This window comes from Squalius cephalus, assembly GCF_949319135.1.
Source record: "Squalius cephalus genome assembly, chromosome: 3".
Taxonomy (NCBI): Eukaryota; Metazoa; Chordata; class Actinopteri; order Cypriniformes; family Leuciscidae; genus Squalius; species Squalius cephalus.
Genome location: NC_137124.1, coordinates 18,821,632 through 19,100,211, shown reverse-complemented (window position 1 = coordinate 19,100,211; position 278,580 = coordinate 18,821,632). Strand labels below are relative to the sequence as shown.

The window sequence follows — 278,580 nt, the reverse complement described above, 5'->3', positions numbered from 1 at the left end:
ATCATACTTATCAGACCGCTACCATTTTGTCTGTTTAAATGGGGAAAAATCGAAGATAACGTCAGTAAACTATGGAGAGCCGCAAGGATCTGTGTTAGGCACTCTGCTATTCTCAATATATATGCTGCCACTTGGTAATATTATAAGAAAACATGGAATTAGTTTCCACTGTTATGCTGATGACACTCAAATCTATATTTCATCACGACCAGATGAAAACACTAAATTATCTAAATTGACAGAGTGTGTTAAAGATATAAAATACTGGATGATGTGTAATTTTCTGCTATTAAATTCAGATAAAACGGAGGTATTACTTATTGGTCCAAAAAACCGCCCACAAAACCTCTTGCAATACAACTTTAATTTAGAAGGATGTCCTGTTACTTTATCCACTACAGTAAAAGACCTGGGTGTAATACTAGACCGCAACTTGTCTTTCGAAAATCACATTTCATATGTTACAAGAACATCCTTTTTCCACCTTAGAAACATTGCTAAGCTACGTAACATGCTATCTGTTTCTGATGCAGAAAAGTTCATGCATTCATGACCTCGAGACTAGATTACTGTAATGCTTTATTAGCCGGTTGTCCTGCATCCTTAATAAACAAGCTACAGTTAGTCCAAAATGCCGCCGCTAGAGTTCTTACTACAGTAGGTCAAGAAAATATGATCATATAACACCAATTCTATCATCTCTACACTGGTTACCTATTAAGTTCCGTATCAATTACAAAGTATTACAACTGACCTATAAAGCCCTAAATGGTTTAGCTCCTGGGTGTTTAACGGAACTTCTATCGCCCTACAATCCATCGCGCTCTTTAAGATCACTAAATTCGAGGCTTCTGGTCATTCCTAGGATATCTAAGTCCACTAAAGGAGGGAGGGCGTTTTCACATTTAGCTCCTAAACTCTGGAACGGCCTTCCTGATATTGTTCGAAGCTCAGACTCGCTGTCCCAGTTTAAAACTAGATTAAAGACGCATCTCTTTAGCCAAGCATTCACATAATACTTAGGCTACCTTTTATACTACAGTTGAATCGGATCGAATGCATTAATATTATGAACAGCAGCTATGCTAATTATTTCCCATCTGCTTTTCTGTTGTTATCGTCCCGAGGTAAATAGAGTTCGTCAGCTCTCGTTTGTATCCAGCCTCTCATGGAAACTTCAGATGCCCCAACACCCGTGAAGAGACGACTCGACGCCTGTGAAGAGACGACTCAATGCTGGCGATGTTATGCCCTAAATTAATACATGATTATCTAACTGTATTTTATTTCTGAAATGCACTTTCTGTAAAGTTGCTTTGAAACAATATGTATTGTGAAAAGCGCTATACAAATAAATTTGAATTGAATTGAACAGCCAATCAGAATTCGTCCTGCTTTAAAGAGCTTGAGCATTTAAAGCGGTAGACGGCAAAACTCAGAGCACGCTAATATAGTTATCGTTATAGTTTTCATGTGTGAACAGGCCTTTAGAGCTTCCGTTTATTTTAGATTTAAATGAAAACAAAACAAAATAAAATGTTTTAAATGTGGTCTTAGGCTATTGGAACCCCTTTGTATGTCTGACATCCCATTTCATATCCATGTACAAATCTTTTGTGTGTGGGTAAAATACATACCTTTTGACACCATTTCACACAATTTTACACAATTTCATATAATTGTATACATCTATACGAGATCAGAAGAATGACATTCGGACACAACACTAGATTTGTTTGATTAGCATCGGTTCTTTCTTTGTGACTCAATTTGTTCTCGCTCCCAATTTCTAACCAGTGACATTAAACTAACTCGCTAGCTGTTTTCCTCAGAGTAACACAGTTTTTGTTGTTGCTGTAAATGAAGACAGAATTAGGTTACACTCAGAGTAACAACAACAACAACAACAACAACAACTATTTAACAGTTAAGCTCATTTTATTTATAAAAAAAACACTTTATTTGTTTGCATCATGCTGTAAACTGTGATAGTTTTTTTTTTTTAGAACAATTGATGCACTTGTCTAAAGTTACTGTAGAAAGAGAAGAAAAATAGCACAACATAGTTCACAAAGTTTGAAATGCTGTCTAACAGTCTCATATGTGAGATAAATCTGCTGGTTTAACACTGTTGCTTCTTTTTGCTGAAAACCATTTGTTTTTCCAGGGAAGAGACATTGGCCAATTCTGCACCTTTCTTTGCAAAAAAGTCAAGATTCAGAAGCATGCTGTGAACTCCAACTCACTGGAACAATATACGCACTGTTGCTGGAGACATCATAACAGCTTGTGTAAATAATTCACACATAATTTAAAATGGGCAAATCAAACAGAATACTACACATCAAAGGCTGCTTCCTAGAAGGAAAATTTTCATTTTTGTGGACTGGGAGGAGAAAATGAGTGTCGAGACCATATTTTGAGTGGGAAAATTGGAGCACATATATTTATCATTACAGAAGGATCCAATCCTCAAGGTAACCGAGGTCCAGTTGTTGTTGGGTTTACAGAAGCATCTATATGTGTTTCAGTCAAATGAAAGCAAACACATTTAAGAGGGAGAGGGTTTGGTGCCCATTCAATTATGTAAAAGAAGAGCAAGCTTTATTTGAGACCACTGTCCTGAATGAGTGCTGTAGGAGAGAAGGGGGCACTCTGAAGCACAAACATGTGGTCGAGGAAGCACCCAGAGCTCTTCAAACTAAACACGACTAACACTCAGCTGAGAAAACACAAGCAGGGCGGCTGCCACAGACGATGACAGAATAACTCTCGGCTCTCACTTTTAAGTACGCTTCCAATTTTATGCCTAGCAGGACGCATGTACAAACCACCACGAGTCTGTCTAGATTTTGTTTCAGTAAGCTGAACAGATCTATGATTTCTCACACACACAAACATAGTAATCCCATAGCAAAAGCGAATCTTTGATTCATCTGTTCTCTCAAATACAGTTTTGCTCTGATAAATCTGCCAGTTTGTTGTAGTAATTAACATACATAAAGCATGTTTAATCTTAAATCTAAATGAATTTGAATAAAATAATCCTTAAAAGCAACATCAGAGCATGGATATATATATATATATATATATATATATATATATATATATATATATATAATTTTTTTTATCTAAATGGTTTAAAATTCCAGATTTTTACAAATTCTATAAATATCTGGATTTATACATATTCATACCATTTTGATAAAACACTGTAAATTTTTACTGTAATTAAAATTCAAAACAACATTCAGTATGTAAAGGAGAGGTAAGCATTCGACCAATAATATACTAAAAGTTTGGAAAAAGTTGGTTTAATTTGAAATTTGTCTATTATTAACTGTATATGAAATATTTGTTGGCTGTGTTTATCTACAATGAGGAAACCATTCCTTAAGCTTTAAAGTTAGTTTTTCTGGGAACATGATGAAGAAAACGTAACCAGGGAACTTGAGCATCACAAAAGAGGCCTTTGGACAGAAAAAAAAAATCAATCGATTTCTCTCAAGTTTTTCATTCCCCTTTTTCTCTGCTAACCTTGATCCCTCTGTGTGTATTTGGAGAAGCTGTAGAGAAAGAGCGAGTGAGAGAAAAGACATGAGAGAGACTTTGTCCCTCTAGCAGTGAGAGAAAGTCATTGAGAGATTGGAGACCTTAATACACATCGAGACCAGTTCCTGTTGCCTATTATGTGATGCAAGCTCCGATATCCTTAAGCATGGCTGCCGTCCCTTCAGAATTACATTCGCTGATGAGCAAACGCCTTCATTCACCGATCTCATTTCATGCAGTCAATACATCAGACCAACCTGAGCTCTCCTTCCACACAGCGTCATGTTTATTTATGCTCTCCTTCATTAAGAGCTGGTTTTATTTACCCAACAATGTAGCCGTGGCAGAGCGGGGAAACAAGAACTCCTTCCAATGATTCCAAGACTTCACGGCTTAATCAATAAACTTAACAACTGACATTTTGATGGCATTTTCATACTCATCTGATCAATATGTGTATTGAGCCAATTACTCCCAGGCCAGCAGAAGCACGTAAGCATGCGGTCCACAGCTTTACGCTGTCTCCGAGAGGGGGAATTAAGAAATAGTCCTTGAACATCCCCCAGTCATGGGTGAAATGAGAGCGAGAAAGGCAGCTGTCGGATTTGAGACAAAATAAGCATGATTTTTCCACGATCGTTTTTATCTCGCCTTTAGTAACATCAGACATTATGAATTGTGATGATTATTGATAAGGATCTCTGATCACTGATGAGGATTTTCATATTTAACAAAAGATGTTTGTCAACTACTTCTATGAATGACAGTTATAATTTTACACATGCAAATCGGTTAGTGCTGCAATGAAGGCATGTGAAGTTTTCAATCTGATCTCACGGGAAAACATAGGCTAACTATGTTAAGAGATAGTGATTTCGTATGTGAATCGTACAAAAATTTACAATTATTAGAAGAAAATTAAGCATGAAGGGCCATCCCTAACCCTAAACATACCAATATGTCATACCAACATTGGGGTGTAAGCAGATTATATAAAAACATACGAATGAGATCGTACAAATTAGCCACCAATTCACCAAAATGTAAAATAGTTACGAATTACCATGAGAGTGTGTTTGAAGTTTTATAGTGCATTGATGCCAGTTAAATTAGTTTAATAATTCATTTTCCATAAATGGAACAATCTTTCATTGGTATTTTTATACACAAATATGACTTAGACAAATGAAATTATCCTTAAAATATTAATTGAGACAAACCCAAAGCTCATAGACATTGAAACATCACAGATTAATACTTTTGTGTTTCTTTGTTTTTACAAAATATGTCGTCCTTTAGCACTGTGTAATGGCTTCACACACACACACATGCACGCACACGCACTCATTTAGCAGATGCAATTGCAAATGAGAATAATACAGAAGCAATTAATACAATTCGTGAGTAAAATGGTAAAAATATTTATTTAGTTCGTTTTTTATTTTTTAAAGGTGCAAAAAGCGCAAAAAAGTTTCAGTCATTTTTTTTAAACATTGGATTCTGCTGTTTAGGTTGAAAAATATTATTTTCTAATTCTTTTTTTTTTTTTCACGTGACCCTCTGATGACCAGATGGTGGCGCCATAAAATCACAAGAGAGCCCTTTTTGAGAATCCCAGTTCTAAGGGAGCATTCAGTTCAGGCTCTCAATACAATGCATGTATGTGTGTGTGTGTGTGTGTGTGTGTGTGTGTGTGTGTGTGTGTGTGTGTTCGTACTCCGAGCTGCAAAACTACTGACTAGAGAAGCAGAAGACAGCACTCATTTTCAATTTCCACCATCAGGCTCAGGAGGTGAGGATGAATAATGGCAGAATTAATCTGTTCAAAGGCAAAAACCATACCGCTTCCAGGCTGAGAAAATCAACAACTTCTCGACATGTGTAACTAGAGCGAGAACTGGCACCAAGTACATCCCAACACTGACTGAACATCTGAATCCCTAAAACCAGATAACAATATGTATTTTATCTACATAAGAACACTTAACAATAAAGATGGCCTAATGGTCTGGGGTCAGTGGGGAAAAGTTTTGGTTCAGTTGACAAAACTGTCACTGTTTATATCAAACCAATGCTGAACTGTCTGTGACTATAAATATATGAATTTTGCTCATTTAAATAAGCCAAGGTTGTTATCAGGCTGCCTATTAATACAGATGAGGAAACTGCAAGAAAGATGCTTCCAATACTAATTTGAATAAAAAGGATAAAAAATCATTCTGACTAAAGTTATGAACAAACAAGCTCAATCTGGGCGACGTAAATGAAGTTCTGTTTTTTTTCCCACAGTCTATACAAGAACAAGATGTGTCAAATCATGTGCAAATATCCCAAGCGTTTCCTGAATTCCCAACATACAAATAGTTTCTCACCTAACCTAAATATTTGGCAATGCAACAAACACTTAGTCAAGAGCTGAATGATCACAGCTCACTGAGAACATGTCTGCTTCATTTATATTTATGATCCTATTATTCGCATAACACATTTTTAATTCTTTGACACTGTAAATTCAATCGTGTACATAAAGTCATTACATGTCTGTATGGTTGTTTTTGCCTCATTCAGGAGGGAATACTTATACACGCATACATGAACGCAGACATACACGCTATAACTCACCAGTGATAACTTTTCCACCCACCACAGACATCATTCCCTGTGCCCTGACTGATCCCCAAGACCTCAGGTAAACAGATCAAGTGATGTTATACTACATATTCAAATTCACACCACAGAGAGGCCCATCCGAGGAGGAAAGTCCAGGGTGGGCACTCAGAGAATTACAAACAATCCACTAACGTCTATGAAGAGCGCAGCTGCTGAATAACTCGCCCCCAAAACACTTGACATTGGTATAGCTGCGGCTATCAGCAGTGCTAATGGGTTTACCTGATGGCGCCTCGTTCGTGTAACCGACGTTTCATAGAGTCGGCTTTGGCAGCCGCTTGCTCTGGGCAGCACCGGTAGCTGACTTCTCTATTTTATCAGCCCCCTGCTACAGAGAAGGCCAGCAAATTCATCCTGCAGCAATTACCATATGTTGTGATTGTGGTTTTGGAACAACACCATGACATCTGTGTTATATTGGTATCTAGGGCACAGTGAAGGAACTTCCACCACCTGCATTCCATATCTACATCTAGTAAGCAGGTGCTTGCAGGACCGGCTGGTGTGTGTGTGTGTGTGTGTGAGCACGAGAAGAGAGCGTTCTGGTTCTCCTTGAGCTCTGTGGATGAGACAAAAAGAGCCAACATTTTGTTCGTAATTATACTGCTCTGTATCTTCTATCTGCTATTCATTAAGTTGAAATAAACTTTTCCATGCAGTACACGACCACTAAAACCTTTATGGGTGCAGAAACCTGTGCAACAGTGAAGATCCCTTTTTCAAACTATGAACAAAAAACAGAGCAAAAGTAGTGTGAACACAATTAAATGTTGTGTCAGGTCCCTGACCTGCCTCCTTTCAGACATCCGAACAGAATGAGATGCTCACCGCTTCAACACGTGAGGGGGCTTTTAAAAGCAATCATAAAAGGAACATCACTTCACTAATTTATTACGGCTGTCGCAATTAATGAATTAATCTGCTGCATTCATAAAGCATTCGATTACATAAAGCAGTCAAGCGACTGAATAAATTCAGCCATTTAGAAGTACGTGGGCAATGAAATAGGGAGTAATAAATATGTATTTATTGCCTGTAGCGCTGAATTGAGGTGGAGGTGAGCCAGCCCGTTAGACACAATCAAACAATCAACCCTAACAAGACAAGCCAGGGAGGGCAAAATACACATTAAATATGCCTTCCTAAGAGAGCCGGATATTACGGGCACAGCAAAGCAAATTACGCTCTATTAACCTAATATGGAGAAATTGTACATATGAAACACAGGCATGGCATGCTATGTTGTTTGATAAGTCAGAGAGAGAGAGACAAAGAGGGAGAAAGATTGCAGAAGATTTCTGTCCCTGATCCAAACTGACAATCTGTTTTAAAGAAATGTGTAATTAGGAAACCGACACGTTTGGTGAAACACTGCTGGAGCTTTAAAAAGGAAGAGACAGGCATTAAACACGCCGACCACAACATAATGTTTTAATAAATGGGAAGAATAAGTCAATTAAAAAGGAGCTATTTAGGTCTGAAAGGAGGAGACAAGCACTGCAGTGTGCAGAAATATAATCAAAATCACATTTTACATGCTCATAAATTTCTGCGTGAACACAAGGGGGAAAGACAGAGGGCTTGGGAATCTCTATAGTGACAGGATGAATAAAACATTCATGGTCAGGAAAATAAATGAATTATATTCTAAATTACAGCTTTCCTTACAGTACAGTTTTACCACCGTGTAACATTAAAAACATGTGTGCACTCTTTTAAAAAATAAAGCAGGAAAGACTATCTCCCTCTATCTGTATTGTAACAAATATTCTATTGGTGCCTCAAGAGAGTGTCAATCATGGGCTGAGCCATATGCATTTGGCAGGAATATTTCAGCCATCAAACTGTATAAGGGTGTTTCTTTAACCATGGACACTTTTGACCCTGCATTAGGAATGCTAGAAAATGAACGCTCTTAAAACACACTTTTCACACTCTAACTAAGAATAGTCAAAAGTGCCATTTGCACCACATCTCAAATTATGTATTGTGTTTATTAACTCTGTGTTATGGAAATGATGGCAGCAGAAATGACATTTATAACACTTTTTGGTGTTTTGGCATGATTTGGAAAACTATAGCTTGATTGGAAATGATCCTCAGTCAAAATATTCTACTGACAAGTGATTTTTTTTTATCTACTTGGTTATCAAGAACACTAAGAAACACTAAAAAAAAAAAAAAAAAGTTGATTGAGGGCGTAATTGTTCATTTGCACACACTTTTTGTTACATGATCATAGTTTTAAATAATCATTCATATTTGTATGATAGATTTTACATAGTTTAAATGTGTTAAAAGTTAAAAGTCTGGGTCTGGGACAAGGGTAAAAATAAAATCTACACTAAATCAAACGAGCAAAAAAGGCTGTGTAGTAAAATGAAGCACTGTTTCACCGTGAGAACTGAACCATAAAAATCTTTGAGACAAATGATTTTAGGGAGGGGAAAAATAACTTCAAAATGCATATTTCATCTTTTAGAGCGAAACAGTGCTTGCTTGCTTGAAGTGGATTGCTCGCTTTGACATTTCCCTATTGTGCGCAGTAGTGCAGTGGGCAATAATTAAATATCAGGTGCATAAGCTGCTCTTTAATTTGACATGTGTGCTTCAGGCAATAAACACACATGGAGCGATAGGGAAAGCATAATTGCAGGGGAATAAAATATCATATCTGGAGTGAGGAAGAGGATCATTGTATCAGGTACCCGGTGACAGCTCGTTTGATCATTACGCCGAGCTGAAGAGGTTGGCTAATTAGTTGCCATTAAAGCTCACCCGCTAATCAGGGGTCGCTCTAGCATAAAGAATGTCACTCGCTGCAGATGAATGAACAATGCCGTTAACCCTTTCCTGGCCTTCTCTCAGCTCCCCGCAGCTGGCTGGAAGGTATCGCAATTCCCGAGTTCACAGCTGTCGGATACGATAATTAATTCTTTATCTAATAACACGGTAGCAGAAAGATGACACCTAGGGCTGCAGAGAGAAGGGTTAAAGACTACACTGCCCCGAACAGACTTCCAGTAGACGCAAAGCAGTGCAGCTCCAAATATTTACAGAGTTGTGTGGGATGGGATTTGTTCTCTCATATCGAGCACTTCAAAAAAAAAAAAGTGGAGGAGGAAAAAGACAGGATGACATTCTTGCACTCCCAAGAATGGGAACTGCTGTTTAAATGTACTGTTAAAAAATTCAGAGCAGGGCTGGAAGCGCTAGGCCATAATAACATGTGGAGTGAAGGGGTTGAACAGGGGAGATGAAAAAGAATGCTTATCAGACAGCAGCACAGATGCATTATGTCAATAGTGCAGAGCTATGAATTCTTCAGAAAGCAGAAAGTCCCCGGTGAGCGCAGAGCCCCTGTCGGTGCAACTTTGGGTGCCTCTCACAGTGACTTTCAAGGATGGCAGAGAGTGCTCTGCGGAGACACACATGCAATATTAGCTGACAGCCCTGTATAAATAATAAGGTACATAATGCCGCATGTGAGCGCCGGCGAGCACCACAAGGGCTTTCAACAGGTGCAATGTTAGTCTGCGCATTTCCATTTTGTTCGACAAAGAGAGAGTCTTTACCACTGACTTGCGTCTGAAAGCCTCGCCTGATCATTCTTTTATGGGCCCTCTTTCCCAGAATGCACTATATTCACAGGAGCTCATGATAATAGGGCAGTCATGGATAAGGTGGATAGGGGTTGATGGGGTATTTGGGGTGGGGGGAGCAGATGTCCAAGTCAATATATTCAAAGGGGACGCCCAGGGGACGGAGAGGTCTGCGGAACACACTCCAGTGGCCGGATGAGATTGTGATATGCACGTCTATGCGTATGCGTGGGTTTGTTCGTGAAGTGGCCGTGACCCCAATTCCCCTCGGTTGCTACTACCAACAGAAACAGAATGCGGTTTGATATTACAAAAGTTGAAACACACTTCTCTTATCTTTTCTTCTTCTGTCTAGTCTCTTTGTTGACTACAGGCTAACTATTTTTTTTGTTTAAAAAAAAGGTCTGATAGAAAAACACTGCAATTATTCTACATATTCTACATAGAGGTTGCTACTACCAACAGAAACAGAATGCGGTTTGATATTACGAAAGTTGATCTTTTCTTCTTCTGTCTAGTCTCTTTGTTAACTACAGACTGACTATTTTTTTTGTTTTAAAAAAAGGTCTGATAGAAAAACACTGCAATTATTCTACATATTCTACATAGAGGTTAAAAACATCTAAATGCTGCTGTTTCATTTTCTGAAGCAGGCCATATGTACACAAACACACATCACAGTCTCATCTGTCTCTCCATACATGTTGTTGTATTATATATTAAAGATATTTTATTGCATATATAGTTGGATGGATGGATGGATGGATGATATTGAGAGAGAGAGAGAGAGAGAGAGAGAGAGAGAGAGAGAGAGAGAGAGAAGAATTGAGAGAAATTAAATAAAATTATACTATATATATTATATTATATCATTTATTTTTTATTTAATATTTCAATTAAACCATATATATTATATAAATGAAATTATATATGTATATATACACAGTATATATGTATGCCAAATCTACATATAATTATCTGACAATCAGCCATTAGTCACATTACTTTCTAGATTTTGATCTGTATAAGCAAGTGAAAAACCCATATCAGTTGACGGCTAATTGTAATTAGCGATTTAAGCAAATATGGTACTAATTTGATGCTGCAGATTTAAACTGTAAAGGTCCTCAATATCTTACAACGTTCCTAACAAAAAGTTATCCTCCAAACATTTAAAAGGTGCAGTCAATCAAGCCATCAGGATAACAGGAAATGTTGCAGGTCTCAATCAAATGCCTATTTCAATGACATTCAGGCATCATATATTCTTAATTTGATTAATACAGCTCTAGCATCAAAGGTAGAGGGGCTGTTGGTACACTGAGACTCTCACTCATATGAGTCTCATTTTGTTTTTATTATTGTGTTTGCTTTTCTTGCATTGTGTGGGTGGATCTGCAAGTTTCCATCTTTCTGACAAATCTAGTAATGCAAAAACTCAAAGCAAACACTTCCCTCTCATTCTCTGCATAACTAAAGAAGTAAAAAAAAAGAAAAATTCAAAAAAAAAATCACAGGATTGTATAAATTAAGACTGCCTGAAAATGTCATAAATAATGAAATGTGTGCACTATTTTCCCAATCCTGTTTTTCCTTATAAATAAATTATCATTTGTTTCTCAGCATCGCCACACAAAGGCCTCGGACTCCTTTTGCACATTTAATTATTCTGAAAAAAATACAAAATGAACGGACGGGCTCTGTCTTCTTGCTTTTACACTTATTGAGGGAAGTAAAATAGAGCATTGAAAGGGAAATAAGGAGTAGGGTACAATGGGTCTAAAGGCACACAGGGGTAAAAGGTGCCTTTTACTTTATTCTCTTTTAAACCACTAGATGGCAGAAAAATTTAGCTCAGCACTTTTCTTAACAACAGCTTTTGTTGATGCATGTGGAAATTTGGCTGATTCTTGATGCAATGGAGGACAGCAATGTAAAGTTGATTCTATTTCACTGTTACAGCTTGCCAGAGATGGTCGAACATAGAGAAAGGAGTCGTGTATCGCTAGTCATCGCATTGATTTGTCACCTGTGACCCTGACCAGTGACGTGTCGGAAGCTATATCCATTCCATTCACGTCACGGTCAGTCTCTTTGTCATTCTCACGAAGAGATCTCGCTAGAGCGTGCACAGCTTTTCTGCCAGACCACGTGTAGTATTGCTTATTGTCTTTAAAAGACTACATTATACGAACGCTCAATGGTAAACCAGAGCAATATTCATTTGAAGGGAGTTACTGTAGCAACTGCAACCCCTTATTCTTCAAAGCTCCCATTTTCTCTGCTTTTAATTTTTTATTATAATCCTATTGGTTGACCAAGGGTTTTTCATTTACTGGTGTGGGAAGTTATGGCAGCTTCATGCTCTCTCTACTCAGGCCCAATTTCAATGTACCACTTGCTTAGGCTTTGGTCACATCAGAGAGGCCAGTCCTTGGGATTTTCAAAATTCAAAATTCTGCTCCACCAGCTAGGACAGCATTGCATGTGGGTAGCAAGCGTCCCCCTCAGAATCAGATATGTTGGCCCATCAAGTAGCAAAGCTTGCAAACTCGGATCAGGGCATTAGAGCCTTATTACCAAAGCCCCCTACTCATTGGAATGTGAGCGAGGGGACAAGGGCATGTGTGTTAGCTTCTTCCTTGTCCTGGTGTGAGCTGGCATCACCAGATGAAGCCTTTAGACAGAATCTTCACTGCACTAGCCCGGAGTGTAGACTCACGCATGATCTGTTGGTCAGGATTTATAACACTGTCTCAGGCTCAAGTCATGTAGGGAATTCCATGTCTCATCTTTTGTTAGCGCTTCATTATACTATGAAAAATTGTAAAAAGCGCTATACAAATAAAGGTGACTTGACTTGACAACAGTTGCCTTCCTCACCGGATAGGGAGGACTGTGGCAACATCAGGTCTTAAGTGGCAGCTGGACCCTGCAGTAGAGGACATCTCACATCAACGTCCTTGAGCTGTGGGCAGTGCTTCTTACGCTAAGACAACACCGACAACACCACGGTGGTATTCTTAATCAACCACCAAGGGGGCACAAGGTCTCTATCTTGCCTTCGACTTTCACGAGTGCTGCTGTTGTGGGCGAACAAGCACTTTCTGTCAATCAGAGTGGCATACACCCCCAGTCACTGCAGATTCACTGCGGCAGATTCACTCCCTCGATTGGGTCAGAAGCCAGGGGAGTGGTGTTTGCACAAAGTTCAGTCAATTTGGGGAATTTATGGGACCGCAGCAGTGGACATCTTTGCCAGCAGAGAGACAACACATTGCCCGCTGTGGTTCGCAGCACAGGAGGAGTAGCATGACAAACCAGATCTCCTCCTCTGGCCATCCCTCCCATTCCACTCCCCTGGCCTGTCGTGAGGCACGTGCAGGACAGATGCCACAGGCTTATTCTAGTGGCGCCATGCTGGCCAGTAAGGCCGTGGTTCAGTCTGCTGTCCACTGCAACCATTGCCAGTTCGGAGGAATCTGTTATCGCAAATGAACAGGGAACTTTGGCACCCTTCACCGAGCAAGTTGAGGCTGTGTATGGCCCCTAGGTTTGAGCAAGAGCTCTCACAGTGTTCGGCTCGTGTAAGGAACACTGTCATGAATGCTAGAGCTCCATCAACACGTTGCATTTACACCAGTAAATGGACATTTTTTTTTCATGGTATACAGAGCAGTCTCTTAACCCAGTCATTGGTGCCATCAGTTCAGTATTGGAATTCTTACAACATTTATTGGACAATGGGCGGTCAACAGCGACTCATAAGGGTGTTTGTGGCAATCCTGAAGAGGCTTCCCAGGCAGCCCTGTGTCCAGTGAGAGCATTGCGACAGTATGTGTTAAAGACTGCTTCGTGGCGCACCACTGATCAGTTGTTAGTTTGTTTTGGTGTCTGTCGGAAGGACGCACCATTGTCAAAAAGGCTGGCTCATTGGGTGGTAGATACCATTGTACATGCATATGATTTGGCAGGTCAGATAGTTCCAGCATCTATTAAATGCCATTCAACTCCTCTCTGAGATATGTGCACATGGGCACCATCTTGCACGTTTACAAGATTTTACAGAATCAATGTGGCCCCCATTCCTTTGGTCAGTTCTGCTGTATTGTCAGACAGTAGGTAGTTGTAGTCCTTGTGACTTGGTTGTATTCGTCTTGCACTATGTTCGACTGTCTCTGGCGGTCTGTAACAGTGAAGTAGAACACCGGTTACTGGTGTAACTTTGGTTCTATGAATAGTGGAAGACTGCTAGAGTATATGGTCACAGAGACTGAGAGGATGACTTCAGAGACCAACTTTGAAGTGAATGGGTTATATCTTCCGACAAGTCACTGGTCAGGGTCACAGGTGACAAATCAATGTGGGATTCTCAATGACTCGTGAGATGCATCTCCTTTCACAATGTTCGACCGTCTCTGGCGGTCTTCCACTATTCATAGAACCAAGGTTATACCAGTAACCGGCGTTCTGCGCTAATTTGATCTAACATTTAATGTTTTTTAAAATGTTGTAGATTTATGTAGCAAATGAGAATCTATAAAATAATTGACTATTTTGAGACAGAGGTCTTGTTAAATGTTTTTCATTTTTGTCCAGGGTAAATAAAAGAAACAGGTTTTCAATAATGATAGAATATGTAAAACTATGGTATTTGGGGTAAAAGGTGCACCTGCTGTTGGGTTGAAAGGCACAATAATAAACATGATACTAAATATCTGGCTGACTTTTCCATTTGTTGACATGACATGGTTAGATTCAGATGGTAAATATCATATATTAAATTGGGTGTCCACCTTAGAGTTAATCACCATATTTATAATGAAACCTTTGACATTATACAAAACATTACCTTACCTAAAGTATATAAATACTTGTACTTTTTCCACCACTTTTATGATTTATTTTCACAAAAAATCTGTTGTTCTATTAATATTCAATAAAAATACATCTATTATTTCTGCAATTATACACTATGGGAGTAGTAAAAAACATTTTTCTCAAGGTGTGCCTTTAGTCCCGTTGTACCCTACTGTAATGGAGAAGGACAATTAGAAACTGTTCGACGCTCATTCACAAATCATTAAGGCTGAGCTTAACCTGCAACCTCATATTAGATTGGTTGACAGTGCTTGCAGATGCTGTTTAGGAATGGAGTTACTTCTTGTTAAGGTCTCCCTCAGTAGTAGCAGGAGCAGGAATGGAAATGAAGAGAGGAAGAGAGAGAGGAACATCACTTTCTCATGTGTAAACAGCACTATCCCAGGACACATCTGTCATGGCCCTAATTAGAATCCGCCTTTGGCTTTTGGATGAAATGGAGGAATGGAGAGGGAGGTTTATTTTCCAGGCCCAATAACATCTGCAGTACAAACACTCCACCTATCTAACCACAGTGCTGTCAGAGGCTCACAGGCTGAGAGATGGCACACACACACACACACACACACACACACACACACGTGTGTGACATATAAGGGCAAAAGAACAGCTATTAAAGACCCTTTCTGTAAATGCAGCCGGAAGGTCTTGTATGTCTGAGCAATGTAGATACAACATTTTTCTGACAGGCAGTAAAGCAGCAAAGACGTTTTCTGCAAGTCTGGCTCAGGGCTGCTGACAGCGGGACAAGCAGGAATGTTGCCCAGGCCTTGTAACTGAGGGAGGCTCCAAAGAGACAGATTAATACACAAGAGGTCAAAACATGAAAGTTTGTTCTGGACATGCAATTGCCACCACTGAAATCAATACATCAGCATCACTCTTAAAACTAGTCTGATACCAAAAGAAAACTATAGCTTTCTCACAGAACTTCTTGTTCTCTTGTTTTTATGAAAACCAGTCAATAATCTATAACTGATATGCTGATTAGAAGAACCTATAATGCAACACTATGAACTTGTTTAATCTTCAAAGACTTTTATATTTATTTCTAGTTCCATGTGAATCTACCGAACAGAAACCTATTATCATTTAAATCTAAAAGTGCGTAACTGACCTTGTAACTAATTTATAGGAGCATGTTTCATACAGATAATATTGTCAGCTGTCACCTGGTGTTCATGCTCAAGAGTGGAGGGAAATCCTGTTACAGTTCATCAAAAGACTTTACTTACTAATGTATTCAATCAATGAGTGATACGCATATTCAAGATATTTATCTAACAGACTGAGTTACTGCTAATAGAAAGCACAGTGGGTGGAGTCAATCTAAGATGAAACGAGGAAATGTCTTGTTCACAGTTAACATTCGCATCCTCATTAAATGATGTGACGTCATGCATAGGCACTGAACATTGCTTTATTAGATAAAAAGAGTTTAATAGTAATGTTTTTAATGCTATTAATATTTTATGAATCACAAGATAAATATAAACACATATCATATTTTCCATACAGCAAGGTTTTACCCACAATTCATTAAGTTTATTTTCATATTATTTAAAGGGAGAGTAACTTTCTTTGATCCTTTACTTTGCTCTCTGGCAAGGGCATAAAATTGGCATTACATTTATTAGGTCAAATAAAAGCAAATGATATAAATTATACATATTAAATGTGTATGTGATCATATTATAACGTCATTAGGGTATAATGTAAATTCAGTCTAAATTAAAAATGCTCTATTAATGACTGACAACGTATTGACAATATAAAGTATGATTTATGTCATACTTTATTTACAATAGTAATGCTGTTTGCACTGTTAAATACCAAATGTATCAGTGTTTGTACATTTCTAACTTAACAGTACAAGATTGTTATTTGTACAGATTGGTATTTGATTGCCATTTGTTCAGTAATGGTCTCTGGACATGTATAACAAATTTTTCAGCACGAAGCATCTTCTATATTTGTATTCCTTGTCATTTGCACTGACCTGGTCCGGCTATTTTCTCAAAGTCAAATCTAATCTAAATGTGTACACAATCTCTGTACCCTTGCCTAATTTCACTTATTTCAAATACAGAGGTAGAGTAGATGTTCAGGTAGGGCTTTGTGTGTGTGTTTGTGTGTGTGCGGTGTATTGTCTACAGCACGGGTGCGCTCATGGGGCTCTTTGAAGGGCTGAGGCAGAGCTGCCTGTGATAATTAGGGTGCAATGACCTTCTCATTAGAGCCAGGAGTCCTGATGATTATTTCTCCCCTTTTCTCTTAACGTGGACCAGCCACAGAGACAATTTTGGAATATCAAAGCAATTCTCTAAGATATTTATTAGAGTCCAAATGACAAAAACACATAGCAAAAACCTTTGAATTACCAACCCGCTAATGTATGCAGGGCCAAATGAATGGCTCGACTTTCTTTTTTTTTTCACCCCCTCTCTCTTGTAGCTTAAATTTTTCATTACAAATTTCCGGAGCTTCAAAGTAGCATCTCACAGTCGGCCCCCTTTCTTCTCTCCGACATGACAAAGAACTGTCAAAAACTGTCCCTGTGTTTGTTACAGTCTCCCCCCCTCTCTTTATTCCCCCTTGCATCTAAATGTCAAATAACCACGCTTAAATACAGCACAGCATCCCCTCATCTGGAGAGGCTTAGAGAGATGGAGAGAGAGAGAGAGAGAGAGAGGGTGAAAAGAGGAAAAAAAATCAGCAGAAGGCATCTAAAAGGGCCTTAATTAATCTTGTGCATTGATTTTGTTTTAGTGTGATGTATTCAATGAAAAAAAGATGATGCTACAAGGAGCTCTCATTAAAATCATTAGCAGCTTGATGTTAGTTGAAAACATCTCACTCTTGCACTTAAAAGCACATTTGCAGGTCTGTCTTTAATGTTGTGGACAATGGTCTTCTCTAAAGAGCAACAAACAAGGCCCACTGGACCTCTTCGGCTGGAGCGTAAAATGTGCGAGACAATGCGCCCCTGCTCTAGCGAAGCTGGACTGTGCCCAAGCTGTCCAGTGCAGGACACAGTGGCTATACCTGAACACAGGAAAACAGGAGGTTTTGACACTTTCCTTCCAATTATGTGGTGTCCTAATTGGGGCCCGGGCCGAAATGCTGACTGTGGGGTTTGAATAGGGGTGATTAAAGACACTAGGCTTAAATACAGGATGTGCCAAAAACAGCATGGGGAAGAGGAGTGACAACACACTATGCAGCACTAAAACCATGCTGGAGGAGAGGGCTATTCAATCAAATATTCATTATTGTTTAATTAGTGGGAATTCAATCAAATATTAATTATCATTTGGGTGCGACACTTCCGTTTGTTTAGCATTATCGCACTGATCACTGGCATATCAAATGGAAATCAAATTCCATACATGACTATGCATTGAAGAACAGTGCAAAGAAAATGCAGAGGAAACTTATTTCTGAGTATTTACCTACATACATGCATATATATCTAATGCAATATATTGTTCTGGAGTCAAGGTAATGTGTCATCTAATTAATTTAAATAATTATGAAAGGGGTAATTTACAGTAAATATAGTGATATCTCCCAGCAATTCAGACTGAAATGAAACAAATAAATATATATATATATTATATTTCTGTCATGACAACTCTCGGAGAGATTGGCATGGTAATGGGTATGACAATGTTGTATGTTTGGTCTTGGCGGAATAGATCAGCTACTCTGCTGCGGCAGAGCAAATACGGGACTTGCTACTGCCAATACATACACGACACGCTGCTGTGAGCAAGTAAGACATGCTGCTGCTGTACAATAGCGTACATGAATACAAAAGAAATACAAGCATGCAACGTCGTAAATTAGTAAGTTAAGAAATAAAAGTAAAATACCAATAAATTACGTTATTGGTACGTCATGTGTGTTGCTATTTATCAGGAACAGTTTCCATGTTTCTTTACCAGTTCTTCTAAGTATTGTGTATCACCATGGTAGCCTAATTGTTGTTTGTTTCCATAACAAAATGCCACTTACTGGTTATTTTGTATATATATTTTTTTTTTATATATAAATAACACATTTTTCTTAAATATATACATGCATGTGTGTGTATTTATATATACAAATTTAATTATACACAGTACACACACATTTTATTAAAAACAAACTTTTATTTTGGATGCGATTAATCGCGATTAATCTTTTGACAGCCCTAATATATATATATATATATATATATATATATATATATATATATATATATATATATATATATATATATATATATATATATATATATATATATATATATATGTATTGTATAGCAGCTTAAGAATAATGGAATGATACATAAAAAAAACTGTCACATGGTATTCATATCACGGTATTCATAAAATGAGGGTACATGTCAAAATGATGATGAACAAACATTCTAAAATTAGTAAAATTCTAATGACATCTGTAATTGCATCAGCATACTCAACTGAATGAGCAATCTCAGTCACCTGCTGTAACAAGCAAATTGCTGATCAGACTCATCAAACTCTTCCAACGGAAGTAACTTGAGGTCTAATTTGAGGCAAAATAAAGTTGATCTGAGTTCGTACAAACTGCCCATAAAAAGTATAAAAACATCAACACATAGTTCGACTGACATAAACATGATCGGCACGCAGCATCATAAAACAAAAAGGCCACACTATTAATAAATCATCCAAAAAGTTATAAACCACATACAGATCAGATGCAAACTTTTTCAAGACATTTAGCAGAGAAACCTGATTTGAATTTTCCAGTGGTAAAGTGTCATATGGTTCAAATGCACTTGGAAAATGTGAAGATTGAAATGGTTGAGTGACGTGCGTTGACAGACATCTCCCTCACATATGATCCCTCACTCATCAAGAACAAACAAAGCCACAGCCTCCAAAATAATTACATCATTAAAACTGTGCTGGACCAATTAAAGCCTGGCTCCCCTTACCTGCTTTCACAGCTAATTAAAAAATTAACCCTCTATTTAGGTTTTGGCACTCTGCCGTCAATGCTAATAGATGGGGGACTTAAAAAATGGGCCAGCCCTGTAAACATATAGCACCAAATATCCATGACATAGGCTTTGATTATCTATGTTTAAGATGCTGATTGGTGTTGACATGAGGTTAAAATGGAGGGAATTGTTGATTTGGTTTAATCATGATATGATTGCAAGGAAATTAAACATTTGGGGTTTGAAACATCCATGGGACAATCGGCGTGTAAGCGAAATCGACTTCTTTTGAGTTTCCTTTTTAGGTCAGCTTACTCAAAGGTGTGGAACGGACAGGCTGATGCTTGAAATGACACCAAATGAGTGATGCACTTCAACGGAGGAATGCACTTGAGTGTGATCCATTAACTTGGCCTTTTTTTGCAGCCTTGAGCCTGATGCACCTGCAAAGCTTCCCCTTATACCAAGTGCTGTATAAATTAATCACATGCAGCCTCATGCACTTTGATGCATTTCCTAATGCACATTAATGAGGGGTGACAGCTGTCGCCAGAAGGCAGAATAAAACAATTTAGGTAAAATCAGTGTATCTGAAAGACATTTGTACTGTGTCTCTCATCTCCTACTTATTTTAATTTTTATTTTTTTAAACTCAAAGTTAAAAAAGTAAGTTTTAAGTAAAAAAAAGACTCACAAAACAGTCTTGAACCCACTAGTTAGTGGTCTGAATCAGACTCACTCAGCAAATCATTCAGAGGCATCACAACTGACTCCCTCACTGAACCTCAAGTAATATTTTACAATGGTCTTGTTCTGGAAATCGTTACTGTGATGTATATTGTAGATTTGTGGAAAAATGGCTACTTACTGGCTGTTTTAAAAAAAACTTTCTAAAAAATTTAAAAGTAACATTTTATTTTCATAGTCCACTTTAGACATTCTATTAACTATAAGTAACTTTGCAACTACATGTTTCAATGTATTCTACTAACCCTAAACCTAACAGTCTAATAATACTCTAATAAGAGTTGGTTGACATGTAGTTGCAAAGTTAGTAGAACGCCTAAAGTGGAGTATGAAAATAAAGTGTAACCAAATTAGAAAATATTATAAAAACAAATACAGTACTGTGTAACAGTCTGAGGCACGCCAGTATTTTCACCAAAAAACAAGGTTTTAAGCCAGTTATTTATATCTTTGCTGTAGTAGTGTGTCAGGAAATATCAGCTTACAGTACATTCCCAAACAATCCTTTTGCCATAAATTGTAATAATCAGGTAATAATACATGAAGAGACAGAAAAAATGGAGACAAACTAAATCCAGAAGAACTGCCTACAAGGCGCTTGAAGAAATCTTCCTGCAAAGCTACCTGAAAAACTAAGTGTACCTGGACAAAAGCTGTTTTAAAGCTGGTGGTCACACCAAAGATTTGATTTAGTTAATAGAAGTTAACTGATAAATAAGATCTATTTATGACAACATTTTTGAAAGCATCCTCACTTTACAGCATTTTTATACAAGTGCCTAAAACTTTTCACAGTACTGTAGCTTTGCAGATAGGTTTCTTCAAGCGTCTTGGAGGTGTTGCCGTAGTTTTTCTGGATTTAGTCTATCTAAGTTTTTTCTGTTTATCCATGTAATCACAGACAGATTCGATTCGATGATGGTGAGATCAGATCTCTGTGTGGATCATTCTGGCTGTTGTCAGACTCCTTGTGCATACAAAAATGTAAACTGATATTTCCAACTGACACAATACACCATATTTTTGGGTTAAACGATTTCGGCTACGAGTGAAAAGCAGTTTCAGTTAGAAGTTCCCCTGCTGAACACGCGCTGAACATGTGTACAAGTGCCAGTGTTGTGCCGAATTTCGACCCCCTGCAAAATTATTACCCCCTTCGTTGAAGTCAGTACCTGATTGCCTAATCCTAACTCCACCCCTAATCCTAACCCCTCCCCCACAACTAATCCTAAACCTACCAATGCTAGGGAGGTAATAATTTAGCGGGGGTCGAAATTCGGCACAACACCGGTACAACATCCAGCGCTGTTACGGTGGAAACGGGACAACAGAGATTGCTCGATTACACTTGAATTACTTATAAATGTTTCATTTTTGCTTCTAATATTTGTTAAACAAGCTTAGATGTTGGCAATATGTATTTAAAATTATGTAAACTATACTATACTGTAAAATATGATTGAAAATAAAGGAATTATCATGCAAGCCAGTGGTTGTATCGAGTATTTTAAAAAAAGTTTAGAGGATTTAAGTTAGGCATTAATTCATGTATGAAGTGAAGTAAAAAATATATAAAATAAAATAAGCTAGTATTATAGTAAAACTGAATCAAATATGCTGGGTTAAATAAACAACCCAATTTGCTGGGTACAATTAGCCTAACATGTGTTCTGTCCTATTTTCAGCCCTTGGGTTGAAAACAATCCAAATTGTGTTGTTTTTAACCCAGTGTTTTTTAGAGTGAACCAACTGTAAGGGAAACTTTGAAGGCAAGGCAGGGTGGGTGACATTCAACCATAATCAACACTACAGAGTCACACTGTTATGGCACAATTACAATTAGCATCACTAGAGTGACTGCATCAAATTGGAACTAATTTATACTAAATACAACTAGAAAAACTCCAGAGTTTATACAACCAAAATCATTGTGGTCTTTACTAAAATCTGCACCCATGTACATTGTTCATAGGCAGCATTTCACACAGACGTTGTTCCCATCCCACCATAAACAGAGCACTCCGAAAAGTATAAATACACTGCAAAATATCTCATTAAGATCATTAAATGACCTTCAGCGGTTAATTAGATATAAAGCGCAGAATATGTGGCAGTGTGGCCGATTCTATTATTCATCTTTGGCCTGTAATGACATTTCTCAGCTGTCAGAAGCGTTGCGGGGGGTTGCCTGTGAGGACCGGGGTGAATTGAACCCCTAAGGGGTGTACGAGACGTTTTTCAGCGTGCGTGATGCTTACTAAATACTAAAAACACACAACACAAACCAGTAAATATGGTAACAATATACTGAGCGTCAGCCCTGCTAAGGGAATGCTTGTGACCTTCCTGATTTCAGAGCAAGTCCATATTTCTCCCTCCCAATAAAAGGCTTTAAAGGGATCCTAAAGATTTAATTAAGATGTCAGCTGGCGTGGGTCACTCCTAGTGCAGTATCACAAGCTGGAAGATATACTGTACCACTACAAAGGGCCAGGCTGAAGCTAAGTGGCCTGGCAGAGCTGTGCTGGAATGCAGAACTTCTGATTTACAAAGGGAGCCTCACTGTAAAACACTAGTAGTTTAAACACATTCGCAAAACTCTGAGCAGACAGCGCTCACTGCTCTGTCCGGCCAAAAAAGAGGCTCAGGACAGTTGTTATTATTCGGATTAAGGAACATCAATCTGAAAAATAGATAAAAACGGTCACTTCTAAACATGTTCATACAGTACAACAGTTAAATCTGATTGGTCGAGTAGTGTTCCAAGAGCACCAATATATAATCCAACAGCACTAGTAATTCTTAGAGGCCTTTCACACAGAACGAGTTTTTGCATTTCACTGCTCTGCTTTTTCAATGTTCAGATAGACCTGTTTGACCATTACGAGCGTGTCTCGTGCACGATACAGCGTTCTACAAATGTGGTGATCAAATGAAAACGTCATCTTTTAATAAGCACGCCTCTAAACCTTGCAGTGCCCTGCATCACAATTTTAACTTCAAAAGCATGTTCTGTGTGAATGGCCCCTTACTGTTAAAATCGCTCCGCTGTTTTGTGTTTGCTCGTTCCAGACTCTGTTAGTCTGTCTATTAGTGGTGGGTTTTACTTTTTTTTTACATGGTACATTTATACAGTTGTAGGTGGCAAGTGATTGACATTTCATGAGTGAGTCAACGATTCATTCAACCGATTAGTTAAAAAAATTCTGATTTATTCAAGAATGAAACCTGTGACAGCCTTTATGAGTGTGTCATTGAAACGTTTACCTAACCGATTCATTCAAATGCAACTTATTCATTCAGGAAACTACTGTGACTGCGTCCGAAAGCTGACTTGTTGTTTTGCTGCCCTATCAGGCAATGACTTCACAGGCATCGTTTGCACACGAAGGTGGACTTCTGAGGCAGCGTAATGATTTAGTGATATACAATATATATATATATATATAGAATGTAATTAAATATTTAATTACAACAATAGTAATTTCTCGCTAGAAATTACATAAAAAGTGAAAAGCGTTGATCAAAAACGTACATTTACACACAACCTGACCACCAACTGCACTTAATATTTTTTAGCTTAACTGTCACAGACTGGAACACACAGGATTGTGGGATATCGAAGGCAGCAAAGGATATTTGATGCTTTCCTTGTAAGGAAGTATTTGTAAGCTTTTGTGTTGTTGTTCGGAAATGTGCAACAGTTCTGCTGTGGCTTCATTTGTAACTATTTACGCTGTTTAAAACAGACAAAACAAGTAAATTGAAAAACTCTGTCTAAAATGTAAGTTGCTCAAAACTTACACGCTTTCAAAATATCAGACAAAAAATCCTCATCCAAGATGTTTATAATGCAAAGCAAAATACCAATGGGCCACAAAAGGGTAAAGAAATGCTTTTCTCACTGTCTGTCATCTTGTTATTTTGAAAGCCTTTTTGCATCTCACAACAGATGAGATTTTGAAGGGCACTTAAGGGGCTTCTTTGGGGGCTCAGGAAGAGGAGGGTGGGCATACCGAGTGACAGTGGGCCAACAAATCTCTGGAACAAACCGGCCTTCATGTGCAGCAAAAGAGCCCTGTCACAACCCCCAGCCAACAGCAGTCCCACAGTTCATGGGACAAATATCAAAAAAAAAAAAAAAAGCCTCCGCAGTGCCTGACAAGTCTTAGTTGATCAGGTAAGACAGCACTGTGTGAGCATCTCTGCCACACCACAAGGGCTTGAATATCTAAGATCTGCCTCTCATGCTACTGTAAATCACATCCAATTATTTAAAACTACATGTGGCATTATTTTATCCATTCACACGAGAAATTATAAATGAGAGTCTGTTTTTTGGGGGGGGGGGGGGGATTTTTGCATTTTTAAACCCCCAAAAATACTTTTTGGGAACTCCTATACATTTTTTTAAATAAAATAAAAATCAAGGCCCTATAAAGCAGACCTGGTGTGATTCACCTTTTTTCTCACATGCAGCAATGAATTAGGAGGATGTGCTCTGAAAAGGAAAAGCTATTCTGGGTCATGGGCCAGGCACGTCTCCCTTAATCCTCCTCCACATGCGTCCAACCAAGTGAAGACCGATGCCTTTGTTAAATATTCATCAATGGCTGTCAATAATTAACTGCTCATTATATGAACTCAACGAGGATTCTCATTCTAAAATTAATGTGCTGCTAATGCACAGGGTGAAACCACGCTCTTAAGAGCCGTGCCATGAAAGCATGACCATGAAAGCATGATCCTCGCTATTCTTCCTCAGTTGTAGAGAGAACAGAGAGCTTTGTCTTCAATCAAAAATTTAAAACGCTTGTCCCCGCTCGTCAGATTTCGATCTGTTGGTTTTGTATTCTTTAACTGAACAAGACGTTTCAACTACGGCAATAGAAAATGGAGCTTGTTATTTCTGCTTTTTAAATAGAGAAACTTTAAAAGAACAACTTTTTTTCGTAACTCGTATCCTTTTGAGAGCTGAGCATAATGACATGAGAAAGAAATTTGTTCGGATTTGTCATAGAAATGTATTGTAAAATCAGCGCTGAGTGATCGCGGGCGTGAGGATGCGGTCCTGGGGCGAAGGCAATGCAAAAGCAACTGTAATCAGCTACTTCAAAGAGAAAAGTCACTGTTTCTGCTCTGAGAAACTTTGAGGCGTGTGTTAATAACCATGCATGGAGAATTTTCTTTTCTTTATTGTTGTTGTTTGTTGTTCTGATTTACAGCAGGAAATCCCTCACTGAGCCATCAGAGAGTTGAGTTGTTCACTTTGTTTATGTGTGTGTGCATTGCTTTAGGCCATGACCATGCAAGTAAACAGAAACAGGCTGTACACATTTGCAAACACACACACACACACACGGTTCGTACCACACACAGCTTTGTTATTTCCATTGTTATTACCCCATTTGTATAATTAGGCAACTAAATTACTCACATCAAAGATGCCCGCCCCTAATAGACACCCGTATCTGAGGACATTGGAAAGCTGCCTTGCTCCTCTCCTACTAAAAGATGCTAGCCTTGATTAGCACGCTATTATGAGTGCTTAGAGCAAAGCAGGCTGAACACACACACATTCTCTCTGGCACTTCTGCCTAGAATAACATTATTTTCCCTGCCTGTCAACGGGGCTTCCTGTCTTCCTTGTGGGCGACAGATCTTTTTAACACAGTTAGATTATAAACACACAGAAGTCAAAATGTGCTAGAGTGTGTTCAGCATTGTTCTTTCCCCACGAGGTTTCAGGAGCAGAACACTGTTAAATTAAGCATACGTCGACATTGAGTAAGTCTCACAATCAGACTCCTGACACTAATCAATACAGGCTTTCCAACAGCAAACATACTGTTTCCATTTCTCACTGTCTCAGATGCGAATTCCAATGTTGGTAAAATTCCACAAAAAAAAAAAAATTGCATTCATGTAGTTTCTGGCTTACTTATTTAGGAACTTTTAGGAACTCAAGTAATGCATCTCAATGAAGATTTTTGGTTATGTACAAAAGAAGCATAGAAGGTGAGTTGGATTCATGCATTTTTTAGCTCCAATAGTCACACACACACACACACACACACACACACACACACACACACACACACACACACACACACACACAGTCTAAACTAGTCTTTCCAGCATGCGCTAGAGCATGAATAATTAATATGGTTGCATTGTTTAACAGTTTGCTACTTCTATTTACACGGTTGGTGAATTTGTTGTCATGTTTAATAACTGATTGCCTTCTTATGTCAGGATACATTTATTCTTCTACTTCAGAATGATCAGTTATTTTATTGTTATCCTTGTCATCTTTCATGTACCAAGTGTTTAGTCTCATGAATGTTTATATGATGAATATTCATGTGATGTTGTCAGTAGTTCAAGACAACAAGCAGATGATACAATATGTGCTTGATATGTAAATGTAGCACAGGGAATATGACATAATAATAAGCAATTGAAATCAATAAATAAAGGCAAAGCTATGCAAATAACTCGTTTTGAGTGCATACAACTTGAGAGAATTACTAAACTTGACAGAAGTTCAGTCTAAAGATTTGCCTAAAATAAACACTTTGAGGTGAAAAAAAAAAAAAAACGTGCTAATTGTTGCCTGCAAGTTCAACACAGACCTAATTGTTTTTACGGTGTACAGATTTAATGTCACCAAGGAAGTGAATTATCTATGGCTTCTGTACTAGCTCTCTGAATGTTCTCTGCTGAATCTCTGCTTTTTCCCTGTCTCGACTACAGCCACTCTTCCTGCTGTAATGTGCTGAATTTGCAAGCCTCCTGACATTGGGGTGAACAAAGATGGCTGTGCAGTACTAGGTAATGGGAGAAAGACTTGTCAAAGACAGTTTGCAGTAACTTGAGTGACAAAACCAACGCTGGCCCAGCCATCAATTTAATGGTAATTACTATTTAATGTATTTTACTTAAGAGCATATGCAAAATTAAGAGTAAGTCACAAAAAACACATTTTATGTGGTATTTAAAGAATAATATGCATAATATATTGGACTGTTAATATTGATGAACAGGAACCTTAAGTATTGCTTGTTTTAGCCTACACTTTCACTGAAAGCTTTGGTCTCTATTAATAAGAAAGTAAAAAAAAAAAAAAAAAAAAAAAAGTGGGTGGAAGCTTCTCAGTTTTTCCTCTAAATCTCTCAAGTTTCTGTTAGACCTACATTTTAGAATAAAACATTTTTATCGTATCACACTATAAATATTGCCCTTCTGGGCAGTGCTCTGACATACTGTATGGCGCAGTAGTGATCCCAGTTCGAGCCCTGACTCCAGGACCTTTTCCTATTCTTATATATATATATATATAAAAGACTTTAAAACACGACTGAGCATGTAATCAAATTTTATATAATTTTGCCAACTCGATAATGCTGCACAAAATGTAAATCTGACAACTACTAATATTATTTACAGAAATAAGGATATGTAATGGCCATTATTTTGTGTATTAATAAATATAATACTTCACATGGAAATGTTTACATTTATAGGACTTTGAGTCTTATAAATAATTTGAGACTGCTATGTACAGTAGGCTAACCTAAAGGTTCATAATGTTTGTAGGAAAATTGCAATATTTGGCATTTAGGAATATTTTGCCAGTAATTTTACCAATTGTAATGTTTTAATATTTTGAAAATAAATATGGAAAACATGACACTTAGATTAAAGTTGAACATAAGAAACAATCTAAAACACATTTCTCCCAAATATAAACACAGACTAAAGTATATTCATCAGGAGTCTCAAAAAGATCAAATCAGTGTATGAGAGAGGGGCAAGGACTAAGGTTAAGAGATAAAGAAAATCTGCTTATTTTATTAGCATGGATCCCCCAGGGGATCTGGAGAGTCCATGGACTGTCAGGACCTATTAAACATGTAATTCTTGATGGAGGAAAACTTTGTACATAGACAGCCCGAGCAACGTGTTATTAAAAATATGAGCATGGCCGTGGAAAATAAATAAATAAATAAGAAATACTGATTAAATTTTAAGCAGCCGACGGGCCGATATTTTGCCTGAGGCGTATTTGTCAGTTTCAAAGGGTGTTTTTATTAATTTTGTATTTTGCATTTTGTTAGTGGAAAGAGCCTGCTCCACTGGGAGCGCCACAAGCTATAGACAGCAAAGCCTATAGGAGAGAGACGCAGAGAATGTCAAACAGCAGAAAACACGCTCACGGAGTCAAATCAAACATGGGTCCTGAGCTAAGACCCCTACAAGACACACACACACATCACAGGCAATTTTAGCTTATTACACAAGCGCACAGATTCATGATGATGTTTAATTGTAACAAATGTTTTTACACTATGCTTACCCCTCTTATTTATCATAGCAGTAATCAAGCATTATTTAATGTGTACAGAAACGAAATATTTACACTTTGGATATACACTGTATATATAGTACATACATAAATTAGATACAAAATTACTTTAGCAAAGTAAATGGAATCACTATAAAAGAGAAAAAAAAAAAAACTCCCTCACAGTTGTAAAAATACTGACACACACACTACTTAAGTGCATCCACCAATCATCAATTGTCAAGGGTTTGGGGGAAAAAAAGTAGGCCAAATATATGAATTATAAATCTTATTTTGTATTAAAGAAAAAAAAAAAAACTACAAAAAAAAAAAAAAAAAAAAAACACAGCTTGAAGTGCTCAAAAACTATGAACAACCAAAAATATAAACATGACAAAATGATTTAGCACTGACACATGGACAAATAAATCCTTTGCCAGCACTGTGCAGTCACTGGTTACTACTAAAACAGCTTATGAATATCATAAGAGAGATAAACAAAATGCAGTAACACTTTTTAATGACTTTCATGAATAAGTCATTAATAAAACACTGAATAATGCCAGATCAGTAACTTATATATAAATGAAAATACAGCACATATTTCTAACTAAATTAACTGTGCTAAGCATTATATAAAGTAAAATGTTACTGTTATTCTTAGTGAAATTGCAAAATGTATTGTATAGCCATGTATGTCAGTTTTAAATAAATAAAAAACATTAAATATATATGCATAATAATATATTTGTGCAATCTGAGTAACAATAAACTAGGGCACGTTCATTTTGCGAATAATTTTTCAGTTAAACATAATTTGTTTTTATGTTGTCTATGTTGTAAATTATTTGGAGATTCAATGTGAAATTATTATAATATAAAAATATTTTCAAATGCGATTCATTGCAATTCATTTACAGAAAAATATGTGATTAATTAGACTGACAGCACTATTAAATACATTTATGTAAATAAAATAAGAGAGAGTGCAGCCTCTCATAAGAAAATAAATGATCTGGTAACAGTTCAGGCTTACAGAGGGTGTCAGATGCAATCAATGTTTTATGCAAATTACATTGGAAAACGGGGGCATCAATGGGTTAATGGTGAAAACAAACACGATTTTCAATATATTGAGGGCTCATGCATTCAGAAAGCTTCAAACAGCACTGAGCACTGAGTAAAGAAGACCTGCCCTTGGGCTACAATTTACAGAAAGCTTTACCTGCTGCTGGCTCAGCCTGGATTGGAGCCTGAAGACAAAGCAAAACGATTCCCACCAATGCGTGAGCAAGTGTGGGTGTGTGTCTGCGTGTTTCTGCATGTGTGTTCTTATTAACTGCAGTACCCTCTTGTGAAGCAGAGATGACTTATTACCCAGAGTCAGCGAGTGGTCATGGGAGAAAACGGATACATGCATACCGTAGACGCCTGTATAGAAGAGAGGCTAAATTGGAATCAAACCAAGGGCCTTCAGTATGAGTCCACGGAAAACACTGCAAAGTTGTTTTGTTTGGTTACCACTGAACGGCTCACATTATCAACCTCATGCTACAACATACCATATTGTAAATGACGACATGCTAATATGCCACCTTCTCCCAAGCCCTTACTATTACCTCTATTTCCATATTAAAAGGTAAAATACCCTGGCAAGCTCTCTCTAAATGGGTCCTATTAACAAAATGCATCACACCTTCAAATTCAATTACATTATAAATGCTCATGGCACATTTGTGTCAACGCAGCATGTCAGAATGGCTTAGTGAGGAGACGGCACTTTGTTGTGCAGTAGAGGAGGAGTTAATTAGCCAATCGGATGCAACGTGTAAAAAAGAGAGAGATAAACCAAGTACTTGGATAATCATGCTTTCCTCTTATTTATTTCATTATTTGTTGACAACGTTGAGCTTTTGAAGTCAGAGCTGTCAAAGAAGCAATCTGACACACGCCCGGCTTATAGGAATGCATATGGAGAGTGAGCTTTGTTCATTATGCTTAATTTTGAATAAATCTCATAGAAACCACCAAATTACATTTAAGTGATGTGTTCAAAGCGGCTCAGTTAAAAGCACTTTGAGTGCAAGCTCGCTTTCTCTTCTCTTTTCTACCCGCTTTCAAGCAGGCACGTTCCTTCGATCGCATTGCTAACGGGGCAGGGTAACTGCGCAGATTAATTTAGACTGGTATAAGGGATGATTTGTACAGACGGGATTGAGCAACGCTTATTAAACACGGGAGGAATTAAAGAAGCCATCTGAAAGACTGCCTGTTTTATGCCAACACACTAATCAGTAATTAGTGCCGTATGCGTCCTAATACACGGCCCTACGCGGCACTGAATTCCTGCATTTTGTGAAAGAGAGGATGGAAGGGACCTGAGTTTGGCAGGTCTTTCATCATTACCATTTGTGTCTCAACCTCCGAGTCTGATTTGTGGTTATTTAATGATTGTGATGGCATCGTTGCATGTGTTACTCTGCTATGATTGCCTGGAAAGAGAGAAAGAGAGAGCAATAAGCAGCAACAACGGGACCAGTTTTCCAGGGGCACGTTAGAGAATTTCGTGTTTTCACAGACGTACTGTGCTTTGCGATTTTAATCCCGTCCGAATCTGTCATGTCTGTTTTTCTCACACAACCTCAGTAAAAATTCCAGGGCAAATTACCTACTGTTTTTTGGCAAACTCAACGGTCCTCTGAGAAATCTAATCCCGTCCGAATGTGAATGTCTGTGATTGCTGATGTTGTATTATCCTAACGCTTCTCCTCATGTGTTTTTTTACCTACCCGAGCTACCGTTTGCGCACCACCAATCTTCAGAATGCTTTTATTTCATTTCAACATGGTTGGTATCTGACGAAAAAAATACATTATAAAATTAATAAATAGAGCCAAAACACTTAATATCAGTGTCAAGTAAGATAGGCCTACTTGTCTAGATGTCTCTACTCACTTATGTGGGTTTATTATGAACAGCCACTTCAATAAACTTATATGAAGTTAATTTAAATAGGGTTTTAATAATAAATAAAGTTATACCAATAAGTAATTCATTTAAAGAACATATACTTGATGCACGCAACCGCAGCACATGACCTTCTGTAATGCACAAATCTAGAAAACACACACTCCCACCTCTGTATTAGTCCTGTCCGAATCAGTACATGAAATCACAGACACCAGATTATAAAAATTGTGGCTCAAACTACATTTGGAAAACTAATGTAAGGACTATAGGCTATTCAGAAAACAGAAATAGTGAATTTACCTCCTAGTACAAGTTATTGAGTCATAAATGTTGAGAACCCCTGCACTTACCCGCTGAAAAATCCAGCTGCACTTACCCGCTGGTCACCAACATGGGAAGCGGGAGAGTGGCATGGGATGCTGGTTTGCTGGTTGCTAGCTCTCACTTTTTCAGCAGGGTAAAAAAAAAAAAAATCTTTTTTTTTTCTTCATTTAATTCAATAATGAGCATTATTATCCTATAACCAAGTATTGATTCAGGTGTTAGGGTCACCTTACACAATCTAGCTCTCTAACTGACCTGCAAGATAGGAATTGCATTCAGCCCAGATTTTGTGGATGCGTTTGTGCATTTACCTGATTTGCATAAATTCTTCGTGTGAATCGGCAACTAAAACAACACAGAAAGCATGTTGTGAACATATACTGTGCTATTAGCAGGCACAATTCATTCTTAGTAGTGATTTTTTGTAATGAGTAAAACAACACACCGATAAAGAGAATCAAACAGATTTGCTATCTGCATTTTACTTCCTAACAGCGCTGGTTTAAATAACATCAAGATAACTGAGACAAGATGTTGTAGTGTAGCTGGTTTGCATAGGATATGAAAAGTGAAAAGATAGATTTTATCCGTGCAGTCATGCTTAGCATCTCAGTTTAATGCATTCTGCAGCAAAACACCGTTGTTCAGTATGATTTATTCAAGAGGATCTTAACAATAACATGAGAGACAATGCTGTGGGTAAAGGAGAGATGAATAAACCATGTGAATGTCTCTTAAACATTGATAACACTCTAACGCCCAGTTACATTGCTAAGATTTCAAGGATCGCATGTCCCAGAGCAGTAGACAGAACTGTGAAGCCCAACAGGTGAAGAAGATGTATTTGGGGAGGATATTTGATACTCATATTTATTAATATATATTTATATATATATATATTTTACTGGATTATTACAATTAATGGTAAAAGTAATGTTTGGAAATGTAAACTGATATTTCCTATCAGCAAAATATTTAAAACCTTTTTTTGTGGTTTTAAACCCTTTTGCAGACTTTTGCACAGTACTGTACATATATATATATATATAACGTTTGTCCCTTTATGAAACTTCCATATGGAGAGAAAAATCCATAAGGAAATCATGGTGTGTTGAGGTTTTTCTATTGCTTTGGGGACATTTTCCAAATGTTTAGTAAACCCACTCACTCAGACCTCTCACACACACATTGTTTGATTCGCACATGAAAATCACTTGCATAAAATTCTGTTCCATGTCGAAACAGCATGTATCCCAACCTGCCCACAAAGAGGTTCCCTAAACGCAAAAAACACACACACACACACACACACGCAACAGAGTCTGCTCTCTATCTCCCACACAAGCACAAGAACTTCACACGGATACATGCATGTATTTTCAGAGTTAACTGCATGTTCCTCGTGTTGTCATACTGATGGATGGTGACTATCAGCTCTGTTTGGGACTGGTGGACTTCATTATGAACCAGAAACTTCTCCTGTCAAAAAAAGAGGCAGATGAATAAGTGTGTGAGAAAGAGAGAAAGATTACATTCTCTACCGCCGGAGAAAAACAACCAGCTTTTATAAGCTGCTAAACAGGATGCTTAATAAATAGATCTAAACAATACATTATTCACTCATTCTTTGTTCAGTGCTGTTTACCCAGTGTCATATTACAATAACTTGTGTTGACTGACACAAAAAAAGATTAATTGATGCCTGGCAGCAATGCAAATCAAAACCATAGCGAGCAATTAAGATCAGGCTGCGATTATGAATTAATGAAGAGGGGGCATTATTGAAAGATTAATAGTTGAAATGAGTTGCGGTTGTGGCTTCACAGTATTTATGGTTGATAGAAAGCATAAGTACAAGGCGAGTTCAAGCATGACCAAGTGATTTCCCTTACATTATCAGCCATATATCATTGAGCCATGAGGGGGACGAGGAGGGAGACAAAGAACAGACAGATGAAGGTGAAGACCTCAGAAGTTAATGAGTACAACACTCTGAATCATGTAAACAAGCAACACAAAGTTGTCAAGACTCCAGTCACACTAGAATCTGTGTCTGTCCATGTGCATTGCTTTGATGCTAGAATCTAGAATCACTGGAAAAATGGTATATTGTACTGTACGAGTCTAGGAAATGATAAATAAGTTGCTACAGTTTCGGGGTAAAATGACTAGTGGTGCTAAAAGCCCAGTGACTTATACTCTAATGAGTTAAATCACCATTTGAGGAGGTTATCAGGTTATTATGACTTCAGTTTCAGGCTGCTTACTCAGAACTACTGTACAGTATGGATTCAGAAAGTGCAGCCTAAGGGTGAGTAGATGCTGACAGGTTTTTAATTTTTCATATACTGTACCAATATTTGATGCATATACTAACTATATGAATAGAACTATTTTGGGTAACACTTTATAATAACTGCATGCTATGAATCATTAGTTAAGCATCAATAAGTAGTTAATTTATCATTTATAAAGCATTAATAGGCATTGATAAGCAGTTTATAAATACAGCTATAAATGCTTTATTCTTGATTCATAAGCACATACATACATACATACATACATACATACATACATACATGTAAATAAATGTGTATAATAATTGTATTTTTATACTTTATTAATTCTCAATTTATCATTTTTAAAACCAGTCATTTAGGAGTTGTCAGTGGTCCATAGAATGTCTAGCCTGGGTGCCAGCCCGAACCCCGCCCACAATATTTTTTGGTCGGGAAGTTCGGTCTGGACTCGCTCCGTTGAGGAGCTATTATGCCCGAACAAAAATTGTTCGGACCAATCAAATTGTCAGGGCGGGCTTTATACGATGATGGACAGATGAGCAACGGTAACGTAATCACCTACGTCACCAAAGAGTGCTTGATTTGAATTAGTTTACAACAAAGACGAGTGCAGCTGGAGAATTGAGATTTCACGAGTTCACATTTACAAATAAGTCAGATAGAATAAATGCATATATAAGATTTCACGAGTTCACACAAATAAGTCAGATAGACTAAATGCGTATATGACGTGCTGTCCGAGGGCTGTGGGCTCGGTAGCCATACTCCCCCGTGTTCCTGGTTGTGAGAGAACAAGACAAGAGTGAGGATTCGGGGTGGTGGAGGGATGCTGAAAAACTGTCAAGGAGTGTTAGGTAAGTTGACAGAGTGAATATGCTTCCTCATGCTGATATAGGGTAACGTTAGACATGGTATTGTTTGATGACAAGTTGATATTGGATTGATTATTTGTACGTGCTTCTCCCGAACTTTGTTTATGAAACATCATGTGTAGATTCCGCCATCGCGTCTGTTATAGAAGATATCCACAGCGCATTCATTTTAAAAGAGGAACAGAGAGCCGCGACATTTTGTTGGTTGAAAATATGAATGAAGGACATGCGTCATTTACTCCGTTGCTCTGATTGGTTGTAGGTCTATCCAATTGAGTGCAGAGTTTTTTTTTTTTCCTGGTTCGGTTGAGACACGCCCCATAATCAAATCTCTGTGGAGCAGTCTCAGACTCACATTCTGACTAGAATATGAGTATGACGAAGTCAGGCTATAGAATGTCCATTCCATTGTCCATTTAGAGAGTGCAAGTAAATAATTAATAATCTTATTATTTAGACATATAATAGTTACTCAGTGTGTTAATAAATGCTTTATTAACATGCATTCCTACTGTAATTCATGTTTAATTCAGGTAGTTATAAAACATTTAGTAGTTGTTAGTTAACTATTTTTGTGAGCTCATCTAAAGTGAAGACTATTTATGCCTCGTAAAGCTTTTACAGAGGAGATTTAAAGTGAGCTTCCGTTTACAACTGATGTGTGAATTGAGTTTTTTATATGTGAATAAAAGCCTAAATTCAATCTGTTCATCATATAAAGCAATCGTGTCTTTAGAAAATTGTGGACTAAACCTCTCAATTCATATGGTTTATTTTTACACGATCTCTTTTTTAATGGTCAAAGTGTCAGTTAAGTAGCTGTCTATGGAGAGTACAGAAAGCTCTCAGATTTCATTAAAAAGATCTTCATTTGTGTTCCGAAGATGAACGAAAGTCTTACGGGTTTGGAACGAAATGAGGGTGAGTAATTAATGACAGATTTATTTTTGCGTGAACAATCTCTTTAAGGTAACTGAAAGTGATAGTAGACTCCCTAGGAAACAAATAAACAGATATAATTTACATTGACTGCTCTGAAACTAGCTTACATGAATCAATAAATGCAGTGTCCTCTTGTAAGCTTGAATTTTGGATTTTAAATTCAATTTAAATTCCATGAATGGGGTAGGTTTAGGGTTAGGAAACTAAATTACTGATGGTTGTGTTGACTGATTTATGATAGTGAAGTTGTAAAGTTATAGCAAGAATCAACTGTATCTTTTTAAACATATTAATGCCTCATCTGTGTAGGAGAAAAACCCTCACCTTTAGTGCTTCTTGATGGACATTTTACCTGGAAAATGCAGTGGTTTTGAACTTAGACAACATATTATTTCAGCCTTTGCAGCCTTTTTTTCAATGGATGTCTATCTGGGCCAGAACCAACCTGTGTCTCCCGCATAAGTGCCTCAGCTCAATCCGCAAGGTCACAGCTTCGACTATGCATGCATTTCTTCATACAAAAGGCACAAATTTGCCATTTTTCTTGCGTTTGTCGTGTATATACATACTCTGACCTAAATTCACTCGTTTTTGTGGTGGGGTGGACATAATGACACACATCAGCACTTATCCTTCTAGCCACATGAATAAAAATCTACATGGCAGGCCATTATTAAATCAAAATGTGGAAAGCGTCCAAAGTGTATACTGAGAGAGCAGAGATGCCATCTTCAATAGCTGCGCTCCTTTCTTCTCCATCTCTCTCTCCCTCTTTCCCCTGGTAGCGAGGCAGACACATTCCAATGAGGAGCGCCGCCGTTCCTCCTAAAAGGCATTAATGTGGAGGCAGCCAGTGTCCCTCTGGTTGTGTGTCATTTGAGTTAATCACCATGAAAAAGACCACCCCACAGCAGGCCTTCCATTTACCCCAGCTCCTGTTTTCTGCCATGTCCCCACTGAAAACAAGGCGCGCTTTCAGCATTTAATGTGAGGATACAAGGCCCGCCATTCCCTGCTCGATTCTCTTGACAGAGAAATAGTTTCCGCAGACACACACAGACCATGTCAGCTCAAATGCGCACAAAGAAGCACAATACCCCTCAGCCTGTTGGATGGAATGGAACTTCTCTGACAGTGAGATGGGCCCTGCTTTCTGAAAGCCCAGCCAATCACCAGGGAAAAGGAGCTGTGTAGTGCAGTGCTGGTGGAGGAGTACACAATATTACAATTATTATTCTCCCAGGATGTGGAGCGAGAATATTTAGTTCAAAAAGGTCGAACTGTGTTTTTCACAGAGGTCTAAAAGAGGTCAAAGATGGATCACAACAAATAGGTTTACAGTAAAAAATGCACAAGGATAGAATAATTGATATTATATATGTATAAAACTGTATTAATTCAGTCACCAACATGTCATTCCAAACCTGTGTGACTGTGTATTTTGTATAACAAAGAAAGAAGATACTGAGAAATATCTCACCGTTTTCTTTTTTGTGCATACAATGGAAGTCAATGGTAACCAAAACTGTTTGGTTGTCAACATTCTTCAAAATATCTTCTTTTGTGGTCCGCAGAAGAGGGTCAGTCACAGAGGGTTGAAATGACATGAGCACGAGTAAATTATGAGAGAATTTTCATTTTTGGGTTCACAATCATTATATAATGACAATGGTAATATAAATGTAAAAATAGGGTAAAGAGCATGTACAATTAAATATTCAATATCGGACTACTTAAACTTAATTAACATAAACATAATATTTGTATTTAATTTCAGACAAATAATGTGTACTTGTATATTACAAAACTTGTTTGGATGGTATCATTTGATTTCACAATGAATAAAAAAAGTCACAAACTATTAATCACAAGATATTATTACAGAGAGATGCTACTTTTATGACAATGCTGAAGGTGAATAGAGAGTAAATGTTAAACTGGCACTTCTGACAGAGCACAGTGCAAAATAAAGTGTAAAAATATCTATGAAACAGCGATGAAAAGTATGAGTAAATAAAGCAGGGTGAAACAGACAGCCATTAGAGTACTGCTTTCTCAGTGCAGGTCTGGGGTCTGAGACAACAAGGACCCAAAGACCTATTCATCTATTCTGTGTTCTGTGATGAACAACATCCTCCACAGCACCACATGATTTATAAAAATATAATAATAATAATAATAATAATAATAAACACATTGCAAACAGACAATGTAAACTTTATAAGAGTGACCCACAAATGCAATATACAATTTCCACACAAAATTGTTGTTGATGGGTCTCCTCTCCGTTCTATATAATTTTGTATTGGACCCTCATTTATAGACCATATGGAGAGAGAGAGACAGAGAAAGAAAATAGTGCAATAAAAGCATGCACTGACCAGTTAATATCGCACTCGTGGCCTGAACCATGCTCTTGAGCATCTCAGATGTGTAGTGCTGATGTTGCAAGCAGCATGCGTGTCTAACACAAATATTTCATTACCAATTCATATCTCCAACTGATCTCTCTCTCTCCAAATCACCACCAGATATAAATGACTTCCTCAAATGTTATTTTGCCATTTATTTCCACTTCGGCGCTTATTTAAATGTTCGCCCCTCTCTCTTTCTCTCACTTATCTGCCATAGTGGTAAATAGGAGAATTCTTTACTTAATTCCATTAAGTTTGTGCCGCCGCTCCATCTCTCTGCGCTATGAGCATCAGTATTGCAGCTCGGCCTGTCTCTTAGCAGTTCTGCATGGCTGCTCTGGGATAGAACATGACAGTTACATTAATGTCTCTATGTAAATTGCCCCCTGCACATGGACCAGCAGGCAAAAAAAAAAAAAGAAGAAGAAGAAGAAGAAGAAGAAGAAGAAGAAAAACGCAGAGGGGCATCCATTGCCCCTGTGACAGCAGAAATTACAACAACATTCATTGTGTGTCGGCCCAGAACGCCCGAGTCTATTATGGAATACGGCAATTTCACTGAGTCTCCATCCAGGCAGATGGACAGGCAGGGCCAGCGCAGTGGCTAAAAAGCAATGACAGCCAGCGATTCTCCCCCCTGCGGGCGCTCTCTTTTTAACAAAGCAATGAAAAATAGAGAAGATGGGGGAGGTTAGGCAACCTGGGCGCATCAATAGACAGTTTGTGGCATGTTTCAGTCAAAATGACACCTTGCTACCACAGTGTAAAAACTGATGTTTCCTGAGTAATCACCATACAAAACATTAACAAAATGTACTGTCTATATATATATAAATATATATATATAAATATATATATATATATATATATATATATATATATATATATATATATATATATATATATATATATATATATATACATATATATATATATATATATATACATACATACATACATATGTCTGAGAAATCATTTTATATCCTTGTATAAAACTACTTTTATGAATAAAACATTTTAGACAATACAAGACGCAAGTGTTTTCATACACTTGAGTGTGTCTAAAGGCCTCAAGGAAAGAAGTATACACCCTATCGTTCAAAAGTTCAGGGTCTGTACATTTTTTATACAGTACTTTTATACAGCAAGGATACATTATTTATTTATTTAATTTATTTTATCTTTATTTTATCAGGAAGTCTCACTGAGATCGTTGATCTCTTTTACAAGAGACACCTGGCCAATGAAGCAGCCATGCAAACCCACAATACAACATATACAACATTTAAACACAGAGGTCTTTACAAAAAAAACAAACACCACATTTTTATGACTGCCTTAAATTCATCAATAGATATGTATTAAACATTTTGTTTAAATCGTTTAACTTTTTACATCAAAGAATCCTGAAAAGATTGTAATCACATTTTCCACAAAAATATCAAGCAGCGCAACTGTTTTCAATATTCTCATGTGAAGCTGAGGAGTAATCACTGCTGAAAATGTTGAATCTGTAATGATATTTCACAATATTATAGTTTTTACTGATCAAATAAATGCAGCCTTGGTAAGCATAAGGGACTTCTTCAAAAACATTTTAAAAATCGTACCGCCCCCAAACTTTTGAAAGTAATTTTAAATCTTTGATCTCTTAATTAGGGTAAGTGTGAGTGAGAAATAAGAAGTCGTTGTTGTTATAGTACATTGTAAAGTAATGTCCATTGGACACTGCAGGTGATGCGCATATGCATGTGTGCGCACACACACACACACACACACACACACACACACACACACACACACACACACACACACACACACACACACACACACACACACACACACACACACACACACACAGCAACAGACATTAGGCCCAGGAGAACATACCCTTTAATCTAGCCTAGGTCAGTTTAGTTTCCAATAGAGATCTCCATGAGGCATTCTCTCACGTGCTGACATGTTGCTTTTAGTTGTCTATTTCAGGTCTTTTCCAAGGCCTTTTTGAACACCACCGTCACTGCAAGCCAAGTCTAAATTACACACAAGGAAAAGCCAAGGAAGGAAAAGCAATCACCACAGCTGGTCACCCCAAATTGTACAGAAAGCAAAGAAAAAACAAAGACAACAGAAACATGCTGGTTGAAATACTGACACCAGCTGTGCAATCTCAGAATAGAAACATAGAAACACACATACGCACAAATTCATGCCAGTAAATCATTGTTGAAGATGTGTACAAGTGGAAAAGAATTACAGAATAAAGGACATCATATCTCTTTGAAGTCATCTTCAATTCTAGTCCAGCTGATTAAGAGGGGCATAAAGCAACTGTTCCTGTCGGGGTAGTTTAGGTTTAGAGGTGTGAGTGGATGGATTCCTGCTTGTGCAGTCAGAGGTACAGCTGCCGCTGACTCTGAGACACACAATTCACTCGCGCTATAGTCTGCATCAGCAGAAGCAAAAGCAGTGCACAGTACAGGAAATGAAAGAGAGCAATATTTATTGTTAAACTATTCTTAGTCATGCTAAACTGAACATTTACACCAGGCTGAAATGAGCCATTTGGCTAATACTTTTACTCTTGGATCACAAATTTATCAAGCAAACATTTTTAACCCTATGATGCAGAGATTTCCAAACAACCTTTAAAATAAAAATAGAAAGTTTTAAACCCTCAAACTTTTATTTTGGCAGAACACTGCAGGGAGAACGTTTAATCTGTGTTTAGTTTATACACGATTCTTGTTACAAATCTAGAACAATGCTGACATCCACAAAAATGTTGGAAATTATGCAAAATGTGATCCTGGCGGATGTTACATTTCAAAATGTATGTTATGTTTTAAGTGACATGAAGTTCATGTGGAGAAAGCATTTACTGTGAATCCAGACACTCCAAGACACTGAAAACTTCAGATCATGAGCTGCTTGCGTGTAAATGAGCACAACACAACATACTAATCGCAAAAAGCTGCGATCAATAATTGATTTTTATATAATAACAAAAGCGATTATTAGTGCAACCCTATTAATTTGATATTTTAATTATTTTTATTATTAGCTTTTTATCAACTCATGAGTACCATGCAGTTCTTTCACAAACCCCTGTTTAGAAACACTGCTCTAATGCATGGTGTCCACTAAACTGGAGAATTATTTTAGTCATTTTTAGCCATCCAGGTTAAAAATGTGTGTTATTGTTTATTTATTTATTTATGACAAAATACATTTAACATGCCTGACAAAGTGGTGATGCATCAAGTGCCCCTGAAATATTTATTCCTATATTCTTTTGCAGTAGACAAATGTGAAATTCTTTAAAAAAAAAGATAACAACAATAACAACAATAATTTATTATTATTATTATTATTATATAATTAGGGAATTGTAAAAATCTTATACATCTTAAGATATTATTTTTGTTTTGAGAGTTTAAAAAAGGCTACCGTCAACTATCTGGTTACCAACATTCTTTAAAATATCTTGATGTTGTTTATATGTCTATGTGGTGTTTTTAATATACTTTAAAGACAAACCATGTGCAAATTCATCAATACCATTGCGAGCATTTTCTCTTTAAAATGGCAAAATAAAAACTGTACAAAAGTCTCAAAAACACGGTTTGAAAGTGCCCCTCTCTCCTACCATCACAAACTTGTAACCAATCCCATCAACATGCGGGACAGGGCTTTTCTCCACAGACTTTCTATGATGTTTAAAGTGTGTCTAAGGATGTTGATTTTTGATTGTCAGACTCTGAGATTGCGAACAGGAACCCATTATTAGCTGTTTGATGACTAGGTAGTCAAGCCAAAGAGGTTGTAGAGAGCGATACATAAAACGCATTACCATTCTGACATCGACTTGTAGACGAGCCTGTATAATTCACTCTTCCTCTTCTGAATCAGTTTCTGGTTCAAACATTTATGGCGGAATTAAACCAATATTTCCGCTTGCCATTGTGTAGCGTTTACTTAAGTAAAGTTGACCGAATGGATCAGGTGCTGGTGTAAGGCAGGGACTAATTTGCATATTCATGGCTCTGCATATACTAAATGAAGCAAGGGTGTAGAGTTACATTCAAGCTATTTTAAGGCATGAAGAAATTATTTTCATGGGAAAAAACATAATAATTTTGATTGTCAAGGATGTTTTAAGGGATAAAATGATTGACTACAGGGGGGCTTTAATAATTCATGCATCAAAGGGTTAAACAGGTATTTCACACTCAAATAAAATGATTCAAAGACATACTCAGAAAGTGTTGGTGACCTTTGATAAACAGTCAGATGGTGTCTATCGCTGGAAAAAAATAGAACAGGAGCTAAGGTGGAATCCCACAACTGTAAACTTCAAAGTGTGTGAAATGTGTATCTACAGACAGAAAGGATCTGAATGCTTTGTGGTGAGAGACAAAGCAGAGACAACATACAGCATTCAGAGTGAGGTGGAGGTCTCACAGAAGGGGATTTTCTGCAGAGGGGAGCGCTCAGGTTTTGAAGTTTGGGAGCATTCCCAGCATGAAAGCAGAGTTAACTTGAAGAACAAGACAGAATCACATTAGGCTATGTCCTGAAGCCATGTGACCAGCATGTGACCATGTGACCTCACACTTGCTATGAGACTGCAGACATACAGTATCAGACAGAATAAGTGGATACCTGGAGGCCAATGACACGTCAGCAATGCGTGTTTGTGTTTGTGTGCTGCTGCTACAGTAGTGTCACTCATCAGAGAGATGTGTTCTTAAGAAGTAGTGTGCATTCGCTCAGGGCAGACAGAATTCTAGCGCAGCTCTTTTCACACACTGAGGATCTGTTCCAAAACACAGTGAGCTGCCTTGCTGTCTGCTGACTACATAAGCAACTGCATTCTGAAGGTGAGCCTTGTGACTGATTTGAGTCTACAGTGGAATCCTTAATTTCGCAATGAAACGCAAGAAGCGACAGAGCTTATAAAATAAAATAAAATAAAAAGTAGGGAGGGATTTGGTTCTATCCAATGTGAGCTGGCAGTTGATTGTAAGAAGAGGGCAGGGTTTAATGACTAAATGATTGGAGAAATCCAGCATACATCACCAGAGAGAAGTCTGCCGTTTCAACGGAAGATCAAGCTAAAAAAAAACAAACAAAAAAAACATTTTCTACAATAAGATCACTAACATGCATTTAGAAATCATATAGGGTGAATTTTCATTTCCTGCTGACTTAAAATACACCTTTTTTTAAGCCTTAAGATTTTCGCATTAAAATTAATTGTAAAATTCCATCAAATTAAATAATCCTTACATATTTTAATTGATTAATTGAACAATCCTTAATCACTTATTCAAATAAAATATGTAAGGATTATTCAATTCAGTTTGATGGAATATTACTATTAATTAAAATGCAAAATCTTAAAAGAAGGCTTACATTTTTTTGTGAGTGTAAAACACCAGTGCATGGGAGACTCAACTCACAACTTGGTTAGCGTGTTGTTTAGCTAATAGGGTTTTATTTGTTTTATTTATTTAATAACTAGTAAGTTTTATTATATATCACACCTTTTTAAGTGAATGTTTTCAAGTGCTGTAATGTGACCATCCTCTAGACTAGAGATTACAGTAGGAATTTTATATTTAGCTAACATGTTTAATAATACATGTGTTGTAAACTGTACCTGTACAAACAAACAAACAATTTTTCTATGTTTTTCATTATGGAATAAAATGTAAAGTGTATAATATTTATAACCAGCATGCTTTAAAATGCTGCCTATGTAGGCAACTCACTAGGTTCAACAGACACAACAGGAGTTCATTCTAAAAACAACCTCAAATCTACAGTATGTGCTATTTTCCACTCCAAAAAAAGAAAAAAAAAGAAAGAAAAGAAAACGGTTGAGAACATAAACAAACAAACAAACAAACAACATAGTGCTGGTATCAAAAAGGAGCCAGTTTGATTTGTCGCATTAACAGCGCATGCAAAAGCGGTGGTGACCAAGGGCCTGCCCTCAAAAAAAAAAGAAAAGAATTATATATATATATATATATATATATATATATATATATATATATATATATATATATATATATATATATGTATATATAAATGAATAAATAAATAAAGAGAAAGACGGAAACAATCCAAGACGATATTCCTGTAGGCCTCAGCCATCAGTCAAAATGATGAATGTGAGTAACTAAACTGTGGACATAGATCTGCCAGGTCTCGCGTGGTCCCACTGACATCGCATTTAATTATAACGCATGTCTAATTGAAAACCCCCTGGAAAAAGGCGGGATATTGTGGTCTCTCTCCCTCTCTCTACGCCCGTGGCAGGCCACGGAAAGTTAATTAATTAGGAGGCACCTCCTCCCTCCTTTATCTTGAGTTACTATCAGCCCTGCCTCACTGAGCTGATGAGATTTTCAGCCAGCTTTTCATCTCGTGGAAGAAAAAAACAGAATGGCGTGAGGAGAGTGTTATCAAATGAGCTGTTGAAGCAGCCAGTGAATATGTCATTGACTGTGACTGCTCCCGGAGTGAATGGTGATTTATCCACATGACTCCCGTCATACTAACTGTGTGTGTGTGTGCGTACATGCCTGTCAGGACTGGTGGACCTCTTTCCCCCTCATTCAATGCACTCACATGTGTATTAATACAATTCTGCTTTCAAATGAGCCCTCAGCAACCCAGAACTTGAACTAACATCTTCTAGATAAAAGAGGATCAATACTTTACAGCCTAGAAGAAGATTGTCATATGTTGAGCATGATTTTGGAAGCGATATGCCCTCCTTTATAAACTCAGATAGCACAATAACTTGAAAAGAAAATGGAAGACTCCACAAACTATGCTTTTATACTTGCATGTGTTGAAAGCCAAGTAAACAGGATTTGTGAAACACTGACAGGCGCCCACTGATCCCTTCAGTGCTGACTGCAGATGAGACACTTTAAAGATGTTTATATTTATCCATCTTCTGTACGTCTGTGTGTGTCTGTGTGAATTAATAATGTGAGTATCAGGCCACCAAAGAGTTTCTGTCTTTTCATGATGGGGTGTCTGACAACAAGGCAAACTACGTCCTCTACCACCAATGACGTGCCTGTTGGTAGAACTGGGAACAGAGCAGGTGGCTAGAACGGACCAGGGTGTGTTTTTAAGTGTGTGAGTGTCTCTTACTCTGCCATAGAGGTAATTAATGAACCCCTGAACCTGTGGAACTCTGTTGAAAGGCTGCCAGCAGATAGTCAGCGGTAAATCAAGAACCTCAATGCCAAATCAAAAGAAATCAGTTGATCTCTGCATAAACATGAGATCGGAGACACACCAGGCGGCGTCTGCCTGCTCTGACACCCCGTCCCATCAAATCACCCGCTTCAACACCCACCACCCGCCACACACACACAGACACAGACCATCCTTTTCTGTACTGAGCCGAAGTCATCTAATGCTCATCTCACCTATATCATATCATGCGGGAGAAAGAATTGTGCATTTTTTTTTATTCATTTAAAAAATACTGTGATTTAAAATAAAAAGTTTTCCTAGATAATGTGGACCACTACACAATTATTATAACTAAACTGATCAATACATCTTCAGGTGTGAGCAGGGATAACTCTATTTTTTCCTTTGCCCATTTATTTAGAAAATGTTTAGTTATTATAAACCTTTTAATAAATTCTGCCTCAAACATCTTAGTAGTTATTTTAGTGTCAACTATATTTATAACTATTAAACAATTAAAGTAAAAGTATACAAAAGCCATGCTAGGGGCATTAGATTATTATGTAAACAATCAAGACAATCGTTACAAGCATGCCAACATGAGTGAAAAACTACACTCATGTTAATATCTCCCACTCACATTTTTATTTGAATATATAAGCTAAATATTTGCCCTCTGCATTAATTCACTGGACCTTCATTTCTTACAAACAGGAATAATGCAGAATTCTTTTTATTATTGCTACCATACAGGTCTAAACAAGCGTTAAACGTTTATTTAAAGCGATAGTTCACCCAAAAATTTACTCACCCTCAGGCCATCCAAGATGTAGTTTATTATTTTTCAGTAGAACAGTAAAGAAGATCTTTAACTGTAACTGTAGTCCTCGCTCAGGACCATTTGCAGAGACTTTGGGTTATAGGCAATAATGTTGTAAATAGTGTTCAGTTTCTTGCATAGACCGATCGTTTTGCTTCATAAGACCTCAATGTATTGTCGGGAGCTACGGGTATTAATTTTGTTTTGCCTGTATATGTTTTTTGACTCTCAAAGTGACAGTAGCCATTGACTTCCATTGTATGAATCACCAAGGACCACAGTTTCTGTTAAAAAAAACTTTTTTACTGTTCAACTAGTGAAAAAAGACACCTACATCTTGGATGGCCTGAGGGTGAGTAAATTGAGAGCAAATTTTCCTTTAATGTCTGATGGAGAGATAACAGTTAACATGTATTTTTTACAAAATAAAATTATGATCATAAAACCAAATATAAGGATTTACTAAGCTCAAAAAAACAAAAAACTGTGTTATTTTGGGAGTAAGGAGAGGATAGAATTTGCATTAATTGAGTGTTATGCTCACTCACTCCTAAATTTTATTCATGTAATTCTTTAAATTAATCTGAAAAATCATACATTTTGAAGCCTAACTACCACACTTGCTCAAGAACACAACTCGGATACACCTTCAGCCATTTGCGATTTCTCAGTAATTAGCATGTTGAGAAATCACTGTCTTCTTATTTCAACATTCCCACTGTAACTAAAGCAAACAGGTATGCATCATTATCACCTCTTAGGTGTAGAATTAAACATTTTTCTAAAGACGCTCGCTCATTTAAACATGGAGACAACGGCACTGGGTAATTCATGACATATCAGGTACGTGGAAAACATTTTATTATAATTAGATGCTAATTAGCGAGATAAAAACAGTACGGGGATCTCGGTTGAAGTCCTGATAATGAAAATCATCAGAAAGTCATACTACAGTGTGTCCTACAAAATCTTTAAGGATCCAGCTGATTTTAATAAACACAAAGCAGCCAGACTGTATTGTATGACCGTTTGAGTGAGTGAACCGGCATGCCTCAATTCTTTTCTCTCCGAGTCCTAATTGGCCCAGTCAACAGCAGTCGGGCCACATCAGCGTTATATACTCAGACACATCCATTTGTTTAACAACCTTGAGCGTTTGAAGAAGACAGATGAAAGGGGAGTCTTGGACAACTGCATTAGAGCCTCCCGACCACAAAAGAAATACCCTGCTTCATTAAAATGATAATACGGCAAAAAGACCCCAGCCCACGTGCATACTCTCTGAAGTACAAAAAGCCTTGTATTAGCCTGCACAGCTACAGTAGATCCCCCCTCTTCCCAATCAAATCGAACTGTCATCTGAGGAGACAGGTCATTTACATTCATGATAAAATGATCTTGCATTTTTTATTTGTCTTGGAAATTAAAGACTTACTTAATCATTGTGGATGGAAGTGGGGGCCCGGGCGATGTAGTCATGTGTTTCTGATTGCATTAGGACTGATGTGGCGTGGCGTGATGGATATTTAATAGTTAAGCTGTCCCTCTGTATCATGTCACAGGCCCCTGATGCACCCGATGCTCCGCAGAATGGCGGCGGTTGCAGGATGGCTTTAATTATTAGGCCAATCATGGGAGTAGGTCTAGAAGAGAAAGAAAAGAGAGATCCCATCATGGAGAGCATCTCCAAGGTGAACCGCACTCGGGACTTTACACTTGATATTGGTGTCAAATTAACTTTGAACCCGTAAAAAAAATGTCTCAGTGGGTTCCCCTGTTGTTTTGAACCTCAACATTTTCCAAAATATTATAGTTTTATGTTCCTCAGAAAAAGATAAAATGCTGTACATTTCATTTTTGAGAATTTTATATTGTAAAATATAATTGTCAATATATCTATTGTCATTTCTTGAGCACCCAATCAATATTTAGAATGACTTCTGAAGGATCATGTGAAACTAAAGACTGGAGTAATGGCTGCTGAAAATTCAGCTTTGCCCTTAGAGGAAAAATTAAATGTAAAAATATATTAAAATAGAAAACATTTTGTTTAAATTATAAGAATATTTCACAATATTACAATATTTTCATTTTTGATCAAACAAGCCTTAGTGACCATAAGAAAAGAGAGAGAGAAAGTAGGGGAAGAGAGATTTTTCACCCCAAGCCCCTGTGAATTGCATAGGAAGTGGCACTAGTGGTGTGGCTTTCGGAGGCCCCAAATGAAGATAGTTACAAAGTATAATAATAATAATAATAATAATAAAAAAAAAAGTCAAACAAAACATTAAATATTAATTTGTAATTGCGGGAATTACTCAAATCAGTAGATTTTAAACACACAATCCTGTGAATCTTAAATAATATTTTAAAAGTTTTTTTTAAATATATATTTGTAGACCACCTCATTCTGCACAAATGTGGTGAAACACAATGGCCGCTTTATGAGTTAATAAGAATGAAGGGCTGCTCTCGCAGTGGTGTTTTTTTCCTCTCTGCCGCCTGAAACAGATGATGGGCCATCTGCTAGAGGACAATGCTAATCACAGGGCGGCGTGCAACGCTGGTGTGGATGAATGGCCAGGCTGGGCTCTCACATGTCGAGTGGCTCGTCCCACAATGCAGAGCGCCGGTCTGCCAAGTCCAGTCCTCTGCTCTGGCCCTGCCTCTTTCCTGTACCCACGCTCCCGCCAGACAGCCACCACACACATGCCGTTTCCTGTCAATTCAGGAAGTTTTTGGTTGTGGTCCCACTGATCCCACTGACACAAATGGGTAACAACATGGATGTTTAGTCATTTCCTACTTCCTCGTAGAAGTTACGGGTCAATGACTATTCTCTAAATGATCACTGATGGGTTACATCTGCATACTTTGAGAGGTTTTGTTTTGTTTGGATTTCATGCCGTTTTCCCCCCATATGTCATCTGGTATTGAAGAATTGACTGGTTGATGTGTCAATTGAACTCAATTATCACAGTTATTATCTTAGAGAAGCCACTCTCACAGTTTTAGAAGAGAGCAATATTTCACACCACGCTAAGCGGATACAGAAGCCAGACATCCCAAACACAGGCAGTTAATGTTAAATGGAGTATTACATTCTTCATCCGTTGATATTTCATGGGTGGGCCCCTTCACAACCGACACGATTACCCCTCCAACCACCTCAACTACAAATATAGCCTGCAAAAATCAAACAGCCATCCTCTTTCTCTGCATTAACATTTACAACACCAGGAAATTGGTCCTTAATTCCTTTATCCTCTGAAAATGTGGGAAGCTAATCAGGCCTTACACATTTTTATGAGCGAATAAAAGCCAGTGCCAGGTTTGAGTACTGCGTTGTGTTGGGTGCAGAACGCTGGTCCTGTCCTCATGTTCACGATGCTTTCCAGCTGTGGCACGATTGAAGAAACAACATGAATTAGGCTTGTACCCAAGGCTGTTGCTTCCAGTTATGCTCGTGTTGCTATTGTAGTGCGCGTTAAAGCAGATGTGATTCTCTAACTGTGGTGTCCCGTTCCTGTCTGATTAGGTGTGTCCTCTTAAAACGCCACATCTGTGGCATTTTGAGTGTTTTTGCAATGATGGATATACAATTCCACAAGCAGAAAACTTTTAGCAATTTACAGCTTGTTAAAGAGTGTTTGTGGAGGAAGCCAGATTGTAATGGCCCTCTGTCTCCATTTTGGGCTTGAGGCTATGTCTTAAACGGCCGACTATTGTTAACTCTGGATGGAAAACTTTGCAGATGTCAAAAACATTAGTGTATAACAGGCTTAAGATAAGTTTGCTTACATTTTTAATGTAAAGGTACACTATGTAACTTTTGGTCGTTAATAAGCAAAACCGTATGCGTCTTGCTGAAAAACATCGAAGCCAACTTCTCTCCGTTTATGTATATGATGAGTCACTTCAGGTACTGGGCTACTCCGCAGTGGTTGGTGTCCCGCTCTGTCTAAAATAGTCAGAATACAAACACTTATTTTAAGAATACCAGTGATTCAGGTTAAGAAAAAAAAAAACACAGTTTGGAAGATGGATTCATGATGTACTCACTCATTATATAAATCAATAAACTAGAATATAAATTCATGCATTACGCTTTTTCACATAAAGTCAGCCCTAGCTAACTGTTGTAAGCCTTTTGCCTTACACGTTCAGACAAATTACAATTAATATATTAATTTCTCTTTTAGCATGGTTTTAACTATTTAAAACTTTCATGCAGGGAGTATCTCTTTCGGTTCCTTTCCACCATGGCATTTCATTCTGATGTACCAGGGCTTAGCAAAGTGGATTCCATGTAGAAAATAAAAGCCCAGACAACTGCATTACTGTCCGACCTGTCAGGTTCTTTAAATATATGCTCAATCCTCGCTGCCAAGCCCTTAAAAGCAGTGCTGGCAGAGAAAGCGAACTGGGAGTGACAAAAGCACGTCGTTTGGGGGGCTGTGATTTTAGTTGAGGAGAATGGACTTTTAAATGTATTTTTATACATTCACAAGGAGTTCATTCTGTTCCCTATGAATCAATAATAAGCAGTGTGCCATAGACCCGGGATACAATTATCCACCCCGAAGAAGCTCACCTGTCACAATGATGCCTGAGGAACTGAATACGCTGTCAGGTGTAATGGCGTTTATTCTGCTGTTCCCACAGAGCCGGGGCCTGTAGCAGCTCTAACATGGAAGATTCTTAGGAGTCATGCTCAGGCCTACGAGAACATGACTGTACACTACACATACACAGAGCCATACTGAAGCAATGCAGAATCCATTACCACAGCAGGTTCCAGCTTCTTACTGTTTCTGTTAGTGATTCTTTTTTTTTTTTTTAAAGGAATAAATTTAGAAAAAAGAAACTGCAGTGCCAAACTGGGTTATATTATTGTTAACTAAAACTATTAAAACATTTCTGTTATTGGAATAAAATAAATACATAAATAAAAAAATATTAGCCTACTTGAAAAAAAGGCATTGACAATAAACTGAAATAAGTTTAAGTTGAAAAGTAAGTTTAAAAGTAACTTAAATAAGTTTAAGAACTAAAATTATTAACTGGAAATAAATAAAAACTAAAACTAACTAAAGTAAACCTAATTAGTAAGGTTAGTTTAGTAACCGAGGTTAGTTTAAACCTAAATAGCAATAAAAATATATGACAAAACCACATAGGCCTACCAAAATTACTTAAAATTAACATGAAAACTAAAAATATCAAAATTAAGGCTAATTCAAAATATGAATACAACTATGATAACACTGGTGGCAAATGATGAAATAATTTCAATAATAAACAAATATAAAACAATTCTTGCAAAACAAGTATTTACATGTTACACAGATTTAATGACTTTTGGCAGTCTTTTTAGAGGCGACACAATTCTAAAATTGGCCTTAAAAGGTGCATTGTGTAATATTTAGGAGGATCTGTAGACAGAAATGCAACATTATATACATAACTATGTTTTCAGTGGTGTATAAAGAACTTACATAATGAACCGTTATGTTTTTATTACCTTAGATTGAGCCATTTCTATCTACGTAAGGGGTCCCCTTACACTGAAATGTTTCTACAGTGGCCCTAAACGGACAAACGCATTTCGTCACTATGTTGTTCTTCGAGCAAAGAAGCTAGCTAAAGTCAGTGAATAAAACACTGACACAATGATGAACAAGTAACAATAATATTCGCAATAACATATCATTTTACTGAACAATTAAGTAAACATAATTTCTTAATTTATCTTTGTAAAGAAACCTCATTGCTTAAAGCACTGTGTAATTTTTTAAGTTGATTCTTAGCAAAAAACACTTTGTTCTTTCAAAATGATATGTGCTCATTAATGTGCAATTACTTCTACCAACTAATCAAGTATTCTCGTAAGCATAGAATCTGCCAATTAGAATACATACGAGCGAGTCGCTCGAATGGCGGCAGCCATGTTGCACCTCCATCTTGAAAATACATTAGCCAAAGAGGGACATACTTGGAAATTCAAGCTTCGCCCTTCGCGTTTTTACACTCAGTGGCACGGTGACGAATGCGAGGGGGAGATTACTCGCGACTGCCGGCAGATTTGAAATAATACGGCCACCGTAGGAGTTAAAACGCCCTCAGAATGGGAGGGGCTAGAAAGTTATATTCAGTTGGTGGTCATAAACAATTTCACCGCTAGATGGGAGAAAATCCTACACAGTGTAGCTTTAACACTGCTGTCTCAGACAACGACATATTTTCCTGTCGGCCACCGTAACTTCTGTTGGTTGCAATTCGCAACCTCACCACTAGATGCAGCCACACACTGCACCTTTACCTTTGAATTAAACCGCAATACTAAACAAACCAAAAAACATATTTCATTCATTAATATTTAAACAATGCTACTGACCAAACACAATGTTCATATTTAAAACCACACTGTAATATGAACAATAATTAGTGCAGGAAACTCTGCCAGGGTATATTACTATGTGGTTTTGGTCCACATTGGAGGAAGAATGAATGTGCAAGGACTGTTATCGGAACCAATTATTAGTGTTATAATTTTTATTTCTTTTTTAAATGGAACGGTTCCCTAGACTACATATACATTGCACAATGTTTCTTTTTCGAAATTACAAAAAATAAAATAAATAAATAAACTGGTGTCAGCAACTTAACAGAATTAACAGAATAATTATTTGAGAACAAAACCAATGTTTGTGTGCGCTTGGTGGGCACACTTCCTTAACAGCTATGATAGTGGTATGTACACAGTTGTCATGTTGCAATCTGTTGTTGTTGTTTAATGCAATCCATCTGTTTATGAAACAAACTAAAATACATTAAAATTTGAACATGTTATGCACTAAAAGGCTCGACTCCATCTATTTGGCCCATGAGGAGTAGCCCTTTAGTGGGCAGCTCTGTTATGATGGGTATTGGGGAAGATACTAATAGGGCAGTAAATATTTGGTGGATGGCAATGGAAGTGGATCCAACTGAATCTCAGACTAGTTCACAGCAGATGTTGTGCCTTCTGGAACAGACTCTCTCTTTATTTCACTACCCTATAATTTGCATGGTAACCTGACTAACTAATAGCCATCACTAACTAGAAACATTAAAGAGAGGGTCCTCCTCGGAGAAACTATATGACACAAAATCCTTTAGCATAGTGTATCTCTTCATTTACAACATACAGCCTGTGATAATAACCCATCTCACTCTTGGATGGCTGACAGAGAACAAAACTGAACAGCATTAATAAAGATGTTAACACTTAGTATCTGAATGCCGATATAGCCTATTCACACAGTATTAGTTTTACAGCTCATAATATTTCTGACAGCAAACAATCAATATTACAAGACTGAGAGGATATACATTTAGCAAGTATCAATCTGATGCTAAAAATAAATTCTCAAAATCATTCAGAACTAATTGTTTTATACCCACTGTCAGTAGTCTGTAGTGAACATCAGCACACACAAGTTAAAATGATTAGTGCTTTGACTCACTGGAAATATATATTTCAAAGAGATTTCAATATACTGTAAAACAATTATATACATTTTTCACACAGAATCTGAAAACTAATCCAAACACAGTGTTGATTGACAGACTGTCTTGATAGCAAAGCTAAATTTAATCACTGGAATTGAACGCTATAATCGCTCTAATTAACATGTGCAGTGACATTTGAATCCTTACATTTTCTTGGGTTGCTGTACATGTGCGGTTGTGTGGGCTTATTTGTATTGTAAACAGACTGTTCAAGAAGAGACCAGACATAATTAAAATCCCTGATGGCGGGATGTTAAAAAACATACGTGTTGCAAATTGCGGCCCATCTGCTGCAGTGCATGGCTTTATGAGCACGGCACATTGCTCAGCGGTGGGTCAGGGATGGTGCAAACTGATTGATGACAGCGGAAGACCAGGCCACTCCCATTACCATGCAGACTTCAGAGAGAGTGTGTGTGAAGGGAGTATTTAAAAGATGACAGCACTGGGTTGTCAAAATTCATTTAACGGGTAACTATTTGAAAATCAAAGCTAGTAGTTAGGTCATATTATTAGCATAATGCATTTTCAGGCTATTTTCCTAACATGAATATTTCCCTAAGATGATAATAATGACACAGCAAAATATTAATACCACTAAAAAGTATGGTAACACATTTTAAACATTTTTTATATTATATATATAATATATACAATAAAAGTATTACATTTTTGTGTATATATTAGGGATGCACCGATACCACTTTTTCCAGATGAGTCCGATACCGTTACTTTCATTATATACTTACCGATACTATATACTTACCGATGCGGAGTACCGATACCGATACCTGTATTTTCACTGCATTTGTACTTTTTAAATGTATTGGTTGAAACCAAAAGAATACAAATCATATTGTTTGGCTTAATTTGTTCAGCAAATATATATTTCCTTCAGTTATTTTCATGCTTAATTAAGTCTGCTGAAATGTATTGTATGAGCTTCACTGTTCATTCTATTGCTCTATCATATTTTATCTATCATTTAATAGCACAGAACATATTTAGAGCTGCTTCAGCAGGGCTCAGTGCTGAGGATTGGATCAGTGGCTCAAATACTTAGATCAGTGGTTCCCAAAGTGGGGGTCGCCGGACCCCGGCGCAGGGGTCGCGAGATGATTTCTATAAAAAAAGTGGAAAAAATATATAGGCCCTATATATTTTTGTTGCAATTAATTTAACCCTTTCGCACGTACGATCACACGTGATCAGTCTAGGCTGGTCCCTGGAGTGTACGATCACACCGATGTGATTAGAACGGTCAGTGCATGACATGAAATTCAAATGTGCTCTCGCGCGTTGGCTAGCGCTGAGCCAGAGACAGGCGCGCTCAGAGCTGTCATATATCACAACTTTTCAGTGTTTTCAACCACATAATGTTTATTTTAGGTTTCAGACATATAAGTACTAAAAAAACAATACATTTAGAGTTTGTAAAATACACACTGATGTCAAAGGAAGAGGCAATAATAATCCTTTCCATTATAATTAGACATGTTTTATTCATTTCAGATACACATTGTGTAAGTAACTTTAAAGTTTACTCTATTCTTCTCCCAGTTCACCAGCCACTTACTTTTATGTATTTCGAGAGAAGTGGATGAATTCACGTGTTGTAAATCCAACAGATCCGATTCTCTGAACTGCGTCTGCGGCACAAACTAAGATGGCGGCGCCCATCGCGCATACAGCTCAACTAACGCGATCGTTATAAAGGTGTTTAAACAACAAAACACTTCCACTGCATATATTTGACAATCGGAATATCAGATATTTCATGCCATATCTAACAAATTTGTGAATATTTTGAATAAAAAAGGAAAAATGACATAAAAGCAGATCATCATTCATTCAGCTCTGTTGTTGCTGCGATATGCAATAACACGGCATGTTCATTATTGTATAAATTAAATATAGATGGATCTTTATAAAGTTACAAGAGGTATTTAGTCAAGAGCAGTGAGTGAAGTGAGTGTCAGGTTTATTAGCCTGCTGTCCCTTTAAGACCGAATGCACGGGATCAATATGAATACTGTCTACATGCACTTAACGATCAGCAAGCAAGAGCATTCAACAGACGTCCGCTCTCCCTCTCTCGTCAGTTAATGTTAATAATAAGCTACATGCCTCGTTTTACTTTCTTTGCCAATGCCATCTGAATGAACTACAAAATTGTATAAAAATATGTATATATGTGTATATATATATATATATATATATATACACATTAACTTACCAACTACCAATATATTATTGTCAAATTATCCCACCAATCACTCAAATATAACAGACCCAAACAGTGAAATGTGAATTTAAGTTAACACTGAGGCTTTCAGAGTGACAAACCTGGATGGCACAGGAAGAAATTGAATGGATACACAGAATATGACAAACAGCCCCTTTACTGTAACCTTTCAACAGAGAGCTCCAAGAGAGACATTACCCCGCTGAAATAAAAGCGCTCACACCATTTGTGCTGTGGCCATCACTTCTCTGATGCCCTGTGTGTCCATGTCAGTGAAATGCTATTCATGTCATCTTTCCCAAAATAATTTACCAAGTGCAATTAGGAGCAGTCGGAAGTTGTCATCCGCAGGCTTCTGGAAAGCGTTCAGCGGAGGAGTTAACGTATTAAAGACACTTACAGCCTGCATTAAAAAATAAACATGTGGATCTCTGGTGATTACCCGGCACCAGAAGAAAGAAATGACATTTCACTGAAAAATTAGAAACAAACCTGTTTGACAGCCCCTGTTAGCTTAGAACAAATGGGAGACATGGGAAATTGTTTGACACACTTTCATAAAAAGCAAGTGAAGGCAACCTATCCTTTGGTGTCGGGTAATGGCTGCTCGTTGTTAGATTCAATGGAAAAAGCTATTCATACTGTTGTGTGATTGAAAAGAAAATTGAATCCTTTTGATGTTATAAATGTGTCTATTACTGCATTTGCACACAAAATTTCAATGGAAATTACAGAGAAAGGAGTGATTCTCTGGGGGAGGGGGTGACATATTGAATTCTATTCCGGCCTGAATATCAATATACTGTACGCCTGGCAGAATGACTCCAAAACCATATGATTTTTCACGCTGGCGTCAGAGTAAATAGGGTGAAAGGCTAAAATTGCAAAACTATATATATGAATGTTAATGGATAGATATTTCCCAAACAACCTCCTCTATTTGCCACATAGTTATAGGAAACTTTTCATTGCCGGCTGCAGAAACCTCCCGAGGAGGTGCTCGGTCCCCCCGAAGTTCACGACGTGTACAACTACAAAAACACTGGCAGTCTGTGCAGTGTGCTTGCTATATTAAAGAACCTTTTGATAGGGCCTCCAGCAAGATATAATAGAGCTGTTGTGCATTTACAGGTAGTTAAATAATCAGCAAATAGAGTTCAGGAGATGGGTTCAGCCCAGGTTTGTGAGAGGAATGTGTTGCTGAGAGCCCTATTAAATTTAAGAATTTCTGAAGCCGCCACTTCAAGCAAAACACTGCCGTACCTTCCCCGGTCTATCAAGAATATAGCCATTGAAGGTCCCCTTCAAAACACAGCAGTTGTCTTTAACTCTGTCTGTTCCTGGCTTCAGGTGGCATGTGGCACTGGCATGTGGCAGCCAAAAGTACTCTGAAAAGACTCTGTAACCGAGAAAATAAAAAAAAATAAAAAAATGCCATGGTGATAAAAAGATGTGTGCAAATAGAATTAACAAAAGATTACAACATATCAAAACAAACTTATAAGACATGACCAGTGACCTGACATCCAATACACAAGAAGACTCTCGGCTAAATGTACTGTCACTCCTCATTGAGCATGAAGCGCTCTCTGATCACTAAACTAGGGATTTTTTCAATTGCCTTGATGAATACATTGAAAGGCTATTCAGCGATGCACACATTTGATGTTCCAGGCCTACGATACAACATTTCTGAAGTTTGAGAAAAAGCATGTAATAGCATCCTTTTGACGCATCTGTATTAATTATGGATACATTCAAATCGAACAGCATCTTCCGCACACTGGCGCAAGTCATTGTGGGTAACACACGAATCATTTAACTGACTGGTGATGTTAATATATCAGCACTTTTGAAGAGACGCACAAAGGTACAATGATTGCTTCAATTCAAAAGGCAGTCGTATTATAAATCCGAATGTAAATCAAGGTTCAAAAACCGTGTTTGCATTCATTTCCTGCATTCTGGAGAACAGATTTGCAGAGAATGTTTAGCAAATTAAAAAAAAAAAGGGAAAAAAGCAGATGGCAACCCATTTTTACACTCATTACCAAAGTAGATGAACAAAGTTTCCACCCCAAAGAACATTCAACCAAAACATCAGAATGATTAAAAACAAATCACTCTGTGTGTTGGGATCTTGGGATACCCATACATAAGAACTAATGAATAATTTCAGCGCGGCTCCAAAATCCACACAATTTGAGCATTTGCTGTGGCATTTCACGCAATCTCCTCCTCGCTCCTGAATGAAGAGAGAAAGAAAAAAAAAAACAGTCTAACAGACAGAATATCTCTTTATTTAGAATATTCACACTCTTGTGAAGAGCCTGTATGTGCGTCGCAGCTATTTTTTCATTTTGAGGGTGAGAAAAAGATGAGTGACAAAAAACAGCTCTTGCTGTTAGCATGGGGGATATGACCCAGGGATGAGAGCTCATTTATTAGCATGTGATTAGCAGTATGGTGAGTGAGTGAGAGCTTTGGCCTGTCATGACACCGCTGCTGGGATCAGAGGACTGCGGATGACAGAATAGTCCAGTTTCTTCTTCACAACCATTTCAAATGGCCACAGCAATCATAAACCATCTCATTTTCAACCAAGGTGATGTCTTACTAATTTTGACATGGAGATATCACTGAAAATTCATCTATTTTTCGCATGTTTGGGCTGGTGCCGCTGGTCTAGCATGCAGGAGAGATCTATGATAGATCAATAGCGGAGAGGGAGCATTCATGTTCTGGCAAAGATCAATTAACGCTGGACAGCATTTACTGGAAGTTTAAAGCACATTTTTACTTAGGCTTTCATTGATGGTCTCCAGCTTTGGTCTGAAAACAGAGTCAAAAATCTTTTAAAATTTGGCATAGTACCATACATATATCCCTGAACTACTGATCTGATGAAGATTTTGGCAGATATCAATAACCGATAATTCTTTATATTTGAAAGCCGATAACCGATATATATAATTTTTTATAAATGATTGTCAAATCAAGTCAAGTCTTTATTTACGCTTTATACAAGACAGATTGTTTCAAAGCAGCTTTACAGTGATAACAGGAAAATTACGCATTTTGGCTGTTGTTCAGCTGAAGTCAGTTCAGTGTTGTAAAGATAATCAATTATTAAATTTGTTCATTTCATCTATAAAAGCAGTTCTGCAAAAATGATATCATCCATCTTAATTCAGTTCTCATACAACAGCATCAGTACATTCTGATCAATAATATTGTTGAAAATTAAGTGTCCCGAACTAAGCAAGCCAGAGGCGACAGTGGCAAGGAACCCAAAATCCATCAGTTGACAGAATGGAGAAAGAAACCTTGGGAGAAACCAGGCTCAGTCGGAGGGCCAGTTCCCGTCAGGCCAACAAACAAACACAGATTATTATTTTAATTATATATATATAAAAAAATAGGCTAAAGTAACTTACCAAACTACCAATTAGGATAATACTTAACAAATAAACAAATTAAATGGATCAATAAATTAGCATTTGCTGGAAGCTAAAGCAAATGTCTCTACTATGTCCTGACATTAAGGTTCAAAATCTTCAAAAATTTTCAAAAATAAATAAATAAACAAACACGTAAAAAAATAAAATAATAATAATAATAATAGTAAAAAAAAAAAGTCACTATATGGATTTTGTTGAATACTATAGCAAGCTCTTTTTGATTGAACAGTACAAATTCACTGAGGCACAGTCAGATACTTACAGCAATCAACTTCGGTGACCATCTTACATCTCACAATTGTTTCAAACTGATCACAATTCAGCTATTGTACTACTGTACATCTACTTTCCCTCCCTCTTCTTTTGGAAAACACTGAGGTCTGTGGACCATTAATATCCAAACAGTAAGAACCCCTGCATCAATATATCAGTATGAAGCCCTGGGAAGGAGGTCAGGAGCACAACCCTCAGCATATTCATCCTCTCACTTTCTCATGCGCACATACTCATACAAAGCACAAGCCAAACAAGGTCTGTCAAACTTGGTAATTACACATTCATCACCTCCGAGATGTGGCAGGGTGATTGGATGCCTTCAGCAAAGAAGCAATCTTGTCACTCCGGTATTAACAGTTTCATTAGAACACAGTGATTATGCTAAATGAATCGACGCTAGGGCTCGACACCTTGGCCGTGAAACTGAGGAAATACTTAATGCGGCTCCTGATGCGCTGAGACGATGGTGGGTGGGTTTGGGGGGTGAAAATGCAAGGTTGGATGCACAAAGAAACTGATTATCAAATCTTTAATCCAATTAATTTTCCTCAGCGCAACAGAATACATCAGATTCGTGAAACGGCAGTCCCACGCGGTCTGGAGACGATCTGTACTGTGTGAACTGCTCTGATTGAGTTAAATTGAGATACAATATAATAATTATGAACTGACTCAAGAGACAAGGCAGGGCTCATCTCTGGCGCAGTGGTTCTATGGAGAAACTGTTTGTTTGCATTAATCACAGTCAGCCGGGTGTGCTGGGATAAGGGATATTCACTCCATGCTCAACCCACGTTCTTGCACATAAACAACGTCCTGATTCTGTGATTAAAGCGCTCTTGAGTGCCACAAAAATGCCCTCTGAATGGATAACTTGAGATGATACAGATCCAGCCATATGTAACAAATGAAAAAGAAGGAAATATTTGCGTCGCCACGCTCCCTTATGGGCCTGTTCAAATAAACTGATGGCAGAATAATTTAATCATATGCCAGCTGGAAATTTTCTAAATTGATTTTGGTTAAATTGTCACAGAATACCAAATGAGCCAAAAGAACTGCAGACATGAACAACGGCTGCATTTTCTACTTTGTATTGGTTTCACTCTAAAGGAGTAGAGCTATTCAATAAGGTGAAATAAAGAAGTTGAACAAGTTGGCGAACGGGATCTTCACAGCAAAAGCTTTGACTAAAAAAGCAATACAAAGCCGAAAATGTGCATTTCAGCTAGCTGAAACCCTGCCGCTGGCTTTCCTTGCACTAACTAAATCAATATGCCTCTTAGATCTTGCAGCCATCCTCCATTTGATCGTCTTAAAGGAAATCAGCGAAAATTCCACAGAGGACTCAATTTGGTGACAAAGATGTAATGATATAGAAAATTATCTTCAACAAGTACCGTAAGGTCAGGGTAATTATATGCCAGATAGAAAAACAAGCCTGACCCTTAGCAATGCGTACAATTCCTCATTGATTTTCTATAGACAAAGAGAATTTAATAAATTTAGCTACTGTAACCAGACCAGGTGGTCAATCATTGTCCTATTTTCAAAGCCCTTGATGAGAGATGTGGTACATCAGGGGAAAAAATAGAGCATTGTTCTACTTAATTACAGCATGTCAGAGACAAGAACATATTTGCATTTTAAACAAGCACTTAATCTGATTGGAGGACAATTGTTATAAATTTCATTAAATATGTGGAGGGCAGCACATGCTGCCTCTCTCTCTCTCTCTCTCTCTCTCTCTCTCTCTCTCTCTCTCTCTCTCTGTGCAGAAGAAAGGCTCCTGGAGGGATCTGGCTAAAATAACACAAGCCTTCACAATTCCAGAAAAAAGAAGAAAAAAAAATATATAAATAAATACTTGCTATTTCTGATTCCAGAATTCATGTTTTTCTACCAAAACTTGGTATAGTTTGCAGATGTTTTTTTTTTTCTTATCAATGTTTAATTTCTTTTCCTAGCTTTTTCAATGTCTTTTTTCCCCCTTGGGTTCAAATACTAGATGTATACAGATCTTGAGAAGAAAGTGGGAGGAAGGAGACTGAAAAAATTATTAAATAAAAAAAAGAAAAGAAAAATCAACTGTGTGCCCTAACAATTTATGACCATTTTCTCACAATTTCCTGCAGTCAATTTAAAGTGGGCTCCGCTGCTTCCTGCACATCTAACAGCCTCCTCAGTGTCTTTATCTACAATTCCTCTTATTTACAGATTGCTGGTGGAACAGCTGCTTCTACACTTGCCACGAATCCATGAAGTGATGTTTTGCAATATACCATTTAATTTTTAATGCTGATATTCATTTCTCCTTCAAAACACTAGAACTTCCATGGAGAGGCGGCTTTTGATGACAACTACACAACATCCAATAGACTGAAAAATTGTGGAATTAATGGAGATAAACAGAGTGATATCAAGCAAACAAACCAGAGGGTAAACACAGGGGAACTTTACACAGTAAATATACATTTTTGAATGTGAAATGAGAGAGGGAGAGTGAGAGAGAGAGACAGAGAGAATGATTTCCGCCTGATATGGCGACTAATCTAAAAAAAAAACTAAAAAAAAAACTAAAAAAAAAACTACAGTTTAGCACTAATAACAAAGGTATATTTTATTTTAAATAAATTATAGTTATAAATTAAAACTGTAAAAGATTGACAAGTAAAAGATTAATTGGAAAATACTACATTGTCGATGTGTGCACAAAAACATACAAATAAGAAGGCGATCCATACAAATATAAATACATTTTGAAAAACAAAACAAAACAAAAAAAACAGACAAAGGAACTCTGAAAGTGCTTTAGAGAGTGAGAAGAGGAAGAAAGTGATACAGAGACAGAATCTAAGCACCTGTCTAACAAAAGCGGAAGGCTTTCTAAAATGAGCATTCACACACAATTACACTAGAGAGGCCTGCTGCCATTGTCACCAGCCTGTTCTTCCGTACCCCCTCCTCCCGGCAGCAACAACAACAAAAAAATAATCACCAAAGCAAGTTGTGATGCACCTGCATCTGCTCATTCATAGTGTGAGATGGGCTGGATTCACGCCAAGCCTTCCTACTTCAACCATCGCCAGGGACCGTACATATTGATTTGCAATACAGCATAATAGGCCATCAGCTTAATTATTACTGAAGAGAGCACATTGTTCTCCGGCATTTTTCACCCTTCCAATCCCAGAGAATTGCACAGGAAAAAATGAATGACTCATGATGTCTGCATTTGCATAACTTCCAAACAATAGGGTTTATTGGAGATTGTTGAATGAAGCTGCAAGTTTATTCCTTGTGAATTGCAAAAAAAATTGCTCCTGATTTTGTGATCACAGTTCGTGTTGAAAAAGAGGAAAAGAAAAGAGAGCAAGTCTAACAGAGAGAAAAAGAAAGAAAGAAACAGCTAAAGAAAACAGAGAAAGAAAGAAAGAAAGAAAGAAAGAAAGAAAGAAAGAAAGAAAGAAAGAAAAAGAAAGAAAAAGAAAGAAAGAAAAAGAAAGAAAGTTAAAGGACAAGTAAAAGTAAGGGAAAAGTTATGGAAAGAGGAAAAAGAAAAGGGAAAGGAAAAAAGAAAAGCGAGGAAAGAGATAGAAAAGGAGCATAGAGCTCAGCTGTCGGATGATAAAATTATTCATACATTGTAAGTCTTGGCTTGCACATCACAGAAAGTTCAGAAGTAGACTAGAAATGGGAAGTGGGTGGAGCTTCAAAGGAAGGAACGGCGCAGGAATCAAAAACTGTGCCTGAATTGAATATGTGTAAGGCAGACTTTATATATTTGATGAGGAAACAATAAGACATAGAGAAATGCATTTTTATGTGGGTATTTAAATGTGATTTTATATTAAAATACAACATTTATACCCAGGCAGGAGAGAACTCATTGTAACTCAACTGCATTGTAAACATCCACATGCATGTTTCAGAAAGTTTCATGTATAATAAATTGTATTGCTTATGCACCAAAACAACAAACCTTCTGAACTCTGATGCAGTTACAGTACTACTTAGTATTCTATCCCCTTACCTGCTGTTTGATTAGAAATGACACTTTGATCGTCTTCTGATGGACTACAGACACCTCATCAATAAGCCATGCAACAAAGCAAAAAAAACCTAAGATGAAAAAAGACCCCTCAATTTACACTTAGCTGATGATTTTATCCAAACCGATTTCAACAAGGAAACCTGCGATCTTTTGGTTATCAGCTCTTTAACCATGCTACACCCTTTTCATTTAACAGCACTAATGACGTCAAACACAGTGATATGTCAAAGAGCAGGGACTGCTGGGATTGCTGCTCATCCTTTTTCAGGGACATGAGAATGTTTTTCAATCACTTATCATACTTTCAGACAGTGGCTTGAATTTGGCCCTTTCTTATTTATTATCATAACTTATGTTCTTTTCTAGAATGGCTAGGTTAACTGAGGTTAGTCTGGGTGGTTAAGTCAAATGCCTGTCGACTAAAGGAACTGCATGAATGTACTGTAGGCTCTGCATGAGAAAGCTGGGCGGCAGTGTTTCCCAGTGTGAGAGTAATGGGAGAATAGAGTGAGGACATGTTTTAGTGTGGTGTGGGTCCAGTGGTCAGGCCCTCCACTCCATGTTCAACTGAATCATGCCTCTCCGACTGGCCTGCTCAGGAATGCCAGGGACTTTGTTTGTGTTGGACCAGTGTGCGTGTGGTTTTAACCCATTTCCTAGTACCAGGCACAAGAGTTAACTCATGGACTGAACAAAATGCCACTTCTTCCCAAAGGCTCGAGAAAAACTGCTACCGGGAGAGCTAAAAAAAAAAAAAAAAACTATTCAAACATGTTGCTGAGGAAACCAAAAACAAGCAGAGCTTTATTAAAAAAATTATATACAGTACTGTGCAAAAGTCTTAGGCATGTTAAAACCTTCCTGCAAAGCTACAATACTGTGAAAAATTTAAGGCACTTGTGTTAAAATGCTGTAAAGTGAGAATGCTTTCAAAAATAAAATCACAAATTGAATTTATTTATTATTTAACTTCTATTAACTAATTCGAATCAATATTTGGTGTAACTACCCTTTGCATTTAAATGGCTTTTGTCCAGGTACACTTGCGCATAGTTTTTCAGGTAGCTTTGCAGGAAGGTTTCTTCAAGCGTCTTGGAGACGCTCCCGCAGTTCTTCTGGATTTAGTCAGTCTCAGTTTTTTCTGTTTCTTCATGTAATCACAAACGGACTCAATGATGGTGAGATCAGATCATACCGGCTGTTGTCAGACTCCTTGTGCATACACAAATCTCACTGGATTATTACAATTAATGGCAAAAAGAATGTTTGGAAATGTAAACTGATATTTCCTACTGACACACTACAGCAAATGATATAAATAACTGACTTAAAAAAAGTTATTATTAACTTGCCTAAGACTTTTGCACAGTACTGTATATATATATATATATATATATATATATATATATATATATATATATATTATATATAAATCCTTCACTGAATGCAAGATTTGAAAGACTTCTTTATAACAATTGGGAGTTATTTTAAATTATCTGCATGTATAAAGGCAGATCTGAATCTATATAAAGAGGCTATAAGGAAGTGAGCGAGAACGAGGGCTGCTTCCCAAGGCAAATTTTGCAGTTCTGAGGGCACAACAACCTTTATTCATGTCAGAAAACAGTGCAATCTCCCAGAGAAATGGGCTTTGTGTCTATGCAGGTCCCAGCAGAGCGGGCTTACAGATCTCTTCAATCTAATGCCTGGTCTGTGAACAGAAAGCACACAGAACAAGCAGGACCAATTCCCAGCCTCCCCAGCCCCCTCTCCACCAGCACAGCCCACCCCTTGCCCACAGATACTGTTTTCTTTGGCTGGCCGCAAAGTCCATGACAACTCCAGCAAGGGACTTATTCTTAAGACATGGAGGGGGAAAAAAAGTTGCCAGACAGGTAAAACTGTCGGGTGGAAAAAAAGAGATATACTGCGATATGTGATAGATACAAAGAAAGCATTGTTTAAATAAGTATTAAAAATACATCATGGGAACAGCTGTCATTGTGCTGCCAACTCACTCTAGTGCCGTATTATGCTAGGTTTCAAGGTGGTGATATTTATCCGTACGTGAAATGTGCCAGAAGACTCAGAGCATGTGAAAAATAAGTTCAGTGTTTTATTCTTATTCACCAATTACCTCATCAGAAGTTGTACTTTTTCATTATATACAGAAAGACAATAAACATGATCATTTAAATGTAGCCAAGTGTGGAAAAAAAAGAGGATGATGAACAGGAAGTCACACTCTATTTAAATGTGTTATCAGTAACTACGTTTACATGCACCCAAATAATCTGTTAGTAATTGGACGGATGGCTAAATCGGATTGAAAAGCCTTCATATAAACATCTAAATCGATCAGATTGAACTCGATCTGTATTAAATTTGATTGGACTGAAAGGGGTGGTGTAGATCTGAAATAATCTGATCAATAGGAAAAAACTAATGCTTGAACACGACAATCTTCTCAATTGGATTCAAAAATATCCTGCGCAGGTGCATTTCTGTGATACATGTTTACCTTTAATAATAACATCCTTGATTACATACATTTTACGAACATGCATACATACTGTATGTTTATATCTGTCTTACATGGTCAGTTGAGGAGACTGAGCAGATTAAAAAAGTCAGCTTAATGTCAGCTTTCCTTTTAGGTATATCATCACCCATGGTAGCTTCAGTGACATTATAGCAGTGGCTTTCTCTAGTTCTGAACTCGGTGAAAGTGTGTGTATATGAATACAAATGCATATGTAAATGAAAATGTGAATTGGATTCATTTAGATTGATGAAAATTAGTGCATGTACCTAATTAAAGTACCCCCCCCCCCCATAAAAAGCAGCAGCAATTGAACAACTCAATGGAATTGTGTAAATATAATATAATTATGTTGCATTTTATGGTAGATCATTTCATTGTTATGGGAAGCATTACCATCAATGTGCAGTTTTCAAAAGTAGGCTACACACTGATTATACATGACAAACGTAATCTGAGCGGCATTTTAGGAGCTCTGACAATGCATAAATTGTCTGATATTTAAGGCTGAAAGGATAAACTTTTACATCTTTGACACAAAAGAAGAGAAAATGCTAAGAAGCTGCAAGGGCTAGAGCAAAAGAGGTTTGATTTGACAGATGAATACTTGAGCCCTGTCCAGATGGAGGAGGAAGAAGACGAGAAGGGAGAGAAAGTGAGAGAGTCTCATCAGTGGCTTTCAGCCTGGGATGTTTCATTATTACTCGTCTTTTGTCTGACTCTCTGTAGATCCTCCCTACTCTTGAGGCACGCTGCTGCTGATGCTGGGTTAGGTGTGCCAAGTGGTTTTCAATTCAAAATTACAGTCCTTTTTCTCTTTCACGACAGTGGAAAAAACATGTAATGCATAAAGCCAAGCTTAATAGAGCAAGATGTGCAGAGCAGACTGCCAAAAAGTCTTCCACGGTCTACTATGGCACAGAAAAACACAAAAATAAAAAAAAACAATGAAAATCACCTGGCTACACTGTACACACAATGATAAAGATGTTGTACCGCTAGATAACTAAATGACCAATACTGCAATGTGTGCCATGAGTCAAACATGGGCTTGATCTTGCAATGGTAATGAAGACAAATGCTTAAAAACAAGACAAAACAAACTGCACAAATATGTAACTTACAGTTGGACAGAGAAGCATATGGAGAAAAAAATTAAAGTATCACCAATAACCATAAAAAAATAGTTCACCTCCAAACTAAAATTCTATCATCATTTACTCTCATGGTTAAATTCTGAATTACTTTCTTTTCTTCCTGGAGCAAAAAAAGAAGATTGTAACAATATTGACGCTTCTATTTTGCTCAAATGATAGTTAATGGTAGCCAAGAACTGTAAATATGGCAAAAAAAAAAAAAAAAGTATCTTTAAAGTAGTCTGTAATACACATACACTATATTTCAAGTGTTCTGAAGTTGTATGATAAGTTTATAGTGGAAAGAGATTTTCGACTGAAATTGACTGAAAATCTCATTATTTTGTGCAATCTGAATATGCCGAAATGTACAAATTTGGTGCATTGATATCAATGATGTCAAACCTGATGTGATGCATCTTAACATGCCATATTTGAATGTATGCAAACATTTGTGAGTTGGCGTAGAGTGGAAGATTCTCAGTGAATAACGACTTTTGTTGAATAAAGACCTGGAATATAATGCAATATAAGACATATGAACTACTGTTATGACACTTTAAAGAGTTTTTTGTCTTTTTTATTTTTTCGGTCATATCATTTTGTTTCCTATGGAAAATAGAAATGTCAACATTGTGCAAAACATCTCATGAAAGAAAGTCATACAGGTTTGAAACGAGTAAATGATGACAAGAGTATTCATTTTTGGGTGAACTATCTTTTTATAAACACACAGTTTGGCAGTTAAGTGTAGCCTACTTAAATGTATACTTAAAAACTGCTGTAGATCTATGAACCAAATGAATTGCAAAACATGCAGCTTTAAATTCACTCATTTCAGAGTCTATTTTTCCAATCGAGTCTGATTGGGTAAGCGTTCCATGTTCTGTTGACAAATTGGTTCTAAACATAATCACCCTTTGGACCTGAGTCATGGACCTGTGATTTACGCCGCCCATAAAGCATACAGACCATACAGACCAGTGCCAGATATGAAATGTATTACTTGAGGTCAATAAGCAGGGGGGCTGCATTTTAAAAGTGCTGACCCATATGTTTGCCAGGGCAAGACTCAAGCGCTTTGTAATAATATATGGCAACCCGTCAAAAGCATTGTGACAATCAAATGACTTTATGTTTGCAGACAGACAGGAAAACAGAAACAAAGTGTTTTTACAGCATAACAAAAAGCAATACTTCTATGCAACTTAACTGCAGTCTATCTTTGAGCATTCCTTCTCTGTCCAAAAACAGCTTGGAAAACCACCTTTTCCTCTACTGTATAAAAGGGGCATAATTTCACAACTTCAAGGCACTTCCCCCTTTATCAGAGGGCTTTTTGCCATAAAGATAAGTACTTTGTTCCATCTTAAATGGGATTTTCCATAAAAGCCACAGTAAACACATACTTCCAAGGCAAGGCTTCCTCCCCATAATTTTTCTAAGCTTTGACTTTATGAGAGCCAATTAACTGTAAAGTGAAGAGGCAGTCGCGTCCATGTTAATTGTTTTCCCCATTCACAGAAACACTTGGAATGGGAGCTATTCTTCCACTGTAGCCAGTGTTTGGCTTCCTCTGAAGGGAAATATGTGCACACAGAGAAAGAAAGTTTGCATAACCCTTTAGATTTTGTAATTCTGCATCAGTCCTTTTTCCACGTTATAATTTAGTATGAAAAGAGTTCATTAAAAATAGCCTAGTGATATCATTTTCATTTAGCATGTCAATAAATAACTACCATTCCAAAAGTTGAGGCAGTAAGATTTTTTTAAACCTAATGTTGTAATGTTTTAAATTTTACTTTTAGTATAGTTATTATTTAATGTGAATTAACTCCAGATGAGGTTTCTCTCCATCATTTCTCATTATTTGATCAAAAACGCAGTAAATACAGTAATATTGTAAAATAATTACAATTTAAAATAACAATTTTCTATTTTAATATATTTTAAAATGTAAAAATATTATTCGGTCCCACTTTATATTAAGTGGCGTTAAGTACTATGTACTTACATCAAAAAATAAGTACAATGTACTTATTGTGTTCATGATGTATTGTAAAACACTTTTGCTGCTATTGAGGTGTGATACGGGTAAGGTTAGGGACAGGTGTGGTGGATTGGGTAGGTTTAAGGTGTAAGGGAAGGGTCAACTGTGTAATTACAAATGTAATTACATAAATTAATTACAGCTGTAATTACATGCAGGAATTTTTAAAATGTAAGTACAATGTAAAAACATGTAGTTACACAATAAGTACATTGTATCAAATTATTAATTTCAATGTAAGTACATGTAAGTACATAGTACTTAAAGCCACTTAATATAAAGTGGGACCTATTATTCAAATATAATAAGTCAGGGACGAGGAAGCCTGGTGAAGCCATAAGATTGATGGTCCCAGGTGGAGCCAGGTAGCAAGGAGCCATGGTGGAGCCAACTGGTTGATGGGGGTCGAAACACCAGGGCCGAGTTGGTGAACAGGAAGCCAAAGGCAGATCTGAGCTGCTGATAGGAGCCAGCAAAGGAAGAGTCAAAGCTGATTAGATTGTCCATTTGAACGTGCTCCTCCTGAACTTTGTTTATAAAACATAATTTGTCGCTTGAATTCTGTAATCTCTCAAGATGTAAGAGGCTGACAATTAGCTGAACATATACTCGTTTAATTACTGACACTTAGCCAACATTTCAAAATCTTTATGTGAATATAACATTTTTATTTTCAAATCTATATTTGAATTTGGCAACATTTTTACTTTAACATCTTTATTTGAATATGGAAAAATGATACCTTGCTCTACAATATTTTTTTGATTTTTTACTGTATATTCAGTGAAGACAAGCAAATATGTTTCTTTTCAGTTTTTTTTTCAATTGGATTCATTTGATTATTACAACAGCTTAAAGGTCAACTCACATTTTAGAAGATTATTATTAATGCGTAGTAAATTCGCATCTAATGAAAATTTCAACATGTCTACAGATACTAAGGAAGCGCTGTTTATATTGCACTTGCAGACCCCAGAAGACAGAAGAATGTGCCTTAAAAAAAAGTCATATGTATCTGAATGTCTTTTTGTGGAACACCACTCATATTCAGAATTGTTGGATAAATACTGAGTCTGTGTCATTTCTGAGACAGGGGTTCTTACATCATTTTGATGGTTCATCATCATAAATCTTGCTGTTTTCCTCAGAATATCACTTCGTCTCCCTGAACAGAACTTAAGAGGCTGTCTGCCAGTCACTAATGTTTTCTGGCCACTCTGCAGCCATATTTACAGGAGCACAGTCGCAAGGTCACGACATGCACACATCAATTAAAAAACTCCCAAGACCTTTGCCAACCTGTGGAAATCAGTCTGTCTCCTACTGGAGCACAGATCCCACCGCAGTCCCCGCTGCCAGTACAGTAGTACAATTCCAACAAAGCTCTTTTTTCGTTCTTCTCTTTCAAAGAGCAGGAATCAATATAGCACGCACTACACACTGCTCCCACAAAGGCCGAAATATATGTAAACTTTTGTTTTACACGCAGTGTCTTTGGAAACAACTTCAAATAGAGCACACTTCAAACACTAGGCCCCTACAAGTCTTTGATCTGATTCTGAATGTGGTAAAGTAATGTTGCATTAAATTTTAAAAAGTGGACTTAAAAAACAGGAGACTAGTGGGAAAACCTGTACAGAAGTGAAAGAAGAAAAAAGTTGTATTCAACCAGAGAACAGTATAAAGTTCATTAATGCACAATGTTTCTGCAAGAAGCCAAACAATCGATTGCTGCTCTTGAATCCCTCAAAAGATAATGTGGGATTTCAGTAAACATGACAAATAGAAAGATTCTCAAGGTCAAAAGAAATGCAACTTAACGACTGACAAATCTAAAGCTTGGAGAAAACTATCAAAGGCTTTTGGAAAAGTACAGTAGAATGAAACAACCCAGAGAAAGATTTATTGCGGAAGTGGGGTTTAAGTTTGAAGGAAAATGGGAAAATCAGCTAAAACAGGGTACATTTGCACTCCTATTAGTATCAGCAGGTCTGGGAACAAAAAACCTCACATGATCCAGCAATGATGCATAAAACTGATCAAAAGGGACAGTAAAGACACTTACAATGTTACTAACGATTCCTATTTCATATGAACATTGTTCATTTTAACTTTCTATTCATCAAATCCTAAAAAAAAAAACAATTGCATCACAGTTTCCACAGAAATATTAAGCAGCACAACTATTCTCAACATTAATAATAAGAAGAAATGTTTCTAGAGCACTAAATCAGTATATAAAAAATATTTCTGAAGGATCATGTGACACTGAAGACTGGAGAAAGCTTTGCCATCAAATAAATAAATTACATTTTAAATTATAAATGGAAATATATAATGGAAAACAGTTGTTTTATTGTAATTTTATTACTGTTTTTACTGTATTTTGATCAAATAGTATTTTGTCTCTTATCAACCTTGGTGATAAGAGACTTCTTTCAAACACACACACTCAAACACACACACACACACACACACTCAAACACACACACACACACACACACACACACACACACACACACACACACACACACACACACACACACACACACACACACACACACACACACACACACACACACACACACACACACACACACACACACGAATCTTTCAGACCACAAATGTTTGAATGGTATTGTGCATTTAAAGAAATTCTTGCAAAATATGCATTTCTTGCTAGAAGTTGTATACATGCAATCCAATAACTGCCATTGTATATTAAACAACAATACTAAAAGACTCTGAATTGTTCATTCAGGAATCTGACTACTAATTGAAAAATTGTCTATTAGTCTAAAGTTAATCAAAATTTAATAAATTGTTTTCATTAACAATATTGTTGCCTATTTATGAACTTAAAAACTATAAATGCAGGAATCTTATTTTGAAAGAAAGTTCATGAGATCACTGTCTTCATCATTGTAAGTGACAACTGTTAACATATTAGAGAATAATTGAGTTTAGAGGTGGGTCTATATTTGGGGTGGGGATCACTTCCATTAGAGCATGATTAAATAATGATAGGCTGGTGAATTTTTACTGTGGCATCACACTGAAAGGAGCCCATGACCCACTTAAAGCCTTCACATCTGATACAGAGGCACCCTTTGATAGTTCTCTCATCGCATACACTATTTGACAGTTACTTTTGGGTATTAAAATGTGCCTCTCCATCACTTTTTCTTCTTCTTTTTGACCCCTCCAAAGAATATGTGAGTTCAATGAAGGACATGCAGATCTGTGGTCTAAGGTGAATGTGACTGAGTGATGTCTCCTATAATCTATCGGACACGTTATTCCAGAGGAAGATATGAGGCGGACCTCATGAAACATTTATCTGGGAAGAGTGGCCGAGGAGAGATACAGTATAGATGAAAACAGACATGATAGAAAGTGAAAACACAATTCACAGACAGGACATTGATGAATACCTGTAAGTCACGTATATGTTATATATTTCAAAAGTGACCAATAATGGAATGCAGAACAGTTGAGAATTCAAGGTGAGATGTCAAACTACAATAATGGGTCTTGATTATGAAGCTTTATGAGGATCTGAAAATCAGTAGTTCATACAATAGATCCTATTTAAACCCCTTCCCGGGCTCTCATTTTCACCAATGCGCACACAAGCAGGTATCTATGTGCCTCTGTGTTGCTGCATTGAGTTAAACATACTCTGGAAGCTTATAAAGGCTTTGTGAGTTCTAACTCTTAACACAAAGCCCTCAGGGTAAGATCTTGCACAAAGCTCTTAAGCTGCCTGTGTTCATGGCGCACTGTGGCAGTGCTGTGCTGTCTACAGAGGACATGCTACTACCTACTAGCGAACCGATTAATTCTTCCAGCAATTCCTGCGTCAAGAACACACAATCTTTTACACAGAGACTAGCAGCGGCCCTGAACGACAAGGTTATCGTATTGTCAGCCAGGCCTTTTCTTGAAATTATCTGTGAGGACGTGCTTTTTTTCTATGACCGCCATTTCTTTGAATAATCATTCAAGGTTGAAAGTCTCATGCAAAACTATCAAAACTACAACATTCTCTTGAAAGCCAGCCAAGTTCACTTGGCAATCTGCTTCTGCTCCAAACAAAACGAGTGACAACAGAGAAGGCGAAACATGTTATTTTATTAAATCTGACAATTTCCTCATTGAGCACAATGGCAGGGGATCATGGGAAAACACTCTGGCTTTGTCATAAGTTACAGTGAGTCTGGAAAATCTCTGGATTTAGATGACCGGCAAAGTGTAAGAACTGATAAAGACCAGAGCCCAGACGATTAGCTTAATTTATATTTGGCCATCAGACTATTCTCCTCCATTCTTATGGCGGCGCTGTAACGTCCAGTACAGGCTAAATGGCAAGGAGACATCAATGAAGTTTATGTAGGGGCCAGACATTTAAGAGGTCAATTTTCTAATTCCATTCAATGAACTTCATTTTCAGACGCTGGTTAAAAGCCTGGAAGCCACTTGAAACATTTGAAGTGCAATTCCACCTCAACAATAAGGGTCAGGTTTGGGTCATTATCTGGTGAGAAAGAGCGTGACATATTTCTGAGTTGACTCCATCTAAATTAAAGTATTCCCATTTGAGAGCAATGATGAGGAGAAGGAGTAGAGGAGACACTTTTAGAGTACTTTTAATGCTGTGTTACATCTGCCATGCTGGCATTGTCCTTTGACACGTATGTTCTTTAATCATTGACAAACTAAAAACAATTGCAAAATACTTTACTTCTGGTAGTACAATTTATCCATGATTAGCATTTTTCTTGGTACCATTAGCACTTAAAGGGGGGGTGAAATGCTCATTTTCACTCAATCTCCTGTTAATCTTGAGTACCTATAGAGTAATATTGCATCCTTCATATCTCCAAAAAGTCTTTTGTTTTATTATATTAATCAAAGAAAGATAGGGTGTACCGAGTCTTTCCGGAAAAAACCGAGCGGCTGGGGGCGGGCCGTGTGGGCGAAGCTTAGCTGTGCTAACGCACCGAGCTAGTGACAACACACAGAGACATTATTTGTTCAACAGTTACTCACCGTCCGGTTCCAACGCACGACCGCGAACGTTTATCATTGCGACTGCTCGATCCTTAAGCATTAGACGATCTGGGCTTTGTTTATAAAACAATCATCGTCGAAATGCAGGGAACAAACAGCTACACAACTCCGTTTATGCTCAGGAAAACAAACTCCATCCACGGGTTCCTTAACGCTGGGTTCTTTGGGAATCTGTGCAGGGTTGTCTTGCCCTGGCAACCAAAAACACACTTCTTTGGTGACATTGACTTCCCAAAAGCCGGGCAGGGCGCTTTGATGGCGAACTGCTTTCACTCTCTTGCTCTGGTCTAAGAGTGCGCGCGCGGCCGCGATCTTACCGGAGAAGTGCCCTTAGGACCCATATAAGGAAATTCCGCCCTATCTTACGTAAGACAGAGCCATACTCGAAAAAAACTTTCCGAAACTTGTGACAAACCGGAAGGAGTATTTTTGGAACAAAAATACTCCTTCAAGCGTACAACTTAGTTTTTGAAACTTTGTCCATGTTTAGCATGGGAATCCAACTCTTTACCAGTGTAAAAAACTCAGTATGCATGAAATAGCATTTCACCCCCCCTTTAAGGCCGGGACACACCAAGCCAACGGTTGGCCGGTTTTGAGCATCAGTCGGTATGTTGAATCGACGTCAGCCATCAGTGAGAGAGAGAACTCCAATTGGCTGCTTATCGAAAGAGAATAAAAGTGAAGAATACAAGAATAAAAGATCAGCATGATTGATATTCAAAATGGTAAGCAAGCGCTGATTTGTTCACAGTTTGATTATCTGCAGTCATAGTTTTGTTTTCCCTTTTTGAATGAAAATACAAAAATAGACTATAGATACCTGCTTATAGAGACAGATATTTACTTACACGCAGGTGCAGAACGTCTCGGTTGCGTATGCCACCCTCGTTCCCTGAAGGAGGGAACGGAGACGTAGTCGACGTCGACTGAATGGGAGCCTGTCTTTTTCGAGTACTATTGAATGAGCCAATGGAATTGGCATGCGTGATTCGCATCACACACTCCGCCCCCGTGGAGCGGGTATAAATACGGAAGTGGATGTACGCACTAGTTGCTTTTCGCTGAGGAGCTGAGAGTAACTCTGAGTCAGCGGTGGCCCAGCTATAGTGGCTAAGGGACTACGTCTCCGTTCCCTCCTTCAGGGAACGAGGGTTGCATACGCAACCGAGACGTTCCCTTTCAGTCGTTCACGTTCGACGTAGTCGACATCGACTGAATGGGATCTACTATGGAAAGTGTCACTAGAGCTGCCACCTTCCAGTGCCTGGATGAAAGCCTCCTGACCCCCCACAATTTTGAGGCGGAGAAGGGCAAGGCTTAGGCCAGGAAAGTCAACTGCTGTTCCACAAAACCACTGGGAAAGCGTACCCTATCAATGGAAGGAAGGGACGCTGTGGAAACCACATCCTGCCCGAAGGGAGGTAACATTTGGAGAATACACATATGGACTGGGTGGATGACCGGGCAATACAACATATGGAATGTCACTGGGATGACTCCTCACCAAGATGAAGGCAACCACATGTAGTGGGCCAACCTCTGCTTGGAAACAGCCTACCCTTCTGCTGGTTTCCGTAACAGACAGAGCTGGTCTACGGCCTGGGCTTTGCACTCTGATAACGTATAACCGCACTGGAGCGGACAGACAGAGAAAAAGCCAGGGCTGGGTCTGCCTCCTCCGGGGCAGCGCTTGCAGGCTCACCACCTGGTCCCGTAGGAGAGGTAGGAACCTTGGGCACATATCCAGGCCGAGGTATCAGGTGTCATGAGAATTAGCCGGCCTGAACTCCAGGCACGATTCGTTGACCGAAAATGTGGGCAAGTCCCTACCCTCTAGATAGAGACCAAACAAGCAGGAGAACTGTTTCTTTAAAAACAGAATTTTTAACTCACTGCCTGTAGGGCTCAAGGGAGGTCTCTGCAGTGCAGTAGCACCAGAGATAAGTCCCAAGAGGGTAAAGAGGGGACGCAAGGCGGTTATTCAGTCTCCTTGCTCCCTTCAGGAACCTGACGATCAAGACACACTTCCCAAGACACCTTCAGGATCTCCTCACGGAGAGAAGACTCAATTCAACGAATAAGTTCCACTTCTAAGGGGGAGCGAGACGTTTTTTGAGAGGGTTCTCTTACAGAAGTGATGGTCTCTACGGCATAACAATTATTGCGGTAGTAACCAGAACCTCCACGTCCCGTTCTTTTTAGAACCAGACCTGGAACTCTCCAAGGTCTAGACGCGGGTGCCATCATGCCCCATCCCTGAGAATGTACTCAGAGGAAGGAGTCAGGAAGGCTGTCGAGAGGAGAGGTCGGTTGGGCCAATAAGGGGCAACTAGCAAGACCTGCTCCATCTCTTCCTGAGTTTAGCACCGTAGTGCAAGGAGGCTCACTGGGGAACGCATTTCTGCGGGGGCCCCAGGGCCAGCTGGGGATGGAGTTTCCACTCTCTCTGGGCCAGAGGCTGTCGTGAGGCTTGTCAGTGGCACTATTGAGCAGGCCAACAGTAATAAGTGAAATGAAGCAACCTTACAAGCTTCTGACTCCAAGGAGGATGTGGCGGGCGAGTTGCAACATGCGAGGGGAGCGTAGCTCAACGGTCGCAATGTTGTCTTTTCAGACTGGTACATGCTCGCTGAGCAGCGGTGTCTCAAAGTGAGGAAATTGTAAGCAACTCGAGGCAATAGATGCCAATGCAGTTGGAGGGTGCCCAGACCTCTGTTACTGCATGCCCTTTATTTGTGGCCCCTCAGCCGGTATTAGTGGACACTCGTTCTAGAAGCCATTGGCCCGGGGATACGAAAGGTCGGTTTACGGGCTGAGGGTTTGGCGACAGGCCAGGGTGTTTATCACACAGAGCGTGTCGCTCTGCCACGGCCACCTCGGGACTCGGCCGTGAAGCCAGTGCTGAAGCGGTCTTCATGTGAACGAAGCCGTGTGGCTGCGTCTACTATATGCCCCAGGAGCCTCTGAAAAGTGGGACCCTTTCTCACTTCTTGAATAGCACTGAGCTGATACACCTCTATCTGAGAGATGCGCTGGACCGAGACCATCTCCATACTAGAAAAGAGATCCTCAACCCTTGGGCGAGTTTACACTTTCCCAGTTGACCTGAAGACCCAACTGGCCATGGAGCACTCAAAGGGTAGGACCACGTACTGATACTTCATACCTTCGAACGCAAGAACACAGGAGGCCTGTGGAGCTGAAGGATAGAGATCTGAAGTACGTCTTTCAGGTCGAAAGGAGCGTGCAGACCAAGCTGCAGACCAAGCTTGGGGACGCTTGCCACCTGGCTTGGGAGCGCCTGAAGCGGTCGGGGCGCCCCTTCTGCGTCGGCGACGAGCAAACGGAGGATCTGCCGCCGACAACTGGGTGGAGGCAGCAGCAGGCCACCGGGGCAGGATGTGCCGGATGGCCTCCGTCTGCTTCTGGGCGGCAGAGAACTGCTGGGCAAAGTTCTCTACCGCATCGCCGAATAACCCAACCTGTGAAATGGGAGAGTCCAGGAATCGAACCTTGTCCGCTTCTCTCATATCAGCCAGGTTGAGCCAGAGATGGTGCTCCTGGACCACAAGGGTGGACATTGCCAGACTGATCGCGCGAGCTGCAACCTTCGTACCCTGGAGGTCAAGGTCGTTTGCAGTGTGGAGCTCACGGTCTGGGCTACCCTCATGCATGTTCATGAGTGCTTGGGCCTGATGGACCTAAAAGCAGCGCCATGGCATGCAGTGAGGAAGCGGCTTGCCCACAGGCTTTGTAAGCCTTGCCCGTCAGAACGGACGAAAACTTACATGCCTTAGACGGGAGACGAGGACCCCCCTTCCATAAGGTAGCGGTCGCTGGACACAGCTGCATCGCAACGGACCGCTCCACTGGAGGGATCACCTTGTAACCCTTTGCCACTCCGCCATCAAGGGTAGTGAGGGGGGAGGAGCTACTCAGGCGGTTTCTGGCAGAGAAAGGTGCCGTCCATGCCTTCGTCAACTCCTCATGCACTTCAGGAAAGAATGGCATTGGAGCGGCGGGCTGAGAACCAGACCAATCCGCTCCGAGAAACCAATCATCCAATCGAGACGGCTCGGGACACGGTGGTTTATTCCTACCGCCTTGGCAGCCTTTTTCAGCACAGCTGCCATATCTGGATTTGGATCTGGCTCGGGCAATGCTGGTCTCCCAGAGGGAGGCAGCGCAGCAGAGTCGTCATCTCCAGAGCCCAGCTCACCCTCCGATGCTGCGAAAGACATCCTGTCCTCTGAAGGGGCCCCGAAAGAAACGGCTGGTCGGTCCATCACGGAGGGACCAGCGCGCTCATCGGGGGGCTCCACCGGCTGCGGCGTGAAAGAGGAGGGAAGGTTCCACGGGGCTTTGCCGGGCGGATTACACCTCACTGTAATCGTCAGGTCACCCAGCCGAGACGGCACTCCAGGCTTCTTCTGGGAAGGAAGCCCAGAAGGAACGCTAGAGCGGGGCCTGGGGATGGGGACTGCACCTTCGCGAACGAAGGTGAGTCTCGACCTCAACGGCGAGATTGTCATGTTCCCGCAATGAGAACATGAGTCATCCACAAAAGCTGCTTCAGCATGCTGTAAGCTCAGACACGTGATGCAACTTTCATGACTGTCAGAGGGGGACAGAGCCTTACCGCACCCAGAAATGCACGGATGGAATGGCATCTTGAGAAAGACGCAAACGCACCCGTGTTGCTCTTTGAGAAAATGGGACCCGTCACCAGTGCCGGAGCACACAGGGAATGACCGCGGCAACACTTATTTCAGCGAACTGAAAACAGTGAAGCACTCACTTTTCCGCCCTCAACCAACCATCAACACACAGACAAAAAGAGAAATTTTTTGCTGTTAAAACAGCAGTTGAGAGCTCAAAGCTTGCGACTGAGAGAGTCTTTTCAGAAGAACACCGACACACTCACTCGTTGTATACAACAATACTCTTCAGAGACATCAATGACGAACGGCTCCGAAGCAAAAAGCAACTAGTGCGTGCATCCACTTCTGTATTTTACCCGCGCCGCGGGGGCGGAGTGTGTGATGTGAATCACACACACCAATTCCATTGGCTCGTTCAATAGTACTCGAAGAAGACAGGCTCCCTAGCGTGATCCCATTCAGTCGACGTCGACTACGTCGAACGTGAACGACTGAAAGGGAACGCACATGCTAGTTGACAATCGCCTTTAGTTCTTTCGTTGTGTTCAATTGCAGCTTTTTTGGTGGAGACGCAGCCGACGAGAAGTGACAACACAGTCAGCTTTCGGCGCGTCCCGTGCTTTACACCTGAAAAGAGTGGTCTGGCTTACAGTTCTCTATTTTAAATTAAATGCTGTGTTTTGTTGTTGTTGTTGTTGTTATTATTTTTTTAAATAAAAGTCTCAAATCTGATGACTCCATCCCCTGTAGCCTTATGGGATAGGTAAGTCAAACACATTTGATTTGCATACTGTGAAGTATATAGGGTCACTGTACCATTTGCTCAGGACAAATCACTACATTTCAGGGAAATCTCCTAATGATCTGCTGGAAACTGCATTTAAAAAGAAATTCCCCTTGTTTACACAATACAATAAAGATAAAATTATTTTAAAAAAAGGGGAACAAACAGCTATTTGACTACAACAGCTATTTCATTACTGTGATTGTAAAGTTCAGTCTTGAAAAAAAGTCTTGAATCCAAGATTTTGATCCCTGTCCTTATGTCTCATCCAGGTCCACCTACACCTATATACGTTCTCACTCCCTCGATCTCTTTCTCTCTCGCCTCGATAGATGCTCCCCCCTTTTAGCCCACACAGGGTTGATCAGCTGGAGGAAATCAAGCCCCACTCTACATTTCCTCTCAACTGATTAAGATAAACTGCTTTTCAGCCATGGTTACCCCCGACCAATCAATTAAAGCAATCAATTAAAGGCCTGCCGGCTGAGCCTTTGGTAATTGAGGGTTGAATAAACATAGGCCTCTGATACCCATGTTAAAGCAATAACAAAGCCAGAGCCATGAAAGGCGCTTGAAAAATGTAATTTTTGGGATTTGAATAAGCCGCTATTGTAAAACATCTAAAAGGGGGTTGGGGGTGCTTTGGCTCTGTCCTTTTTCATTTTTTCCCCTGTGTGTTTCTAAGCGTTGCCTGGAATAGCACCTCAGGATGTTTAATATTGAATCTAATCGTCTTTACAGCCTTTTCAATTTTGCTAAGAACACAATTTTTAAAAACTGCTAGCGTTATTCAAACATGTGCAATGTGCCAGTGAATTTTCCAGTGAACATTGGGCAGAATGAACAGACTCTTTGGCCAGTCTTGGGTGTGTGGTCACAGTCAGCCATAAGTACTTGGGTTAGTGAGAGTACGGTTTCACTCATTCAATCACGACATTTATCCTGGCTGAACTCAGCAGTCCAGTCAAAGGAAAAATTGAAGAATCCCCCCCCCCTCCCCTTTTTAAACCACAAGTTTTTGAAGGAACAAGACAGGTACACTTGTCCTAAGTAACTTTTAACAATACTTGCAGAACGTGTCTCTGATCATCATTAGCGTTAACTTATATTGACAGTTTCTTGTAAATCTGAGGAAGCTTGAGATTCACAATAAACAATTTAAGAGAATACATCCACAAGATCCAAGTCAACTCACTAATACAGTAGACTTCCCTTCCCTCATTTATTAGTCTTTAACAAGCGTCTTTTAGCTTTTTATGATAAGTTTTTTACTTGTGGGAAGCCTTATAATGTTGAGGCTGTAAGTTTGGTTTGAATTAGTCAGCTTTTTGGGGGTTTGCTGACTGGGGCTCCTCTGGATTTTTCTCAGAAGGTGGTGGTCAAATGAACAGTTGGCATGACATGCTTTTATATCTTTTCAGGCCGTCATACATTGACAAAAAGTAGTAAACAGTTTTAAAATATATTTTTATATTCTTAAATCAAATAGAACATTTGAATCTACATTAGTTTAACATATTCTTATTCAGTTAGTAAAGAACCACAGCTCAGAAATTGTTCCAAGAAAGGGCATAAATCAGACATGGAATATAAAATATTGTCAAAGTAGTGCAGTTGGCATAAATACTTTTTAGCTGCGTGACAATACACATTGTACAATATTTAGTTTCCTTAATTCATGACCTGTCACTAAAAGACCAGAAAAAAAGTTGTTGTTTTTTAAATGTGGATTGAATAAAATAATTTATCATTTACATATAATGCAATGCAGCTATGCAATGTTTACCAAGATCTTTTTTTCAATGTTTAATGATTCAGTTTCAAATGATTAATTTTCGACTGCCCTGATTACATAAACACAAAACAATCCCAACCTCCTTTCCTTTTTTGCAGCGTGTTATTCTGGAGGACAAAATGTCAGTCAGAGAGTCTGAAAGCCAAAAGTCGGAAGTCTAAAAGTCTTTATGAAGAGGTCAGCCATTTACATGCCAAAAATGATGGGGTAAGAATAAGAGCATGGGCTCCTACTGAAATATGTCTCAATGTTTTGATCACTCCCAGCAGGGGGATTCCCAGCCTGAAACCAACAACTGGACATGTGATGGATGAGACAGCCCGTTTTGTCAAGACAAGGGAAATGGAGAAGAAAAGAGTGAGAGAGAGACTTCCTCTGCACTGTAACAGATCCACATACACAACATCAGCATCATTTATAGCATCATTTAACCTTCCCTTTGTGCTCAGGGACACTGAAGCAATTAACGACAAGTGGGACATCCATTACACAACCCACAAACCTGAGGGAGCAGAAAGCCTCTGGGGTTGCATCCGAACAACTCAGACTAACAAAACACAGAGAGATTGATACACATCAGATCAATTTCCTACTGTTTTGTTTGCCCTTATGATGTCTCTTTTGTCTTATTCATCTTCATGTTATAAATCATACAGAACAAAAGCAGCATACAATTGATTTTGTTAACACTTTATTTTGATGGTCCCTTTTGAACATTCTGTTGACTACAAGTAGCTTTGCAACATGTCAACTAACTCTCATTAGAGTATTACTAGACTGCTGCTTAATATCTGCTAACTCTTTATTGTGTTGCTCCCCCAACAGACATTCTACTGACTACAAAGGGCTTTTCACACTTTTAACCCCGGGTCATTCTAAACCCCGGGTAAATGGAATCCTGGGTTATCTTTCTTCATGTTTCACACTGCTCATAACTTACCCCAGGTTAACAATTAATCCTGGGTATTCATAAGGTGACGTTTCACACTGTAAATGACTAAACCCTGGGTTAACGTCCTTATTTGCATATGCGCAGTGCCAGTGTCACTGACTGGATGACGCAGCATGTGACCTGTTAACATGAAGGCTCTAGCATTGCGCGTCCTCATATTACACATTGCTGACTGTACAACAACAACAAAAAAAAATTCTGAAGGACCTTCGAACTATAAAAGGTAAGAATGAACTGTTGAATGTCTCTTCTTCACTACAATTGTCCCGTTTTCCATTGCTGTTTGACATTTTTCCCATCAAATGCAGAAATTACTTTTTATATACATCGTACAGTGTCTCAGTGACTGCCCAAAGCATGTGAATATGAGGTACGTGATTGGTTGACGGTTGCTAAGCATCTTGTAACATTCTAACACCGCATCGTTTCACACTGTACAAGTTTGGCAGTGCAATGCGGAGTTAACACCACAAAAGCAGTGCAAGGTTTCATAACCCCAGGGAAAAAGCGGTGCTAACCCCCCCTTTTAAATTACAAGTGTGAAACGTTCCTTTAGTAACCCGATAACCCATGGTTAAGCGCAGTGTGAAAAGCCTTTAAGTAACTTTGCAAGTACATGTAAACTTATTCTAACCTTAACCCTACCAGTCTATTAATACTCTACTAACACTCTAATGAGTTAGTAGACATGTAGGTGCGACGTTACTTATAGTCAACAGAATGTGCTGAAAGGGATACACATCAAAATAAAGTGAAACCTCAATTTTTCATCACAGTGATTTAGCCTGAATGCTATAATGCACTAAAGTACACGCATGCCTACTAATAATTATCATTACACTACTGTACCTGTGTACGTCTGTTACATCTGTTACAAGACATACAAGCCCCTCACTCCTGACACCTCATTCTTCCGCCCCCCATATTGCTGCGGCCCATAAATAATGAAAGCACACTGCTTTTGCAGAGATTGAAGTTTGTAACCTACTGCTACAATCCCGGCTCAGCACGGAGAACACCATCGGGGCTTGGCATCCAACAAGGTCCATATTGACCCACAACCTCCACACTGAGCGCTGTCACGCACACACACACACACACACACACACACACAAAAGAGTGTGTGTGGTAACCTGGACATTTCGCTCTGAAAGAGAGTTTACTTCCAAATAAATAGTTAATGCAGCATACCTGTTTTGATAAAATAATTCATTGACGCAGAGTAACATCTGTAATAACTAAGTAGATGCCACGTTCAGAGAAAAACAAATTCAAGGCTGATCAATAGAGGCCTTGGGGGTTTATTTACTGTACCCTGATCAAGGCTGTGAGATTAGTATAGGTATAGTGCAAATAGGACCATGCACCCAAACACACACACACACAAAGTGAGGCCCATCCCCTTCCTCACCACAGCGCTAGACGGTAGATGTGGAGATGTTCTCATTAATATGGCTATGGAAAACAGCCTTCAGGCAGTTGGAATAGAAAGCAGGCCAACGGAGAGTTCACTGGACACACGGGTCCATCAGGAATCACCCAGCACAATGCTAAATGGGGTTTGTGTTCGGTTTTACTCAGCGTCTCTACCGCTGCTCGAACTAACCTTACAGAAAAATCCATAATGCTGAGCAGAATGCATAATGGCACACAATAACGCAGAAATCTAAGAAAACTGCCGCCATAAACATGAAAGCCAATTATAAGTAATTTATTGACGTCCAAGGTTCCGTCTTTAAAATATTAAAACGCACCACAGATTTCAAACAAGAAGATGTGAAGAGAGGTTTTGATGTGGAGAACAGGTCGAGATGACTTATACAGACAAGTTTCAAGAGCTTGAAATGTACGAATTGTGGCTGCCCCAAAATCACAAACATAAGCAGTAAAAAATACACAAGAATTTGAAGCAACTATTACTGTTTATCTCATGGCTTTTCTTTAGTTGCAGTCCTCATTTAGCATTTCCAGAAGGGAATATAATCAGACAGACACGTAGCAGTATCTAATTCAAACACGTACGGCACACTGCGTCTTTTCTCCATTCCTCTAAAAACATGTCGTCTGCTTTGACGTGCCTCGGCCCCATCTAAATTATCATTGCTGACCCCGAAGAAAGAAATATGGCTTGGCAATGGTGTTCGTGCTATTAAAACGGAAAGTGGCTGAAAATAATGAAGAGTATTTTTAAAGCAGGCTGAGACAAGAGGACAGGGTTTTTCTTAAACTGTCACTCCGTGAGTAATCATGATTGCCCTCCGCATCAGATGGAGAGAAGGGGGCACATCCGCGCACTTCCACTTCCCCATCCATCTCTCATCGCATCCGCCACCGGAGGAAACATCTCTCTCCCCTGCTTCATCTCAGACTAGATTTGCGCCTCTTCACTCAAACGGGCAGATGAAGCAAGTGTTACAAATATGTGTTTTATATTCAGCGAAAAATCATAAAGTCAGGCAGAGGTCTTGTCGTGTTATGCACAATGCAACTTGCTTATGTGACAAAAGAATCATAACTGCAAAACAGCCTTTGCTAGATACATTAATTAGCTGATTCTTGACATAATGTAATCACACATGCTTTAAGGTTGTCCAATTATGGTAGATATTTGAATGCATATGCAGATGCATTTCATTACCAAATAAAGTCGGACAGGGTGTTATTCAAGAAAAGTCAATTTACAATAGTTGAGAATTTATGCAAATGTAATCACAGATATAGGATAAGAAATAATGGAAAATGACTCCCAGCACGGGCCATGTTTCATACTCAAATATTTACATGAAAGCTGACAGAGTGAATGTATATATTTTTGTGTACATTATTCTGATTGGAGCACTGAATTTGTAGGTTTGTTAGTTAAAAAAGAAATGAATCTAAATTGTATTCTCATTTAGGAGAAAATAATATTGTTTTACTTATCAGCATTTAGTTTAAGACTGCTACCTTGATCAAAGTGTGTAACTGTATTTTGAATGATTATGGATCTGTTGAAGCTTTAAGTGACATTCTCCCGTTCACAAATCCACGATAGAAGGTGGTTATATGAGGCACAGGGCAGTTATTTTCCAGTAGATGGCACTATACTGTGGCTCTAAGTCCCAAAGGTGAGCTCTTTCAGCAAGATGAGATGCTCTGCTGTATTTGTATCTGTATATACAATATATACATAATATATAATATACAATATATATATATATATATATATATATATATATATATTTAAAATTGCATAACATTATTTTTTTCTTTTTCTTTTCCTGTTTCAAATAATTATTCAAAATATATTAAACCTAAACACTACTAAACACTGATTGTCGGTTAAAGTGTAAAATGTATGTAGATTTTATGCAATAAAAGCATGAAAAAATAACATCAACAAAATATTACCTCTGACTTCATACGAGATAACGGTGTATGTCATGTGTACATTTGAGAGAATCAATATCAGCATATAAGGGAAGAGAGTGCATTAGCCTTAACTCACATACACACAGTGCATATATTTCCACAGCAATTGAAAAATGGTGTAATAAACAAATAGCCTTAGAAAAGGTGTGTCTGTTAAGGAACGGTGTAAGTGTTGCTGTGCTGCTTCTGCTCAATGGGGAACGAGTGAGACAGCATGAAAGAACACTGGCACTAGTACGATATATCTGCTCACTATAGAAACCTCGGAGCACGTAGAGGTGTGAAAGCATCTGGATCTCAACCCTTCGAGACGCAGGGTGGGGCCCGGACAGACTCCAAATGTAGGCTGATGGATAAGTCAGATTACTCCTGTCAAAGTGTGGGCAACAATGCCTCCCGGTGCTTTGTTTACCATGCTTTTCAAAGGCGTTTGTTCTTTGATAAGGCCCCGGAAACGGGCTCGCTGGTGGGAACCCATGGAAAAGAATACACTTTCTATCAATTGTGCCGGTCTTATCCCCCAGAGCGGTGCGTCTGGGTGTGGGAATAGTGCGCGCTCCGTATGCTGCAGCACGCCGATAGCATTCACAGCCCAGGGCCGGAGAACAGGCTACATTCAGTCCAGAGAACCACAGGCTCCACACTGGCCCATTGTACACAGATGGACAATATACTCTATATTTGGTTTAGCACAAAGAAACAAGGTTCGATGGAGAGGGCGCTGGGCAGGAGGATGTGTTGACAGAGTTGTGTGTGGGAGTGTGTGAGAGGTAGGGTAGGTGCGTTTGTATGTGCCGTGTCTAGGTGAAAGAGAGACAGAGAGAGAGCGAGAGAGCGAGAGAGCGAGAGAGAGAGAGAGAGAGAGAGAGAGAGAGAGAGAGAGAGAGAGAGAGAGAGAGAGAGAGAGAGAGAGAGAGAGAGAAGAAAGAAAGCGAAAGCGTGTTTATGAAAGGGGGAGAGAGAAAAAGAGACAGCAGAGATGTGTGTTTGCAAGACAAGTCAAAGCTGTCATAATTCATTAATATATAATTTAATGAGATAAATGTAAATGGTAGAATCTGGTCTGATGGGCACCTCGGTGAAAAACACATTTGTGATAATCAATGACAAATAGGGAAAGAGTGTCAAAAAAAAAAAAAAAATTTTTTTTTAAATGAGTTCCCAAGGCTGAACAGAAAAAGTACAAAAAAATAAAAAATAAAAATAAAATAAAAATAAAAATAACAATAATAATATATATATATATATATATATATATATATATATATATATATATATATATATATATATATATTATTGCATAACATCATATATTTTATATATGAAATCTATTTAGTGTTATAATATAATACTATAGGAAACAATATAACAAAATATTCATACTGAACATATAATTACATTAAATTAATTGCTACTAATAATACTTTTTAAATTATTTATAATGATTTATTTATAATATTTATCTTTGTTTAATCTAATGCAAAATATTATATAAGAGTATACACATATACACACACACATACATACATATATATACATACATATATATATATATATATAAAAATAAATAATAGTACACATATACATCAACTGAAAAAACCGAGTATTCTTTTTCAAATTTAAATTACATAGGACCGCTTAAATAATTATTAATTACTATTAATATAATACAATTAATATAATATAATATAATATAAAACAATACAAACATTCATGCTCAATATATGTTAAATTAATTCATTTTAATTATTGATTTATAACGATTTTTTGATCTTGGTTTATTCTCAAGACTAAGCAAAATAAAACAGGAGGAGTGCACCATCGGAGCAGAAGAGTCGAATTGATCAGAGCCAGTAATTTGGGTTTTCTGTGTTTTGTATGGAAAGCATTAGTCTGACACGTGAGGCTGAGCACCTTCTCAAGCAAGAAGAAGAAGAAAAAAAACTTTGAGCCACCACCGCCACCCACAGAGGCACCACAGTGCATTGGGTAAATTAGTATTATGATTTTAACGGATAAATACCCGTTCCGCCTAATTAATCCAGTACATCACAGGGGGATATGACACCATGGGCCAAACAGATCAAGGAGTACACATCAAAGGTGCCACTGCTGTGAGGGTTCTACAGAGGCACAAAAATCATTTCTTGTTTATTTTTATGTGCAGATGGTCAATGATGCCGCGACTGAAGAATGCAGAGATAGAGACAGTTAATTCCTCACGATGGACTGAGAGGACAGAGCATCATCAGCCAGGCCTCTAATTAGACTCCCTGTTTTCAAAAAAACGTCAGTCGGGAAATGCAACATTGGCTAAATCAATAGGACATGGTTCAAATGCACATGGTGTGTTGGTGGTGACAAATAATTATGCAAATACCCAGCTTTCGTATGATGAGGCGATGCATGTTTTTAGAGAGCAGTTGGTCGAGTTTTAGAATGCGACAAAAATATCTGTCTCCTAAAGGCTGTGTAGTACGTATTCAAAAACACCACCCCAACTCAAAGTGTAAATATTTATCACACCAATCACCTCCCTCTCACATTTGTCCTAATAAATCATTTCTGCTTTCATTATGAGCCTTAATGTGCCTGAAAGCGGCTCTGCACACTAGGGAGGAGATAAAGGTTTGGTCTGAATATAGGTAGAATTTGCCCAACATTTTCCACGCTAACATGCCACTGACATTAGTGAGAGACAGAGATTTGATCTCCCGTTCATCTGGAACAGCTGTTTAATGGCAGAAAGAAGATGTTAGATTCAGGCTATTGTAAGGTGATCACTACAAATAGTAAGGTAAAATTAAAGCTTAAACAATTAGATTTATTCTGAGTTAGTTTCATATTTATTGAAGTTAATCTTACATTTTTTGATTAACGCAAGTTAATAAAAAAAAATGCTAAACAGCCGACAGACAATCCTGTACATCTTATATGTTACAAAGGAAAATGTAATGTTTATCTAGTTCAACATTAAAATAGCTTTGATGCTGAAAAGATATGATTAAAAAAAACACTTTACAGCTTTGCTAATGTAGCTAATCTAATAGTTTTGCTATTTATAGTATCACTCCTGCTGCGGCTGCCCAACAGTGATATTATGCATACAAAGGAATAATTGCATTAGATATCAGTACAAAATTGTGGGAACCTACTTTTATATTTAACAGTGGAAGTTTCGCAGTAAAGCAGTTAGTTTTAGCAGGGTGTACCCTACAACAAATGGCCTCAAAATAGTCACTTACAAAATGAGAAAAGGGTGTTTCCTCAGACCCAGTAAGAGAGAGAGCAAGCGAGCGAGCTTGCCTTCTTCTTATTTGACACAAATTGTCTGTGCACTCTAAAGAAAATGCAGTGTCCTGCCAAGCTGACCACATATTTACTGTTTACTGCTGGCTGTTGCACATGTGGTTTTTGCATACGCTCTCCTCTCCCAGTTAAATCATCTGTGGTCCCAGGGCTTTTTTTCTGACATACGCTGCATTGGCACTGCTGCTGCAGCTTAAATTTTTCAAGCAAAGAAAGGCATTTGTATGAAATAATAATGACCATTTCATGCATTTATATTTATGTCTCCGATTTGTTTCCTTTTTTGTCTGTCTGTTCTCTCTCAGCAGGAACAATGTTCTTTGTCTATCTTTCTCAGTCAGTTACAAGTAACACGATGCCACGATTATCTTTCTTTCTTCTACGGTTTACTAATTTCCCCGTCATACACATTGGCACTCGCTCACACACACACACACACACACACTCTATTGACAGTAGCACCGCTAGCATCTGGTTTCGGCTCTCAGCGTCTGCCCAGCGCTCTGATATGAGAGTGTGCTGGGATGGAATGAGACTGACGGGGCCGTGCGTATCTCCCCAAAGACTGAAGCTGGAGTTATAATGAAGGGCTCAAAACACCTCCAGGAGCACTATCGAAGAGATGGTCACATGAACATGACTGATGAATTATAGATTTCAGAAATATCAGAGTGCAACATTAATAACCAATTCAAACAGATCACAGTGAAAGCCAGTAAAAATTAGAGTGTCGCCTTTAAGACTTTTAGTGAGATTATCACAAAGATTGTTAACATTTCACTATATTGCAGTTAAGTATACATATATATATATATATATATATATATATATATATACACACACACACATACAGTACATACATATACTGTATATGCATATTCATTTTTAGAAAAAAAAAGCAAAATCATTATAGGACACCACAATCTTTGAATGGTTGGATTCTCTTTGCCAGCACTAACCTCTCATTCTTGAAAAGACATTTTGATTTCAGCAAAAAAGCTTAGTATTTCTCATGTGCATCTTTCAGGTCACAGGCTGCTGTGATGGGCCCTTCCTAAAAAAAAAAGAAGAAAAAAAAAGAAAAGAAAAGAAAAAGATTTTAGTTAGAAATTACAGTTAGTTTTTAATGGAGACAGCACTGACACATCTTACCCCACGCTCCCCGACACTCAAACACTTCCATATAGTAATTTCAACATCTTGCATGCACTGAAATAATTTAGTGTATATGTCAAAATTAATTAAAAGGAGCATGTGAGCAGAATCCTGCCTCTGCATCACAGAGTGAGATTTCTTCTCTGTTACATTAATTGCATCGGACGCTCCCAGTTTAGCAGGAGAGCAGCAGCGTTTCAGTAGCATGTAGAACAAAGCAGGCTGCCATGTACTTTGCCTGAGGGGGCAAAGCTTTCATTGGCAGAGTGTGTGAGAATGTTAGACAATGAGCATGAAGTCAGCTGACAGCCCCACTCGCCTGAAGAACCTGCACAGTCATCTAGTATGACAGCACTGAAACTGAGAGCACAAAGCCACGTCAGGCACTCTGACAGTCTTTACATGAGACACTGAGCTCTAGTGTAGTGCTGTGAGGAGCACTACAAATGTAAGAATGAAACAGATCAATAATTGTGGGTGTTTCAATGAGTCTGCATCTTTGATTCTGGCTTTTTCTAATCGTGATATGTTGCAAATCCACAATAAAAACTTTTAGATGAGAAATCAGCACCTCAGAGAGGAGATACACACATGCTTGAGGCTTCTTGTGAAGAAATGCAGAGAAAGAGGAATGACGGATGATGCCAGTTTTTTATCTGACAAAGTTCACAAGTACAATATTATTAATATAAATTCAATATTTTTGCATTTTCTGAAAATAAAACCATTTAACAATTGGCATTATAACCACAACTTATAATCTCTTAAATGGCCTAAATTGCAAATTGTTAATAATCAACATTTTCAAACATAAATCAGTCTTTTAAACCACTTCTAATTTAAGCAAACTTATAAAGGGTTTGTGTGACATTTGTTCTAACAAATGCCACTTTTAGTTTTATTATTTAATGTGAATTAACTCCAGATGAGGTTTCTCTCTCTCTCCGTCATTATTTATTGTTTGATCAAAAGTACAATAAAATATTATTTCAATTTAAAATATAACCGTTTTCTATTTTAATATATTTTAAAATGTAATTTATTTATGTGATGGCAAAGCTGAATTTTCAGACTCATTACTCAGTCTTCAGTGTTGCATGATCATTGAATGAGTTGCATGAATCATTCTAATATCTTGATTTGGTGCTCAAGAAACATTTCTTATTATTATCAATGTTGAAAACAGTTGATTCATATTTTAACTTGGATGAATAGAAAGCATTTATTTGAAGAAATCTTTAATAACATTATAAATGTCTTTACTATCACTTTTAATCAATTTAATGCATCCTTGCTAAATAAAAGTATTAATTTAATTTAAAAAATGTGAAGGATAGTGTATATATAGAATTTTATAAGTAGTAATTATAAGTGGTGGGCATAGATTAATTTTTTTAATCTAGATTAATCTCACTGTAATCTTGGAATTAATCTAGATTAAAATGGCTCATTTGAATTCTGCCGAAGGCATTCAGAATATGTGTGTGCTACCCAAATAACGACTAAAGGGCATGTGTTTCTTAAATACAAAGTGACATTTAAAAGAACTTGTGAAGAAATGCCAGAGATTTTTTATATTTTTATTAAAACTAACATAATAAAGTATGATTTTTTTTTTTTTTTACTTTGATGAGCATATAAAACAAAACAGCTCCTTGGAAAAAATTAAATGTAGCCTAATATAGTAGTTATAAACAAAGGTCTATTTTTAGTTCAGATTAACATTTGAGGGCAGCAATTTTATTCGTAATGTCAAAATAAAACCAACGTAATGTTACTTGAAAGCATTATAGCCTACTATTCCTGCCAAACTTCCATGGTTGCAGTTAGTTTTACTACAGTAAATCCATGGTAAATGTTGCAGATCTGTGGACACTGGATAGTTCATTCATGGCACAATGTTTCTTCCTGGCTTACGCACTGTTTGATCCGTTAATAACGGAGAAATGTGAATGTTTCTCACTAGATCTCGCAGCGATGTGATTACTTAAGTAGCGAATTCAAATGATTTATTTACTGGATCTCTTGATCAAGATCGGCTCGCGCTGCTTTGGTCCAAACTGATAAACAACGGTCCGTCAACCACACAATAACGAGTAGCTCAGTTTCGTTCCAGCCAGCTCCCAACCCAACTTTGAGAATAGATTAACGGCGATATTTCTTTTAATCGCCCGATAAGAGTCTCATGTTAACGCAGCACGTTAACGCCGATAACGGCCCACCACTAATATATATATATATATATATATATATATATATATATATATATATATATATATATATATATATATATATATATGTATATATATATATATATATATATATATATATATATGTATATATATATGTATATATATATATATATATATATATATATATATATATATATAATTTTATATAAATTTTCTTTATTTAAATACATTTAGCATGAAAGGTATATAAATGTAATATATATATATATATATATATATATATATATATATATATAAATAATAAAATCACTTGTCAAGGAAAAAAACAACACACAGATCAATATCTCACATAAAATTTAAAGTATCAATACTTCAAGATCAATAAGCCTATCCCTTGTCATTATCAATATAACCCTGTGCTCATTATAGTAAACAAATGGGACATACGTGGCTTGAGGAGTCTTTTATGTTACCAGGCAGTACATGGTAGTTCACCCAGAACATCTAGTGAGCCTGTAATTAGAAATCATCACTGATAAACCTTAAACTATTGCTAGCAATGCTTGACAAAACCCACATACAGGTTCCAACAACCACCCTTTCCCTTCGGCGAGATGCAGCCCCACTCTCTTTTCCTTCATGGGCCAGGCGTGGAGCGGGCGTAGGCCGTGTGCGGGTTGCCGCTTCTCTTAATACAAACCGATGGGGTTAAACAGGAGCAGATGCCTCTCTAGACACATGGGTGTATGTTTCAATGGTGGGAGTCTGAATCAACATCCGTGTCTCCTGACAGGAACGCTCGGCTTCCCTTGAGTATGAAACAATATATAAGAAAACGCTGCAATTGCCCCACCAATCTGCTTCAGATAATAAAAAAAATAATAAAAAAAATCCCAATCAAGAGCTGGCACATCCAAATACTTACTCTAATGTAATTTCATCATTGTCGGTGGTGACTACCACATTTTAATCTACCAGCATGCAAGCCACATTAAAGCCGCTAAAAGAATAACATAATGGAAAAAAGCTAATCGGCGCTCAGTTTCATGTTCAATAAAAAAAACTCTGAATTCATGAGACGGGCCATAATTGGAAATGTACATCCGTGGCTATTCTGATAACGTCGAGCACACCTCAGTCTCGGCAGCTAACATTTGGCGCTCTGTCTGCCATGTTTTGGACCCTGTGCCATCAGGGGAGGTTGTCTTCCATATGCCAACGCAGAGGAAAGGGGGCTGGGCACTCTGGGACATATGGCCCACATCTTCTCCAGCGACGCGCCTCTCGCACTCAGGACCGGGGATGTGCTCGCCAGCGCTAAACACTTTTCTCATTAGTTCAGGCCAGGAGCTTGATGCAGGGCATGTCAAGAGGCATGTCTGGGAGCCACTCGATATGACAAGGCACAAGTGAGGGGCCAGTGGGCAACATATGGTGCTTATTATGAGAGAAGCACGAGGGTTTTCATCTTCTTAATCAGACAAGTGCTGAGCCATGGACCCTCTCCCCCAATGAACTGCAACAGGAAAACAACATGAAGGCCTCAGTTGAAGCTCACATCAATCATGCGAAGTACTAAAATAGTGGAAAAGTGCCAAAGAGCTTTGATACTCTGTAAATCACTCTAATGTGAAATACGTTGAGCGACATTACAAAATTCTGCTAGACTAAGTGAGATGTAATCGAAATCTATTCATTACATACTTTTTTCTTTAAACAATATATCATATCGCCTACTTTTCATATGCATTAGGATTAAATCATTTTTGGGAAAATTAGATTAAATAACATTAGTTATAGTTCAGTTTTAGCTATAGTTTTAGGGCAGAAAAACATTAGTAAAATAGATAATGCAAAAAAAAAAAAAAAAAAAATTATGTGAGCTGTGGATCTAAATCTTCTTATGGTCAGCGCAAATGGCAAGCATCCCTTAAAAATAAATGTGAAATTAATGACAGAAAAACAACTTCAGTCCCACCCAAGGGAGGCATGTCAAATTAGGATGGATTGCTACGTGTTCTGACAGACTGAAGCAAAGAGAGAGAGAGAGAGAGAGAGAGAGAGAAAAAAATCACCATGTTTTATTACATATTAATGATTATGGAAATAATCTCGCCTGCCATCTACACACGCCAGGCGAAGCGAGGGTTCAAATTCCCATGCAAGGTTCAAACTCTCTAAAACAAAACTTTCAGTGCCACAGTCTCTGGCAACATCTGGCTCCTCATGTAGACACATATTAGGATCAAATTAAGTAGAAATGAATAGGATGCTACATGACAGGCTGCAGATGTTCCAGGCAGTGGTGTGAAAATCTAGGAGCGAGAAACAGCATAATTAGTTCTGGCCTTTACAGCAGGGGTGCCACACTGGGTTCACAGGTAAAAAAAAAAAAAAAAAAAATGAAGGGGGAGACTAATTTAATTGAATCAAATCTAACTAAGCTAACATCACCAAAAACCGCGTGCGCAACTTGATCTCTTGTACAGAATGGGGTTGACAAAAGACAAACATGTTTCTATTTGTTTGTGCTCTAATTGAGCATGATATTCACACGATACTCACTTGCCGTGTCTTTTGTTCCCTTACGGCTTAGTGTGTGACTCTAGCTCTGCATGTAAAAAAAAAAAAAAAAACGTAACAGAGAAGAGCAGTAAAACATGCACATTTTAGAATGATTCTACACTGTAAATTAATTAGTTTTACCAGTATTTGTGTGGATGCACCTTCTATATATTAGTATTTACATCACCTTGTGGAAAAGCTACTTACTGTATGATGAACTTTGATTCATCATGTGGCTTTCTCTTTACCACCTGTGTTTTTAAGGTGGTTGTCTTGTCAGTATATTATTAAAGGTAAAAAAGTAAATTTAGTAATTTGCAATATGTACATTATTTCAGTTAATAAAAAAAAAATCAGTAAATTTTTTTTTTTACTGTGAATTTAAGTTCAATATGTAAAACATAAAATATCGCTACCATATTTTCTATGGTACAGTTTTGGCAACCACAGCTGCCTTTTTTATACAATAATTTCACTTTTTTGTATGTGTATTATACACAGATCTCAAAAGGTAACAAATGTATGTTTAAAAAGCTTTTTTAATAAACAAAACCTAATACAACAGTGGACTGTTATGACATCAATGAAGGAACGGACATTATTATTTGATGTGAATACACACGTAGCCTACACTTAAAGGTACTAACTGTCTCTTAAAAGAACATCTCAGATGTATTACCATGGAAGCCAAAAAAAAAATTATATTAACAGAACTTCTAAACCAGGAAATATATTTACTTTTGAGTGAGACACACCAACTCGGCTCTATTAAAGTCTACTGCTAAATACTAGTTGGCTTTCATTTACCTGGCCCATGAAAACCCCTACACAATAGTTAATTCAGCACAAGCTCATAAAGCACAGAGCAGTGGGTTTCCTCCGGACCGCACGAGCAGCTTGCCACGTCATCACCTAGTGTGCCAGTCCGCGCCACCGCTCGCAGGTGACAACAACGTGTTACTATGGAACTGCCGAGAGTCTCGCCGTGCAGGGAGATGTGATCACACTCCTTAATGTGGCTCACAGGCTGCGTTACTTCCAGCTAAATGACACGCTCATGACTTCATTGTTGAATCACAATCCGTTTAATTACAGCCCGGAGATCTATTATTTGCGTTTATTTTCCTAGTGTGGAGTGGAGCTGCCCCACCTCTAAATCACCAGATCGCTCACTGCTCATTAATGTCAGCTTGCAGTGTGTACGGTGTAACTGGGCCAGGCCAAGGGCTAATTTACACGTAAAGAGTGCTTTCTCTCAAGAGTACATGATTAATAATACATAATATTACCTTATAATTAGCACTTTGTTAACCACTAGTGTGTAGCAACCACCTGGATGACGTGATGGCATCTACAATGTATCACAACGCACATCACATCAGCTATTGGTGGAGAGGAGACAGTCATGTAGCCAGTTATATGCGGGGATGATGAGGAGGCTGTGACTGACGAAGGCCAATTGGGAAAATCTGTCCAAGACGTCGAGGTTATAGCTCTACTGCTTTGGAAAAGCACCCTGGGATATTTAATGACCTCAATTTAACATCTCCACCAGATGACTATAGCACTATAATGAGCAGCGAGACGTGGAGGCAAAGGTTAAACACACAATGACACAATGGTAAGTTGGGCCTCCGTACAACAACGCCCTACTGGACCAGCTGACACAACATGTGTTTCTTGTGAGGTCAGAATTAGAGATGTGCAAAACTACATATGAATGACTAGTTGGTCTTAAAAGTACTATAAGCGCTGTCTAATTAGCCTGGTTTAGAGTCAGGTCCTTCAACTATCAGTAGGTAGGTTTACATGCAACCCAATGATCCATTTAGAATTGGATTGATGTCTCAATCGGATTGAAAAACCTTCAGGTAAACACACTTAATTGATCCGATTGTTCGATGAAATTTTGATCAGATTGAAACGGTGGCGTAGACCTTATATAATCTGATCATCAGGAAGAAATTAAGTATATAACGCATGAATATTCACAATCAGATTCAAAAACACCTTGTGCACATGAACAGTGCCATGATGCTTATGTTACATAGGCTATGTTTTATTTCATACTTCATATATTTGGCATACATGTAATGCACATGTGAACAAATATGATTATGAATGAGATAATTATAGCAATGTTCAGGGTTCATATAAACAGAACTTTCAGAATCTGAAATCGGATTGGAAAAAAAGAGTGCATGTAAACATATCTATTGAGATGCATTTGGGTGTTTGTATAGGACAAGGCACTGCATATTTTGGATGGATGTCTTATTTAAAACAGCTGTATTAACTCATCAGCTGATTAGTTTAGTATGTCCTGAGCTGGGTGTGTCCAATAAGGGAGACATCCAAATTGTGCAGTGCTGGGGAGGCTCCAGGAATGGTTTCAAAACCCTTAATATAGAATAGCTCTTGTGTTCAAAAACAACTTGACAGATTGCAAAAAAAAAAAGGGAACATGGGTCTATGAAAATAATAAATAAACAATTTTTAGTCTGATAAAGCATCTTAAAAAGCAACATGAAACATAAAAAAAGTACATGAAAAAAAAAACCCACTGAGACAAGACACTATATCCAAAGACAGACATACATCTACAGTACATATGTACACAGGCCAACAATTATTTATTTTTTAAATGGTGCATGGCTGCACGTTCTTGGATCACAGAGTAGGCTTAACTAACAGACTGAAAACAATAAATAGGATAAATAAATGTATTACCTTTTATTGCACCTTTTTTTTTTTTTGCTTTGATGGCTAAAAGAGGATGAATTTAAAGACGCATTTTTTTCAGACAGTTTTAGCATGCCAACAGTCTTTTCTATGGAAGCTTGTTTCCGCCACTGAATAATAAATAAATAATAATAATAATTGCGACTTTTTATTTCACAATTCTGACTTTTTTTCTCACAATTGCGATATATCAAGTCAGAATTGTGACTTTTTTTCTCACAATTGCGAGATATGAAGTCAGAATTGAGAGAAATAAAGTCGCAATTGCGAGATATAAAGTCGTAATTCTGAGAAATAAAGTTGCAATTGCGGGATATAAAGTCACAATTCTGAGAAATAAAGTCGCAATTGTGAGATATAAAGTCGCAATTCTGAGAAATAAAGTCGCAATTGGGAGATATAAAGTCAGAATTGCACGATATAAAGTCGCAATTGCGTGTTATAAAGTCAGAATTGTGAGATATAAACCTTAAATCTAAGATATAAATCTTTTTTTTCCTTAGAATTAGACTTTATATCTCACAATTGTGAGTTTATATCTCACAATTCTGAGAAAAGATCTCAGAATTGCGAGATATAAACTCGCAATTGCGTGTTATAAAGTCAGAATTGCGTGATATAAAGTCGCAATTGCGAGAAAAAAAGTCAGAATTCTGACTTTATAACACGCAATTCTGACTTTATATCTCGCAATTCTGACTTTATAACACGCAATTGCGACTTTATTTCACGCAATTCTGACTTTACTGTATATCTGAGAAATAAAGTCAGAATTGCGAGATGTAAACTCGCAATTGTGAGATAAAAAGTCGCAATTATCTTTTAAAATGTTTTATTCTGTGGCGGAAACAAGCTTCCATACTTTTCACAGAGTCTCTAAATTTTTCCGTTAACACGACACCGTTTTCAACTAAAACCAGAAAACTTTTTATGCGTTTTGGCCTTTCAATTACACAACAACAGCGTTTTGGGGGCTTGAAAATGCAAAACTTTTTTCGGGTTTCAAAGTTCAAAGACACCGTTATTGTCTCCACGTATACACTACAATAACACGAATTTGTGAAAAAGATGACGTCATGCGTATGCGTATTAGGTGTCCAGTTTATAGGTGCGCTTTTAATCGTTTTCGTGGATCCGTTTGAACAGGGATAATTTTGACAACGTTGTCGTCTGTATGCGAAAAACGCTTTTGTCACATCGTTGTCATGTAAACATATCTTAAAGGACTGTCATTAAAAAAAATTACAAAGTACAAATGTAAAAAAAAAAGTACAAATAAACTAAAATAATTCATACAATACACTGAGCAGGGAAATGCAATAGACATGGGCTTTTCCAGTACCTTAAAATATAGCTATTAATTATTCTTAAAGACATACATGTCCAAATAATTTAAAATATTGCATACTGTGCAGAAAATACCAAAATACATGCATTACAAATGGCTGACTATATAGGGTGCACATATAAAGTGGCCTGTATTTAACTATGGTACAGACATTTCAAATGCATCACATTTACTAAGTTGTGGTGTGGTCTGGCATCTGTTGGGGAAAATTAAAAAAGTCAAGTTATGAGGCCATAGATCTATTAAAACAGTGCAGGACTGCACCATAGCTACAGCTGGAAATGAAATCTCTCTTCTTCAAGTGACTGAGCTCAAAAAGTCATTAGCATTCTGGCTTCTATATGCAACAGAAAGGAAACTATCTTAGGAAAAGCCTTCTCATCTGGTAAACTCATGATGACTGTGGTCAATCATACACTGGTTTGTCTTTTACAGTAGCACAATTGGCTTGTACGCACCAAAACCAAGGCTATAATAAATACAAAATTATGTAACGTCATTCTTTACCTCAAAAAGCAATCAAGCATTGCTCTAAGCAGAAGAGCTTTATTAATAATTCAGAACCGCCAGCATGTGATCAAAATGACAATAACAATTTATAGTTTACAATATTTACGATGCGAACAGGAGTCAATCAAGTTAATCATGGCTCTCTTAAAGGAATAGTTCACCCAAAAAGAAATGAAAATTCTGACATCATTTGTTCTGTTTATATACAATGATCCAGTGATGTTTTGGACACCAATGCGTTTCATTTTATGGAAAAAAAACCTCACTGAGATATTTTATATTTTATTTTATATTAATTTATATCTCTTATGATCATGTAAACGGTGACATAAGTTTAATTTTTGGTGAACTATCCATTAACAATTCTGAAACAACCGTTTTGCCAAGAACAGGTGAGTTATTTCACTGTCAGTACCCTGCCCATGTATTCTGGCACACCCAAATGTAGACTGGTTTCCCAGAGCTACAGACTAGCGCGGGCAGCTGCCGTACATCCTGAGAGACACACGGACAACGTTCCATTGGCAGGAATATTTGCCCCTTGTCAATGCTGCTTTACTGGACGGCACACACTCCATGCAGAAGCATATGGCAGGACAGCATATGGTTGTCTTGTTTAACAGAATATTACATATGGTGATAAAATGATAAAGCAAATAAGGTGCTTACAGGCTCCTGACTGACGAAAAAGACATTCCAGAAAATATGGGATAACTCTATAAAAATCCAACATTTTTCCAAGAGTATCATAAGCCTTATCCAGACCACTACCACCAACACCGCAGACACACACACAGACAGAGGAGAGGGGGGGAAGAAAAGAAAGAAAAAGGAAAGAAAGGACATAGTCACACACGCTGTTTGCCAGCACACTCATTCCTTCTATGCTGGCACTTCCAATAGGAAACTGACAGTATTATGTGACACCATGGAATGTTCTGAGGTTCGGGCTGGCGAAGCTGAATTTAATCCGACAACAATGCCGTCTTTTGTTTTCATTTTCCCTACATTTGTGTCCACAGGTTCATATTAGCACATATAATAATGGAGAGATGCTTATCAACAGTTCTTTATCTGAAACGAATAGTCCACTCTATAAGAGTACTTCAGTAGTATCAAAAGAAAATGTTTTTTTACTTTCTGTTGTACTTTGAGTGACACCTCCCTAAAAGGAGAAATAAGAACAAGGTTTCGAGGATTGTATGTTTTCAATATAACATGGAGTAGGCTGACTTGAGGAGAAAAAAATGATAAATGAAAGTATGCGGGGAAAAATGTGATGACATTGAATAAACGAAGAGGCCACATATTATGATAGCAGGCAATTCTGCTGTAAACAAAGACCAGCAGTCTGCAAATCAGAAATAAATGATTGCATTCAACATTGCACTGATTAAGGTTATCCTCTTGTCCCTGGGCTTTAACTTAAGTGACTTGGGAAGCATTATGAGAGGGACTATTGCACCTGCCAAGTTTTTATTTGATTTGAGGGATAATTTTCATTCTTTAGACACTTTGGTTATCTTGGACTATTCCAACAGTAATTTTCTTACCCCACGTACAATGGCTTAAACTGTCAGAGATATTTGCGAGTGCTGTCTTTAGATTATGAGTAAATGATGATAGAGGGTTTTCGTTTTAAATTTCCCAAATTCAGTCAAAACCAAGTAATGTCCCTGTCAAATATTAATCAGAAGTTCAGAACAAAATATGATAACACTTTATTTTACATGATCCTTGTTACATGTTACATGTAGTTTCTAGAGTAATTATTATACATTATGCATAATTACATACAACTAACCCTAAACCAAACCTAATCCTAACCTTATAGACCTTTTTCAAAACAGCGCCATGACAGGTATGGAAGTGAGGCTGTGAGAAATAGACTTTTCAATTTATATATTGAATAAAAATATATTGTTGCAGTGTTTCGTCAGCAGAATAATCCAAAAACACATTAAATAACAGTATAACCCACTGAAGAGATGCATTTCTATCCCTCACAGCCTCGCTTTCATTCTCGTTAAAAGATGGCGCTGCAGTGAATAAGGTCAATAGTAAGTCCATGTAGCAAATTAATATTACTCAGTACTTAAATATATAATTACATTTTAACAAGGACAACTTAAAATAAAGTGTAACCCAAAATATTATTTTAGATCAGGAAAGAGAGAAACTATATGACTGTATAAGAGACACTTCATGATGAGGAAAAATATAGGAAGAATGAGTAATAAAAATAACAGTGATTAATGAAGGCATGCTATGAGAAATGGAGAAATATACACCTTTGACATATTTTTTATGTCTTTTTAAAGGCACAGTATGTCAGTTTTGTTGCTAGAGGTGAGTAGCCTAATTAATGACAGAATTGTCATTTTTGGGTGAACAATCCCTTTAACAAACAAATAATAATCTTCTAGACTTATTAAGCTGTTCAATTTACTAAATTACCTCAATCAGTTTTTTTTTTTTATAGTTTCCCCATTAGAAAAAAGTAACACTGTAATGAGCAAACAAAGCATAAGCCCAATTTTTGAGATGCCTGAATCTCACTAAACATCTCCAAGTGCTCTAGAAATCCAGTACTTGATTGATTAGAAAGAAACTCCCTCAGAGAGTCATGGGATGAAGGCAAAATAATTTGATTTCATACATAAATAAATTCTCCTTATGTGCATGGAAATTGCTTTTTCAGTATCTGTTACGATCTCAGGCACAATATTATCAATTTAACCACTAACAAACTGAATGAATATGCTACTGCTTAGTCTTTAAATGAAGATTAACATGAAAATAATCTACAGGGCATTTTGCCAAAGATGCAGGCTAATGTAACAGAAATACAATTTTATAGTCATTTTCCTCTGGTTTTATGCTGTTTTGAAGTGAAAAATAGTAAAACGTTGCAAGAGGATGGATTAATGATTAAGTTGTCTTTTTCGAACTGTCCTAATATGGGGGATTTGAAGCTTGTTTTGGCTGCACTTGAGCTTCAACCACACAGCAGGACAGAGATGAGAAAAGAAGAGCTTTGAGAAAAAGAAAAAACAGAATCACAGCGCATTAAAAACAAATCTACTGAGGGAGCCACCAGCTTAGGAGAGCCAAGACGATTAAAGGGTCACAGGTTATCTGACAGGTGGCTCATACCTGATGATGCCTCGAACCTCATCTTTGAGTGAGAAATAATACCCGTCCTCTATTCCTAAAATTGACGTATTTGAAAGTAAAGGGCACCATGGTCTTCAATAACAACAATCAAGGCCGACATTAAGCCGATCTGAGCATCTTGAGCATGTCACTTTAAATCGGTTTACACAAGGCATTTCTTCAAATACTGTAGTTTACTGTCCCTCACCAGATTGAGAGCTACTGTAACAGTGAACATTGTGAGAGAGGGACAAGAAGTCAAGCAGGAAAATGAGGATGATTGCAGTAAACACGAAGCAGAAGATGAAATCAGTGGCCTATTGGTACAGTAACAGTTTCAGTGAGGGTTTAAAGCAAACACCCTGTAATCACGCAGGACAGCGGCGGGGGAAAAAAACCCAGTATACAGCCGCCTACATTCTAATGATGTCAATTTAGAAAACCAGACAAATTTTTGTACGTTCTGCTTTTGAAGGGAGGAAACTAATAATTCTTGCAATTCTGTCCATTTGTGTATGTCTTCACTGTACTAAACACAAATCCCGTGCGGTGTTTTGATTCCAAGTAGACCACAGGTAAAGCCTGATGTCTCACCCTGACTTTCTCTCTTGGCAATAAACACAGAGGCCCGTGAGGCAGTAAGGAGCGACTCTCTAAAACGTCTCCCCGTATCAATAACCATCTCTCTTGCTACCTTGTATCACCGGTGCCCCGAGGCAATTCTTCAAGTCAAAGCCTTGCTTTATCAACCACTGGATTTAACAAGACAGCTCTTTTTATGCTTATTGGCTTCTCGAGCGGTAATGGATTTTCTCAATGAGTCACTCTTTTCTTTCTACAGGTTTCACACTTTTTCACGGGGCTTCTGGGCTCGTCTCCAGGCCAGATCCTCTACCATTGACTTTGATTTCCTGAGGTAAGTGATCCATCGCTCCAGGCCCAATGAGCATTGCCTGAAATCTGGCCTTACTTTGGCTCTCTGTGCCTGATATTGTACACTCTAATGCAAAGTGAAGTAGCACGTCTAAATAGCCTGTCAATTCCCCCCACCCTCTGCTCTCTCTGGGTTTCCAAAAATCCCCAGCTGGGACTCATTTCTAGCATGCTCGGGAACGTAAACGATACAGCGATATTAAGGAGCATTAAACTACTTGATGACATTTCAGTCGTGTTGATGAAGACTGGCATTCGTTCTAGCAGAAGGCCGACAGCCGGCAGATGGGCATAAGGTGATTGTCTTTTTGCAAGGAAGGGACAAGGAGAACTTAAAACATAAACTTTTCCTGATTTAGGGCACTGTACCCTCACTTTTTTTAAATTATATGCAGAATAGTCTAATCGTAAGATATTATCAATTCCACACATGCAGCAGCTGATGGCAGTCCCATTGATTGTTAATGACAAAGGCAACCTTCACTCTATGTGGTTTCCTGCCAACATTCTGGATCACTTAGCAGGACCTCTTGTCCTGATATAGGAAATGCAATTCAAGATGTGTGAAAACAGAGCCCACATTGTAGCTAAATGACCCTCTCCGCTGCTCATCCCCGGTCCGGCACGTGTGCTACGGGGTGTCTGTTCCATGACAGGAAAGAATAAACTCAGACTCAAATGATAGGAAATTCATCAAATCTGGTTCTTGGAGCTGCATCTTTCAAGCCCTGTTTCCTTGCCATATGATCTCTATAAACCAAATCACTGTTGGCTCCCTCACAGGCCGGCAGGCGCCTGGGGCAGGAACATAATGAAAGCCAAATGCAAGTGACAATAGAATAGGAAACCTCCACCTTTTTTCTCTCTTGGCTTGGGCCAAATGTTTTGTTTGTTTTGAGACATTTCTTTCCAGAGAAATCTCTCAAAACAATCAGAAGGGAAAACTTTCAGGTATCAGGTTTAACACTGGATTACAAAAATACATAAAAAATATCTGCTGGTTTATTTATGAAATATGATTAAATTTGCTGCATTTTAATACAGGGTACACAATTGAAATGGATAAATTGACAGTTTCAAAATAAGCATCTTTTTCTCTAAACAGTACTGGAACAGCATCTTACTATTACTGCATTTGTTTAGTTTAAATATGGTTAGGTATATTCAGTTAGCATCTAACACAAATTCACTTAGGGAGGCCTGACTCCCTCCCTAACCCTGAAAGAGCAGCTCTTGGGTATCCTTGGCACATGCATGTCCCTGACGGTCTGTCCTGGTTTCCTGAGATGAAAAAGACAGGAGAAGATCTGCCATTTTACTAGGCCTGTTAAAAGGTTTTAAGTATGATTTGGTGCATCCTGACAGTGGACGCTTATCCAGGCTGACATAGACTATTTGTTTTTATACATACTACTATGATGTGTCTGAGTGTGAGTGTGTGTGTGTGTGTGTGTGTGTGTGTATGGATTATATATTATATATATTATATATATATATATATATATATATATATATATATATATATATATATATATATACATATATATACATATATATACATATATATACATATATATACACACACACACAGCTAGTAAAGATCTAGGGATGTACCAAAATTTCAGCCGCCGAAAATAGCGCCCGGTGCCACGCGCTTCAGGGTTCAGAACTACAGTTTGACTCTGGATTTACATGTAGCTGTTATCACTGCGCGGTGTGACGCTCCACTCAATATTCCACTCTATACTAGGGCTTAACCGGATCATAGTTGATTTGTGATCCGTACGAACCAGGCCCCATGGTTCGGCACGCATGCGTTTTGTGGATTAATTGCCAAGTTTCACTATCAACTCGGTACTCGGAATTGATGCCTCTTTTGCATCTATGTGTGCTTGAACGAACACATACACGCACAAAATTATGTCAAAATATCAGTCTCGGTAAGTCACCATGGAATTATAATGTTTGATCTGACATTTTTGTCTAAATAAATTGAGTAATTCACATATTCTTATTTTGTGACAACTTATTTACATTATGTGATTTTTTTTTTAAAGTTGTGTAGACTTTGGGACTTTTTATTTAGAAAACAAAAAGGTTCTATCTACAAAGTCGAATGGAAGGCAAAAACGTTTAAGCTCAATATCCCAAAACCGCTCAGAATGCAGATAGAACCTTATCATTCCAAGGTGGCAAAGTATTCCAGTAAACACAGTCGGTTATGTCTTAAGTGAACAAAGAGTTGAGAAAGAAATCGGATGTGTATCATTATATTGGATCAGTGGATTGGGCCTTAAAGTGAGTCATAAAAGTCATTTATTTTAATCAAACAACAAAACACAGCTTTAACAAAGATTATTCTATATTTAATTTTTATTATTAATTATTAGAATCTTTTTATATTTCATTAAAAATTCAAATATTAATACATTTATACAAAAATAAACTAATTTAAAATAAGAAATAAATAATTTTAAAAAGCATTTTCGGTTTCTGTTTTCAGCCAAGATGTCACGTTTTGGTTTTGTTCATGTCATGTGATTCCCTGTTTCTCATGTGATCCTGGCATGTGTTCCCTTGTCTGTGTCATGCTGTCATTGTTTGATTGTTTCATTGTTCACAGGTGTCCCTTGTCTTGTCATTAGTCACATGCCCTCATGTTTGCCATGTGTCTTTGTCAAGTATTGCTTCCTGTGACCACTGTTGTGTGAGTTTATGTCCATGGCTTTTTGTCTGGTTTCATGCCACGCCTTTGTTTTATGTTTAATCTTGTTATGTTTTGTTTAAATAAACTGCACTTGGGTTCTCTACAACTTGCCTCCAGTGGATCCCTTACACAAGAGCATCCAGAATTGTTTGGTTTCAGCCCATAATTTTTATTTCAGTGCATCCCTAAAAAAAAAGATAATTTGTTTGTTTGTGGAAGGCCAGTAAAACATGCAGAGCAATTAAAAAGGTTACACTTTACTTAGATGGTCCCCTTTAGACATTCTGTTGAATATAAGTAACATTGCACCTACTGTACATGTCAACTAACTATTAGGGTTAGGGTAAGTAGAATAAGTTGACGAACTTGCAAAGTTATTTATATTCAGTAGAACATATTTTGGGGGACCATCAAAATAAAGTGTTAGCAGATATTTAGTAGACAGTCTAGTCTACTAATACTCTATTGAGAGTTAGTTGACATGTAGGTGCAAGCTTACTTATAGTCAACAGATTGTCTAAAGAGAACCATCAAAATAAAGTTTTACCCATTAAAAAACAGAAGTACTGGCAGCTGAAAAAAACAAAAAAAAACAACAACTTATTGTTGTGCCCTATACTTTGTGGTGTGCTGTTTGTGCATTAAAGAAAAACTGTGCATAGCAAACATACTAGGCTATATAATTCAGAAATAATAAGAGTATTGTGTTAGTATGCTATTGCAAGCAACTTTAAAAAACAACATACTATAACATAATACATACAAAGACTGTGGAAAGCCTATGCACTGTTCGGGTAACTGAAGATGACTTTGAATAAAAAATTAACTAGTAACTTTAGGTGTATTTCATTGCTTAACTATTAAAACAAAAGATGAACAACTCTTAAGCTCACTGAAAAATGCAAAGGAATCATGGCGGCAACAACATGCCACATCAATGGTAGTGAATGTCTTTTGAAATCAAAGTCTTCTGGTACGGTTCACAGGCACAGGGATTTTGAAAGAACGTCTGCCTGAGGCTCAGACTCAAGTCATTCAGTTCTAATAGTTCTATCTTTTATGATACAGCACACACGTGAACCTCCACTGATCAGTAGTAGTGACGGTGAACTTCAAATGGCTGAAATACTCTACTTTACTCATCGGCATGCAAATGTATGGGTGGAAACTACAACTGAGCGGAGAATACAGGAGAGGATGAATATATTTGCTTTGTGCATCTACAATGCACATGAGACCGACAACTTTTTGATAAGCTGTTTTGATAGAAGCTTTTTGATAAAGACTGCATTTCTTTATATCACATGGGGGAGAAAAATCAATTAATTAAGAATAAGAATAAGGTTTTGTCATTTAAATAATGTAATTCAGTTATATTTATTTATTTATTTATTTGGAACTTCGTATTGATTCAGAGATTCCAGATTTAGGCAAGCTGAATAACAATGAGACCACTTTTTATGGAGTTTAATTGTCTACAGGTTGTGCAGAAATCTGAGAGTAATGCTTTATTATAAACCCTATAATACTTCAGCGATCATACGTTTCTGATTAATGAATAGGCAAAGCTCCACAAATGTTTTCACCACTATGAGGATCAAGATAAATTTATTTGGCAAATTGAAGCAATTCCCTAGCCAACATCTTGTAATTGTTTCCTTATTTGACCAGGCAGCTTAAAGGCACAATAAAAAAAAGACCTATCATAAAACCAAAAGTATATTTTCAGGCAAATGCAAACCTTAACACAACAGCACAAAAAGACCAGCTGGAAAATAGGTTTGCCTTCCTGTTGACCAAATTAAGCCATACAAACACCCTTTTTGTAGGCTAAGTATTATACATAAAAACTATAATAATAAATATATAAACATTGTGATACAGCCAATTAAAAGAAACACACAAAGTTGAATGGACGCTTTGAATGTCTAATGCTCATTAGTGGTCATACCTGAAACCCGCATCTCTTTTGAAGCTCTCTAGAGAAGAAATTGAGAACACAGAATGTTTTATTCTTTTAAGGTTATTAGTAAAATGATTTCTATGGCATTTTTCTGGCATTACTGGAAATTCTACCAGAAATGGGCTAAAAAGAAAAACAAATATGGATCAGTGACTAAATGAAGAAAATGGAATATAATGCTGTAGTTTGATATAGCAGTCTGTTAAGGTTATGTCATGATAGTGGGCATGCTTACTAGTGGGAAAGCCAATCACAATAAACTCAGTGATGATAAGTGGTCCGATGGAACACTAATAGGACTGCAACCGCATTTGATGACGTCTTCACCAGAACGAGCCTTGCAGAAGGAGGCTCTGGAAAAATCACATTGCCATTTAGTAAACTACTAAAGTTTTAAAAACCAAAAGCTTAATCGAAAACAGACCGAAGATCAGCACGTCCCCATAAAGAGAGGAAGAAAGGCAACGTTTTAAGCCTACACATTTCTGACACTTCAAAAATTAAGCTAAATTTCTGCAAATATATAAAAGCCAAATCCACTGAAACACAAAATATGTTAGCAATGCAATACTTTACTAGACAACAACAAATTTCATAGCTTTAGTGCTATGATTTTGTATGAAGCATCAAATGGATTTTGCAGTTGCACAGAGGCCATTATTCAGCAAGAAACCCACAACGATGACAGCAGTTTCTCAAAATACAGGGGTAGTCAATAATGTGACAAATTTATATCCAATAGACTATAACATTTGTATTCCACATTTTTATGCTTAGGAAATTATAGACATATTCAGAATATGTAGCAGACAATTTTAATATCAGAATATTCAAGATTATTTTACTACAAAGTAACCCAGTTCATCAAATTATTTCATTGTAACAAATATTACGTTCCAATAGCAAATTCTTTTTCTTTAGACTTTTTTTGCAGAGCATATTGCAGCAAAACTAAAGTTGTAAACATAATCTATTCTTCTGAATCGACAGTCTTTCTTACAACACTGAACTGTACCTGTATCTGAAGATGTAAATGTATGGGTGATATTAAAGAGATCTCGAATATTAAATAATGTGTAACTGAGTAGACCATAATTTGAGGTCTTGAAGAACAAAGACATTCAATCTGGCAACATAAAGTACGCCAAGCCTGTTCCCTTTCGAGGGAACTCGCGCTGTGTCAATGAAGCTTAGGGAGCGTTTCTGCGTGATTGCGTCTGAAGCATGTACTGTATGTGAAATCAGTCCAATGGCAAGACAGTACAGGCGGGTTACGTCATGACCGGGAAAGCATATGTAAGACTGAAAATACTGGTTGGGGTCTGAGACAAAGGGCCCTGCTAGCTAATTAACATTCGACCTCCCCCATACAGGAAGTGAGGTTCACTTCCTCTCAGAAACAACGAAGAACTCACACAAGAACATGGTTTAATGTGAATGTTTATCATTGACTGTTATGTTTTTGGTGTCATTTGAAATGTCTCAAAGTGAGTGGTACAGATATCTCATATCCAGATAGATAAAATAAAAGGAAGTAAGGTTTATAGACGTTTAGAGAAAACTGGTCCAGATAATGCCACCCCCCTTTTGTTGAATAAGAAGCCATTTTGAGGGTGGTCTCCCCCTTCCCCCATGTCACCTGGTCAAGGGGATAAAGGAAGGTGTGCTCCGGCTCTCGGCCCTCTTCTTTGCTGGACACGAATGGAATAGGGTCTCTGTCTCTCTGTCTCTCTCTCCCTCTCTCTCTCTCTCTCTCTCCCTCTCTCTCTCTTTCTCTTTCTTTCCCTTTCTCTCTCTCTATCTCAGGTACAAGCTGGGTAAGATTCTTTGGTGTAACCAATGTATAATCATGTTCTAGATATTTGAATTGATTGTGGAATTGATCTCTGATATCTGAAATATTAAATTGTTACATGTGATTATTCTAACTGATCTTGACATTGTTCTTTTAATGGTTAAAATGAATAGTCAAACATTCGCTCACTTTTAGTGAGGCACAGATATTATTAAAACCTTTCATTTATGGAGTCAGATGAATTAACGAGTAAATACATATGATTAATATATTGCATCTAATCACAAAATACTTTGCCTCGAGAAAAGGACAGTAACACGTGATACCTTCCCCGTGTATTGGCGAACCAGAGATTGGACCAATATAGCGGGCCTTACACATACGAGCGTATCCGGAACGACCGGCGTTAGCTTCTCTGTGTGAAACTGTTTGCTTTATTGTTGTGTGTCCCTTATGTCAGTCACAAGCATAATAAGATATTATGGCAGGCAAACAAACATTTAAGTTGAGTGCTCCTCCCTGCCCTTGTTAAATCATGGGTGGGGATAGACACGACTTATGTGTTGTTTGTCTGAGAGAGGAGCATGCTCTATCAGCACTTGAGGGCGCTGACTGTGAGCATTGGGAGAGACTACCGCTTCGCACGATCCGTTCCCGCCTATCAGTCTTAAAGGAGGGTGTTCAGGCTCGCGTTCCTCTTGGTTCCGGCCCGCTGCTCGAGGAAGAGGAAGAGAGCCCGGTGCTTCATCTGTCTAGCTCCGAGGAGGTAGATGCAACTGAGCACCGAGGTAGGGGATTTTGAAGACTCGCCACTTCTGTCCCCTGCATTTGAGGAGCTGGAAGTAATAACTCATGTCTAAATTAAACGAGGCGCTCGTCCAAAAAGCAAACAAGATGAGCGCTTTGTCAACAAAAACATTACCTCCACCACGGGCCTTCCTTTCTTTTCCGACCTCCATAAAGAGATTGCGAGGTCATGGAATAGGCCATATTTTGCCCTGTTTTCAGCCCCCAGGTTCTATTCAGGTTCTAATTTCTATTCAGATATTAGGCTGTTAAAAGAAAATGGCTATGGGGCGATACCCTGGGTTAAACAGATGCCCGCGAGCTATCTGCCCCCTAGCTAAGCATCGTCCCTGAAGGCCTGTCGATGCCCACTAAACAATTAAAATCAACATCATGTCTAGTGGGTAGAGCGTATATGACAGCAGGTCAGGCCGGTGCGTGTCTGCACACAATATTCATTCTGCAGGCATGCCAGGCCGACCTGCTATGAGTCCTTGATCAAGACGAGGGGATGGGGCGCAACGCTGTTCGAGAACAGCGTCAGGCCACAGATTTGTCTCTCCAGGCCACTAAGGAGACGGGCAGACCTATCGGTCGGTCTATGGCAGCCCTGGTGGCCACGAAGAGGCATCTCTGGATTAATCTCTCAGACATCAAAGAGAAAGACAAAGCTTTTCTGCTCAACACTCCTTGTGCCTACTAGCCTCTTCACCAATGCCCTGAACACGGCCATTGAGAGGTTTCAGGAAGCCAAGAAACAGGCGGCAGCTTTTAAGCAGTATCTCCCTCACCAAACTCAGGTCTCTGGGGCTGCTGAGCGTGAGCAGCCCCAGCCGTCTAGCTCCTGAAACTGAGCGCAGCAAAAAGAGAGTGTCGCTTCTCATGTCCCTATCCGAGGGCATGATTCATTCCAGGATACCAAAACTTAGGAGCATACATCCTGTCGAGGCAGGGGCTGAGACCCTGGGAATGGAGACCCTCTGGGGCTGGATGCCATTCCCCCGATCGCTCTGCTCCCAGAAGTTATGAAGAGAGTCCATCGAGATGGAGTCAGTCTACTACTAGTAGAGCCGTTTGGCCGGCCCGAGTATGGTTCTTGTGTCCCTCCTTGACGGCTCTCCCCAGGAGATTACAATCAGGAGGGACCTTCTGTCTCAGGCAGGCGGCACAATCCATAACCTCGCTCAGAGCTATGGAAGCTGTGGGTTTGAAAAATTACAGGCTCAGGTCTCTCAACTGAGGTTGTTGAGACCATAATTCACTCTATATCTCCCTCTATGAGGAAAGTGTACGCGTTAAAGTGGAGTGTTCACTTCATAGTGCAGAATGCGACAGTAGGATCCACTTAACTGCCCAGTTGGTTAATTGCTGGAGTTCCTCAGGGTTCCGCAGGGCTGTTTTTCCACAGGGCTATCTCCTTCCACACTGAAGGTCTATGTGGTGGCCATAGCTTCCTACCATGTCCCTTTGAGTGGTGTGTAACTGAGGAGAAACCCGTTGGTGACACGTTTCCTCTGTGGTCGGACCAGAGTTCCAGCATGGGATCTTGCCGTTGTGCAAGAGGGATTATCTGCAGCTGCCTTCGAGCCCATTGAGACTGTTCCAGAAAAATGTTTGAGGGTTAAGACAGTATTTCTTCTAGCCATCACATCTCTTAAAAGAGTTGGAGACCTCCAGGCCCTGTCAGTGTCCCCTACATGCACCAGGGATGATCAAGACATTCTTATATAATTCTTATATACGAAACTGGACTATGTCTCTAAAGTGCTGACCAATATGCTGCGGCCTACTGTCCTGCAAGCTTTTTGCCCTCTTTCATTCAGAGATCAGGACCAGGAAAAGTTTAACCTTGTATGTCCACTGGATGCTTATGTCCACAGAGCTGCCCTGTGGAGGAAAACCGATCAGTTATTTGTTTGCTTTGGATCGCCTAAGAAAGGGCTTCCAGCATCCAAGAAGACAGTTAGCAAGTGGATAGTCTAAGCAATTTCTCTTGCTTATGAGGTCTCTGGCCAGCCTTCACCCTTAGCTTTCAGAGAGCTCACCCTACAAGGAGTACGGCAGCCTCTAAGGCGTTACTTTCGGGTGTGTCCCTTCAAGATGTTTGTGATGCAGCGGGCTCCCATTCGTGTGGTTCTATAACCTGGACCTGGGCTCTGCCCCGGGTTCACAGGTGCTCATGTCTTAGTTGTGCTGTATTCACACAGACAGACACTTGTAAGCATGGCGGTTGCCATCATTGACGCAGTGTCTTGCGCAGTGTCCTTCTCAGGGAACAAGACATTTTCAGGGAACAAGACATCACCAAAAGATATTTTCCGTCAGTGGTCCACCAACATACCTTTAAAAGACTGCAACAATATGTTTGAAATCTAAAATGCAATGGTAGGTGTAAGATTAAATCAGTCAAGGACATTACTATTTGAATGTGGAACAATGTGTAAATAAATGAAAACAAGAAAACCACAAACTACTGAATAATTCAAGAACATTTTTATGTGTAAGAAAAATACCATTCTCTGTTGTTGGTCATTGTTATCTGTGTAAACATGTGTTTTCATAGGTTTAAATATTTCCAAACTTTTAGGTGAGGAGCTATGAACAAATTATTATCGACAGATGTGTCTTTGTGGACTGATATGCTTTCACCCTTAGAAAAGTACATAAGTGATTTACAGCTGGGAAGTGATTCTGTCTTCAGAATTAGGTTTACAAGATTCAGAGATACCAGATTCTCGCTGAGCTCTCATGTCATTGTGGTGATTCTAATCACCAAAAGCTTCTGGAGTTTCCTGCAATATGATATTGATAATTCACCTCCTCCTGATTGAAACAATGGTATTTAATAATAAGCCCTTGTTTATCCTTAAAGGAACCGGTTTGCAGCATTTGCATAGCAAGATACAGGGTATCAATGACTGGATCCACACCAGCAAAGCCGTCACAGGGCTGAGCATCCTCCTTTGAAGCCTCATCGCTCAGAAAGCTTTTTACAAAATGTTTGAAGTGTCAGCCTGTGTAATAATGATTTATAATTCTCTTGAACTGATGCAAAATTTGCTGGTAAAAAATTATTTTAAAAATAAAAATAAATTGTGCCCGGAGGGTCAGGCTGGGTTTCAAAAGGAGATCACCCAGGGCGGCAAATGATTTAATAAGCCACCAGTATCAGGATGGCTAGATGGAGGGGAGAAGGAGGAGGCATTTCAAAGCGTGTCTAATTAAAATCAGTTTATTAGCGTGTCAATCTTTTCAGATGCAATCCCACAACCAAATATGAGTTCAGATGGACTGAATGGACACTTCATGGACATGAATGTGGTGTTTTTGGCTGATGTAGATTCTCATTGTATTTTTCTATTGCTGTTAAATTTGCACTAAATGCAATTCCATTTTGTAACATTAAAAAACTCATTTTTAGATAATTTTAGAATAAGAGCGATTAATTAACTACCACAATCCCCTCCTTCTCTCTTTCTCTTATTCCTCAGGGAAACACTAGATAAATATTTAAATTCACTTTCATCAGTGTGACTGCATAGTGATTATCAAAATCTGAAAGCATGTTTGGTTTATTTTTTGTTCGGTATGCAGGTTGAATTTCTAGGGAGGTAACAACAGTAATTCTGGCAGCTTCACGTTTTTATAATCATACTTACATTTCTGATTATGGAGGAGGGGTGAGACATGAAGAAGGAAAATGACACTGGAAAGGTTTAAGATGCCAGTAGCCTGTAAGTGTTACAAAAAGGGCCAGTAAATTGTCAATTTACAAGAGCCCTCTTTTCAATGGCTCACCACTTAAGGAAGAGCAATAGTGCACTCTGAAAAGTAGTTCCGCACCCGACAACAATACACACAGTTGGAGTACATTTGGTTGCACCTCAACAATTCAGCTAGTACTTTTCTTATCATCATCTTTGTGCAATATAGATCACCATATTCACAGAGGCACAAAACATAATGTCGATCTTGGTTGCCATCTCATAGAAAAATAATAGAGGAAAACACACCTGTCCGTGACTGTCCTTAGCTGTGTCTTATTTTGAAGGCTGCGTCCTCCGGAGGTCGCATTTGTCGGCCACATACATCATAAAGGATGTCTTATTTCAGAACAGTAACCATTATAAAATTTACTGTTATTCCTAGCAAAGTATAAATTGTTGTAATTTCTTAATGACTTTTAGCTTCATTTTAGTAAACTGACCACTACATTCCAATGACATATGCGGCAGACAAATGAAACGAGACAGCTCTTAAAAGTCTGCTTTTAAATAAGAATTATTATTATTATTATTATAAATATTATTATTAAACATTTCAATTTGTTGTTTGTACAATACTGTGACATGATCATCATAATAACACATGTATTTGTTTCTTTTCACAGTTCTCAAATTAAATGCTCTGGAGGGTCCCAGGACACCATACCCCAGATTTTTACATTCAATTGTCGCCCTGGCATTTACATAAATATATTTCTAACCCAATAGGGAGATGGTAACAAAGCGGCTAAATCTAGGAGGACTGTAAACCCAAGAAATGCACCATCATATCTTGCTTTTCTTCTGCAGCTACTTTCATGTTAAATTCATGGTTCTGCAATGTGCTTCAGTCAACACACTAGATCCTATGGTTGAAGTACCTTGTGATACGGTCTAAAAAAAAAGCTTATGATTTCATAGTTGGGATAGTGGAGGCCTCCTTACAGAAAAAAATTAAATATACTAAATATAAATCATCTTCATCCTAAGCACACAGAGGGACTTAAAGTAAACAAAGGTCAACACAACCATGTCTTCGTTTATCCTTGTGCAAGTCTCCCAGTCCCAAAAGCAAACAGTCTGTTTAATTCAAGTGATTATCAAAGACAAATAAGATCAAGTGGGTCTGTATATTATGGCAAAGAAGGATTAAAAAGGAATACAAAATTACAGATTCTAAGTACTGTAGTGATGTTTACTGGTTTAGAAACACAGGTTGACAACTCAGGGTTCAATAATAAGAATGGCCTGATGAGTTTCGGGACAACTGTTATTGTCACCTGCCCAAACAGGGACTCACTAAATCTTACAATTCTAGATCTTGTGAGGTTTTTGTCTCTTACAATATTGGTTTCCAAAACACATGACATAAAACCAGTGTTTGTAACTGTTTTAAAAACATAAGAATGGGATGAAAAGATTATTAGATTATGAGATATTTGAGCATTGCATGTTATAGTTTTTCATCAAATGTGTGCTTTAATGTATAGCTCTCATGGAGTTATAATATAGCTACATAAGCTACTGATGAAAAAGAAAAGTAACAATAATTTCACTTTTACTATAGTTTCTTTTTACAGGCTGTATTATAAATATATATTTCAAAGAAAAAATATTAAGATTTTTACTTAAACTGTGTGTTGGGGCCAGAATGCCATAAAAAAAAAAATTGTATATATATATATACTGTATGTATATACATAAAAAAAATACATTGTTATAGGCTACATTACAGGTTTTTTTTAAATAATTGGCAAGGTTTGACTGGACTAGCAGGATAAACCTTTACTGTTGAGCCATGCCATTTCTGGTTTGGTCTATTTGCATTCAATAGTCTCATGTTGTACACACTGCAGCCGGTGCTATGATCCCTGAGCATGAAACAGCACATCAGAGAACATTACAGACAGAACTGGCAACTATAGAAATGCTAAAAGAATGCTCACAGTCAGTGTGTCGAGATAACAGCAGATCACTTCCTACAGGACGACTTTTTCAAAACGAGCGATTTACTAAAAGAAACAGATATCTTAGATGTAATAAATGATAATTCATCATCCTCCATTGGAAATGTACTGGGGTTGTGAAAAATGCATGAATTACTAATTAATGAGGCATTCTGAGCAGATTTACATATTCATAAAGGTGGAGTTGAGTAATTGACATATGCATGAGAGAGCTGAGTGATGGTTTTGAGATAATAACACATGCCTTCATAGGAACCTTTATTTTTCTAAATTCTTCAAAAAGCAGAAGGAGTGAAGATGCTTTTAAATTTCCATTACGTATTCATTCTTCCCAAAAGAAATGCAGTCAAATGCTTTCAGAGATAAATACACTGAGGAAATGCAATGATGTGAAACAGTATGTAAAATTACATTTTGTGAAATATTGCCCTATACAGATTCTTCAAAAGTTCATTTAGCAAACGGATGTGCCCAACAACCATGGTAAGAAATTCTAAACATGTGACTGAATCCTAAAGCGAACACACAAATATGCTTTCAAAGACGAGTGAAGGGGAAAATAAAGCATAACAAATACATTTATGGTAAGCGTGAACTCGCTTACACAGTCAATCAATCATCGACAAGCCCGACAAAGTGTGCTGGGTGCTACAGTACCCGTCTAATCCAACAGAGAAAAATGTAAACTTAAATTCAGATGTCAACAAAGCTTTACCAGATTTAATCCTGTGGCACCTCCCCTAAGTAACACCCGTTTCAAAAAGTCCCTCCTAACACTTCTCATACCATTTCACACACATTTCTACCATCTTAAATACAGTATTTAGTGTTAAGACCTCTCAACTATCAGATGAAAGGATCTGATTTATGGCATCCCGTCATGCCATGAGGTCAGCTTTTTGGAAACTTATTGCAGATGGGGTGGGTCCAAGAGCATTTGGACAGGGCGAGTGTGTATGTCACTCGGAAAACGTCTCTGCCATTGTTAGGAGTGCTCGAACAAAAGCCTTGTGAAAGCTGACCCAAATATGGTGCATTAGAAGAGCACAAAAACATTCAGATGGTTCCTAGGCTTTCTTTACAACTATGCACAACCGAATGACAAGTTCAACAAAAACATGTTGAGTTTTTCACCCGGGCCTATTGTGTTCCCACATTAACTCCAAGCTGAGTTCTTTGAGCTCGTCCAGAGTTGTGTCTGGACTCCATGGGTCTGCGATGGCTCTGTCAGCGGGCTTGGCCTCCATTGCACTCCACACCGTCTCCTTCAATGTTCTTTTCATTCTCACTCCCTTTTCCCCCCTCTCAGCAACTTGGCTTCCACACACACTGAAGCGAGCGATTGATGGGGCAAGAGAGAAGTTAAACAATTAAAGATGGCCCTCTGCGCCAAATGTTTTGTGCATTAGGCGTCACGCTGAGAGGAAGCCTTTGTGCTCACAGTTATTGTTTGGATGGAAAACGAAAGATCTCATTCTCAAAGCAAAAGAACTCTCTGTAGCCAATGTGAATAATATATCAAGGTGCCTGGGTATAACAATCATTTGATTCCCACTGGGACTGGATGGATGTAATTATTCCTGGATCACAGTGTAACTGAAAATGAGGTTCACGCAACATCTGGTCAAGCGCGGCCAATGGGAGACCAAAAACTAATTGCAAGTATAATGGCAGGTCTCGGTATTTAGCAAAGCGAATAACAGCTGTCCTTATCAATCAGATGCAGATGATCACTATCGCACACAGGGGGGCTTGACGGCAGAGGTGAAGTATCACAAATTAGGCGCTGCTTTAGAAACGCTGAAGTTTGACTTTAACCTTGCAGGACTTTTTGGAAGGCACTTCCGAGTATGGGAGAAGAGTTTTGGCAGAGGAACAGAAAGCCTGGTGGGTCCGCACATCTCGGGATGCTGGTACTCCACACTAATCCATTTTAAACCATCTGTGAAATTAGCAAGATTCCTTAAGTCCTTCACCTCCAAGGATTAAAAATGGCCCTGGGTCTGAGCCATCGCATGTACGCATATGTATGCATGTCTGCAATCAGCCCAAACTTCTGAGGCTATAATCACACTTTACCCTCTACATGACAGACGCTTTTGAAAAGGTAACTACTTTGAAGACAATTTCACCCGAGTCTCTCTCCTCGCATCTTTTTAGATGCTCTTTGAAATCTGTAGAATCTGCACTTTGTGTTATACTACATAAATATGAGCCTTCTTTGTGAGACTTACTCCCCCTGCAATTCAGCACACTCCAAAGTTGAATAGCGGCACAACGTGCAACCTGGCATCCTGCAAAGTATGTCAAAAACAAACCGAACCGCTCCAAATATAAAAAAAGAGGAAGACGTTTCAGGGCTTGAACATCTGCTGTATGACAGTCTGGGCTGCGAGGTAAACAAAAGCCATACATAGACAAAAGTTACCTGCAATGCCTCCTTGAACTGTACACATAAACAGCTCGAAAGTGCAACTCTTCAGCCTTGCAGAGTTTCAGCCAAAAACTGTACAATGAAGTCATGAGTCAAGTCTAATGAGAAAATCAGATATATAGCAGCTGGGCTTGGGGAAACAGCCCTCCCTGACTGATTCACTGGACTCAGTGGCAATAGCATGGAGCTCAGGAGGAGCTGCCACTTCCAGAACAGTAAAATATTGTTCCAGACGACTCCCTCCAATGTTTAGTCATCAGGGCCATGAAATAACAGGGCTGTCGCCTCCGCACAGCAATACAGTATTAATTATTATTTGCAGCCCAAACACCTACATGTTTGTACTAACACTCTGACAGTTCATCCAAACAGGCCATTTAAAGGCTGCAACATCATTCTCCGTACTTACGAACACCCTCACCTAGCCTCCCCCTCATTCATCCAACCACAGGCTCGTGCAGAGATATACTCTGTATCAGAGGGATTAAAAACCAGCTTAATAGAAATAACAATGCTCATGTCTTATTTCAAATTAGAACATCAATAACCGCCACATCTGCATGTGCCCAGAGAAGCACAAGGGCAAATGTGCAATGCCAAGGCTGCCTTCAGGGCCAAAGATTTGTAATGCAAGCTTTGTGAATTACAATAAGATTTATTGTGCAGCAATATATGTCTAATTTTCCATCTACTGTGGGGCACTTCAGCGGCAGAGAGCTGACACAGGCCTATATTATACACCACAGTTAAAATGTGGTTATTTTACACATGCTCTCGGGAGAAGCAGCTTACAGTGCACTCTGGCATTGGACAAAAAATGACTGATGAAGATAACAAAAGGAACACATAAATGGTTTTCCAAAAATGTTTTGAAGTAAGTTCTATTCCAGATCCATATTTTTTTTTCCTACCATGGCAAACTTGAGGAAATGATGAAAAGCCTCCCTTTCTTTTGGGGATTTAAAAAAAAAAAAAGTATGGTATTTCTTCACACAAAAGTAGGTACTTAAGAGATACTGACTGATAATCTACTTTTTAATGCCCAGGAACACATCAGAAGATAAGAGGGCAGTATAACTGTACATAAACATTTTACAACATTCACAAATATAATCAACACCAAGGCTTACTATTAGTGATCATACAGTTTTTTTATGTGCCAGTCAGAAACAATTATTTACTGAACAATTAGGCCTTTATTTTAAACTAAAATTATGCATCATGTAAAGCTATGTCAAAGAGGTGAAGCTCGCAGGGAACAAAAAGAGAGAACCCAGTGGCTGGAATCCAAAAGATGAAAAAACTCCTGCAGTTTAGAGGGCTTGGTTTCCTCCAGGCCTTCCACCCTATTTCTGGCAGATGCTGCAGTCAGTCAGCAGGAGCACATATACATTAAGAATAGCCTCTACATACGTTCTTAATGTGTTTTGGAAGATATTCTTAGTAGATGGTCCCATCTAAACTTGTGCTTTCTCTAAAAGATTTACGAGCCAGCACTGAACATCTTTATTGTAAAGCAATGATAAGATTATTGGGAGGAAAACATATCCCAGTAACCATTGTTATCCATTCAGTTCCATAGTGAAAACAATGAGAAATATAGTCATTTTTTATTTAGTAAGAAAAACACTTCAGGGGGCGTATTCACAAAGAATTTTAAGGCTAAAAGTAGCTCCTAACTGGCGAATTTAGGAGCAACTCCTAAAAATAATGGGCGTGTCACTCGTAACTTTAGGACTCCTAATTTTTTTGACTAAGAGTAATTCACGAAGCATTTTAGCCCTAAAAGTAGCACACAAGCCTGGGACAGCTTAAAAGAAGTCGAGAGGACTCCTAACTCACTAAGATTCACAAACCGCTTTTTGTGGCATTTCACGTTGCGATGTTTTGAAATGCGTATGCGGCGGCTACAGGAGCTTCCAATCGCGAGGGAACAATTCTGCATTGTAGGCATAACTAGGGATGCAATAACGCCACCAACAACAACCAAAACTAGGCTACTCATTGCATGTAAACTAATTGTAACGTTTCATTGTGAATCAAATTAAAATGTTCTTCTCTTTGCAAACAGAGGCATATAGTGACAGGTTAATTCAATAATTTTGCAAAGATATTGCATCAATCCATACGTTTCATTAGGCTACTAGGCTATTTGTTTTGCCTTACTCTTTAATCATTTAGGCTATTTATTCAGTTATTCATCATCTTCCGTCCTTCGCACTACTTGTGTAGCGCACACATTCTTAGACCTGTCACCTGTCACTCATCATCGTAGGGGAGGTGTTTGGAATCATTCCCGCGTTACAATCATCAGCCAATCAAGGTGGTCACTTCAGTCAAGCTCGTGCATGAGTAATGACGTCATCCATAGCAACGAAGACTCACTCTTAGTTTAGGAGTTGTCATTTTTCTTTACTAAGAGTAGGTCTGAAAGGCATTGTGAATAACTTTTAAGAGAAAACTCCAAGCTAAAATCTTTTAGTACGATATAGGAGTACTCCTAGTGGTAAGATAAAATGCTTTGTGAATACGGCCCCAGAATTTTTTTTTTTTTTTTTTTTTGCATTTCAAATAAAGCAAAAAATAAAAAAAATAACTCCTAGTTAACCAATGCTAAAAAGAAGACTGCAGTACATACAAGCAATTCAGTGATAAAATAAGGTAGCCTACTCTCACATCTGAACATGCAACATGCATCATCTACAGGAGCTATAAACAGCCAGACCAATATGGAATTTCTCCACAGAAATTATGGTTACATGGATATTACATTTTTTGTCTAATACCGAATATTAGGCTATACTACGGCAGAGACTGCTAACCTATGGTCAATATTAAAATCCTATACTATTTTGCTGAAATAAATTACAAAAAAATCTTAAAACACTACAAGTGAATTTAGACTGTATATCCACAACTCTGGGCACCACCATGACAGTTCCATACTTTTGTTTCCCTGTTTCCCTTACTTGTTTCATTACAAACACTGCTGAAGCTACACACGCACTGTGTATCAAAACTACTTGAAAGTAATATTAGGTAAATACAAGCTTGCCAAGGAAATATTGGTATAGAATATTGGTACAAATTAGAGAAGAATGTCTGTGTGCGGCATTATAGGCTAATGCTTACATTTCGTGCCAGGACAAGAGGAAAGAAAAGGTGCATGTGCTTGCAGCTTTACAATTAAAATATCCACTAAAGAAAGCGTGTGTGCTCTTTCCAATGCATAGATAAAAAAAGCTACAGAACTGCTTATCCAGAGCTGTAGGACTTCACTTGCAAGCTGAAATAGGTGAGCTGTTATAGTGGAAAGAAGGAAAACTACTTGCTAGGGGAGTAAGAAAAATCTATTTAATTCAAAGGGAAAACAAGATCATTTTTTCTTACCATATTGGCACATAGTAGTTTTTCCTTGTTTTAAGCTTAAACTTCACAAAATTATGGTAGAATTTACTGAAAACAAGATATAAAATCTTATGGTAGTTAATTCAAGAAAAACTTTAAATCGATGTACATTTACTGGAAATCAAAATAATTATTTGCAGTGTAGCTACATCACGCTGCATGTTTAATGCCACTAATCCTCTTGGAAATAAAATGTTAGTTTTCATTTTTAACTGTCAAACCATTTTACAGTCCAATCAAGTAATGAGTCAAGTGCAGGATGTTAAAAATCAAGGGTGATGTTTTTTTGGTTCATTAATTACGTGGGATATGGCAGGTCAGGTCAGGTCAAGTGCACTGCATTGTGGGATACCACAGTAAACTCTGCAGTATACTGTACATTTTTGTCTCATTCCACTCTCTAGCTCCCTGCATGAATCAGTATTGTGAACAATTTCAGGCACTAGCCAGACCTTGATCAACTAGCCTAAACATTGGGACTCTGATGACTTAATTTTCCAGAGCTTGTGCAAAACATCATTGGTATTTCTTTCAGCTAGAGAGGCTAAAGAAAACATGACAACATTTCCAATGAGTGGAATGTGACAGAAATGGACGACTACCTGATTAGTGTACCGACTACTGTAGACCTACTGAACTATGAAAACTGAGACAAAGGTAGTATTTTCTGCTTAGCCTACATATTTGCATTGTGTGCACTGTCTACATAGTATACACAACATACAGTGCAAGAGTACTTTGGTAGTATATTTTTGCAAACATAATAAGTTGATAAAGCCCTTTTTATTTTTCCATACTATGGAAGTCAGTGGGGGTCCATCAACTGTTTGGTTACTCATAGTCTTCAAAATATATTATTTTGTGTTCAACAGAAGAAAGAAATACATACAGGTTTGAAACAACTTGACGTTGAGTAAATTATGCCAGAATGTTCATTTTTGGGTGAACTATCCGTCAGTTCACTCCATAACGCCCTTGATGTTACAGGTACAGTTTCTATCTACTTGAAAGACCAAAATGTACTGTAGCCGTGTGCCAAAAATTGTCAACATATTTCAAAACAAGAATAAAATAATATATTAATAATTAGCCTATTGAAAAATGCTTAAGCTATCACAAAAAAAATATCTCCCCAGGCTCGCCCTGCGTAAAAACACAAGTAGGCCTAGGCTAACTGACTAAAGTAGCCTAATTCCTTTCATATCGCACACGTTAACGTTCATTATTATTATTTCTCTCATTCAAATATATCCGTGTGGGCGGATATATAATATAATTTCAATATTATGAGTTTATTAATCAATTATGCTTTTACAGATACCATATGTCATTTGTAATTCAGCTTCATTTAACTGCTGAATTCCCAAAGAAAAGTTTATGTGACTGGACAATACAAGACGATCACTAGACAACGTCCAATAAACGCTAACCATAATCTAACTAATATTCATTAGGCAAAACCAAACAAAACACATGCAATCTACCCACCTTCACGCGCTGCCGCTAACCGTTGTTCTATTGGCTAGTTGTACGTGGCCGCCATGTTGGATTTCCGATCAGCGAGTGTAGACACTTCCGGTTTCGCATTACGCCCTGTGCAGGGAGCCGGAGAAAGCCGAAAATGATCTCTTATAGTTGTTTATAGAATCAATTATCACTTAAAATACTACTACGATCCATATTACTATAACACTAACCAATGGAAATTAAATGCACGGATGCATAGTCAGATTAATGAATGAAATACAACTGTTCACGAACAGAAGATTGTATTTGACTCATGCTGCATAGGCAATGACAATTATGCCTACTGTAAATATAGTGTTATTGCATAAAATGCACCGTGCACATTCACACGTTTGCCCTGTGATATGCTACAATTTATCTCCATAAATACTATTTTCTCAATTCTGCGCATATATTTTCACTTACTTATATTGCTCGATCAAGATCACATATTTTACATTTACATTTTTAACTGTTGGTACCACAAACAATTTAATATAGCTAGGTTTGTGTATCTTTTACACGTAGTAAAATACTGTGTGCTGCTTATAAACACCAGATAGATCATGTTTTATGAAACAGATCTTTACTCATCTCACTTGCACAAAATAAATGCAGTAATATAAAGCATAGAAACGCACAGGTGAAATACACTGAAAATGATAGGCTATGCATTTAAAAATTTGGTCGGGTTGAAGTCATCCCTCCGGATCTTCTGCATCCACTCAGCCCGTACCGCATCGGTAACGGGGAATGCATGACAGCTGACTTCTTTGTTGTTACGTGACGAAACGGTACATAACGGCACACAACAATGAAGTGCTGAGGCTGTCACCCTCTGAAAGGCAAGTCGCCTTTCTTGAATCCTAAAAACACTCATTGTGAAAAATTATCTCTGGCAAAGGAACTCGGTCGCTGTTGTCTGTTGTCGAACGTCAACGGTCGCCATATATTGTGCACGGAGCGAATTGCTCTCATTGGTCCACGTGCTGCTGAAACGTTATTGGCGAAGTGCACGTAACAAATGTGTAAAGCGCAAGAAGAAGAAGAAACACGTGACAACCACTAATAAGCTTTAAGCGTGTGTTTTAATTACTTGATTATTTGTATACACTCCTGTCCTGTTCACTTCATACCCTTGAGCCTAGAGCTAACTGTTTCAAAAGTAGCCTGGGTAAGGATTTTAGAAATCTATATATAACATTTTAATTTATATTTTTCTTTTCTCTTTTTTTTAGCGATGCTAAATGGTAATAGAGCAGGATAATTCATTGTATCATTAAAAATAGTTCTCGTAGTTGGGTTTAATTGTTGCAGCAGCATAAAGCCAGAAATTACAGGCCTAACAATCAGGTCAACTACAATTATTATTAGCTTTGTTGCCCATCTAAGTAACCTGTCAGAGGAATGTGTGCACGGAAAACAACAAGGCATCTGTTAACAAAGCTGCCACATAATATGTAAATTGTTTGCATGTGTGCAGTTTACTTCATTGCTTACTAATACAGAGAACTATGTAAATGTTTGTATTCTCTTTAATCGCATTTCTACTTAAGCCATTGCATTTATTATGGCAGCTAGCTCATATGCTCAAGGCGCTTAAAATAGCCTGAATTAATTTACTACTTAGCACAATAGTAACCCCCAACATCAAATTAATTCCAAATAATTAATTTCCACACACTTCAGGTTAAATAATATTTTAAATATGTCTACAACTTAGTACCAATCATTAATTAAAAAAAAAAAAAAAAAAAAAAAAACAACACACAACAAATAAAACAAAATGTATCTTTAATTTGTAAGTGTCAACAGCAGTACAAAAGATGGAGTGATGGTGAGACGATTTTGTCATACGTGTGTGTACTCTATCTTTTATGGAAAAAGAGGAACTCTTGAGGTAAATAAGCAAACAGACAGGAACACCCTCATCTGCCATCATACATCAGTGAATTGAGAATATACTGTAGAAATGGTGTTACATTACAATATGCCAAATGCTGCTTGTGGGGAGAACATCCTAGATATTTGTACAATTCACTAAGGTGTCTAAATACACCAAAATGTGTCACTCATCTGCTTTATTTTATTTGATATAATAATACTACCATTACAGAGAAGACTGGTCTCTGGACATACAACTGTAGCATTAATTAGTTTACCTCACGTCAATACTGCACATGGAAACCAATGACTTGCTGGTTTACATACTAAAGCCAAGCAAAAATATTTTTAGTACCTTTTTTCATTTTTTTTTAACAATAATATCCTTAGCAAATAGCTGTCTTTTGTACTGTATAAAGAAGAATGTGAACACAAATGTGATGGCAACCTTTTTAAGTTCAATTAAAAACTTTACACTGGACTGTACAAGATATTATGATAAAACTATTTACATTTTTAGACTTAAAACTTTTTTTTTTTTTTCCAAAAGCAGCAACAGATACTATTCTATTTCTCTAACGCCCAAACAATAATACCTGCCATGGGTCTATGTACCTGCTGAGAAACCGGTCTCTACACACGCGCACACACGCACACACACTCTCACACACATGCACGCACGCACAAAAAGACAAAATCAAAGAAAAGTGTTATCAGGCTGCTAGCAGGATTCGAAACAAGAGTGTACCTAGCGACAGATGAGCCACACACAGTGTTGTTTGAGAGACTACAGAAATCTAAAAGCAAAATACCATTGACAACAGCATACGTTGTCCCTGACAGCAACATTTTACTCTTCTGAACAGCAGCTAGCATGTCAGTCCAGCATGTCAGTGAATTGTGCTGATTAAATTAACAAAAACTATCCCACAATATACATCACAAAAGTCCATACAAAAAAAACAAAACAAAAAAGCATTACAGTAAGATAAGTACTGTAGAAAAACCCAAGCTTTGTCCTCAGTTATTGTACCTACTTTGCATTAATATGGCAGTGACAGTTATGTATTATAAAAGAAATGTCATTTAGACTTGCTGTTGACTGGATGGAAAATGGTCTATTAAACACTATGAAGCAACACAGAGTAAAATATTGTATGAAAACCTCAAATGCAAAGAATGGGTCTGCATTGTGCAGCATTAAAAATAAAAAATAAAACATAAATATTTGCACATCCCCAATGGATTAAATGCTCACCGAGAAACTCACATGTTTTATATAATGCTGTACTGAATGACACACCACAACTGATGCCCCACAATTACTGTACATGTTCTCTCATTCAAATTTGGCACACAACCAATTATTATATAACTTCAGCAAGTAACATTTAGAAAACAATTTGTAAAATAAAAAAAAAGGAAGAAAATTACGTACATTGATTTCAAGATTTGTCCTTTGCTACAGAGTGCACTAACAACATAGCAAATGGCTGGTTAATTCAGCATGGAGTGCGAGGTTCATCACTGAAACACATCGAAGTGAGATGTCTCAGCTGTTTCTCCAATACTACTCAATCAACAGGGATGTGAATTCAGCAACTACATGAGGTACAGTGAATTGTCAGTTTGTGATTTCGTTCTTTTTCTAAGTACAATGACCAAACACACACACACACACACACACACACACACACAAACAAACAGAGAAGAAATAAAGTAAAATACATAATTTATACTTCAGTAAGTATCCATGAACAAAAATAGAATTCTATTTTCCTATGTTATATTTACAATGAAAAGAAACAAATGAGATGGAGATTTAAAAAAAAAAAAAAAAAAAAACTTTGTTTTGAGCTCCAATCCATTTTGAAATTTCACTGTTTTTATTCTTGTTCTCTGATTGTCCTTTAATTCTGTTCTACTGACACTTTTAGAGCCAAAAATGGCTAATAAATACAATAAAATGTCTATGCACTAGAGAGCTTCAAATACAATATACAACACAAACATACATGACCATTAAAATGTGCTACTGAAGTCCGGTGTGTCTCAGTCACTACGCAAGCTTCTCCGTCGAGTATACTGCTCTTTCTCCCCTAGGCAGCACTGGAGCTTAAACAAAGTGTTCATTCATCACGTGTCTTTGCATAAATAAACAAAATATGTCAAGAGAAAAATGACTCAAATCTGGCAACTGTGAGGCGCGCTCACATGAGTCCAAACAGGTGACTTGTTCATGTAGGTTTTTTCTTTTTTTTTCCTCGCACAACGGCTTCACATTTGTCAGAATTGATAAAAATACCATTTATATCCAGTGCTTGTAACACTTTTGAATCATTGTCCCCGTGTGAGATTGAAATAGTCTTTTTTCTTTTCTTTTCTTTTTTTTTTTTTATCTATACAAGCGCAATCAAGTTTCAGTCCCAACAACAGTCCTTTTGTCTGCTACCAGCCTACAGAACTGGCTTGGCATGGTCAAGGAAATATGTACAAATCACGTACAAATTAACCAATCCACCAGCAAACAGATATAACAGCTTTAAACAATAAACGTTGGCTTGTAAGCAGGGAAGAAAAAAAAAAAATAATGAACGCGGATGTCAAGGGACATCCAGCTGAGTATTGTACCTTATGTAAAAATCACAACAAACTTAAACAAAACCAACTAAATAAAAAGGTACAAATACAAGCTTCTAAAGAAGTGCTCGAAACTTCTACGAATGAAGTAAATGCTTTTCAAAGAGGGGCGCTGAAAAGAAAAAGTGAATGCTTCAACTGCTGGGAGAAGTAAGCGCTAAATAGTCATCAGTACCTTTTAGACCTTTGGAGGAGTAATGCAGTGACCAGCAGCCTTGCTGTGACATTTCCTGTCTATTCTAATCTCTGGGTTACCAATGAAACAGACAGGTTCAAGGGCAAAGGCAAAATAGCGGGACTCATGCATTAATAATGCCGTATTTCAGATGATACCGACTCGTCAGTCATTTTAATAATCCCCCACAGCTTGATCTACTTGTTCCATCTGCTCGCTAGCACCTCGTGGCTGCTTCTGGCCGCGGCCTTTCGCTAGAGCTTTGATGGAGAGAGGGCACAATAAACCACATGGGCCTCGTCTCCATTGTTCGCCACCTTTCTCCTGGGCACGGGCCGATGCCGGGAGCCAGATGGCAGCCCCTTGAGGGAGGGTGTGTGCTGGGCAGAGGTCAGGTGAGTGGAGGTGAATGGCAGTCGCACCCTGTAGGAGCTTTCAGTAGGGCCAAAGTCTAAAACAAGAGGCCCTGACCGCTGGCTGCTTCTTGGCTGTCCTTCCACACGGAAACAACCTGAGATCCGTTCTACTGCCGGAACGAGCAGATAATTTAGTAGAGCTGCAGGGCTGAATACAAAGGAGCAAAAATGTGCTTTTTCGTTATGAATTGTCGTCTTTTTTTTCCTTTTTCTTTTTCAAGTGCTCAAAAAGATCCAAGATCCAAAGTCTTCTGTTCGTTTCAGAATATATTTTTTAAATGTAAATACAATTAAACCATGTTAAATCCAAGTATCCTTAGACAGTATATAGAAAATTTGGAAAATAAGTGCCATTATTAGTTTTCTCCTTAACACTCTGCATAACTGGCCAAAACATCCTAATAAACTGGACGTTCTCTTAAGACTTAATGATGAACAAATTGCAGAAGCCCAAAGGGCTTTAAGACTATTTTATGTCAGTTAAGATTACAATGTCCACAAGACTTAAGAAAAAGACTTTAAACTTGCTGCCCTGGAAAACGGGGCTAAAGACTTTAGCAGAATGTGCGTGTACATATTGTACAACAGCAATTTGTGATTGTAATACACCAAAGCTGCCTTTCGCTGCCTGTCCAATTCTGCAGATTGGATGCCATTTGGCCCCTTGGCATTCTGGCCTGATTACAATCACTGTGATTAAGAACCGAGCGGGTAAGACTGAACTAGACGAGGCCGGTGGTCAGATGATCACTGCATTGAACCTCCTGGAGAACTATAACACTCTTAGTTCCTGAGCATTTGAAGGTGGTAGTCAATGGAGAGGAGAAAAAGAAAGTGGACTTTGTAGATAAGATTGCAAGGATTGTCTAAGACTCATGCAGTCTCTCCCTTAAGACTTTCAAATTTAAGATTTAAGAGCAGGAAGCTTATGATATGTTTGGCACATCTGGACTTTTTTTTAAAAATGTAATAATAATAATAATAATAACAACAATAATAATGGGGAGTTTTAGGCTTTCCCTCTATGGTTCATCAAATGTAAGGACTTCTTCAGTTTTATCGTATTATGAAATGTCAAATGAAGTGTTTTTGTCTTTTTCATTTGAAATAGTTCTGATTAAAAACATTCACAAGCTGTTGGCTGGTACAGCATACCTGAGTGAGATATAGAACCCCATTTAAAACAGTAATGTACGCTTCGAAGAAAAAAAAAAAAAGGTTTCAACAAATACATGTGTAAATCCATATGAATTTGAGTAAGACTGTGAGTTATGCATTCATATGAAATGTTTCAATTGTCAAGTCCTATTATTTAAAAATGTCGTAGGAAATACCCTAAATTGTCCATGATCAAAACACAAGAAAAAAAAAAATCAATACAATAAAAAAAAAATAAAATAAAAAAAAAAGCCAAAATAAAACAATCAAATTGTTTCACACTCGGAGAAACATTTAAGACCAATAGCTGTTAAATCTGAAGGAGCCACATCTGCATGCTGGCTCCCAAAATGTATATCATTAGAAACAAGTTTTTCGATTTCTTTTTTTTGTTCGTTATGTTCTCTTTTTCATCTTCTTCAGTCTTCCCTCTAAGAAAAGGATATTCTTCACAGGTTGTCTTGCCCTCAGTTGGCACTGACCGGCTCCTGTGTGTCACTGCTGTAGTCCGATTTGGGCTCGTCCTCAAAGTCCTCGTACATGTCCATCTCGTCCTCTCCGTTCACGGGGTCGCTAGGCACCATGGTGCCTGGTTCCATCTTCATGTTGAAGGTGCTCTGGATGACGGGGATGGTGGGCTCAGGGCTGGCCGAGGCACTGGAACAGTCTGACGTCATGTGAGGGGAGGGAGTAGTGGTCGCCATGGTTATGGCACCGGGGTAGACGACACCTGCGCTGGTGGTGATGGGGATCTGCGTCTGTGGCTGCTGCCTGATACAGAGGTGACGAAACACACGAGAGAAAGACAGTTTTATGCTTATGAAGAGCAAGTGTGCGCTTTTACTTTTTACAAAGCTCAGAGAAGCTTAAGAGCTTTTAAGAGACGGATGACAAGTTTAACGCTTCTCAAGGAAAACAATTACGGTCTCGGGGAATAGGAGAATGGAAAGAATGTACAGAACCAAACGCTGGTCGAAAACGTAAAGCTTGGGGAGGCTTGAAACCCAGGCTTGAATGGAACGTGACCAACCAGTAGCCCTGTAAAAAATGATTCCCAATCAGCGACAACGGTTTGGGAACGATTGTGAAAATGACACTCATTTCTTTCAGGGCGACAAAGCCAATTGGTTGGTAGAGACACAGTCTCCTGATCTTTAACAGGCTGATTGATACTCCAGCGCTCGTATTTCTTGCTGTTGAAGTGGAAACACCTGGAGCAGGCATTTTCTTCACTCACCACACGCAGTAAATTATAGAGTTGTGCTCCAAACATCTGCCCTGCAGCCCTCTCTACATTCATACTCGACTCTAATATCCTAAAATAATGGCTACGTGAGTCCTGCTGCCCTCTGTTACTGTCTAAATGCGATAAACCACCACTTTCAAGCAGCTGAAAGAAAATACTATTTTGTCAATGGGATTCAACCCAGGGCCATACAGTGCATTTCCCCTCCTCCACGGAAAAAATAAATTTACCACAGCATATAATCACAAAGGGAGCGTGTGCGCAACAAAAGGCGGCGCTCACTTAGCTTTGAAGTGTATATTAAAATTAAGTGCGAGGGCCATATAACGTGACAAACGAGCTAAGTGGCTGAATTATTCCAATCAACCTGATTAGAGGGTCACTGGCTTTACACCCGGAGTTGGCACACGGCATGGAATCATTACCTGCCTATTGTGTGAGCTCTAAGCTGGCTTTATTGACCGTCTATAGGGTTTTAAGGGCATCTTGGATTGTTCCTGCCGTGCGCCTACCCCACAGTGAAGAACTGCCTCATCTCCTGCCTCCTCGACCTCATCATCTGCTTGTACTCGCCGATGCGCAGCTTCTTGCCGTCGATGATGCAGGTGCGCTTGGGCCTGGGCTTGTACTTGTAGTTGGGATACTTCTCCAGGTGGATCTTGCTGAGCCGTGCCTGCTCTTCATAATACGGTTGTTTCTCCTGGTTTGTCATGGACTTCCAGCGGGATCCTGTTGAACACGGGTGAGAAGTTAGGAATAATACAGGAGTGATTTTTTTCTTGGAGAAAGAATGACTAGATTTTATTTTATTTTAAACTACCTTTTATATATATAGAAATTCAAAACATTTTACATGAATAATATGATGATTTTAATAAAATGAGTAAAATAATGACTTTGTTTCATAAGTACATTTTATTTGATTATAAAACTATATTTGTAATGAGTTCAATACATTTGAATAAAATGAATGAAATACCTGAAATGAATGCTATTTATATGTATTTTTACATTTAGAGACAAAATGAGTATAAAACACAATGTACAACAAATGAACTGCATTATTCTGAGGTAAGCACTGCTTTTGTGAATGGAGGGTAGCTGCATGACTGTTGCTGTTGCTGCATTAGTGGAAACAACAGGCCAGTAAATATCTTCAGCCTTCAGAATGTCCGGGCTGACGGGACTTTTAGTTGCTGTGATCTATTGACTCTCTGGACTGGGGGACAAGACCCATTTAGCCCTGTCATTTTTCATGACAAACACTGCCCATGTGACAGCCACTAAATCCATCTAATTGAGCTGCTCCCGCAGGCAGCACACCATCAAGTTTAACTGTGCTCGTCTGTTTGAGATGCATTGAATTGTGTGGAATTACTTGCAAAAGATTAGGCAGGTGTGGTAATAGCCTGAACATCTTATTCACAACATACATTTTGCTTAGTAGCTATGTAATGCTGAGATGCTTGTTTATTGATTGCTAAGAGAGGAAAAACTGGCATGGCAATATTCATTTGCATATGTTGTGCAATTCAAGGTCCGATGTACTGCATGCTGAAATATCTAGTCAATCAACATAACACTCACCCTCTCTCTTAATGGTGCAATTCAGCTACATTTTAGTCGTGTAAGTCTTGGTTTTGGTCCAAAATAGTGAGCTGTTTCAGTTTGGTAAAAACAGACCCTCCCTTTACCTCAACAGAGGTTCAGTGTTTCTCCTGTCCTAATTCATGCTGATACTATCATCAGTGTCATTAATAAAATGTTTTAAAATGTGGTAACACTTTATTTTAAGACGTGCTTACTATAGTAGTAACAATAAATTATGTATAATTACAAGTAACTAACCCTAAACCAAACCCTGACTGTAAGTACATGTAGTTAATTAATATTATGCAGTACTTATTCACCTTAAAATAAAGTGTAACCAAAAATGCAAACTATGCTAATTTTTTTTTTATTTCATTAGAAGACTTGCATTTAAACTTCAATAGAAACATACTTAATTAATTTTTAGATTAATTTCTACTTTAGAAAATGCCATGTGACTGCTTCATGTCTCAACAAAATTTCTATTTCTATATTTTCCAATTCCCTGGAAGTGATGGAAATTCTGCTTACTTGCAATTGCTTTTGCGATATTTTGCTAATAATTATGTCAGAGCTTGAATGAAAACATATAGTTAATGACAATCATTCCTTGAGTAGTACTCTGAAGAAAAGTAAAGCCATTTCAGTAAGTAGAATGACTCTTTAAACGGCTGTGTAAAAAAAAAAAAAAAAAAAGAAAAGACTACTGGATTAGTGTGATCCAAAACAAGCAAAGACATTTTCAGCAGTTTCTGAAGCACTCTAGAATAGTTCCCAAGACATCAGTTCAATTTATTTGTATGGAGCATGGCTTCATCCCAAAACGAAAACGGAAAGGCTAACGCAGAAGGCCATGACTGCTGGTCGTGATTGATTTGGGGGGCTTTGACTTACCCAAGATTTTGCTGATGTTGGAGTTGTGCATGTCTGGGAAGGCCTGAAGGATTTTGCGGCGCTCATCTTTGGCCCAGACCATGAAGGCGTTCATGGGCCGTTTGATGTGAGGTTCGTTGCTGTTCCTTCCCCGGGGTTCCCTGTAGACCCGTGCCTCGGTAGTGCTGGCGCCTCCTGTTGGCCAACAATAATACTGATGTGGTTTATCTGCAGAGCCATTCAGTTCCCTACACCCTAGGAACACCAGAGCAAGAAGGAGAGAGTGGGTGCAAACCGTTAATCAACCTAGTAGTGCAGGGCATCCATCAGCACATCAGTGTGACTGGAGCTGAACCAGAGAAGGGAGGCCTGCAGTCGTACCTCATACTCCAGGCTGCCCATCCCAGAACTGGATGGGACAAGCCCATGTTTTGGAGCATAGAACAAGACGGCATTGTTGGTCGAGGAACTCCTGATGAGTGAAAACTAGCTCAAACCAGACGAGGAGGACCCTCACTATAATGCCTTTAAATATTTTGTCTGGTTTGCAGGGTTCATACTTTTGAACAGCCGTACATTTCTGGATGGCTGTCGTAATGTGTCTCCTGCTATGAGTAATAATGGTAATGCTTTGAATAACAAATGTGGCACAAGTGTGTTTGTGTGAAGGAGGTAAAATTAGGGGAGAGGGCCAGTTGCCAATGTCCTGACAAAACATTTATCTCCATGTGATTGCTTTCAATGTGCTAACAAATACAGACAGAGCATGACAAAAGGCAGACTTAAACACAGCGGTTAAACATGGGATGGTAAATAAAAAAATAATTTATTTTTGTTCCTTGGATAAAATATTTTAGGCTATATTTTTTAAATAAAATATAAACGACTTTGTAGGGTCACTAATAATAATAATAATAATAATAATAAACTAATTAAAATAAATAATTATATGACATATAAAAAAACAAAATTAGGTGTCTTTATAAAAATTATCACAGGCATTTCACATATGCGTGTGTAGAGTTAGTCAATGAGGCCTGGTGACAGAGCAAACAGGCTTGAAGGAGTGTAACTTCTCAATCAGGCCATTCACAATCAGCATGTGTGTCCCCCAGTTTCTGTATTTAACTTTACAGCAGAGTGAAAATGATTCTGTTTGCATGCGCATTTGCTTCCTTTTATATGTAAGATGTGAAAGAATTAAATAAAAGCTGTATGAATATTTCAACAAACAAAAACATGTTGATAAATAAGGCTTGAAAAATAAAACAAACAACAAAAAAAAAAGCCTTCCCATATGCTACGATACATCTTTAATGATCCAAAAACTGGATAAGAAGGCTTGGAATCAGCCATGAATATTTCATCATCCACATGTGATGTGTATTCATTAGGACCCTGAAACTTCAAGTCTTGGCACACGATACCTGCTTTTGATTTCTATTATCACTGGTGTTGATAAACAAAATAAAAACTCCAGCTAAGTAATGGATCTTGGCACTGCACCGCTACTACAGCACCGGGATACCGAGATTATTCCGAGGGCAGCGCGCTGCTCAGAAAAAAGGAGGAGCGGGGAAAATAGGCAATGTTGGAGAGGTACCTTCTCTGTTCACACACACACACACACACACGCTCATGCCACACTGGGGCCCTGAGAGAGAGAGAGAGAGAGAGAGAGAGAGAGAGAGAGAGAGACAAAGTCTAAGTTTCAGGCAGCCAGCAGGAGGCTCTAACTTCCAGGCCCTGCTGGGGAGAATGGCTTTGCCCAGGGCCCAAAAGATCCATTTACACATGTCATGTTTAACAATCATAATAATCCAGAAAGGGCTGCTGTTTATCTGGCTGCCCGGCTCCACACAGTCATGGTGCATCAGTCAGGCTCTCTCTGATCTTCCCTCTCCACAACTTTGTACCACCAAACACACTACAAGCCAGCCGCCTCGTCCCAGCTTCTCTCGGCCCCTTTCGTTGGGATTATACGGCGACGACGTTCCCCGCACAGTACATTAATTTCATTTAGCATGCGCTCACCGTGCAGGATAAATTGATTTCACTTTGTTTGGCTTTGACAGCCATGTTTATTGTGCAATGAAATGTAGTGTGGCGTAGGGCTGACAGTATCCATCAACGCTGGGCAATCTGCTGACTGCCGGGGCCAGATGAAGGCATTCATTACCTTGCCAACGCTTGCTCGTGCATTCGGCTACCTTACCCAGACACGACCGCCGCTGTCTGTTCGGGGGGATGGCCGGCTCTAATTTACGATTCGCCCCGTGCCATTACTTTACCACTGACACTGATTCAGCAATTTATATACTGGCATGCATTCAGATATAGGCAGAGGTGAGGAGCTTACATGCAAGAAACCAGCAGCTGGACTTTTAAATTGCAGATCGGATCCATTTTTCCGTTTTCGCTGAGAGAGGGTGAGAGGGACCGGGGCTGGTTGTAATAATCATCTCATGCCCTGTTGTTGCTGTAGTGCGTCAGCAGACACAGACTCAGCGCTCTCAGTCATTTGAGTGGACCGCAGGAATGAGAGCCGACTTAGAGAGTGCCGGTGCTCTGCGGGACGAGACGAGCGGCGGCCCCTGGCATTGAGCCCCGCTCGCAGACACGGGTGGTCCGTGCCCCCCACCCTACAGCAATCATGATGTGCCTTAATCAAAAGCAGCCAAAGAGTTGGCAGCGAGGTCGGCTCGCGCGACGTCACCCCACATCCACAACATGCAATTTACAACCCTCTGCTTTTCTTTTTTTCTAGCTTGTTGTTGTTTAATAAGAAAGCTTACATGCCTCTGACATTTACAAATTAGCATTAATTGACGTTTTTTCCCCCGTGCGGCTCTTTTAGGAAGCACCTAGTTAGGTGTGTTATTGTGTAAATAAATGCAGATGTTTCGGGATGCCACGGGAGACCCCCTGAGGTGCGTGAGGGTGTGGGGGGGAGGGGGGGCGAGACGGCAGGAGGCTTCTAATCGACTTTATTGTGATTTATGAGACCCGGTGCCCAACATGACAGAGCGATACAAGAATCTCCATTTAATTTGTCTCTCCCGGTGAACAGGAGGGAGAGCAGAGGGGGACTGTATGAATTACAGAGAAAGAGAGAGAGCGCTTGCGAGGAAGTGTGCGAGTGAAAGGGGCCCCGCGGCCCGGCACACCTGCCTGCAGCAGGCCCAGACTCGATGGTACGCGGAATGGAGCCAAAAGGCTGAGCCTCTCAGACTCTCGCTGCAGCTAGCCTTTTGTTCTGAGGGCACACACAGACTGTCACACAAGAATCCGCTTGGAGAAACAACCAACAATCACGCAAACCTGCCAGGCCCTCTGCGGACGATCCAATAAAGAAAGAGACGCCTTTCCGTGAAGGTATTTAGCACTGACAATGGGAGTCTCTCTTACAGCGCACAGGCAGATATGGCACAATGCTCAGCTCTCCCATTCATGTCAGCACTCATATTGGGCTAATTAAACCATTACAACTTACATGTGATATAAGCCCACTACTTTAACATGCCAATTGTTGGGTTGCACCCAGCTGGATATTTGGAATTCTGCTCTCTCTCTCTGTGTGTGAACAAGTTTATATGGACAAAAGCGCAACGTGTTAGTGCATGTTAGCATGTGCTATTGTTTCTCATGCATCTCGCCCTGGATGTTGTAAGGCCTTGAAGAGGGCCATGCTAAATTCCTGTTTGTAATGCACTATTGTAGAGACCGACGTGTAAAGGAGACTTGGGCTGAGGTGCAGACTACAGAGACAGTAAAACTGGATAAAGGACTGGCAGTGGGAATGCTGGGAAAACACAGACAGACACAAGAATGTCTGGTCTCTTTGTTGTATAGACAAGCCACACACAAAAGCACACTACCGTTAAATGTTCTCTATCTTTCTCTGAGCTTAACTATGTAAGTGTGATAAAACTATATTTTCTGATAGATCTATGGCACCTCATTACTGCCTATAAAAATAGGATGTAATAATAAGATATTACTTCTTGCAAATTGTAACTTTATATCTCAAAATTGTAAGTTAGACTTCATCTAACAGTGTGACTATTTCTGACTATGTGCTTTTTTTTTCTTATTAAAAATTATACATTTTTAACCTACAATACAAGTTTTATTTTTTACTTTGAGGCAGAAATGGACTTCCAAATACCTTACAGTTCATTACATTATGCTGTTCTTTTGATCTGTCTATCCATCAAAGACAACAGATGCTTAATATTTTTGTGGAATATGTTTTTCAACTGATAATAATGAGAAATGTTTCTTGAGCACCAAATCAGACTGAAGTAACGACTGGAGTAATTCAGCTTTGCCATTACAGGAATAAATTACATTTTAAAATATAATAAAATAGTTATTTTAAATTGTAATAATATTTCATTACTATTTTTTCAGTATTTTTGATCAAATAAATGCACCCTTGATGAACATAAGAGACTTCTTTCAAAAACAATTTTACAGACCCCAAACTTTTAAACAGTAGTGTAGATCCTCACATATTCTGTATTCTTTTTATAACATAATATGCAATTTTACAAAACGATCGTCTAACAGACAAAAAATGTCTGATTGAGCTTTTGGTTCCTTTGCTTTGACTGCTGTGATTGCTAACCTATAATAATCCAGTGATAACCTTGCCACAATTTAACCATATGATATGCATAAATAATACAACATTAACATAGCTCAGAGATTAGTCAAGTCAAGCAGTTATTTTGGCCGGCATTGTCTCAAAAGTGTGCAGATATTACCTCGACTTCCTGCCCCTGGAATCACTCAACACACCCTTTGTTCTGCTAAGACCCCCGTCTGACAGAGACAGTTTAAACACACGCACGACCCGACCCGCTCGGCAAACAAAACTCATACGCAGCCATATGTGAATGAACAAAGGGGCCATACTAAAGCCTTTTGTGGTATTAGTTAATGTTTTTCATCTGAGCTTAAAAAGACCTAATGACTTTGCGGTGAGCTGATGCATGTGGCTCGTGGCTTTTTGCGAAATGAAGGAAATTCTATCTATTTCCATACCCCGCCGTTATTTTCCAATGGCCTCTCTCTCGTTAGAGCTTTGGCAGCTGTTAATTTGGTTGCTGCATGCTTCACAAATATTAGTTCAAGCAACCTAAAGCTTTCTGCGAGTTGCAGCAGTGACAGAGAGCTGTTTTACACCCCAAGCCTTTTCCAATATAACGTGTCTTTTCAGCAGGCAGGACCTCCGTACAGGGAAACACGCTGCCGTTATGGACCCACTCAGTAATTTTCCTCTGCTCTCGATGGCAGTAACTGTATGAGTCTGTTCGCCCTGTTAAAGTGTCAAGAAATTTAATTCTCAAATGGTAGTTTCCTACTCAGCTGATAAATCATTTAAAGTGCATTAAAAAATAGCTAGCTTTATTGACAAAGCCCCAACGCTTCTGAACAGAGTGGCATAATAAAACAAAGACTAGTTGCAAATAAACAGAACAAAAAGGATGAAGTGTAGCCTTTTTTAAGCGTAGGTATCACATACACGGCGCTTACATTCCTCAAATGTTCAGGGAGAGGAATGTAATTTGTTTGACTTGGTCTATCAAAAAAGGCTCTAAACACAAAAACACACAAGTAAACACTTCATGTTTCCCAACGGGTAAACACATTCTACTTGTAAAAGAGACTATTTAATGTAGGGCGTATCATCATAAAATGCCGTTCACATCCTTCATCTCGATGTGTTTGTGGGAAGATAGAGATGGGGATGGCTCTGAGCACTCGTAGTGGCGCCTGTCCGCTGGAATGAGAAATCTCTGTGGCCTTCTAATTCTGTCTGTACTGGGAGTTAACTGATGGGATGTTCTCTGTTCTTTCACCTCCACTTAGGACTTTGACTCTGCATCTCTTGGGTGGCTGGGTGCCCTCAACCCTGCTTCAGGGCCCACAGGAGACGGGTTCCCACCGTGTTGGAGGACCCAGCTTTCTCACTGATCTGAGAGGGGTGGGATAGGCTTCTTGGCGGGAATCTGCTCTGGTCTGGTGGTCAGAGCAGATCTTGCCAGACCAGAAAAACTGCATCTCTAAACCTCTATTTACAGATTTTGATTTTTACCCAGCCAAAATAAATAATTTATGCTTTAGAAAGCTCATAAACAGAGATTTGAGAGGCCGATCATCTTACAACAACAACAACAACAACCAAATCTATTGTGATTGTCCCCTTATAATATCCATCATTACATGGAACTTGAATTCTTTATTATTCCATATCTTGGCTCTAAATTTCCATGAAAACTGTTATAAATATTGCAATATACAAATATACATGGGAAAAACACTAGTGCATATATGCACACTGTTTATGAACAGGGTGGCAAAAGGAGCTGACATCTTGTCATCTAAGTTCTATCATCAGCATTTACACCTCCACACCCAGCAAATCAAACATGAGCTCTGGCAACAGAGTCTGGTTCTGGAGGAGGGCCAGCATTGTCCCAATGCTTTGTCATCAAGAACTAGCTGTTAAAAACTTAAAGTACAGCCGTGCACACTGCATTACCCCCATCAACTTCCTCTAAAAACTGGCCGAGCAATTGTGGAATTTGATCATGTGACTGAACTGTACCTGACCTCATTCCTCACTGTAGTCGACAAGCAAGCAGCATTAGATATATGGAAATGCTTTGCAAAGGTACAAAGCACAATTTGTGAGAAGTCACATTATGTTTTGAAACACTACTTACCATCAAAATCCTCTGGCCTGGTGAGGTCGATGACTCTGTGACCGATCTTTCCATCCTCGCCTAGTTTGCCAAGGTGATGGCCAAGGCTGTCATAATGAGACCTCTCCTGCAAAAATGAAAGAAAATGTGTGTTCAGATACACTTTACTGTCTACAGGATTGGTTTCTCTTTATGTACCAAATTGCATACTATGAGAGAAAATGTTTGATACAGAAAATGGTATTTATTCAGACCTTTCAGATTCATTCATAACCGAGGCTTTTACTTGATGTTGTTTAAATTAGAACATTGTGAAATTATGTTCTTCCACAATGGTACAATGGTCTATAAAGTTAAATTATTAATGTAATAAAAAAATTGTAAATTAATAACAACAACAACAATAATAGTAAGTATTAAAATTATTATTTCAATAAAAGAACAACAACAATTACTACATATACTGTATATCCTCTAAATGTATAATACACACAAACTAAAATCTGTATGAAAACTAAGTACTAATAAAAACACTTAAGGCAAATTTCTGAATTTGAATTGTGATTTAATGAAGCGGAATTCAAATCGAATGAAATTTAAAGGCACCAATTCAATCTCGAAAGGCACACAACCCTGCCGGACACACATGCTCTTCGCATGCATTTTGATGGGCTCATGTCAAGTCATCTTTATCACAGCTGTAGTTTCTTACTGTCTTCATCTGCAGGGACTTGTACCGATAAGAGTCTGGAACACTCTGCTAAAAAGGATTTAGAAACAACACACTGAAAGATCCTGAGCACACAATGCAGCCTGGGACCTCCAGTGAAATGTTCAGCTTATTTTTTTCTTTTCCGCTCTAATCTTTGCAGTACATGCCCCTGTCTCTGCCGCCCTGAGCTCCCTGTCTATCATTTATTCAAGGCTCATGCTCCGAGGAACACGCCGTGTTTTCCCTTTTGTCATGTTGCTCTCTGTTCAGATTAAACTTGGCATCATGTCGCACTTGATGCACAATAAACCCCTGTCATTCTTCGCCGGTGCGACAATATTGAATGTCATGTCCGTGTGCATTTACAGAATAAAATAACAGCTTTTGGGGGGTCCTCCTGAATGGTTGCAGCACATTAGACTTAATGTATTATGCAGAGGAAGAGGGCCGACCGCTGCTCGGGCCCATTGTTAAATGACCTAGTTCTGCCGTGAGTGCGGCAGGGCATTAGTGGAGGCCCGTCTCGCTCTCTCTAAAGACTCGAAGAGGAGATGGACACTTTGACTCGGCATGATACAAGTAATCTCTCCCCCCTCCGAATGGAGCAGGAAGATGGTAAAAGCAAAGCACATTATGGTGAGTCGGCCCCAGAGCGTTTGTTCTTCTCCCAGGGTGTGCATTCAATCTCAGGCAAAAGGTGTGCTTGAATTGTCTTTTCTTTAGAGAATGCCTATCATACACAGTTTGAACAGACACTCGGGCGGCCTCCCAACACAATGCTAACAGCTCCCCTGCCACAGACGAAGACACAGATACCAACGTACACATTAATCTTTCAGCCGCGCTGCTTTGGCCGTTTTGCTCGTTTGTTTGTTTTCTGTTCTTTTCGCCACTGGGGAGCCCGTGGACAGTGGAAGCTCTTCACACAGCAAAAGATTAGCACTCTAGCTCAACTTGTCAATAGCTCATGACAATAGTGGATTACTTGGGAGTATTCCGTGCTTATTGCTGTTGTCACTTTAAATAGACTTTATCATCAATGAGGGGCAAATTCACTAAACAGTTCAGGCACGTTTATATGTGGTGTTTCAGCATGAAAGCCTGTCACGTTCACTAACCAGCCCACCTGCAATCCAGTTTAACCAGATTCAAAATGCACTTAACTAGCCTTGTCATTTTTTTCAGCGCAAACATGCCTTATAGATTTGTTTATTATTTTCATATTAATACATACACTGCTATTCAGAAGCTGCTGGGGTTTTAAAAAATTTTTTTTTATAGTTTTATTCAGAAAGGACACAGTAAATACATTTATAATGTTACAAAATATTTCTATTTTAAATAAATGCTGTTTTAAATTGGAGTAATGATGCTGAAAATTCAGTTTCGCAATCACAGGAATAAATTACATTTTTAAATATATTAAATTGTAATAATATTTCACAATATTACTGCTTTTAAAGTATTGTGAGCATAAGAGACTTAAACACAGCACTTTTGCCTTCTTCGAATAACGCTGCACTATTGCTGTCCTTGGGAAAAAATAATAAAATAATAATACAATGAAAATAATAAATGCAGTTATAAAGCTGCCACAAATTCATTCAATATATATTTTTTTATTATCTTTTGTCTACTTGATAACATACATTTTTACCCAAAAATAAGTATCTATTACTGTTTTTTTCCCTCTGAAAACTATTACTCAAAAACACGGCACAAGCATCAGAGGGAAAGAGAGAAGAGCTGTAGAGAGAGAGTACCGCAATTTCCCACCACCACGCTTGATGGAACAATCATTATTTATGGCCATCTGAGTGATTCTGATGTACAATTAACCACTACCTGCTTATGGCCTGTCATTAAGAGCTGCCTGTCTTGACTCTGCCTTGCTTATTTAAGTGTTTTCTAATTATGACATATGTAGCGGTCCCCGCTGGGCTCAGACGGCTTTGTAAAGATAAGTTGGAGCGCTAGCTTGGTGTGCCACGCTCCGTGTGAAGCCTCCTACACTGCTGTATTCATCACCAGACCGCATTATTGCACTTAATGAAAGAGGCGCAGCACCCAATGACAAATTGACTGATGTGCGATTAGTCGCACGAGTGATGGCCGATGCGCCGTGGACTGTCCACTGGGGAAGGGCCCAACAACTTGTCTAAGTGTGTGTGTGTGTGTGTGTGTGTTTGTGTGTGTGAGGGGGGGGGGTTATAAATTACTTGCTTGTGTCATCCCCTCCTCCCTGCTCAGCTGGCTCTCTCTGATCAATCAACCCCTTTTATAAAGTCATGATCATTAAACATCAGTTTGGGGAACAAGGAGCATCCATCATTGAGTTTCATTAAATACTGTTTAGGCGCTAAACTTTCTCATTTTCCAGAGCAATAATTAAAGAATGAGCCGGGTGAGAGCTATTGTACGTGAAAACGAGATTAGACACTTCAGTGTCGCAGGTCTAACTTAATGGAGTGAGGTAGAGAGAGTTCATTCATGCCTAGGAGGTGCTGCAATTCATGGGAAAGAGCGACACAGTTTACAGTGCATATTAGGAGTCTGCAATTGAGAAATATAAGAACATAAAACTGACATCCACACCTTCAAATATTGTACAATGAATTTCCATTCAATTTAATATACTATGTTTTATACACTTATTGGTTGTAACTTCTGTAATTTATGTCATAGCATTAGGTACAAATTATCGAGAGAAATAATTTATATGCATAACACCAGGCTTTTTGTTTGAAGACTCGAAAAAAGACTCTAAAGCGCCTTTCCTACTGTCTGCATCAAGTGCTGTGATAAATCAATGGCATTTTTATTATTTTATGGTGTCATTAAATTTTTACTGATCACTTTGCCACAGAAGAGCAGTAAAGGGTGTGTACCATCCTGAAAAAGGCCCGTCCAGTTAGGCAAATGCTTACCAGCAGATCTCTACGACCATTGTGCTATAAAGGATATTTATAATGTGCATTACGGCAGTTAGATGGCAAGAGCCCAGAGTCTCCGCAAGTACAGAGAGAAGGAGAAAGGGAAAGGGCGGTTAGGCAAACGAAGAAAAAAAAAAAACGGAAACAATGCAAAAAAGAAAAGATGTCATGGTACACGTTGTGCCCCTCCCATGCTAACCACGACCTCTCTGGCGCACGACTCGCCCTTCCCTCAAATGAGTTCAGCATGCAGCCCTTCATTCCCACATCTAAAATTATAACCACACAGTCCTAAGCTGAAGTGGAAAAAGACACCCACAATAATCTCCCCTCCACTATCCTTTTTCCCCCCTCCATCCTCAAATTCAGTTACAGAATGCATTTTGTTTCGACGGAGGAGGGTTGCACGTTGAAGTAATAACACAGAAGGGCCGATGGCAGGGCTGGTGGAACTTCTGAACATCTGGAAGGTAGCCAGAGCGAGGAGCCCATGTCAGCGCAGCGGAGAGGGCTTTAATCAGGCCGGCCGCAGAACATGTGCCTGAGGACTGCAGCGCTGGCCACAGATTTCATGTATTTCAGGCAGGAGCGCATTGTGCTGGTGTCTACCCTGTACTTACGCATCACACTGCCATAGAGTGACGCTTTTCCTGTGGTAAAAATAGCCCGGCTTAAGCCATATGGCCTTGAATTGTTGCAGCCGGGTCCAGATAACAGCAATTGTAAGACAACAAACGACTGGCCTTGGAAGCACGAGCATGTCTACTTAGTAATCTGCCTTTACTGTCACCCAGGTGCACATGGCTAATTTCATAACCTGGTTAAAAATTATAAAAAAAACTCATTGGTCAAGTGAATAACTGTTTGTGCCATGTCCTTGTCTGGGCTCTGAAAGCTGAGAATACAGCATGTTCGGTCAGTTCCACACCTGGTTAAGAGATCCAAGTGATAGAGGAAATAAAGGGAGGCTTTGAAAGCCCATTACAATGAGTTCTTACTCATTGTGTGTATCAGCAATATAGGTTGCTTCAGCCATCTGTATTGAGAGCAAAGCCCTATACAAGCCGTTGCAGTGCACGTCTATTTTGCCCCTCATCTGCTTTCAATTCCTGCTGTAACCAATCAAAATGTTATTTATAATTGTGCAGCTTTCCAGTAGTTAGTAGTTTTAAAACGTTTAGTCTAAAGCACATGCAGTTGCGCGCCGAGCCCAGAGTTCCTTTCATGCGGTCGCTCGGTTTTTATACCCGAGCGGTAGTCCATGCTTGCAGACTCCCAAAGCGGCCGCTGGCAGAGCGTGTTTGGGGCTGCGACCTCCCTCCACTGGTGGGTGTCCAATCCTAGATTTATATTTTACCTTCCAGAACCACTTAATCTAAAAACATTGACATGAGAGGACTGTGACATTTCTGTCTTTTTTTTTTTTTTTTTACGTCCCACACGGTTGCAGATTAAACTATAACTATGTTAAACTGACAACTTGCTCTCTTATAAAACTGAGAAATTTACCCACAACATCTGACCTTTCGACATCATGGGGGAAATGAAGCATTTTATACGTGTCCATCTCTCGGCTGTAAAAGAAACTCTGCAGAGCTGGTTTTTTATCCTGCTGCGTTGAGATCATCGTCTCTGGATTTTGTTATGGGTTTTCTGGCTTTAAATGACCCTGAACTGTTCACTGGGTCCTCAAGGAACTGTTAAGAGGGACCTTGCTTTCTCTGCTCTTATCACACAATCTATTTATAATAATGGACACTCTGAATCACAAGATCTGGGAGACAGAGGGTTCTTTATGCACCTGTTCGGAGAGATTTTGTCCCAATATGGTGCCACATAAATGACCCATTGTAGCCTATTCTTTACGCCGGCTTTGTTGCGGGATATCTGGCGTAAGCAGAGCTGCGCAGGTTTGGAGAATAGGGCCTTGCTGCATTTTTGAATGACTGCCCTGTTTTGGCCATTTGTGTGATTTTACGCAACCACAGTGTAAAATCAGCTGAGCTTCAGTCATGTGTACCCAAGCAAGAAAAAAGGGGAAGAGTAAGTGCATGGCATTGTTTCAGAACTAGCTCGAGAAGTGCGCCTACCCTCACATGTTGCCGAAAAAGATGCTATTTATAAACCCAAACAAATGGAACAAAGAATTAATGTAAGCAATACTCAACAATGGCATTTGCTTGCTATGGGGCATGCTTGAGTTCAGAATATAATCAAATTTTGGACGGCCAAAGCCATGTACGGCAGGATTTGCTTTGCGGCCAAAAATAACCTATGCTGGCAATTTCCAAGAAAGCAGCAGAAAAAGGGGTAGAAAATTGCTTCCAGGGCTGCAGACCAGACAAGATTATACCCCAAGTCTTTGTAAAGGGAAGCGTGAATAGGCCCCTAACACACACACACGGGGAAGGGACGAGAGCAAACATTGGCTTCGGGTCTAAAGGTAGGGGGTGAGGATTTCGAGGAGAGTGAGCAAAGCTCCATTTAAATGTTTGTGGCCCTGTGCTGTGGGATTTGAGAAAAGTGAATATTCCACTCATCAATAATGTAGGTGAGAGGAGGGGGCAGGGAGGCCAGCGGATGCTCAATAGGTTAATACACTGGCCTTTCACCCTTTGATTCCAGTTTGGGAAGTGTCAGCACAAGAATATATTTTATCTCCTTGCCAGACCCCATCGGACTGCAACATCTGTCAAAAAGTAGGTTATTAGCAAGGGCGAAATATCTGAAATCAAAATCTGGGCTCTTTCCAGAGTGGAACCTCATCATTAGATGGTTTGTGAAATTCAATTTGAAAATGTAAAAATCAAACAAAGTAGTTTAAAACTCGTGCATAAAACAGATCTAAAAATGTACAATGCAGTGTCCTTTCCAGGGAGAAAAAAGAAAAAGAAAAAAAAAAAAAGAGTACTTGAACAGGGAATAAATAATGAAATGGTATAACTGCCCTCTGTAGACAATAATACTTTTAATAAATATTTGAAAAAAAAAAAAAAAATTGGCAAATTGTTGTAGGTCCCATAAAAGCTTTCTTTTACTTATGGGACATCAAATGGAAAAAAAAGACAAATAGAAAACAAGCAAGCAAACACTAAAACATGAATATTTTACACATGCACCTAAAAGACAGGAGACTCAAAGGAGATGCTCTACCATCTCAGAGAGAGTGAAATGTTTTTTTGTGAGAGAAAAAGGAATGCAGGTCATTCCATTGTGTTCTACGGACACACTTTGTATTAAAAGATGAATTGATCCATCTGTAAGCAGCACTTAGCCTCACTCTTCAGCTCAGTCGTTACACCGGGATAAATCAATATTTAATATCCCCTACCAACAGCCCCAGTAGATGATTTTAACCTCTCCTTAATCCCATTTATGTTACCTTTCCAGAATCTTCCACGTAAGCTTTCACTATGATAAACTTCCAAACAGCAGACTGGAAGGCAGTTATTAAAGGGCGTTCAGTATTTATGTCAGGTGAGGCGATGTGTTGAAATATTAATATTCTGAAACTGACCAAAGTGAAAGCTTTTATCTAGAACACTTAGAGGCCTTTTTTTCCGTCTGTTAGGCGCGAGCAGCAGGCACAGGCCAACTGTCTGACTGCTGGCAGCGCTGGGTGATATACAGCGGGCGGTTCATTACCGTTTTGTACATGGCTGTAGTAGCTCTTCCCATGACATGTAAAGTGTCCCCTCAGAAACATATGGCTAGAGGGCATTACGTGGCCTTAATTTTGCAACTGGCTTTTAGGTATCAACGAAGCATTCTAAGATGATAGGAAACAATTAGACCTGCCAATTTATTGATTAATAATGAAAAAATACAATAATAATCTAAAATAGAATAATAATCATGCCCCTGATCTATGCGTTAAATTCGCAAATTGAGCAATGAGCCGAGAGGAAATATTTTTCAAAGGTAAAATACTTTTACATTTATGCAGCGTCTCTAAAGAAATGAAAGGTGAGATGAAAGAAAAGATGTCAGTCTGCACGTGTACATAGAACAACATTTATCATGTGAATAGCCCCTGAGTCTCGACTAAAATTTTTAAATAAATAAAAACAAAAAGCAAAGAGCAAAACAACAATATAAAAGCTTTTTTTTATTACTAAAATATTGTTATGTATTAAAATTATCTTTATTTTAGTGCTTTCTAAGCAAATATCAATATACACAATTAATTAATCTGATTCAATTAATCAGAAATTCATGGAATTCATTTGATTACAATTTTGAATCAGCCCTAGTACCAATATTGAAAAATAAGGGATATTCTTCATATTATGCTTTGAATAATGAATGTCTTCATTAGAATTAGCTCAGTTCTATTTGTTTGAACTTCAGAGACATCTGGAACATATGAGGAGGAAAATACAGCTTCTGTTTGGCCTCTGGTTGTTTGCGACATCAATACGTCTGTTTGGCTTAGCAACAGGCTGAGGTGGATCGGCCTTTATGATATCATCAGATGCAGACAGTCTTCTGAGCGAGGCTACAGTACAAAAGAGGCCTGCCATTTTCTTCCATCACATTTTAAGGTCATAAACTTGCATTCTCAGATATGGGAGCAACTGAAAACTCAGAAGGAAAGTAAGTAATAAAGAACGAGAAAGTCTTTGTAAATGATACTTAAAAAAAAAAAAACGAGGGAGTCTTTGTGATGTGCTCTGTAACCTATAGCAACAATGATAACCCAAGCATACCGGTCATATTTTCCCACTGATAGAGCACCTAATTATTATTTGTCGTTCCCTCCTTTGCACCGCTGGCTGCCTAGAATTACCTTGCCCTTACATCAAAGTCCTTTAGGGAAAACACATTTAGCCACAAGCTTAATGTCTTTTTGCTCTGGGGGAGGTGGAGAAAACTGCCTCCGAACTGATTTCCTCCCCACTTAGAAAAACACATAAAGCTCACCTGAGCCGAGATGTCCACATAACCATGTTAAAAGGCACGGCCTTACAATCGTGTGAAGACAAAACCCAAGCCAGACAAAAGAATAGGAGAAAAAAAGCGTTAAGCTCGGCCTGCTAAGAACAATGCAGCCGTAGGTGTGTGCTGCCTGTTGACAAACGTGCCTTTTCAGCCATTGCTGGAGCAACATTCATGTCATGTAGCGGCATATTCTCGTGTCTGGCTGACCATGAGCTAACCCCGGAGCAATTTTGGAAGGTAAAGAGGGAAGGAGAGGATGAGTTGAGGCTGGTGAAGGTAGAATAAGGAAAAAGGTGGGGAGGGAGACAGCCACAGGTGATGGCTACATGTTCACATACCGCATCCACCTCTAAAGAACACGAACAAAGAGTGTGAAATCTCAAAAGAATGGCGCGTAATGCACTGGCTTAGGTGATATCTCCGTTTATAATGGCTTAGAGTTGGGCATTGTGTTTGAAAAAGCAGGATTATGCCTTCCACAATACCGCTTTGAGCAGTAAAGAGGTATTGTAAAATGCTGAGAGAAGCAGCAATAATAAAAAATGCCTAAACTCAGCCTTTATCGAGGATGCACTCTCTGAGTTTCCTTCGATGCCACCCACATCGGGGCATGTCTTTCGCCCTGACTTCTAAGTTGATTGAAAAATAGTCCCTCTACTTTTTTACATATACATTGACCTACTTTAAGATGCTGGTTTAAAGTAATCAGGTGATGAAAAATTAATGAGCATCCACTCCCAGTTCCTGCCTGCGTCTCACAGCCAACTGGCAATATGGCATCAATCAGATGGTAGTGGTGTCTGTTTTTCTGCTCCTTGATTGACTCATTGATTGAAGATATTTTTAAAAGGAATCCCTGAGAGAATGCCTGCTCCCGGTACAAAGTGGGCCTGTCCCACACCAGGGGCTGAAGAGGGCTGCCTGTATGCTTTAATTGGGCAGAGACATCACAGTTTGAACCCACACAGGCCAGGCACCAGAGGACCACGATGGTCCTCCTTGCTCACAAATGCAAACACACACACTCATCCACCATCTACCCTGCCAATGTCAATCAAAGGCACTCCTCTGGACGTGCTTCAAAGAGCTTGATTGGTTTTAAAGATCATGTCTGAAAAAACACTGTGGGCTCAAGTCCTTGAGCTTTGGCTGTTGTTGTACCCTCAGCCAAAAAGCAAGGAACAAGAGTCAGTTGTGTTGGGTATATACTTCTGCAATGGAATCTGGTATTGATTACAAATTGCATGAATAAAAGTAGGTTTTGAGGTAATCTCATTACTTTGATTTCTTACATGCAAGAATGATTTTGTACGATTTTGACAATAAAATAAAATAAAAAAGAGCATCATATTTTTTATCTATACTTTATTAACACAAATAGACACACATACAATGCTTTGTATGAAAATCTAATTATTAATTGGCTGGTTTAATTGTCTAACTTACAAATTATTATTATTATTTTTTGTTACAGTGGATTAAAGACATTGATTTTTACTTTTTTGGTGGTGATTGTATGCATTAAGATATTTTCCATGTGCCTCCCTGAAAGATTTATAATATCATTTTTGAAATATTTTTCGTATTTTTATACATACATTTCTTTGAGACTATGTATTGTTGGTAAAAGAGTAGGTTATGAAACTCTTTACTCTTTGCTCTGCTCTTTTTTTAAATAAATTGTCTTTTTTGTTCAAATAAAAAAATAGTTTGTTATACTCTAATCTAACAGTTAATATTTGCAATCTGATTCCAGAATCCAAAATCCCTGTAGCAACCCAACACAGTTTACAGGTGTCAAAGACGCTCACCTTATCAGCCCTGCAGTTGTTCAGGCCCATGCTGGCGAGGGCAGACAGCTTGGCCTCCATTCCCTGCTGATGATGCTGAAGCTGCTCTCTCTGAATCTGCTCCCTCATCTTCCTCGCTTCCTGGATGGCCTTCATCACCGCATCCTGATCTCCAAACAGCGCTGTTGAGTTCAGGCTGGACAGAATGTCTGCGGAGACAAATAACTTGGGTTCACATTCAAATGCACATATTCTTAGGGCAGTGTTGTGAAACACAATATACTGTAGGAGGTCTTGTGAGAACAGTCTGTATATGTGCACTGTAAGTGTGGCGGACTCCATGTGTGGGGGGAGCAGGAAACTAAGGGAGCAATCTCAGTGTGTGTCGCCTTTCTGTAATTAGTGGATCAAAGTGAGGTGAGGCGGGATGGCAGTTAAATCTCGGAAATAGTAGAAAAACAAACACCAAGCCTGTGTTCAAAGCCCAACTCCACAAGGAGGAGGGAAATGAGCAACACAGTGTCGTTTTAATGAAAGACTGTTTTTAGTAAATGTTAGTAGCAGCTTCAAAAAAAAAAAATTCTTAATATGAGAGATGAACTACAAGCTTTGAAAACAAATATACAGCAACGGCATCCGTTACTCTTTACTGCGTCAAAATGGCAGGGTCTAAAACAGATTATGATTTGGGAGTTTGTCAAGTTCACTCTCTGATTCCACACTACAAAGAATCAGAAATATACAATTAGTCTCTCAGCTGTGAGGATGTTAATAATTATAAAATATTTCACTACATAGAACTGTAAAAGCAGGCATAATCCAAAGATTTACCCAGAGAAGAGCCACGACCCATTCCTCCGATGGGACTGGGGATGCCTCCGCTCTTGGACAGGCTGTTCGGGCTGCTCTTGCTGCCTGGAAAGAGGATCTGTGTCGGGGATGTGGGGGATTTGACGGGATCAGCTGTCTTGGGCCGAGCAGAGAGGTTGAGAGGCTGTGTTCCCTCCTCCTACAAAAAAGACACAAAGCTTCTGTTAAAACAGGGATGTCTTATAGAGAGACGCTTTCCACCTTACATAAAAGACAATGCACCAGAGGCTATTACTGTAGACTAATTAGTCCGGCTCCTCCAAGACACAGGTTCTGTATTCATAGCCAGGCTCTGTGCCATGCTATAGCTTCTCGGTGCAGTGAGGGCCAGGCTTTGTTCGGGCTAATTAAAACCCTCTCTGTCTGAGCACACATCTTTATCTTCTCACCTGCTCTCAGGCCAGAGAAAAACAGTTAACAGCTGATACATCCTGTTTCAAACAAATGCAATCAAGCTAGAGAGCTTGTTACTGTTGTGGCTGAATGTATTACAATTAAGTGTGTGTGTTTTGTTGTCTTTGTGGTGACCAAATGTGATCCCTGTGAGGAGAACAAATCTAATTTGTGTCATGGTTTCCACAAAACTATTAAGCAGCACAACAGTTTCTACGCTGATAATAATAAAAAATGTTTATTGAGCACCAAATCAACTTATTAGCATGATTTCTGAAGAATCATGTGACAAGGAAGTGTGGAGTAATGATGCTGAAAATTCAGCTTTGCCATCACAGGAATGAATTTTAAAATATAATAAAATAAACACTTGATTATAATTGTAATGATATTTCACAAAATTGCTGTTCTAATGTTTTTTTAATCAAATGAATGCAGCATTGAGAAGCATTTAAGGTTCTTCTATATGCTGGTTGACGAGTAACACAATACATAATGTGTCAAAATCGCATCATCAATCCAGAACAACTTTAAAAGCACATCTAATCATATTAATATATCTTGTGAAGGCTAGAAAAAAAATTCACTGGCAGTGTTGTACTGTCCAAACAGATGGGCCACATACAGAGACTGCCCCCAGCTCTTTACAAATCTGACTGCCAATAACAGTTTGTCGTTCAATTACGCTTCAACTAGACAAACAAACAGATTGGTAGCTAATTAAGCACAGCGTATCTACATATGGAGTTAACGGGGCAAAAATCGCGCAACATCTTTGATCAATATTAAGATAATGTATCTCAAACAACACGTGTTGGCTAAATGAACAGAAGTAGAGTGTCTAAAAATGCCAGTCTGACTCTGAATTCTGGCTCAGTGTAATTGCCGATGATCTTACCGTATGCTCTGAGATGTTGATATATGGCGTCGCTCTCCAAGGGCAGCGCTCCAAAAGCCCCGGAGGAGCAGCTTAGCTGAGCAACTGAAGAGGATTACGGCCGCTACGCACACACTACTGTTCAGCTCAATGATTTACCCCCATTCTATTGTGATATCAAACTAAACTTTTCCAAATGTGCAAGTGTTTTAGGTTTCAGCCGCAGCACAAAAAAGCGAAATGATGATATATATCAGTGAAGACTGATGGAAAAGCACTATATGCTGCGAGGACCAGACTGTTGATCTTATAAAAGAAACAAAAGACAGTCATCACATCATTGTAGCCTCATCAATATATTTAGATTATGTGCCTCTGATGTCATTGCCTCAGTTCTGTCCAAGTTAAATGTAACGCGCAGGAAAACGTGGGCCAGTCTCTGTCATGAGAAACCATGCGTTCCAAAAATTGCTCTCCAGGAGCAGGGAAAGCCATAGCAACCCTGTCCACAGAGTTCTGCTTGAGAGAGCGGGTGCCTTGTAAAAGCAGCCCAGATTGATGGGCTCGGAGCAAGAGGAGAACCAGTGGCAAGCTCTCACTCACTTGTTCGCTGCTGTACCTACCACAGCTGATTTAGTGAATAAGGAAGTGGAGAGGACTAGGTCAAGCACCACTCCACTCGCACATCAGACCGGGCTGGGACCGTACCTTGACTTGAGCCAGGGGGGTTGAGGACCTCTTCTCGTTCTTCAAGCCAGACGGGGAGATTTGCCCGGCAGAATTGGGGGGCTGGGGCAGCGGAGGCATCTTGGCTCCTGGAGAGACCTGCATGCTGGCCAGCTGGGCGGCGTAGAGTTGCTGTAAGGAGGGAGACAACCCACAAGCGTTAACATCCAAAGCCAGACACCATTCAAAGCCTTTATTCTCTCTTTTCTTCTCTCCCTTGCATTTCTTTTCCCCTTTCCATCCCGGCATAGAAGCTCCATCAAAGGTCTAACTGTATATCAAAGCCTGAATCCAGGGAGAGACAGCAGCCCAAAAAAAACCACACAGCAATGGCTCGAATACAAGAGACTTGGAGCCACTCGTCTTTCCACTCATCACACCAAATTTGCAGACTGAAGCTTAGCTGCTTCTAAGATCTGATTTCCTTCCCCTCGCTCCCTCTAGTAAGCCTCTTTGACTTTAATTGGCGCCTTTTCGAGTCGCTACTGAGACACCTGAACTTCCCCCTATGATGGCGCAGAGTACGTTCCCCTGAAGTTACACAATTTCAAGTTAGTTGAGTTTCCAAAATGTGCTATATCAAAGATATTCATTAAGACAGGAAGCCTGACAAAGAGAATTCATGTTCTTCTGCTTATTTTCACTGGCTCATGGTCAACACGCTCGCTAACACCAGAAACCTTCCAGCGGTACTTGTTCAACATGCTGAAGTGCAACTTGTCAATCACTTATCAGCACTGAGTGGAGAAAGTGTGTGAGAGAGGTTTAGATTTCAGCTTTGAGACTGACTGTCTGTCATAACCTATTGAGAAGGAGTTTTACTTCAACACATCGCTAATACCCACACACCAGGCAGAAAAAATAATAACAGCACCATTAAAAAAATAAAAACAAAGCAACATTAGATCAAAAGGGTCAATTAAAGACTAAATCTTGGGTTAGAATGTCAAATTGTACAACGTTATCGATATTTGTTTTAGCAGGGTGTATAATTCATAGACGTTTAAAACAATCATACTTCTGTTGCTTTCCCCTCAGGCAAATATTGATTAGCAAGCAGGTAAATGCTTATATTGTCTTTTGACTCTCACATTAAGTACGATGAATCACACCAGGGTCAAAAAAAAAAAAAAAAAAAACCGGGCCTGGGACATACTATCAGATAAAATCAGCTCTAAAAACATTGAATATGAATGAAATGATTTTTATGAGAAGCCAAAGGAGAATTTCCACATTGGTGGACAATAAAGTTATAAAACTTGCCAACTAACTATCTAAAAATCTACCATAACAACATTCAGTAGAGTAAGTCAAAAATGAAACTCAAAACTTACAATTATAACTACAATAAGGTTAAGTTGAATCCCTAAAATAAAATGGAACTAAAACTGAAATAAAATAAATTAAATCTGAATAGTACAAAAAATATAAAAATTAAAGCTTATTCAAAATATATATAAAAAATATAATACTATATAAATAATAGTAAATTAATACTGTTCTAGCAATACTGTTCATTATACACAGCTACCTGTGTATAGCACATCAGAACACCTTTTTTTTTTACTTTTTGTTGATGTTGATTGTATAAATAACATCCATAATTATATATATTTTTTTCGGTCAGTAAAAATATGGCCCAAGTCTGTAAATTTCTATTTTTGCAAAGGTCCCTTTAGGGGCTCTGTGTTACGATCAAGGATTTTTTTTTTTAACAAGTGTTCGAACCACATTTTGAATTACAGTATGCATTGCATTGTGTTGTGTTTTAGGGTTGAATGTAATATCAGTAAACCTAAAAAGGTACTAGTAATTTTCTGCCATAACATTATCTGTTAGTCCTCTCAGCTTTTTCTTTACAGTGTAATTTTTGTTTTTATAATTTAATTCATTTAATCCTATTTGACACAAACAAACACAAAAAATCAAAAGGTAATAAATGCTTGGATCACAAATGTAAAAACTTAATGTAAAAACGAAGACACTTCAGTCTAAAATATCACCACTTAATCAATAGTTCTCACACTAGATCAGACAAAGTGATACTATATTTTCCTCACTTTATGATTTGACAAGCCCAAATCTACAATGCCAACATTTAAGACATTTTTTTCAGTCTCCCCTAAAAATAGTGGCCCAGTGATATTATCCATTTGTTTTTACAGCCACAGTCGTTGTATTTTCAATCCCCCCAAAAAAGCATAAAGGTTTTTTTAATGCATATGTACCCGAGCTCTCTCTGCTCTCATTTCCTTTCCCTTTCCTTACTAGGCTACATAAGGACTCCATTTGTCTGAAATGGAAAAAGTGGCACCAGCATTAGTGGCCTGCCCCACCTCAGCCACTCATACAGAAAAACCTGAGGCCAGACAAAGTGCTTTGTGTCTACATGTATCAGGAGATATAAACACTAAAATGCTCTCCGGTCCCAAAGTTAAACGCTTGCACATTAGTGCCACACAAAAGGGTCATTCTTCTGCGGGAGACCTGGGGCAAGCGCCGGCACACGGACAGCGGAAATGGCAGGCTGATTAGGTTCACACAGTGATAGCGCAGCTCGCCAGCCCAGTAAACAGAAAGCCTTTGTCCCACAAAGTTAAAAACACAATCACTATTTTTTGGATCTCTATAGGTAGTAAGTGAACGAGATTGTGAGTGTGTGTATTTGACTGAGTTTGTGTGCTTGTGAACAAGAAGAAAGCCCTCGGCCCAGTCTGCTGGACAGATGTTTGTTAACAGCGAGCCACTGCTGATGTGGATGGGCAGAGGGACTCTGACCTTGCGTGGGAAGAACTTTATTGTTCCGGAAAAAGAGCGTAATTGGCTTTTGCTTCAAATTAGAGCCAGTCAGACTGCCTTTTGTGAGGCCTGATTAACAGGTCAAAGCCACAGGGTTAGGAGTACAGCGGTCTGGATGCTCTCAGCCAAAAAGACGCTGCAAAATAACGGTAAATACTAACAGAAAGGTGTGACGTGTAGCTCACTTCAAGGGCAGGATGGGAAAGGACGCTCAACCCTCTCATATGTGTCCATCACACCAAGCTGTGCACAATGTGGCTTGTATATTAAGGCCATGTGTTTTGATGCTGAAAGGTGTGAAAATAGACAAAAGGAGACACACAGAGAGAAAGAGAGACTGCTGATGTGGTGTGAGGACACATGTGGTAGTCTGTCTGAAGGGCATGTAATGCAGGGCTCCATTGGGCCTCCTCTGTCTCTCCTCCAGCCATACTGCAGGGTCTCCACAGCAGACAGGGCCAACGCTAATGAGGGTTATGCTGAAAGTCAATGGCCGAACAGGGAACAGGGCAGCCGGGACAAGCTGGCTTCATGCCCCCTGCCCCACAAAACTAAAAGGCTGAGCATGGTTGATCCCATCAATCTATCAATCCCATCATAAGTCCGAGTTAACACGGTCTATTAATGCTTAACATCTAGCTACAAAAATAAAGATTTCACTATTTCTGTCTCACAAATGAGGAGTGAAAGATCACATATTGATATATATTCCGATCTTCGAAATCTAAAATTGATACTTTCTACTGGAACACTTTAAACAAATGTTTTTGTGAAGCATTTAATGTGCTGTTAATGTGTTTAATATTTTTGTACAATACAGGGAATAATATAATGTAATTTAATATAATGTAATTATATCGTAAAACATTTATTTGACACTTCCCAAACTTCCCTCAATTTGGTTATTGGCTTTGATTCTTTAAAAGAGGAACAAAAGATGAGCACTGCATCAGCTGCTACCTCAACACACACACACAACACACTTGTGTGCACTAACATCAACAGACATACAAAGTGGTGTATAAGCAGCAATCTTACACAGTGGAGAGCTATTACAGTGTGTACTGAAGCTGCTGGCTCTGAGGAAATGGGAGCCATTGGGGATAGAACACTAGTGGGGCTGGAGCGAGGCCTAAAGAGAGCTAAAGAAAAAGAGAGGCAGAGATGTTGAGCTGCTCTCAGCATGTAGTTTCAGAAAGGCCTGCAGAGAAAAGGCCTGATCCACCCCAGTGACTCAGGTAATACCTTTGTCCACTTGAGCATTAAATGACTCGCTGCTATACAGCTTAGTTAGAGAGAGAGCGGCTCGGGAAATGGGGCTTTTCAATTCGCTCGCCCGCAGTCTTCATACTTCAAGCGACACACATAAGCAGACCAACTAATATCTCCTGCCTCCCGCTCCCGCACATATGAGCCAAGCCCATATCACACTCCGTGGATTCCAAATGAGTGGAGTCCGGCCCAAGGTCAGGCGGTTATCCTCTGATAATTAAAAGCAACCCCTCTGGAGAGAAAAGAGGTTAAATGAGAGAACCCACCATTTCTGCCTGCAACAACAGTATTTGCAGATAATCCAGATTACCCGACACTTTCAGACCACACCGCTGGACGCATCAGCACTCAGGGATACTTTGCTTTCAAGTGTCTCTGAGAGCTAATTCAGTGCTCCACCTCTGTGTAGAGGTATGTAAACGCTCAAGATAAACTGTTTATAAATGGAAAAGGCACGGTTAAGAAAGGTTAGGTTTTTTTTTTTTTTTTTTTGTCAAATGAAATTCAAAGACAGAGCTGTGGTGCAGTGAGCTATGCGTACATATACTGTAAAATTTAGAGTCTGACCTGGGTCGTATTGCAATCCCATTCTCCCTCTCTCACCCAAATGTTCTTGTATAAACTCCATTACACTATAAACAAAGTAAAAAAAATGTTTTTTAAAAAGCAACTAAAAAAAGCTTATGCTCAAAGCTCATTGTAAACACACACTCTGCCTTATCCCAAATAATTAATGATAAAAAAATTATGCGCACTACCGTTCAAAAGTTTGGAGTTTAATGTTTTTGAAAGAAGTGATCCAAGTATCCAGAAAACTGCAAAAACATTGATTTTGTAAAATATTTTTACAATTGAAAATAACTGTTTTCTATTTTAATATATTTAAAATTTTATTTATTCCGGTGATAGCAAAATTGAATTTTCAGCAGCCATTACTCCAGTCTTCAATGTCTGATTAGAATGGAAATATTTTGTAATATATGCATTGCAAATATTGTACACTAAATCATTGATGCACAGTTTAATGCATCATTGTGGAATAAAAGTATTAATTTAAAAAAAAAAGTATTAATTAACACTTTCTGACCCCCAAACTTTTGAACAGTAATGTACTTCACCTTTATTGTGTTCACAGTGTGAATATTTTCTGCTTGTGCTATAACAGAATGAGACCGCAAACTGAAATGGCTCATGAAACACTAGATTTCAGCACATATGATGGGCAAATAGGCCATCATGCAAGGGAAAAAACAACAACTTGAGTCTCTTGTTTGCTCTTAAAGAAAGGGGCTGACTGCACTCTGACAGATGCTGTGAAATACAGTGGCAGATTTAGCCAATTTTAGTGCTTCTAGCTATAATGGTGCATGACTGTCTCTCCAACTTATCCGCATAGGCCCCAGTCTGAGCTCACTGAAACGTATCCACAAGGCCAAAAAAACCCACTGATACATTATCATACGTCAAAACATACGCACACTATACACACTAAATTACATACACTAAGGCTCTTGTGTTTGTGTGTTCTCCTCGGCTATCTCTATGGCCACAGCTGAGCAGAAGCATGGAGAGAGGACGGTTACTGCCGCATGGTCGACTCTGCCATTTCAGTAGCATTGGGGCGCCCGCGCCCGTTTGCCACAAGGCTTGTCCAGGCTCATTGCCCAAGGCAGGCGGGCTGACCCAGGCTGGCCCAGATGTCAGAAAGGGAAGCAGGGGTGCGCTAGTGCGCTGCGCCAATGCTTTCCAGTATGGCCAGACATCTGTCCCATCTGCTGGCGCCCAGCCTGCTCCCTCCCCCCATCTCAACCCATCCGCCTCGTTTTTTTCCATCTTTATCCTTACATAGCTTCACTAACTTGAAAGGTATGATGTGTCCTATAAATTTTTGCTACACAAGCCTGTGCTAATAACCCTGCTCTGGTCTCAACCCAGGTGGTCATCTAAGGCTACATGGTTTGCATCTCTCACTATCTGTTTACTTGCCTCTCTGTTTTACAATTCTGTCCATCCAGATGTCCACCTAGCCCTCCCATTAGAGCCTCTGCCCTGTGCTCACACCGCCTCTCGTCTTCTGGCTATCTCTCCGGAGTCTGTCTCGCACAGCACGCGCCACTCCTTTCCCCTCTCCTTCTTTCTCTCCTCTCCTCCTCAATCACACCAGCAGCTGTTCGCTCTCATTTCTGCAGCTCATAGTCAAAGTGCTCCACTTGTTAGCCGTGGCAGAAAGCCCTGCTCCCTCCACACATCCGGAATGCAGAGACATGAGCATCCAAACAAAAGATAACAGTATTTCCTCTCTTCCCTAGTTTTCTCAACCCCAGCAGAAGTTTCGGAGAAGTTTCCTTGACTCTCAAGTACAGTCTTCAAGCATGAAATAAAGCACCTTTAGCTTAAGAAATGCTGCACAGATTTAACCCTCGTGTTCTGATTGGGGTCTCAAAAACTCTCAGAGACTCTCCAGAAATAGACCCCAAAATATATATCATATTTTTAAAATAATTATGCTCTTTAAATTCAACAGTAAATTCATTTCATGAAGAAAGAAAAGGATTAGGAAATAATGAAAGGAGGGAGAAAAGAAAAGAGAGTAAAAGAGAGAGCAAGAGAGAGGCCAGCATGTCCTATTTGTTTTTGCTCCCTTTATTATATGCCACGGGGAAACCCAGATGTTCTGCTTTTATCCCATGATGTTTTATTTTAGGACTGCTTAAACCCAAAAGACTTCCTCCAATGATAAAAAACAGGCCTCTCACAAGTTGACTTGAGATCTGTATAGAACTTGTGGCAAAACAATATATCAAGGAGAGAATGGCTTTAAGGAAATTGTTTTCCTCTAAGCAATTGATGTAAGGTGATCTTGAATGCTACCAAATTAAATGCCAATTCAAACAGACAAAAAATAAAATCGAATTCTTTTGTAGAATTAGGATAATTCCTTTTAGACTGTCTGGCCATACGGCTACAGTCCGAAAACAATTTCCGCCTGGAGGTGAGAGGTGTCACTTCTAATAGGGAGGCAACGCCGGGGGATGGAGCCATTGTTTGGAGGCCATGCACAGCTCATCCTGAACCCTGAGAGGGTCTTAATGAAGAGAGGCATGCGGTCTGGGGAATAGTTTGAGCGGCTTTTCTCTGGTGACTTGCAGACAAGGGCCAATCTGTCAGGAATGCATTGAACGAAATTACTCGCCGCGTTGGGACACGGGGTGACAAGCGGGCGCATGTACGCGTGTGCCGCCAGTCGAGGGAAATGTATTGACAAGCAAATTACGCTCTCAGATCGCCTGACCGCTTTCATTTCCACTCCCCGGGACCTGAGGCCTTTTGTTAGCCTGCGGACGGGCCAGGGTGACGGGAAAGAGACAAGACAGAGAGAGAGAGAAAGAGAGAGATTCCACAGGCAGCCCACTTACTGTTATGACACGGTAAAATTGCGAGTGGTAGCATCGACAACATTAAGACTGGCAGAGCGGCCGTCCCTCTTCCTGCATGACCGAGCACGGCATTGTGGGAATTAATTCCTTTCCAATCAGAGCATTTTTTAAGGTTCATATATTTCCCCAGTCTAAACCGAGCAAATTAGGGAAAATGATACCTTGCCAGAATTGCTGACAAGTGAAGATATTCTAATTAGACAGATGCACCCAGCCAGTGGCACAGGGTGGGTGGGTCCACTGGCACAGGAAGTGGGGATCTCATAGGTGAGGTCACTCCCACCGAGCGGATCAGTGATGCATAAGCGGCAAGAGCTCAGTGATACTGCCATTACAGATAATCACCCAGACACAGCAGACAAATCCATACATACCTCTCATTAACACTGACCTAGCGCTGGCCCTCATTTATCTGACATATTTTAAAAGATTTGCTTCCTTTGATTTAAGACAGGAATTCAAAGCTTGTTATTTCTGCTCAAAGAAGGAAGAGAGACAAAAGCAGCCGCAACCGCATGCTAGCACGTGCTAACTGCCGAACAAATCAATCCAAATCGCCCTTCCCCACTAAATTAAAACCTCTTCTGCATCTGTCGGTTGTCATTTTCTTTAAAAATAATGTTTTGCCTGTCCCTTTGTCCTCACAGTGAACTTCTGCACGCAACTTCTCAGTCTAAGCCAGATGGGTGCAACGTGAGCACTAATGGCATTATTGTTGCACTCGGAATGAGATTCATCTCCCCTATCTCTGTCCTGATCGTTTTTAATCATCTTCCGCATGATGATAGCTGCACAGTTGCGGCGGAAAGGGTATGTTTGACTAGCAGGGCTTTCTTAGACTGAAGGGTACCGAGAGTAAATACCAATCTGCTTGGCTAAATCTGTGGCTGAAAGACAAACTTCAATTAATGGGAATGCAACTCATTTGTGTTTACTGTATTTTCTAAAGGTCAGCGAAGTCATGGACTCAGAGACTTGCTCTCAGCCCATTCCCAGGGTTAAATGTATTATCACAATGAATGGCTAAGGGGTCTCAGTGCCTCCTGATATATGACTATCCCAGACTCGAGCTGACCCATCAGGAACGCTATAAATAGACGGGACAGGCCCTGGTTCTGCAACCGCAGCTTACTCCTAAGGGAGGAGGGAAGACACGCTTACACTTATGGATCGAAATGATTTTTAATCAGTTTTTGCTCACGAGCTCCCTCCCCTTTAAGCTCACTCATACAAGCGCACGCACATTTTTACATACACTTTAACATGAATAGACACATTCCACACCTTCAACGCAGATGATTGTTCTCCCCAAAGTCGCATGCTATAGCAAAGGCTTTTCTAGCTCCAGCTGCAAGCATTGTTCCAACTTGCCAAGGCTCATTAATGCTGAGAGCGATAAGCTCCGAAGGACAAATTGTGCACATGTATCAGCAAGAAGAAAAAGTACAAAACGCTCCCCTATCCTCTCTCCCCTGCACGACGTCCTCCCTCCGCTCTCAGCTTTGTTTTGTAACATTCCTAGCTATCAGAGAGCTTAATGTCTAATTGCTATCAACCACTTACCACTGTTGTTGACAAAACAACAACTGTCTATGAATAAAAAAAGTGAGGGAAAAAAACGAATAAATGAATCCACTACAGGGCTGTGAGCTGTATTGCCTTCAACTCTCGTTCTCGCTCAGTCTTTGTTCAAAGAACTTCAAGGAACATTTAAGAAGTTTCAAAGCTCAACTTTTACAAATAATCTAAACAGGAAGGACTAATGACAGTTGCTGTAATACAACCCTTTCTCTTGCTATCAGCTCCAAAAAAAAAAAAAACTTGTTCTATATGTGTGACAAAGTTAACAAAGCAAAAATCAGGATTAAAAGAAACAATTAAAATGACAAACATGATGAGATTAAACTTGTATGAAGATATGAATCTATATTAAAGTACATGAAGATTGCATATGAGAAATGTTCCCAAGGCAGCCCAGAGGGTCTTGAAAGCTCTTCCATCATTATGATACCATAAATTTACTCCGAACGGTGTCAACAGATAAAGCAATTAAGGTACGAGGGGCCCCTGAAATACTCTTCATTGATGCAACACCCGGTTCCCATGCATAGGCGTCAAGGCTGCGCTGTAAAAACAGGCTATATTGCAGATGGAAGGTGTTAAGCTTGCAGGGGTAGACCGTTGTGTGAGCGATTTAGCTCTAACTTGTTATTTAGCATACAGCTGGTTTGCTCACACGGTGCTGAGGGCTTGGCCCACTGCCCGTAAATTCTTTTGTGACTGTACATACCTGGAGCTGCAGAGGGTTGAGTCCTGACGCGGCAGCAGCTGCCATTGTGGATGGAATGAACTGCACCGGGTAGTTATCACCTGTCGGAGAAAGGAGGAGGGGGAGATAGTGAACAATGCGCACAGGTTGAGACAATGAGCGGCCCAACGGCAGGCCAGACAAGTGCCAACACAGTTCCTGTGGGCCTGCCTGCACCCAGCCTCGGCACTCAGCCCAAACATCTGCACTCACAAAAGAGTTAGCTGGCCAGAGCAGAGTGGGATTTACACTGGAACGTCTCTCTTTCTCTCACACTCAGGCTTTTTGCCTTTTCCCTTTTTTATCTTTGCCCACACTTGCACAGTCCTTTCTCATCTGGGTGTGCATTGTGCGCAAGGTTATGCCATTTTACTTTATTGTTCGCAATATCATGTTCTGTGAGAAGCCTGACTAGTCGAACTATTGTTCTACATGCCGTTATGTGTTTTACAATGTGATCTGGCACAATAATATATGTATGTGTGTGAGAGAGGGTGTTGACGCCAACTTCAACAGGTTTTAACAAGACAAAATTTTATGCAAATACAACTTGAAGGACATTTTCATCATGAGATCAAACGCATCCAATAGAATTAAGCAATACAATAGGGCGAATAGAAAACACAATAGGAATCAGATTTAAAAAAAACCATACAGGTTCGAACACAAAACCCCTGGAGATACAGCTCTGGTAACCTTTTCCAGAAATGAGTGTGTGTTAAGTGTGTGAGATGTGTGTTTTACTGTGGTTGGTGTATATAACACTGTCTCTGGCTCTAAAAGCAGAGCTTTGAATGAAGTGTGCCCATGGAAGGGGAATTGGCCCTCTTTCAGCCCCCACTTCTGCCTGTCACTTCTTCTCACAAACATATGGAGCTATTAAGCCACAGGCATGGGGGTAAACATATATACCCCCCCACCCCACCCCACACCCCACACCCCACAAACCACACTCACTTCTGACTGACCACAGCACATTGTGATGCAGCCAGGTAATTCAATCCCACCCTGTGGCAGAAGTGAATAAAGAACGCAACTGAACAGATTTCAAATAGTGCAATGAGAGTCGTAGAGGGGGTCATTATCGTTCAAGGTTCTCTCTCTCTCTCCCTCTCTCTCTCTGTGTGCTTGTGGTGATATGTCATGTGAGCCATGGGCAGGTCAAGTGCCAGCAGAGAACACTAGGCCAAGGCTAATGGTCTGGGGGATGGGTGGGTAGCCAGTGTCTCAAGTAGATGAGATCGGCTGCCAGCTTTCTCTATGTCAGTCTGTGAAAGTGAATCTAGTTTAAAAGGCAATTCTGCCTGTCTCCAGCCAGTGGATGCCAGGGAGGCTCCAGTGACGCCACTGCCCAATCGGGTTGTTTCTCCAAGCCTGCTAAGGCCAAGGGCCAAGAGCTTATTATCAACCCACCTTGGGGCCCAATAGTGGGCTCCCTCAGATCTGATTCAGCAACCTCTGAGAAGACTGCTGGGTACTACTAGGCAGTATTAGTGTCATCAAACGAAATAACTGAGAAAAATGTTGATTAATAACTTTGTATGATTTTGTCAGTGTCACATTTCTGCCTCCTTAGGATGAATTGCTTTGTTGTATTCCTCTTTTGTAAGTATCTGCTAAATTAATATATGTTAAGAATTAATAATAATAATAATATTTTTTGAAAAAAATCAAGCTATATATATATATAAAAAAAAAAAAAAAAAAAAAATAAAAAAAAAAAAAAAAATATATATATATATATATATATATATATATATATATATATATATATATATATATATATATATATATATATATATATATATATATATATATACACACACACACACACACACACACACATATACACACATACAAAACTGACCAACACTGACCATAAGCTATCCCCATGTAACAGGGCCAGCCAGAGTAGCCAAAAGTGACTGAAAACTACGCTGTTGGCTCACACATCATGTAATTCCCCTGTGATAGCATCACTTTATTAGAGAGGTACCTTATCAAAGCAAGCTTTGCAAAGACACCAAGCAGAAAAGGGCAAACTCTCTCAGCTCAGAACACAATACTCCTCTGTCTTCTTTTCTTTATAAAATGGTGGGCTGCTAAATAATGCTTAAAGTGCTTTCTCACATAAAGGCATTACTAGAGAGCTTCATAGTGTATTCTGTTTCAGCAAGGTATCATGCTGCAAATCGAGGCCAATTTGGACTGCCAAACTTGGAACGGGGCCTCTTTAAGTAGAAGGACCCAAGGGTCTTGCACAGGGCACCACTACCACTGATGCGGGCCGGTGCTCCATAAGAAGCGAGGGCTGCGAGGCTAATTAAAAGGTGGAGGAGAACGGGGAGGACTGGATGGCGGAGTGCTCCTTCTGCAACCTCTTCACTTCTACTCCACCTGATGCCAAGAGCCAAGCATGTGTAATATTCAAGCAGAGTGGGGCTCTCTTTGAAATCAACAGTTTTGTTAAAGTGCTCAGTGTCTACCATGCTTACAGCCATTCTTCCAAGCCAAGGCTGAAGGCTCTTTTCTATTAAAAAAATACTTTGTTAAGAGTTGTGGTCCAACACAAAATAAAATAAAAAATAAAAAGACAAAACTACTTGGAACAGTGACTGGCCATTATCTATAGCAACTGAAGAATTAGCTCCCTTAAATTCATGAGTGTAAATCTGAATTTAATTGGCCACACCCCATAGGAAGTTGATCTATCCATCGCCTAAAAACCTTTACAACTATATTATATATATATATATATATATATATATATATATATATATATATATATATATATATATACACATTTCCTTGAATTTCGATTCATTTTAAATTTACAGTCTAACATTCAAATATAAATTGCATTTAAATATAATAAAATAATATATAATATATAATAAAATAATTCATGTTATTACAAATAATACTGCATCCACATTCAGGAATTTAAAAATAATTCTCAATTCATTTCTGGATGAGGGACAACCCTGATATATCTGCTCAAAACTTGGATCATCAATTGGCAATTGTGTGTATCAATGTCCAAACGTCTGATGCACTTTCTCTGTGACATGAACGTATCTGTTCTGTACAATCACTGGCTGTCAGCAGTCCCACCAGCAGGGGTATTGAGGGCTCATTGCATCCCAAAGGCCGTGAACATCCACGATTAGCAATGTGTATGTGTTCTTGTCTGCACGGGGGGGATCATCGCTATCCTCCGCAAGTCTATTTGAGTAAAGAATGACCTGAGTCCTCTCTTTATACCAAGCCCAAGCCATTGAGCACAGTGTGTGAGAAAGGGGATCTCTGCTGTTTCACTGCAGGGTAAGGGCCATCAGCATCGGGCCTCTGCTGCTTGCACTGACCCAGCCGGGCCGCCCCACGCTGGGCATCCCAAACAGCAATGAGTCCTATCGCATTATCTGTGGCAATAAGTCGAGTCATGCGCACAAATGGCAATAAGCTATGTCCTAAACTTTTTCCTCTCTGCTGTTTAGCAAATTATGAATAATGCAAGTGCTTTACACACGCCAAGGATTCCATTACAGCTGCTGTTATTTGTACTAAAACACTTTCCATGTCAAACATATTAAAAAATCAAACTGGGGAAAAGAAAGCCCTCAGGCTCTTTTGTTCAACCTGTCATGCCTTTGTAGTTCCAAAATAGCTGACTTTATCTTCCATCATATACCTTTTTACTTAATTTATTAGCTGCTCTACCACACCCTGTAATAATCCAACTCTCACCTGCTGACTTCTGAAGCTTTCCTCCCTCTTATCCATCTCTCTGTCTAGCTCTCTCTCTCTTTTCTTGTATATTCACCTTTTGATGAGGTGCTGACAACAAACGTGGTTTCTAAAGGCATACTTTGAAGACAAAAGGAAAGCTTTCTTTACAGAGCTGAATCATTTCATTTTTCTTTGAAAATTCTGATTGAAATTTTTGTCTTCTTAATTTATGTTCCTTTTCTGTGTTAGGTCTACTAACAATCAGCAACTACACTGAAAAAGCATAGAGGGAAAAATAAAGCAAAATAATAGAAAGAAGGAAATGTACCCAAATGCTACTGATCCCTTGGGAGGCAAGGGTATGCTTTTATAACGGTTTAATTACAGAAACTTAGACTGGCACATCCCAAAACCCCAGAACAATGGCTGGATATGAGGTTGAGGGATACTGTGAGTCAGCCTACAGTACATGTTGTAGCATTTTCTTACAAATTGTTTTTGAATTTACAGTGCTTGCGTGAGGATCAATTCTCTTTTTCACAAAAGGAGAAAAAAGGCATGCCAGGACAAGTACGACAGCTGCTTCACCAGAGGCCCTTCGGTTCTAAAATGGAAAATGTGCACTACTAGATGTCACCTTCCTGTTTTGTTTTTTTGTGTGTTTTTTAAGAAACAGAAATGATTAGGTATAGTGATAAAACACTAATTTATTATAATCTATTTGCATCTACAGATCAGTGCCAATGATATGTTCCTCACAAAGGTGACTAAATGTGCATAATATCAATAATATAAATGTATATAATAACATTTACAGGGTCATAGAGAGTATTATATAAAAAAAAATAGCAGATTTATGGCCCATGAAGTTGAAACCCTTATATGCTGACAGTGTTTATATCCCAGCCCTCATTCACACCATCTATTGTTCTGAAGGCTCGAAATGCCTTGAACTCTGCCAAAACAGGCTGCTTCATTGAGGTGATACACTTCACAGTGTTCAGAATTAATTGCCTTGACAAGAAGGGCTTGATGTTCTGCTCTCTGAATCCAAAGGGGTGGGCTCTTTAAAACAATGCTATGATTCGGTCAGGGAAATCAAGCAATGATAAAATATGTGCTGAGGAAGACTGAAAGACATAAGGAGGTAAAGCAAGCTCAAAAGTTCCCCTGAGGTATAGTGAAGGATGGTGAAGCAGAAAAAACATACTACAGATAAATGAATAAAAGACAGCCTGAAAGGAACTTGTTAACATTATTGTCTTCCCTCAAAAACACAGTTGGGAGAGAGTAGTGTTTATCATCCATTTTTTTCTTTTTTTTTTTTTATCCTGACAAAATATATTTGAAACTTTTAAATATGTAAAGAGGTCATTCAGCAAAAAATACAAATTGTGTCACAATTTACTGTCGTTGCAAAACTGTATGACTTTTTCTTTCTTTTGTGAAACATAAAAGAAAATATTTTGAAAAACGTCTGTTTTATTCTCGTTATTGGGGTCCAAATCATCATTGGTTGATTGAAACATCTTTTTTTTTCCACAGAAGAAAGTCATATAGGTTTGGTATGACATTTTCATTATTTGGGTGAACTCAATGTGTAACATTATTATTTGTAATAACATTAATTATCATTTTAAAATACATGCATTTAATATAAATGTATTCATATTTTAATATAAATATTTAAACTTTGGGTATTGGAAATTGGTTGTGAGGATGACCCAATTATTATCAGAAAAACATTTTATGCCAAGTGTGCAAGGAACAACAGAAACAAAGATGTGGAGAGGAAACTCAGAGAGCTTAAGTGTGTTCTCTTACCTGGCTTATAGGACATGCCTGGGGGGAAGAGGAAGCCCTGCTGGGCTGCAGCGGCCGCTGCCAGAGTGCGCTGGTCGTGTGGAAAAATGGGGATCATGAGTGGAGGCATGTGACCCTGGACCTGCTGAACACAGAGAGCGAGGAGATCACACAGGAGCCTAACACAGCCTGACAGCACCGCTCATTTTCTGACCCCGGTCCAACCCGCACACGCTCACCAAATACCTGCACTTAATCGCACCTTAATGCTTCAAAGAAACCATCACACACACATATACAGCAGTGTTTATTTTCATATTTATCATAAACACCTCATTCAGTGTTAAGGTTGTTACTGTAGGTTAATACCTACATACGTTATTAGATAGAATTAGAAATGTCAGGTAGACACTGCTTATAAAACTTAAATCATGAGACTGGCAGAAAATGTGGATCCTTTTAGAAATACGGCTCTTGGCTCTTGTTCTTGGAAGGTCATTTATTTACATGATAAATTCCCAAGGGAGGCCAGTAATTTACAGCACCTGTTTTCAGCTGTGAAAATGATGGAATGAGCCCAAAAGCTCGTGTATTTCTGATATTTCATGTATAACGTCAACACCTGGCATCGCGTGTGGTGCCTTTCAAACGCTCTCAACCATGTTCATCTTTATTCCTGCTTTATTGCAAAATAAAGAGAACGTTAATGGTGTCCATAAGGATAGCATTAGCTCTGTGTAAGAGTAAAAACAGACACGCTGAACTAGACAATGAAAATGAGAGTCTGTGTGTATTTAGGGATCTGAGCGGCTTCCCATCGAAGTTTGAAAACACATGTTTGTGGAGTGTTGGCCGGACCCAATCTAGCTGTCATTCTCTGCTTCCGGCCTGTGGGTGATAGGCTGCAGCGCTGCTACCGTGGGCCAGCGCAGAGTTTACGCAGGCGAGCCGACCCGCCTCTGGGGAGCCCAGCCGGAGAACGGGTTAATAAAGGTCAGCCCCCCCAAAATAAACACATTATAGAATGTTTCTCCATTCATCGCTCTTTAAAATCAGCCTGCAATAAAAACCGGTCTGGACGCAATTACTGCTGCAGCATTGGGGCATGAAATCAACCTGCTCTGAGGAACCACTTTCTGCTCAACATTTCTAGCTGAGGTCTGTGCGATCTCTGTTTTTTTAATGCTGCTTTCGTCTTATGAGCGCCTAATGTTAGAGTTCAGTAGGGCCTGTTCCCCAGGTGATAAACAAGTGTTCAGGTCCACTTCATTGATTCGGACTAAGTGAGTTCTCCTAAGCAAAAATAAATAGGAAAAATCCTGCACTTCTGTTTATAGAGTGTTGCACTTTATAAAGTGCATATACAGAGTTGAGACTGTGCCAAAATGAAAGAACTGCAGTTTTTTTTTCCTTTTGGTATTTTACAGATGTGATAGAAATGCTGAATGAAAAAGATCAGAGGGCTCTTTAACATGACCTTATAGATGTGTTTCTGGAAAGATTTGCTTGCATGTGTGGTGAATCAAAACGTAAGTGGAGTGAAAGGAGCTATTAGGCAGAAAAGATAAATTGTGTCTGTTACGTCACCAACTACCGTCTTATACTATCTCAGATACATTTAAGTGCTTTAGAAAAGGCTCTGACCATGTAAATTGTTCTCCTTCAGAAGGCCGCTAAGGTCAGTCACATACATAATTGCCATTAGCCTTATTCACATTACCCTTGCAAGACAAATCAGTTTAAAGCCACAGTATTACATACAACAGCTGCTTTTAAAGTGGAACCAAAACACAACTGTTCCTCAACATGTCATTTTGCATAGTCCTGCACAGAGGCCCACATATATAATGACAAAAACACCTGGCCTGCTACGCCTTATCCCAACTGTTCCTAAATTATATCATCAATGTCTGATTTAATTCAAATATAAATCATTTAAAACAACCTAGAATTAGATATCATTTGAAACTAACAAACTGACTAACAATGCTAACAATAAATCTGCTAATCAAATTGAATTCTCTAATGCTGTTTCAAAAGGTGCAAACAGCAAGAAAAAGAAAAAGAGACAGTACAAACAGATAAATTGCCCTCAGTTTGAGAGGTTGTGATTTACAGTAATGAGGCCTTTACATTAAACTTTAATTTACACATGCCGCATCTGTGAGTGGCAAATCAAATAAGCGTCGTTAAAGTGGGGACTAATAGTGAAGGTTAGCTTTCAAGCCTGTCAATTAACGTAGACCGGTGGAGCTGAGCAGACAATGCAGATAAAGATTTAAAGATGATCACTGGCAATTTGCTTTGACTGCTAATAGAGAATGGAATAGAGAATGGAATGGAAAGTGCTTACACTTAGACAGATGGATTTTGAAAAATTGCATATCGTATTCTGCATTGAAGCTCGCTTATTATATGTGTCAGTCTCTCTCATTCAGTCACTGCATCTATCTGACTCTCTATGTCTGTGCCTCTCCCTCTCTCCCTCTCTCTCTCTCTTCACATAGACATATATGGAATAATGAATTAAAACTATGATAAATGAATTTAAAAAAATAGGCTTAATATTAGTTTAAGTTTAATACGGTTTTATTTTCTTGGAAATGTAAATGCATTTTATTCATGTTTTGAAATATTAATATTTTTTATTTTATTAATTTCTCTTATTTATTCATTCATAAAAAAATGAAATAAAATGAATTACTGAAAAGTAGTACTTCAAAGAGAAATATGATAATTCTTAACTAATTATATTTATATTTCCAGCAAAAAATAATAAAAAAATATTATTTAACTTATCAAATTTATGAATTAAATAATAAATTAATTCAAATTAATGTAAGAACAATGCGCTGATATCGTAAAACAAATTGTTTTACGATATAAGATATAAGAAAGCCTAAATACACACAAATATAAGATATAAGAATAATACAGATATAAGAATACACCTGCTCATACACAATATACACACAGCAAGTACATATCTATGCTACTCTGTAGCCATAAACAACTAAATTTCACATCACATTGTGCCATCATCTCTTACAGATAAACAATAAACAGTCTGGCTCATAAATATATCTACAGCATCATAAACAGAACAGTCTATAGTGTTCGATTCATTTCTACTGCCGCTCATTATATTCAGCATCCATGGTATGTATGAACATGCTCACCCGTATTTGTGTATCTGTGCCCTGATATTTCTCCCCCCCCCCCCCCCGTCAGTGTGCCAGGCGGCTGGCTGCCTGCAGCATTAGTATTGCCAGTCAGATCTTCAAGAGCGTGAAAGAATGAAGTGGAGCAGATGTGAGGAGGAAAGCTCAGGCCTGTGGAAGCTCCGAACCTCATAAACTCAGCCCATTGTAGGTCTGGCTCCTATCTGCCCTTTGTCTTATCGGATCCTTAGAACCAGAGGATGGGATAATGCCATTTCTCGCCATCTGCCCTAAAGTTCATTAAAGATACATGAACGAGCCCCATCTTATGAGGAACAGGTGCTATTGTTTGTCCCCGAAGACCTGCTGTGGCGAGGATGTAACTCGCGGTACTTGAGGAAGAGCATCTGTAGCAATCAGTCAGGCTGTGTAGCTGGCAGCCTCTTTCTCTCTTCACACGGCCGACCGGTTCATGGGGGTGTAGAGACAGACAGACAGAGAGAGAGAGAGAGAGAGAGAGAGGGGCTTCTTCACCTTCAGCGTCTCGCATATATCATCAGTTCAGTGCAGCTGATGAAGTCTGGGGTGATACACAGCACAATCTGTCTCTCTGTCACAGTTACACGCATCACTCTCGGGCCCTGTCTTCGCTACTGTCCCCTGCCCTTATATCAGGCACTTTGAAACTGTAGCTTGTCAGCCTACAAGCTAATAATAATTTAAAGCAATTCAATTACAGGTTTTTAACCACATCTAATTAAAAAAATATTCTCAAGTAAAAATGATTAATTTACCCAATTATTAATATAATATAATATAATATAATATAATATAATATAATATAATATAATATAATATAATATAATATAATATAATATAATAATACATTTTAATATAATATTATATAATATAATAAAATAATAAATTTTAATATAATATAATAAAAATAACTGGCCCCAAAAACAATGAGAACCTATACTAATCACAATAAAATAATCACAAAAAATAAAATATAAAAATTAAATCCATCATAATTTACACAAATAAACATGACAAAAACGTACCAATGAACAGCAACATTTAACGAAAATGTTGTCTAAATATGATTTAATACTATATATAATATATATATCTATATCTATATCTAATTATCTATCTATATATACACTGTATATGAATTGTTCATTAAAATGAACCGATACAATTTATTAAGTAGACATTTTTGCCAAGCATGATTATTACCTGCATAAAAAAACCTGACAGGAAAAAGGAGTTCATTGCCTGAAATGCTACTCTGTTTTGAAAACATCAGAGCAACAATCATGCTACTGATCACTAATTCCCAACACTGAATGCGGAGTGTCAGCGGTGGGTTGTTTAATCACACAATGTGCGCTTGCTGTAGGTTGAATGACCAAAATAAAAGAAGGAGGAGGAGGAGGGGGGGGGGACCCCTGAAGTAAATAGGGAGCTATAGATTAATCAATGTTGTTAGTGGAAATGTTGACATCAGCACTTAGCTTCAGTAATGGTTTACAGCAGCAACTAATGGGTCGGACAGCCCAGCCTATTCAAGGAGCTGCACTGTACTTGGATTACTGTTAGAATAGGCTGCTGTGCTTCTAATTCAGCAGGTGCACTAATATGTTTATGCCCTCCTGCAGTGGCCTATGTAGCTGTAAATGTGTATTTGCTGGCATATCCTGACCCAGGCTGTCACACAAGCGCATAGAAAATGGAGATGTACAAGTCATTACTGTCCTCAATAGGGCCCCTGTCAGCACCCATGCTCCTCGCTGTCTTTTAAAGGGTCCCTTCGGGCTCAGGAGACGTGCCCCCCTATACTTGTCCCCAACTCTCCTTAACATGAAAATAGAGATTGATCTTCAAGGAGCATCACTCTGGGATTCTTTCCCCTTTTAAAAGGAATAGAGGGGGAGTTGTTTTAACATGTCCAAAATGCCTTTCAGTGTTGACAAGATAAGACTGAGACGGGGAGGGGTGGCTAACTTCTCTTTTCTCTTTGAGTTTTTGGAAGGAGCCAGAGATCCTTGGAGCCTTAGGTTAAGCATTAAGCACAAGCCAACCCGTTTTAAAAGCCAAAGGTGAGGCCGTACAAACTTTCGCACCAGTGATGTGTTTTGGTCCAAATTTGGAACCATTACCGTTTTTCGTAAAAAATCTCAAAGAAAGGCTCTAACATGGGGGTGTTTTAAATTTAGCAGGAGTGAAAACAGCTTTCACTGTTACTGTAAGTACCGATACGTCACACGCTCTTTCCCTCGCTCGACGCTGCCAGAGCCAAAATGACTGAGAAAGAAAACCACCTTAGGGGATCCATTTTAAGGCGAAGTGATTCTAGAGGACCTGGCAACCGCGTTCAATTCGCACGGCGAGCCCCGACAGTGTGAACTTCACACCCGCTACTTTGTGAACACACTCAGCGAGTGCTTTCTGGAAACTCACCAGCAAAGAGAAAGCGAGAGAGAAAACGAGAGAGCTCTTTGCTGAATGAAACCACTTCTGCGCTCGGGAGTCTGCACATTATTCTGTTCTGAAGAGGTCAATTTTTTAAACAATCCCATAGATCCCCAAGTACACATTACTCCCACGTCACAGGTCATTTATCAGTTAACCGCACTCCTCCAGCACACGGCGGCTGCAGCTTTGAGCTCTAATCCCACCCACGCACACACATAAACACACGCTCACAAGGCCGTTATCTAAGCGCGAGATACTCTGCTCGGCCGCGCTCAGCCCCTGATGACAATCGGGACGTGTGGATCGATAGGGTTGAGTCGGACTTTGATCCTCGCTCTTTCTGCCAGTGCGGGGGCCGGAATTAAGACCTGGTATCAACCTTGGTGCCACAGACTAAACGCATTGTTCTCCTCTTTCTGCTCTGTTAGCGAGGAGTTCTGCAGGAGGCCCTCATCAGCCACACAGATACAGGACCTGGAATAAAGAGGCTTTGTGCTGCGGCCGTGGCTTTGACCTGGACCGACCCGCCTCTGACAATCCACTAGCCCACAGACTCAAAGGCTTATCAGTCAATGAGCACCGTGTTTTCTTGTTTTCATTCATTCTTTTGTTATGTGTGTTTTTTTTTTAAACAGGTAAAAGATTAACGTTCCCGATACTGGAACAGGACAACTGGCAAACAGTGTGTTCATGTGTATTTGGATGTATGTTACGCCACTGCTGACAAAAGACCCCGAGTTGACAGAGGACAAATGTATTCTGAGGACTCACAGCGTGTGCGCGTGTGTGCCGAACGGGCAAGGTGCACAGAAACCAGACACTGGCCCACGCTCAGCTCGTCTGAAGGAATAACCAATAGATGACTTCTTGTTCCGCTAATTCCTTACACAGTAAAACAAGCCCTCTTGGAAAAGAGCCATTCCAATATGTCTATATTAAGTCCGGGGCTGTTAAAAGCAGAACGGCCCCTTTCTCCCCCACCCTTTGCCTTCTACTTCAGCTTTACTTCAAGTCCACCCTGGAGTTCATGGCAAAAAAAAACAAAAAAGCAAATGATACACACACAACTGAGCTCTGATCTCTGAATTTCATGCTCAATTTGGCATACTGTTAAAGCGGTAGTTTATCTGAAAAGGAAAAATGATTATTTGCTCATGTAAATACTCATGTCGTTCAACACCCGTATGGCTTTCTTTTTTCTGTAGAACACAAAATAAGATATTTAATAATTTAATAATTTTGCTTCAAAACAACACTGGACCCCACTGACTTTCATTATATGGACAAAAAAAGCATTCAGACATTTTTCAAACTATCATCTTTTGTGTTCATACAGGTTTGGAACAAGATGAAGGAGAGTAAATGATGACAGAACTTTAATTTTTGAGTTAACTATACCTTTTAGAACACTTCTAGTTCTGAAATACATTACCTGTTGTTGTTTTTTTTACATTTATGAATAATCAAATAAGTGTGCTTAATATTACAAAGAGAGAATCGAGGATCATGCTGGGATACTGAAATTATTAAATTAGTTAAGTACAAAGATGTGGGGGTAAAGGCTATTCCCTTAAGAGCACCAGCAAAATGTGATCAGTGTGTGTTCAACAGAAATATGTTCTTAAGGCAAATTCTTGTTGAGCCTCTAAGAACCTAAAATGTAATTTAAGTCTGTAAATATTTCAAGCAATTAGGGTTGTGTTGCATATAAAATATCAAAGACGAGCCTAAGGCTTTAGTAGTCTTCTGAGCTCAGCACTGCTGTGGCATAGTGCACACAAATATCACGTCCACCTCTCTCTCACTACTCATTTAATTCACTCGCCGCATGCTTTCAGGATTACCTGTTCTAGAAAGACACAATTAATGTAGGTCTCAGTTTACACAATGACAGAAAAAAAGAGAAGGGGAGAAAGAAATGAAGGAAAGGGAGGATAAAAATATTTTTCTGTCAGGGTCTGGTCATAAAATTAAAAAGGTTTGCAGTAAACTGGCTAAACCCAAGGGGACTGGCTCAAACAGCATGGGTAATGAGGGGAGAAAAGGACAGACATAAACAAACCCACAAATGAGTCTGAGGCCAACATCATTATCCCACATATACATCCCACATCTATGAAAACCGGCACCGGCACAATCCACCCCAGACCCTTTCGGACCGGGATGGTGTAGTATAGGGCAGCTAAACGCCCAGTGTGATATGCATTCATATATATATATATAACATTTAAAATTTGATTTACTTTCTGGTCACTTTTGAATTATGCATGAAGTATTTAAAGATCAATATTTGAAGAGTTCAGATGCAAAAGCCTCTAAGTGCCATCTGAAATTTTCTTCTAGAATGATCATTTTTATAAAGCTTGTATATTATTATTACTTACTATATAAGTTAAGTGATTTCACTTAAATGACAATTAATAGGTAATTTGCATTGCCATTTAAGTGAAATTATTGAACTTAAATATACAAGCTTGATAAAAATGATCATTCAAGAAGAAAATTTCAGATGGCACTTAAGAGGCTTTTGCATCTGAACTCTTCATTTATTTTTATGCTTGGTCCAACCTTCCAAATAAAACATATTTAAGAAAGAATTAAAAAAGAGAAATAGTTTACTTAATTTTAAAAAGAAGAACAAAAATAAGGTAATGCTTTAATAAGAAAAAAATATGTTATGTTGTTACCAAAATGAAAGAAGACAACATTCTGTATAACAAAAATAATTAATATTAATTCAAATGAATCTAAATGAATAAAAACTGTTGTCTCTTTTCTTCCATATATATTTGAATCTCCCTCTAGGGGAATATATTTGACAATTATGCAGATAGTCTAAGAATCTTCAGCACGAGAATGGTAAAAATATCATGAAACGAAAACTTAATATTATATAAAATATTATTTCCTCTTAACATTTCCTCTTCAGCGTCTTAAAAATAATAATAATAATAATAATAATAACAATAATAGCAACAACAATAAAAAAGTTTTGTTCATGGATTTCAGGTATAAAGGCATATCATCTGTCCATGTTGGCATCTGTCTATAGCTGCAACCAAGTTACATATGAATTTGAGTGTTTTGGATGCACACATTAAACAGCCTTTGACAAAGATGTGGGAAGTGATTAGTTCTCCCATTTAAGTTGATAAGCCTATTTAGGTAACACTTTATTTTACGGTGCCCTTGATACAGAGTAGTTACTTAATTAGGTACTTAGTAATAGACTTTGTAATAATTTGTAACAAAATGTACTTAACATGTAACTAAGTTATGGAACAGCCTGTACTTACAGATTGTAATTACACACATGTAATAGGCAGCTACTGTTACACATGTGTAACAAGCCGAGTTGGATAAGGTTTATAGATACACATGAAGTACACTTAAGTACATTCTTGATACACTTTATTTTACGTAGCTTATCCATGTGTAATATTATGTAATTACAATGTAATTAGGAAACTACTGCATGCATTTAAGCTGTGAACTAGTGAGTAAAATCAAACTAAGGTTGAGATGGATAAGGTATGTATACACAAAGTACACTTAAGTACATTCTTGATGCACTTTATTTTACGTAGCTTATACCTGTGTAATTGCAATGTAATTGCAATGTAATTAAGAAACTACTGCATGCATTTAAGCTGTGAACTAGTGAGTTAAATCAAAGTAAGGCAGAGATGGATAAGGTATGTATACACAAAGTACATTCTTGATACACTTTATTTTACGTAGCTTATACCTGTGTAATATTTTGTAATTGCAATGTAATTAGGAAGCTAATGCATGTATTTAAGTTATGAACTAGTGGGTTAATTCAGATGGATAACATATGTAGATACACAGGAAGTGCACTTAAGTACAATCTTGATACACTTTATTTTATGTTACATACAAGTAATGCTACAGAACATACACATTTACCATGTGTAACTGCAGACCTTAGTAGCCTAACATATTTAAGTACTTGTTACATTGTGTTATACACTAAGTACTTTCTTACATAATTACAGTGTACCAAGTCCGTAACACGTATGTAACAGACTCGGCTTGTTACACATGTGTAACAGTAGCTGCCTATTACATGTGCGTAATTACAATCTGTAAGTATAGGCTGTTCCATAACTTAGTTACATGTTAAGTACATTTTGTTACATGTTATTACAAAGTCTATTACTAAGTAATTAATTAAGTAATTACTCTGTATCAAGGGCACCGTAAAATAAAGTGTTACCCCTATTTATTTTCCAATCTTATATAGTAAGTGGAATTTAGCATTGTTTTTCCCTCATCAGACCAGACCTGTGATCCGTTTTTGGGTCACGACCCAACAGTTTAGAATTGAGAAACCAGAGTCAGACCACCCATTAACTAAAAATGGCATTGTCCAGTGAGCGAGTCAATGAAGAGAGAGAGAGAGTGAGAGGAGCATTCTCCTTCTTCCTGTCATCTGTGTGCAGACTAAGCCACTGTCTTCGCTCTACCCTTCCAGCAGCTGGGCCTGGAGAACAACAGAGAGTGCTCTGTTGTCCAGCAGAAAGCTGACATTGTTACGGCCAGGACTTTATTGCAGGCACATGAGAGTGTTGAGACTTTAAAACACGCTCAAATGTCATGTGCACACCCAGTGACGGGGAAGAATAATTATGAAAAAGAGAGCGAGGGAGAAATGGAGAGCGAGAGAAAGACAACAACAATTCAGTGTGCATGAAAAACGGACGAAAGACAAAACGGCCCATTCATTGTACTCCGTCGGGAATGCTCGGACCCTCCTCCGCCCCATCCGAAACACAAAGCGGCCCTTTTTTTGTGCTGCGACGCGCAGGGCTGAATGCTTTGCTTTGCCACCCTAGCCCTAAGAAAACACGGGCCCCCTTTCTAAACTGCCGGCTGGCCGCACACAGTAGAGGCTATTAATGCCTTGCCTTGTTTCCCCCTGTGTGTGTGCCCACTACGGAGGCTGAGGACCACGTTAAAAAGCCAATGCAAAGACAAAACAGTTTGCTCAACATTAACAGGGAAAACACTGGGCCAGGCAGGAGGGGAGAGGAAACTAAGTCAACATCACACTGGAGGATGTGTTCTCCACCAACTGATATTTTTCCTCTCGCAGGGCCCAGGCACAATGAGAGCTAAGTATAGGTCCATCGAGCATGATCTGGGAGGGCTTGTGGTGCGGCGGCGAGTGACAGGTGCATTCTGATGAGATTCAGGGGTCGATGCTGGCCGGACAGCGACCGCTTTATACCGCAGTTGACCGGGTTTGGATCTCATGGATCGTAAATCAGCCACTGATTTTTATGACGAGCAGTTAAGATGAGAGCAATGATAACTTTGTTTTAACACCCAGTGTCAATGTCATTAAGCACAGTACACAGATGCTAAATGTTACTAGCTGTTATTAATACAAGCTGAATTCAGGTCTGTCTCAGCTACGTTTATCTCCTGCTTCCTCACAACATTGTTAAAGGGATAGTATACCCAGGGGAAAAAGATTCTGTCATCATTTACTCACTCTCATGTTGCTCCAAACCTGTATGATTTTCTTTCTTCTGCGGAACACACACAATTCTTAAGACTAATTCTAATGTTTTGGTCTGTACCATGAAAGTCAATGGGGTCCAAAACAACATTGGACAAAAGTGGCTTTCATTGTATGGACTAAACAACATGGAGACATTTCTCAGAAAATCATACAGGCTTGAAAGAACATGAGGGTGAGTAAATGATGACAGAATTATTATTTTGGGATGAAAGCCGTAAAACCTTTCATGGCTTCTGAATCATTAAAAAGCATGAAGAAAATATGCAGCTAACAGAAAAATTGAACAAACACAGGCTGATTTTTAAGCAGTCACTTGTAATTATCACATATGGAACCACACAAGTATGTCTTTGTGTTGTGCTCTCTGACCATATACTGGAACCATGGTCTTTAGCCTGAACATACTGAAAAAAAAAATACTGAATGCTGTCTCTTCTATTAAATGGTAAGATTCTGTAACCTCATTTGATCATATGGTTAAAGTAAATGCTAAAGACAAATCTAGCTGCTAACAGAAAGCACAGAGTTGTAGCAATCAACGTTCAGTCAGGCGATCACTGTTTATATTCGTAATTTCCGAAACTGTTTGAGCTGGTGTTAAGTGTTCCACCTTCGTCGATCCATTAGAGTAATATCAAAAGCATCATGGCCCGTTGGTGAGGATGTAACTATTAGGCCCATTTTTATGCGTCATTAAGTTTTAAAACGGGCCTACAGAAGCTTTATTGTTCGAACCGCACATGACTTTATTTAACGTCAGCGTTTCTCCTGCTTTGTGACAAGAAGTCACATTTCATAACTAATTAAATTGATCCCCCGCACCACCTCCAACCAAGCACACTAAATGGAATTATTTGTATCCAAGTGTCAATATATTAAATCAAAGGGGGCTAATGAGTTGGGTCACCGCTTTCTTTTATCTCCACTCTCGCATGTTGGGCTCTTCATCAGCTAACAGTCTCCGCTAAATGGAGGATGAGCGCGTTTCAGGCTCCGCCGCACTGGGCACAAGCCAAGAGGATTTGATGAGACCGTTATGGCCCTCATCCTGGTGGAGGAGAAGCTAGCATACTCCACACCATAAAGAGAAGGGCATTAGCACGCAGGAAAACGTGTGTGCGCAGAGATGTAAACACACACCCGCGCTCATTTCCTTCCTTATTACAATCCATTTGCCTGGCAGACAATGCTAATTGGCAACACATTCTTTTTTTTTTAGCGTAGCTTGTTTTCAGCGCTGTCTCTGCATAAATGAGACTTTAGCATGAGAGATCACAAGGGTGCTGGGAGACAACCAAAACCATCTAACAAGAGGCAAATTAGGAGCATTATCTTTGTTCAATTAGACACCCCTATATTTATCTAAAAAACCCAAGCTGAATTATTCACCATTATATGGCGCCTGGTGCATTTGAGGGAGCTTAATGAAATATTGGATTTAATTGTTGTTCATTGAATTAAAAAGGCAAACCAAATGGCTCTAGGCTAAAGACAAAGCTATGGTAATTAGCTTCATGTGCAGCAGCTAAATAATGGTGATTGTAATATGACTGAGAGGAGATGAAACCGGCGTACAGTAACTGGATTACAATTCTCTTAAAACGGATTCCGGAGGGAAATAGAAAATAATATTTTAACAGGCCACAGTCTATTTTAATATATGACCTCCCTAAAATAAATAAAATAAACAACAAAACTACAAAAACAAAGCACTTATTTATTCTAGATCTTTTATTTTAATAAGCAACTCGGTTATCTAAAGTAGCTAAACTAAAGAAAAAAAGAACATATCCCACATATCCTGAAGAAAAAAAGGAGAGACCTTTTCTTCTCTCAGAAAAAGACATAACGAATGAGTTCCTCAAAGTCTTGTGTGTTTAATTAGGAGGCTCTGTTCTGTCTGTGTAGACAGGGTTTCTTTTTGTTCAACTTCCTCTGTGAATTCTGTCACTGCTCTGCAAAATACTGAGAGGGGAGACCTGAACACCATTATGCAACTTCTCAGAACAGACTGCTATTATTCCTACATCCCTGTTTGTGAGCTTTGAAATGCCAAAAGATGAAGAGAACAGCTTTTCAACCTGTGTAGATTCTCAGACAAACTGCCGAGCTTCTTGAGTGTGCATCATATAATACTATGACACAGTCAAAATACCACAAGAATTTTGGATTATTTACAATTAAATCAGTTTGTCATGACCAACAGATACAGACATGTGTGTTTTGTGTTTGAGACCTGGCTCTGATTAACCCTTTAGCCTGGCCTCCTCTCCCACTGATAAACACGGCTATGAAGCAAACTCACAGTGGCCTGGGGAAATGGCACACATATGAGAGAGATCGGTCTCACACACACACACAGACACATTTGTCTGTCATTCCACAGGAACAAAGGAATATCCTGAAGGCCCACTCTTCCACTGGCCTCTTAGACTGTTTAAAACACATTGGCACATTGTGTCTATCATCTGCACAAGTCGTCTTTAGTCTGTCTGGCTTCACTATGCTGGTGGTTAGCTGTGTATAATTAAAAAGAATCTTTAATCTGGTGGCTGGATGCAGCTATTATCAGTTAACCCTTAGAGGCTCCCTGCTGCTCCCCCACACCATTTAAAACCACATGTGAGGGAACCTTTCCTGCTTTGAAGTGAATGTTGACAACAGCTTTTGCTTTAGCTGTAATAGTGCCACTCCTCTGCCACTGAGCAGGAATGCAGATCCTACAGTGACGGAAAACACAGAACTGAAAAATGTGGAATTATTATATTCATTTAAATGTGGTGGATAATAAATAAATAGATGATAAAAAATTAAATAAAATAAAAAACATCTGCAAAAGCTAGAATTATTTCAAATGGCATCTGTCAGTGTGTTGATATTGAAGAGAATGTACAAAACCCGACATAGAAGGAGTGAGTGATTATTGAGATAATAGACAGGCCTGCTTGGAATCTGCACCCACAAAACAAAAAACTCAAACACAAATATCTGAACACAAAAATTCTCTCTCTTCCTTTAATTTATTTTTCCTCATTATAATTGCATATTGAAAAAAGTTCTATTCCTCTTTGTGAGCTTTGAAATTCCAAAGGACAAGGAACGGCTACTCAACCTGTAAAGATTAAATTCGTTTTTCCTTACTATAAAAGCACACTGAAAACCTTTTGAAAAAAATGATGTGAATACATCAGTAAAAAAAGAAAAAAGAAAAAAAAAGTATAACTTAAAATAATTCAACTTAGCAAAACTTCAGCTACAGAAGTTTTTAATACATTTTTATTTGTAATTTTCACATTTTAGAAACAACAAAGACTATATTTTAAATAGTAGCCTATATTTTAAATATTTGTCTAATGGCATCTTTTTATGAAAGAAGGCCAGTATCACTGATACCAATACTGCTACTGAAGTCTCTATGAATTTTTCTTAATTGTAGCAATTATAACCATTCAGCATTACAATATAATTGAAAGGTTTTAAGATTTAGGTTTTAAGGTTTTTAGGCTATAGGTTTTAAGATTTATTAGGCATTTAAATATATAATACCTTTTAATATAAGTGAACTTGAAACAATCTTCATATAAACCCATTATAATAAATGTCACATTTACCTGTGCCCTTCAATATATCAGGTCTCAATTTTTTTCTATTGGCCCAGTCAGACCAGTTCAGATTTTGACTTGCCCTGTCAAAATGCCCAAAAAGTTTTGTAGTTTTTGGCCCATGCAACCTTGTCTAAAAGGGCTTCCTACCTATACAGAAATTGAATAAACACTTCACAGTCTTCACTGTATAAATTATAAATGAAATATAGATCAATCCTTATTAAAGCTGCAAAAGTAATTCAGTCAACAGCAGTGAGTGATTTTCTCTTTTTCTTTTTTTGATTATCCTAAATGACAGACAGCAGCAGGTTTATTAGGCTGCTGTCCCTTTGAGACCTGCTGCACATGACGCGTACCTGACACGCATCCCATTTTCTCACAACTCTTTATGTTCATTTAAGACTTCATTTAACTAATTTAAAGGGGTCATCGGATGCCCATTTTCCACAAGTTGGTATCAACTTCATGTAAAGTTTGTAACATACTTTGGTTAAAATTCCTCAATGGTTGTGTAAAACAACACCCTTTTTACCTCCTCAAAAACAGCTCTGTTCACAGCGACTCGTTTCGGTACATGTCTCTTTAAATGATAATGAGCAACTGCTCACCCCACCCCTCTCTTCCATGGGGCGTTTCAACATAAGACACGTAAAGTGCTGCCTTGGCAGACAGTATACAAATGGCTGAGGGCTGAAATATGCTAAATGGGACAGTCCGTCAGTGGCCGTGGGCGGAGCATGAGCAATATGACATCATATTGCTCAGAAAATCCAAACGGCCTGATTATTGAGAGTGTTTAGGCTTTTTGCGGATTAAAAAGAAAGGAGTGAATGGATTTTTTTTTTCATTGTATGGTGGTTGTGTCCACACTGCAAACACGCATTTATATACAAAAACCATATAAAAGTGAATTTTGCATCCAATGACCCCTTTAAGACTGTGCTTGCGAGTATACTCGACAAAACGTGCATTTTGGCATAATTTTACGTTTTTGTTCATTCAAGCAATGTCTGATGCGGCTTTCTGTGCATACAAGTCGTGTGTGTGTTACACAGACGGGAGATTCACAGACGTGCGCGCCAGCTCTGCAATGCATTCTCTTTTGAGTCTTATTGCGATTGAATAAGAACGTGATTGCTTGCCAAAGGATGATGGAAAAAATGGATACTGCATTAATTGCGTAAAATATTTTGTATGTTATTTAAATGGATAATGCATTAATGCATTCATTTTTGAAGGGGGAAAAAAACAAGAAAATGTGTACAGATCCCACCTAAGAATGAGAGAAGTGGACGAGAAAAGGCGATTGCCAGAAGAGGGTGAGAGATGGAGAGCAAGAGGTCTGTGTGATCCAGCCGGTGCTGGCAGGAGAAAGAGGGGAGAGAGAGGTGGGGAGGATGGGTGGGAGGAAGAAAGGGGGGGGGGGCATCGGAAGACAGCCACGTGGAGGTTTCTCTCAGTAGAGTAGCAAGAGGAAGTGGATCCCTGGGGTTAGATAAGTAGAACCAGGCCTGTACAATGACAGAGTGTTTGAACCGGCGGTCTGCTTTAAAACACAGGAAGCGACCGTCGGCACAACAATGGCCCTACACGGACAAACAGCATCTCTGTCCGTTGACAAACACAGCTCAGTGTGACTATCTCTCTCTGCCTCTCATAGCCGTGCCGTGTGAGGAGGGAGATCGGAGCTAATAAACTCTTGTTTGCTGTGATATGAGAGACCGTATATGAACATCATAATGGGATTCTCGTAGAGAAAGAGTTGTTTAATCTCAACGGGAATTTTTCCTCAAACACACCGCAGCCTCGCCTCGACTCAGTATCTAAAGTTCACGCTGACCTTTGAGGGAATCATTCTTCTCTTGATGTTTGTGCATGTGTGTATACAATAAGATGAGCCTGCCTCCACCTGTGTGTTCTCCTCCCTACGTCACCTCAGCTCACATCGTACCAGCCCCAGCGTGCAGGAATGCCTGGATCTGAGCCAAGTCGCTGCTAGAGATGCACGTCAACCCCGGCCCAGATCATCCCCAAGTCCAGCCTGGGAATTTACAGCTGCCGTCGCAAAACAGAGCCCAGAGAGAGACAATAGCACCTAATACACATGCACACATGTACAGGCCTTTGAAATCTCAACCAAGTACAGCAGCTTTAATCATAAGTATTAAGTGTAAGAGATGTATGAGCTCAGAGGACATAGAACAGTCTCTCCTAACAACCTCTTGGAAAAATAAAGCCTTTTTGTGATTTAACCTTGTATACATGGACTTATGTCATCATCGTAGGCAGCTCAGGCAAAGCAAAAGTGGGAAAAGGAAATTTAAAAAGGAAAGTGATTAATCACATATCAATATCATTACGTTAAACAAACTTTTGGTCAAGAACTTAGTACTGTTTGACTACTCATTCATCAGTGTGTTGTTTTGGTTTTTAGCCCAAGAAACTCAAAAAGGAAGAAATAACAAAAAAGAAAGAAAAGAAAAACAAATAAAAGAATCTGAAAAGAGAAAGAGAAATGGAAAGGGGTTTTAAACAACTGAGGTTTAAATTAAATTACTTTTTTTTAAATCAATAAATAAATTATTGTTATATAAATTATATTTTCTTAATTTTATTTTTTCATATTATATTCCTTTGGCTAAAAAACTTTTTTTATTTACAGTATGTATAGAGAAAATTAAAGCACCCATTTTCTGTTTATTTAAACTCATTTCTGTCAAGGATAATGAAATAAGATATTAAAGATCTCTCCCATATGATATTTCTTTCCTACAGGAAGCCATCCACAATTTTAGCTGATTTTAATGGTACGAGGGCGAATAAAATCGAGAGTTGAATTGTCAAGGAGACTGGCTCTTTGTAAACAGGTCAGCGGAACACGAATCACTCGGCTTGATTAATACCGATTCTAAACAGCTAAGAACAACACAGGCTTGCCTTCCTGTTGGAGGCGGTGGCTTTTACATGTTCTTATTTGTGCGGCTTTACTTGTCTTACATAAGTAACACATTTTCTCTTTCAGATCAAGATTTACTTTGACATTTGTTTTTAATTGTTCCTAAGCCTCTCCTTCAATCTCTGATGGTGCTTTTAAGTTTGTGCTTCAGTCACATAACAGTAATCCGGTCCCTGGACGGAATTAGTTGCCATATGAAATTTCTCAACAAGAGGCTTTTGGCTAAAGAAATAAATAAGAAAGTAAAACCTTGAGCTTGAAGTTCTGATAAGCCTCTAACGCTGTAATCTAAACATCTGTTATCTTTAAAACAAGTGACATTGTAATTCCTGAAAAGACAAAGTCTCAATCTCTCCGTCTCTCTGAGCTCATTGTATAAAATGTGAAAGGACGAAACAGAGAGAAAGGCAATTTAAAAGTGGTTTGATTTGGGCAACGGACAGTGCCAAACAACTCTGGAGAAAACCAGAACTGGTTTTCCGAGCCAGCGCTGTATTTAGTTACATGCCTGATAGTTTTATTTGGACCCCGTTCAGTCCCGTTTACAGAATCCAGTGATGTGATCAGTTACATCAGCAATAAAGGTCTAAAGCGCCGCTTACCATGTGAGCCAAAACAGTAGCGCTTTGATGGGGAGACTGGCTCTTTAAACCATGCACACGCTCCATGCTAACAGCGGGGAAACCCAATCCGTGCATGCTGTTTTACCACTCAACTTTTACGTCTTCTACATGAAGGCTGAAGAGCTTGTTTGGAGTACTAATTAACTCAAAAGCTGTTGTATATTAAGAGCACTGGGCATTTTTTGTAGAGCTAGCTCTAATGAAAACAGAGTGCCAAAGAACTGCATTAGCAAGCCTCCTCATCTCGCTTCCCATCGCATCGTACTCTTGCCTTACGACTTTCCCTTCTTCTTTACGACAAGCCATGGCCTCAAGAGACGGAAGTTAAATGGGTCACAAAGGGAGGCAATGGTAATGATATATGAAAACAAAGTCAGAGAAGATAAAAAAGCATAATAAGATACAGGTCCTAAGCCTGACTTTCTTGGTGTCCGTTTCTGGTCGTGTTCTGGTCTTAAAATTTGTGATTATAACCCAGTGTAACAGCAGCAGATAGAGACTGTCTCTTGTGTTTGATGCATGCTACAGACCATTAAGATCATTACAAATCACACTGTATGACATGGATCTAATAAACGTGGCAAGCAGGGCGGGGCCGAGAGCCGTGGGAACGGAGCGAGGTCGGTAGCGCGAGTGCTAATGAGCCACACCAGCCGCGAGTTTCTCACGGAGGAGCTCCAGGAGGAGAAAAGGAGCAACAACAGTAAAGGACGAAAGAGGACTAGGCCTAGACTTTTTGTTGTATTTTTTATGTTTGTGTACTTTACTTTCGTTTTGTGTTTGAAAACTGTGATACATTAAAAACGTCTCTTAAGATCACCAAGGATGCATTTATTTGATAAAAAATACAGTAAAAAAGTAATATTCTGAAATATTATTACAATTTAAAACATCTGTTTTCTATTTTTTTATTATTATATATTTTTAAAATGTATTCCTTTGATGGCAAAAGCTGATTTTTTTTAAGCAGCTATTACTCCAGTCTTCAGTGTCACATGATCCTTTAGAAATCATTATCATATGCTGATTTGGTTCTCAATAAGCATTTATTAGTATTATCAAGGATGTCTTTTTTTTTTTTTTAAATGAATAGAAAATTCTAAAGAATTTGAAATAGAAATTATTTCTGTACTGTCACTTTTGATCAATTTAATGTGTTCTTGTTGAATACCAATATTAATCTTTTTTTTATTTTTAGAAAGACCCTAAACTTTTGAAAGGTGGTGCACACGCACAATACAATATGACAGTAAACTATTATGCTGTATCTCTATTTTTTGGAAAGGCTAGCTTTTTAGAGTAAAAGCTATAATATATTTTGACAGCTTTGCTCATGTCATGCTGCCAAAAAAGTTATGTTAACATAGCTACTTATGTTAGCTGCTCTTCAGTGCACTGCAGGAATGACAATATAGTGTAGCCCAGCTGTTTAGGATGAGCTCTGTCGCTAGTTTCCACTCGAAAAGGTAATTAAACTGTTCACACAAACTCTTACTCCACTGCTACCGTCTGAACACACAGTAAGCATGTAGGGGCCTGTCTACTGGAAAGTGAAGAGCGCTGATTTTCACACACATGGCGCGGTGGAGTGCGTATAACAGCCGTTAGTAGCACAGTGGCTAGTTCTGTGGGCTCTTCAACAGCACAAGCCTTTAACAGATTGGGTCTTTCTCTCGAGAAGTGCACTTCACTTGACAGAGGTTTTACGTTTTACTGCCGAGCTATAAATCTGTCGTGCTTCGGGCTGTGTAAATAAGACAGTGGTTTGTTTTTACCTGACACATCTGAGCAGAGAAAGTAAGAAAGGCAGATGGTTAACCTCACAATGAATGGTACAGCGTTGAGAAGAAAACCTCCTGGATTCCATTCTGAGGGCCTCAAGCTTACGGGCTTTGAAGTACATGTCAAATGCACAGGAAGATATGAGACGTGAAATAGAGAGTGAAAAGTGAGGACTGAGAGGTAAAGAATGAAATAAGTGTGTAAAAAGTGATGAAAAATGTGAGAGAAGACCAGCTGGCATCATGGTGAATTGGGTGTGAATCTAGGAGAGAAAGGAGGAGTGGGGAATGTTGTACCTGTCTCCAATGAAAGCAAGCGGGAAAAAAATAAGAGGAAGAAAGTATCTCCAGGCATGGGCTGCTTTCATTGCCCTTGGCTTTTATGTGTATAGTGTGTGTAAAGACCTTGACCACTGCCACTGACCAGCTTGTGTACGTCCATGTCTCTGACTGGGTGGTCTGGTAACCTTGCTTGATGAAGCACCACATACCACACAAACCAACAGCCCTCTCACACACGCACACAAAGGCACACTCATTCTTCTGCTGCATCTTTCCCCCTTCTTTCTTCGCATTTACATCACATTTATTTATGGCACTCTTGTAAGCAATCTTTTTATTCTCCCTCTCCCATTTTGTTTCATTTCATATAATTGCTTGACGGAGGGGGGAAAAAGTGCAATCCACTTTGTGGCGAGAAAACGGATTTGGGTGACCACAGTGTGTACTTTGCAACTAATCCAATTCAATTATTTTAAGCAAAAAGCAAACTTTCAATGAGCCTATTCTTGAAGCACACTTATAAAGAGAGACCTTCAAAAGATCACTCAAACTGACTTGAAGCAAGCAGCAAATATTTGCAAAAGGCAAAGTTTGTGCAATTTACGGTATGTTTACAGGATTGTCGGCCGCAACGGAGTTCAAGCAAATGAACGCAAAGTGATTTTTCCAATATTGGACAATGGGAAACGGGGCTAACAGTAGCGCCTGTGCTGTTTTTCCAAAGCCGCTGCCACGTCACCGCACTGGGATGGTGTAATTTCAGAGGCATTTATCACCGGCTTTCATGTCTCAAACCCTTAGGGCACTTTTCCACAAAACATGCAAACAGGCACCACTTGGTGTCATTAAGCTTTCTCTCATTTCAGTTTTTTTTCTCTTCCTTCATTAATTAGGGAGTGATAATTATTCTACCCATCTATAGCCCCTTCCGAATTAACATTGGCCAATTATCCTGATTGGTGACAGTTGTAACGTGATTGATGACAGTTTTAAAAACAAAGTAACGGTTTTTGACAGAAGCGCATAAGAGCAGATGAAGACGTGAAAGTCAAGCACTGACCTGGATCTGCTGCTGGAGGAGATTGATTTTGTGCTGTTGCTGCAGAAGTTGCTGCTGTTGTCTGGCAATCTGCGAAAGCAAAGTGATTCATTTAGCTGAACACCGTCAGAAACCTTTAACCCTGGCCTAAAACATTAAAGGATGTACGTTATCATAGTCTATGAGAGAGCAACTGGATTTATTGTACCATGTATTTATGCAGACAGATAATATATGCAATCAGAGCTTGTGGGTAACATCTCTCGTTCACCAATTGACCCTAATGACTGTAATCAGAGGCCTGCTAATGTTTATTATACCCAGCTCCAGGCCTGGCCGGGGCGATGTGCCACAGGGTGAAAGACTGGCATGTTTATGCAACCTAGGAGTGGCCGGGTCTGCCCAAGGGTGGGCTCTCGACGTTAAGCGCATTGCATCCTCCCTCTCTCTCCATCTCTCCAAGCCCCTGCAGACTCCCCCGTTCCTCCTCCTCAGTTAGCCTGACAGCCTAGGTTTAAGTGTCATTTAATTTTCATTTTCAAATATAATTACAAAGTGTTCACTGTAAGATATCACCCGTCTGCAAATGTGTCAGGATTAATTTGTGCTGGCTTCTTCACTAGTGTCAACAGTTAATTACTGTGTCGTGTCTGGATGGCTAAATGACATCCTAACTTCAGGCTCCCCCTACCTCCCTCCCCCTCCCTTTCTCTCTAGCTCTTTTCTATCCTCTCCCTCCATTTTGTTTGTCATTAATGGAAAGGAATACATTCTTGAACATTTGCGAAACTGTAAATTCCTGCAATAACCGTTTATTAAAATCAGCTGAGCATACAATGAAGATACAATCCTCATAAAGTTGGATATTAATGTGGAGAGTCGGGTGACATTAATAGGACGAATTCAGAAATTAGCGTATCCGCTTCAGGTAAACGCAGACCACATTAACATGCACCTATTCATCTGCATAATAAATTGACAGCAATTATATGGTTTCACCATAAAAAAACTGTGAAGATGGAGATGTATCTTGTGCGACATTAACGGAGCTCATGAGCTGCTGATGCCTTCAGTACGCCTCATTTGATTGAGCTACACATGCTTCTCATGCAAAGTTTGAATTAATAGTGATCAATTTCCCTACCAATTTACATGCTTCCATATTTTATCAATTATTTACAATAACCATTACTTTGTGCATCCATCCTCACAACCATAGAGCCTGATTTATCAAGGAAAAATCGGAAACATCAAGCCATAAGCTAAATCAAAATATTAAATTGCTAAATAGAAGGACTCATTACTAATTTAAAAGCAAATAAGAGTAATTTTGTTTTAAATGCTTTTTCTGATAAATGAGACTATAAAATAAGAATATGTGATGCATGGCTGATAATATCTTCACTAGATAACTTTAAACAAAACAACTGGGTTTATAGGACATATACATTATGAAGCCAGTGAGAGACGGTTTGGGGACAATTAGCTTCCTTTTAAATAATGATTGTGAATTTTAACTGAATTGGCAACACCCCACGTGAAGTTGAATTGAAATGACAGGAAGAGGAATTTACTGAATTGAACTGAAATTCAAAACAGTTAATGGATTCTGGGAAATGAAGTTCTCCCACACTGGTTCACTAACATTAATTAAAATGTTAAATTAAAAGTAAATTAAATATGATGATGATATATACAAACTAAGGACAAATTCCAAAGGGTAAAACGTTAAAACAATTAAAATGTTGCTATTTTAGTTAAAACTTGCAGTTTCAAATTTCTTTGATTTTCAAATAATTTCCAATTTACTTCATACATTCCAAATTCAAATTTTAATTCTACATCTTGTTTGCTACCAAAATTCAGATTCAGGAACAGACTTTAATTCTGATTTATTGAATTCTGACTTTTGACTTCTGAATGGCACTCCACCCTGGTTTGCACATTCTCACCTGCTCTTGCTGTTGGCGTGCTAGCTCCATTTGCTGACGTTGTTTCTCCATCTGTGAGGCGGCCAGTTTCTTCTGCTCATCATGGGCGGCCAGGAGCTGCTCTCGCAGGCTGATGAGCTGTGTGATCATGGTGGAGAGCTGTCGCTCCTTCTCTGCAAGACTTTCTGGAGTACCTGCGACAGAACACATGCAGTCAAACAAAAGAAATCAAAGGCAAGAACAGAAACAAAGTCTTCTCCCCATGACCCTGTACACTCTCCCAGCAGTGAAAAGAAAAGGTTTACATCTCATGTTACAACAGCCAGATGTCCCTCACCTCTTAAATATAGTCTCTATATGAATGCAAAGGTCAGTTATCCTAGAGACAGAACAGCAAACAAAGCAAGAGCTGCAAAACAGATCCTTGTTAATTGATCTGCACATCAGAGATATAAAAAGCTCCCACAATCGAGACGCTCATGGGATCAGCAAGTTCTCTCTCTCTTGAGAGGGCAGGACAGAGCCAGCAAATGCTGAGCATCCGAACGGATACAGTATGTATCAGTCAAGAGAATTCCTGAAGACCACAGAAGGCGGTCCGGGAGGGAAACTCTAGCTCCTTCAAAGCCGAGAATGGTATCATCCAAACAGCCCAAGTATAACAACGGAAAGGATTCAATAAAAGTGCGAAGGTCGCGAGTCCCTCACTCTCTCTCTTTCCACTTCTGGTGATCGCGGCTTCTCTGAGAGATGGTGAGGAATGGAATTGTTCCTATTAAATAAGAGGAGCTGTCACAAAACGAGTGAAGGTGGCAGATTAGTGACAGACAATACAGGGCAAGTGTGTGTGCGTACTGGCGACAGTCGCATGACTGGAGGCGCTGCCATGTAATGACTGCTCTCAATTCTCATTAAGGGAGGAGTAGACACAAACACCTCGGAGCTGACATGCCTCTCGCAAACAGGGTCACCGTCACCTCTGTATTCTCTCATTATCTCTCTTGTGTCTCTACCCAAAGCATAATCACACCAGAAAATGTGCATGCCTCCTGCATGTCCTCCCATGAGGCTGCGCTGTACCTTAAGCTAATCAATGCTAAGTGATCCTGCCTCCGGACAGTAGGCTAACCTGCTGCTGCATGAGAACAGTATGATTGGCTTGGCTAGCAGCCAGCTCAGTGTTAAATTCTTTCCTGGGTGTCTTCCTGTGCTCCCCTGGCCACATCTGTCTTGAGTTTCTCTGAAGCGGCTCCCTGGGGCCTGCTCTAGTTCAACTATTTTAATTTGACTAAACACCTGATTTATTTTATGTCTCTGATGAGGAAGGCCATTTGTCTTAATAGGGCCTGTCAACCTCCAGCCCCCATTCAGAGCAATTTACTGGCCGGGCCTGCACGGCAGCAATAAAGGAGAGAGGCTGCAATTCTCTATTTACCCTCTCTCTCAAAAAAGATACCTGAAAAGCGCCCATTCACTGCTACTGCATGTGGTTTCCTTGGGTCTGAATTGACTTTTTATTCAGCAGACTACACTTGTTGTGAATGGCTTATCTGTAAAATTGATACATTTGCTACCGATTTTATTAACCTTTGGCTTGAGCCATGAACGGCCGTATTTAGTGGCTGCTGCTGTCGGGACTGACATCTGCCCCCGTGCACGCTCAGAAAGAGATGGGGAGAGAGAGAGAGTCAGAAGGAGGTGGGGGCGGCAGAGCATCTCTCAGTGGACGAAGGGAAAGACACTTCACCAAGTCAGAAGGGCTGTTGGATGTCAAATAGCATAACTTGCCCCTCCTCCCAACAGAGAATCTCAGGGGCCTCTGGGGGAGGACAGGACTCATATCCTACTGAGGGGCAAACATCTGGACTCAATTCTGCCCACTCAGGAGCTCTCTGGACAACCCTCCAACTCAATCACACATTTCAATCACACAATCCGCTGCACTTGGTAATGAAATACAACAGTCAGGACTACACTTCCATAATTATCATTTTTCAAACATACATATATATATGTAGAGAGAGAGAGAGAGAGAGAGAGGTAACGATTGCATGCGTATTACAGTGGCCAAGTTTTACAGAGAGGCCGCAGATTGTGGAGGACCCAGCACAGGTTCTGTGTATGCAGAGTGCTGGTCTGCACAAACACAAGCAGCATACTAACAGAGGCTCCATTGTTTCGTCTCCGGCTCGATTGTCCAGAGCTCACCCCTAACACCCCACCCCGCTACCAAAATGTCTTCCTGCTTCTCTCTCACCCCTGTTTTTCCCTCCTCATATTTCTGCCCTGTTCTGGTCCTACCTCATTGTTTTCTGACTAAAACAGACAACTTCTCAGTGGATAATGGAAAGTTGAATGTCTTGAAAGATGTGCACTTGAATAGCAAAAAATAGGCTAATATTTAACAATATTATACATGGTATTGTGTAAAAATAAATATAGCTATTACATAATCTAACATAAATAATAATACTGTTAAAAATTGGTCTAATAACAGTCTAGTATGTATGTATATACTGTATCTATATATACAAATAAAGCATGAATAAAACTATATAAATACATTTAAAAATAAAAGTTATTAAAATTAATACATTCAATATATTACATATTAAAAATAAAAAAATATTACTATAAAATAATGTGATAAAACATATTTTAAATCTCATAATTGAGATATATCAATACAAATGAATACATTAATTTACTTGTATGGATAAAACTCAGTTGTGAGAATTACATGAGAATTGTGCACATTTTGGTACTCCTGTTTTGGTATAGAAAATCCTGTTCTTTCTGTATTGAATTATAGATTTCTTTTAAAAGCAGATAAAACTTTTATTGGCAGGGGAGCATGGGGGGAGCTCGCTCTGTATCTGTCTGCAGAGTGCTGACAAAGAGAGCAGTGGTGCATATTGCATTGCTCTTAACGGCAGTGAGTCTGGCTGCTCTTGTAAAGGTGTCTCCTTGCATTGTCGTTCTGGCTTGACAGGGTCTGGCCAGGAGATTTTAAATAATGAGAGAAGGTTAGGTTTGTCTAATTCATCAACGAGGACATAAGATTCCACTCAGGACCTTTGGCTGAGGGGGAAAAAGAAAGAATGAGCAAGAATATGCAAGAGAGGCGACATCAACAGAACATTTACCTTCCTCTCCCTTCACTGTCACAAACCAGATTGGATGGCATTTCCAACAATGTCCAACTCGAATACCGGAGAGAAACAACTGCGACTGCAGTGAATGAGCGAGAGAGGGAGCTGTCAAAGAGAGGGGCCACCAGATAAAAGACACTTTGTAGGGGTGCGATTTGTTCTGTCCAACAGCCATTCTGCCACCCCAGGCCAACCCCACCCCCCCTTCCCCTCTAATCAAGCAGTCCCTAATTTGAGTTCCAAGTCCAGCACCAAGGGAAGAGAGGGCAGCTTGTTACTTTGAAGAGTCCCAAGTGAATAAGAGAGATAAAAGATCCAGGCACACACTAGGAAGAAAGAGGAGGAAAAAAAGAAAAGGGGCGAAAGAGGGAAAAACTCTCTATTCTCTTCTCTTCCTTTGGATGGGACAGCTGAACCATTATGACTAAATTTGAATGACTTTTTTTCCCCCCTAATGTCCGAATACTGGAATTTCTTTGTCTCTCCATCAGTTGGCTTTTGTGGATACTCCCATATGCTGCGAGCCCATCCTAAGTAAATTAAGAGGGCTCTAAAAGCAGCGATTGTGCCCGGGCCGGGCCCGGACGCGGGCTGTGCATAGCTGGCGTGCCTGACATGGCTGGCAGCTAAGGGGCTGTGAAAAGGTATGTTCTCTCATCTGAACCAATAATAATAATAAAATAAAAAAAATATTTTTAGCCCAGCGATACATACACACAAGGACTGCGATTTATGGTCCCCATATGGATTCTGAAGGTTATTTTATGTGAAGAATCTCTGTCTCCATTGTCAATGTCAATACCAAATAAGAGAGTTCAAGTCAAGATGACAAAGAGAATTAAAAAATATATTTGAATGTTTTGTCAGTGACCTCAAAGTGAGCACGGTTAAATCACTATTAAGAGTGCAGAACCTTGTTGCATCTAAAGACAAGAACCAATGGTAAACATGCAAAAAAATACAACTGCATAAACAACAACTGATACCTAAAATAAATATTTAATAAAAAAAAATACTAATATAATACTATATTACAATAAATAATTTATATAATATTAATTACTCTTAATAATTACATAATTTATAAACTATAAACTATAAATTAAAATATAAACTGAAATTAAATGTCAAATATAATATACACAAATATATAATATGATATTTTTAATGATAATAATAACAACAACATTTAAACAAACATTTAAAATGAATCACATTTGTGCTGTTGAATGATAAGCAGCATATTGACTAATATGGCATTAATAAAATGTTTTTTACTTTCTCCTGAATTGAGACAGTATGACCAACAGCTGTTTTACCTAGCCTTCTGCCCCATGCGAGGATTGAAACCCTGCTGATCCTGCCAATAAAACTTCATTAACTAGCATGCACCAGGACCTGCTAGCACATGTAAGCATATGGCAGCCCAAATCATCAACTCAAAAAACCTTTCAATGCTGCATTAAAATTTTGCATAATGCAAATTTACAGCTCTTGTCCAGGCTATAAAAAAAGGGCGAACGTCTTGTCCTCAATATATACTAGTGCCAAACGAGATACAGTACTGTGAGCATTTAAATGTGATTAGCTGTGCATTTTAGCATGTATGGCCAAGCCTGCACAGAAGCTTAGCAACCAAAACACAGTATTTAAATCTGTTCTGGATAATTCTACATCATTTCATTTACATACTCTATGTGTGATAGCAGAATATGAATACTACTCTGAGTATGTAAATTAAATGCACTCCATTACATCTTACTACACACTCTCAACAAGGATTTGTATTTTTTCCCATCCCATCTCGAAAACACTAGATTGACACCAAAAGTCAACAGAGTGGCTCTTAAACAGAGACACACTTCATGTTCTTGACGTTCATGGGGCACTTTAATGCAGACTAATAATCTAATGACGACAGCAGCGATGCTCACGAGTGTAATTAAGATAATGCAAGAGCCCCGCTCTTCTCCCAGCATCCTCAGCATCACACAAACCTCTTCATTAAAGAGTCCAACCGAAATAACAGCTCAACCTGACCATATAACACACACACCCACACAAACAGACGCGGGACAGAGAGCTCCTGGTGTGCATTTTAATGTTTCTCCTATCAGAGTTTATCGACGCCGAGGTCACCGCTGAGAATGAAACTGTCCTTGAACACACACGTTTAAAATCGCCCATTCATCACTCACTTAGATGCCTTGACCTCTTCCTGTTTTATTATTATCATCATTAGAGAGAATAAAAAACCTTGATTAAACCTAACAACCATTCAAGGCCTAGCTTGTTCTCTGTGCTTGTGTGCCTGTGCATAAAGATTTCATTAGTAGCAATGTACATCCCCTTAGGACCCCGGGGCTTGGGGAGGAGTGGAGACAGAGTCCGGAGACTCTACTGTAGTCGGAAATCCAGCGTGACATGCGCTAAAGCGACCCGGGCATGGCCCTGCCAGCTCTTAAACAGCATTACACGGCCGTGAGCAGAACATTAGCTCTGCGACCCGTCCTCTGATAAACATTAGCTCTCCCAACACTGCAGTACACAGAATTAAACCTGTGTTTGCTAGTGGCACACGTCACGCAAAGATGTTTCTAATTTGTGAATAATTGCATTATTGGGTTTCACCACCTCTGAGCAACTGTAGCTAGAGCTTGTAACAGTGTAGGACATTGTGAATGTCCCTAATAAATGAAAATATTTGCCTAGCAGGAAAGCTTAAATGCATGCCCTGTGGTTTAGTGTTCAGAGAAGTGATTTTCCTCAGGTCTGAACCATGTGTGTGTGTGTGTGTGTGTGTGTGTGTGTGTGTGTGTGTGTGTGTGTGTGTGTGTGTGTGTGTCGGGCTTCTTCGATGGCTGTCTTCCCCTCAACGCGCTCCTGTTCACAAGCACTTTCAATAACACCATGCGAGGAGAGGAGGCAAACAAGGTGTGCCTTTCTACAGCCAAACACCACAAGCTAAATTCCTCAATTCATTAGGAAAGAAACGGAGCACAGCTCTCCCCGCATTCATCTTGCAAATGTGGCCCAAAGAATAATAATTTACAGTGGCTCATATTTCACTTGGGTACATAAGGGCAAACAGTTTGACTATTGAGGCGTTAGGGAGAGAAAAATGCAGAGCGTGCCACTAGAGGATGGGGGGGATGAAGGAATATTTCAGATGCTGTGATGGGGGGAGAGGGTTTCCTCTCCCTCGGTCAGAAACAATGTCTAAAACGGTTTCAAATCTGGTACAGATCAACTGTCAGTAAGCAGACAGAAATTTGCTTTGTTTTTCCTCACTTCAAAAGATGCTCAATTATTTCAGTAATAGACTTGAACTAAAAATGTGCACCGATTAAACTATTTTATTACAATCAATCTCATATTTGTTTTGTATTTTTTTTCAAATCGTTGAAATCGTTTCAAATCGCAGAAACTTAAGTAAAGTCAGTTATAATTTTATTTTCAAATAAATTTCTTAAAGTGCAAACTCAACATAAATCTACAATAATTAAATTACATAAAATGAATATTAATATTTAGAATTAATATTAATAAGAAATAAATAAAACATATTATTAATATCCATTTAAATAATACAAATATATGACTCATAAATAAAATATATAAATGAATACAAACAATTAATATAAAATAATTTCTATCTGAGGATGTTTTTTTTAAATCCCACGAAACTGAATGAAACAGTAAAATGAATGAAATTATTATTATTTTTCCTTACTATCTAATGTATAATTATTTTGTGTTTTATACCATTTTTTTAAATGGAATAGCAATGCTTTAAAAAGTGCATCGCAATGATAAAAAAGATATTCATGCTTATCCTTGAGTGTCACATCACATACTGTATCTACACTAGCATGGGTTCTCTGCCTTTATTGGAGCCATTAAGAATAAAGCTGACGTTAAATTGAATAATCATGTTTTAAAAGTAAATCCAGCTGCTGGAACAATCGGCGCTCTGTACCCTCACAGTCCGCTCTCTGTCCAAGAGCGCCAAAGCCAGGTAAGAGTCACATCGAAATCACCCTCAGCCCTGCCGCTCTCTTAAAAAGCTTCTACTTATCTGCCAGCCACAGGACTTTCTCTTCACAACCATGTAGACGACACTCAGAAATTGATTAGGTAAAGAGCGAGGGACCCCTTTTTTCACATTGCAGCTATAGTCACCACTTTCACGCGATCACACAATGCTGAGATTTCAGATTTTCTGTCCTTTTTTTTGGTTTCCGTTTGGATACTCTGATCTTCCGAGTACATTTTGACTTCGCATTTTTTAAACAGTCAGGGACATCTGAATGTTCAAGGCGAAAGAAACAAAACGGCTCATCGGCAGAAGAGCGGAGCTCTGGTTGACTAATGAAATCCATTAAAAAGACAAAGACAAATTAAAATTCCACTAGAACATTTCCTGGAACACATCAAATAATGAACCTGGGGTGCAGGGGTGCCAATGTCTTTAATTGTATGAAAAATTAAATGTAGCTGAAGTGAATCAAAGCTTCTAATACAAAGTCTTAATTGCACCAGCAGCACATCTTTGCATTAAATTTGGTCATTAAAACTCTCTGGCATATATCTGATGTGTTACTCTGTATTTGTTCATATCTCTCTCTCTCTCTCTCTCTCTAACAATCAAACAGGCAGTGCTGTGGTTTGGACGTCCTCCAGACATCCTGCTTCTCCTGCTTTGTGGTTTTGTTTTGTAGATCTCATCTCTCTCTTCACCGTTCCTCCTGATTGACAGCTGAGCTCAGGTATGAAAACAAACACAGCGCTCCAGCGGCGGCGGGTGAAAAGCGATCCGTAGCTGACTCCCTTTTACGCCCTGTACCCGCTACCGCTGCCCCTAAACCCTGTGCCGATTTCAACACAGGGCTTAAAGAAAACATAGTATTCGGCAACAATTAAGAGCACTCAAAAACAATTCTGGCCTTCCTCTCAAACTCATGCGTCAAATAACCGGATATAATTTCGTTTTTTCAGATAAACAGAGCTTAAAAACTACTTAAAATATAAGAAACATCCAAACTGAAAAAAAAAAAAAAAAAAATCTGGTATTTGACTTTGTTTACTTGTTTTGTGCAACAGAGTTGGGCAGGTCCGGACGTGTCAGTGTGTTTTAGAAAACAGTCTAAGTGTTCTCAGAGTTTCAGCTTTTTTCCACTCTCTCTCCACCATTGTTCTTCATTCCCTAAGGCAATCAGTTACTTTTGCACCTCCTAAACTCTTTCTTACCACAGCGCAGTGTCTCGACAGGTTCACAAGGTGAAAATATGTAAAGGTTTTAAAGAACAGCTGCGGAGATTTCAAAACTTTATTTTGTTCCAACATAGTTTGGCGGGGACAGTGATTCCCAGCCGATTTATTTATCGAACAAAGATCAAAGGCGGGTTTTTGTAGTGCGATGACAATAGCACAAAGAAATGTGGGTAGAATGCACAATGCCATCGGTTCAGATATGCGAGCAAAAACAGCAAGGCCAAACAGGCAACAGCCTCCTTTTCATCCTCGTGCCATCTTTTATCCAGCACTCTCCTCCATTAATTTCGAGCTGGAGGAACGTGTGGCCTTTGTATTGATTTTTTAACCCGACTATTAATGCGCTCTCTGATTTATCATAACACTTTAGATCTTAATCATAAGTTGTGTGTTTTTTCTCTTTTCCAGCTTGGTGCCTTTGTTTGTGTATTAATTAAGCAGACCTTGTGTGTCTCCAACCCTGAGCTTCCTTTTTAATTGCCCGTATTTACATCAGGCCGACTTCAAACGCAGAGAGAGACATTTTGTAAGGGGGAGCACAAAGGAGGCCTTTGAAATGTCTACAGTCATATGAAATGGCAGGCTAATTAGAAACCTTAGGCTGCCGGTATGATATGAAAAGTAATTCTGTCTGTTTCTCTACAGTCACCCGCAGCCTCACTGGAAATCACAACGGAGGCCACTGGTGGGGTATCATCAACGCCTTCTACCTGTTTATACCTTTTAAACATGACCTCACCCAATGCCATTTATCCAACAGAAAAATACCCTGTAATTTAAAAAGATCTCCTTTCAAAAGGCTAAATCTTTCCTCGCCATTTTCTTCGCTGCACTTTGATCTACGGTGCCACATAACAGGGACAGGTACAATGAATCTGGTTTACTGAGATGTGATTTACATTTGGGGGTTCATTAAGGTTATTGCCAATGAATGCACTTATTAGAATGTGCGACTGTTTCTTTTTCCCCTCTTCTCCCCCCACCTCCACACACACACCACAGAGAGTAGGTCTAATCCAATAATTAAAACCAAGGACAAACGTTTTTCATAATTCTAAACAGTGCAGGGATGGAAAAGAGGCTTAACCATTAAGCGAGGGAACAAAAAACAATAACACTTCTCTCCAATGTTATTACCCTTGCAATCTAAATCCAGCTATTAACTGCCTCCTAAACGTCTTCTCCAATAAAACAGCCTGAAATACTGATGTTATAACATAGAGGATATTCTAACCGTTATGACACCTGCACCTCACCCAACAAAAAAGGCTGTTATTGAAACACGTGACTGTAAATCAAGAGTCAATATAAACCTCTGAGGATATGGGGCAGATTGGTGTCGGCAGGAATGAACGGCAAAACCAAGTGTGCCAGAGAAAGGGAAGAGAAAGAGAGTTAGAGATAGTGAGGGAGGAGTGTGTGGCTGGAGCCGGGCAGAACTAGTGTGTTATCAGAGAACCGGTGCAGTGCCGTCTCCTGCTACATAAACACGTCTCTGTAACAGCCAGTGCTAAGACCTGCTCATGGAATAAAATAAAAAATAAAAAATCATATCCCATGAACACCTTCAGTGGGTAAAAACAGTGTATGGGCCGCACTATCTTTCAATACAAACACACCCATGCAACCATCTCCCCTTTTCTCTGTTTATATCAAGCCCACCTTTGCATGTGTGTTCAAGCATTATAGAAATGTATTTCACCAGAATACAAAGAATTCTGTCCAATTTCCATTCCAGGAGATTAATAACAAAATATAGCTGACATAATGCATATTGAACTCATTTAACAGTCATGCTGAGGAGGAAGAGGTTAAAATAAAGATAGGAAAGATAAGAGTGAACAGAAAAGGTTGCTTTCTGATCTTTTTCTGCCATATTCTGGCACGTGGACCACACCATTCTTTCTTAATTTGATGGAAACACATTTGTAAGCGTTACCTTTAATTTCTCCTAACAGCTCGCCTGTGTTGAGTCGCTCCATTTTTTCTTTCCAGTCTTTAGAAAGGAGTTTCTCCATGCAGGAGGATTCTGAAACACAGGCGACATCTCAGAATTAAACTGAATGCATATACAAACGAGGAAAGTAAAACCATTTAACTTTCAGGCTGTATTCTATGCTTCTCACATAGTAGATTTAAAGGTGCAGTATGTAAGATTGACAGCTAGCGGTTTGAAATGGGTATTGCAGTTCAAATTCAAAATATTGGAGAGGGTTGTTTCCCCTGCCCCTCCTCCTCAGACTCAACGCGCAACGTGGGTTTCCAGATTAAGGACAAGCAACAGGAGCGAGCGCAATTGACAATGGAAGGCAAGGAGATATTCACACTTGCAAGTTGATGAGTGGGCTTGGCTTGTTATGCCGAGGTATTTTAGGTCAGGTAGAATCTGCGATCTCTGACCTAGTTTGTTTGCTGGCTTCGATGGCTGTAATACGCTGTGATTTCCACCAACTGGCAACCCAGGGTGTCGAAATACTATTGGGTAAATTGGCAGTGGGCGAGATCACACAGACTGAAACAAAAACAGATAATCTGACACGGAACCTATATTTTAAAATAAAATAACTGGCTGTAGCATTGTTTTTCAGAGAAACAAGTATGTTAACTTAGCATCTCTGCAAACATATGGTATTTTTATGCTTTAGTACAGTCAAAAAGTTACATTCAGCACCTTTAATGTCAAAAGGTCAAACTATGAACACAGGTACAGTATAAATACAAAAATACAATATAAATATACTTTATAAATACAATTTATAAAGTAATGCTCTATTTAAAAAAAAATTCAAAAAAATACTAAAAATCATATTAGATCGAATTACCACAAACACAGTTTGAGTGAACTTATAGCACAGACAACTGCAGTAAAGAGGCATTTATATGGCAGTGTGCATTGAAATACTACACTGAAAATCGAAATACTGCAGTGTGTCTTGAAAATCTCTCAAATCCATAGCTTTGGGTATGACCCACAAACCTTGAGCAACAAAACTATTTGTGCTCATAGAAAAAAAGAGGCATCAAAGTGTGTCAGCTCAGTTCATAAAGAGTACTATGTGTGATGTCGAAAGGTCAGAAAAAAATTATTTAAATTCTAAAATAATAAACACAGTGGTTGGTAACTAGATGAAATGCTATAATGCAATATTTTCAAGTTAGGTCAACTACGTTCTGTGAAAGTGTCCAGGTGAATTTGTTTCTACCTCAGAGTGTAAAAAGATCTTCTTTATGAAAGGTACTAATTTTATTTAATTTTTTGTATTCAAAGGCCAGGTACGGAGTTTCTTCAATTCTCAATCGTGCACATACAGAGAGAAATACAAAGACGAACAAGCATATAATATGTAGATAATGTGAGACGTGACTCCTTGTCCGCTGAAGGTCAACCGGAGAGGCTGAAAGAGTGATAAGAACAAGACGCCGCACAAAGAAAGACATTAAAAGGGAAGGTAGACAGGGTGAGATGGGCCCGCTTGACTGGCCCCGCACAGCCGGCAATGATGAAAACAATTAACATTTGTCTGGCAGACAATGAATCAGGAGGAGGAATGGCTGGAATCCGCAGAGCTGCGGCCCCGAGGTCATTGATAAAGAACACACTGCTCACCAGCAAGAGCTTGAAGCTCACAGCCTGGGTCAGCCTGTTCCCACCGCACAATCACACACACACAAACACACAGGACAGAAAAACACCCAGTCAAATGCAGTGGACAGAAAGAAGAGGAATCAGGTGAAGTGTTCAACAGACTCAAACATCAGGCACAGTTTAAAGTGAGAGACAGTATTAATACATCAAGAACAGATCTCTACCTTATCCAAGCTGATGAGCTCTTTGCAGGCCATGACCCCTGAGCAGAGGGGCTGCGGGTCTCATGTTGCCATTGGATGACATCATGGACAGGAAGAGAAGTTTGTTCCCTGTGTGAAAGGCTAAAGGGCACGGGGCTAAAGCAGACATTCTTCCACGCCGCTGGCAGCCCTCCGGCACCGTAAGCCATAGTTAAACCACTCATGCACACAATGGATCATTTGTGAACACACTTTGCCAAACAAAAGGGCACAATTCATGAGAATGGGAATGACTTTGGCTATTCTGTTGTGTGTGCTTTGTGTCTGCGTGTATTGTAGTCATACAGTATCTTGAGGTACTCCAGGCCATAGAACATTCCGAATGAGTGACATCATCACACTCATGAATGTAGTGTGATGCGATCTTCATCTCATGCCATAAAAATTGATGTTGCAGCTATGCCTCTATTATCGTGAGCACTGCTTTATCTTATTCACTACTTAAAAAAAAGAAATAAATATGTAGGCATGTTCCGCCAGAAAAATCACAATGTGAGATATAAAGTCATACTGAGACATTTAAAATCACTTTGTGAGATATCAATTAGCAATTGTGAGAAAGTTGCAATTGTTGGAAAAATGTTGCAATTATGAAGTACACTACTGTTCAAAACTTTGTGGTCAGTAAGATTTTTTTTAACGTTTTTGAGTATTTTATGCTTGCCAAGGCTGCATTTATTTGATCAAAAATACAGTAAAATAGTAAAAATATGCAAATAGCAAAGCTGAAATTATTCCAGTCTTTGGTATCACGTGATCCTTCAGAAATCATTCTAATATGTTGATTTAGTGCTCAGTCACCATTTCTTCTTATCAATGTTGAAAACAGTTGTGCTGCTTAATACTTTTGTGAAAACTGAGAAACCTTTTTCAGGATTCTTTGATGAACAGAAAGTTCAAAAGAACAGCATTTATTTGAAAGATTTTTTGTAGCAATGATAAAAAGTCTTTACTTTCACTTTTGGTCAATTTAACAAATCCTTGTTGAATTCAATTAATAATAATAATAATAATAATAATAATAATAATAATAATAATAAAAAGTTTACTGGCCCCAAATTTTGAATGGTATTGTATAATGTTGAAATTGGGAAAAAAATGATCAATTACCAAAAATAAAATTCTTTTTGTTAAACAAGCTTCCATAAATCTGGGTATATTGGTAAATAGAAATCAAATGCGTGATTTTTTATATGGGCATAAACATGTTTGACTGCTTGCAGAGAGAGTCCATGTGATGGCCACTGCTGTATTACAGGGCAAGGTTAGATCAAGGGGAGGTCACATTTTCTTTGATTCTCCATTTCCTCTATTTCAGAGGGAACAACAGGACACCTCCGTTTGGGTCATTCTAACATTATTTCTACTTTATTGACTTTCCCAATCCAGGTCTCACAGTTTGTTTCCTTGACCTTATAAGATGCTTTGACCCTGTGTTTTGTGTGTGTGTGATTGGGGTCTTTTGAATAAAAGCGCTTCCTGTCACAACACTCCTGCCCTCAGATAATAACCACATACATACGACACGCATTCCAACATATACATATGAATACCAAATAACAGTACATTCTTTCCTCTAGGCTGGAGAAAAGAAATGGAAACAGAGAAACTTCCTTTTATGGCACAGGGCCGGGATGGATCTGTCCTGGGGGTTAAAAGGTTTTAGGGAAGACTTTTCCCATATTCCTCCTCTGCGTCTTACACACACACACACACACACACACACACCAACACACGGAGCAGTGCACAGATGCTTCTCCAGCACTTGATCATTAAGGAATGCACCAACTGTTGGAGATAATGCGGTGCCAGCTCCCATTCTGCTCCACTCTGCCTCCCCTGAGAGTGGCCGCTCCCTCACTCCTACACACACACACACACATTACAGCTGGAATGTGCCAAAGCTGTCCTCCACAAATTTTTACCTGAGCGAGGTGAGGAATGTCCAGCATTTGAGGATGATGGACCAAAGACGCTTGCAAAAAGCGTCCTTTCTGCATTTTCATGCGAGGATACTTTAGGAAAACAAGCAGTTAATGAGACAGACGTCTGGAGTTTTTCAAAGTACCCTTATAAAGCTAGAACATTTGAAAGGAATTTGGATTAATAATAAGGGGATATTTTTTGCACAATTTCCCAAGTTGCATTCCATCTTCTCCGGAGAGAGCACTAATGCCAATGGAAACACTGCTTAACATCTGGATAATACTTAAATGTCATACTAACATATTACCGATGTAAAGAAACAAAAGTGGACCATTCATTTTGAAAAATCAAACAAAGCTTCAGCCACATCCATTCATCTCTCAGCACTGCTGCTACTTCAAATGAGAAACGCAGCACAGCTCATTGAACAAGGTATATTTCCTTCCCACATTTGCATTCGGATTTCAAAATACAAAGAGTTCAGAGACCGTCTGACATTTATAGACTCTGAAAACTGAGGAGGAAGTGTGGAAAAGACTTGTACTTGTCTGTAAAGGCCTGTCAGAGGCCTAGAATGAGCAGATAAATAAAGCAAGCACTGACTTTATTGTCGTTATCCCACGAGACCCCCAAAAACCTCCTCATGCCCTCTCTCCTCTCGGATAAAGCGTGGCGTGGCTCAAGGGAAACCAATTCAGCCCAGATGAGATTGGAATGAAAACAATAGCCCATATCTGTATCCTTTTTGCATTTTCCCAGGGTTCCCCCATCTCAACAGACGGCTTAGCCCCTGCCACAACGGACCCAGAGCAGCTTTCTCGGCCCTTGCCCGTCCCACTGATATGACATGGCACGGACGCTGGGGAGAGGGCTTGGAGGACGACCCACTGATCTAGAACCTCCTGGGACCTAATTCTAAGAAACGAGAAGAAGAGACAACGTAGAGAGAGAAACAGAGAGACTTGTCTCAGTGCGCGTGTTGACGCTCGGGAGACTATCCCTGTCGAAACACCAGGATTAGAAGGCAGCATACTCGGGCAGAATAAATAGCATGTCACAATCCCTTTTCTGGCCCGATAAAGCCAAAGCCCCTACTCTATGAAAGTGCCATTATAGTTGTAAAGTCATAGAGACTTACTGATCTCAGTGCAGGAATGGGCATTTGAAGAGATGTGACAACCTTCCAGTGATTCCTTGACATAATGGATGAACTACACCTGGCCCCTGCGTATCTAACCACTCATCTACGATCCGATCTCGCCAGCTCAGTTTTCTGCCAGAGAAATCTTGCTCTTCTTCACAAAGCAGCTCAATTAAGACACCTACAGCAAAGATCCGCTGACAAGATTACGCCGATGGTCTTAAACAGATGAAAAGCAAGAGCAGCGCTCATAAATCTCAGCTAAGATTCAGTGTAAACAGTTTTCATCACCACATGGAACACAGAGCCAAAATTGCATGTCTAACAAAAACCATAACAGTGGAAAAGTAAAACACAGGTAGCATTTGGAACTGACATGTCATACTTAACCATTATAAAATATTTATATATATTTCACAATATAAAAATTTTACTGTATTTTTTAATCAAATAAATACAGCCTTGATGAGCTTAAGAAACTTTTAATTAAAAAAATTACAAAATATTGCAGATGTCAAACTTTCAAACAGCAGTGTATAATATATCCTATTATATGATTTAAACTATGATTTTAAATTATGATTTTTAAGATATGATTTTAACATTAATACATAGTGCTCAAGTCAACATTTTACAATTTCAATAATCTTTGGAATAATGTCAACTTTGCAGTACAGAAATTTAAGTGACACTAATTTCTCTAGTCTAACTGCCTTAGAACATTCAAGCTAAATAAATGTAATGCAGTTATGTAGAAATCTACTTCAGTTACTGTCATTAATGACCTCCACGGCTATGTACAGTATGTGAGATGAAGCTGTGTCATGTCCCCGAAGATGCAGTTGTGCTGAGCGGAGAGGGTGTACCCCCATCCCGACAAGCCCTGCCCTGTGGCAGACAGCCAGAACATCTGCCAGCACCCCCAGGTCTCACACCGCCACTGTAATCCCCTCCACAGGAAGCTGCTCTTCCCCCAATCAATCCTTACACTTGAGAAACGAGAGAGAGAGAGAGAGAGACTCTCTACTGAAACACTCCACTTCACAGTATCATTACAGCTGTCCTCAGTGAACTGCCCTATTGTCCCTGTGCTGACTATTGTCAATTGTCCACCCAACACTGCATCCTTAATCTGACTTTCAATGAACTGTAGCTACAGTACATTATGTCTCTTCCTCTCAATAAACCTTGAAAAACGTCACTATTGTGCTCAGAATCTCCTCTCAGAGGAAGGAGGAGACAGACCTCCCCCTTCGGTCCAGCATTTGAGCGGCCCACTCCTCAGGGAAAACAGGGAATTACCAAATCGATGATCAACTGACAATGATGATATAAATTTCCCAGGCTTTCTTCTGAACGAGCCATCTAATGATGGAGAAAGCCAAGGAACCATTCCCAGTTAAAATGGAAAGAGAGAGAGAGAGAGAGAAGGAAAGTAGAAGAAGTGAGGTATTATGGTTCCACTTGAAGCCACCCAGGTTGAAGGGCACTCCCATTGCAAGTGTCGCAGTTAGGTTAATAATTATACTCGAAGCACTCTCATTTCTAATAATGTTATGAGAGAAAAGGCTTGAGCAAAAAAGAAAAGTAGTCAAGCAGCCAAGGTCAAGAGAATATTGAGAGTTTCATGCAATTTAGAGGGGAAAACAAGTTATTCCAGGCATTCTCCTTGGCTCCCACAGGAAAAAACATTGTCCCCTCTCTGAAATCACATCTCAAGGCTTCTCTTGCACTGGATTCGTTTGTTACAATAGAGATGCTGCAGTCAATAGAAAACCAAAAACGTACTCTTTCTCATCCTATTTCTCTCCATCTCCTTAGAAAAACAAACTGGAGTCACAAGCTATGCACACACGCGAGCGCAAGCGTGCACAGAACACTGAGGGAAAATCTTCTGAATGTCTTAATCACAGAGCCACTAAAACAAGACTCCATCATCACACAAAATAAGAGTATAATAATTACAAGAGGCAGACAGGAAAGTGAAACGGCATAAGAAAACATGTTTTGTCGTTCCCGTCGTTAGTTCCAGAGACAACAGCTGTTAGCTGGGGCGGCGGCAAATGCTCCTGAAGTCTCCATAATCACGCCGTTATTGAAGTGAGGACAAAAAGGGCACTAATTGCAAGGGAGCAATCTAAACGTAATAGGTTACACACCCAGGCGATGGCGCACAATGCTAACAGCTAAAAAGAAGAGTCGGGTTGAAAAAAAAACATAAAAAAATCACGACAGAGAGAAAACATGCACGCACACGCACAACACTGTATAACAGTAGCGTTTCCCTCATTTTCTGCCAATTACCTTCTTTCCCTGTCAACAGTTTTAATAACCTCGATCATTTTCACAAGCCCCTTTTTTCTTTTTTGCATGCTTTTTTTGCTTCGGTTAAATAATTTCGGTTCTTTAATATGCAAATGCACCCATTGGCATGCATGGGTGAAGAGGCTTCAGCTCCTTGAGATGTGTCAGTATATTGTCGAGCACCTGCACCTCGGGGAAGGCTTGATTTAATTGACACCTAATACTATTCATTATTCCACTTAGTGAGCATCTCTGCTAGTCACCTGTAGGCTGCTCGAACACCGTGCTGCCATTTCCTCCTGTCGACAGCTGCTGTAAATAGACTGACTAACCTTAGTAACTCCTTTTAATAGTATTATTCATTTATAACTGATACTAATTATAATATAAAATACTGTAATGTTTAAATGTTTTGAATATACATATATTAGAAAATACATTAAGATATTATAACATTTTTAAATAATACACATTGTTTATTTCACTATTTTTAAGAGCATTGTTTTTTGGTTAATAAAAGCTATTTGGAATATGTGGTGTTATGGAGGCTGTAATGCAATTACGAGGAAACCGATTCTGCTATAAAAAGACTATGGTAAAAATAGTGGATGGCTGTAGTGTCATTGTCTTTATTTGGCAGAGCTGAGGTGCTAATCTCAGCGCTGACCCCGTCGTCCCAGCCAATCGCACAATTCCTGACCTATCTAAACAGGACACGTGTCTATCAAGCACACATGAATTAACCACTCCCAAGAGGCTTCACCTCTTGAGCAGGGCAGCACATGACCTCCTCTTCAATCCATTTTACTGCAGGACTCGGCACTAATCAGGGTTGAATTATTAAAGTGAGCAGCCACCGATGATCAATTCACACTGGCCAGGCCTTCCATGACAGGGTACTTCTTCAGCACTAATGACACAAGAGAAATTCCATCGGACAATGAAAGACATACAGGGAAATAGATCATGCTGATTAGTAACGTGAATGGAAGAGATAAAGTTGAAATATGTGAAATAGAAGAAATAAAGAGTTCAAGTTCAATCAAAGCTGTGGATAAAAACTATTTTCATGGCATGTTTGCACTGGGAAGACACCATGCCAGATACCGTCACCCTAAGAAGGAGATGAATTCTGGGCAGCATATACAAGAAGAAAACTGAATAATAAATATTGGTGAAGACAGCAAGAGGGTCAGCATCTTCCTAGGAAAGCCTCCAAATGAAAGCTTGGGCAAGCGATTAAAACACACCCCTGGAGCCTCCCTTCCTCTGACAGGAGGAGGAGAACGAGAAGAAATTAAAGCAAAGTTGAAAGAGAGATTTCTAGAGAGAGAAGTACAACTCAAGGATCCTACAGATTGAGAAGAGGAGGGAGATATTAGGAGGGAGGAAAGGGGGGGCACAAGAAAAAAAACGTGTGGGGGGGGGGGGGGGGGGTGGATGGGAATCCAATCAGAACTTAGTGTAGAGAGATCAGGAGCCAAGATAAGCCCATACTTCGAGCCCCCAAAACTGCAATCTCCTCTTAAGCTGGAGAGTGGCAGCTGGCAGAACAGCTGGTGAATAGGATTAATGTCAGAAGAATGAAATAAAACTCAACATATGTCCGAGCCTGAGGTGTTGGGACTGCACGTGATTGTGCCCCGATGGATGCCATGTGTGCAGCTGGAAGGAGCTGCGCCGGAGCTCGGCTGCGCTGCCTTCCCCACAAGGTCACTTTTAAGAAAACTAGGACCATTTAATGCTTGGATAGCAAAATGAACTTTCTCTCCCCTGTCCTCTTTAGCCTCCTCTCAGGCTGAGTGAGCCCTCAGAGGCGGCCCACCCCGACTGCTCCGCTCCTGCCTGCTGCTGCTGCTCATTACGGTTCACTCACAACAAGAAACATCTTCAGCAAACACGGAGGAAAAAAACTAATTTAGCCAATGAACTTTTTCTGAATAGGTCGGGATGAGAATGACAACGAAAAGTAATAAAGATGTCCTCAAGAGTTTCAATATCTTGTCTATTGTGCAACATCTTTGTTATATGTTTATTTAATTTATATTTGTCTAAGTGTATTTATTTCTCTGCAAGCAAAATAAATTCCTCATCCATTTCTACAACATTCTGATGCTTCTCGAGGGTTAGGATTTTGTAAACTGGACTGTAATGAATGTTTCATTCTTTATTTGAAAAGTAAATAAATTAAAGATAAAAATACACAAAGAAAGAAAATAACTGCATCTTATGAAACTATCTTGAAATGCAGCTGAAAGGATTGAGCACATGTGAAGGTACGAAATAAGAAGACATATACGGATTTAATCTTAATTTATAAATTCCATTTCATGTCGGTAATCATTAGAGCCCACATACTGTAATAAATTATAACAATTTCACACAAGAAATAAATTACTGGGTACCTTGCAGAGGAGCCATTTTTATGCTGGCTACCCTGCAATCTAACTGTCAGATATAAACCCTTCTGCTAATCAATGCTTCAAAACATTCACTTTTATTCGTCTACGTTGAATTAATAAAAATGTGTGAATAATGTCGCTTACTGTGATCATTTCAGCTCAGAGTGATTTAGTAAATTAATGGGTGCTACGGACAAAAAGAAACTGATAGGATCCACATGAATAGATTAAAATTTGCTGTGAAGCCAACTGTCTTGGGTCGTCACTGAAACTTTATTTCATCTTAAATGCCAGAGCAACTTGGACGTGCTTGAGAGGTTCTCCCCACAATATACGCAGAGTTAAAACGTGGCGTCAAGAAGATAATGTGATGCTAAAATTAAAATAGAAGACACATCAACCATAAAAAAAAAAAAAAAAACTACTGCTCAGTTTATATGCACTCTTTGGGTAAAGTAATTGACAGAGTGTTTTATTTCCTGAAGTCTACGTTTTAATATATAAGGAAAAATTGAAAGAAAGAATTAAAATTGATGATCTTTAGTAAACTAGGTATGTGGTAAAAACAAACTAGTGTTTTACAGCCACAAGTGAACTGTTTTACAGTAATAAACAGTACTGTATGAGTGCATGAGGGCATTAAAAAGGGAAATTTAAAAGGAGGCATCTTCGTTCTTTGTAAAACTCGCTTGACTAATTAAGGAAGCATATTTTCCACCACTGCCACTGACATTCTCCGTTTTTATGAGGCAACAATTAAAAATGTTTATGGTACTGTGGAGCACACTCTGTTTACCAGCATGTCAGAGTTCAGTGCTTATGCACACGGGCCCAAAAGGTCACTATTTTTAGCCACCGACCTCCATTCTCTCGCACACACACACACACACACACACGCACACACACACACACAACACGCGCACACGCACACACACACACACACACACACACACACACACACACACGCAGCTATCGTGTAACTGCACACTCTTACTACATCACAGACCACCAGTGACTGCCGGGTTCAGCCCACACAGCTGAACACAGCAATACAATCCACCTATGGAGTACCACTGAACAATACAGACGCAATCTGATCAGTACTTCCCATTATCAGCAGAAGGACGCCGTGAGAAGTATCTGTCAATTTAACAGTGGCTGAAAGTTAGTTTTTTTTTGTCTGTTGATATCCAAGCATGTATAAGGAGAGACTGTGACGAGACGGCGCAGTTACCGGTAACCATTGAACTTCAAAAGGTTAAAAATTTAAATTCCTCTCAAGTCTACTTACCGGTCTACAACTAACACACTCAACATTGTTTCCTGCGTGGTTGTGCAACAATGGCCACGGTATTTTCTTTCAAATCGACCCGTTTCTTTTTCTCTCTGCTGTGGGGTCATATCCACCACAGCATGCTGTGAGAGGATGGAAAACGCTGCCATTTCACATGGAGCTGAGCTCATTTCTTTATCACCTCTCAAGAATGGGAAAAAGAAAGTGCGTGTGATATGGAGAGACAAAGAACAATATATACGGGGGAAAAATACGGCATACAACACCAGACCCAGACCACTATGGAGAAGGAATCCTCAGGCAGGGCACTCTGGGAAATTAAAGGAGTGAGAAAAGCGTCCCTCACTACCCAAATCACAAATTTAAGTAGATGGAATTTTATGGGGAAAAAAAAAACTTTTTCCCTCCCTGCAAAACCATTAATTAGAATTAAAACTCATTCCTTTAAGCTATCATTGGAACTTCATGACATGTAATGGATGACAGGGTCCTAAAACGTATTAACCACTCGACCTACACAGACTTTAAAATTATATGGGGGCCACTCCCAATGAGAGATGGTGTTCAGCGAATAATTACGATGATCCGAGCCGCAACGTTCGCTGAGCAATAAAACATGTTTCTATCTGTTTTTTCTGACATCCCATCTCATCCCCTTGCACCTTATTGAACAAAGAGAGAGCAAGAGAGAGAAAGACACGAGGAGACAGACAAGGCGTAAACGGTTTTGTCGTGTACAGCACTCAGAAACATATCGGGTCGATGTGTATCGTTCATTTTTTAAAGGGATAGTTCACCCAATTTAAAAAAAAGAAGGTTCCAACCTTGTATGATTTTCTTCTACTAAATACAAAAGAAGATTTTTTTTTTTAAATGACGTCAATGTGGTCCAAAACAACACTAGACCACACCGACGTTCATTATAAAGACAAAAAAGTCAGATAAAAGGAAGTCATACAGGTTTGGAAAGATGTGAGGGTGAATAAATGATGACAGAATTTTCATTTTTGGGTGAACGATCCCTTTAATTTTTTGGAGAAGGAAAACAACATGTGTATGTTAGCTGTTGTGTCTGTGAATTTCAGAAAGGGTGGCGGTATTAGCAACCATATGGAGCTGACGTAGCTGGGTCTTATAAAACAAGTCTTGCTATGTGGCCTGAAATCATTAGCTGGGCACATCGGCCCGTCTGTGGCTACGGTGTGAGTTACATTGACACTATTTTGATCCTAGTCAGATGACACCAGCTCTTTTGTCCAGTTATGTGCAGTCAATGCCTGCGAACTGAGCACAAGGCGGGTGGTGGTGATCTCACACTCATATAGCACAAATGCAACACACGCTTTACAGGTTAAGCCCAGCTCATCTCGATCTGACCGCTTTTAATCTACATAAAGGGTCCTGCTTTTTCCACCGGCAGTGCTCGGCTGCGCAGTGACAGATTTAAGGCTAATTAATGGGGTGGTCCTCTTTTCTCAGGCATCAGCATTTTGCTTTTCTCACTGTGCTAATCCAAATACCAAGAGGGGAACATAAAGATGCTTGCTCATTAAAACCACTCGTTCCAGTACTGCTTTACACATATACCACTATTCCAACACCGCTGTTAAACAAGAGCGGGACTCAACGCCGGCCCCATCAACACTGTTGCTTGGGACAACATTCTTAACTTTCATCTCATCATATTGCAGTGGCCCCAAACATGTTCATACACTTTAGCCACATGTATGCACTTTAGCCAAAAATGTATGAATGTCATTACATTAAATAAAAAAAGAGATAAATAAATAAGTACAGAGGTTTGATATTATGTAAATAAATTTAAAAAAAAAAAATTAAGCAAACATTTCACAAAAAAAATTGTTTGGTTTTGAATTATGAAACTATATACATATTTTTTCAAAATGAAGATGAAAAGTATTTGGACACTTTGCGGCTAACAGATGTTCATGGAAGGTGTCCATATAGTGAATGTCATGGACATCACTTGAGGTTACTCAGCTAGGACAGCTTTGAACTTGAGGAGAACTGACCTCATATATCCACTAAAATCACCTTCAGTCTTTTTGGTTAATTGAAAAAACATAATTGACGACAAAAAAATGGTCAGTTGTCACTTCTTTGCAGGTGCCACTTGGGATTGATATTTATTATCTAATGTTGTGAGATTCAGACATTTTAAGAGTGACTTTCACGTCCAAAGGTATCTAGAGATTTTTTGGGACCACAGTATATTTAGGGATTATAGTAAATACAATTATGCTTAAATAAACATAACAACATGCAAATTAAAAGTATTTGAAATCTTGTCTCCAAATAAAACAAATTAAAAACAAATCAGGAAGAAAACTGAGAAATGACACAAAAATAACCTTTATTTGCATAATGTGTTATATTTATAATAATGTAAATATAGTTTTTATTTTACATGCATTAGTGTACACTTAATTAAATAGTGTCAAGGGAATGTTAATGTGATGAATACATTAAGGTATATGAAAAACGAAAGTGTAGGAAAGTCTCGTTCACGGCTGAGGGGGACGTACCTATAGTGAGAGAGGGGGGACAAATGGAGCTCTGTTCAGGAGTCCTGGCTGTGATTTGTCTCCCTGAAACACCCGTTTCCTCCTATCAGGAGAGCCTCAGCTCAATGACAGAGACCAGCACAATGGAAGCGTTGTGCTTGATCCCACACAAGAGGGACAGAGTCAACAGCTGAGCTCGAGAGAGAAGATGGCTCCTGGAATGCTCTTCAGCAGTTGCTACTGTTGACTAATGGGAATCTGAGAAGAGGGAAGGTGATATGGACGCAGAGAATGGCACAGTGAGGCAGAAGCAGCTGCTTGTTTTGTCATCTGAAAGAGGAGCACTCTATTTGGAGCAGGGACAGAGTTTTGGAGGTCCACACTGGGCAGTCAGGAGGGGAACGATTTGTCTCTCCTGTCACACGCTCCTCTGGGAAGTGTGTTTGTATTATGGATGTTTGATATGAAGCATACAGGCTGCGGAGGGTTTTGATATGGATTGAACAGAGCTGCCAGAATCTGTTTGTATCAGTCTATCTTCCTTTTTTTTGTGTGTGCTGAAGGCTTGTCAGTAGTGTCTCTCTCTCTCTTTCTAAGGGGAAAGACAGGAGGAGTAGGTGCTATCATTTTTGTCCACAGAGTGGCAGAATGTCCGCAACGTAAAAAAATAAAAATAAAAATATATTTAATGTCTGCCTTGCAGGGTGACAAGAGAGATGACTGGCAAGGAGTGGAGGGAGCAGGAAGACAAGCTTTTGATCATGTGTCCTAACAAGCCATTCCAGCTCATGTCAGCTCAACCCCAGTAGAATTACATTATCTATTCAAACAAAAGTGATGGGCCAGATCTTGCTCTTTACTGAGCTACCAACTCACCCGCACTCTAGCTTACCTGCCAACTCTCGAGATCCACACACAACCCTGAAGATTAACTAACATATTTAGACACGTGTACAAGCACACTTGGATTAATCAAACCCATAGGCTTTCATTCAGGCAGCTCGGTCGAAGATAGATGACAGAGTGCAAGAGGCGAGAAAACTTCCAACGACTGATGTTTGGCCCAGTGTACTCTGCCCGAGGGATCGGTGGACTAACATAACAGAGTGATGGAACGTTGTGTTTGAAGTACGCTTCCAGATCTCAGGTTCGGACCGAAAACTAGCCAAGAAATTAAAAAGATCGACCTTATTGTATATGCATAAAGTCTAGGGCCGGTGCCATACATCATTATAACAAAGATTGTTATTAATTAGGTGGAATAGAAATCAGAAGTGGGCAGCCTGGAGAGCAAAGCTAGCCCCTCAGCTATTTCAACAAGAACCCTTTCAAGAGGGTCATAAAAATGCAACCGAAATGGCATGCGGTAAAACAGCTTTCTGCACTCAATTCTCCCGCTGCCCAAACCCATCAATCTCTCGATCTCGATGGGGAAAAGGCTCATGCTGCCTGGAGATATTGGGCTGGATGTTGAAGAAAAGAAAAAAAAGGACAGATTTTAGTTAGAAATGTATAAATACAGGGTAGGGTGATAGGTTCCTAAAAATGCCTTCGCAAACATACTTCAACAGAAAAACAAGTGCCTCAAAGGAGATTTTGAGAACAGATAGCCCCTATTGAGCAGATCAGGAAGGTAACACACACACACACACACAGCTGTTATTTAAATGCACACCGGTGCTCACCTGCTGCTGAAATGGCTGAGGTCTGCAAGGGGGTGGGGGGCCTCTAGAAATATCCCTCTGCCCCAGAGATCAGGCTTTACGTGGGATGGAGGCACAGAAGAACCTGCCCCCCACCCCTGCTAAACTCATTAACTCAATACACAAAGTTCCAGGTGTATTGAGTCCTTCGCTAACCTCGACTCTCCTCTGGTCCCTCAGAGGGGTCAGGGTTACCAGCCAAGAGAAAGTCCTCATCCATGCCACATTAGCAACTGTTCCTGTTGTCACCCAGGTCACTCCTGAGGGTGTAAATCACTCCTTTTCAGAAAGTGCCTCTTCTACACCTGTTGGCTCTGACATATTTCTGAACATGGCTAACAACCTTGCCTTTTCACTTTTACAAGGAGAAAGAGTGCAAGGGTGCATAAGGTTGAGCAACTGTGTAGGGACACTGACACAAGAAACACTTTTTTATGATGGTTTTTGTTTTTTAACCAATCTATGAGGATTATGTGTATTATATAACAAATCCTGGCAAAAAGCTTTTTTAAAAAAAAAAAAAATTAAAGAAGGTAAAACTCGTACTTTAAAAATTTTGTAACAGATTGCGAACTGCATAACAGCGTGTGTGGTCTTCAGCAGAAGAGGTGCAAACTGACAGGATGTCATTGAGGAATGATGTGGATGGTCTATTTTTCAGCCACCAATCTGAACTCCTGCCACTGAACTGCCTGCAAAATGTAATTCTGGCATTCAGACGAACAGGGCTCTAAGCGTGGATTAGCAGCAAACAAGCTATTACCAGCAGCCATGGCCAATCCTGCCAATACAAGACTGCTGACTAAGTTGGCAGAGCCAGTGGTTCACTGGTGCCCAAACTAGAGCAGTAGGCAGAATGCCTTCTTGACTAGGTGTGGATGCTTCTCCCTAGATCTTTCTGTCTGCTACAAAGTGATGTGGGAATGTTAAAGTAAAAAGAAAACTTAGGATGTATAAATGTATATAATATGTGGCGATATTAAAATTCTGTCCACTACAGATAGGCCAAGAATGATTTTTGTCATGGCCGATTACTTGGATGTTTTCAAAATGCTGTAATATTTTGTCAAAATAAAATAAAATAAAATAAAATAAATTAAAATAAAAAATAAAATAAAATAAAATAAAATAAAATAAAATAAAATAAAATAAAATAAAATAAAATAAAATAAAATAAAATAAAATAAAATAAAATAAAATAAAACAAAACAAATATTAAGTAAGAAAGATAAATTAAGTTGGCAAGAGAGAATTGGCAGTGTCTAAACATGCTGCTAAAAATCAGATATTTGGAGCGTTAAACCGCAAACAAATCAATTCAAGGTTGAATAAGGGTAAGAGCAGTTCATTGAAATGGAGGTTGAAGAATCACTCCACTAAAAAAGGAGTGTTCATAAAACTGTCGAGAAAAATTCCACATAACAGCAACAATGAAAACAACCTTACAGCAGAGGATTCATATATCAACGATCATTACTTAAGTACATTTCATAAAAAGGGCCTTAATTGCTTGTGAATATCAGACAAGGTCACCTTGAATAATGGACACTTTTCCTCTTGTCCAGTTTATTTTTCTTTCTTTATATTTAGATTTTTTTCCTCTTTAAGGATTATAAACAATGAAAAAGCACCATCCGAGAGCTCTCTATAAATAATGTTTTACAATACCAATTACAGAAATTCCTAAGACCTCTGTGGATGGGGTGGTTCATGTGGCGCTTTTACAGCGAAGGTGACTATTCAGCTTAATGCAGTCCTCTAGGCAGGATATTTTCATTCATTAGAGCGGTCACAAGCACTTAAGGCACTTTAAGGATTGTTAGTGAGAGGAGAGATGGAGATGACAGTCCGGTTTCACTGACTTGCGGTATGGTTCTAATAGGTCTGATTGAATTTGAGAGCGGTTGACTTCTAGGGCCCTGGTGCACATTCAATTAAGTGTGTGTAAAGACGGGTATGAAGTACAGTGTGCGTCTATATGAAATGCAACCTTTCAAGTATGTCTGAATCTATCTCTCCTTGACTGAAATCAAAAATCAATCAAATTGTGCTGCCTACACAATGCCATTCTCAAAGAAGAAAAAACAATCACGAGAGCCAAGGTTTTTTTGGATTTAACAGTGTTCAAACAAAAGAATGGAAACACCGGTAGTTTTATTTTCTGCTACTGCAAGTTTGTTAACTTTGACCTTCAAATTTAAGATTGCTTGGTTGGCAATGTAACACCAAAGTTAAGGAGATTACTTGTTTACTTTTTATTACTTGTTCTTGATATTTATCATTTATTGTTTTATTTTGAAAAAAAGCGTTTCTTCATTTCCTGTTGCACATATTCGTTGTGAGGTCAAAGCCTACCCCACTACTATATATTATGCAAAAGGCACTACATCAAATGGGTAATATGTCCAAATGTGCAGTATTTAAAAACCGTAAGAGAACAATCATCGGATGACTTACTAGATCAATTGTCTACCAAACGCAGTACACGATTTCGGACACAGTTCTAGTGTGACCGCACCTTAAGCAGGGTAAGCTAATGAAAGGTTACAGTTGTTCCCTTAATAACAGGCTGAGATGAGCAATATTTTTAGCTTGTCCATTCTTTGCCTCACATAACATAACGACATGCTTTGTCGTTAAGACAACACATGTCTCTCTAAATTGCTTTTGGAGTCACGCAAGGGGTTAATCCTGACATTTGAGGTTCTGCGGGCATGAAGATTCCCCTTACAGCTGCACCAAACTGAGACGTCCTCAAGGACGCAGAACCGCTCCATTTCAGCATCTCAGCACTAACGTGTTGAACTCTGCATGCCTCTTGTGTCTCTCAAGCTCAGGAACCAATTTCTGTGCAAAGGGGGAGATTGTGGCGTGAGGTGTGGAGGCATGAGGTCGGCTCTGTCTCCATTATTAAGGGCAGATTAACACAGCTGTACACTAGAAGTGAAGCACCCTCTTCTGCCTGCACTAAACATACGGGCCTTCAGGATTACGAGCTGCACTTGACCATTTAAATTACAGCAGCAACCGGCCATACCAGCTGGGGCTCATTAGCATAGCACCCTAGAACTCAGAGGGCTGAGAGCGCATCTTAAAAATACCTTACTAGAAAAAACAGGAGTAACCTATGAGAACACCAGCCCTTCACACTACCTCTGGATACCATTAAGATGGAGATTGCAGGAGAGGTAAAAAAAAAAAAAAAATGCATCAAAATATTATACAGGTTATACAGCAAGTCACTTTAAATACTATTTCCGAAACTGCGTTTTGTTTAATACAGCACCTTAATTGACAGACAGGCAAATTATAGGTGGAAATATTTTTAGAGAAAAAAAAAATTCTTAAATCAGTTCACATAAATTTAGATTGCAGTTCAATTATTTCATTGCACCGCCCCACAAAATGAAGCCCCTTTATGATAATGGATGGCTTGTCATCATTTTCTATATCAATTATGAATATGAAAATATTCATGACTGACAGCCTCTCACTCTGATTTATTTAATTTGTCCTATTTTCTTATTCAAAATATTTTTCTAACCCTTGGCAATAATGAAACCGACCATAAACAAATACGTTTAATTAATATGAAGACCTTCACAGAAAGGGAGAAAAAATATATGTGAGGAAAAAAAGTACTTTTAACTGAATTATGGCCTAATTTATTCCTCTGATCAAGTGTTCGGGCTAAGAGTTCCCCAGATGCTTAAATGAGACTAGTATCTCCCCAAGGAGCAATACTGTCTGTGTGTGTGTGTGTGTGTGTGTGTGTGTGTGTGTGTGTGTGTGTGTGTGTGTGTGTGTGTGTGTGTGTGTGTGTGTAATTTGATTGTATAGGTTTCTGCTTTACGCTAATTATGAGAAGAGGAACCGTTTCAGCAACTCTTTCCAGTATTTGCTTTTCGGTCTTATTCCCAGAGGACTCTCTCCACTGCGGCATGATCTGCATCAAACTATTCATTAATTTAAAAAAATAAATAAAACAATAAAAAGAAATTCTCAATTAACTTGATTCTCCTTTTAGTCACAGGACTGGATTTTGACTTTTACCGAACAACTTGCTGCAGAAGCTACAACTTAAACCTACCCAAATGCATAAATCCTTCACTATATCCTTCATATAATAAAATTATTACACAATACATATGTATTTTATATCTTTCAAATTTAATTGTCAAATCCGTGGATACTTCTGGGCCCTAAACACATGGAAGAAAAAAAGTGTTCTTGGAGCTATTTGAGTTGGTCTGTAGATGAATTTTGCGGCATGAATGCTGTCGTCTGTACTGAAGAATAAAAAGGTAATGTTCCTGGCGTCAGGTCGTGGCGTGTGTTTTATGGTCTGAGAGTTTGGTTTGGCATCGCCCAGAGACCACACTTAAGCTGAGGGGTAGTGCCACCCACTCTTTGTCACACTGGACTCGGTTCAGAACAAACTGGAAAACATAGCCACGTCAGTCCTCCCTGATTAAACGACGGTGTGTGTGTGTGCGTGTACAGCGGGAGAAAAGAGACAGATTGTGTTGAATGAGAAAGAATAGAGCATACAGGCGAACGAGGAAAACAGAGTGACTGAGGAGATAGATGCACGCCAAAAAACGCTTCTCGCTAAGAGGAAAAAAACATTTGCTCGCATACACGTATATTCCTAAATCCAAACACACAAACAAGCTGAAACCTTCTGTACCGTCATGTTCTGTCTTTGTCATCTCCTCTAGTTTCTTCTGTTTCAGTGTGTCCACCACATCGGCCAGGCTTCCTTTGCGGCGCTCTGGCGTTCCGAAGGCTGAGCTGCTCAGCAGGTCGCCGCGCTCCCTGGCCCCCTCCTCTGGTTTGTGTGGAGAGGTAGAGTTATTCCGGAAGGAGTATAAGGAACATACTTTATTGCTGTCCGATTCCTGCAGGAAAACACAAAAGAGTTTGAGAGAAGATTTTTACTTTATGCCAAAATAGACATTAAATGTCAAAGTACAAAAAAAGATAGCAATATGATCACATTTAAAATGTAATAATTGGTTTGAAAATTAAGAAAATGCTGAAGACATACTATTTATATTAAAGATAGTGAGTTTAGGACACTTTAAATGATTACAGAGTACACTACTTGAAAAAAAAAAAAAGGGGGGGGGCCAAGCCTAAAATGGCAAAATATCCAGTGGTCTTTTACTGTTCTTAACCACTTTAATCACAAATCACTGGTCAGGAAATTAGCAAGAATTGCACAAATAGTGAAGATAAAGTAAGTTATCATGGAATAGCCTTCCCCAACTTGCAGACAGTTTTTTACAGGAAGAATAGTCAATGTTGTTTTAATCCATGTTAATGGCTTCAAACAGTTGAAAAATGTCTCCCAGTTCAACTGAGTTTAATGTGAGACAAAATATTCATTATAGGGTTCAAATCTGGGCCAGGCCAACACATGAGCCTGAAGTCCATCAGGAAGACCATGCTTCACTGTGGTAGTGATGCATTTATTATTATATTTTACACCATATTTTCAAAGGCACCACTCTGGAGCATCACCACGCAACTCGTGTTTCATTGTGATTTATCACACCACACACAACTTCCCATATTCTGGCAAAAACTTCATTCTGTCTTTGATGCTTTTCTAAGACAGCAATGGCGTTTTAAGTAGTGCATTTGTTAATTTCCTGACTTTGTGCTTAAGACAATTAAAAGCTTAGATTAGTGTATATGAATGGTGTTTAACAACTCTTTTCTCTGCACAATAGTCATCACTGTAATTCCTTTGCAAAGGTTACGAGTGCGTGTTTGATCCAAGCTCGAGCACAGTGTAATTTGTTGGTTCTCGAGCAGCCGACTGTTCCGCACGGAACCCTCCAGGCCATCGTAAATCTGGGCCCCGTCTCAAACTGCTGTTGTTTTGCAGTCCCACCTGTGTGTGGTTTAGTGGTTAACTGAGCTTCTGTCTGCAGCTGATAGTTCAGTGTTCCCAGAGCGAGAACACAGAGAGGGAAAACAGAGCGAAAGGGAGAAGCGATCTATTTGTCTGATCCTAAATCCTAAACACTACTGAGTGATTGTAAATAATAAAGTGCAAAAGCACATTAGTGAGTGGAGTTAGTGGAGAGTCCTGTGAGAAGAATTTGGGCATAGGATTGTTCCATCAATGAGAGGAAAACTGGCAGGTGTATGTTTGGAGAGCAGGGCACAGACGGGCATTAAGGCAGTGTGATTATGTGGCAGCGGTACATGAATGAGATCACATAAATCAGCTGGCACAGACTGAGGGTTCTGCTAACACATACATGAAGTCAAATTTACAGATGACACATAAAATATCTCAATGTTTTATACAAGACAACAAGATTAAATGGAGACTTTTGATATTAAAGGAGAACTCCGGTCAATTTTAACATTGAGCTCATTTTTTTGTACATTTGGAGTGCTGTCAGTACAGAGAACAACGACAAAAATCGGTTTTGCCTACATCGTGTTATCCTCTTTTTAAAATTTGCACCCTGTTGCCTTAAATGGGGCAAGTTTTAAACCTGCTTTTAGCCTCTTAACATCCTTGATGTGTCATTACAAGTGCCCAGCCATGTGAGTGATTCCTTTAGAGTGAACACGGTGAATCTGACTGCAGTAGATTTGAAAGATATGAATAAAAATGATGTTATTTCAGCCAGCGCACATACGTGTATTTTCTTCCTGTTTTCGGTCGAAGTCCACAGTAGTCGATTGTCGAGTTCACACGCGTGATAACCTATGAGCGTGAACTCGACAATCGACTACTGTGGACTTCGACTGAAAACAGGAAGAAAATACAGGTATGTGCGCTGGCTGAAATAACATCATTTTTATTCATATCTTTCACATCTACTGCAGTCAGATTCACCCGTGTTCACTCTGAAGGAATCACTCACAATGGCTGGGCACTTGTAATGACACATCAAGGATGTTAAGAGGCTAAAAGCAGGTTTAAAACTTGCTCCATTTAAGTCAACAGGGTGCAAATTTTAAAAAGAGGATAACACGGTGTAGGCAACACTGATTTTTGTCGTTGTTCTCTGTACTGACAGCACTCCAAATTTACAAAAAAAATGAGCTCAATGTTAAAATTGACCGGAGTTCTCCTTTAAAGTCTACAATCAAAAGTCAGCGATACCAATATGAACTCAAACATATCTCATCAAATTCTTCAATGACCAAACTGAAAAAAAAAGATATACTCGTACTCTTTTGTCTCTCAATTTTTTATCTAAATTTATACTAATATGCTGTGGTTCAGTATTCAGTATCAGAATTTTTGGGTCAGTAAGTTTTTTTTTATTCAACTAGGATGCATTAAATTGATCAAAAGTGACAGCAAATACATTTATAATATTTTTTAAGCAAAAATGCTGTTCTTTTGAACTTTCTATTCATCAATTTGTCCTGAAAAAAATGTAACATGGTTTATTTTCCACCAAAAAAAATTAAGCAGCACAACTGTTTTCGATATTGATAATAATAAGAGATGATGCTGAAATTTCAGCTTTGCCACCACAGGAATAAATTACATACAATATATTAAACAATACATTAAAATATATTAAAATAAAAGAGTTATTTGAAATTGTGATAATTTAACAATAATGCAATTTTAATAAACACAATAACACGAATAGCAGAGACAACTCTCTGTCTTTCATTTTATACTCTGGTTCAGTATTTAATTACTGCCAACCTCCAAAACTCATTATCAATGCTGGCACTCTCGTGACTATGTTCGTACATCTTTACCCTTTTTTATCTCTTATTCAATGCCATTCTCTACACTTATATTGACATACCAGATCTAAAGGCACGACTCACTATACACTAAAAAGAATGTCAAATGTATATACAGGAAGAGTTTGCACATACATACTTCACATTACATTTACATTTTAGAGATGCTTTTATCCACAGTCCAATGAAGCTTTTATCAGCTGAGAGTTAAAACAAACTACAACCCCACTGAAGAAGAAAAAACTCACTCAACAACAGGACGTCCTGCTCATGTGAAGACAAGCGAGCGCAAGTGCACCGCTCACAGCAAATCAAACACAAGCAGCTGCACTTGAACATCAAATGAGCACAATTAACTTTTCATATGCTTTCCCTCATTATATCAAGAGGAAACTGAGAGATCATCCCGCGCATATCCAACCACAGCAGTGCGGTAACAATTCTTTGAAATGCTCTTCTAATTACACCAATCACAAAAGCTCTATGTAATCCAATTAGGAAACAGCACCACCTGAGCAGTGTTGAAGTCTTCTGGATTTACATGTGATGAAGAGGTGAAGACAACCATTATTATATTATATTAAATTATATTATATTATATTATATTATATTCTTCTTTCCTTTAGAAAAAAAGGAGACAGAGATGAGACATTTGATTAGATAGAATTAGATAGAAGATTGATTAGAAATGTTCAAGTTCATATTGAAATCTTTGACTTTTGATATTTTGAGTTAAAAAAGGGATCTAATTTCTCATTTTTCTTTCCTATGGGTGCAAAAGTGCATCCTGTTGTCCCTAACATACATTTGATGTCACCACCATATGCTGTGGTGTTGCCACCAATGGAATGCAAACTTTAGCTAAAGAAAAAGGCAAAAATCCTCTCATGACAGCTGAATTTTTAGGCTAATTAAAGTGGGGTTTGGTGTCTGGATGCTGCTGGGCCAAGGGAGTCCAGAGCCCGAGGGCTGGTCAGAGTCATCCTAGCTCTGGGCAAGCAGCCGCAGCAGAGGGAAGGTTTATAGAGAATTCCCTTTTACAAGCATCGAACAATAAGTGGCTGTCAGTCTCAGGTCTGGGCTCTATGCCTCTTGGTCTAGAGAGACCACCACGGAGGAAGGGGGGGCTCCCTCAACTCCCTCAAATTCCCACTCCTCATCCGCTTTCTCATTGTCTCTCTATTTATAGATTCATAAAATCGCTCTGACATGAAATGCAATTCAATACGTGGTTCTCCTGCACTTTTACAGTGTGAGGGATCTCCAGGCGCTTGTGGGGGACTTAGACTTCAAAGCCGAGTCCTTGGCAAATCACAAAGTCTTAAGTCTTCATTCAAGTGTTCCAGAGAGGTCTGCTCCCTTCTCGCTGTGTCCTTGGGTTGAGGATTCCTCTCTGCAGGAGTACAGAGGGTGTGTGTGTGTGTGTGTTTGTTTTGAGAGAATAGATGTGGGATACATCTGGAGGTTTACTCCATGACATTGATGTTGTGTTGATGTTGCACGATTGTGTCGTAAACGGAAAATATCCAGAGAGTTCTAGACGAATAACCTCGACCAGACGGTTGTCACTCTTTGAATCCTGCCAACTATCTTTAATAATGCAATCTTTCATCTACACCTCATTAGAAAATAAAAAACACACGAAGCCTGTGTTAGCACACGTAAATGAGCTATGAAACTCTGGCAGTGGCACTCACCATGCGCTGCTGGGCCGACATCAGGCTCTCCCAGTCAGATTCGGGCGGCACGCTGCTGCTGATTGGCTGAAGCTCCTCCAGGGGAGGTTTGTTGTGGAGCAGATTGTGCAGGGGCAGCTGAGGGGCGACTAGCGACTCAGAGTTCTCTTCCTTCTCCCAGGACATGCGCTCCTGATTCAATCCATCCTCACCTCCGTCAGGGGTCGAGGCAAATGGAGAAGTGGCTTGCTTTGAAGACATGATTCTGCTGAGAGAAGAGCAGAGGAAAAGTGTCAGAAAACATATTCAAACTTCCAATGCAACAACATAATTCCGAATAAAGAGTCTTGCAAATGTCAGACAGGAAATGCTGGAGCTCGGCTTTCATTCTCTACGAGTGCTCTCACATCACATATATGAAGTTGGCAGCCGTTCTGAGCCTCCGCGCCACATCTAACCCCACGATTGAACCGGTATCATAGCTGGGGAGATCCTATCAATGGCTCTGGGCTTAGTGCGGGGAATACGGCATGCACTGGGGTCCCTCTTAATCCTTTGTTTAATGTAAATGGACGTGCTGAGCTACGGCTGGAGAGCTGCCTGAGGCAGGCCCGATCCCCCCGCCCCATGGCTGATTACCGCACTAAGAGGGTTACCATACCATATAACACGCTCTCATTAAAGCACTAACCCTGCCACCAACCACAAAAAGAGCGGTGACGCTGAGACGCTGACACTTAACGGGAATTTGGTCATTACATTCATATTGAGTCTATAAATGTGCCATTTTCCTTCATTTTGGTGTAATTGTGCTATTCTGCTTTTGCAATTGTACTTAGGAATTAATGCAAGTAGGCTGCTGTGGCAGATGGGAGGTAACTTTTAAGATTTATAGCAAATTTCCCATTTCGCAAAATAGGGTTGGTAAATGCATTTGTTTCAAACAAAAGTCATCATGTCATATAGCATAAAACTCAACCAAGTTTCTTTAATCCCACAAACTTGATTTTCAGTGCTAGAATAAAATAAAATAAAATAAAATAAAATAAAATAAAATAAAATAAAATAAAATAAAATAAAATAAAATAAAATAAAATAATCAACAGGTAATTTGTGTTTTTATGACAATTAATAAAATCACTCTACTACTGCTAAGGAAATGAATACTTAAACTGCTAATTGAATTAAACGCTTGATCTAAATACTTAATCAAAAGACTCCAACTGATCTAATGAGTTGAGAATCAGCCAGCACACAACTTTTCTACCGGCCTTTAAATTGTCTACTCAGAGATAGTAATTTGCACTAGACAGCCAGCACCCATCATGAACAATGACATACACACGACTGCTGACCACAGTGATGAGCATGATTGTTTTGAGTCTGAAATGTCCAGAGTCTACGAAAGGCTATGGAAGTTGAAAGTGCTGCAGCAAGCCACATTAGCATGGACAAAGGGCATGGGCGTTCTAGGTCAAGGGCTGCAGGTGAGCTAATGTCCTTCCACTGCCCACTGAGACTGCAGAGAGATGAGAGAGAGGCAGGCTGGGTAATGAAGGAAGCCCAAGGTGCCTCCAGAACTCCATCTCCAGCCCTGCCAAGTTTTCCAGCATGTGGCTCATCGTGGGACGAAAACAAATTTGACACCGGGAGAGATTATTTTAACACCAAACTGTGAGTTAATCTGTTCATGTGCGTGCGGCGGCCGTGCACTCCGGCGCATGAGGGATGTGTGGGTTGCAACGGGCTGTCAGGCCCAATTGCTCTCAGGCCCTTTAAAGTATGACTACTTCATTTGAAGATGTGCCATCAATTTGCACACATGGCTGAGCACTTAAGCCTCACACTCTCAATATGAATTGTTTAATACAGTTCGGTAAGTGAGCTTTAAAAAAAAAAGCCTCAAGCTACTATTGTTTCATGCTAGCTGCAGTAATATTAATTGTGTTATGCTTACCAAAGAAATATATATAAAAAATAATACATACACATCCGCAAAATCTTGGATGAGCTCTGCGGAAGCCAACAGAAGTGGACAATGGAAGTCAATGGAAGTTAATCAAGCGGGATACCGCAGCTGTGCAAACAAGCTAAGTCTGTTAGTTAGCGCAGAGGAAGGCACCAGAGACCCAGACCGCTCTGCACCCCTATTTTCTTTAGCGAGACCAAGGCCTCAATTTTAATCAGCCAATAAATTGTTTCCTGTAATTATATCAAACAGAAAGTGATCTCTTAAATTGTAGAGCGTTAATTGAAAATCAAATTTAAGAGCAAAGTTCAGAGCGCCGAACGGCATGCGAAAGGGGCGCGCGACGGCTAGAGGAAGAGAAAGCGAGGGAGAGAGAGAGAGATTTTTTATTCATGGATCCAAAGAGCCGGAGCTTCTAGCACAACAACCCCCACCTTCATCTTCAATGGACTGCGAGCGAAACAAAGCACTTCTTTTGTATTACACAGTAAATCAAGTGGTATTATTTTACCTCTAAAATATTCAGTCTCTCAGGCCTTTCCCTCCAGTCTCTAGCCATCAGTCAAACTGCTGAGGCATGATAGTGAGAGAGAGAGAGAGAGAGAGAGAGAGAGCGAGAGCGAGAGCGAGAGAGGGGCTGACTCCATCCTCCTGTAACATGTGTCTACAGCAATTTTACTCGAAAACGCAACAGATCTGAGCCAAGGCCCCGTAACAGTATTTGTCAGTTGGAGTTAATAATTCATTAGGAGAGCTGGGAGGGCAGCTCAGCCCGTGAGTGCTGGGGTTCATGAGTTTTGCCCCCCATTCCTTCCCAACCATAACACCCCCCACCCCTCTCACATCCACCCGGCTAATCTGCACCCACGGCTGAGAATGGAACAATGTGGCCGCCATTTAGCTGGAATAAAGGTCTGATTCCTAGAAGGGTTTTTCCTTTAAGCGCACTTCAAAATCATTTAATTTCTCCCTACGACCCATAAAACAAAAATCAGTATGTGGTGTATGACGGAGGAAGGGAAATAGCCCCGACGCCATCGTATTTCATCAAATTAAATGGTGTTTTACGTTGAGAGAAACACCCATGGAACAGTCCTGTGAGCAACCGCAGCGCTTCCCTTTATTCTTATTAATAATTCAATCTGTTTCTTCAGTAAATAAGTCCGATCCGTTGGCCTTTGTGCATATTAAGCAGAGAATATATCAGCTCAGCCAGAGTGGCCTCATATGAATTCCTGTCAGCCCTCTCCCTCTCAGGCCTGATTACACAATAACAATGGACAGCTAACAAACCAAACCAATCAATAAGTATAGGGCAGCACAGCTTGTATTTTCGCAGTCCGAGGGAGAGAGAAAGGCCCCATATATAGCTGACAATATTGCGATACGTTTATGAGGATTAGGAGTTAAGTTCTCGGCATGAGTTCTCATGTAGCCTGGAATGCTTCGACTCATGAATTGTTGCCGCTGCTAACGTATCATCACGCACTGACCTCTGTTTAATTGGTTAGTGGCATTAGAAGACACCCTGCGCTGGTGTTCCTCAGGGGGTCTCATGACTGGGGGCCATGTGTTTTGGGATATCCGCTTTCGCCCCTCTCAATCGTTAGAAGCCCCCCGCTCTTCTGTCTCTGCCGTGTCTTTCTGTTGCCCTTTTATAGACAATGGCGATAAGTAACTCCTGAGCTATGGTGTCACTGCTGCCCCCTTCCCCTCGGACACCCCACACCCCCTCAAAACCACAGGCCTTAGCAGACCCCCTAAATCACCAGCCACTCCTGAAAGGAAATATTAGAAGGCCGCTTTTCGCTCCGGCACCACCACCCAGACCTATATGAAGAGAAATAATCAAATAAAAGGGGGTAAAACAAGAGGGCCATTGTTGAAGGAAGTAACGATGGGTGAGCAGAAAAATGGCAAAAGCTGCTTTATGACAGGGCTTCAAGTTTCCACGGGTAACGACACACACACACACACACACACCGGCCGAGCACACGTGTGTACGTTCATGCTTGAGCATACGCACACACGCTTTCAAAACACAGGCTAATAAGAAATGTAAAGGTAGGGCAGAGAAAGTTACAGGAATGTAAAATGGTGCCTTTAAAAAAAAAACTTTACTTATGAGATTTTAAAAGGCTAAACAGAAATCTAAAACAGGACACTCCAATGCAATTATTCAAAGTGTAATAGGAAGTGTTTGCATCTGAAAGGAAATTGTAAAAATAAAAAAAAATGTAAAAAAAAATAAATGAGCAACTGTGTATTGTGTAGTATTCCTGCAGTGAGGATTATAATAATACGCTTTTATGATAATTGTGTTGGTCTCTTGAGTGTAAACAGTGAGTAGTAAATGATCAGACAACACCAACAAAACTTGAAAAAAAAAAAAAAACTTGGCACTGGTAAATACACCCTGACAAAATTTCAGAGTAATACTGATTTACGTTTATCTCTTTTTTTTTTAACAACAGCAGCTGCTGCAGCCATAAAGCCCGGTGAGTGTTCAATTACTAAGTCATCGATACTTAGTTACTTAGTATACATAAAATGAAGATAATACTCTCTCTCATTAATACTAAAAATGACTGCAGAGATTTCTGCCACGAATACGCACACATGAACTGGTTTCCCACAGGGAGTGAGAACAGGAGTGCGAGACATACAGTGGCATGAGTTTGCATATGTGTCTTTGTGTGAGCGTCTCTCTGACAGCAGATCACACAGGTGACAGCACAGACTCTCAAGGTCCTCACCTCCTATAATCATCCCTCTGTCACCTGTGAAACCTGGGCTGGAAAATTATCATCCCTGCTGTAGCTGTTTAGCACCTTCAAATTATCACCTTCCATTGTACCGGAGCAGTCTAGCGATCCATGAACAATCATCAGGACAGAAGGAAAGAACATTGCTTCTCTGAACAAGGGCTTCTGATCAGAAAGTATTACTGAGTAGAAATATCAATAGAAAACAAGCATTTATTCTTAATCTAATTTGATACCTCCTCTTATGGCATTATTTATTGATTTATAAGTAAACAAACATCTAAATAAAGTATTATTTAGAATTATTATACATAAGTATTATTTAGAATTGTTTTATTATTATTATTTATTGTTATAATTATCATTGAATAAATAAGAATAAAATGTAATAAAATCACTTTTAATACCATCAAACATGTAAACAAATAAATAAATAATCATTTGTAAAATACAAATATAATAATTACATAAAAAATACATTTCAAATATTTATTTATGAATAATATAATATTTCAATAATAATAATTATTATTATTATTATTATTATTGAAGAAATAAATTATACATTTTATTTACCGGATGGGAGTGTAACACACTTATGGAAATAGTGAAACTAAGACGCCTCTAATAATCTGAGAAAGCACTTTTTTTTTTTTTTTTAAATGTACCTCATAAATGTTAACCTTACAACCCTTAAAGTCAACTATGACAGCTTCTTCACCACACATCACTCACTCCTTTACTGTCTTTACACTGTTGCTCCATATCCAACTTAAAATACAACACACTTCAATTTACAAGAAGTACCAAGTAAGTATTTTCTAAAAGTGCACTCTGTATATTAAGCATAGCCTGTGTAATAATTATTCAACAAAAAGAAAGAGAATTGTGAGGAAAAATATTATTTGATCATTAGCTCAAGCACCCCGTCACTGTCCTCACTGTGAAAGTGAGATGTGTGTGTGAATTAGCGTGCATCAGGTGTGTACACTCACATACTGTCTCCCTCAGCCTGTTTGGCCGCTCCTGTCCTTCTCTGTTCTTCACACACCACTTCAGAGCTGGATGGCATAACACTTCCTCAAATTCTGGCACACACAAACACACACAAAAACACTCGAGCACAGACAGGCCGTTCGTCCCAGCCACGGCACGTCTTGTCAGAACACATCCGACGGCACGCTGAACGGAGTACGCTCTCGCACATGAACGGAGCCACCGGCAGAGCAGCTGTTAAGCTCCTCCGCTTACACACACACACACACACACACACACACACACACACACACACACACACACACGGTCTCACTCGCAACGCGTGTCTCTTTCAGTTCCTGCACGGCCGGAGACGATTCCGAGACACAAGAAAAGCAGCTCGCCGTCTTTTCTGTCTCTCTTCGTCCCTCGCTCGGGGCCTTACGGGGCGGCAGTTCCCAAAGTGCCTGGTGTCAGTGCTGCAGTTAAGCAAACTTTACAGCCACTGAAGCCATCAAGCAACACAGCCTATTTGCTGAGCAACAGTGGAGCTTTGTGGTTTCCCTCACAGTTGACAGTAAGTTATGAGCCCTTTGTGAGTGCAGGGGAAGGAAAACAGAGATCGGAATTTGGCAGGAAAATATAATACAGAATTCTCCTGTCTGTTGAACCTGTTTTTTTTTTTGTTTTTTTTGTTCTTTCTGTTTGTCTCTCTCTCTCTCTTACTCTCTCTGTCCCTCTCTTCTTTTTTTGTGTGGAAACAATCAAGCATTGTTGGGGGAAAGAAAAGCAACTCTGACAGATGAAATATAGTGGGGGCCCCTTTTTGGAAAAACAGTAAACAAAGCACCATTCAAGGACAGGTCCTCTCTGTCATTTATAAAGATACTTTTCTTCAGAGCGGCTGACTTTATAGCAAAGGAGTCAACAAATCGAGTGTAAAATCTCCCACAGTCCACTGTGACGAGGACAGAAGACAGAGACCGAATGAAGTGTTAATGCTAAAGATAGACAGAGGAAAGGGGCCTTATATTGCTCGGTTGCACAATAAACAAATTAAACAAGATGGAGGGTGATAGACTGGGGAAAAAAGGGCAAAACGGGGGATACACAAAAGTGACTAGCCAAAAAAAACTTTTTTCCATACTAGCCAAAAAACGGGGACAATGGCTAATTATGAGGGAGTAATTTTGCCGCCAGAGGACTGGAGAGAATGAATGGACACATGAAAGGCTGAGGGCTATTCAAGCCCATGTCAGCGAGAACTGTATGCCTACAGTCTTCAGCCTGGAGCGCATGAGGTCATCATTGGCACCCCGTGCCCAGAAAAACTTGGGCTGGTACAACTGCCGTTTGGACATCTGGAATGCCGGCACACAGTGCCCTGCTTTTTCCAGCCACTGTCCCCTTAATTCCTTTCTTTTCCAAAAATAGGAATTTTTTTTTTTTTTTTTTTTTTTTTTTGCACCAGTCGCTAGTCAACCAAATTGGAAAATTTGCAGCGTCTAATGAAAAGAATAGCAGTTTTGTTCCCTTTCATTCTCATCTCATAAATGGGATTTCTGTGGAGCAAGAAAACTAAGGAAATTACCTTCGATGCTGTGCTATTCAGGGTGGACAACAGCTCCTTAATTATCACTAGTCCCATCCCTAACTCTTCCACATGCTTTTTATTTTATTTTATTTCATTTTATTTTCTTTTTTATTATTTTTTATGCTGTGACCTAAACTGCCCTTGTTTCTTATGCTTTCCCATGTTCTCTCTCCTGAATTATCATTATAAATATAGCCAGGACACATCTTGAAGATCTATGATTAAGCCTTATTATGTTGGGGCAAGTGACATTGATTGCTGATTTAAACCTCTGAAACTAATTCATTCGCCCCTGTTCAAATGAAAGCATGGGCAACAGTGTGTGGCCACGGTGACAGGTCGGACGAAGGCGGCTGAATAAAAACCCCTGCTAAACGAACGGTTGGCACTCATGTCTGTCAGGAGGTGGTTAGAAGTTACCAACATGACTGACAGCCGATACAAAAAAGAGAGAGAGAGAGAGAACAGAGAGGGTGAGAGGGAGAGTCCGTCCATCGATCTGTGTAATTGCCACGAAAATCTGAGTCAGAGAGTACATGAAGGGTTGATGTTTTAGCAATGCTAAGATGAAGCGGCACAGGGAAAAAGCGGTAAAGTGAATACGAAACATGCTGCACCACGGACTAATAAAACCGGGAGTTGACAAGCATGGTTGAACAGAAAAATGTGCAGTAGATTTGTACCCAGGCCAGAAAGCAGGCACATTACTGGATTAGCCGCTGACTGATACAGAAAATGTCTCACCCGTCTACTATTAAACCATAAGTCTGACCAACTCACACACTCCCGTTTCAGATGAAACAGCACAGTAGTGTCTTAAAAATGTTCTCAACAAACTGGAAAAATATCTGACTGGAGTCTAGCTAAAAAAAAATTACAAAAAAAACTCTACGGTCTGTGACGGGCTTCCTCAGCAAGTTGTAAGTAGCATTACATCGGTCTGCTCCATTCTGTAACACGATCCGTGCAGCAGCCGCAAGCAGTTAGAACTTAAGTGTAGTCATGTTGACTAACACCTTCGTCTCTCTTTCTTTCCTTCTTTCCACCCTGCTCTCCTTTTCCTGGCAGGGAAAGACACATGCATCATGACAGGCTTTCAGAATGAAATCATTAACTAAATTGCTTTCTTTTAAAAAACCGCAAGTGTGTGACGGGGTGGGTTGTATCTGTCTCTGGCTGCTGTCCACCGCTTTTGGGTTCGGGCTCGGCCTCTGTTGTGGTTCATCGTCGCCACAGCCATCCCACTCTGTGCGGCGGGGACCGGGCTCTGTGATTTGCCTGGGCCCCTGTATGAAATAATCGAGTAATCTCAACCCCACTCCCCGAATTCACAAGCCCTGCCTGCCAGCAACACAAAGAGGCCTTTTGTGCTCCAGAATGTGTGTGTGTTCTCAATACTGACTGTATGGATCATCAGCCCTGAATCAATCAAAAACATATTAAACAAATACACATTTTGAGCTGGGCCATTCAGCAGAGGGTTTGTGGGAAGAGTGAGTGAGCAGTGAGCAAATTAACACCACTTCTGTTTGTCATCGAAGCAAAGAGCAACCCGGATCGCTAACGTATTTATGAACGAGAGTGTGGTGGTGTATGATACGCTTTTCAGTCAGAAAAAGGCTGAGAGAAAGAGAAAATTGAAAGCAAACTATAAAACAAAAGAAAATGTCCATGTGCCCTCTGACAGCAAGGAGGTGAATGACCCAGGACAAAAAAAAAGAGACTGTAGCATCTAGTCTTTGGTAACATTGTATCTGGCACAGAAAGACTTGAATAAGCAAAGCAAACAGAGAGAAAGTAAATAGGTAGCGAAGGCCAGACAAATATTTGATAAGCGGATAGGTATTGTGGCAGTGTGGGACGTGTGGCACAGGTCTTCCCTCCCCTCCTCCTCCCCTCCTCCTCCCCTTTATCCCTCTCAGTTTCTGCGTGCGAGGCAGCAGATGTGTCTTTCACAGCCTGCGGAGTGTGCAACCAATCGGCAAACAATAGCTAGCCACTGACAAAGGTCATCTTTCGCAATCCGCGCGTTATCAGAGACTAAAAAAACAGCGAGCACGCAGCTAGTCTGTGCTCAACACACGTCGCATGGCACCCTGACTGTGTCTGTGTGTGTTTTAACCCCTCACTACAATGCTACTTGATCCTTCTTAATAAGCCAATTACACAAGTTTAAGCCACCTCTTTGACCTCGAGTTAAGCTAACAGTTGGTGTAAACAAGTGAAATCCTATTAACCTAATAATATACACGGAACCAGGCGGCAGCGGCCAGCAGTTCAGGCGCCAAAGCCTCTTGGAGTCTTAACTACAGCGAGTTTGGTCCACCGGAGCAACAGTGGACATGAAGCTTTGTGCTCCCAAACAGGGTCATAAGTTAATCCGCAGCGGTTATTAGAGTACTTGTCAGAATGGATGTGCTAATTTAGCTAGCCTGTATTAAGCCTCTCCACTTAGACGCCTAAAAACAAACACGTCCTCTGTCATTACATTAATACACATTTAAGACTGGAAACTCCTGAAATGAACACTAATTAGAGCTTAAACAGACCCCATAATTCAGCAGTTACAAAGAAACCGAGAGAGTGCCTTTTATCTCACTAGTGCTGCAGCTAACAATTTAGCATTGTGTTGATGAGCTCGTTTCATTTACTGTGGCGGCACTTAACTTTCTAACTGTTCCTCTTATGATCATAGAGGAACAAACTAACTTGGGGATTTATTTTTTATGAATCCATCTTCTAAGTGTTTCCTCTTGAAATCGAGAGCTGCATTATTCATAAAAGTGCTGCATTTTAAAGGCGACAAACAACACATTTTATGCAGCGTTATGAAAGCATAATGCCGGCAGATGCTGCTCCTGTTTTGTTCTGATGTCACCTCCACAGCAAATGGAGACAGTTTTAGGGTAAATATTTAAGAGTGGGCCATTTAGCTACATACAATTTAAGCATGCAGGGAGTGTGTGTACGTGTACTTCCCATCAGGAGTCATTTCTGGGGAGAACTGTATAGATGGCTCACACACTGTATTCTTACATTTTAGTGTGAGTGTGAGTGCTGGTTTAGCTTATTTTACTATAATGTCGTAGTGCTAGAGGCATACATGTATTCAAAGCACCATAAGTGTTTCTTGATGTAACCACTCCCTGTGTGGCTGTTTTCAGTGTTTAAAAAAAAAAAAAAAAAAAAAACCTGTTTTCGAACATTGATAAGAAGAGTTTTGGGTTGCAGCAAATCAATATATTAGAATGATTTCTGAAGGATCATGTGACACTGGATGACTGAAGACTAGACTAATGACAGTTGAAAAATCAGTTTTTTCATTACAGAAATAAATTATATTTTAAAGCATTAAAACATAAAATGGATATTTTAAATTGTAATAATATTTCAAAACATTACTGTATTTTTCATCAAACTTAACAATAGTAAGGAACAAATCATCATTTTGGGGTTTTTATTCACTGAAAGTCTTCATGAATTTATGAAAAAAAAAACTGTTATAAAAAAACAGCGTGAACATCCTTCAAAACGTCGTCTTTTGTGTTCCACAGAAAAAAAAGAAAATCATACAGATTTAGAACTAAATGGGAGTGAGTAAATGACAGAATTGAAATTTTTGGGTTAACTATCCCTTCAGCAGCTCTAACTGTTCTTGGCTTAAGGAAAAAAAAGTTTGAAAAAAGTTTGTGACTGACAGGTTAGGTAATTTAATGCTACCACTTCACTGGGCCGTCTACTTTTAACACTGAGTATCTCTTGGCCAGTTAGGGAGCATCTGTCTGTCTCTGAGTCTCTGTGTAATGTGGTATGTCACATTATGAGCTCAGGAGTCAAGTGTAGATTACGGCGCTCTGTAGCACCCTTGCTATTAAACTGTTGGGAGAGCAGCTTGACATACGCAGGGCGAGAGGAGGTGTGTTTGTGTGTGTGAGTGATTATGTAGTGGACCCAGAGGCCAAGGTTTGGAGACAGAGAGCAGCTTCAACAATGTTCAAGCACTTACTTTATCCTCTCTCTCCCTCTCTCTCCCTCTCTCTCCCCCTCTCTCTCTCCCTCTCTCTCTCCCTCTCTCTCTCCCTCCCTCTCTCTCTCCCTCTCTCTCTCGAAACCGTGACACCCTTCCTCATCCAACTACCACCTATCAGTCTCAGAGTTTGCATCATGGTCCCTTTAAAAAGGCCGGTCAGAGCGAGCTGGGGAAAATACTTCATGCTGAGCAATTTATAACCTCCCAGCAGAGACCTCATTGTATGTTTACAGTAAAACCGCTGGTCAATGCTTCATCAGCTGACCTGGCCTGAAACTGAGCCAGAAAACTCCATCTTATAGCACACACACACACAGGCATAAACTCAGGGAATAAAACAAAGGCACCCTAATGGGATCGCATTGTTCGCCCCTTTCAAGCGTGCTATTATTTCTGGCTAATGGCATCCACTGGCCCTCTCTCATTACTTGAGTGGGTCTTGAACAAGCCTCTCGTTTGATACAGTTAGAGTTAATGCACTATGAACAGATACACTGCTAGTCATCAGCGATCTGCATATTCAATAACTTCCGTAATTACAGCTGCAATTCATCAGATCCAATCTGATTGCAGAGGGGAAAAGAGAGAGAGAGAAAGCGAGGTTTGATTCCTGGAGGACACAATCTAATCACAAAACTAACATGATAATTGAAATCTAAATTGAAAGGGTTGGTGAGCCATGCACAACTGTGTTGAGGCAGAAAGGGCGGAAGTACTTGTGCCTTGAAAGCAGAGGAGAGGAATAAAAGATTCTGATGGAGGGAGGGAGAGAGAGAGAGAGAGAGAGAGAGAGAGAGAGAGAGAGAGAGAGAGAGAGAGAGAGAGAGAGAGTGTGAGAGAGAGAGAGAGAGAGAGAGAGAGAGAGAGAGAGAGAGAGAGAGAGAGAGAGAGATGGGGGGGGGGGGGGGTGAAATGGCTGGAAGACAAGCTCAAGGACCAGTGAGTCATCACAGAGCAGTTTTGTTAAGACTCATTGTGTTGAACGATGTAAAGGACAATCATGAACCATTTGGCATGTCACAAAATATTATTGTGAGCCAAAAACACGAGACAAACTCAAACTCAAGTATGTCCACTTTAGAAGATGTCTATTAATGTGAGTGCACAATACTGGGTTAAGTAAAAAGAAAATGTTATCGATTCTCTCTTTAAAATAAATAATAATAGTAATTCAATGACTGAAGACTTTTGCTGAAACCGTGAGTTCATTTTAGAAAAAAAATCGAATAAAATAAATATATAGTGTAACATAAATTGTACATTTTTTACATTTTAATATAGTTTATATTTATATTGATTTTGATATGCGTGTTAAAAAAGGATGTATATGTATGTGTTAAAAAAGGCATATAGATAAAATGAAAAAGGAGATACAAATTGAGAAAGTCTATTGTCAAGGCACATGTATTCTAGGGTGGCTTAACTAAGAACTGTTTTACATGCCAAACTGATAAGGTAATCATATAAAAAATCCATTTAGAATTTAGCTGAGTCAGGCTCAGTACAGTACATGATTTACAAATTATGATCTGATGAGTCAGAAACGTCCATACAGAAAACAAGAGGTTCACACAATTGTGCAGGTGGGTGATGGGGTTCATCATGTGTTCACATAATTTCCTTTCCTATCCGTCTTTCAACCGTCATCATGCAAAGCAGAGAGCTTTACAATCTCTCCCATCTGCTAGGCTCCTCCTCAGCCCTCAATAACAGTTACTCAGTAATGCCAAATTCATTAACCTGTGCTGCTGTTACAGTGGCCCTGACCATAAATTAGGTTAATGTGAGCAGACATATTCCACTGCTAATAGGGGATATAAAATGAAAGAGGGACACAGAGGGACAGAGATTGTAGATCATAAACATACTGTCCCTGACAAAAAGCTCTAACGGTTCTTTGTTCGCTTGCATGACAAATGCTTTTTGAAGGACGGACAAACAGTCTGGAAAGATGAATGTGCAAATAATGTAATATTAATATGATATATATTTGTTATATATTCTTACAGAAACTTTTATTGTATACATTTACTTTAGTATAAGTCACACTCGAAAATGTGGGATAATATGACAGCATTCAAATTATGATAAAGTACTACAAATGTGGGATGTCAGAAAAATATTATTTGTAGATACGCCCCTACTTATGTTGGACAATTACTATAAATATAGAAAGAGGAGGGAAACAGTTACTTGCAGGCAGGAAAACTGCTAAGGCCGCTGTTATCAGGCGAACAAAGTGCCAGGAACACACAGAGCCATGCAGAAACCTGTTCTCTCCTCTGCCCTCCCTCCCTCCCTCTCTACACCACTGCACTGGGAATAATGCTGGGAATGACTGGAGGACGTCCAAACAACATCTGACTGCTCCTTCTAATTGGAGAAGTTATTTTCTTCCAGATTTTAGGCGTAAATCTAGTGGATGTTTATTCAGAGTCAGTTAGGAACAAGTAGGTTTTGGCCGTGCAGCACTTTTGTTCCTGCTTGCTAAACTGCATCGCTTCCCTCTGTTCCTCCCTCTCCATCTCCTTTCAAGAAGTGTCGAAAGGAGCCAATCTGCAGGTCCCGCACCCATGACGGCGCCGAACGAACGTAACACCCAAAACAAACTGCTATTGTTCGGGGAGACACCGACATTTGGTGTCCTTGGATTACATGACGACCTCTCGTCTCCTCTATCCTTCCCTAGTCTTACCAAACAACTTTTACCAAAGAGCCTATTAGGCCAGAATTCCACTTTGTTGTTAAAAAAGGTCTTGTCCTTTCAGAGCGCTAGCTCTTTCACTTCTATTTTTCAATCAAAGGTGGTGGAGGAACACAAGTTCATTGTTCGTCTCGCAGATGGAAGCTGGAGTTACTACGGCAACAGCTCTAATCCCTCTTTTTACCACCTTTCTTTATATTATTGGCCCATCAAGTGGCACCTTTTAACTCAGGAGCTGGAGGGGCCAGCGGCGAAGCTCCCTCTGTCTAATTAGCTGTGATTCTTGCCGCACAGTTCATGTTGAGCTAATCGAACATTTGCAAAATAATGACATACCGGGAGCAGCTATTCCTTCTCCTGAGGCCCTGCTACAAGAATAACAATAATGATTCTATTATGGAAGAGCGGACTTTAAAACGCCATTCGGCCACCATAACAGAGAAGGTAATTGTGCTGGTGTTGTCCACACAATCAACAAGCTATTGTTGGTGACTTGAAAAATAAAGGAGCAGAGAATGGGTGCCACGGTGATTGGTCTGCTCTGCCATGCGGGGCCCATGCTGAATTGTCTGGCAAAGAAGGTCCTTGATAGAACACTGAAAAAAGGGCTTGGATGAAGACAACTGTCTGGCTTTTCTCTTTTTTTGTGTGTCTGGGCCTCTTTCTCTCACCGCTTAAATAACCACCAATCCACATTAGACCACCACTATTCATTTATTAAATGGGGCTGGGCCACTAAAGAACATCTTTTGGGAAAAGGGGGCTTAGGTTGTCTCCTTGTGCTAGAACCATGAAGATCTGAGCCCATGTTTACACAGAATTATCTCTGTGTATCTTAGTTTCAATAAAAAATGACCCTGCCATTCTGATCTATTCTACAATAAAGCAATACATGGGCCTAGGTTAAACATTTTCAGCCCAGCTGTCACAAAAATAAGGCTCATAAGCCAAACTCAAACATGTCAATGAAGTGACTGATAGCTATAAACAAAATAACTAACCATAGAAAATAATATAAATTAATCATCAGCATGCATGGCAGTCCAGAAGTGCTGGAATCCGATTAAATCACAGCACATTAAAAACTTAAGAGATTTTATTTTCAGCTGCTTCTTTTTTTCGTCTTTCAAATCTAGGTCAGTATGGGCCTGAAAGTTTGAGTAAAATCTGAAACGAGTTTTTGAGAGTGATGAAGGCAGTTAGTCATTTGAATCATGTGCTGACTAGTGTGAGAACGGATCTTTGTTTGCGCGAGCAGAGGCTGAGGGGAGAGGGAATGCTAAGTGGGCCCCCTTTGCCTAGTCAACCTTCAGTGTGCTTCATTTATCTTCATCTTGTTAGAGTAAATTAATTAACAATCTAGCTGTTACACACTTTCTCCTTTCATTACATCAAATAATGGCAGAGATGGAGGAGGAGGTCCTCTCCTCTGGGATTAGCCTAGAACTGCTGGAGACATCTCTCTCTGTCTGTCTCTCTCTCTCTCTCTCTCTCTCTCTCTCTCTCTCTCTACATTTTTCCTCACTCACTCATTCCCACCCATAGGCAAAACTTCCCAGCTATCAATTATTTGACGTGATCAAAGAAAGAAATGTCACTGTCCATTATGCCTGTCAATGAAAAATAAATAATTCCATTCTGCTTCTTTTAAAAACTAAATGAAAACAGGGCCTTCACGTTTCTCTGTTTTCACTGTCAATGAAAAAATGCAAATAACTTTTAAATAAAATATTATGCGTGTGTGAGTATTGCTCAGAAACAAATTCTCAGCACCTGATGGAATTTATTCAAAATTTCAAGATGACTATATTGAACACATTTGAAACCGGATTGGTTGGGAGAGTCTGACTCTAACTATTCATACAATTCGTACAGTACACAAATGATTACAAACTAGAATCCATTACTAGAAAGTCATTTTCTGTTGTCAGATTTCATGCTATGACATAAAAAGTTTTTGAGTCATTTCTGATCTCTCGGGGATAACATTACCATCTGCATTGGCTTGCTTCCTTGTATGTTACTGGTCATTTGCAAAATATCTCTCCACCAATCACACATTACCTTCCAATGTGGCAGGAAGTGCATTAGGAGCATGCAATTCTACATTTACTTCAGTTTAATCAAATGATTACTCAGAAAAAGAATGAAGGGAAAATGTAATCTTTAGGATGAACTAAAATTGGGTGCTCCATGGTAAGGGTTTGAACATCTTGAAGGATTAGTGAGGAAGCGATAAGGTGTCGCTAACTGTCCTCTCTCAACCTACTGCCCCGTCCCTCCCCTCTAGCCCTGCCCCAAGGTATATAGTTATCCTTCTGCAACAGGTGGCTGAAGTCAAACACAATCCTCCATTCTGTAGCATTAAAAGGAAGGCGGCGGGCAGATAAGAGCATCAAGCTGACAATAATCCAGCACGCTCAAACAGATCCCGCCAACGGCGATCTAAGTGGGTCACATGTATGCCAACAAATTCATCAGCTGGAAGAATGCCTGAATGACAACCTAAAACTATTACAATAGGTGAATTTGAACTGATGTTACTTTACAGATTATCTACCTCGAGTAAATCAAAGTATGCATTCATTTTTGCCACAGACTGTTCTAAAAACATGTGATTGCTCACAAACACACCGGAAAGACTCATGTCTCTGGTCAAGGCCTGCAGCCGTCTTCCATGTGGATATGCAGAAGAGATCAGAGATCTTACCGTCTATTCTTCTCCTTCAGAGTCAGTGAGTGCAAATCAGTCTCAGTAATCCTCAAACGTTCAACTAATCACTATACTGTAGTGGTGTCTCTACCTAATACTTCTCTGCTAGTATTAAAAAAATATTAGTGTAAAAAAGTTCAATAGAAATGAATTTTAAAAAAAGACAGTGGCTTCAAAAAGGCATATAAATAGGCACAACCCAATTCACTGCATTTCTGTGAAAAATAAAACAAAACAAAACTAAAAAACCTTCAGAAGACCAGGAGATTGTATTAAGTATTCCATGTGGATTTGGGGGAGAAAAAAAAAACAAAAAAACACATTGCGTTTTATTTTTTTTTAGCTGAAATTAAAATGAATAGCTATAAAAAAATAATTGAATAGATATGAAAAGAACTAAAAAATCTAATAATCATTAATTACTGAATAACATCCATTCATTTTTATGGATTCTGACATCTTGGAAAGAGAATAAAAAATGCTATTAATTTAATCAACTAAATGACCTTTTGAAAAAAGAAATCAAAGGGGATTCATTAGCTTTAGCAAAGTTTGGCTGACAGCAGCTTTGAAAGGCAGATGTTGCTGCTGCTGTTTTTAATGAGAGATCACTAATTAGGGTTGCTAGCTATTCAAGTGTGGGGAAGGTGCTTTGCACAGAGAGAGAACAGCCAATGGCTAACACACTCGCTGTTTTTTACTTCCTCTGTGCAGTGACACACAGACACGCAGCACAAATTCTTAATTAGAATCACAGGAAGGGGAAGGGATAATGACGTCCTTACTCATTTTGACTGCGGTTATAACACAAACACACAAAACAGGAAATGGTGAGAATCACAAATTAAGCTCTGCCCCACTTCCAATCTGACCAATCAGTGAGCTGAGGCAGAAGGGAAGGTGACAGACATGTGCATGCATTCACTGACTGACAGGGTCTGGGGTGGGTGGCACAGGGTGTATGAAGGGTGTAATGCTTTAGGTCTGATTATCTACAGGGAGGGAGTGTGAAGGAGTTACACTTCTGAGCTAAAACTTGCACACATACACAAACAGACTGAGACAACACATCATCCCACAAGTTGGCTAATAGTAGGTGGTGTGATATCGGAGCTGTGAAAGGACAGATGAATTCAGCCCGTTGGACCCCCTGTGGCAACAACAGAAAAACTAAAGCAACTAACCTCAGTAAAAAGCTGCTACGCAGAAAGCCCTCCATGTTCAGCATTTGGTTTCTGTAGCAGGAGAAATACACAGAGAGCCATTGTAACTGAGCGAGCACAAGTTAGCATGGCAACTTTAAAACAGTAACAGAGGGGAGAAAACAGACAAAACCACCAACACATCCTTGACTGTCCCTGAAACATTTTTATCTTCCAAACCAAACGCAAGGACAAAGATGTAACACTCCCCACAGCTCCACTAATAGCTTTTCATCCGTCTTTTCAGAGAAACAGACATTTGTCATTAGTGTACATGGTTTTCCAGTCCCATTTTTGATGATATGTTATCGTATGACAGTGGTTCCTGGGCGCTGCTCCTCCCAAAGCAGCATGTGGTGGTCCAGCTGTGGACCATGTGTGGCGGGGCCGTGGCGGCTTCTAGAAGCTGGACCACAGGGGCCCACACGGGGCCAACTCTGAGCCAATGCTGGGCCGCGCAACCACAGGGAAGCGGGATGATGTGGTCATGATATCACTACGCACAGAGGCTGTTCTAAAAAGTCTAATGCCGCAAATTTGGGGGCACATGTTTGGAAATTGTCTCCAAAGGGTTTCCATTAGTCTCAGTTTTTGGTCTTTCCAAGACATACATACACATATGACTTATAAAGATCATGGGTCTGTTTGTATAGTAAAATAAACTGTTATGCAAAAGACAATGTAAAGAGTGTAATGTGGCCTAAGGCAGAAGGATAAAATAATAAAAATTATAATACAATTATATAATAAAAATCTATCTATCTATCTATCTATCTATCTATATAAATATATAAATATATAAAAATATAAATATATATATATATATATATATATATATATATATATGTGTGTGTGTGTGTATGTATACACACAAACACATTTTTAGTTAAATAAATAGATATAATTAGATATAACTAAAAATAGTGAAGCTTCACTATATAAGTTCACACTCTGCATCAGTTCACTTTGGTCCCTCCAGGAGCAATGACGAGAGATGATGCATTTCCAGAGCTGTTTTTAAAAAAATGCAATACTGCAGAACCGGAATTCATCAAGTGCTGAAACTAATTAGCGATTTCTCTCATGCTCTAACACCCCACTCCCTCTCTCACATCATCATCATCATAAATAAGAGACACATCAGAGTCAAAAGACATTCAGTCTTCTGCCTCCTAAATGCTTTCGCTTTCAGTGACATGGGTGTAATTTGCCCCATGCCTCTCCCCTCCCTTCATCCTCTCTCTCTCTCTTTCTTTTCCTCTCAGTGGTGAGTTGTGCTGCTGTGGATGGGTAGAGACAAAGCCACTGAGAGAATGGAAAGAGTGAGATCAGAGAACCCCAAGGACACTGCGCCTTTCAGGCCGGCCAGCACTTAGCAGGCCAGAGGACCCGTAAGACCCGCCGAGACTTTTCTCACAGTCAGGTGTCTGGGGGTGTTGGGGGGGGGGGGATGGGAAAGGAGTGTTTTCAGCCATGGGCGCTCTGCTCACATAATACCCAAGTGCTGCCACAGCAGTGACAACGCGAGAAAACAGTAAAAACGCAACAGAGGCAATCAAGCGTGTCTCCTCACTATTCCAAAGGAAGTGTTAAAAACACACACACGCTCTCACACACCCCTCCTCTCACACTCTCTCTCTCTCTCTCCAACTCTAGCTTTTGTTGGGGGCAGCAAGAAGACAGCAAAAACACAAGCATTCTGACAGCATCTGTCTCTTTTGGGCAACATGCTCATAGTAACGAGTAGCGGTTAGATTTAAGCGTGGTTTAATTATCAGGTCCGTTTATTCTGTTTAAAAATATTTTAATAAAGCAGGTAAGGGATATGAAACATGCATCTAGATTGTCTAATTAGAATAACACTATAAATGTTAAGTGAGATCTGGAATAACTGCCCAACATGGTAAAGGCCTAAAGCACTTTAGGAAATTAGGGTTTTTCCATTCAGTTTTAATTCTACACTTAATGGGTGAATCTCATGAAAATGTGGTTCAATTGTTATTATAATTTAAATATAATAATGGACAATAATAATAATAATAATAATTCTAAAAGAACAGTATGACTAGATGTTTTTCAACAGTTTCATGAGATTCGACTAGAAGAGCACTCTGTGCAGTAATACCTCTTCTTTTATACAGTGTAAGAGTTCATCACTGTAACAGTAGCGTTCAAGTGATTCGTTTATGTGTCCCCCTCAATTGTCTTATCCTCTGGCTGCTGTGTTACCTCAGCTCTCTCTTGCAGCTGAAAAAAACTCACTGTAGAAATTGAGACAACGACGATCCCTGTGTGTGAGGATTTTGCTGCGGTTTACAGGCCGAGCTGAGGAAAAAGTGACTGAGCCACACAGTATTGTCTCCGCATAACGAAAAGAAATAAATAAACAGAGTAAAGCGAGGCTTAAATTTAGAACAGACCTTGTTTCAAGGGCAACGGATTGTTGAATGAAAAACAGCGAAGATCAACATCAGCGTTAAAAGTCAAGCTCCATGCGCCTTTTTCTCCCAAGACCTGCCAAGAACCGCTTCTGCCCAAGCGAAGTCTCCCACCATCTGCAACAAATGTGCTCCATTAAAACAGTACCATATGGACAACAAGCCCTCGCTATTAACACGGCTTCTGTACGGCCTCCCTCGCTAACGCAGTGCACATTTCAAACTTTCAGTCAAATTGACTGGCTGAATTAATGTAGTGCCATGGAAAGTGGGTGGGCTAGGGCCAGAGATGGAGATCCCAGCGATTCCATGACTAAACTTATTGTACATACTACAATGAATCTCCTCTATAGATGTTCTCCAGACAGCAGAAGGGGAACGGAGAGCCAGACAAATTCATTTTCGACAGTAAAACACATCTTGCTACATCTTCATACACAAGAAAAGGCCACAAACCAGATAAACGGAATTATCTTACAGAACTGAAGTTCCCAAAACGAAAAATTTATTCCATGAAGATGATGACCACGTCTTCCTCCAGCATGTCAAGATGGCACTGATTAAACGCAGAGGGTGTGGGATGTGATAACGGGACGTCTATAAGACTATAAAGCTCTTCTATTCTTCAGTGCACATGACGTCATAATTTGGAGGTTCTCTTCTGTAACACGCACACACAGAGGACACACATCAAATCAATTAGGCCTTTGTGGATTTAACCCGATCCAAAGGTTCACTCAATTTTTGTTTGTTTATTTTTCCCGTCACAGAGCCTTAAACACTGTTCATAATTAAAGGGGGATAGGGATATTTTTCCTCAGAGTGCCGCTCGCTGACAGGTATTAGAGGGCAGCACGTGACGTAAAACACACTCTGTGTTTGACTCACTCAATCAACTGTTCCTTGACTGGTAACACAGTAATACTAATCAGAAGCTACTGTGACACAACTGTGCCCTGGCAAAAACGGCAAAATGAAATGTTGACATGTGGCAATAATAAGGGCCCGCGGTGTCATGTGATCTCACAGTGCTGACTGGCCTACACTCGAGTGCTCAGTGAAAGCCCACTGTGCTTGGGTGAAATGCAATAGAGAAGGTTTAATTGAGGATGTAATAGGGAGTTTACGCTTTTGTGTCACACACAAATACTCAGCCTTGTCCATAATACAATTATTTTTACCATTATTATTTTTCAAATTCCGTTCAAAAATATAAATTCTTATCTCAGAGCCCGTTTTGTAGCTCAACTGGTAGATTTAGCAACATTGAAATTGTGGTTTTACTTCCCAGGGGACACAAAAGTAATTATGTACCCCTGTATACCTTCTACATACTGTGTCTATTTGGATAAAAGCTTCTGCTAAATGCATTAATGCACTAGAAACATAAGTTTTAAAAAAAAGGCAGAAACAGATTCTATGCAAAGCCAAAGCACTACAGTATATATTGAAGTGACTGATGACAGTCTAATTTAATTAGCATTTCATCCCCTCTCATCCTAGCCACTAAAGGTGTGAAAAGGTTTTGACAGTGCTGGGAACAGGAGAAAAAAATTATCCCTCTGTCCTCAGATCCAAACACGTCTCACGGGTGTCCTCCTGTCACACGAGTGCACACATCTCCAAACGGCGTCACAAAAGACGATGTGACAGAGAGGGGCTTCCTCCCCCTCCCCCCTCCCCCATAGCCCACCGGTTAAATACACTCTTGCTAACAGCACCGGTGTCCCATCCGTTAGTCTTAACCCCCCTTGCTCGCCCACCCTGATGAGTAGTGAATTAATTTGTGCAGAGCAACCCAACATTAGGAAGGTGTGTTGAAAGGTGTCTGCTCATGTTTCAAATTAAACGCACTGCTGGTCAGCATTAGCACCTAGATGCCCGTCGAGGCTGCGCGCCTGCCTCTGACACTTATCAGAGAGAGAGAGAGAGAAAAACTGGATTTGCCTGTTCACACTGGAATAATTAGAACATGTCAGGAAGAATTAATTTCCTCATTTTTCAAAAGGATACACAGAAATTACCATGTTATTATATGACAGGGTCCCTGGGAGGATTGTATTAAATTTGATTTCCAGCGCAGCCCACACAACAAATTAAAGTCATAAATAAGATGGAAAGAAGCAGGGCACAGAGCATATGTTTATGGCAATGAGTGAAGCCAGGGGACCAGAAAGAACTATCTTCATTTCATTTTATTTAAATCAGGCCGACACTCTGTGTCTGAATGACAGCGCTTGCTAATGAGGGCTCAGGGTCTCTTTTATATTAGCAAAGAGAAACAGCCACTTAGTGGGTTAGACAGCATGCACCTTTCCTCTACAACTCAACCAACTGAGCATCTGACTCCCCTAATGGACACATTACCTTGTGCTTACAAACTTACAAGCCCTGCAAAAGGTGAGGTCTCTCTTAACTTACATCTGCGCAGCAAATCAATTAGATCTCAGAAGCGGTTCCTCGTTTCACAGGGGTTTTCTTCCCCTCAGCGCTTTACGCTTTATTTTAGTTGAAGGAGAACGTAAGTTTAAACGGAACAATGTTAAACTACTTTCAAGATTGCAGTTCATTCATTGCATGTGAGACATTAGATTATGTAAAGGCCATTTTGTAAAAGACTAAGGTTTTTTGCAGAAGAAAAAAAAGACAACCTCCATTCATTAATGAAATGTTAAAAACTCCAAAATAACGATAGGAGTGACTCAAGGTGAATAATATTTTCATCTCAGTGACTCACTAGGCGTTTGGGTGGAAAGTACACTTGTGAATGAAAGCATGTGGGAGAATCTACCCCATTATATGCAGCAGAGGAGCAGAAGTGCTAATTATATTCCTACGAGTCAAGTGGTTATCAGATAGCCTCAGATTAATGGGCATGTTTAATGTGTGCGGATGACCTCAGGACTGTATGCCTTTAAAATGTACATGGGCAAGTCACATTCCCAACTATTCTACTATTCCCACCTAAAAATATTCTCCTTATTACTGGGAGACTTATTTGTGCTGTGGTGATCCGCAAATAAAAAAAAAATAAGATAAGTCAAGATACGTAAATGAGATAAAGCCAACAATGAAATGCACTCTGTCTCTAATAAAGTTTGAAAAGTTGCTGCGAGTCCAAATCAACAGAACAAGCCGTCTTTTCAGATATGGTTAATGCAGGTGGCTGGCAAATATAAGATAGCATGACTTTGCCTTTATACATTCAATATAATTAGCAGAAAATATGTAAAAAGAAAAGTGAGTGTGTATCGTTTTGAAATGCAGCTAAAAATACATAACAATGCATAGTTTTGAGTATTAACTTCATCTATAGTCAAGATTATAAACAATACAAGTTTATTCTGTTATTACTGTACTTTTATCATAATTATTAATGATTTCTGTGAGCATATACAACAGTTAAATATATATATATATATATATATATATATATATATATATATATATATATATAATGCAATTAATTAATAATAAAAAATTAAATACAAATATACATTTCTTTCTCAATGCTTGTAAACATTTGAATAAAAAAAATAAATCAGGATTTATATACTGTATTTAGAGTTTCTGTGCTAAATTATCAATTATTGTCAAAGTTTCCCTCTAGTTCAGGCAACAAGACTTCAAAATTTCTGCTTTTTCTATTGGGGAAAATGCAGTTTGAATCTTTTATATGGGCATTACCTTATAACAATCATGCTGAGAAAGTGTAATACAGAGAGAATCAAACTATGGGAATGGGCATCATTAGAGCCAAGTGCTCCCTTGGGCCCCACAAACTTTAAATAATTTGCTAATCAATTAACTGGCAACTCTCAACATAACAAGGATTTCACACCCCAGGGTCAGAGCACATTATCAGCTCTGGAGGATTCATGGCATTTTGGGAGAAAAGTTCATGGTTGGAATCATTAATTCATTTTACAGGACTTTTAGTTATGCATTATGCCCAGCTGTGGAAGCCAGGAGATTAATGTCATGTTCCTCAGTATGTCTATATATAGTCAATAAGAGAACGCCTTTTTATCTTGGTTACTGTCTTTACCTTGAAACGAGGGAAGACTGCCAAGTTTATATTATGTATAATTCTTCTGAAAATTAGATAAAGCACATCAAGCCATCAAAAGGACGATATATTGAATAAACCTTGGCAGAAGTCACCGCCCCAGCCATGACAGGGTGTTGTTGGGATGTTAGGTCATAGCGGGGTGATTGAAGACTATTGAAAATAGTCTTGCTCTAGATGATCAATGGTCAATTCTCAGACGAAGCCAGTCTGGTCTGCTAGACTATACCAGCCGAATGTAGTACAAATAAATGGAGTGTATTTCATTTGAAAAACGTATCCCTTACGACCCTGTGGATTGAGAGGGCACACCAGTATGCGTGCAGAAAAATAGGCGCAGAGCCAGAATATGATGCTCTTGGCGTCACAGAACGAAACCTCATGAGAACTAATAAGAAAACGAATGGATACTGTGCCCTAAATACTTCAGCGAGGATCTCAACCATCGCAGATGTCTCAAGACCTTAGGACTTCCTTTCATGACAATAATTAAATTTCCAACAATTAAATCTTATTCTAAATTCACAGAGATGAAATTTTATGTTCCTTTGGGCCTTTCGGGTGGAAAGAAGAGAGCGAAGGTTTTTTTTTTTGGTTTTTTTTCCAATCGGGCTGATGAAATTAAAATGCCGACCCCTATTGAACAGCCACTCTGACAACAATCAAAAAGAGGGTTAGTAAAGAACTGTAGCTGGGGAGAGACTGTTAATAGATGGGAAAATAACCACCCAAAGGTTATTCATTTTCATTAGGGGTCCAGGAGAGCTGTCTATTTAATTTTTTTTTACAGAAAATCATTCCTGAAGACACTGGCCCCACAGAGACATCAACAGCGAGACACGCTAAATGCAAAATGAAGGAAGGCTCCGGCAGCTTTATTAGATGAATGGCACACACTGACAAAGAGTGTATTCTGCCTGTTCAAACAGATGCCGCCTCTTCCTCAGGTGTTTCCAAATGACTTCGCGCAGGAGTGATTAAATGCCGGGCGCATGCAAGCCACACGTTCGCCCAAATTACTTACTGCCTCATTTTGTGATTAATTAAACATGCAGATTAAAGTTGCCAAGGAATTTAGATTAATAAATGTGTTATAGACTGGTAAGAATCAGAGCATTAGGGGAGGAACGATGAAAGGGTACATTTCTTCTCTTTCTCATATTTAAACAGTGTGAAAACTGAAATGAAAAAGACACTGGACATAGATACTGACAGCATTAATATAGCTTTATCTCTCTCTGAAAGCTTGGTCTTTATTTCAATTGCATTTAAATGACTGACATATGTCTTGAAATATATATTATTTTTATTTCAGATAGTTGGTGTACATAGTCTACATAGTTTGCTTAAAATTACAATTTATTTATTTATTTATTTTTAAGATTTAGGTCAGAACTAACCTTAAATTGCTGTACTTCAAATGTCTATTATTACCAAAATTAAGTCAAATCAATTAAGTTTTCAATACGGGAAAAATTAAATTTAAGCATTCACTCTCACCCACCCACATACACACACTCGCACTGGTCTAAATGCTGACACAATGCCAACCTGATGTACAGTACAAGGCTTACACTGTTACCCTCAGTGCTGGAGCTGGGCCAGAGCATAGGTCTGATGTTTACTGTTCTAACTCAAGTGGTTCTTTCACCTTCATTCAGCTTAACAATCAGCGTTTCATTCCCTAAATAGAGACCTGACCCTGTGACATATCAATGTTAATATCTGTGTTCACAGGACCTAGAACGGGACAGGCCATAGCTGTTCTGTAGTGGTAACACAGAACATGTAACCTCATCCCGAATGGTAAGATTACCACCCGTGGCACTCCAGAAACCACTGCGAAAGTTCTGCTGTTACTAAAACTGATGTTTTAAACATCTCAAACACCTACTCTTGCTCAAAGACAACAACACGCCCACTGAGCAGAGGTCAATCTGAAAAAATGAAAATAATCGTATTTACTCAAAGCACAATTTTCCAATAATAATGATAACGCATGATCTTTCTCCACTTCAGGCTCACAGAAATAATTAAGACTCTGATCTCCAGAGTTACAGTTCGGGCAGACGAAACCTGCAATCACTTCTGGCCCCTTTCTTATTTCTCCATTCACTGATCTGCCTCTCTTTCCTCTGACATTCATTCAGTGCGGACTTAAAACGCCATCGACACACACAACAACCACAGCTTAAACAAAAAAGCGCCTGTAATAGAGCGTATTGATCTGAGCCGAAGACGCTGTTTGAATTGAAATCACGGGGATAAAGCTTCTGATTTAGCGTGCGGCCTTGAACTTTGAGCTGGAATATGCCATTCTAGGTGGCCTAATTATGCAGGGCCAACAGTGGGGCTTTCTGCACACTAATATAACTCTGTCCTGCACCTCATATCGAAGTGACATTTGAAAAAAGATTAATATGAACTTAACTTTCAGAAAGCTTGTTTGCTCAACATTACCAAGAGCAACACTTTGCCAGATATGATCTTTATTACTATGCTGGAAAGAGAAAACTCCCATTTAAGACATATTGTGGCAGAAAACTGCAGCCGTATATTGACTGTTTACTAAGACCCTGTCTGTGTTTCTTTAAAAGGGGCTCTTTCTTCATTGCTGTGAATGCTCTTATTGAGGGCGACTGGCAGCCTGAAAGTACCAATAACATAGTTGGTATTAGCATAGAGAATAGATTCGCTCTATATGCACCGATGGAAGTGTGTGTTTGAGCGGAAAGTGGAGGTAGGTGCTAACAAGCAAACCAGCTTTTTAAATGACTACTTTATATCTTTTAAAGTAACAAAAAAGTCTTTAATCTGCATCTAAATGTTAATATGTAGCCTTTTATGTAAGTCACTTGTGCTGTTTTTCAAGCAAACTTAGTTCTAGGAAAGTGACACAGAACAGAACAACACACTCATCACTGTAATCATTTGTGTAAGGCCACCATTTCCTGAGTTGATGAAGCATGTACAGTGGTTTACAATCAAATCAGACAGACGTAAAGGGATAAGACAACAGCAACCATAGGACAAAAAAAAACAAGTGTTAATGGAACAGGGATACACAAGTAATGTTGGACAAGACACATAAACCAAAATATACTGTTTGTACTTACATAAACAGAAAGGCTTTATCCCCAGCTCCCAAAGATCACTGGTGAGTTGATTTTGAATTCATGAAAATTACCTACAACAGAACAAAAAACAAAAACAACAACATGGTTTAAGTTTGCACAGCTTGCTTTAAATGTGCATATTATCAATGTTGGGCAAAATTCAGATTAATTATATATAAAAGTAAATCACATTTTCTAAAACTCAAATTTGAAATGGAATTCTGCACCTTGTTTACAACAGCAATTCAATTCAAATTCAGGAACTAAATACATATACATCACCGTTCAAAAGTTTGGATTCTGTAAGATTTTAACATGTTTTTGAAAGAAGTCTCATGCTCGCCGAGGCTGAATTTATTCGATAAAAAAATTGCAGTAATATTGTGAAATAGTACAACATATTAAAAATGTTTTCTATTTTCATATTTTTTCACTCCAGTCTGCAGTGTCACATGATCTTCCAGAAATCTAATATGCTGATTTTGTGCTTAAGATATATTTCTTCTTATTATCAATGCTGAAAACAATTGTGCTAAGTATTTGTTTATTACAAAGAGTAACAACAAAGCAGAAGAACAGAAAATTGTGAGAGAGGATGTCAGACGAGTGAAGTAAAGTGAGGGTGCAGGCAGACGGTCAGAGTCCCAGCAGATGAAGTTAAACAGTCGTTGCGCCGCAGAGCCTCCAGTTACTCAGCTCTCTCCCTGAGGGACTCGATCCTAGACAATGTTTAGAGTCCACTTCTCTAATACCTCATTAATCTGTCCCTGCACTGTTTGATTCAACTAATAAATGGCTTTCATACAAAGTACTTGTTTTCTCTAATTCCTCTCTCTGCAGAGCACTAATGATTTATTTAGTTACACGCTCTGCTAGTTCTAGCAGGTCTTCTGAGGTGCTCCAGCACTGCCGGGCCGGCACAACCAAGGCAACACAAACAAACAGACGGTGCACCCAAACTACCAACAACACCCGGTTTCAACGTGATCCGACCATATGTGTGGTGTTACATTTCCCTTTTACGTGACAGTAGAAAGAGAGAGAGAGAGAGAAATAGTCCTGCACAAACCTCACTAATGTTCATTTCACCACATTATTCTGTTTTTCACAACAAGCAGGAATCTCATTACCAGTTGATTTATACAATTAGCCTGCCTCAGCATCACCAATTAAACAAGGACACATGGGTTTGAGGTCACAGCTAATTGATCCGCCTGCAATTTGCGCCATCTCTGCACCGAAATCTGCCCTCCCGTACGAGCGCTAAAGAACTAAGTCAACGCACAGACTAAGTAAATGGTTGTGTGGGAGGGTGGGTTAATAGAATAAACTGAGAGATCTTTGGTCTCCAATGGATCTGAATGTGGCAACCTTGAGGCTGAAAGTGACAATGGGAGAAAAGATGCAGGAGGTCTGACCCTCGTGTGAATGGAAAGCTGTTGTCATCTTAATAGCACCTCTGAGCTGACAGTCTATTCCACGTTCTCAAAAGACCATGCCACAGGCCTGACTGCCTCCCAGTTCACACCGCGCACACACACACACACACACACACAGTGTGTGTATCTGTGTGCATGCGCTCATGCATCTCTCACAGAGTTAGGCCCAGCTCTCTTTCGTGCCACACACACTTGACAGCGGTGGCAATTCTATAAACGCTTTTCTCTTTGTGAGCGATACAACATCTGACCAATTCCTGTTGTGCTTTAATAAAAACAGCGCTGTTTTAATTGCAGGGGACCAAAAAATAAAAAGGAATTTGAAATTATAATTTGATGCTATGTGAGAAAAATGATGGAAGTAAAAAGCTTGTGAAAAAGAAAATGGTGCAATTTTATTCATGCTTTTTTAAGCTAATCATTTGTTTAGATGGGATTTTTTTTTTTGTTATTGTAAATATGATAATGATATTATAAATAAATAAGCTAACGCAATAAGCCCTGACCTACTATATAAATGACTGTGGCAGGCCACTGTAGTGCTAAGAGGAGCTGGATTAAACAGGACTTTCTAATTGGGTGATCATGAATTCATTAAAGAGAGTTCCAATCAGCACCAGCCTGTTTTTATTAGTCACCCAACAGTTTTATTACCGATTCATTGCGTCCGCAATTACCGCTGCGGCTTTCTAACATGTTGAGCTCTGTTTTCTCTCTCTTCCTGACAATGACTGCAGTGATGAAGTAGCTGTGGTTGTACAAATGGGAGCTGAAATAAAGAGAGATGAAGAAAGGAAGAACTGTTCGAGTGGCCTAGCGTCTTGGCAAATTGCTAGACGAAAAGCTAAAGCCCATTAAACCCCATGAGGACAGACTAGGGGGCACCCAAAAATTAATGATAGGGTTTCCTGTGAAATAACCTTTACACCACATTGCATCAGATGAGGAATTGACCAGTTTAAATGAAAACAGATTTTATTTTTTAAATGTGCTGAATATTTCATAGGGGTTAAGTAGGGTGCTTAAACTCATGTTGGTGAGGCTAATCCATCGACCATGACAGTGACTCCAGCTAGCCCCTCCAACAAACACACTACCACAAACTGACTCCAGGAGCACAAGCCAATGGATACACATACAGACACACACACACACACACACACACACATACACGAATAACTGATTCTCCAAAAAGCCTCCATTCTCCTACATTCAATCATTTTCAAGCTCATAGCCAGCATAAAACAAAAATGGGGATGTCGTCTTTTCCTTAGCCAGTAATAAACTGCACATTCTTTACATTTCACTCAAGAACAAGAATTCAGAATCAAAAGAAAAGTCCTTTCAGAAACCCAATGAGCCTTCAAATCCCAAGCATGTGTTCATCTACAGTAGGTTCAGCTGATTAAATCAATCCTCTACATAACAGCGCTGTGTCTTTGACCATCATATGACGATTGGGAATCAGTGACTAACCTCACATTAGCAGCCATGCTTTCGCACGGCATACGCAGGCAGCTTGTTTTAAATATACTTGCAAAAGTGGGAGAACTACAGTAGCGTGTTTTACATAATGCGCTGTAAATGTGTACTGATAAGAGAGCTTTAAGAGGCTGAACTGTCAGGCAAAGTGGTTCAGATGGGTCAAATATAGATGAAATCCTTCATCTTTCTGACCATGGACATGCTGCACTCTCCTAAGGAGGGAACATTTTCATTTGCATCAACTTTGCCTTGGCTTTCTTCTGATCCAGCAACCTGCAAAAAATAAAATCACTTTAAATGTCCTATTTCCCCCAGTCCAGAACATGTTAAGAGGGGATTTAGGGGAAGTAGTTATTGGGACAAAAGAGGCAATATCCCCCATCAGCAGGACGGTCTCTTACTTGGTGGAGGGCAGGTTATCTCTGTACTAACAGCAGGGCCACTGACAGGGTCTGGAGGATGGGAGAAGAGGCGGGGGTGGGTGAAAATAAGGCAGAACTGAGCCGAAAGACGGGCCACTCACACCCAGCAGTGGCCGGAAGAGCAAAAGAGGTAAAGTGGTGTTTTTGTCAGATCCAATATTCCTACTGACAAAAATAAACTAGTGCGCATCCAAAGCTGACATATCTGTGTGTTTAAAGCACGATACCAGTACAGTTGTAAGGGTAGTGCGCCATTCACGACTGAATTGATAATGCACTTTTAATTTCAATTCAATTCCTGAATTTTGAATTTAAATAAAGTAGTAAAATGAAAGGGAATTGAAATTGAAAAAAAAAAAAAAAATTAACTGTCATTCATGTTAAAAAAAAGTATTTTAAAGAAACATTTTAAAAGCTTTGAAGTTTTAAGGTTTATAGAGCGACAAATGCTAGAGAGAGAGAGAGCAAAAAAGCATAGATATGAAATGCCATCTATAGAAATATGTGTATAAGACTTACTACATATTTAATATTTATGTTTAAATATTTGATTTTTTTCATTTAATAAAATTAATTTAACATCCCAGAATGCATTATCTGCGTTGAAATTATTTGAATTGTAATTCAGTCTTGTAATTCCAATCCTGTCATGTGTGGCCAATTCCATTTCAATTCAAACTCGCGCACTCAAAGAGAGAAAATTCTTCAATCTGAATTGTCTCCAAAGACCAATAAAGACACAATAAGTGAGATTCATGTCAGAAAGAGCAGTGGATCCAAAAAGACCAACTTTCTTTCACTGAAATAAAATAAGACACGTCCCATTTCATTGATCTTCCTCTTTGAATGTGCACATGCTTAGTTTAAGAGGGCCTGCTTACAGCCGAGGGTGTTTATAAAGCGTATTTCACAACTCCCATCGTGGATGGGGGAGGTTGTGCTGTTTTTAAATCAAACATCTCCTCTCCTTGGGCTTGCAGACAGCACCGCGACCAAGCCAGACTTTCATGTCTGACAGTGGAGATACATTTCATGTGATTTACTCTGCTGTGAAATAACAACAACGAAAGTCCGTATTAGGGGAAGAAAGGGTTGACCGGCGACCACGGGCCTCAAATCCACCCCGAGAGGAATTCGACTCCCAGCTGATAAAATACAGTCATACCGATTCTCTGTGAAACACACACACTTCAGTAAATGATTAGAATGCAATTGCAGCAAAAGCGAGAAAGCAGGTCCTTGTCTTTTTTAGCATTGATTTGGCATCAGTCGATGGAGTTTATTCCCTAGCCATGACACAAAGCACTTTCCCACCCCCCTATTTATCCGTCCCTACTATTGAGTTGGGTTATGGAAACAAACCTGCTTCCCTCTCTCTCTCTTTCCCAGGTAATATGTTTATTCTCCTGGTCTCATCTTCTAGTTTACGGGGCTGCCGGCCGTTTCCTCTCTCTCTCTCTCTTTCTCTCTCTCGCTCTCTTATCACCCGTGCTCTCACGGGGCATTTTAGCTGCTGAAATCCTGTTCACCACATACCGGTTTTAGAATCTGTGAAATGAGTGGCGAAGAAGCGTGGCCACAATGTCTGCCTGTGTTGCCAATGGCCTCGAAAATGGGTCCGGGAGCTTTTTGTCCAGGGAATGCATAAATGGAAGTTTTTAACACCTCAAAGAAAGGCTGTGCCTTTGTGTGGCCAGACGAGAGAGAGCCCTGGCTCTCCTGAGGAGGCAGACATGCTGAGTGCTACAGGACAAAGAACCCAGAGCCTGAAGCAGCAGGAGCACACATACACACACCTGCCTTGCACACACACACACACACTTTTATGGTATAATACGCACACAATGGACATGAGAAACATATGTGGATAAAGGCAAAGACATGCACAAACAGGTCAAGTATGAGGGATAAAACAACAAATTATTGCTGAACGTTTGAACATTCACTCACTCAAATGAATAATTTCAGAGAGAATATTACCTGTTTTACTGTATGGGCTGCAAAATTAATAAAAAAAAAATTTCAGCAGTTAAAGCTGTGACTCTTGCATGTATCTTAGATGGAAACGCCTGATAAACACTAAATTGAGATATGCAGCAAAAAAAAAAGAAAAAAAAAAGCTTTTATTGATTATATCCGGTCCATTCGTGAGATTCAGAACTTTGCACAGTTTACCCAAATAAAATAGGTATTTTATTATATAAATTTTATACAATAATTGTGCAGCCACAGCGAATATTAAGATAAATTACACAGATGCAGATCAAATCGTATTCATAAAACATAAGGAGATGAAAGACATTATGTGACTGATAACTAAAGCCTGAAAACAAGTTAAAAAAATTGATTGATGTGCCTTTTACCATTGGAAAGAATAATTCCCATACAGATTATCCCTTATTGCAATTCATTTGATTTTGTTTTTCAGACAAATATAAAAAGACAGGTCGTGCAGACAATCAGAGTGGATATGCTTCGGCTGCCTACAATAAGCATTTAAATGCAAATATGTCTGATGCACAAAGAACCTGCAACTTCTGTCAGTGGCAACATAATCAACCTGCAATTGTCTCCTGACTCAGAGTCATTTCCAGTGACAAGGTCTAAGCAGCAAGCATCTGTATTCAAATTACTACGCTATTTAAGGCCGCAGCCTGTACAGGGATATTTTTCCAACGGTAAGCCGTGCTGAAAGTCAATCATATGGTGAATTACACCAGAATGGAATCAATCGATCCAGAAAAGATCAGGTTACATCCAGGCCCGGCGGTTGCACACAAATTATTTGTCTTGTTCTTGTTCAGACGCAGGAGCGTGTGTATGGCAAAGTCCCATTTTTCAAATATTACATTTGCAATTGAATTGAAACCTTCATGGTTCACATTCTCTATGAATGAACAGAGACAATTTAAATGAAGAGACATGGTCAAGAACACAGAAGGAGGAAAAAGAAGTTGTGTGCAGTATTCTCCATTAGAGGAATAGAAGAAACCTCAATTAAGTATGCCATGAGAGGCCTTGGTTCCCCAATGATGGGTTTTGTGGTATGTAAAATCTGAAAAATATTTCAGGTCTCGATATGAATGATGGAATAACAAAAAAAGAGGTTACGACTCATTGGTACTTGCATTCTTCCTGCACAAGTTCACTTTTAATTCTTTTACCAGCAAAGCAGGGAGGAGCACATTGTGCTCTAGGGTTTTGACTAGTGGCTTCATGAAAATCCAGAAGCATTCTGCTGTGTTTTTCTCAGGCAGAGCAAAGGTTAGAGCAAAAATAAAGGAAAAAATCTCTAAATTTCTTTTTAAAGTTCAACAGCATTCTCAAATTCCTGTTTTCACTGTGTTTGATTCAGTTCAATGGGAGGATTTGTGCTATGAAGATCATTAAATAATTCATAACGCTTTTGATTTTTACATCTATTCTCTCTAAAACTCTTTTTAAAAAGTCTTACAGCAACAATGCCAGCACAAATGTAAATCTTAACCATTGAAAAAAAATAATTTTCTCTTTTATTTCTAAAAAAAAAATCACCTCAAAATCCACAATCACTCAGCATATGCAAACGAATCCATTAATAAGAGTGAAAAAAAATTGTTGGCTTGAGAATTCTTCTTCGTTCTTAATTTTCTAGAGAGGAAAATGATTTAAACGATGGACACAAATCTCAATTGACATAACTGGGAGTCACACACTCTGCCATATATACTACAGCTTCTCTGACTGTACGAGATAGAGAGAGCTCTTCTCTTCTCTGTGTTTCCCTTCTTACCCCCTCAGAGAAAACAAATGTAGTGTTTGAGTCACTGATCGGTGGTGTAATTGAGTTTAACACTCCTTTTCTGCAGGAAAAAAAGAGTCTTTGAAATGAGGAGGTCAAATTACCTCTCCAGTCAGGCAATAAATAAGTCAAACAAGGTAAGGGCTCCTGCCAGCATATTTTAGTGCAGAATTCAATTAGTGAAAAACAAGATATGCGTGGTTCTTCAGTTAGCTATTAGATGCACGTCCTTTCCCATGATGCTCTCATTTTGCACAAGGCAATCAGGCTGGAGTACACCGCTGATGGAGGACAGCTTTAAAGAAATCCACTCCGTCCCAGTGATCGTGGGTGTCTTGGCCAAATTACAGTCACATGACCAGTGCAGGCAAGTCGGAGGGTGAGATTATTGTTGGTCTTTCTATGCCCTCTCGCAACAAGCCAAAGAGCTATAATCTACCAAGTCTAATATTGTTAGAAAGCCACGATCTAAATAACAGTGCTGAAACTGCCGTTAAAGGGATAGTTCAACCAAAATTAAAATGATGTAATCAATTACATGCATGACCTTAAGAACAATAAATCCTGTATGACCCTTTTTCTCCTGAAAAAAAAAAAAAGATTTCGAAAAATGTTGTTTTGTACTTTATTAACTTTCCTTCTACAGACCAAAAAAAAAAAAAAAAAAAAAAAAAAAACTTTGTGTTCTGCATAAGAAAGAAGGTTTCAAAATTTTCATTTTTGAGTGAACTATACCTTTTAAGACACACTCTAAGTTTCCATATAGTGACTGAGGTTTAAAAATGGACAGGCGTAATATAATGTTTTTTCCACTATGAAGCTGATATACTGTATGGAACAGTTTCCATTGATTTCTGCACGGGAGTGGTGTGACGCACGTCAAGCGTGTACTTGAGGGCAGTTGGACAATGTATAGGCTAGAATAAGAAAGCGAGCTGGGAGGCACACAAAACACACATACACGGACCCACACTGCAACACACCCAACTGGCTACAATGTCGCCTTTGTGACATAATGCTTCTCGCACAGTAGATTTTTGGAAAATAATCCAACTTTTCCTATCCTACGCATCCAGCAATAACAACTGACATCACAGGTCCAACGATATGCCCTGTGGTGCTCGTGAACGTTTTGCATTTTCTCAGCACATAGGGGGGTAAAAGAAACACTGTAAAATGGTTATTATATTCCAATCATGCCCAAGAAACCTATTACAGCATGGCACAGGCCACATGAAACCCGAGGAACCTTGAGGAACCATGAGGAACCCCAATGCTCAAAACTACACAACAGTTGAGAAGCTAACAAAAACAGAGGGGGAAAAAAGGAAAACTGAGAAGAAAATAAAGACGGAAAAACTACTACCATGAACCATGTGTGTTTGTGAGATCTGTTTCTCTTACGAGAAACAGTCTTTCCCTGCGAGGTCCATGAATGTGTGTCAAATGCAGGGACTCTAGCGAGATGAGAAGCTCCCCTGGTGTCGACACGCACATGCTCTATAGCTCTAGTGGCCGTTGATGCTGACATGAGGTTAACATTATCACCGCTGAAAGCACGACAGGTGGGTCACATGAAAGGTCTCTAATTTTCTCTTGCAAACGGGACACATGGTTCATATTATTCTCTAGAAAAGCTGACAACGCTCCAATGAAAATATCAGGAGGCTTCCACCACCACTACTGTTCGCCACACACTATTTTCAAATGTATCTTAGATTATGCAGCAATGTAAATTTGCCCTGCCTACTGGGCTTCGAAGGGAAGATTTGGAGGGAACCCGAAACGTAAATAAATAAATGTGGGGATTTGAGGAGGCATGTGGGAAGGTGTTTAAGAGCTGGGTGTGATGTGAATACAACACGACACATGCTAAACACACAATCGAGTCCTGCACCTTCCAAAGAATTCAAAGAAATGTATATGAATAGAGCATAAAAATTTGCCTTCACCTGAAACATCTGCACATCACTGCTGTTTACATGCCATATCTGTGTGTGCATGCTGAAAGAATCCCATCTGTATAAAATATCGATACTGCACTACTTCTATTTTGTGCGGCTCACAACAGAGCCGAGGCTCAAGTACACAACAACACAGGCGGGAATTTTTTGAAGTGAGCTGAAAATACAACTCTTTTCTAAAGTGTTTGAAAAGGCTGCCAGATAAGCAGCATTTAGCCATAAATTCAGAGTCGGCGCTAAGCTTTTTTATGTATAGCTCGCAGAGCGCAAAACCATGCCCTGCTGAAATCAAAAGCGGTAATAGTCAGGTTAGCCACTGTCATTCTAAGAGGGAAGTCGGTTGTGAAATTGTAAAATTGTAAGGCTCTCGCTGTCTATTTCACAGCCTACATTTTATGAACGCTCTCTGAAATTATTCATAAAAAGAGGCTATCACATGGCAGTCAGTGTTTGAGGCTCACAAAGGTGAGGCGAGAAAAGACTCAAGCAATCCTAATCTGCCTGCTGAAGACGGCCACTAATAATACGCTCCTTTATCTCCTTTGCTTAAACAGTGCATACCTTGAAGTTCACAAAAACGTGTGATTCTCATCGAGCTCTCCAAGCGCAACAGAGTGGAGAGAGGGAGAGAGAGAGAGAGAGAGAGAGAGAGAAGGAGTGAGCAAGAGAGAGAGAGAGAGAGAGAGAGAGGGAGGACATTTTCCCCTTCACATTCCTCACAGATTCAAGTCCAATTTGCTCTGAAAGTCCTCTGCATTAAGCCCGCATGCCAGGCTGATAGAATACAAAAACAGTCAAATGCCGTCCATCCCACCCTTGTTTTCCCTGATTATACTTGGCAGCCATTGTACATTGGCCATACAGAACTTAAGACACTACAAAATAGAGAAAAAAAATTCACTCGATATATTCCCAATGAGCAGGTTAACCCTCTGCAAGACCGATTAAATTAATAAAAAGTTCTAAATATGACTTCAAACCAAGCTGTTTAAAAAATAAAACAAAATTGATATACATGAATAAATAAATGTTCTAATGTTCTTTTAGCCTCAAAATTACAATATAAAAATATTATATATATTTTCTCTTAATTGCCATCAATTAAAAACACACACGCACACACACACACACAATGACATACCATGAACACTATATATGAAAAGATAGGCCTACTTGAAGAATCATGGACTTAAGGGCCTTAGACAGTTTGAACCTTCTGGAGAATCTCTACCTCATGAGGGTGCCTCAAATATCGTGTAATGTACTTAGGGTGCCTAGAGGTTCTCCAAAAAGTTCTTCCATGTACGGTTTCATTTTTAAAGTGTAGAATTATGTGAAAGGCTCGAATGTAATCACTCAAAGTGTTCTGGAACACAATTTAAATGATTTAAAATTGCTTCTAAACATCTACTATAGACAATGCCATACATCAGAGGGTTAAGAGAGAGAGCGAGAAGCTGAACATTAATGTGCCGATATCTGTATGCACATTTTCTGCCCAATAGCTAGAGCTGAAAGGGCCCAGATGAAATCTGTCTGGTAAAGATGATATCATAGCATTGTGGTTGCACAGCAGTCTGGCAGACACATACCTCACTCTAGAGAGAGAGAAGAAAAAACAAAACTCTAAATAATATTTCTCCTTGCCTTTCCCATTTGAATATTCATCCCGTTTCCACGTCCCCAGAAACTCTTCTAATCAGAGTCACTTCCCCTTTAATCACTGGGGCTGTAATTATGATTTGATAAAGCATTTTAACGCACTCTTCAGTGTCACTCACATATCTATGCTTGGAATACCGTATTAAGAGCTGTCAGCCCTTAAGGGGAGCACTTCCCAAACAGTACTGATCCAAATATGGTAAACACGCCCATCAGCTCTAATTGAAATTATTACAGGTTTGAACATGCTAACGCTACAGCTAATGTTCCCCCTGAAATCGAGCAAGTCTAGCAGACTCAGCTAAGATTCCTCTACCTCCCTCTCATGTGCAGTAATTGTTTAACCCTGAGTGGAAGTGGATGAGTGCCTTTTTTCACCCTATGCCAAAAAAAGAAAAAAAGAAAAGAGAAACTGTGTAGCACTTTCCTATCCTGCTTTTCGCTTTCTAATTCAGTCCAACACAAGGCTTGAAGGAAAAGCCTCTCTGGTTCCATGTTCATCTTGGAAGAGCGAGCGTTCTAGGATGATCGTTGACCACAAGTTGATAATGATGACGATTTAATTAGAAGCCTCTCTCTGGTCTGGAGTCAGCCCAAACTCCTCCACCCTGCAGATGGAATAAATTTAGCAACAGTGAAGAAGAGTAGGGCCATCTTTTGCTCCTTTCTTCCACTGCTCCCTCCCCCTTCACAACTTCTCTTTCTTGTCATCTAAGTACCACCTCCAATCAGAGACAGAAAACATTCTTCCCCTCTGACACCACACCGCAAGTCGTTCATGCGCCATCATCGCTCAAGCTTGCATCCCCTAAGTGCGCATGCACCTCACCGCTCCCCAATTACCAACATGTGGCACTCTGAAATATTAATACAATGCTTAAATAAAGTTTTAAGTAACACTCTAATAGTAGTAGAAGCTGCTATAAATGAATCAGGAGAAGACAAGTGTTTTCAAGGTAACAGCAGGAGCAGCTCCCGGCTCTAGTACCAACTGCAACAAGGTGAAAAAGCCCTGGCTCTGGGGCGACAAGTGTTGTGGAGAAAATGTCTTATTTGCATCCTGGCAGGTCTCGGGGGTTTAGTTTAGCCCTGTGTCATAGTTTCGGTTTCTTTCCTGCTAGAGAAACAGTGTGTGCTATGAGTGGGCTTTTTTCAGCTGCAGGCCCATGACGGAGCGCCGCAGGACGACATGCCCGCCGGTGGAAAAAGGCTGGTGGGGCTGTAAGCCTGCCAGGATCTTCCCTTTATTCCAGCTTCCCTCTCTTTTTGTGGAGTTCGTATGTTCCTAAACTCTGGCCTTCGATGAGTGATTCAGAGTGATTTTTTGAGTGCCAGTGTGGGTATGCTGATAGATGTCAAAGAGGCTCCAAAGATATGCAGGGGAGGCATAACCGCAATATTCTCTCCATTATTTCAACAGATTTCTGCCATCCTATACATTTTTTTTTTTTTAAATCACTACATTACAGCCCTTTTGACACCACAACTACTCATAAGAAAAATTAGGGCTTAAATTATGTTCGTAGACCTTCCTGCCCAAAGATTTAACATGACAAACTAATGAAAAAGGGGGTAATTTTTTTTATTCAATTTCAATTTGTTTTCCTCTGCAAGAAAACATTCACTTTTTCCAGCCTGGTGTTTTCACTTTGGTGTGATTAATACATCCTGGCAAAGCCAAAAAGAGAGAGAGCGGAAGAGGAAAGACTTCACTTTCAACGTATAATAAATTACCTCAACAACACCACAAAATGTGCAGCTTTTAAGCGTGTCCATACTTTAAATGTGAATTCTCAAGAAGATGAGATGTCTTTGCTTGCGTATGTATGGATGAGAACTGAGTGTGAAATCTATAGTGGGACTGAATTTTACCATTGAGGTTTAGTCACAACAACGAATGTTCATTAAATTTCACAGGCAAAAAAAAGGTCCATTGTCTATTGTCAATTGTGTAGCGATATATGAAGCACGGCTCCCATAGAAGTCACTTTCAAACCAAGAAGTGATGTGAACTTGAACTCGAAATCTGTGTTGGAAAATATTTCACCCTCAAGCGAAATTCCTGATTATATGGATTGGATTTCGTGTGGACTATTTTGCACATGAAAATTCACCAAACAATGGTGAATTGACCGCACCTTTAGAGTTTTCATGTCCACTATCTTAAAGCCAGTAGTGCCATGACCCCAGGAATGATGAATGATCCCTATGGGATCTTCTGGAACCTTCTTCACTCCATACAGTTGCTCCCAGCTCTGAATTAAGACCAACATCATTAACTGCTGAGTCTCTTCACGTAGAGACCATTGAGACAAGCCGCGCTCTAAACTGTGAAGGCTAGAATGGCAGATCAAGCTAACACACACACACACACACACACACACTTATCACATCAGTTGCTGTCACCACTTGACCCATCATCAAAAGCTGTTCATAGACACATCCATAAAGATAGTCGAGGGCTTTCTCTCAATCTGTCTGTTTGCTGCTGCACTACATCTTATTACATTGGCAGTCAGGTAGCAGAGCCTTTTTCTTATTCAGAAAGAAAGAAAGGAGAGATGGAGATAAGTGTGAGGGAGGGAGAGAGAGAGAGAGAGAGAACACTTGTGGTTTGGTCTGCTGAAGCCATTTTCTTGTGACGCACATGTACACCGACGGCAGAAAGCCTTTAAAACTGCAAGCGGGTGCACATAATCACAGAATAGGAAACAAAAGGGGCTGGTTTATAAAATACTTCAGTTGAACTACTGTCAGACACACAGCCACAGCATTCCTCCCTTCTCCTTACCAACCTCCTTTGTCACTTTAATTTGCTTCTGGCATTTTGCATCCTGAGTTTCCACACATACACAGAAACTGTGGGTGATGTGATTTTGGCATCAAATCTCCTGTTTTTTCCATAAAAATTTCCAGACTTTTAGATGTCCTATCAAAAAACATGCCTGCAATTAGCTCCAAGCTTCAGCATTTCTTCATTCTAGAAGATTCTCATTAACACAAAAAACAAAGTCTAATTCATTACAAAACTGTTTAAGAAGATAGCAACAGGGTTTCTTTCACAAAACAGAAAAGTCCCGGGGAATTCAAAGGCCCTTTTGTCTTAAGAGGAACTCAACTTCAGGGTGGATATTTCTTTGACAGTTCTTAACAAAAATAATTTTCTATGTTGTGAGGGCTAAATCAAGCCTTCTATCCCGAACATGCTAGAATGAACAACTGATTAAAGTACATCAACTATATAAAATATATGTATATATGAAACATATTAAATTGTGTATATAAAACATTTTAAACATTATATTATGGACATCATGTCATCATGGATTAACTTACAGTGGTTTGTGATCCATCACATAAGACAGACTTAAAGGAATCTGGAGCATCACATATTGACCTGCTTAATCACATGCGTACTATGAGAGTTAGGTAGAGGGCAATCTGCCAGCTTGATCTTACTGGCTCACATTTGATCTAATAGCAGAGCATTCAGAGTGGGCGGAGTCTTCTGCCGGGGGCTGCACAATCCCTTTGTAATGGAACACATAGCATTTTAGGATAATGATCAATTATTCTCTACCACGAAAGGCCAGGATTATCACAAATCTCGAACTAAATAGTGCCTAGCTCCCAACACCGTCCTGATTCCCTTAATCCGTGTTTGACAATGATTTAGCTAACACAGCACACTTTCCCCATAAGATGATGTAATATGAAATTCACATTGTGAAAGTGATAAATACTAGAGTAAAAAGTTACTAAATTTGTTGTTTAGTGGAGTTGCAGGCATGTAAGAGGGAATTACTGAGTCTCAAAAATGTAATGCTTATTATACTAAACTCAATACACATCATTCCTACCCCAATAAAGCATGATGAATTCATAGAGTACCTCTTATTAATAGTAAAAAATGAACAAGAAGTTTATGCAAAATCATAGTACTTGATGCCTATATAACACTACAGCATCTGCAGACTTTTCTCAGCATCTACAATAAAAAAGTGACACAAAGTCTAAAAAGTCTAAGATGAAACATCTACCATTCAGCAATATTTACTACTTTTATAAATTACATTATATATTAATTATAATTACTTATAAATGGAGGATGAAAGCGGTGAAGTAAAAAATGCAAGGACAATTGCGAACAGCAAAGGACTAGTCCTAAACACAGAGTCCATATCAACAGATTTATTTTTATTATTTATTCATGCACCAATTAAAGGTTAAGCATGTGCCAAAGCCTGTGTGTGTCAGAGAACAGCTGTAGTGAGCGAGAGGGAGAGAGCGGCCACAACAAGAAGGTTAAGGAAAAAGCAAACTAACTTTGTCTTGAAATGGTTTTGGCCAGGAGACAAGCTCTCCACAAAAGAGCACGGACTGGCATAAACATTTGTACAAAATTATAAGTGCATTTGGAGACGCATGCAGGAGTCAACCGCCTGCACACGGTTCCCTCCGCTCACTCTCTCCCAGCAAACCCTCCACCCCAGAGCGCGTGTGTGTATACAGGCTCCAAACCACTGCATTTTAATTACTGCCAGCAAGCACAGCAAACCCCTTTGAAATGGAAATGGCCTCAGAATCTTCCTCTGCACAGCAGAAATCATCTTCTGATTTGAAAAAGAAAAAAAAACAATATGCTACACCACAGCCTAGACCTGATCATGCTGATTATAACCACCAATAAAGCCAGTGTCAACAACCTCACAGACCCAGAGATCCCTAGCATTAAATCTACATATTTATGTGTGCTTATAAAAGAGCTAGGAGAGAGAACAATAGGAAAATATTTCATGATACAGAAGGCATATTTGTCATGCACCTAATTTCAAAGAAATGTAGGCTTTGTGTGTCATGCAACACTAAGTTCGGGACATTTTGATTTAAGCAATAGTGTGTATTGATGGAACACATTCAAAGAGCAGCTCTATTATTGTGCTAGCACATCCTGTTATCAGGCAAATGCTGCGAGAGGATGAGGAAAAGAAAGCATTTAGTAATATTTTGGAGTGAAAAGCATCTATATCTCCAGTTCATTGTGCAGCATCAGGCCACAGGTGAACATGCGTTTTCAGTGGAGGGCAAAAAAGCGTGGCCTTCATTTACAAAGAGTGTCGAGGACATCAAAGACGTCTTTAATTTTTTATCCTTGTGCCATAGCAACATCTAGACCTGAGGTTGCAAAAGGGCAAAAAACAAAACGTTGTAGAGAAAAAAGGCCTTTAGTCTGTCGCTGAAAGACACGGCCACCTGTATTGGCATTTCACAAGGCCTCCTAAGCTATAGCTTCACTATCTTTTTTTCAGAAGCAAGACTGCAATTTGGGTGTGTTGTTAAGCCGCAGATAAGTATAGGTTGGATAATTTATACTTGCTCAGGAGGAAAGAAATACTTAAGACCTAATGTTAAAGGTCTTCACAAGACTACATATCTATTTATTTACTATCTGTCATTTGATTGTTACAGCTTTGATTTCATTTCGGTGCGTCCAGGGTCAGCATTCCTGCCTATGTAAATCATTAAATCATAGTAGATACTAGAAGCCCTGGGGATCTCGAGCAGCTGTCAGCGTGCCATCTTCCTTGATGACAATGATCTATCATTCTGCAGGAACGCAGTGGATGGCCGCGAGAAAAGACACTGCATGCACTTAAACATCAGCATGTGCATAATAATAAGCAGTTGCAAAAAGAAATTCATGCTTTATGTTCAATCATTCAAGATCTGAATATCATCCACAAGAAAACGCCACCTTCCTAGTGTCTTCCTTATTTCGCTAATTAGTAGACAAAACTTACTATAATTAAAAGTGCAGCAAAGCTTCAATAACACATTCCAGAAACTTGAGAGATTCTGCCACAAAAGGGGAAAAAAGCCTTCTAATAAACATGTTGCCATCGGTTTTGATCATTGTTGAAATATTCCACAGCAAATTAGCTAACACTTATAAAGACAGATGTCACAACATGTGCTGCCACATTTCCTCCTCATGCATTCCTCCCCTACGGCTGGCGTGCTGCTTACCTTTACCAGGCCTGCTGTTGTTTACCTCCAGTGTTGTTTATCATTAGGATTCTGCTGGCACTGTTCTAACCCCTCCAATACAAGACAGAACTATAGGCGACACTTACACCTGAGCATCTAACACAACCTCAAAACTTGCTCTTTTCCACTAAATATGTTACTGTACACTGGGATACGCACTACTGCACAACAAAAATAAAATAAAAAATGAACAAGAGTTAAAACAAGAGTATTCGTTTAATAAATGATTAGATGAAATATCATTTTGAAAGAATTGGCTCTGATAAGAACGTGATTGTTCATAAATAAACTGCTTGAGCTCAAAAAATTATACGCTACACTCACTTCATCCTTTACTTTATCTTCAAGATATACATCCACTTAAGACGTATAAACAACATCTTTTCAAAGATTAAAGACATACTGCTTTACTAAAGTAGGGAGCAATAAGCAAGGCCAAATTAGGTCAATGAAAATGTAAATAATAAAACAGGCAATAAATAAAATGCCAAAGCTGTGTAAAACCATTGAAAACTGATTAAAACTCAAAATTACTGGTAGAGAAATCTGAGACAATATTTCTCAAGTACTAAAACATATGGCAGACAACCTCTAGAAACAACAGACTGTGGCACATGAAAGAGAATTATTCAAAGTTCATTTACTGTCCAGATTTTAGGACTGATAATGCATTCAACTGATGCCAGCTCTGCAATTAATGTTCCCAAGAAAGTAATCAAAAGTCCCTTTATAACAGAGAACATACTTAATTATAGCTAAACAACTGAACTTATTATATCCTGCATGCACAGAAAAGTGATTCTCTCATTTCAAAATGATTTATATATGAAACACTGAGTATCAAATAAAGTGGTCTGATATCTTTTATGTATCTTAAAATTATATTTTGTATAAATGTATCTTAAAATAATTTTGAACACATTTAAAGATTAAATGAAATGCATTTTGATGGCATGAAATTACAATCATTCAGTCACTGCAAGGTATTATAATGACACTCCGCGAGTGTTTTAACGAGTTAGAGCCTCATGATTCAATCCCTTAAACGATGAAATGCCTCAATTAAAAAATGCAAAGCTATCATCACTGCATAATAATCTCTAATAAAAATGTATTAATCCGCATGAACTGTAAGAATGATTAGAGTATTAAAAAAAAAAAAAAAACTAAAACCCTACTTCACACACTACGTGTTAAAATACATATTCCAGCTGTCAAGTCTCAGAACATAAGATCTATTCAAAGACAAGTGAGGCATCGCAGAATAGAATACGGTCCAAATCTCTGAACTTACTGGCACCATAAGCGTTCGTCTGCGATCTGTCGGTATCTGCTCGCCGGATCCAGTTAGGAAATGCTCTTTACTTGCACAAAACCACAAGTTCCTCCCCAAATCCACGGGCAGAAAGTCCTGAAGAAAAAAACACAACAACAACATCATCAACGGAGATCGTCATTATCTCAAACGCTTTAATCTCAGCGAAAATGAAAGTGCATTTGTCTGTGAAATATAGTTATGAAACTGCGCATAAACCTTCAATCATACTTCATTTCTGTCCATAAAGAAAGCATTTGCAAAATCCAGTCTGCATGAAAAATAAGCTTGCATGAATACTGCGTTTAAACTTGAAACAGCGAGCAGTGAAGTTAAACAAATAAAAATAAAAAACACGGATGCGTACTACATTTGTGAAGTGTGTTAACCCTAATAAAAGAGGAGGGATTTTTTTTTATAAATTCATTAGATTCTGTATTGGCAAATAACACATTTGATTCCTTTTTAAATCTCGATGAATTAATACAGGTGGCCACGGTCTGTCTTTTAAATGCATGACTTTAGAATAAGTAAATAAATGTAAGGGATATAGGTGAGACCCTTTCTCAAAGGCAGTGAATAAGTCTATCTATATTGCGTGCAGCACATCCCTGTATAGCAATCAGGACAATGTGCTGAACTGGCAGTCTAATTATAAATGTTCCATTGGGCTCCAGTGCCATCTTACCTTATGAGGGAACAGCTAACAGCAACTGCTCAAAACAAAATGCCATTACGGGCTCAACTTCACCCCAACAGAGGGACAAGCCAAGGGGATTGTTTTTCAAACAGCCCCCTCTCACTTAAGACAAGAATGTATTATTAGACACCCGGTTATTCTTACAGACTAGACACAATTTCAGGAGAGAAAAACTAGCAAAGTTAAGCTGTGTTTAATTAAGGTGTCAGGTTGCGTCCCTGACGGGAACAACAAAGCTTTTGTGTTTCTGCGAAAAGAAAAAAAGGAGGAGAGTGTTTCGCTTTCTAGCGCCGGGAAAGTGTTTAACAAGACGTAATTTATGTGTATTAATTTTTGTAATATTTTAAATGTCCCGTTTGACGTGTCTGAGGGGGCTTCAGGAGTTTTTAAAAACCAATACATTCCGTCATAGCCTACGTCGGCGTGTTGTGTTATGTTCCTTATTAAAATATTATCGCATCTCGTGCAGCAGTCGAAAAAAGGGCTTATCTGCGTGGTATGAGGGTCTACTTTTGGGAAACACCCATGAGATGATGGGCTATCGGTGTCCCACAGACTGAGTTCACACACATTGCGCTCCATTTGTCCTCTCATAGGCTACCTCACCGCTCTGTTTCTGGAAATCTCAAAAGCGTCATGTACAGCACGAAACTTTAAAAAGAGGCAGAAAAAGGATAATGCAAAGTGTAAATCGCGTATAACGGAAAATAAACGCTAAAATTATTTTACTGGATTTATTTTGAACAGAAATTCACTGTGAATGTAATTTCAAACTACTAGGCTATTTGATTTTTTGTGTAAAGTTTTTATTATTATTATTATTATTAGGCTACACATAGCCTATCTGTTTGACGTTTTAAAACAAAAGCGATAAGTAGGCTACGTTAACAAACGTTTTAATAAGCGCCATAATTTCTCAGATAAAATATCACACATTCTGATAAAATAAATAAGAAATAATTCCCGGAGTTCACTTACTTTAGTCTGAATGCAGTTGTATATCAGAGCACCTGGGAGATTAAAAGGAGTCTGCTTGTCCAAGTTGCTTATTGTCTCTAAATGGTTCAGCTTTAGATGAGGACTTCATTTTAATTTATGGCTTATGCATTCTTCAAAGGTCAATATGCATGACCTCGAGCGAAAGTTGAGAAACAATTCCCATGCTCGCTTTGAGAACAATTTTGCCTTCAAACATTATTTTTTTTTTTTTTTTAACTACCTGCTTAGCTACCTCTCGCGGGCTGGAAAGGTGTCTGATCTTTAAAAACACAAAGCATGTCCAGTTTTTAATAGAGAGAAAGTTAAAACGACGTCGAATCGGATACTTGCCAGTAGCCTACCACCTATAGCAGCGCTTCTCCCGTTATTGTCAATGAATAGTACCGCTCTGTGGACAAAAGTGAAATTACCTCCGGTGTAGTGAACTTATCCGCCGTCCGGATGACAACTACATGATATCTATTACTCAGAAATAAAACTAATTAAATAGCACTGCACCTGGAGTTATTTTCATACGTACATTGTTAGAAATCAAACCTGCGCATCATTGTTTCCTTTCGGCGCGTGCGTTTGTGAGCAGGCTACACTATAGTTACAATAGCGGACAATGAAGTACAAACAAAACATTATAACTGCTGGGAGAACATACAAGAACCGCTTGGGTGATGTCTGTTTAACTTTTTTCTGTTAGTCGACAAGATTTTTGCGGTTTTTTGTTAAGAAATAAGCTCTTAATCGTTCCTCGTCATCGGTCTACGGAGTAGGCTATCATGCGTCACTCTTCGTTGAAAATGACCGTTTAGACAAATATCAATCCTGGACAAGCAACCCCTTTCAAATAGTTTGGACACTTACTGTAAAGCTTCTGTAAATAACACGTGAATGTATCGATACGGTAGCTGCGGTGTTACGACCCCAAAAAGACGATAAACACAACATGACGAAAAGACACGAAATCACGGACGACAGGTTATCAATGATAAAAGTTTACCTTGATGTGAGCAGGGTACCAAAACAAGCGCTCGTCTTCGCCGTATCCCGTTATTGGTTTTGAAACAGGTTAAAGATAATGAACACTGGAGTGTAGAAGCAAAGAAAGAAGAAAACTGAAGTGTGTCGCTTCCACTGACCGTAGAGGGAATCCCGCTTTGGCTGTATGAAGTTGAACTGTCAAAACTGCTGAGAGCAGTTGCAAGTATATTTGTCGCGATTTCCTCTCTACTCTAAAACAGAAGCGACAGAAGACGATGGTTACTGCTGTCAATCTTGGCAATCAATGCAAGCGGCCATGTCGCAAGTATTCAAAGCATTTCCCGTCGTGCAACATCAGAAAGTGAGTGGCCAGGGCATTGATCTGAGGAAAGAGGCAGGGCTCCCCCTCCCAGACAACACATGAGAGAGAGAGAGAGAGAGAGAGAGAGAGAGAGAGAGAGAGAGAGAGAGAGAGAGAGAGAGAGAGAGGTGGGGTAGAATAGTGTATTGTGAGGTGGAAAAATAACTCAGGTGATGTACATTTTCAAATGTCAGGATATTGTTAGACATATACAATTTCGCGTTAAAAACATTTGTAAATATTCACGCGTCAAGTCATCTGTTAAAGTTATAGCCTAGCTATTTAAAAATAAATGGCTTATAAATTAAAACTCATTTGCATTTTCAGCGACCATAGTGCTGATTAGGAAAAAGCTTAGGGCGGCTATAGGCTACTATCTCTATAGCCCAATATGCAAATTGTGTTATTGGATTAAGCTGGAGCAAGGGACTTGAACATGACATAAAGGTGAAAATGTAAAGATTGTGATTTCACTGCTTTACACTACTTTTGAGGATAACATGTCGAAAAAAGTTATAAGCGACGGCAAAAAAAAAAAAATAAAATAAAATTACCTATGAGCATTTTAATGGAATTTGAAGTTACCTATAAGATATTCCTCACGCCAGAGGAAAATGTATCGTAATGTATCTCTCACACAGACGTTTATTATGTTATAAAATTGAAAAATGGTTAATTCCGCTATAATGCTTACTGCGTAGGCTATATTTATCCAACGCGCCTTCTTCTCAAAAGACTGTAAAACAGTGTTTTACACCTGGAACGATTATTGAAGTTAGTCTGGTGCCAACAACCAAAGGCCATCTCAGGTCATTCTACAAAACCGAATGTAGAAGAATCACGTTTAGAAAGCATCGGCTATTATATCAAATTATTTGATCGATATATTGATGAATTAGGGCATTGTGATCAGAATTTAAACTTATCACCTCCAGTGTCTCCCTGAAACTGGGGAAATAATTACATTGTCTCATTATTGCAAAAAAAATAAATAAAAACTGATTTTCTTTTACACAATAAGCTGTTTAATATTGTAGGCTATTCCAAATTAATTTCACGGACACAGGCATGATGATTATTCGAATTCAGGTCAACGATTTTGAAATAAATCACAAATGTTTTACAAACCTGTTTTTTCGCAAAGCCTATAGGCTAATATGTATATTTTTAAATCATATATATGTTTGGCTTAACACTGTCTGATTTGTTCACATCTGTGAAACGGTTTCCTTTACACTGGTAGCCTATAGAAATATTTAAGAAGTTACCAATAAAGTGCATGAACAAAACTACGGAGAC

The 278,580-nt window shown here is 39.1% G+C and overlaps 1 protein-coding gene and 1 long non-coding RNA gene across 37 annotated transcripts; both read right to left on the bottom strand.

Moving 5' to 3' along the window:
* Positions 1-33,362: 33,362 nt before the first annotated feature.
* Positions 33,363-84,300, bottom strand: LOC307156145. The gene is made up of 4 exons (XR_013820662.1): positions 84,215-84,300; positions 48,076-48,283; positions 37,277-37,380; positions 33,363-33,544 (listed from the first exon to the last, which is right to left on the bottom strand). It is a non-coding gene; the product is annotated as an uncharacterized lncRNA (long non-coding RNA).
* A 45,909-nt stretch (positions 84,301-130,209) lies between these two features.
* On the bottom strand, positions 130,210-277,314 carry sox6 (SRY-box transcription factor 6). 36 transcript variants are annotated; one of them, XM_079865710.1, is made up of 19 exons: positions 276,940-277,314; positions 274,229-274,345; positions 256,134-256,204; positions 248,931-249,065; positions 246,493-246,543; positions 228,580-228,826; positions 223,833-224,043; positions 203,938-204,027; positions 193,594-193,766; positions 191,663-191,731; positions 170,184-170,304; positions 164,613-164,692; positions 154,797-154,946; positions 152,780-152,957; positions 151,970-152,157; positions 141,594-141,699; positions 134,881-135,054; positions 132,909-133,125; positions 130,210-131,921 (listed from the first exon to the last, which is right to left on the bottom strand). In XM_079865710.1, exons 5-19 carry the CDS (start codon positions 246,534-246,536, stop codon positions 131,618-131,620), a joined length of 2,352 nt encoding a protein of 783 aa, XP_079721836.1. In that variant the 5' UTR covers positions 246,537-246,543; positions 248,931-249,065; positions 256,134-256,204; positions 274,229-274,345; positions 276,940-277,314; the 3' UTR covers positions 130,210-131,617. The 36 variants fall into 36 exon arrangements, with proteins under 36 accessions (XP_079721836.1, XP_079721852.1, XP_079721839.1 ...); XM_079865726.1 differs by having other exon boundaries at positions 134,881-135,114; positions 170,184-170,307; positions 277,079-277,314; XM_079865713.1 differs by having other exon boundaries at positions 277,079-277,314.
* Positions 277,315-278,580: the final 1,266 nt, after the last annotated feature.

What these genes read in the sequence shown, in the direction of transcription:
- sox6 (XM_079865692.1), bottom strand. Translation starts at nt 234,364, where the DNA reads ATGCCATCCAGCTCTGAAGTGGTGTGTGAAGAACAGAGAAGGACAGGA. An exon ending in GCTGTTAGGAGAAATTAAAG is followed by an intron (nt 193,767 to 203,937) that starts GTAACGCTTACA and finishes GTTCTGTCGCAG; the next exon opens with GTACTCCAGAAAGTCTTGCA. An exon ending in CCCCCCTGGCTCAAGTCAAG is followed by an intron (nt 152,958 to 154,796) that starts GTACGGTCCCAG and finishes TCTTTTTTGTAG; the next exon opens with GAGGAGGGAACACAGCCTCT.